This window comes from Lycorma delicatula, chromosome 4, assembly GCF_047948215.1.
Source record: "Lycorma delicatula isolate Av1 chromosome 4, ASM4794821v1, whole genome shotgun sequence".
Taxonomy (NCBI): domain Eukaryota; kingdom Metazoa; phylum Arthropoda; class Insecta; order Hemiptera; family Fulgoridae; genus Lycorma; species Lycorma delicatula.
In genome coordinates, this window is record NC_134458.1 from 34420444 (window position 1) to 34664981 (window position 244538).

Sequence of the window (244538 nt, forward strand, 5' to 3'; positions counted from 1 at the left end):
ATATTCTTAAATACAATAATAAGAAGTGTAAGTAAATTTAAAAGTAGTTTATAAATTACTACGCTAAACAATATCTACTTTTTTAAAAAATGAATTTTGATCGAGTGACTTTTATCTCCCCATCCCGGTATAAAAATAAAACTATCAATTTTTTAAAACAATTTTATTTATTTACACTTATTTATAAAATAAGAGCATCATTTTACAAATCAAGTTTTATTACGTAAAATTCACCAGGATTTAAAATTAATTTATGGAAGGTTATCGAATACCCCGATTTTCCCTCGTGGTCTACCATTACCTGGCCTCCAAAAAATATCGATGATAAATCTTTAACCGATCTAGATTTCCCCACATTACTGAGAATTATGTACGTATTTCTTCGTGGATAACTTCTTTCCAGCAAGATTAAATTGTCATCAAGATATCTGAAAAATTAAACGCATGAAAATTAACTTCAATCGCCTTTAATTACGCATTAATTAATAATAAATCATGCGAGGTCTGATCTTGAAAGGGGAAAGACAGGAGTAGTGTACGAATCGCTTTTTAACTTACGTATAGAAGTAACAATACAGGAATTTAAAGAAAAAACTTAGCATGTTGTATTATTCAAGAGGATACAAATTTTAGATCGGCCAAGGATATCGTTCTTTCGACAAAAACTAAAAATGAATCGGAAGAAATTCTGAACAGCGTGTATTTATTACTAGAGAAGAAACTAAGTTTGAAAATAAATAAGACTGAAACAAAGATGAACAAACAAAGAAGATTAAGAAACAAAGATTAAGATTGATAAAATAACAGCGCGTAGTACATCAGAAGATGCAGAATTTTTGTTTTACCGAACCCTAGTAAAGTTGTAAAAGACGAGCGAAGAAAGGATCATCAGCAGAGATAACGTAAGCAAGGAAAGCTTTTGCGTAGAAAAGTAATCTGCTGCGCATACAATAAAGGAATCTAAGACAGAACGATATAAATATTTGTATGGAATGTAGATGCGCTTTACGGTAGAAAAGCAAACGGGAAAAAATTAAGGTCTTTGAAATACGGTGTTACAAGAGGATTATGAACATTAGACGGAATGATAAATTTTGAAAAAAATCTTAAATAAAGAAAAAAAAAGCGGCAAAATCCTGTAAACAAACTAAGCTGGTAAACTGTACATTAAGATAACATAACAATGTAGATTATTTGGGACTCAGAGTAGAGGGATAAATTGAAAACCAAGAAAATGTTCAAAAACCGTTTAAAAAATTTATTCAAATTATTTAAATTTGTTTTTAAGCATATTTTATGCTTTTTTAGGATTTCCTAAACAATATTTAAAAAAACTACCAAAATTATTAAAAAGTCTTTGTAAATAATTTTCCTTACTACTTCAAAAGACACGTAAAGTAGTTCATCATGTGTAATACACACATGTTAAAAAGATACTATATACACATTGTGTATATAGTATCTTTTTAACCGTACGTAGTATTTTTTCAAAATAGTAACGTGCGTTAAATTTTGTAACACGTTTTACTCGATCGCTTTTAAAAGTAATGCTCCATCGCATTTTAAACGCCAACATTAAGTAATCAGAGTTATATGTTACGGTTTCAATAGAACTACTTGTAAACCCCCCTATTTTTTATTAATTTAGACATTCAGATCTTTAGTTATCTATATATTGTTGATATTTATACTTCGTTCCTTCAAAATTTTATATTTTCCAACTACCATCAAACCGGAAATAAAAATACTTTTAATCGCTTTCTATTTAAATAAAATAAAAGTCGGGTCCACAGAAAAAGCCTTCATCACAATATGACGGTTTAAATTAGCCATCTTTTCAGCAGAATATAAAAAGCAAACAGATTTTTAAAGCAAATTATAGTAGCGATAGTATATGATTTTGTATAAGCAGTGTTTTGGGTAAAAAATGTGTTGTGTGCTAAATCCTCAGCATTTGTTTGTATCTGTGTTGTGTGTGTGCGCTCGCGCACATCCTCCCTAGCTTAGCACCGGTATGTGCCGATCACTAACGGAAAATCCAAATTCGTTAGTACATGTCTCCTGGTGGTCAGGTGTATACCGGTTATATTATTATACATCGATATACCGTATACATAGATCGATATATATCGAAATTTTGGAAAAATTTATTACTTTTTAAACGGATCCGAATTTTCGAACGAAAATCACAAATATCTGGAAAACGGTCCGTCCTAGCGTTCTGAAAAATCGTTGATCCCCCAGACAGTTACCCCATCCGCCCGCAGTGATATCCGGCAGATGATAATATTTTTAAACGCCCCCGTAGCGTCGTTCGGAAATCGGTGAGGGGTTGTGACGTGGTGCCACCGAAATGTCTCGGCAACCGCCGGTCCGATTTTCACTATTGAAAGAGTTTATGTATCAGCAGGTCGAGCACTAACAGTTTAACGCATCTAGTGCACTCTTGATGACCGGATCTTGGTTATACCGAAATTAAATCGTTTAGCCCTATATTTTGATCGCACTCGCCCATCGTAAAACGTACCGATCCGATCTATCGCTAAATACGCTCAAACCTGTGCGCTAGCGCAGCTGTAAACTATAAAATTATGAAGACTAAAAAGTAGAAAATAAAAAATATTACACCACATACAGATAATATTAAACAGACTGCTATAATCCAATAAAAATTAATATATATGTAAATTTATGTTATTTAATACATAATTTCTGAATAAGCCTTTTTTCATTTAAAAGAATATTGTGAAAGTAAAAACATAAAATCTGAAAAAGGACAAATTCTGCGTATGTTGATACTATCATCAAGTACTATCTTTTTTTTTTAACAAAGTTGTTAATTTTTGTAAATGGCTATGTCCATTAATAAATCTTCTTAGGATTAACATTTATAGAATGATTTTCTATTCTTAAAACAGGATTTATAAGAATTATTTATACTATACAAAAAAATTAACTGGTATTAAAGGGAATCCAACTTTTTGGAACCCTTTTATAAAGCATATTTTTATTTTACTGGTTCAACACTGTAAATAAACTTACATATTGAATATCCATTAACCGGGAAAAATTTACTGCTGCAATGTACACTACAGTACAGCAGGAAAAACTAATTTATTAATCTCAAATGAAAAATATAGTTTTCAAATTTAGAAGGAAACTAGTTACTTTACTAAATGCCAAGTACATTGGGTATCTGAGAAGATTTTACTCAAAAGCTGCTAAATAGTTCTACTGAATATTAACTGTCAAGAACATAGTTGTATAGAATTAAGACGCTCGACTGTGTTACTTACCATAAATTAAACTTAAGCGTATTGATGGCCACATCGTAGCAGTGCCTGTTAAAATGGACAGTTTATCAATTCAAGAAAACAATTATATAGTAGCTAAAAACCAATTAAACAGCAGGGTCCTGGATAAGAAAATAGATGAAACCTTTACAACCTGATAGTTCTACATACCTGCAGAACTCTGTTTCCTCATTTCTGCATTCTGTTGGTATTATTTAGAGGCTAACAAAGACAACAATCAACTTAATCAATATCACTTAAAATGATAAAAAAAATGCCTGCAGATATCTTAAAACAATCTAAGCAATTCAACACATTTCAGCAATTCATTTAAACTATGATTACAATGTACCACATGGAAAGCCATATATATATATATATATATATATAAATATATATATTGTATTTTTTATAAACTAAATCCAACTTGAACATCCCATGTACAGAATTACAAAGTAAATGAAATGACACTTACCTTATTTTTCTTTTCTTTATTCCAATGGCACTTTCACAGGATCCTGCATCATCAGTAATGTACAATACATTACGATCCCAGATCATCAGTATAGTACATTACTGAGTAATATAACATTGACTGGCCAGGTTACGTGGTATACATCTTCTAATTATTTTATTTTTAAAGTTAATTTTAATTTTTAATTCTTAATTGACTTCATGTTTTCTATATATGATAGTAATTTTAATTTTAATTTAAAAAAAAATATACATATATTTTTATGTTTTCATATGTAATTTTATATAGTTTATATACAACTGATGATGTGGGATCCCACGAAAATGCAACTGGAATAAAGAAAAAAAAAAAAAAGGTAAACGTCGTTTCATTTACTTTGTAATTCTGTACTTGGGTTGTTCAAGTTGGTGTTTGATTATAAAAAATACAATATATTGGTACACGGGAATATGTAAGTACTGACTTTAGAAAAAATATATATATATATATATATGTGTGTGTGTGTGTGTGTGTGTGTGAGGATTAGCCACACATATTACGATTAGCCAACTTATTATTACGAGAATAATAAGTGACTATATAAATATGTTTTAATTGGGTGGAAAGAGTTACAATTAAAAACAATGATATAATACAGAAAATAAATGTTTTATACAGTAATAAAAAATTCTGTAAACTAACACAAATAGGTTTAGTAAATGTTGCATAAGCTAATATTTTATTACACAAATTTATTATTTTAAATTAAATATTAATTCACGAAATGTTTCAGATACTGTAAAACTATCGACTTATAATAGGTACAGTTTACAGTCTTACAGATAAAATTTGTATCCTGTATTTGTTTCCTTGTGTTTTACCCCGTTTTTCTTAAAACCAATAGGAGATAGAGGTCTGGGACCACTTTTATTCAATTTCTTAGAACAAAAATCATAAGGTAGCACCAAATTTACCCCTTGATTAGTACCCCAAGAATTTTAATACAGTTTAATTTCACAGAGAAAACAGAAAGCAGAGTGAAATGTTTTGAGAGCCTAAACTTTCTAATGAACTTTTTTCTGACCTATGTTAATATGAACTTTTTTTCTTATTTTTGGCTATACAATCATCCCCTGAGAAACTGCCGTGGAATTTGGAATCGTCTGATATAGATATGTAAATTAACATGATTTTATGCATACATCAGATGTTCAAACTGAATCAAAAAACACAAAGAGATGACATATCTCATCCATGTGTTACGGGGACATTAAGTAAATATGCTGTTCTGATGAGGCATACCAAACATGCATGCTTGCTGACAAATGTAATTCCACTTAACTAGAACCATCAATATGAATTACTTCATTTGAATTCAACTTGAAAAGGAGGTTGATAAACTTGCTAGAATATGATTAAATTTTGGCAATAAGTCTTGAGGAATGCAGTAATAAAAAAAAGGTATGATAACAATGATTTTTCCAAAGGGAAAGCTAACAATTTTTTGGTATTATAGACAGTTCCTACAACTTACTTATATCTTTCCATGCAGTAATGGCTGTTTTAAAATGTTGAAAAATATCTTCAGTCCTTCTGGCAAGAAGAAGTCTGTTTTTACTTTTACTCAAGTACCATAATTCACTGTTACCATTAGTGAGCTACAACAAAGAAAGGGTTTTAAAAACACATATAATATTCAAAATAAAGTTCAGAATGGATTAATAGAAGTTATTGCTCATTATAAATTAAACTTATGCGATATGTTTAAAAGAACAATCAACTTTAACACAAATAAAACAGCTACTAATAGGTAAATAGGAAATTTTAATGGTTTTGAAAAAGATGAAATTTTAGCAAGAGACAAGACATGACATGTATAAACAATTTTTTATGTATTGTAGATTTATCATGAAAACAACTGTGGCACAGACCTGTATACTTTCAAATTGTTAGAATTAAATAAATAAATTTACTTGATCTGATAATGTACTACAGTAAACAATAAAATGCACTTCTTTTTTATTTAAAATTTTTCATTACATGATGTATTGTTAGATATTATTACATATCTCAGGTTTTAGAGTTTTCGAATCAACCTCAATGGTGATACAGAATGTTTTTTTTTGTTTTCAAAAAAAACATTCTGCCTGGTTGGTTGAATGCAACTTTATTAGTCTCTTGTTCTAATATTATATGAAATTGATTCCTGGAAATAGTCAGTTTTTTATCACTTTATGCATCACTGTGGGGTTTTTAATTTATTACGCATGTACTTGATGTATATAACAAATTAATAAAATTAATTTAAAGAGTTTGGTAAAAGTAATTTGCGAAATTGCTTGATTTCAATAAGCATATTGTTGCTACTGAATTTTACTTTCTTAAATCATTTATTTTCTTTTACAAAAACAGCTGATAAATGCTCTGTAACTGCTGCTGATGCATGCTAATGCTATGCCTAACCGAGATTCAAACCTAGAGACCATTTTACCATTCTGCCACAGAGATCGGCTTAATTATTAAATTAATTTAAAAATTAAACAATCAAAATATTTAATAAAATATCCATACTTGTGAATGAATTCTATATATTATCAAGACAAGCTAGCTTTTGAGAAAAAGCAGAGGAAAGTATTCTTATTAAAAAAAAAAAAAATTACTCATGTAAACTTTAATATTTTGTTAGGTTTTGAATTCAATAATGCAGAAAACTAAATTTTTTATATGTAAGGATGTAAAGGAATAAAGGAATTTAATATTATAATTTAAAAAAGAAAACAGATGTACATAAAAAAACAGACCAAATATACATTAAATTTTGAAACACTTCTTTAATTACAAACATCAATGAAATAGTTGTTGATGTAATAAAACAAAACCCTTGTTAGTTTAAATGTAGTCCATTTAGTCATCAAAATGACTCATTCAGTGATATTTTTTAGTGATTAAATATATTAAAAAAAATCTTTTTTCCCCCTAAATAAGTCATTAACAGGTAAGAATAGTTTTCATTTCTCATATGAGTATTTTTTTCCAAGTAATTGTATGTTCAGAAGTCTCGAATATCATTGGGAAATTTTTAATTTAATTTTATCATACATTGACAGAGTTGAATTAATATAAATTTTTTGGTGTGAATACAATTCATTCCAAAAAAAAAATTGTTTCATGCCATTTATCTTTTATATGTCTACACAACTTTAATTTATTTATACTTTTTGTAATTTATATCAAATTTTTTTGTTGGCAGTATCAATATTTACTTTTACTATCCGGTTAGTGAACTTGTTAAAATAGCAATTTTTTAAAACGTGATTTTAGATTATTACATTAATTAAGAATTGAATATTATTTTATTTAAATTTTCTAATCAAAATTAATAAATGCTTTATTTGGTTATAATGTGTGTTGATACCAGATATTTTAAGATTTTGAGCCTATTCTCATTTGCCGACAGGTACATCAAAACTTCACTATGGGACATGCTCATAGGAATCATATTTATATTTTGTAGAAATTATGTAAAAGAATTGATTCTTTTCTATCTGTAGTGTGAACCACCATATAATTACTTGCCAGTGAACTCTGTATTATTCAACTAAAGTAACCATGTATCATTGATCTGTAACATAATATACAATGAATTGTTTAACAAAATAAAGGAAAATTAAGTAAAATAATTTTTGTTGTGCAATGGGAATTTATATAATAAACTCTAAAAAGCGATAAACTATTAATCAGTCATTACGTGATAATTAGGCATAGAATATATTTTTTTTAAGTTTAAAAAAGGACCTTAAGTTCTTTTGGAGAAAATGTAATTGGTAAGATAAATTATCGTAGATGTAATTTGTGCATCTACATCCTTTCTTTCTTTTACTTGTTTAGCCTCTGGTAATTACCTTTCAGATAATACTTCAGAGGATGAATGAGTATGATATGTGTGAGTGTAGTCTTATACAGTCTCAGTTCGACCATTCCTGAGATGCGGTTAATTGAAAACCAACCACCAAAGAATACCTGTCCCCAAGATCTAGTATTCAAATCCGTGTAAAAATAACTGACTTTACTAGGACTTGAACGCTGGAACTCTTGACTTCCAAATCAGCTGATTTGGGAAAAATTAAAGAATTATTTGAACAAATTTGTGGACTTTTTTTCAGATTGCCTCACATAAATGGTGTAAAACTGCTAAGCAATAGTTTTGTTCACCGTATAACCTTGTGTTACGAATTCATAATGGACAACACCATTCCAGTCAAAAAAGAGCAGTAAGGAGAATTTTAACACTCAATTGAATTTGGCATGCTTCAGGAAGCTTCCATTGGGGTAATCGTACCTTTGTTCAAACATCATACCATGCACCCATGTTTTATCACCTATTATGACAATTCTGAAATTGTTCGTACCACTTTATAAACCCATAGTGCTGATGCTGACACAACATCCTTGCCAGAAGCCTTCTCTAACATTTTCACCACTTCACTTAGCTTTAATAGATTTTTAATGCAAATCCTTTGTTCCATAATTTTTAAACAAAGAAATCTGCAGTTACAATAAAATGCATCATAATTACTCGGCTGGCAAATTTGAACTACACATCTAATATTGATATACATTATAGATACTACCGCCATCACATAGAAAAAAGATGAACTTGGTTGAAAAGATGTAGGGTACAGAATTAAGATATTCTGTTTTAGTTTTTTATCACAATATGTATATTCCAGGATTACAATACAAATAACTGTCCAAATCCTTTTATTATTAGGATCAAACTCCATGTCTAACTCATGTTTTAATGAAACATAAAAAAAATATTCTTTATTCCTAGCTTCATTACCATAAAATTAGTTAAAAATTGCATTAATATTTTTTAAATCCAATGCTGTAATTTTTTACATTTTCTAAAGTATGTAAAAAATAATTTTAGAAAATTTGTTATATTATGTTTAAAAATAATTTTTTAAAAAAATATTTAATTTACCAATATGCTAGGTTTGATTATTTTATTTGAATAATTTTAATAAAGCACAATAATTTATGTCAACTTATCTAACGATACAGTTTGGGTGAATCCAGACTATTCACCCTCTGGGTTTTGAAGCCTGTTTCATTTGAAACATTGGGGGCCTCCAGAGGTAGTTGAGTTTAAAAATGGCATATTTAACAGCAAATTTACATATAAGAATAGTAATTGCCCATATGTATGAGAATGGGAGAGGCAAAAACAGGCCTGTCTGAGTTGGTAGATTACTCCATCGCCTATCCACTTGAAAATTATTAAATAGCTCACTTTTATTTTAGTGCAACTTTTTCTTGCAAAGGCCTGAAGTTAATTATCAGCACCTTTTTTCTTTTTTTTTTTTTAGAAGTTCCCAGTAGCACTCTTGTTAATGTTGTCAATCTTTAATTGATTAGGAATCCCTTTAAGTATGTAAGTATGTAACCTAATAATACTGGGTGTTTGAGAATTATATGAACAACTTTGATGTCTTGTTAAAAGAAGTTATAGTCCTATTAATGAATGGTTGGGTTCTTTTTTATAGGCAACTCAAAGTTTCCCATGGCAAATACTAGGTATTGCTGTGAGCTCTGATTGCATACAAAACTGCATACATCAGTTGCCATGAATCCACAGATGAAAGCACAATATGTATAGTGGTTCATTGAAACAAAATCAGACACACAAGTTCGACACAATTTTAGAACTCTGTGTAATTTAAAGCCACTCTCTAGGTTAATTATTCATTCATGGTGTGATAAATTTAAAGAAACTGACAGTGTTAAACATAAGAAGGGTGCAGGCATGCCTAGAACATAGATAAAAAAACTGAGGTCTTTTGTTTGTAGCCCTGGAATGTCAACTTAGGAGTGCAGCGTGCGAGTTAAATCTTCCACGATCTACCATTCATGTTGTTCTGAAGAAACGATTAAAATTGTGTCATAAATTACAAATATTGCAGCACATTACAACAAGATTACAAGATCGCACTGTTAAGAAGGAATTTTTTTGTGGAATCCTATGCGGTCATAAAATATAATAATAACCACAAAATGAAAATATTATATTAAAAATAATTCACTAGTAGTTGCTGAAAACTGCAATATTACAGTTCTGAGGTGGAATAGCAAACAATGTTTTTAATCTATTGTATAATAATTTATCTTGCATAATAGTTTACAAAAGAGAAAATGGCACTAGCACATAAACAATTTCACCTAATTCCAGAATCTTCTACACTGATAATGGAATGTATGTTATACTGACTAAAAAAATAAGACAAATGAATTTTTGTTTAAACCCAAATTAGAGAATATTTAGATAACAAAAATACATATCAAGTAATAATAGTTTTTTTTTTTTTAGTCTTTTTAGTCTTCCAGGATGCCTTAGTATGTGGCCTATAAGTCTGTCTCTTCTTTTAGCTATATTTTTCCAAATGCTACTTTCTTCATATATTTGCCGCAACACATCTTCATTTGTCCCTTTATCCACCCATTTGATTTTTAACATTCTCCTATAGCACCACATTTCAAAAGCTTCTAATCTTTTCTTAGATACTCTGATCGTCCAAGTTTCACTTCCATATAAAGCGACACTCCAAACGTATACATTTAAATTAATTTTTGATGTAAACAAATTATATTTCTTACTGAAGGCTTGTTTCGCTCGTGCTATTCGACATTTTATCTCGCTCGTGCTTCGTTCATCCTTAGTAATTCTACTTCCCAAATAACAAAATTCTTCTACCTCCATAATCTTTTCTCCTCCTATTTTCACATTCAGTAGTCCATCTTCGTTATTTCTACTACTTACATTACTTTACTTTGGTTTTTTTCTTGTTTATTTTCATGCGGTAGTTCTTGCGTAGGACTTCATCCATGCCATTCATTGTTTCTTCTAAATCCTTTTTACTCTCAGCTAGAATTACTATATCATCTGCAAATCGTAGCATCTTTATCTTTTCACCTTGTACTGTTACTCTGAATCTTAATTGTTCTTTAACATCATTAACTGCTAGTTCTATGTAAAGATTAAAAAGTACGGTGATAGGGACATCCTTGTCGGACTCCCTTACTTATTACAGCTTCTTTCTTATGTTCTTCAATTATTACTGTTGCTGTTTGGTTCCTATAAATGTTAGCAATTATTCTTCTATCTCTGTATTTGAACCCTAAGTTTTTTAAAATGCTGAACATTTTATTCCAGTCTACGTTATTGAATGCCTTTTCTAGGTCTATAAATGCCAAGTATGTAGGTTTGTTTTTCGTTCATCTTTCTTCTACTATTAATCTGAGGCCTAAAATTTCTTTCCTTGTCTCTATACTTTTCCTGAAACCAAATTGGTCTTCTCCTAACACTTCTTCCACTCTCCTCTCAATTCTTCTGTATAAAATTCTAGTTAAGATTTTTGATGCATGACTAGTTAAACTAATTGTTCTATATTCTTCAGATTTATCTGCCCCTGCTTTCTTTGGTATCATAACTATAACACTTTTTTTGAAGTCTGACGGAAATTCCCCTTTTTCATAAATATTACACACCAGTTTGTATAATCGATCAATCGCTTCCTCACCTGCACTGCGCAGTAATTCTACAGGTATTCCGTCTATTCCAGGTGCCTTTCTGCCATTTAAATCTTTTAATGCTCTCTTAAGTTCAGATCTTTCTCCCATTTCATCCTCCTCAACTTCCTTTTCTTCCTCTATAACACCATTTTCTGATTCATTTCCTCTGTATAACTCTTCAATATATTCCACCTAGCTATCAACTTTACCTTTCATATTATAAATCAGTGGTGTACCATCCTTGTTTAACACATTATTGGATTTTAATGTATGTACCCCAAAATTATCCTTAACTTTCCTGTATCCTCTGTCTATTTTATCAATGTTCATTTGTCTTTCCACTTCTGAACTTTTCTTTAATCCACTCTTCTTTTGCTAGTTTGCACTTCCTGTTTATAGTATTTCTTAATTGTTGATAGTTACTTTTACTTTCTTCATCACTAGCATTCTTATATTTTCTACGTTCATCCATCAGCTGCAATATATCATCTGAAATCCAAGGTTTTCTGTCAGTTCTCTTTGTTCCACCTAAGTTCGCTTCTGCTGATTTAAGAATTTCCTTTTTAACATTCTCCCATTCTCCTACATTTTCTATCTTTTTTACTCAGACCTCTTGCGATGTCTTCCTCAAAAATCTTCTTTACCTCCTCTTCCTCAAGCTTCTCTAAATTCCACCGATTCATCAGACACCTTTTCTTCAGGCTTTTAAACCTCAATCTACATTTCATTATCACTAAATAATGGTTGCTATCAATATCTGCTCCAGGGTAAGTTTTGCAGTCAACGAGTTGATTTCTAAATCAACTGCAGGTATCAGATAGATTATCATGGTTAAGCAATCTGATACCTGCAGTATCGTTAAGATGAATAATAAATAATTCAATATTAAAAAAAAAGTGAAAAAATATCAGATTTAATGAAATAAAATTTTTTGTACTTTTCATTTAAAAAAAAAAAAAAAATGTTAATGTAATTTAATAGGTGTACAAGGAAATCATGTGTTGTCCACGTCAGATTTTTTATTTTATAATTATTTTACATAACCATACATATTTTATGACATGTAATTTTTCAAGTGTGAGGGATTTAAATTTGTTATTGTTGATTTTTAAAACTGACATTTTCTAAATTGAAAAAATGTGTTCAGTAGGAACAAAAAAAATTTAATGTTTCTCTAATTGTGATACCATTTCTTAAATTGCTTTTTTGCGTATATTACAGATTAGTAAATGCAATTTTTCTATCATCCTTAGTTTTAAATAAATTATGCTTCACAAAAAATGTAGTTAAGATTTGTAAAATTTATAATTTTGCTTGGCCATACCTGTGTTAGAATGATTTCACTGATGCTTTTCTTTAATAAATAGCTTCAGGCACATCCCAAATTAATATCCAACAGTAATCGGCTAGCATGTTAGTAATCCATTTCCCTTTATAGCGGCTTTCCTTTACCAAAATATCTTGGTGGAAATGTTCACCGTGTTCGTCACTTATGTTTCCAAGGTTGTCTAGGAAAAAATCCATATGTGAGTGGAGAAAATGTATTTTGAAAGACATATTTCATACCATAGCTCTGTTTGAAGTAAGAAGTTGATTACTAATATCGTGGTAATTGTTGGATTTTTGATTGTCAAGAAAAGTTTTACAAACATCCTTAAATGAAGCCCAAGCTGCACTTTCTGCATTATTTAACTTAAAGAATTGAAGATTTAACTTTAAGAATTAAATACATCATATTTGACCAAGAATTAAATACATCATCTTTGACCAATTCTCTTATTTGAGGACCAACAAATATTACTTTTTTAATTTTTCCTTCACTTACATTTGGAAATTTCTGCCTGATGTACAAAAATCCTGGACTATCCTTCTTCATTGCTTTAAAAATTTATCATTAGCCCTAGCTTGATATGAAGAGGAGGTAAAAATATTCTTTTAACCAAGGGCTCATGAATAATATTTTTCCCATTTGGAGTTAAGTTGTCTTGTTTTTTTCCACTCTTTGGTAACATAATGTGTATCCCTAGCTTGGCTGTCCCATTCGCAAAGAAAATGCATGTACTTAGTATGCCTAACTGCATGCCTAACAAAATAGCTAAAACTTCCAAATCACCACGTATTTTCCAGCCTTGTTTTTTATAATTTATTTTTTCAAGAACATCACACATTATATGTCTGTCAAATTAATACCATAAGCAATTGGTATCGAAAGATATTTGTTACCATTGTGTAGTAGAACCACTTTTAAACTATACTTGGACGAATCTATGAAAAGGTGCCATACCTCAGGTTTATGAACTTGTCCTAAGTGCAACATAAGCTCATCAATATTTGTACAATAAACCGAATTATTTTCATCAATTAATACTAAGAAAGTTCTTTTTGTGGGTTTCAATAGTCCAAAATTTTTTTATTTTTTTGAAGTAAATTCCAACCTTGGAGTCTTGATCCAAGCTTAAGCTTGTTAAGCTTGTTTTTTTTTTATAGATTTAAATCCCTAAACAAGTCGTTTAATTCACCTTGTGATATGAGATGTGGCTTATTGGAAGATAACCAAAATCATTGTTGTCTTCTTCAGTACTACATGATTCTTCATCACTGTTTTTGAAACATACATTTACACGTGGCTCAGGAACTGGAATAATTTCACTGTGAGGTACATGCCTGACTGCAGATTGCAATGAAGGATATTTTACTGTATGTTTAGATTGTTTAGAAATTCCAGACACACTTGTTAAACAAAAGTAACAATTGGTTACATGATCCTGTGGCTCATGCTAAAGCATAGATGCTAAACCAACGACAAGGCCTTCTGTGTACCTTTCAGCCATCCTCTTAAATATACATAACAATTAATGCATATTATATAAGGAGCCCACATCTTACCCTGATCACCAATTTTACAATGAAAGTACAAATGATATGCTTTTTTAATTAAAGGTGTAATGTTTTTTGTATTTGATTTTGTGGTAAACTCACCACATACATAACAAAAGGCATCCACATCATTTACACAATTTAGAGGCATTATGACACTGCACTGTTAACAAACTTAAGACAGTCATAAGACTGAGCAAAATTAATTCATTCCTAAATCCAGTGTTTAATACAAACAACACAGCTTTGTTTTCAGCTACATGTTTTGACCTGCACAGACATGATTAATTATTTGTCTAGTATTGTTTATTTATAGCTTACAAATTATGTTAACAAAGTTAAACAGTAGAAAATGAGCTAACAAAATACAGTGTAGGAGCTATATAACTATATGTTGAAAAAAGAAAAAAATCCTTTAATTAAAAGTTAAAATTTTTTTTAAAAATGGTGGGTGATGGCAAGATTCTGAGTTCATATTCGTTTTCAGCATCATAAAAAGAAATTAAAATCAAGTATAAGATGTTAGGAAACAATGATTATGTTTGTCAGTGTTATCAGTACAAATAATCACAGTACCATCTGCAGTCATCTATATCTACAATTTTTTTTAATTATTGACCTCAGACCTGAAATGCAGAAAAGTTTTTTTAAAGATTTTTTTCTTATTTGACTTGAATGGCAAAGCCAGTAAAGTCATGCAATAATACTTTTTAGTTTTTTAAATTGAAAATTATACAATTATAACTTTATCAAAGGAGACATCATATTGATTTACAGTTTGTCCTGTAGGCAAAAACTATTTTTGGACAATGCCATTACTATTGAAGAAACAAATTAGCGTGGTTTTGATTTGCTCATTTTTGCTTTTTGGGGCGTGATGAGTTTAGCCACTCCTTGCTACTCCTTGCTGTGGCATTTTGTTTCTGGATCGTACTCAAATGTCCAAGATTCATCACCGGTAATAACATTTTTTAGAAAATCAGGATTAGTTTCAATTCGCCCTAGGACATCATGGCACACTTCCACCCTGTTGTTTTTCTGTTCTGTTGGTTTTTTGGGACTAATTTTGCATAAACTGTCCAATGTCCAATTCATTTATCAAAATTTGATGGACTGTGGTATGGTTCAAATTCAATTGTTCTGCGATCATTCTGACAGTTAATCACCGGTCGTACCATATCAAGCCTCTGATTTGCAAAACAGTGTCATCACCTTTTGACGTTAACGGTCTTCCAGAGTGTGGATCATCAGCATGATGATTTCTGACTTTAAAATCAGCTAAAAACTGGGGCTCGAAAAGAGCATATGCTCTTTTCAATTTTTAAAAAGTTTCAGTAGCATTCTAATTGAGTTTAACACAAAACTTGATTGCACCATTGGTCATAATTAGTATCACTTTTCTTTGTAACCACAACAAAAACTTGTTTCATAAAACGTTTGTTTACATCTCACGTGGCAGTAATACACTAAAAATATTAATACCTATTATAAATCAGTTGTTCATGTAACCATATGTTTACTAGTAACTTTACAGTGTTGCCAGTTTGGCTGCCAAAATAAAAACTAGTCTCATTACTTTATTTACAGACCTCATATTTAATTTTTTTTTTTTCAATTTTAGTTTAATGGCAATGAAGTGTCCTTTCAGCCTACACGGTAGGTTAGACACTGGTACCAACCAAAACATTATTTTTCATTGATAAAAGTTGTGTTTATTCCTGTTAATTGTGACAACATAGCTAAATAAATAAATAACAGTTCAGTCTCCAAAATAACTGAATTTTATTTTATTTCTTTCTTTGTTTAATGAAAAACCCAATCTATTAAAGTATTTTGTAGTGTGTAAAAATTTGAACCCAGGACCTCCGGATGAAAGCCAAGATGAAATTACACATATTTGTTGCTCTTTAGTTTCCCAACAATTTTGGTTTATTGTTGCCGAAAATAGTTAACCTGTTATACAAGGGCTGTTCAAAAGGTTTTCAGCCCGGTAAAGAAAACATTAGATTTTTCAGAATATTTAAGAAAGTTTTCAATGTAGTCATCTTGCAAGGCAATACATCTAGACCAACAACTTTCCAACTTTTTAATACTGTCAGTATAATGTGATTTGTCCAACTCTGCAAAATAAGCAGTTGTCTCAGCATTGACCTCATCATTTGAAGTGAATCTTCAGCCAACAAGCCATTTCTTCAAGTTGGGAAGAGGAATTAATCACTCGGAACCAAATCTGTTGTGTACAGTTTATGCGGAAGGACTTTGAAGTGCAGGTCATGAAGTTTTACAGCAACAAGAACCTGAGATGTATGTGCAGACACACATATTGTGGTGAAGGAGCACTTTCTTTTTGGACAAATGCAGACATTTAGCCTGTATCATTTAGCATCCTTCAATCAGTCTAGTAATGAAGTTTAATACTTTCTGATGATGGTTATGCTTATTTTCAGGTAGTTCTGAGTAGTACATCACATGAGTCTCAAAAAATTGTAACCATGCCTTTTTCTGTAGATGAAACAACTTTCTCTTTCTTTGGCATGCTTTCACCTGCTCCCACACACTGTTTGGACTGCTGTTTTTTTCTTTGTCATATAATTGTTTATCCGTGTTTCATTTACCGTTTTAAAATGTCAAAGAAACTCAACATAAACATGTTTAAATAAATCTAAATATCCTTGAGAAATGTTCAGTCTTTATTTTCGGTCGAATGTTGACAAATTTGGCTTCTATCCAAAACATCATTTAAAATGTATTACACATGGTCTGTTTGCATTCTTAGAAAGGTCACATACCTTCACTCAGCAGTCATGTAATACAGTATTGTGATAATTTTGAACCAGATCATAAATTTCCTATATAAATTACACAGAAATTCTACTGTAAGCAAACTGTGCCACTCTTTACCTTTTTTTAATATATTAACACTTTAATTTATTAAATAAACTTAAAAACTGTGTTTGAGAATGTGGTAAAAGTGAAAAATACCAAGCCTGACCACAATTAAGATCTGCAAGGAATGGGCACCTCTGTGGTTATTATTCTGCTATAAAATCAATGAAGCTGAATCGCACCATAATTTTTTACAGATTTTTATATACAAGTTAGGACTCGGTTTTGCAGAACGTACAAAATAAGTAAACAGGTGATCACAAATGATATGGAAAATAAATTAAATTTTTTATATAAAAAAATAGAACTCTTTTGGGTAAATAAATTTATTATTGTTCGAGCTTTTTAAAGATATAGTATAGTTTACTTTTTAAGGTTTTCATTTTTAAAAGATACTTTATGGCAATGTGTTTTACATAACTCTAGAACAAAAATTTACAAATATGCTGTTATATTTTCAAACATACTATCAATGTCATTAAATATATTTATTATATTCTGTATTACATTTATAGCACATAGAAAACACAAGAGTACTTAATTACCAATATGTATCTATAAACGATTAAATTGTATTTGGTGGTTTCCATGTAACATAATTCATATGACGTCTGATAAATAAAAATTACTGTTATGATTCTACATAAATAACACTTTTGTAACATTTTTATTTTAACAAAACGAGTATAATATATTAACATTTGAAACATGGTTAATTTGAAAGAATTTCTGAACAGAAAAGATAGAATCTCACAAATTGAAAGATTATTCCAGTTTATGTTCTTATTCAGTTAGAAGCGTCAATCAATTTTCTTGATTTTATATTACGTATATGACATCATAGTCGTAATGAACTGCTCTAACTGGACGACATGAACAGAATATCTAACCATTCCTGTCATGAAGTAGCACTTCTGATGTAACAAATGGAAGAAACTAACATTGCGATTAATAACGAAAGCGCTTTAATTAATCATTGAATTGACGATGAATCTAGAGTTTTAAATATAAAAATAAATTCAGTAATTACGAACATTATTGAAGTCACGACTGAATTAAAAAATTCAGTGACTGTCGTGGAAAATAAAATCCAATTAAACAATTTCGAATTATCGGACAAATTTAAACAGATAGAGGATAAATAACAGAAGTTATAATAATAATCAACCGATTAATTATGCCGACCTCGATTAACCGCAAGCAGCGCAGTCAGTTGTTATTGTTTAATTGTTTATTGGATAATTTTAACGAACTGAACACCTTACACCTTGCAAAACTATAGCCGTAATACTAATCACAATAGTAATAATTTGAATAATCCTAGCGCAAGTTACAATCGAAAAAGTTATAACAATAATTAGGAATCGCCACATACGTTTAACCCTAATTATAATAATTACAATAAACGAAGGGATGACCCCAAAACGGCCTATTAAAGGCCCATCGTTTTTGATACAGCGTGAACGCAGTATCCTCCGCCATCACTCACCCAGCATCCAAATGGACCTGATTTCTCCCTTAAAACTGACAATGATAGTAATGTTAATAATAATAAATTATTTAATTTTAACAATGTTTATATTACAGCTTTCAATAACGAAGTTTTCGTTAAAAAAAACCGTCTGTACAAATAGTCTCAAATTACAAAACTCGTTAAGCAATCGACTTTTTGACGTCAAATTAATTCTTCACGCCGATATAGCTAGAATGATTTTTAAAAAACTAAGAGCATTACCGACAATCTTCGGTATAATTCTACAATACACAATTAATTCAATTCTAATTGAAACGATATTGTAAATTACAACGATGATAATGCCCTCACAAATTATGATTAAAGTGTACGACGCCATTCCTTGCCGACACATAAGATGTACTTTAACTTAAATGCCAATATAAAGAAATTTTATGAGGGAATGATCCGTTCGTTATATAGATAAATACCCGCTCGTTTGATCCTAATGTTAATCACCCGATAGAAATAACTAAGTAGTTCAAATTCTTCCATGAACACCGTAAAAAGAATACAGATAACAATAGTGAGACGGACTTACCAATCTATTCATAAAATAATGTATTTTACGATAAAAACGTTCTTCAAGACGATTATATTAATTTTAAACGCAAAGTAATGTAGAAAACAAGCACTAAACGCACAGACTCAACAAAGCTTGTCAGCAAACAGTACTACTACACAGAGTTTTGATGCAGAATTCTGTTAGAAAAGACAGCCTACTCAGTGCTGAATATTATATAATTAAACGTGTGTGTAACATAAAGTTAGATAAATTAGTCAAAGTGTGCTTATATATATATATATAATGGTTTTATATACAGAGTGATTGTAAATTGCACGGCAAACTCTCGGGAGATAATTCTATAGCCAAAAATAAAAATAATGCTCATATAAACATAGGTCAGAAAACGGTTCGTAGCGAGTTTTAGCTCCCGCAAAATTAGTACTGTTTTCTGTTCCCTCTGTGAAATTAAACCGTACTAAAATTCTTGGGGTAAAAAACGAGGGGAAATTTGGAGCTTCCTTATGGTTTTTGATCTAAGAAACTGAATAAAAGTGGTCACAGATCTCTATCTCACTTAGGTTTTAAGAAAATCGGAGTAATTGACGAAAAGGTTTGGTCGGAAATGCACTTTTTTAGATTCGGAATAAAATAACTTTGTTAATTTGCAAATAAACAAATAAAACTTTCTAGTAAATTTTGTAGAGAATTTAATTCTGAGAAAAGTGATGTAAATGACGTCTGTTAAAATTAAACACATATTTAAGAACTTCAACTTTAATAAAAAATAAAACACACATACTGGATCAGAAAAGTGATACGATTTTAAACAAAAAAATATTTTCGTCAATGTTTGAACAACATAATGTAAATGAAATCAAATAGAAAACTAATCAAAACAGAAACGAATGAATAAAAAAATGATTTAAAATATAAAAATCACCTACTTTTTTTTTTAATTATTAAATATCGAAAAGGTTACTTGATAAAGCTGCAAACATTTCTTCAAAGCAGTTCTCAATGTGAGCGCCATTCTGTTCAATACATAGTTCAGTTAGGCGAATTCATGCTAGTCGGGTATATCTAATCGCATCATTATTGGAGGAGCTAATATTAGCTCCTCCAGCTTCTATTATTCGATGTCTCAATTCTTCTTGTCTGCCAATATGAGCCGAATAGACTAACGAATTCATTCAACTCGAAAGGAAAAAGTCCACTGGCGTCAGATTGGAAGGTCAAGGTGGCCATTTTACTGGTCCGTTTCGGTCAATCCATTGCTTACTAAATGTGTTATTTAAATGATCATCAAGGTAAAAACGTTTGTACACATGTGGTGTGGAGCGGGTATAATTGTTGCTCCCGTCGTTAGCCACACGCTTGATTGCGAAATGATGAAAGCGATGTGACAACTTTCTGGTGCTTGAGATGGAAGATAATTGTACTGCATTCAATATCGATTCTTCAGAACTGGCATTTCTCACAAAAGGTTCATGACTAGCATTGATTGGTTTTGGATTAAGCATACCTGTTTTTTGAACTCGTCTCTCCAAAGCCCCAAATATTTTACGATCCGGTACTCTTTGGTCTGGATAATTTTCCCAGTATTCATGCACAGCAGCCATCCTTTTTCTATTTCTATTTACTTTAACATAAATTAACATGTCCGTCAACTTTCCAAATGAAAACAAATTTGTGGTATCACCCACTGTGAATAACAGCATAAACACCCCTCAAACGAATATTCAAATGTTAGACACTAAGCATTATTGTTGATCAGCTGTTATTGCCAAACTAAGAAAAAATTTAAAAAATTTTAATGTTTTAGAAGGATGCCTTCCAAATTTATTTTTATAATTTTTATCATTTGTATGTAAATTATTTGTTTAAAATCGTACCATTTTCCCATCCAGTTTGGGAGTTTTGTTTCTAATTAAAGTTGAACTTCTCAAATTTATGTTTACTTTTAATAGACGTTTTTTAATCAATTTTATCAGAATTAAATTCTCTCCAAAGTTAACTAGAGATTGATCTTTGCTTATTGGTAAATTAACAAAGTTATTCCAAGCCTGAAAAAGTCTTATGACAAAACGTTTTCGTGTTTTACCCGTTTTTCTTAACACCTAAATGAGATGATAGAGGTATGGGACTACTTTTATTCAGTTTCTCAGATCAAAAACCATACGGAAGTACCAAATTTACCCCAAGAATTCTATTGGCTAGGTATAAGTTTTTACTGTGTTACGTTATTTGTACGTTGATTCACTGACGGGTAAACTTGTTTTTTGCAAGACCATAATTTACATTTTGTCTTGGTAAATGACATATTTTTGGGTTTCCTGAATTCTTAGTCGATAAAGTAGAACTGAGCAGGTATTATTATGTTTGAGGTAACTGAACTCTTCTCTTTTTTTACGGAAGTAGATTGACAATCTTGACCTTGTGTCAACTTACATGTTGTGAACTGTGGTTTATAAAATGGATTCGGATCCATTCACGGTTCATGTAGTCCTCTCAAAGAACTCTTAAAGCCAAATTTTGAATGAATGACACAATTATTGGCTTTTGCTGTTACCAGTTATTAACAAAATTAATTGCAGAGTTTTTGATTTTAAGTTAAAAAAGGTTAAACATTTCTATTTTAAGTATATTGTGGTTAAAGTAAGTATTTTTTTTTAATACTGGTATTACAATTCTCTTTAAGTTTTTAATAATTTATTATACTAAATGAAATTAAAATAATATTATAAAACAATAAATGAAAATAAAGCAAAATAGTGTTGCTTATTACTTACAACATTAAATATTTTATGCTCATATTTTTTATAGAGAATTCATATACTTTAAGTATTTATTAATTGTTGTCATTAGAAAAGTCATTTTATTTAATTACACTATGTTGAACGTATACACTGTATAAAAATTAATCGATTTAAGATTTAGCTTCCGCTCTGTGGATGGGTTGTTATATTTGGTTGCTTATATTGTTTCAAAGTAGGATTATTTGCTAATTTTCATTTTTTTATGTTTAAATGTAGAAAGGTTATTTAAGGTTGCATACTTTGGTAACAGCTATATATATATATATTATACTCACATATACAGCTTGTTGTTTTATATATATAAAGATTGATTGCTTACATAATGAATTACAGAGAAAAATGTTTTATAATTTTTGGAAATTGTTACTATCTAAATAACTGAAGAAAAAAAAACCTGGCAAATAAACTATTCAATGGAATGGTATATATATATATATATATATATATTCAATGGAATGGTATATATATATATTTTTTTTTTTTTTTTTTTTGTCTTCAGTCATTTGACTGGTTTGATGCAGCTCTCCAAGATTCCCTATCTAGTGCTAGTCGTTTCATTTCAGTATACCCTCTACATCCTACATCCCCAACAATTTGTTTTACATACTCCAAACGTGGCCTGCCTACACAATTTTTCCCTTCTACCTGTCCTTCCAATATTAAAGCGACTATTCCAGGATGCCTTAGTATGTGGCCTATAAGTCTGTCTCTTCTTTTAACTATATTTTTCCAAATGCTTCTTTCTTCATCTATTTGCCGCAATACCTCTTCATTTGTCACTTTATCCAACCATCTGATTTTTAACATTCTCCTATAGCACCACATTTCAAAAGCTTCTAATCTTTTCTTCTCAGATACTCCGATTGTCCAAGTTTCACTTCCATATAAAGCGACACTCCAAACATACACTTTCAAAAATCTTTTCCTGAGATTTAAATTAATTTTTGATGTAAACAAATTATATTTCTTACTGAAGGCTCGTTTAGCTTGTGCTATTCGGCATTTTATATCGCTCCTGCTTCGTCCATCTTTAGTAATTTTACTTCCCAAATAACAAAATTCTTCTACCTCCATAATCTTTTCTCCTCCTATTTTCACATTCAGCGGTCCATCTTTGTTATTTCTACTACATTTCATTACTTTTGTTTTGTTCTTGTTTATTTTCATGCGATAGTTCTTGCGTAGGACTTCATCTATGCCGTTCATTGTTTCTTCTAAATCCTTTTTACTCTCGGCTAGAATTACTATATCATCAGCAAATCGTAGCATCTTTATCTTTTCACCTTGTACTGTTACTCCGAATCTAAATTGTTCTTTAACATCATTAACTGCTAGTTCCATGTAAAGATTAAAAAGTAACGGAGATAGGGAACATCCTTGTCGGACTCCCTTTCTTATTAGGGCTTCTTTCTTATGTTCTTCAATTGTTATTGTTGCTGTTTGGTTCCTGTACATGTTAGCAATTGTTCTTCTATCTCTGTATTTGAACCCTAATTTTTTTAAAATGCTGAACATTTTATTCCAGTCTACGTTATCGAATGCCTTTTCTAGGTCTATAAACGCCAAGTATGTTGGTTTGTTTTTCTTTAATCTTCCTTCTACTATTAATCTGAGGCCTAAAATTGCTTCCCTTGTCCCTATACTTTTCCTGAAACCAAACTGGTCTTCTCCTAACACTTCTTCCACTCTCCTCTCAATTCTTCTGTATAAAATTCTAGTTAAGATTTTTGATGCATGACTAGTTAAACTAATTGTTCTGTATTCTTCACATTTATCTGCCCCTGCTTTCTTTGGTATCATAACTAAAACACTTTTTTTGAAGTCTGATGGAAATTCCCCATTTTCATAAATATTACACACCATTTTGTATAATCTATCAATCGCTTCCTCACCTGCACTGCGCAGTAATTCTACAGGTATTCCGTCTATTCCAGGTGCCTTTCTGCCATTTAAATCTTTTAATGCTCTCTTAAATTCAGATCTCAGTATTGTTTCTCCCATTTCATCCTCTTCAACTTCCTCTTCTTCCTCTATAACACAATTTTCTAATTCATTTCCTCCGTATAACTCTTCAATATATTCCACCCATCTATCGACTTTACCTTTCGTATTATATATTGGTGTACCATCTTTGTTTAACACATTATTAGATTTTAATTTATGTACCCCAAAATTTTCCTTAACTTTCCTGTATGCTCCGTCTATTTTACCAATGTTCATTTCTCTTTCCACTTCTGAACACTTTTCTTTAATCCACTCTTCTTTCGCCAGTTTGCACTTCTTGTTTATAGCATTTCTTAATTGCCGATAGTTCCTTTTACTTTCTTCATCACTAGCATTCTTATATTTTCTACGTTCATCCATCAGCTGCAATATATCGTCTGAAACCCAAGGTTTTCTACCAGTTCTCTTTATTCCGCCTAAGTTTGCTTCTGCTGATTTAAGAATTTCCTTTTTAACATTCTCCCATTCTTCTTCTACATTTTCTACCTTATCTTTTTTACTCAGACCTCTTGCGATGTCCTCCTCAAAAATCTTCTTTACCTCCTCTTCCTCAAGCTTCTCTAAATTCCACCGATTCATCTGACACCTTTTCTTCAGGTTTTTAAACCCCAATCTACATTTCATTATCACCAAATTATGGTCGCTATCAATGTCTGCTCCAGGGTAAGTTTTGCAGTCAACGAGTTGATTTCTAAATCTTTGCTTAACCATGATATAATCTATCTGATACCTTCCAGTATCCCCTGGCTTTTTCCAAGTGTATATTCTTCTATTATGATTTTTAAATTGGGTGTTGGCAATTACTAAATTATACTTCGTGCAAAATTCTATAAGTTGGTCCCCTCTTTCATTCCTTTTGCCCAGCCCGTATTCACCCACTATATTTCCTTCCTTGCCTTTTCCAATGCTTGCATTCCAATCTCCAACTATTATTAAATTTTCATCTCCTTTTACGTGTTTAATTGCTTCATCAATCTCTTCATATACACACTCTACCTCATCATCATCATGGGCGCTTGTAGGCATATAGACGTTAACAATTGTTGTCGGTTTAGGTTTTGATTTTATCCTTATTACAATGATTCTATCGCTATGCGTTTTGAAATACTCCACTCTCCTCCCTATCTTCTTGTTCATCACGAAACCTACTCCTGCCTGCCCATTATTTGACGCTGAGTTAATTACTCTAAAATCACCTGACCAAAAGTCGCCTTCCTCTTCCCACCGAACCTCACTAATTCCTACTATATCCACATTTGTCCTACCCATTTCCCTTTTTAAATTTTCTAGCCTACCAACCTTTTTCAAGCTTCTAACATTCCACGCTCCGACTCGTAGAATGTTATTTTTTTATTTTCTGGTGACCCCTTCCTTAGTAGTCCCCACCCGGAGATCCGAACGGGGGACTATTTTACCTCCGGAATATTTTACCAAGGAAGGCGCCTCCATTATTGCTATGTGAAAATGCAGAGAGCCACATTTTCTTGGAAAAAAAGCAGCTGTAGTTTTCCATTGCTTTCAGCTGCGCAGTACTCAGAGGACTGATTGATGTTGATACGGCCGTTTAAGTCGTCCTGACTCACGCCCCTAACAACTACTGAAAGAGCTGCTGCCCTCTTTCAGGAATCATTCCTTAGTCTGGCTCTCAACAGATACCTCTCCGATATGGTTGCACCTTCGGTCCAGCTACTCTGTATCCCTGAGCACTCAAGCCCCCTCACCAACGGGAAGGTCTCATGATTCATAGAGGAGGATATATATATATATATAGATTTATATGACATTAGGTAACAAATAAATGTAATAGAAAATAGCTTTATTTTTATATGCTTTTTTTATGGATTAATTGTTTAATATTATTTATATATAATAATCACAGAGTATCAGTTATTTGTGGGAAGTTGTGTCCACAAACTTCATTAACTACTTTTATAGTCTTTTCTTGATAATCCAATGAACCCAGGAGGCAGATATTAGCAAATTTATAAAAATGCTTAAAAACATATGGATTCTGAAAGAAAGAAATAATATCATTATTATATAAAGTGCTGCAATTAAAACAGTTATTGAATAATAAATTGTATAATCATATAAATTGAGGGTAGAAAACAGCTAAGAAAAGAGCCTGAGCAGTCCAATTCAATTTCTAAACATCCTACTAGATAGGATGTCACCATAAATATCTAACCACAAAACACATGTATATGTAGAAGAGCATTATAATAAAACAGTCATTACAAGTTGCAGCCACATTCTCACTTGTGAGAATCTAAAAAAAAATTTAACTCAATAAACTTGAACACACAATTAATTAAACAATTAAATTTATTAAAATTTTGATAATAATTCTTATATTAAGAAATTTTTTTCCAATTATAAGTTCATTTTGAAATTAGATTTTAATTTAGTTTCCACATTGTGAAAATATTCCAAGCAGTTGATTTTGATAATTTAACCACGAGTTTAAAAAAACTGACAACAAAGTTGTTATACATTCCTGGCATTAGTTATTTATTCTTTTGAGTACATAGTAGAAAAATAATGATATATTAATAAAGTTTAAAAAATGCAAAAAATTGATATTTTAAAAAATTTTTCTGCACAAAATCACTTTGCAAATGGAAAGTCAAAGAAAATGTTTTGACTTATCTATGTTTACTAAATGAAGAAACAAAAAAAAATGCCAATGAAAATATACAATCAATAAGAAGTTACCTATGATTTCTTTTTTACGGCTGGGAAGAATTATGATGAAATTTTATTGTAATATTATTATTAAAATTTAAATAATCTAAAAAGGTTTTTAAAAAGCTCAATTTTTTTAAACTTTGATAAGCTTCCCCATCCACAATATTGCTCCAAAGTTTTCTTTTGGGTCACTTCCACTACTATTGTGCTTAGGAAGATATAAAAAAAATCCAGTTAAAAAATGTGCAATAAATAAAAACATAGCCTTTTTTCGATTTTTGGGGAAGGGAAGGATAATTTGGGGGCGAAATTTTCGTTTTTTTAAATAGTAAGCATGTATACATATACTGAGTTTAATATAAATTGGGATTGCGTTTGCAAGATTTTGAGAAAATTGACCCACAAAGAGACTATTTATCCCACCCCCTAGAGATATTGATCCTAAACTTTTAATAACAGATTGCCCATATACACGAGCGTCTATGCCAAATTTCATCAAAATCGGATAATCCAGTTGGAAGTTATTAGCTTCAAACATGCCAACATACATATGTATGTAAAAACATTATCCCTTACATTTTGTTTGTTTTTTGGAGTCCCTGAGTGATTAAATGTCAAGAAATGCAAAACAAACTCATACCCCATTTTTTGACTGATTATCGTACTTTCCTTCTAACAGCATAGCTCTAGAGCTATGATGCCAGGAAAGTAAAACTGCTGGATACTCATTTTTTATTCTGGCTAATTCGGCTATCCCTTTCTAGCAATGTATGTTCTGAGAAAAAATGATTAAGCCACATCCCATAAAACTAGACTTATCTTTTTAGGAAGATTAAAGTGACTTTACGTTTCCACAGTAATGTCTAGACTTTACAACTAACTGGCAGATAATGTCAACAAATGTCCTGCAATCTCTCAATAAAGTTTTATTCAATTTTCATAATTTATTAAACAATATAAATATGTTGTTAAAGGATTCTTTCATTAAAACATACCTTATTCATGTTAAAACATTTTTTGCTGAAATGATGATAGACTTTTTCGTAGCAATCAAACATCTCCATGTTAAGTGTATTATGCTTGTTTTCAGTAGCATCTAAGAATTCCTTATCTTCTCCAGCTACTCTCTTCAGTATTTCATGAACTGTTGTGTCAACTAATTCACGTTTCTGTAAAGCAATGAATAAACAATTATTAAATTTTCTGTTATAATTTGAATATAAATTTTAAGGTGTATATAGAATAGCTAAATTCAGTTTAACTTCAGTTTTCTTCTGAGTGCTTTATTAAATGTGACTAATATTTTTATAAAAGTGATAAATTGTTTAAATTAAATTGATAAAAGTGATTAAATAATTTCAAGTGTTCAGCTTTAAAGTTGCTTACATTTTGCATTGTTACACACAACACACTGATTTTATCAGCTCTTTCACAAACAAATACAATTTTGTTTTGAAAAAAACATTAAATGTTCCATTTTTAACTTTAGATTCACCAAGCTGGATGTATCACTTTGAAAATTCATAATTAAACTGTTGCAGAATTAACCATTATATGGCTTTAATTATAAATTAAAATATTGGAGAATCAGCTATTAATAGTTACAAATGAACATGAAATTAAAATACTTACTGTACACTGTACATTCATATTATTTACTAGTACTTTATTTTTTAAGTAAACTCTGTAACCACTAACTTTATATCAGAATGGCTGATCCATTTGTTAAACAATATGTACAGTAATAGAAAATTTAGCTGGTGCTAGAAATTACTTTTTTTAACAAAGTGAGAGTACATGAACACTGTTGTCAAGATAAAGGCACAGTATATAATTTAAGTTAGAATAAATTGATCGAGAAAACTAGTGTAATAGCTCAAAAGAGACTGTGATAAAATCTTAATCAGAACAGCAACACAAAATATACAGTTAATTCATAATTTAATCAAGATATAAAATAAACATGGTTAAACTGTGCTTTTAAGAGTGATAAAGTTTTATTAAAAACATCATTTGGTAAAGGGGAATTAGACCGAAAATTTTTTACTGAATATTTTTATCTTTTTTACAGTTGTACTTAAAATATTATTTAATGAAGTCATTAATATTAAAAAATCCTTAAGCATACTTGAAATAAAAACTAAGGCCAAAGGCAGTAAAGACAAATAATAAAAAAGTATAGAAACCACAACCACAATAATAATTAGAATAATAGTAATAATAATGATGTGATGATAATAATAATAATAACAAAAACGACGACAATGACGAAAATTGTTTCTCTTTCTGACAACACCAGTATGAACAATGACAAATAGCTTCTAAGTGTGGTGTTGGACTAGAGACAATGAATGCTATTTAAAAAACCGTTTTTTTCACCAAAGGAAAAGCAAATGTGGCTATAAAAGAAAAACTACTCAAACACAGGATCAATTATTAGTGAGAAAAAGTAAACTTGATCCAAACTTATCTGCTGTGGACTTAAATTGAGAATTAGCAGACAGTGGAACAAATTTGCATGTAACAACTGTTAGACACCAACTTCTTACAGCTGGATGGAAAGCTAACTGGTGAGCTAAAAAGCAACTTTTAACACCAACAATGTGCAAAATAAGTTCTTGTGGGCCAAAGCACATGCTAACTGGACCAAAGAAGACTGGAGAAAATGTTGTTTTCTAACGAGTCACATTTTTATGTTCAGGAGCAAGGATCTCATTCGTTAGAAAAGCATCAAATGAAAATACATCACTGGCTCATATCCAACAATCAGTTAAACATCATCAGAAAAAATGTTTTGGGGTTATTTCATATTTGAAGTTTCTTGTTCATTACTTCCAATAGATGGTATGTTGAAAAGTGGTGGATATTATATAAAGATTCTGAAGGAAAGGGTTGTTGACACAACTTCAAAACTAGTTCCCACAAAGAAGTGGAGTATCCCAGAAAGATTTGGTGCCATGCCATATGCCAAAAAATTGAAAAGGTCTTTAAATAACTCCCCAGGCTTAAACCCAATTGAAAATCTTTGTTCAATAGTCAAAAAACAACTCTCAAGAATGAATTGTACCACAAAAATTAACCTCATTAAATCAATAATATTGGTATGGTTTCATGATGAAGAAATCAAAAAAATGTGTACTACTCTTGTTGAATCAATGCCAAATTAGATACTTGAAGTGATTAAGAATAAAGGACATATTAATTACTAGATATTCACAAATTGTACAGGTACAATTTTTTTTTTTTTTTTTTTTTTTTTTTTTTAGTAAAGTTGCTTTGTAACTGAATGGGCTAGAGATCGAAGTAGTGGCACTGGGCGTCGACGGAGGATCCCATTAATCCCATTAGTGGTCCTCCTAGACGTCAAGAACACCTTTGGTAGTCTCCAGTGGCCGACGATTATTGATGTGCTGAGAGAGAACAATATAAGTGGGTATCTCCTTGATATAATTAACAGTTACCTACATTGCAGAAGGCTTAAAAAAAACCTCACAGAAGATGATGAGTTGGTTTTTGACATATTTGGTGGGGTTCCGCAGGGGTCGGTTCTCGGCCCACTCCTATGGGACCTCGCTTTTGATGGGCTTTTGAGACTTGAGTTTGATGAGGACGTTGAACTTGTTGTTATGCAGATGATTTGGCCCTCCTCATGGCCGGACACTGAAGCAGAAGTGGAGGAGGTAGCCAATAATGCGATCCGGCAAATAAGTTGTTGGCTTGAGGTGAGAGGACTACAGTTAGCACCTAATAAAACCTCCGTAGTAGCGTTGGTCGGTAGAAGAAGTTTGCGAGAAATGCAAATTAATGTTGCTGGGACCAGTATTCCCACGTCGGGGTGCGTTAAGTAATTGTGCAGGTAGGCAACGTTTGGAATATGAAAAACAAATTGTTAGGGATGTAGGATGTAGGGGGTATACTGAAATGAAACGACTAGCACTAGATATGGAATCTTGGAGAGCTGCATCAAACCAGTCAAATGACTGAAGACAAAAAAATAATAATATATATACAGATTTCTTCTAAAATGGTGGACTGGCTATATTTCTTCGGATTCTACTGGTAAAACTGAACAAAAAATATTCTTAGGAAAAATGGCAATTTCTGCTTCATTCTCCCACTGTCTGCCATTTTGTTATTTTTATATAAAAATTTATATCTCAAGTTCGGATAGAGGAATCACATTAATATTTGGTAAGCGACTTCGTAATAAAGTTTTAAAATTAGCAAAAATTAGGATTTAAATACCTTCACAAATAAAATGGCGGCCATGTTTATTTTTCAATCCGTTATATCTCCATAAATATTAGTTTTATCAAAATGTATGGTATTGGCTAAAATATTAAGCCTTTTTTGTACAAAATGATATTTTATTTTTTTAAATCTGTTAACAAATAGCCGAGTTATGGCAGAAAATTAATGTAATTTTGTGTCTGTTTTCATGTCCTCCACTTTACGTTCAATTCGATTAAATATTAATTGTTTTTATTTATTGTTAACTCTAGCATTGTAAATTACTATCAAATTAAATAATAATTTTCTCACAATAATAGATCTAATAATTAAAAAAAACAAAACAACTACCTGTGATAATCGTACGTTAATTGTTGCAGAACGTTAGGTGAATTTTTTCAAATAAACAGTTAAAAATTGTTAAAAGTTATAAGAAATGTTCAAAGTATCCACCATTAGAAATTACAGAAGTGTTCAGTCTTTTTCGGAGAGGTTGTCTTAACCGTTCAAAAATTGCGGGAGTATTCCTAATTTCTTGAAATCCATTTTGGATCCTTTGTTGAAAATCCTCAATGTTGAGTATTTGAATAAACAATATACATCAAATGTCCCCTTAGGCAGAAGTCAAGTGGGTTTAAGTTGATCGGGCAGGCCAAGTCACTGGCCCTCCACGACCTATCCATTTTTCATGGAAAGTTTCCTATAGGAAATCTGATACCAACTGACTGAAATGTGCTGGAGCTCCATCGTGGTAAACCCACATATTTCCTCTTTAATTGTACAGGTAGGTAGGTCTTCGAACAAATGTAGAATATTTTTGGTCAAATGAGCAAGATAATTTTCTTCATTTAAACGATTTATTAGAATGATAGGACCCAAAAGATAGCCATTAAAAATACCTGCCCATATTTTCAGAGAATATCTTTGTTGATGGCTACTTTGGAAGGTACCATGAGGATTCTCTTCGCTCCAGATATGCTGGACGTGATAGTTTTGAACACCATTCCTGTTGAAAGAACCTTCATCTGTGAACAGAATCCTTGCCGAAAATAAAGGGTTTTCAATTAATGTTCTTCGAAACCAGTTACAGAAAGCCAATCTACGTGGAAAATCATCGGACGTCAGCCCCTGTACGCGCTGCAAGTGATAAGGGTAGACAGTTACCATTTAAAATCCGCCACACAGTCATATGGGCCATACCTTCTTGTATTGCCAGACTATGTGTACTTTTATCAGGGGATTCTTCCACACATTTAGAACACTTTCTTCTAATTCAATAGTCCTAGTACTCCTTGGTCTACCATGGTCATGATTCCCTGGTGTAAATGAAACTTTTCCCTAAGCCATATGTGAAGTCTTTCAAAAGTTTTTTCATTTTGCACACGTCTATTAGGAAACCTGTATTCATACAGTTTTTTTCTTCTACTCTGTTGCAGTTTACTAAACCAAGAAATGCATGTCACACATTTCCGCAAAAGAATATTCAAAATCCATGATGATAAAACAAAATAAATTCAAAAATAAACCAATGACACTGAATATTAAACGAGCACTTATAAGTAAACAATCAGTTTAAATTACTTTAAAATCATATAGTTTTATTTTTAAATAATGTGCATTGTATTTTTATATTGTTAACGTGATCAACAGTAATAGTCGCTGTGTAAAATTATTAAAAAGTGAAAAATTAATATCAATTGTTTTATTATTTAAAATTAAATTTTATTGTGAGAAAATTATTACTTAATTTTATACTAATTTACAATAATTGAACTAACAATTAATATTTAATCGAATTGTGGAGGTCATGAAAACGGACACAATATTACAAAATCTATTTTCTGTCATAACTCGGCTATTTGTTAACCGATTTAAAAAAAATAAAATGTAATTTTGTTCAAAATAAAAAGCTTAATATTTTATCCAAAACATATATTTTGATAAAACTAATTTTTATGGAGTTATAACGGATTGAAAAATAAACATTGCCACCATTTTGTTATTTGCGAAGGTATCTATGTCCGGTTTTTTTGCTGACTTAAAACTTTATTACCAAGACGCTTTCCAAATATTATTAATATGATTCCTCTATCCGAACTTAAGATATAAATTTTTATATAAAAATAACAAAATGGCGGACACTGGGAAAACGAAGATGAAATCGCCATTTTTCCTAAAGATATTTTTTGTTTAGTTTTACAAGTAGAATCTGAAAAAGTATAGCTAGCCCACCATTTTAGAAAAGTATGGGCGAAAAGTCCCTTTACATGTTAATAGTATAGTACAGTTAGACATGCAGATAAATATTGTAATGAGTACAATACAATACTAAAAACGGTATATTTTTTTGTTGAGCAGATTGACTTTATTTCCCGCCGTAAGCTGATCCTGCGCATATCACTTCGGTTAGTATTGGAAGGACGTGATAGTCTCGAGTTAAACATGGCGGATACGAATGCTTTCACTGTCGAGGAGCGTTTGGTGGCTTCTGTGTGGGTTTACGAACGTCAGAACACAAAGAAGACAATGACAGACATTTTGAGGGACTTCGCTGTACGGTTTGGAAAACCGCCGCCATCACGACCAATGTTATTCGCATGGGAGAAGAAAACCTAGCTGTTTTTTTTTTTATTTTTTGTTAAAATAAATTTTATTGTAAAAATAAAATATTTATTTCACATATATATATGTATATATATATATATTTATTTCATATATATATATATATATATGAAATAAATGTGTGTGTGTTTATTTTGTAGAATAAGGAAAGATATTTGCCCATTCTATATTATAAAACGACTGAGTGTTTTTAGTATTTTTATTATAAATTCAACCCACTGGCTGAGGAGATTTTTGTTTTTATTATTTAGAATCATAATGAATAAATTATGGTTAATTACCATTTATATAACACTGATTTAGTTTTTGATTTAAAAGCAAATATTTAAAATTTACAAATTTTTGAAGTACAATTATAAAAAATTAATTAATTAATTATATAAATTAATTTTTTCCTCAAAAAACCTGAAAAGAAACTTTTGACTAAAGAACTGATGTTGACAATTAATCAGCTGTGAAATCTTACAAAAAAAAAACAAATTATTTATGTACAGTAGTGATAGCTGCCCATGAACAACTGGAAACAATTTGATTTTAGTAAAAAAAACTTTCAACACGCTGCTGACAAATTTAAGATTTTTCAAAATTATAATTTTTGAAAGTCTCAGTATATTACTAAATTCTGTATAAGTTAAATTCTTGGGATTTCTTCTTTATATATCATAATAATCCTTTTTTTAAAAATTAAAATGAATGCTCCATACAGTTCAGAACATATCAGCCAAGATAATGGAACTGATAGAAATCTGAATCTCATGCATCTATGAAGATAGCATAACATTTTTGTAAAAGAATAAAAGTTGTTAAAAAAGAAGAAAACCACATACATGAAGAACAGCATATATATGCCTTTTAATATAAAAAATAGCATAAAGAACAGTTCCATAGGAATTCTCATAAAAGAAATCACCCTATATTTTGAATACATTTGTAAAAACAAAATAAGAATAATTACTCTTTCAATTTCTACAGCCATTCGTAAGTATCTCATTCTTTCTAGAGCATTACTTCCATTTTGTGCCATATGTTTAATCCAATGTAATGCTACTTCATGACTAGGAACTCCACTCTCCTATAAAATAGAAAAACAAAACAATAAACACAACCCACACTAAACATAAGTATGTTTTTTTAATGCAATGATTTTAAAATCATTATCCAAAGACTGCCTTGTAGTTACTCAGTAAAATTAAATTACAACTTATATTAAAACTAAGTTATTTATGAAAATCAGTTTATCAAATATTATATAAGTATTAATAAATCCTTACTTTACATTTGTTAATTTTTAAAATTATAATCCAGAAAAAAGGTTTTTTTCTATTGATAATGTAATCTTTGTTTTAAATGATATTGTATATTTTTATTTTTTAAATAAGATAACAAAATGTTAGTTTTTTTTGTCAGTGATGAGAAATATCAGATAGGATTCAAAATTCAATCTCTTACTGTTATTTACTCAATAAATGTATTTAAATTCTTCTTGTGTAACTGTGCTTAACTTTTAGGTTGTTTTCAGAAAGAAGTTTATATTATGAGAATTTGGGAAGTTGTTATTATGGTACTAAAAGGTGCAGTTGCTTAAATTTATAAAAAACCTGGAACACCTTCTCAAGCTGTACAATTATCAACTGTAAAAGATGAACCATTAAAGTAAGATAATACCAAACTATTTTATTTTCAAAGGACATAGCATCTTGAAAAGATGCAAATTATTGCAATTCACAGTTCTTTAGTAATGTTTTGCCCTCTATTTTCCTCTGAAACCACCGTAAGGTATTACTTCAGAAGATGAATGAGAATAATATGTATGAATGTAAATGAAATGTAGTCTTGTACAGGCTCATGTTGACCATTCCTGAAATGTGTGTTTATTGTAACCCAACCACCAAAGAACACCGATATCCATGATCTAGTATTCAAATCTGTATAAAACTAGCTGTCTTTACTAAGATTTGAACCTTAGAACTCTCGACTTCGAATTCAGCTGATTTGCGATGACAAATTAACTACTAGACCAGCCCGCTAGGCTTTAATGTTTTGCCCTGCAAAAATTCACTGAGTAATCAATTCTAAAACTCTTCATTAGTTTGATATAGAAGAAATTCAGTAGCCAATAAAATTCAGATTTCACTTTTACTACTTTTCTGATACTTTCCAAAATTTTAATTTCATTATCATCAAAAGCTTCATTTTTAGGTCCAATAAAATCTTTTGTGTAGCTTGCTCCAATTTGAAAATCTCCGTACAAGTTTACATGACTCTTTGTTGTTAATGTTCTTATTTTCTGATATTGATCAAAGAGGTTTTCTGTTTCTGGGATTTTCTGTAAAAAAAAAATATATATATATATATAGTAATAAATTTTTTTCATCACATCATGTTTAATAGTTAATGCCAACTATAAAGCTTATATAAATAATTGATTAAATTTCATTTCAAACATAATTTAAGTTTTTTAAGCATAGCGCAGTTAGTATATAAATATATAAATAAATGAGATTCAACCTTACCAACCATTCATCCGTGTTCTCTTTAGAACTTTTGGTCATTTGACCATCATCAGGAAAAGGTTATTCTTCAGTTTCAGATCATTACAATTAAATTATGTAGAATGTAAATTAATAAAATGTTAAAATCACAACAACTGTTCGTCTCAGTATGAAGTTAGTCATGTCTGTTATGTAAGAGGGTCACAGTTGTTATGAATATTAGTGGTTGGAGGAAGACAGTGTAGGTATCTATTAATTATTAATTATTTGTTTGAATAAAATATCGTCCTCGAATCTGGTCTGTTCATTGATTAATTTATTGTTATAATAGTATATATTGAATTTTTTGAGGACACTGGTTTTATAAAAGTCGTTAGAAATATCTAATATTTTAATAAAATTATTGGGATTGTAGTTGTGTTTATTTTGTAATATATGTTTAGCATAATTTGATTTATCCAAATAGCCTTTCTTTTTGTTGTTTTACGTTCTTTGGCTCTAATAGAAAAAGAACGGTTGGTCATACCTATTTATTCTAAATGGCAGTCTTCACATTTCAATCTATATACTCCTTGTTTATCTAAGATATTTATATTTTTGGAGTTTGCTATTTTATTATGATCATAATTGTTTGCAAAATTTATTACTTTGTTGTTAATGGTGTATGTTGTCTTTAGATTATAGGCTTTATATATACCTTATAAAATGGGTTAAATTCTATTTTTATATAAGATTTTTCTTAAGTCATTATGTGATAATTTTATGTTGTCTTTATATATATTTTATTTTTAATTTTAAAGTATAATTTATTGATAAGTTGCTCATTGTAACCATTTAATAGTGCTATATTCTTTATAATGTTTATTTTGGAATTTAATTAAAAATTTTTGTGTCTGAGATATTTAAATCTCTATGGATTAAAGAATTAAAAGCTGCCATTTTTTGACTGCATTGGAGAGATGAATTAGCTTGTATTATAGTATTATGTTGTTTTGGTTTTCTATATATATCGATTTCTAAAATATTGTCATTAAAATTTTTTTCAATTATCATAGCTAAATAATTAATACTGTTATTGTTAATTTTATGATTTATTGTGAAATTGATATTGTGATTTATTGCGTTATTTTACTAAAAATTAATTTATGTCATTATTTCTATTTTGATTAAAAATAAATAAAACATCATCAACGTATCTTTTATATAAAAGCATTTGATGATTGTTAAAAATGTTAGGTTAAACTTAACATCTTAACTTATTCAATTTATTCTCAAACTCATCCATGTAAATATCTTCCATGATGACTGAGAGGTGTGATCCCATAATAAGTCCTTTTTCTAGCTGGTAGTATTTATTGTTGAATTTAAAGTAGCTACTCTTAGAACATAGTTTAAGTAAATCGGTTATTTCATTTAACCATTCAATATGTAAATTTAATTTAGATAATCGGTTATATATAATGTTTATAGTTTCTTTTGTATCAATATTAGTGTACATATGTCCAGGGTTATGAGTCTAGTTGATCTGTTTATTTTAATCTTATTGATGATATTTATAAATTCATAACATTTTTTAGGTTATATTTATTATTTAAATTAATGTTTTCCTTTAATGTTTTAGCTAGAAATTTGTTCAGTTGATATGTGGGGATATTTATGAAATTTATGAGTGGACGTATTGGGAAACCATCTTTGTGTATTTTGGGTAAGGCTTTGAATATGGGGGCGTGAGCATTGAGCAAGTTAAATTTTGGTTTATTATGGTATCCCTAAAAACCTATTTATATTTATTAGTTTTAGATGATATGTCTTTTTTAATTTTTGGGATAGGATCCTTTATTTCTTTAAAATGATTATAATTTATAAACTGATTTGCTTTTTCAATATACCTCATTGTGAATTATGTCAGGAGTATTTGTTTTATCAGATTTTATTATGATGGAATTGTTCTTTTTTAATTTAGTTTTTATATTTTTTAAATATTAAAATTATTATAATTACTTATTATGTTTGTTATTTTTTAATGTTATTCTATGATTTGGACGACACATATTAAAAAATAAACATAACTACAATCCCGATAATTTGATTAAAATATTAGATATTTCGAATGGCTTTTATAAAACCAGTGTCCTCAAAATATTCAATATATACTATTATAACAATAAATTAATCAATGAACAGACCAAATTCGAGGACAATATTTTATTCAAACAACTGATTCATAATTATCAAAGATACCTAAACTGTCTCCCTCCAACTACTAACTAATATTCATAACAATTGTGACCTTCTTACACAACAGACATGACTAACTTTAGACTAACTGGTCATACTATGATGACCAGTTGTGATTTTAACATTTTATAAATTTACATTTTACATAATTTAATTTTAATGATCTGAAATTGAAGAATAATTTTTCCTGAGGATGGTCGAATGACCAAAGTGCTAAAGAGAACACGAACGAATTGTTGGTAAGGTTGAATTTCATTTATTTATATATAAATAATTTAATTTGCACTCTTTTACTAGGAGCTATCACTTGATATATTATTACAAGTGTTAGAAGGGGAAAGAGAATTAATTAAATTATGTCTCCCTATCCATTTCATGAAAATATATTTTTTCTACAAGAAAACTTTTATTTTTTACAAAACTTAATTTCTTAATTATGATAGATTAGGCTTGCAACTAAGGGATTTATACAATTAATTTATTACAGGCATAACTTATTATTGAATTAGCTATCTTATAACATGAAGTAACATTTCTTCTTTTTTTTTTAAAACTAATATTGAAGGATCTGACTTAACATAAATTCTTATGACACACCAGGTGAGTACAGATGGATGTCAGTAATAAAACAGTATGCCACTGATAACAGATGAAGTAATGATAGAGAGTACAATTCAAGAAAAGAAAGAAAAAGACATTGGCAGTGAGAAAGATGGAGCAACTATGTGTTTTTCTCTAAGAGGTTCTCAATGTAACAGAAATAATAAGTGGTTTGAATCACAGAAAAAGATTAGTTTAGTGAAAATAATCCAAGCTAATTCAATGCAAAATTTTATAAAGTAAACAGTAAAAAAAAAATACTCATATAACATGCTTGCTCAAAAAATGGTCACTTATATAGTGATACAGGAGATTACAAATTATAACTACTGCAGGAAAATTTGTTCAATTTTTTTTTTAATTGGTATTTAAAAAATTATTTTGAGTTTATAATTTAAAACAACCAGTTTACTTTATCTATGAGAACTTATGATAAAATCATTTTCTAAGATAAAAAGAAACATCAGTTCACAAATTAATTTTTTCTCTTTGAAACAATATAGCTACTAATATGAACACTGATTTGGATTATTTTTAACACTAATCAAAAATAATTTCAAATACATTCATCATGTCAATAACAAACCTGCTAAGGGGTAATCAATTTTTTTGTTTAGTTTCATGGGAAACAACCAATGATATGGTTTTTCACTGCTTGAAAACCAAAATATCAATTATATTAATGAGAATTATTGACTCCACAAGATATCACTCATATGAAATTACCAAAAAGTATAATACATGTACAACTAAAAATTTGTCCAATTTGTTTCATATACTATTAGGAAATGCATATACAACAAATTACTTGATGAAAGAAAAGGGTAAATTAATTTGTTATTTTACATATCTATCTCAGTCTTTCTTATACTACTGAAATTATGAACCAGAGGTGTAAGCACCTGCGTGGTTGACTGGTGAAAAGTATCATTTGAAGAGCTGAATATCATCAAAATGTTGTTGGGTTTGAAGTGCTGACATGTAACAATATATATATATATATGCCACAAAGAAGAAGACATCAAGAAACCACTTCACTCCTCACTTTTATTAGAAAGCCTGTCATGGGATGCCTTTCTATTTCTTTGTATTCTGGCCAATGAAATTTCTGGGAGTGATTGGTAACTTGTGTCTGATTACCTAAACAATCATTATGGTTATGAATGACACTAACATATTCATATATATGTTATTAATAAATAAAAATCAATATGAAATAAATAACAAATTCAACTATTGATTTCATTATGTTTTATTCTTTTGTTAATTCTATAAAAGAACTTTTATTTGAAGTTTTAGGTTGTTAAATAAAGTGAGGTATCTTCACAATTAAAATTAGACTAAGAATTTTTTTAGTTAAGTTGCAATTACGTAAGAGAATAATATTTAGGAAGCACTTAATTAAATAATGCAATAAATAAAAATTTACAAAACTGAGAGGTTTATCTAGAATATTAATGTAATATTACTCTGATTCTATTTACTTTACAAAAGTGTGTATCATTTTATACAAAAATCCCATCAACATAATTTGAGACATTTACATAATCCAATTATGTAAACATGTTAACTATGCTTAGTTATGAAGTCAGTTTACTTACAGAATCTAAGTGTTCCATCCAGTTGATGCTGTATAAATCTCCCAAGCAAGGATAATCTTTATAATAACAATAATATGCATAGGATGGTTCATCAGTGGCTGCTGATGTACTTGCCAAAACTGAAATGAAATAAATAGCAAAAAAATTAATAATACACTACAATATTTTTTTTTTTATTTTTATTATTTGCATTCAATTTAGCTATTTTTTTTTACAGGTGTTATTAGGTAATTCATCAGGCTATGATATATTATCCATTTTTATTTCCCCACCCCAAAAAAAATTAACTTTAATAATAATAATTTGTTATAAATGTGTGAATTTACTAAGCCAAATTATAACTTCCTTTTCTTTTCCAAGAATGTAACTTTTAAAATCGCATATCTTCTAACTCTCTTTTTACATCACTATTTCTCTAATTTATGAAAGAACATGATAATAATTAAAACTGTAAACGATTCCCTTTCAAATTAACCCCGATGAGATGTCTTACTGTTTAAGACTTTTGGAGTTGGCTTTTTCACAACTCTAACTCTTGCTGTTTTTTTCCTACTAGATACTGAGCTGCTGAACCTTACACATACACTGACCCTACACCATAAACACTACACAAATCACAACATACACACTTACACAGCTACAGAACAACACCTTACACTGTTTCTTCTTACACATACACTCGATGGTGTTGTGAGACCTTATAAAACGCAAAAGTAATCCAAGGTGGAAATTATGGTACCAATGGGTGGATAGCACTACATAGTGAGTTTCAAATGATGTCCTCTGGGCACCAGGGTGAACCCAGTTGTATGCAGCCCTAGCTACAGTATGTGCACACTCTGCTGAAGTGGTTCGTTAAATTGTGGGAACCATTTGGCAGTCTCCCAAATTATAATTAACCTTTTGGTAGTTGTTAGTCCAGTTGAAAAAACCAACAAAAACGGCAGTTTGAAGAGACTTCGACCGACTTGTCAGGCAAAGATTGAACTAGTGTTAAGAAAACTAGAAATTTTATGGAGATTGGTAAATTTACTTATTGCTTGTTTTGAGGTACAAAACAAAGGAAGGTAAATCCTTTAAAAACGATTTATTTTCCATTTAGAGGGAAAAGGATTACTCTCCCTTCATAATAAATAAGAGCGTCGTAACAGCTTGTGGGTCTTTGAAATTTGTTAAAATGCTCTATAGTGACTCCCTGCTTGTTGAAGTAGGTAACGAAGATAAATGCCGAAAACTGCTAGCCCTTAAACATAAAGGGACAGACCGAGTGACAGAGGAGCCCCATAACATGCTTAATTTTAGCAAAGGAGTGATCATTTGCCGCGACTTGGCGGACGTTGAGCTATCAGTAATTATGGAAGAGTTGTCATCGCAGTCAGTCACGTCTGTGTAAACGATTGTGAGAAGGTAGAATGGTGTTGATGTACCAACATCATCGCTAGTTCTGACCTTTACTGTCCGACCGTTCCTGACCGAATAAAGATTAGTTACCTTTCTGTTTTGTGTGCGACCATGTAACCAAACCCCAGACCACTGCTTCCAATGTCAGGATTTTGGCACATCAAAATTGGTTGCCAAAAGGAACAGGTTTGTGCACGTTGCAGCCGTACGGGACATGATGATTGCACATGCACTGAAGAAGAAAAATGTATTAACTGTAAAAGTCCATTAGGAATACGGTCAACCTGGCATTAGTTTCGTACCGGCTCTTTCCAACAACGTACAAAAAGAGAAAAAATGCGCATCGTGTAAAGAACTAACCAAATTAGTGGAAGCTTTATAAAACAAATATAGTCCCTCACATTTGCTATTGCTGCATTGAGTACTGTCAAGAAGGTAACTTCTGCAAGAAAGACCGATAGTGGTTTACCAAAAACCAGTTAAGTCAGTACATCATATAAGGTTTCTGCTCCACCGATTACGCAGCAAACTACTATGACCCCAGTGAAATGATCTATAAAAACATCATCGCCTGGCACGTCATCTCCGTTTTCCCAGGCTTTCAAGTCCCCTCCACCACCTCAAGAGTTCTACGCGGATGAATTACCCCAAAGAGACAAAGCATTTCCTAAAGGTTTTAAATCCCAAAAGAAAAACCTGATTGTATTTGATAAGTAATATGCACGCAGAAGTTATAACAACAAAAAGTATTTTTTATGGGTACAAACATTATCCAATGGAATGTTTGCGGCCTCCATACTCGGTGTGAGGATATCGAAATTCTTCTAAAGGAAGAAAATCCTTCAATGCTGTGTCTACAGGAAATTCGCCTCCGTCCACAGGAGAACTGTCTTTTCGCAGATACGTCTGCGAGAAATGCGACCATTCGGCTGAGGATAGAGGACGAGAAGATGTGGGTATTTTCCTAAAGGAAGTCGTATTGGCCACTCGGATTCCGCTGGATAGAAATATTTCTGCAGTATCAGTAAAGAAATTGACGCCATTTAAAATAAATATCTACTACTTCTACCTTTCCGATGTCAGTGAGGATGATCTGACAGATCTGTTTTCAAAGGTTCCTTTGCCCTGCTTAATAATCGATGATTTCAACGCCTTCACTGAATGTTCATGGAGTTCATCCTCATGTTCTTCTCGAGGCACTGTGAAATGATCGACTGATGCAGAACTTAGATCTTTGCTTATTGCTTTGAACGATGTGTTCTACACGTTTATGTAATCTTCATCAAGTACATTTTTGTCATCGATCTGTCGTTTTGTTCAGCATCCCTACTTCCACGTCTTATCTGGCTCGTTTCCAAAATCTTTTTTGGAACCGATCACATACCGGTTGTTATCTTCGTCGGTAACAGCAATTTGCCTCAGAGAGAGTTACGCAGGTTGTTGGAAAAGCAAACTGAATCGGGTACATTGATTATTTTTGGCAGTACGACAAGAGTGGTAGCGCAATCCACCAACTTGTCAAGTTACATAACTGATACTCCATAATGCAAATGAATATATCCCTCTAACATCTGGGAAACAAAGGCGTTCTGCTGTTCTATGGTGGGACGAAGACTGCAGAAATGCACTAAGTAATCGTCGCAGGGCTCTACGTAATTTCAATCGTAGACCTATGACAGAATTTCAGCGTCTTCCGGAAAGCGAGAGCTGTATGCCGTCGAGTATTTCGGCATGCGAAACGGAAATCGTGGATGAATTATGGGGCACAATTACTCAGACGACACCATCATCGGTTGTATGGAGAAAGCGTCGGGCCTTATGTGGATAGCAACAATCTCCACCGCCGATTGGATTGGAAAATGACGGCATTTTCGTAACGACGCCAATTGATGTGGCAAACACGATTGCCAATACGTCCATGTCACTTTCACTTGCATTATCATACTGTCCTAAGTTTATCAGGTATAGGTTGCAGGTAGAAAGTGTGCCTTTTATTATCGGATATTTGCAAAATGAATTAAACAATCCCATTTCTTTTGATGAGCTAAGGTATGCCTTGAATAAATTCACATGACACTTCCCCTAAAAATGATAATATCAGGCTTATTATGATATCTCACTTTCCGGATGCTGCATTACGATTTCTTTTGTCTATTTACAATAAAATATTCTCTGACCGGGTGTTTCCAGATTCTTGGTCAGAAGAATTGGTGAATCCGTTCAGAAACCTGATAAAGATAAATCATGCCCCTCAACTTATCGTCCTATATCCTTGACCAGTGCCCTGTACAAGGTGATGAAACGAATGATAAACCGTCGTCTAGTGTGGTATCTTGAGAGAAACGCCCTAATTCCTCCCAAACAATGCGGTTTCCGCCAAGGTAGACCGGCTATCGATCATGTAGTTGTCCTAGAATCTGTTATTCAAAACGCCTTCCGGCAACGCCTGGTTGTTGTATTTCTTTTAAAAAAGGCGTACGACACGGTTTGGAGGAGAAGAATTCTAAATACACTGCATGAATGGGGTATACAAGGAAATCTCCTTGCATTTATCAAGGGTTTCCTCTACTGGGGAAACCCCAATGAACTCCTCAGTTTAACCCCTCAACACCACCTAGAGAACTCGGTCCACTCGAGTTCGAGTTGGAACGACGATATACGAAAGTTACACAATAGAAAACGGAATACCATAGGGAATAGGACCGGACTAAGCTCGAGTGACTTCCTGGGTGTACTTGGTAGGTGCCTAGTTGAGGATTGAGTTTTCCTTCCAAATCCTGAGATTTTTTAGCATATATATATAGGTATATATATATATATACCTAGTTTATACCTTATTATAGTTTATACCTAGTTTATACCTTAGTTTTTCCAACCCCCCTTTCTCATGAAGCATTATTTTACTCGAAATTTTGTAGAATTACCCATTTCAATATTTTATGATTGACCACTACCAGGAGGATTAACCCTTACGTTCTTTTGCGCATTTTCTTTTGCTTTCGTTCGTACTCTTCACATCAGTTTTTGTTTTTCCCGCCTCTTCATATTTCTTATAATTATCCCACAGTGACTCAGTGTAACATTTGAGGAATTTAAGAAGGGTAATTGATATATTAAGGTCTGTATCACATGTCTGTAACGTCAAACTTGTTTTATTTGTTCTTATCAATACATCATTCCAAAAAGCTAGGTATATGCCGGTTTCCTATTTCGAAAGGTATTGGCATAATCCACGAGCTTCTTCACTATTTTCGGATAGTTCTGACAAAATAGCTTTGTATACTTCAAAACCTTTACGCACTGATCGTACAGCTTCTGCTCGAAAAAATTACCTGGTCGTACTAGTTTAGGGATTATTGCTCCATCTTTCAAACCACGAACATTTTCCTTTAATTTTACAACGAGGAAGCCATGACGCTCAGAGATGATGAGGTAAAGAAAACATATATTTTTTCTAAAAATTCGAAAAATATTTTCATTCTAAACAGTATATCATGACTGATGCACCGATAAGATTTAACGAGTGTGCTAAACAGGGAATCCAAAGAACTAGCGGATTTTCACGTTTCACAAGAGCCTGTACTCCACTGTAATGGCCACTCATAACCGAGGCATTATCCTATAATTGACCACGATAGTACCTAATTCGTATGAAATGTTTTTGAAAGAAGGACATCATAGCGTCAAATATGTTTTTAGCTCAATGACCTTTGCTAAAAATATCAAAAATCTTTCAACCTGTCGGTTATTTTCTATATAACTGCAAGTTAAACATAACTGGTCAACATGACATATCTATAGTAGAATCAATTGAGACTGCGTAATACTTTGATTTTCTAATTTTTTTGTTAATCACGTTCATTAGTCGTTCGTTTATAATTTCATTCAGCAATTCATAGATTGTAGATGACAGATAATTTACATTACCTGTACCTTTCTGCACATTCTTCAGTAAATGAGTTTTAAAGTCATCCTAAGAAGCTAACAATTCAATGATATCAAGAAAGTGGCCATTATTTGAAATTCCTAAATTTCGTTATCTCCTCTTAAGGGTAAATTTCGTGAATATTAAAATTGTGAACTGCTTCTAAGTGCTTTTGTGAATTTTCGTGCTCTTGCAAGCGGTTGTGTGCATGTTTCCAATCGTTACTCGTAAACTGCGATAGTAATGTACCAAAAATCTTGCAGTAAAAACAATAATGCTTACCATTACTCGAAACAAAACACACCCGTGTTCGTTTTATCAAATCTCCATTTTTTATTTATTTTTTCTCAAACATAGTTGGCTGACATTTTCTGATGAAATTTATCTTATTTTAAAAATCATTTCGATTCCAGAATTTTTGGATCATTATTCTGAATACCGGTACTTCCAACCTGAACCCTATAATTTATGTATTTGCTCATATTATCCGGCCATTGTGTTATATCACGTTCAGCGAATATTTCTGAATCAGTTATTTTGTCATTACTATTGGTTAAGTTTTCTTTTGTTTTCTCTTCAGATAAATGTTCATTTGGCAAAGCAGTTTTTGATTTATTATCTGCAACTACTATATTGTTTTATTTTATCAATATTTCTGTTCGTTTAGATTCTTCACGTAGTAAATCAGTTGAATTATTATCTATAAATACTTCTTTGGATTCTTTTACCAATGATTCTTCTTCACTGTTGCAGTTTCTTGTTTATGTGCAACAAGCTTAAAATACCTTTTTATTAATTATTTACTTGAGAAAATAATGGCACTTTTCTGAGTTTAAGATTGTAATTATCAGAGATTCACAAAATGATGACCGTGAATATAAAGAATATATACGTGTATGAGGCATTGGGTGTAAAAAGAAGTGCAGTTAATTAAATAAGACAAACTCACTTATAATTGACACACAAGAAAGACTATGAAAAATATAACCATGAAATGGGAAGTGCGTTTCAGCGCAGTTAAGTTATTTTTCCGTGGCGCGTGTGGTAGCGTCTCGGCCTTTCATCCGGAGGTCCCGGGTTCGAATCCCGTTCAGCCCGTTCAGGCATGGCATTTTCACACGCTACTTGTCATTCATCTCATCCTCTGAAGCAATACTTAACGATGGTCCCGGAGGTTAGAAAAAAAAAGTTATTTTTAGTTATATGTACATAGCCGTGATTCTTGAGGTTTTCTTTGTGAATGTACAATCTCCGAGGTTAATTTCAAGTATATCCATAAAAATTTTGGAATTTTTTTAACATACGCAACGGCCAAAATACGGATGCGTGGACCTAAAATATCTCCAACCGTGCGGCTTTACAACGAATTATAATAGGCTATTTAATTTGTTTTCACGACTATCTCGAAAAATATTGATAAAATTAATCATAAGAACACTTATGAATCCTAATCTTAGAATCGTCCAAAAAAATTGGATAAGCTTATTTTTAAATAAAAATTCAATAATTTTAAATTAAATTGTTAATAACAATTTATCTTCTGCGGCTTCTACCTTACAACTTATTTTTTTCGTATCGAATGTATAAAGTACATTACCTTTATTTAGAAATGAAATATAGATTTTCATACAGATAGTAACTTAACTTGGACCATTTATTTGTTGTTATTTGAAATATCTATTTATATTTATATGACTAAAATGATGTAGAGTATAGTCTGATTACTAGGTAAGTAATTTCAAACGCATTTAGCTGGTTATTTAATGCTTGAGTTTTATATTATAACTAATTACTTTAAACGCAATTTTGTTTCCAAAACTTAACGTCACTTAAGCTGATTTTACACCTAACATCTCATATTAGGTATTAGGTATTAGAAACCTAATCTTTGAAAACCCTACAACCCAGAAAACTGCAGTTAGTATTACATAATCTAGTAAAATCGAGTTTTATATACAATAAACTAGTGAGCGGGTGAGAAAAGCATGGATACACCTTAAATTTGAAAAAATGACCTTTTCACCTTTTCATTGTTTATGTAAATATTTACATGAATCATCTGAAGATCTGACAAATACTTTTAAATATGTCAAAAAATAATATAAAAATGATAGGTTTCATCTAAATGCATTGGAACCTTTTTAAGTTCAGAAAGCATTGTTATTTTACTCTGAATGTAAAATTTTGAAAACAAAAAGGTAAATAAAAAAGTTATGAGATAAAGGGTGGAAAGGGCATAAAAATGATGGTAGATTTACTGCTATGATTTGAATGGAGACACAGAAACAAAGAACACTAAACGTAAGCGACGTCAATTATGACATTTTTTGAAGACAAGTTATTGAGGTTATGAAACAACGGACGTCACTTGACGAATATAGGCACTCAATACACGACATCCCAACCCCGTAGGGGGAAGACACCCACCTTGTGACATTACCGGTCTCCACACCGCCCCCTCCGAATTGTCAATACACTGACAGTACACTAGAAAACGTATTTCATAAGATGATCAAAATCCGGTATATGCCCACAACGCTTCCGTAAGTTAGTTTTAAGATAGCACCACGCTTTATTGAAAAAAGAAAATAAATAAAATAAAATTATAAATGTAATCTAATCAAACTTAAGCTAAGCTCGCTTCGCTCGCTAACCTTGACTAGAGATCGAAGCTAGCGTACGTTAAGTTTGGTTGGATTATATTTGTAATTCTATTTATTTATTTTATTTCAATATAGCGTTTCAGTGGCGCCATCTAAGAAATAACTAACTACAGAAGCGTTGTGGGCATATAAAGGATTTTGACCAAATAAGTGATATAATGTATATTACACAGGTCTAGAAAAAAAAAATTCTCTTTTAATGTATACCTATATACCTATAGGTATATTGACTCGATAGGTAATATCGATGCGATGTAGGATAATATAATACGAATCATTCTAATACAATTCCATTACAGAATGTTTCTTTCGACGCCATGCTCTTTAACAAGGATAAAATCACTTCAATTAGTTATCTGAATCCGGTAAAGTAGTTAACCAACAATGGTGTTGAGTGTTTATCCTATGAGTGTGCATTCGAATGCGAATAGAATCTTCGCACTGCAGCTAAATAAAATTCAATACGCAAATGCTTGATGTACACAAAATTTATTTCAGAATATAGAAATGATCGTAAAATGTATATATATTATTTTTCAATTTTTACAATTTCAAAAAATATTTTTATTTAAAAAAAAGTTTTTTTTTTAAATTCTTTTATTTCAAAAAGAGGTTTTTAAATTTTTTCTTCAGTTGCTGGGTGCCGCAAAATGGTGGGGGCCTATGTAGCCCATGCCTTAATCCGGCCCTAAGGTAACACTTAGGAAACTTCCCTGTAAGGGAAGTGTCGTATGTGGAAGTTGCCGTAAAACTGCGTGTGAAAACCCGTTATGTGCTCTTTATTTGTTGATGATTTTTCAATTTATGTAACATCTAGAACTGTAGCGACTAGTGAGAGGCTGCTCCAAAATACAATAATCCGTTTAGAATCGTGGTGTAAAACGACTGGATTCAAGTTTTCACCGAAAAAAAAACGAAATGCATCTGCTTTTCACGCTTGAAGAAGGAAGTTAAAGGTAAAATGTTTAAAAATGCTAAACACGCTGAGAGTTGTATCTAACACTAATTGGGGAGCTGATCGAATATGCATGTTGCGCTTTTAACGAACTCTGATCTGTTACCGCTTAGACTACGGCTGCGTGGCTTATTCGTCCGCCAGTCCACCGTTCTTAAAGCCAGTTATTTTTACACGGATTTGAATATTAGATCGTGGATACCGGTGTTCTTCGATGGTTGGGTTTCAATTAACCACACATCTCAGGAATGGTCGAACTGAAAATGTGCAAGACTACACTTCATTTATACTCATACATATCATCCTCATTCATCCTCTGAAGAATTATCTAAACGGTAGTTACCGGAGGCTAAACAGGAAAAAGAAAGAAAAGTCCACCGTTCTTAGATGCGCGATGCAGTCCATCATTCATTCATCCGTCTTGGTGTAGATGCATTTCGTTCAAGCCCTGTGGTAAGTCTGCTGGTTGAAAGTAGTGAGCCATCCCTTTGGAACAGACGAAACCAAATGATTTGGTCTTACGCAGCTCGTATTAAAGTGAAACGAAATTATCCAACCTTTGATGCAGCGTTCTCTAACCCACATCTGAATCGATACCACGAACAGTCGAGATCTACTGCTTCGCTAGCGTCAGAGCTCAGCGCATTTTTTTAGCTCTAAATAAACAGTTTCCTCCAGTTCTTACTGTCGTTCCATATTATTACTCTTCTTGGCGGCCTTCTTTCGTTAATTATTAATTTAGTCTCGGTCGGTATCATAAAAAGAACACAAATCCGTTTACATTATGAGAAAAAATGTGTAACTTCAGAAATAGCATGAATCCTGATACTATAGTTTATAGTTCTCTAAAAACGTTAATTCTGTTGATTGTGCTTTTGAGGTTGGCAATAAGACATACATATCTGGCCTTCCCAGTATCGTCCGTGTTTTCGTTACGGAGCTGTGTGCTATATGAGGCCTTAAATATAATTAGCGCAATATTTCGGCACGTACTTGTCTGTTCAGATTCCATCAGTGCCTTACAGGCGATTAGAGACATGTACTCTAGACACCGTGTCGTCTGTGACATACAGTCTGTTATCTCTGAAATGTCTCGGTGTAACACAACCGTGAACTTCTGCTGGATCCCCGGACATATTGGAATTTTAGGCAATGCGAACGCTGATAGTGTGGCGAAAGAGGTTTGTTTCCAGCCTCCTTTCACTAATCGTGTTGTTTCTGATGGTCTTGTTTAAGCTACTTGTATCATTTATTTTGCTTTTAGAATACGAAATTAGCGTTTTACATCACTCTAATTTATAAGTAAATTTTTAATTGCTTACAATAGAAATATTGTGTCCCGGCGCTGGTAACGGCAGTTCGTTGTGCGCCCAGGGGAAAAACCTTAAATTAAAAGGAAATTTTTCATTCGAAGAACTTATTAGAGCTAAATATTAATACTTTTTCAATAAACTATCTTATAGCACTGTCAGTAATAATGACCAATTTAAAAAGATTGGGAAAAATCTCTATTATATGATCAAAAAATGTATACAATATATGTTATGCTTCTTCAATTTTTTTTCAAATTTAGTATGTTCATACTGTTCAACTGTCTTGAGATCTTCGGTTTAACATGCTATTGAAATAATTTTTATGGTGAAATTATTGACTGTACTTGTGTAAAATCAATTCTATAGATGATTTGTGAAATTGATTCTTAAGTTGTGGGTAGTCCCTGTCTGTATGTGTATTTCTTATATCTATGGATAAGTATGGTCCAGTCTCTTCAATGAACTTTCATCTTAAGATCCAAAGATATATCGGTTACTGTGGAATTTAAATTGCACAGTAATATGAGGAAACCAATATATCTTAGTTAATATAAATGCTAACTAGCCTTCACAAAAATTGTCCATCAAAATATTATACAAGAGTTTGAAATCACTTATTATACCTTATTGTAACTAATGATGTTACACTAAGAAAGAAAAAAAAAATCTATTTAGTTACACTAAAAAATGGTCACTACTTAATGGATGAGCCATTAGTTAATTGGAACTCTTAGCGTTTCTTGACATCTGTGCTGAACGGATCTCTAAAGATCCGTGGAGGAGATATGATGATTTAAATCTCAGAGCAGTGTAATATCAGTCATATAGTTAATCAATCAAAATCACATGAGTAATTATGCTGGTTCATGTTTTAACTAAATGTGTCATAACTTGGTGCATCATACACTAAATCGTACTACATGCATGCACTCATTGTAAGAGAGTTTCTGTCTAAAAAGTCAATTAACAAATTAGATTATAGCACAGTGAGTTAAACTCATTCACCTGACTTAACCCGCTGTGCTTTCTTGTTAATCTTAAAATTAAAGACAACATAAAAGGATGAAGATTTTCTAACATCACTAACATCCAAAATTATGTGATTAACTCAAAGTATACAAAAAAAAAGAAAGTGTTTCAAGTTTGTTTCTGGGAATACCATCTAAATCATTGTATATATTTGAAGGGGAGTATTTCAAAGGTAATAGAAGTAACTATTGTGCAGTTCCAAATGTATTTTCACAGGTACATTTTGAGATTTAAATTATCGTAACTGCTATTGGTGCTTTTTAATGTAATTATAGAAACTGATCTATTAAATAAATTTTATTATAATTTTTGTAAAAACGATTAAAACAAAATAAAATCATATAACTTTTTAGTACCATTAATATTTTCATCAGCTATTAATCACAAGCTTAATTGTCTCTATGTGACAAATCCTGCATTCTACTTATATTTGCATCCACCATTTTTGTTTATTCATATAAATAATCAATAGAAAAGTCTTAGCTGTTGCTGATGACATGGTATGTGGAATAATGTACCTAACTCTGTCTCTGACAGGAAATTAGCTGCCCATTATTTCTTATGCTTTAGGAAAAGCAAGTTCTTAAACATTACTTTCATAATTTAAAAAATTATAATTACATCATTCCTTAACACAATACATTTAAATTTTTCATAAAAAGTAGAATCTTTGAACATCATGTTTAATTATGTAATATCGACAACTGCAACTAGATTTATAAAAATAGTAGAATAAATGTAAATCTACTAATTACTTTTAGTGTGTTGTGGCAGAATATTGTCAAACATGGTTCCAGATTCACAAGCTTCAACGTAGAGAAGCAACTGAAAAATAAAGATAAAAGAAACCACTTTTAATATATTCACATTACTTATTAAATAAAATAATTGTTTCACCTATTTCATTAAAAAACTATTATTAATATTAAATGTATGAGTACAAAAAAACATTTTCAACTTATATATATAAAAAAAAAAATTATATACTATATGTATATTTGTGAAATGATACTAATATTGAGTAATTTAGTAACTTCTGAATATATTTATATTAAATAATGAGATCTGTAAGGCATCTGACTGCACTCTATGAAATGGAAACCTAGCTATAGGCAACAGGGTGCGACCCTGACTGTAGACAAAAGAAAAGTCATTAATATGCTGGTTATATATATATATATATATATATACATAAATCAGGAGCGATGCAAATAAGTAGTCATGGTCAGAAAGTGGACTAGCAGACTTCTTTTTTCATGATTCTCATACAAGCTCTTCTTGCTCATATCAGCTATCTATTGATATGTATATTACTTTGTTGATCCTTTTTAATTTACTAATAAAAAAATTCTGAAATTTTTGGTAGATTAGAAATTCATCTATCTTAATTCTTCATTAATTTCCTTTATGTCACCATTTTGTTTCCTTTACTTTACACTTATTTATTTTAGAGTAAATTTCTTTCCTAGTAACAAATCTGTGGCATTCAGAATTCCTATCTGGGCCGTTTTAGAATCAATATCTACTCCTAGGTACATTTTGCACATTTCATAAGTTATAATCAGAGTATTACAATTTTAGGGATTTGCCCCTAAAATTGTCATATACTAGCAGATTTTTCATTAAACAGAAAACGCCACCAAAATTATAATTTTATGTGAAACAGTAATACTCATGTAACCTTTTTAAATAATAAACTTTTAACTTTTTATGAATTACATATTTTCTAATCGATTATGCTTTTTAAATATAACTTGAATAATATTAAATTAAATTCTGATGAACCATAACTAATTTATTTATTAGTATTTATAATGTGATCTGCATTGATGATGTCAATTTTCGTCAAACTGAAATTGATTCCTTTAAAAAAGTACCCCAATATTTCAGTTGGCTGCCTTATCAGATAAACCTCTTGGTTGAGAAAATGTTTAATAATATACCCTTACAAAATACTTAGGAAACAGGTAATAATGTAACATAATGGGGGACAGATAATGAAGTGTTCTTACTCTACAGATGAAGCATAATTATAAATTGTTACTATATAATATATTCTATTATGGTTTTATTCATTTATAAAAATGATACAAGATTTTTTTAAACTATAAAATTGTAATAAAACTTTATAACTTGATAATTAATTATTAAGAACATTGAATATATTTTTATGACATATTGGTTAACCAATATTGTTTGCTTTACTGATACTTTTATTTTTATAAAAATACAACCTAAAATTTGTTTAAAAGGTAATAACTTATAATACTACTTCAATATGTAATATAATAAAAGTACAGTATTTAATTTTTACTAGCTTCATTCAATAAGGTAAAAAATAAAAGTAATGAAGTAAACTTTAGAAGTAAGGAGAGCTTTCATAGAAAGAAAACATCTCTGATAGTACCAAATAATCAACTAAGAATTGGAAAAACTATTTCTAAATTACATATCTGGAGAGGAACCCTTCATGAAAATGAAATATGGACAAAAGGAAAACCTTAATTGAAGAGCTTAATGATTTCAAAATGATATTTTGCAGGAGATTGAGGTATTAGGTAGATTGATAAGTTTTAAGATGAATAGAAGAGTAGAGAAATTTGTGGAAATCTCATAAACAGCTATAGATTTTTAATTAATTGTGAAATAGAAGAATATATAGAGGGTAAAATCTGTAAAATAAATCAAAAATTGAAATATATTAAACATACAACTAAAGATATAGAGTGTAATAATTATTTGGAAGAATATTTGAAGGAATGAAAATAGTCAAACCAGTCAACTACTGATGACTAAAAAAAAAAATAATAAAAAGGAAATTGTTGAATTACTTAAACAGTCAGTATAAATTCACACAACTACCATAGTTATTATTAAATGAAATAAAGGTGAAACCACTCATCTGATTGTTTAATCTTTCTAAATTCTGTTAGCAGGCAAAATATAAAAGTACTGATAACTGAGGGAATGGTGGTGGATTTTATACTTTTCTAATATACTGCAGGCAATTACAATCTGCCTTTGGATTGTTAGAATAGAAATTTCACGGGCTGCACAAATCATCAGATACACTTGTTTCATATTTTGAGTATACCGATTGATAAAAGGAAGGGAAAGAGTTCAGTAGTGTATAATGATGAAAAGAGCTGCCAGTGGCCAGATTCTCTCTGCATTCCATTAGAGAAGCATTAATTTAACAAATGGGTTACAGTAATTTTATCTTAAGTGAATGTGTAAAAAATTATATATATAATAGTTTTTCCTTGCAAAAAATGATATCTTGAGTTATTACTAATTTAAGTTTGGTTAAAGATTGTGGCATGGTTTTTGTGAATGAAAATTAGATAATACTTGACTTTTCTTTTAGATTGTAATTTTTCAAAATTAAGCAGTTGTTTTTACAGACATTAAAGAGTGTATAGAAATTTTATTTTTTCACACTGCTCATTGGAGAGTGGAAATTTTTTTCATTGTAAACACTGCAAGTTTTATCAATAAGTTGCAAAAACAGATTAAAATTTCACTTTATCCTTGAGTAACACACACAACTGAAACAAAAGCTTTAATCTGTGCCCAATAGATGTTTGTCTTTTGTCTCAGTTTTTATAAGTTTTCTGCTGCTTATATGGATTGCATGTGAGCAACAGAGCTTAAAAGCTTTAAATTTACATAAGATTTTACACAATCAAATCTTTGTTATTTTCAATTAGTCTTAAGTATTTACAAATGAGCCTTGACAAAATATTACTTTTGTCAATTGTAACTCATAAAATATTCACCATGAAAGTAACTGGAAATTATTTAAGTTGCTCTGGTTTTGATGAAACTTAATCGTCCATGCTTTTTTAAACAAAAATATTCAATGGTGATAAATAAATTTTTAAATAGCTCTCTAAGGAAGTTTTTATTTAAAAAAAAATGGTTTCATACCTTTTTTAGTAAAAATGATATTTTTAGATTTATTAGCTGAGGACAGACTTCAGTCAAACTTTTCAAGCAATAAAAATTAAAATAAATATAAAATAGTTTTTAAACTGAATACATTATAATTCAAATTAAGGTAAACTAAAGAAAAAATATTCTAAGTCTGGGCTAGCTTTCACCCTAATTCAAGCTTCTTCACCAACTCCAGCTCTTACTTTCACATAAATAAAATAAATTACTTTCATTTAAAATAAGTAAGGTGTATATAGTAGGCAAATAAAAAGCTATTACATATTTCTAAACATAACTTGTCCTGGTTACCAAAATTCTAACTAAAAAAACCTGTTTTAAAAAACTTACAAATTTTTTTCAGATGGGGGCTTGGAGATTTCCTTTCCTTATATTCCATAGTAAGGAATAACTTTTGTAAATTATTCACAGAATCCATTTAAATAAAACATCTTGGGGAGGAGAGATCAGAATTGAAGCAAATAATATTTTAAAAAATTTTCTTTAATTGACTTTCCAGATAATATATAAAAACTTTATATCCAGACGAAGGTTTAGCTTTTGTAGACTACTTAGTATAAATCTTTAAAATAAATAACAATCAATTTTCATTAAATTACGGAATAGAATGTTTCACTGCTTACCTTAGCATACTTCTTTTTCTTGGTTAATGAATTTAAAGTATTAATTAAATCTTTAACACTGAGGGTTTCATTCGGAAAACTTAATATTCCAGAACCACCATGATCAGCAAAATTTACAAACACATGATCCTTTGAGAGACTGAAATAAAAATAAAATCACATGTGTTAACAAAATTATAGCTGAATATTAATCATTAGTTCTTGCTCAAAAAAAAGTATATATATATATATAAATACAGTTATACCAATATCACTTAATAACAGAAGAAAAAAGTATAAATTGTAAGTAAAGGAGATTAGTATGTAATAAGTCATATATATTATGAATTAATATCTAATTTTAAAACAATAAGTTCTAAAAATAATTTTTATTTTTAACAATAACTCAGTAATATCATTTACTTTTGCTTTTCTGGTTATTCAGAAGTACAAAGAACTAGCACAAAGATATTTCTCTCATACAATATAATTCAGATGAGATAAAAAATGAAATAATGTTAAGACTGAACTTAGGATTCATGATGTACTGTTAGCATCTCAGCTTTTCATCCGGAGACCCTGGATTCAAATCCCAGTCAGCCATGGCATTTTTCATGTACTATAAAAGTTCCATTTTCATATTACCACTTACAGGCTTCAAGCTTACGTATTTAATTAATTCATTATGAAAAAAATTGACACCAAGTTGGAATGAATTATTTTTAGATATTCTCTGAATATTAATCATTACTCTCCTCAAGTATTTGTTCACTCATTTACAATACATTAATAGATAGCCAAATAGTATCTTTATTTAGCATTTACTGATATTTTGTTTTGAGATTATAATATCTTCAAAAAGCAAAATACATGTAATCTTCAATGAAAAATAATTATACCTTACATATATGTTAACATACCTTTCTTCTTCCTGTTTTTTAGCCTCCGGTAACTGCCGTTCAGATAATACTTCAAAGGATGAAAGAGAATGATATGTATGAGTATAAATGAAGTATAGTCTTGTACAGTCTAAGTTTGACCATTCCTGAGATGTGTGGTTAATTGAAACCCAACCACCAAAGAACACCGGTATCCATGATTTAGTATACAAATCTGTGTACAAATTACTGACTTTACTAAGACTTGAATGCTGGAACTCTTGATTTCCAAATCAGCTGATTTGGGAAGACGCGTTTACCACTAGACCAACCCGATGGGTTGGTTTGGATCATACCTATCTTAAATCATATTACAGCGGTTTGGAAGTCGCTACACCATATGCTTTAGAATTATTTGGTGCATTCCATCATCCTTTTGGCGTTAGGTTGGTTGCCCTTAGTTGGGTGTTGCTTAGTAATAAACCAAGACGTCAGTTGTGAGTTGTGATTGAACGTGCTTCGTTTTATTTCATTTATCGGAAAAAAAAGTTGTGAGAAACGTAACGATTCTTTTGATAGAGGAACACATTTTTCTCATTGAACACGTCTTTTGTGAAGGTGACAAATATACTGATTTAGTGAAGCACAAGTTTTCTGAAAAGTTTCTAAATACTCCTGTTGCTCACCACAATCCAGTTTGAACTGCAACGAAAAATTTCGGACAACAGGCTCTGTTGAAGTGTTGAAGATGCTGATCGAAATGGAAGACCACCTAAACTAAATGAACAGAAGGTGTTTGATATTTTGAATGCTACGGCCGAAATTCTATCAAAGTCAATGCGTAAGTTAGCACAACAACAAGATATTGGATTTGCTACTGCATATGACTTGTCACCAGACAACTAACCCCCATGAATTACACAAACAATATTTACATGGCAATTTGGGTTTGGGTAGGTGTGAGTAGAACATGCATTCTGGTTCCAATTTTTTTTTGAAAATACAGTTAACAGTGATTGTTATTATGCTGTTTTAACAAACTTCATTAGTCAGTTAACAAAAGTGAAGATCAATCACGATGGTTTCAACAAGATGGTACCACAGCGCACACAGGTAACATTATAGCCTGCACAATCATGTGATCTGACTCCCTCAGATTACTTTCTATGGGGGGCAGTCAACACAACAGACCACACAATAGACCATGCAATATTGACGAACTAAAAACCGTAATAATAGCATACGTACGAGACATTCCAGTACATCAGCTGGTTAAAGTGTTTGAAAACTGATTGAAACGTGTGCAGTGTGATGTTGGAGGAGATCATATTTAACACCTTTTACAAACTATTCAAGTTATTGTAATACCCTTTCTATAAAGTAATGAAATAAAAACACTAAGTAATAATTAAGAATTTTTCATCATTACACTTCCATAATTCCAGTGCACAGTAACTTTAAAATGCTCTGTACCATTAATCAGTAGATCCATTTTTCACAACAAAGTAATAAAGAAAAAGATCTTCATCATTATTAAATTAGAATAACAGTTTAATATAGTAACATAAAACTGGAAAACTTAAAACCACTGATTTTTATCATCATTCCACATTCTTAACAAGATTTTGTAGATATCAAATACTTAAAACATGATGTTCTTTCAAAATGCTTAAAAACATTTAAGAAAGTAATATCTGGAACGTATAAGAATAAGAATTAATGATAAAAACGTGCTGTAGATTGATTTAATATATAATTATTATTATTATTTATTTATGTTGAGTAAGCTTATTTCCTTACATTACTGCTCTCCTGCTAGTTTTCACATTAAAATAAAAATGTTCTTTGTTATTTTATTTATTTATTTTTTTGTTAAAAGATAAAACCCAAAGTACAGAATATTCTTTTTACTTTGAGATAATAGTATAGTGAATTGACTACCGTTTAAAAGAAATAATGAAGTTATAAAAAAACTTTTGACAGCATATACAATTATTGATTTAAAATTTAACACATCTGCATTGCATTAACTTTTTTTATAATTTAGAGTTATTAATTTTTCTTACTTTCGACCTGTTCTTAACAATCTTGGAACTATTTTAGAAAGGTTTTATTTCAATCAATTTTAGAACAAAATCGACATTTTTTTATCTGTACATATATGACTTTTAATTTGTTATTTTTACCACCCTTTTTATTATTTTATTGCAGTACATCTTATTCAAAAAATTAGATAATTTTTTTAATGATATACAATTTAACATCTTTCTGTAAATATGGGATATTTTACTAATATTGTTATATTCCGTAAAGTGTTGCTGCATTTAGAATGGACTGTTAAATTTTCTGTCTGAATTTGCAGTTATTCATAACATTTGATGTTAAAATATAATATATAATTTGATATATTTAATAAAATATAATTTGATAATTTCATTCATATGTTGTAACTAGCTTAAAAAAAAGACAGCCACTGTCAGGTTGAGAACAGCGCCACTAGCCAAAAAAGATGACTATAACAGCAAATAAAAACATTATGATATAAGTTTTGAAAATATTACATATATTGAATTTGCTTTGGTATTTTAATAAAAAAGTTTAGTTGTAAATAATATTCTCATCTCCAGTCATCATGGATAAAAACATAGCAAATCTGAACAAAACTAGTAAGAATTTTTCTAAAAATGCAATAGTTTTATCGCACACTTTCTTCAATCAGCTCACCAAGAAATATTCAAATTATCAACAATAAAGAAAAAGTGATATAATTTTACCTTTCAATTACTCGTCCACTGCCAATACCTTTAAGTGCTGTTTTGTTGCCGCTTAGAATGTTTAAGAAATTCTTAGGAGTCACATCCTGAAATAATTATTTGCTATTATAATTCCAAATTAATAACACTGATAGACAAAAAAAAAATTTAATGATTCTCTAAGTTTGATACCATTTCTTGAATTGTTTTTTTGCGTAAAATACAGATCTGTAAATATAATTTTTCAATTACCCTGACTTTTAAATAAATTACGCTTCAAAAAAGTATAAAGGAAAATATAGTTAAAATCAGTAAAATAAATAATTTTTCATGGCCATACCTGTGTTAGAATGATTTCGCTGTTACTTTTCGTTTATAAATAGCGTCAGGCACATCTTGAATTAATGTCCAACAGCAATCGGCTAGCATGTTAGTATTCCATTTCCCTTTATAGCGGCTTTCCATCACCGAAATACCTTGGTGGAAACGTTCACCGTGTTCGTCACTTAATTCTTCGAGGTTGTCCAGGAAAAAATCCAGATGAGAGTGGAGGAAATGTATATTCAAAGACATATAACATCCCGTAGCTGTGTATGAAGTAAGAAGTTGATTACAATATCGTGGTAATTGTCGGATTTTTTTTTTTTGCCGAGAAAATGTTTGCAAACGTCTACATGCTACATTTTCTACACTATTTAACATCGAGTTAAATACATCATCTTTGATCAACTCTCTTGTTTGAGGACCAATAAATATTCCTTCTTTAATTTTTCCTTTACTTACATTCAGAAATTTCTGCCTGATGTACAAAAATCCGGGAGTATCCTTCTTCATTCCTTTTCCAAAAATTTTTATTAGACCTAGCTTGATATGGAGAGGGGGTATAAAAATACTTTTTTCGGTTCAACTAGCACCTCATGATTAATATTTTTCTCCTTTGGAGTCAAGCTGTCCCGTCTTCCACTCTTTGGTAAGATAATGTTTATCCCTAGCTCGGCTCTCCCATTCGCGAAGAAAACACATGTACTTAGTATAGCCTAACTGGATGCCTAACAAAACAGCTATAACTTTCACATCACCACATATGTTCCAGTTATGTTTTTTATAATTTATTTTTTCAAGAACTTCTTTGGTCACATCGTATGTCTCTTTCAAATTAATACCATAAGCGATTGGTATCAACGGATATTTTTTACCATTGTGTAGTAGAATCACTTTTAAACTATACTTGGACGAATCTATGAAAACATGCAAGTCCACAGGTTTATGAACTTGTCTAAATGCAAAATAAGTTCATCAATATTTGTGCAATAAACCAAATTATTTTCATCAATAAAGTACTGAAAAAGTTCTTTGTTTTTGTTGGCTTCGAAAGCCCAAAATTTTTGTATTTTTTTGAAATACATTCCAATCTTGCAGTCTTGATCCTAACAGCTCAGCTTGATTTTTGATTAATCTAAATCCCAACCAAATCATTTAATTCACCTTGTGATATGAGATGTGGCTTATTGGAAAGTAATTCAAAATCAAAATCATTGTTGTCTTCTTCAGTACTGCCTGATTCTTCATCGCTGCTTTCGAAACATACATTCACAGGTGGCTCAGGAACTGGAATAATTTCACTGTGAGGTACAGGTCTGATTGCAATGAAGGATATTTTACAGTATGTTTAGATTTTCTAGAAATTCCAGACACAGTTGTTAAACAGAAGTAACAACCGGTTACATGATCCTTTGGTTCACGCCAAACCATAGGTACACCAAGTGGCAAAACCTGCCGTGTACCTTTCAGCCATCCTCTTAAATACATAGAAAAATTAATGCATACTACATGAGAGCCCATATCTTATCCTGATCACCAATTTTACACAAAAGGTATAAATGATATGCGTTTTTAATTAAAGATCTAATGATTTTTCTATTTTATTTTACGGTAAACTCACCACGTACATAACAAAAGGCATCCACATCATTTACACAATTTCGAGGCATTATGACAATGCACTGTTAACAAACTTAAGATAGCAATAAGAGTGAAAAAAAAAAATTCATTCTTAAATCCAGTGCTTAATACATACAACACAGCTGTATTTTTAGCTACATGTTTTGACCTGCACAGACATGATTAATTTTGTCCATCAAGGCTCACTCTTCAGTATTAGATATGATGTCACATTATTTGACTACAATGTGATTCAATTCTTTGTCTAGTATTGCTTAATTACAGCTTATAAATTATGTTAACCAAGTTAAATAATAAAAAAATGACCTAACAAAATACAACATTGGAGCTTAAAATGCTAACTATACGTTGAATAATGAAAAAAAAAATCCTTTAATTAAAATTTTTAAATGTTTCAAAAATGGTGGGTATAGAAAGATTGTGAGTTCATATTCGTTTTCAGCATCAAAAAACAAATTAAAATCATGCATCGCGTGTTAGGAAACAAAAATTATGTTTATCACTGTAATTACTTGCACTAATAGATTATCATTTAATTAATACAGCTTCTTTGAAAACCGAGCTATGAGTAAAAGTAGTTAACATATCTGCCATCATTTAAATAGTGTCTTTGGAGATTAATTATATCATTGATTCTAAAAAAATAATCAGTAATTATGCATTAAAAATTCACCACTAATGCCATAACTAAAACGCCAGCAGTCATAAATTTAATAACTTTCTCGGCTACACCGGTTAAGTTATGCAGTAGTTCATTTTTCAGGGCTTGTGGGTGGTAGACCAAGAAAAAATAACTTTTAATATTATAATTAAAATGTAGAAAAAAATACTTTTACGCGCTAGAGAAGATAAAGCTTTGATTGAGGAAGACTGGTGAAAAATATTATTTTCTGTCGAATCCAAATATTTTATGATAAGGGATAAGAGTACAGCATCTATGAAGAGCTGATTATGAAAATTAAACCCAAACTGAGAAGCATTCTCTAAAAAAAATATGTTTTAGAGTTGTTTTTCTTTTAATTGAGTGGAATCATTTGTGCTCTGTAAAATTATGATAAATAACGAAAAACATTTCTTGTTACTGGAACTATGAGTATTACTGGAGTTACCTAATGTCTACTGGAGTTAACTCTGTTAATCACAATAATATAAGGTATTATTTATTTTAATTAATTATTACTTACTGAACTTTTGTAATCGATTTTAACTCCTCCATACACATCTGGTCCATCTGGTTTATTTATAAGCTTACCTGGTTGAGGATTTCTGAAAATGATCACTTAACAGATATTTATTTGGTAATTACACAACAGAAAAAACACGTAAAACTAAGATTCTTTTTCCAAAAAAAAAATTAAACTAGTAATTTACCTGTATTTTATTTAGAACTAAATTTATATTGATGACAGGATATATCTTACCTATTTTTACAGAGTCGAAGAGCTAACAAATAGCATCGGATGAAGGGGTACAACTCTCTATACGAGAGTAGGCACTTGCTGTGTTAAAAGGGTATGCACACAGTGGACACTAGTTACTCGTTTACTGGTTGGAAATGTTGACAAGATGTAACCCAGCAAAAATGTGCCATTGCAAGTCACACAGTAGTCACTGGAACAGACACCTGGACACTGGTAAGCTAGTTACTAGGTGGTTGCCTTCGCATTAACAGCTGTTTTTGTGTCGTATTTGTTCGCTATTAAATCAGTTTGTTTAAGTATCGATAAGTTCTGATATTGTAATATTTGCCGAACAAGTAATAGCTTTAGTTTTTTCAAAGAGCTATATTGCTGGACAAGAACCTGAAAGAGTACTGAAATTGGTTTATTACTGAGAGAGAACGAAAGGTAATAGCAATAATAATGAAGGTTGTACCACTGTTTTTTTATGGAATACTCAATTTTGGATGCTACATTAAATTATTTAATGTAATGAAACGTTTCCATACTCATTTAGAAACTTTTACATGTACTTAAAAAGCTGTTCTGTGTTTTGTTTCAACCTTGGAAAGAGAGATTAATTAAGTTACAATTTAGTAAATAATTGATGTCATTAATGCTCTCTTCTTTTAAAAAAATATATAACCAATAGTAAAAATATTGACAAAAAGGAATAAATAATTTTCACTGCTGCAGGAGCTCAGTAAAATTCACAACTTAATTGACAAGACTCATACTACAATCGTTTTATTATTGTGCGCACTTGGCACCAAAGCCTGCAAATATTGTGATTCACGCAGAAAACAGATAACTGGCATTCACTTTACCCTTAATATAATATATTACTCTTTTCCGTAACACTGTAGTTCTTCAGCGACGAGTAATTATTTTAGGAGTAAATAAAATAAATTCTAAAATGTAAACATTAATGAAAATATTCATTTTCAAATTCAATTTATTTTATCATTCGCGAGTAAGAAATTTTGTCATGTTCAATGTACATTAATTTTACACTTTACGTGATTATATATTCATTAATCGTATTCTTAATAATAGGTATCTAAAGCATTTATTTAAACGTTATTTTTATTGTATTAATTAGTGTAAAAACAGTTTGTACAATTGCTTGTGCTTATAAAAAATGATAATGCGTAAAACTAATAATTAATGTACTTATTTATAAATAGTTTATAATTTACGAGTATTATATATATATATTTTTTCTTTTTTTTATAGCCTTCAGATCCTTTTAGGTATTGCGGTATTACTTCAGAGGATGAAATAATATGGCGATTTTGTAGCGTGTGAGAATGCTATGCCTGACAGAGATTCGAACCCGGGACCTTCGGAGGAAAGGCCGAGACGCTACCACTCGCGCCAAGGTGGCCGGCATACTGCTTCTTTTTTCTTGTTTAGCCTCCGGTAACTACCGTTTAGATAATTCTTCAGAGGATGATATGTATGAGTGTAGATGAAGTGTAGTCTTGTACATTCTCAGTTGAGAATGTGTGTTCCTGAGATGTGTGGTTAATTGAAACCCAACCACCTAAGAACACCGGTATCCACGATCTAGTATTCAAATCCGTGTAAAAATAACTGGTTTTACTAGGAATTGAACGCTGTAACTCTCGACTTCCACGGCATACTGCTTATATTTACTCTATCCAATCGCGTCTGAAGTAATTGAATTTAGTCTCATTTTTAGCGTTTCCTGTAATGGTACTCAGGCTATGTTACGTAGTCGCATAATAACTATTTACGTACTCGTTAGATTTTGTAGGTTTTGTAAATTGTTATTGTGATTTACATGTTAAAGTGAATTTAAAGATTTTTGATTTTTGTGGTATTATTATTATTAATTGCGATATTTTTTTCCGGCATACAACAGGATTTAGATCTGTAGTAAAAAAACTTTGACAAGCAAAGCGCTTGTCATTGTCAGTAATATTTATGATTTCATGAAGAAAGAAGCTCTAAAGACAGAAAATAAACAGATGACAAACTAACATTTCAGCAGATATCTTTTTTGAATATTTCAATAGGCATTGTGATAATTAGATAATTTTGAGTTTCCTAATAACTTTTTCAAGTTGTAGAGTTGAATAAGCATTTTTAATTTCCTCATTTCTATTTCCTGCTGCGCGTTGAAAAAGGAAAAATAAATTAAAACCGCTGTCACTTATACGACTATCCTGACCCTAGAGGGGAAGACACCCGCCAGAACTACGTGGGACAGAGTTTTCAGCAACATCCACATAAGCAAGAAAAAGCCTCTCCGCCAACTTCTCCAAATACATAACTTCCAAATTCCCGCCCAAGACACGAAGTCTGACCAGTAATATATCGACAAATATTTGCCAGTCTGCCCTCCTGTACAGAAAACGCTCCAGCTGAATGGCAATATTACACCGGTATACCTTACTGAGGACATTCGCGATCATAAACACAATCAGACTGCGAACACTGGAACCGTTACATCTATAATTATGCCCGCAAACAACCTTCTACCATCCACCATTCTTGCGAAGGTTAGTAACTCAACCAAAACATTATAAACTTCGAGATTGTGTTCTACAATGAGATTCTCTACCAACTCCCCTTTCTCATCCGTCAAAGCACTGTGCCACAATAAAGACTTTGCATTAATGTCTGTACCGATCGGAATACGACAGCGACCAACAAACCGAACAATCCTATCCCATTCCTTAAAATGACGTTCAACAGGGTCCCTATATGGAAAATATGGACTTGCAACATAAAATTTCAAGTCTCCTATTACCAGCTTCAAAATAAGATGGTAAAAATCTGAGAGCTGCCGAAAAAAGACACAATCCAGATGTCTCCTGCACTGAATAGTGGACATACTAGCAGGGTCACACAGAAAATTTTTCCAGCCACTGAAACCTGTCAGATCACTCGCTCCAACATAAAGATACTGCAAAAGAACCACATCCAGATTCTTTCGATCTACAACCTCATTTAATTAAATCTGCGCAATGTAAGCACCCTGAGCATTCAATTGCCCGAAATTAACCATTCATAGAATTGAAATACATCTCGACAGCTCTCAAGTAAAACCCACAGTCGTTACTGTCCACTGTGTTAGTGCTTATGCTCTTTTAGCAGCCTCTTACAATTGATACAAATCAATCCCTCATTCTTCTTGCAACAATCTTCTCACTTGTAACCTTTCTCTCCACAATGAGCATACAGCGACGGAAATCGGTAGAACTTCACCCTGTGAGTATAATGGCAACACTTAAAACAGCGCTGGACATGTATATATTCCTTCACCCTGTAAGTCCACAAATAACCTGCCTTCAGAAACAAACTTCTGTAGAAAGCCAGGTCTCACCTCCAACACTCCGTGGTAACGCTCTGCCTCACGTTTACCTGTCTTAAACAGGAACTGACATACACCCTGAAAAGTCGCCTCAACCAATTCGGTATCTTGCTCCCTGACCGGAGCCATGAACTCATCGACAGAGAGACAACGATTCACGTCACAGATAATAACTGTTGGTTGCATTTACGTTTAGGATCAACCCTTAGCCTTACTTTTTCAGCCTTTAAAGTCTCAGATATAACCCTCACAATTTCTTTATCATTAGCAGTGACAACCAATCCCTTTTGGGTTTCCCGTATATTTTTTATCTTCAGACTGGGGCTCTTCTTACGAAAGGTAACCTGAAAATCGTCTTTTACTCCCTTGGCCGGTTTTGCCGAACCCTCAGGATTATTCAAAAAGACTGGCCTCTCACTTATCCTTCCAAACCTTTGCATTGCGCTTCAGTTGAGGCTCCTCAGGCCTAGGAACTGTTGCTGTTTCCCTCACAATCACCTCCTTCCTTCAACTGGCTTAGAAGCCAATGCCTCAAAACCCTGAGCCAGGACAGAGAATGTTGCCTTAAATTCCTTTATCTTGGCAATAAAACCGAAGTTGAGGCGCTTTACAGATTCTCTATAAAGACCATACATTGATCATACTGTTCCTCAAAGTACCTAACCAGGGGGACAGAGCTACCTGCCCTCCCGTTAGCCCTAATAAACTCATCAAGCAGATTACCTCGTGAATCCCAGGTGGAAATATCTGCCACTGACTGATCTTCCTCACCTGAGGAACCCAATGTCACTAAGCACCTTTTAGCCGCTACTGGATTGATCTCATAAATAACTGTTGCAGCAAGCAGTCACGAGAACCTGGATTACATTCCAAACCCAAAGGTTGTAAGCAGGACTAGGGTTCGAACTAAAGTTAACCAGGCCAAATCCTTACTTATAATGGGTCACTAACAACCAGCAGTTGTTGTCACTTCTTTGCCACTTACCCTACAGAATCAGGACAAATAAGTTTTAAAGGGCGCTCGATGAGAAGGATGCACATCAAATCTAACTCGACTATCAAACTCAGCGAAGAAAAGCAAATAATGAGTTTATGTTCTATTAAGAAGGAGATTTTGCAAAAATTTTAATCAGCAAACAATCCAACAATAGCGGTAGTACACACTCGACCACTACCTCAAATTATAGCCAAAGACAACCTCAATGCAACAACAACTTTGGACGCATCAGGAGCACCAAAGTACTTATATAACTGTTCGAACTGACTCAATTTGCTACTGGTCTACAAACTGAGAATGCAGCTTGCTAAGCAGTATGTTCAAAAGAGACGGGACGGTATGGACAGCAATGTAAGCTGTCCCAGTTTACATTGCTGTGGGGCCTTACACACTGGCACAGCTTACATTGGAGATGTGGTTTCCTTGGGCGTGCTGCCCAAGGCAACCACATCTCCATTGTCCTCGATAAACCTTTCAAACTTACCTTGTAATGTTGCAGGCAATGGATACTCATCTTTTTATTTATTTATTTTTTTTTTAGTTTTAAACATTCGGATTCTCTCCCCTAGGATTTGTATAATCTAAATGAAATTGTCTCGCTTAATTTGGTTAAAAAGTAATGTATAAACTTACCGGGAATCATGTACAACATCATCATACATCATCACAATGATATTTGATGCTGGAATTCCACGTTTCAAAAGGATCTGGTATGCATGACAAATATCAGCCTGAAAAAAATAATAAGAAAATACTTTAATAAATTTCAATTCAAAAAATCTATAATTCAGTATATCTAGACTCCCTCAATATTAACAAGCTCATTGACCAAGTTAAAGAAATTTTCCTAATCAAGAACATTTATGTCTTTGAGTACTTTCTTTGTTAACCCTCTCAAAAATCATCATTAAAACGAAACTTTAATGAATTGTATTTGTCCTTTTATTGTTTTGCACGATCAGATTTCTAATAATATAATTATCTCTTAAACAAACTCTAATCAATCAAACAGATATCATCATCCAAGATATATATCATGTCGTCTATTTATTCCTTCAAAAGTGTATACTATCTACAAAAAATTGGTGCATTAGTCCGTATAGACTTCTGATTAAATTATCTATTTACATATATACAATATGGTAATAAATCATATTTCATCACCAGTAGCACAAAATGTAATTAAATTAATGGACTAATGGATTCATGAATCTTAACAAACTGCATATCGTCAGTCATTCGTACAAATTAAAACATTGAATAGCTACAACCATTATATAGATGTTACACATGTCTATCATGACAAGAATGGACCAATTTTTAAAATTAATTGGTAAATATTGTAGCAGGTGTATAAATTAAAACAACTTATTTTCTACAAATTCAATTTGGTAGTTCATTAATTCAAATCACTATCTGTAATTGATTATAAATATAGATTTTTGTGAGAAGATCCTACAACATATTTTTATTATTTATTTCCAATATACTTTTCCTCTTTTTTTGAGTACATCAAAACTACCATATTGGCATATTTGAAATTGCAGCCATTTTTTTCGAAATGAGTAAATTAAATTTTTTAAAATAGAAATCTCTCATTTTCAAGACATTTTTATTCACGAATATTTTCCCTTAAACACAACCATTCAGGTACTACACAGCTCATTTTCAGTTACATGTTGTTGACTGGTACAACTTACTTTTTTTTTCAAACAATGAGACCATTAGTTTTTTTAATGCATATAAGATTCATTATGACATCCTGATCTATGACCTTCAATGAATTTTGTGAACAATGCTATCAGTTTAATGAAAGAAAAGCTTGATAAAAGTTATTGGTTTAACCAAAGAAAATGCCCAAAAATATTATCGAACTGGAAGGGAAACTGTAACCAAGCAATGGGAAATTTGTATAGAACTGTTTGATGGCTAATAAAAATGTTACTTATCTGTTACAAACCTTTTTTTGAAGGAATCAAGGGGCCTTATGGTTTTTTGAATTATTTTCTTATCATTTTCCTACCTTCTGCTGTAGAAGTACTTACAAGTACCCACAATTTGGTTTGTTTTAGTAAATACCCAAATCTCCTGCAGAAAATCAATTTCTTAAGGCTAATCTTCCACAGTAATTCTGACGCATTAAATACAATGCAGATGAAATGTATAAATTTCTTGTAAATCAGTTATTTCAGTGTCTTCAATTAAGTAACTAATATAATATAGATCACATGGATGTATAAAAGATGCAATAATTAATCGAATACATTAAAAAAATTTAGTAAACAATCTAAAAAAAATTTAGTTTTTCTTCACTTGCTCAGTAATTAATTTAGTTACAGACTTCATTGTTATTTTTATACAGACTTGAATGCAGACAGATTGTAGATACCGATGTTCTTTGGTGGTTGGGTTTCAATTAACTACACATCTCAGGAATGGTCTACCTAACACTGTACAAGACTACACATCATTTACAATCATACATATCATCCTCATTCATCCTCTGAAGTAATTCCTTATGGTGGTTTTGGAGGCTAAACATATAAAGAGAAATAAAGCTTTTCTCATACTCAAAACCTTACCTCATTAGTATTCAAACTGAGACATATCAGTAAATAATTAAGAAACAGAATTTATATGGGTGTTAAAACACTCCCCACATCAAATCAGAAATGCTTCAGATCTTATTCCATAAGAACTGATGTGAGCATGAATACCCTGGTAAGAAAGGATGAGGGTGAACTGTTGCAGTTTCACATAAAATTTTCAAATAGCCTCAAAATGAGTTGTTTGCCACCACACACATTAACTTTAAAAGAAGGTAGCACTGTAATGTTGCTGCAAATTTAAATCCAGTGAAGGGATCATGAATGGAATGAGACTGATAGAAAAATGTATGACAAAAGTTTGGATGTGGAAATTATTACAGGTGTGAGGTATGGACAAACTCTGGACCAAGTAGGAATCTACCTACCTGAACCAGTTTTTGGCCATGGACATTTGTACATTGCCCTATTTTTTGAAAATCTTTTGCCAAAATCTTTTAATAATGTGAAAGTGGAGATGAAACCTAAGGGTTGAAGCATGCTAATGTTGCCTGGAAGTCTTATGAACCACAAAATAAATTATCTATTATAACTTAAGTTAATTTATTTACTGATGCTACAGAGCAGCACGGGTCTCTTAGTAATTAATTTTTAATATATGACTTAATAAGAAAATTTAAAGCCAACAGTTGTATATAAAAATAAAACTTACTGTATTTTATGTTTGTTTTTCTACTACAAAAAATTTATTACCTGATGTCTGTAATTCCACCATCCAGAAGAACCAGCAACAAGAAAAGCCCATTGGGTTGAAGTTTCTGCATTAGCATTTTCTTGTTCTTCTTGTACATTCCTTTTATCTGAATCAGCAACAAAAGATGCTGCTGTCATTGAAATCAAAAGAAAGAAAGCAAACTTCATCTGAAACAAATAATTTTTAGAGAAATGTTTTTACAGAATATTAAAATTGTAAGATAAACACGATACAAATTTATAAATTATATTTTTGTTACTTTAATATCATATATTTACTAAAAATTCTCTCTTAAAGTAACTTATTGCTCTAAGTCAAAGAAGTTAATATTTTAAAAGCTTATGGGAAATAAATGAATACTTCAACAAAATTCAGTTAGTTCAAAACGTCTGTTTAATCTTCCTTAAATTTTTTAAAGTTGATGAAAAAATTGAAATTTTCATAGCATTTACTGACTGTACTAGAAATCTCAGGTAGTTATCTAAAAACCTTTTTAAATGGTGTTAATTCAAGCTTTGATCAGTCATCAGATTGTTTTTATGGATCAATTTATTAAACTCGTATTTACACCAGTCTTTTTTTATCTTTAAATGGGTTTTAAAGATTTTGATACATATTGTGTACTTACACTTCAACATTTTTCTTAGTCTCCTTCTCCTTTTAGCCCTCCAAAAACCTGAGAGGTTGGATGTTACATAAATGATAATTATTTTAATCTGTAATTGCAATGAATACGCACTTACAAAAATATCATTTTTATCTTTGATCAGAAATTTTAAGTAGGGTAAAGGGATTTTGTGAGCACACATTACCAGTTTATAGTTACAATAATTTTAAGTTATGCTCCATTTAATAGTACCATTTAACATGCTGTTAATTCTGATTATGAAATCTCTATATTTTTAAGGCTATATATTTCTGATGCAACTCTTAATATTGGTTTACGGCAAGACAATAAACTAATCCCAATCAGTAGCACTCCTTATAAGAGATGATAATTTTGTTGGAGAGGTATTATTTTTTTAGGGATAACTATAAAATTGCAAAGCTTTCAGTAAGTATAAAAATTTTATGAAGAGGTACAAATTCTGCAAAAAAGAAAAAGGGCCTGCGTCTTCAAAAAAAGTATTTAGAGCAGATTGAAATATCAAACACAATAAAACTAAAATTTTATTTTAAAATTAGAAAATTAGGAAATATAAAATGCAAACATTTTGCATCCTACTTGAAATGAAAAATTACATTAAGTACTTTCAAGGAGCAATACTAAATGCAATTAAAGATAATATTTATAACAGACTTTGGTAATATTTATAATATTTGTAACAGTGAATATTTGTAATTTAAAAATAATATTTATAATAATGTTTGATTGGTATAACAAATAATATTTATCCCTGTTAAGTAAGGTTAATTTCCTAGTAAAAAATCTGAACTCAGTAATGACATACAGCTCTATATTTCGTCATCAATTTGTACAATTTTTTATCTAGAATGAGAAACATGGTTTCAGAAAAAGAAAACCATTGTAAACAACATTAATCTTTTTCTTAGAAGGGCTGTTTAAAACAAACTTTATATCAACTGGCCTGTTGCTGAAGCGGTTAGCATGGCTTTAGATCAGCCATTCTCAGATTTGATTCCCAGAATCTGTCTTTTTCACCTTCTATTTTATCTATCACATTCTTCTTGTTAAAATATATATGCAATATGTCTGAGATTGTAATATTAAAATAAACATTGGTTTCAATATTTCTGCATCTTACCAAACCAGTTAACTTTATATTTTCTTTTACATTTAGCGAGAAATAAACAGAAAATTAAGTTAAAAATACTGCAATCAATTGATTTCAATTTTTCATTATTGAAGCAACAGGTAAAATCAACTTGAAGTTAAATATGAAGCTTAAAGATGAAATGAAGACACAGATTTCAAAGGTTCTATTATTCCCATAATTCAGTCTTTGGTCCCACTTTTTTTTATTTTGCATCAAAGTATTTTGGAACAGTTTAATACAGGATAGTGCTACTATGTTTGAAAATGATTTAATAATAATCTGTTCAGGAAAATAATGACATGCAGTCATTATAAACACCCAGATTAGGTCAGCGTTTGAATATCTAAGATAAATGCATTAATACGAGGGTAAATCAAATATAAACGGGATTTTTGTTCCTGGGCGTCTACGGTTGGTAGGACTGAGCCCGCGCTTCTAGTATGCTTGGTTGTGACTTGTGTCTCGCGACAGGCAAGTGATGATGCCGAACTTCAATGAAACAGGCCGATTGTAGTTACGCGCCACACTACTCTTGGCGCTTTATTTGAACGCGCGAGGATGCATGAACATATCAAGCAATCAAGCTACGTTTACTCAGTTTCAGCCTTTTAAATAGACTAAAACATTTTTAGCCTTAAAAAAATAAGAATGTTGTATGATCATAACACAAGCTAAACGAGCGGTTTTATCTCCTTAAAACATCATAATGCACATTCAGGAAACCTCTTCAAAATGAGAATTAGATTATTTCACTAAGAGAGAAAGTAAACCTGCCTGAAATTTCAGAAATTATAATATTTTATAAAGTTAAGTTTTTTTTTTTTTGAATACCACTAAATCCACTCAATATCTGAAAATAATATTTGAAAACAGCAGTATGATTTACTTTTAATTGGTGGGGGCCTGGAGCAAAAAGGGTACTAAACCTCTCTTGATGCTACTAAGTCCTTTACTTATTAGTAAAAGAACCACAGAAATAGAAAAAAAGTACAGTTCAAACATTACACTGCAATAGTTACATTTCTTTTTATTTAAAGGATATAAGGGGTTCAAATCTCTTCAAAATCAATGGTTTTTTTCTTTGTCGCCGATAGTAGATGACTATCGTTGAACATGATCTTTGTTGAAGATCATGTTGAATGTTCAATATTTTAATCCATTTTAACTAAAAGAGCAAATGAAACTTGGGTATCTAGTGGACAAGAAAGCACACTTAACTTCTTCAATATCATTAAACTTTTTACTCCTGTCTAGAAGCAGAACAGCTAAGACCCATTATTTTGACTCAAATTTCACAATATTGTAAGTTTTGCTGATTGAAGTGAAGCTGGATAGTCTGGGGAATGAGATGACCCCTCTTTAAAACCATTAAAATTTGATTTAACCTGATTTTAGAATATACTTATATAATGGTTTCAATCACTCAACACTTTTCTAACTTTTACCTATGTCAATCAACAAAATTCAATAAGGAAAACTCACTCTTTCACCAAATATATCCCTTTCCTGGGCTCGGAGAATTCGGTATAAAAGTCTCATGAAACTTGAAAAAATAATTTTCTTGCCAACAATTTATTAATTTATTTTCAAAAGTACTCCAAATACAACAAGGTCAGACAGTTAAGTGAATTTAATAGAGTATAATTAAACAGAAAACAAATTTTAAAATTAACTTTTTTTAATGACGGAAAAGTAAGTGGTTCTAGAAAATTCATATTTCACTGTCTTGTGCTAAAGGAGGAGGACTTCTTTATGGTAGGTAACTTGATAGTCGTTACGCTTGTGCCCAATATCTCTAAATAGAAAGAATGCAGCAAGTATTTTGTTTGTATACTGTTAGATCAGGGCATCTCCGACCATGACATATGCTAGTGAGGTAGTAAGAAGCCTAGCCGGAGCTTTATCCTGCGACCTCCTCGAACACTGGTTCTGACAACGATAGTTCAGAAGTAGATATAGGGGTGACCACCCGGGAGGATATGAACCCACTTATTGAAGAGTTTTTGCAAGCCGGGGACAGGCCTGGCAGCTGTGCTCTGTTGGCCCGTGATGTTTTGGCGGAACTGGTTGGCTTGTCTTCATATTTAGCAAGCCCCAAATGTACTAGTGCAGTTACCAAGAGGAGATTATTGCCTCGTCTTAAATTCTTCCGAGCGGCTTTCACAGCACTCGTCAAGGGTTTCGAAAATCTTGCCTCAAGACCTAAAGAAATAACTGTAGCCCAGAAACTGACCCCGGCCCCGATGCACTGCGTCGGTATGCTGAAATGGTCAGGGACAGACATGAAACCAGCCAGTCCTCTAAGAAATCTGAGGTTGCGTTTGGTAATAGGGCGGAGGGCTTGACTGTGTCCAGCAGTCAGCTGAAGAAAAACCTCCAGGTTGCCCTTCGGAGTGACCGGAAAAGTCTTAAAATCAGAACATTAAAGATACCGACAAGGGATTAGCTGAGGTAGCGGATGATACAGAGACCATTCAGGCAATTAGAGATTCCACGGCGGTTAAGCGATTGAATGTGAGAATATACCTGAAGAGAACGCGTAGGCCTCATATTATAGTCTATGATATTGACAGTAACCTGACCGACGGAGATGTCTTGTCCCTCATTAGGGAGCAGAACACTGATTTGGATGAAGCCGCCTTCCGTCAGCACTGCAAGTTGGTGTTTAAACCGGGTAGGCGTGATAGCCAGAAACATCACGGAGTCTTTGAGGTAAGTTCTGGTCTCCTTCAAAAATTTACGTCTGCAGGCAGACTATTTATCGATTTAGGGTCCTGGCGACTAAAAGAGTACGTGGATGGCCGAACATGTTTCAAGTGCTACAGTCACAGGGCTAAATTTTGTAAGTTTGCCTTGGTATGTGCCCATTATGTCAAGGAGGACCACAAACGTGACGATTGTTCGCATAGGTCCGAGGCTCCGGCTTGTGCTAACTGTAAGAGGTTGCACAAGCAACCTCTTTTTCGTAAGGAGTGAAGCTGTTACGTAAGGGCCGTTGCGCTGTACTTTTATTCCTTAGATGGTTAGGTTCGGTCAACTAAATGCACAGGGCGCTTATGTAGTCCAGGTTGAGTTAGGTGAAGTTGTAGAGAGACGAAGCCTTGATGTTGTCCTTCAGCATCATCCATATGTCATTAGTGATGATCTGCCAGGTTTTCACAGCTGTAAAAGGTTTTGTGTAGGGCATACCTGTATGTCTGCTATTCTGTACAGGAAGTCGCTTTATACGGCAGGTTTCTGACGCGCATCATGCTGTGGTCAGACTTGCAACTCGCGGTCAGAACCTTACAGTTGTTAGTTCATATTTCCAATACAGGGATCCCACTGAGGAACACCTAGCCAGATGGGTTAGGATCCTTCGTATTGTGGGTAATGGTCTAATCCTCATTGGTACAGATGTTAATGTGAAGTCGCTTTCTGGCACAGTGGGACCACTGATCATGGCGGTGGTTTAATTGACAGTTTCATCGCGCAGCCAGTTTTAAGGTCTTTAATGTTGCAAACCAGTTGGCCACTTACGTCAAAAAAAAAAACTTTTCTGACAAATAATGTACTGTTTCTAAATAAAGTTCAAATTTTTCTACTTTTCTTTGTTTTATTCAATTTATCTTAAGCCATTTTGTTAAGAATTAAATTCTCTGCAAGTTTTGTTTAAAAATTTTATGTATTTATTACCCGTTTAACAAAGTTGTACGTCAAATATAAAGAACATGATTTTTTATCCCAATCTATCGGGTTTCACCCCTAATTTCTCAAGAACTACTGCAAATACGGTTCTGGGACCTATTTTATTCACTTTTACGGGTAAAAACCATAAGACATCACTAATTTTTCCACCTTAATTAACGCATAAAAATTTCAGTACGACCTCATTTCACTGGTGAAGCTGAAATCCGAGTGAAATCTTTCACCAAAGATTTCGTAACTCGTAAACGAAGCATTTTAGGACATAAGTTTATATGAACTTTTCCTATTATTTTCGCGAGTAGAATAGGTTATGAAAGTCTCAGGAGAACTTCGTAATACGCTTTGTATATATATAAATATATTTATACACAGGTTGTTTTTACCTGAAGAATTATAACATGAACTATTTGTGATTTAAATATTTTATCTGCGTATCTATATTTATTTCCATTATTTGCATAGTGACTTCTTTGGGATCTGAATATTTTGTTTTCCTGTTTTAGGGTACATTTATATATATTTTTTTTTAAATTTTTAAATAACATATTAACCACCAAAACACAATAACAGATAAACCCATAAAACTAATACCAATAATTGACTTTCGCGGTATTCCGTATCATAAGTCGGTACAATTTTTTTTTTCTTATTTATTTGAAGGTTTTATAAAATTTTTACCAACTGATGACGCGGGATCCCGCAAAAGTCGCCTATTGGTATTAATGTTTCTTATGTTTTTCTGTTGTTGTGTTTGGTGCTTAAGTTGTTATTTTTTTAATTTAATTAGCACAGTGGTTAATATGTTGATGAATTATTTGAATTCTCAAAAAGTTATTGTTTGTATATATATATATATATATATATATATATATATATATTAGAACAATTTTCTCGTAAACCACACACAATACAAAAAAACCACCTAAACAACAGTTACTCAGACTGGAGGGGAACACTTCATAGTGACCTTTCATTTGACCTTGATCTTATTTCAAGGTAAACATGATTTTTTCAAATTAAATCAGCTATCTTGATCTCACCAATGAAAAGAGAAGAAAAGTTTACACTGGAGTATGTGGTCACACATACGACCTTGGAACTTTTTTGAAGGTCATAAGGTAACCATCAGAGTGTGTTATACTGGTGCTGGATTCTTTTCGCAGATACAGAGTGATTCAAAGAAACGGAAAATTTTTAAAATTAAATAACGTTAATGAACATTTTTTTTTAGAAAATGAATTTTATTTCATGTAATTGTACAAATGTTGCCATTTTAGGATACATACATTTTAGTTTATTTTTTAAAGATGACATCTTGCAGGTGACCTCCTCTTCTACGTAAACACTCACGAAGTCTCTTCGTTAAATTGTTCATGGTTTGACGTAACATCTCAACTGGAATTTCCGCAATTGCTTCTCGGACTTATGCCTTCAGTTCTTCCGTTGTAACAGTTCTACTGTGGAACACTTTGCTTTTAAGGTGACCCCACAAAAAGTAATCGCAAGCTGAGAGATCAGGCGATATGGGAGGCCATCTAATGTCATTTCGTGAAATGACACGTTATCCAAACAATCGGCGTACAGCTGCCATCGATATTCGCGCAGTATGTGACGTTGCTCCGTCTAGTTGAAACCAGGCTGTGTTAAGAATCGGTGTTCCACAACAAAGGTTTCAAGCATGGCTACGTAACGAGCCGACGTCACTGTAATCGCAAGACCGTTGTCATCCTCAAAAAAATAAGGGCCTATAACACCCCACAATAAGATGACATAGCACACCACACGGTCACTTTCTGGCTGTGCAACGGACGCTGGTGTAGCTGCGTAGGATTTTCTTGTGCCCAGTATCTGAAATTTTGCTTGTTAACAAATCCACTGAGGTGGAAATGCGCTTCGTCTGACATCCACAGTTTGTGAACAAACTCTTCGTTATCATTTATTTTCTGAAGCATTACATTACAGAATTGTGCTCGCACAACTGCATCGTTCGGTTTCAGTTCCTGGACGATCTGCAACTTGTACGGATGGTATTGCAAGTCCTTCACTAACACTTGAACTATGCAATTGTAAAGATGCTGAGAGACGACGGATTGACCAATATGGACTTCGTGTGACAGCATCTTGTAAAGCTTGAACATTCTGTAGTGTACGGACGGTTCGCTCACGGCCTGGTGGTTTCTTTTTCATTGCCGAACCAGTTTCCTCAAAATTAGATATCCATATTTTAATTGCATGTGCTGATGGAACACGGTCGTGCCGTCCCAGATTAAAATGACGGCGAAATTCTCTACGCACTCCCTCCACACTGTCATTGTTTTTGAAAAAGGCTTTGATAGCAAATGCACGTTGCGCACCACTCCAAGGATCCATGACAACGAAATGGCAGGTTAGGTTAGAGAGGCTGGCGCCACTTATCAAGTGGTACTAATCGCCCACGGCTACCAACACAACATTCAAAATTTCCCGTTTCTTTGAATCACCTGTATTTAGAACCACTGGTTTCTAAGTTGTGAGAAGAGATTGCTATCTGTACTGTCTTGAATCAGCGAATTGTGTTAATCGGATACCGTATGTGATTAACGCCTAAACCATGAACTTCAAGGAGCTGGAAAAAATGAAACTCAATCATAAAATGTCATAACTAAATTCAAGTATGCAGACGTTACATTTTTCACTCTTTCCATTGGTGCTATCGAAAAAGATAATTCCACTTGAAAATTCTCAAATACCTTGGGATATCCTCCAAAGGAGACCTCAAGGTGGCGGTCAAGGTCACCGTTGGGTGCCCCCCTCCTATTCACATAACTTCTGTAAAGCCATTTTTATTACTTTCCCGTATTTTGCAAGATAAATGGCCTGGAATGTATAAATAATCCAGGAATATTGTATGACCTTCAAAAATGATTATTTCGTACAACACTATGGATACTCTGATGGATCGTACTCTGATGGATAGCCTTATGATATTCAAAAAAATGTCCAAGGTCATATGTGTGACCAAATATTCCGTAGTAAATTTTTCTGGTAATTTCATTGGTGGGGTCAAAAATAAATCATTCCATTTTAAAAAAATCGTGTCAACCTTGAAATAAGGTCAAGCTCAAATTCAAGGTCATGATGAAGTGATTTTCCAATCTGAGTAACTTTTGTTTAAGTAATTTTTTTGTTTTTGTATTGTGTATAATTTACAAGAAAATTGACTGAAGCGATTAAAATGAAACACTCTGTATACATACCCTGAATATGACACATTAGTACCAAACATAAATTGTAATATTAAGCTAATCCCAGACGTATAAAAAATAAATCTGTGAAAATATTAATTTTTAATATATAAAATTAATTTTCAATATTTTTTATAAGTTACCGACTATAAATAATGGATGTATATTTACTTACGTTGTTGGTGTTATAGACCAATTTAAATGAATGTTTGACCTTATTTGACTCAAAAATATCCAGGTGTATTTATATACACATATTTCAAACTAAAAAACAATAATTTTTCTTTTATTATGAAACACATTATGATAAGATTAACATAACACATGTTTCGTTATAATTTAGAACCACGATTTTTTTTTTATTGAAATAAATTTCTTTATTTACAACTGTACATTTATTACAAAATATTTTAAATGATACCATATTATCGAGAAAATAAAAATAAAATAATTTTAAGTGCTGTTTTATTTTTTCAAGATGCACGACGTAAAAACAAATAAATTATAGAAGGAAACGTTATGGTGATATTTTTAAAACGTTAACAGTTTTGACAAGTACAATCATTTTTTTACGATTTATTATTCAATTTAAACAATTCTACCAACGAAAAGTAAACATTTAAAATGATATACTAATTAAAACATTTCCTCAAATAGCTGACATGATGACATATATTTTATGATCACTTACATCATAAATCTTTAGAAAAAAATATTTTTACATTGTTTTTAAAATTATTTTGTAAAAATGTAATGTCATCTCATCTGCAATTATCTGCTAAGTAGGGTCTGTTAAATACAATTTAATTATGATTAAAACATTTTCCAGTTACAACTTCAAAACCCACCGGGTTGGTCTGGTAGTGAACGCGTCTTCCCAAATCAGCTGATTTGGAAGTTGAGAGTTCCAGGGTTCAAGTCTTAGTAAAGGCAGTTATTTTTACACGGATTTGAATACTAGATCGTGGATACCGGTGTTGTTTGGTGGTTGGTTTCAATTAACCACACATCTCAGGAATGGTCGAACTGAGACTGTATAAGATTACACTTCATTTACACTCATACATATCATCCTCATTCATCCTTTGAAGAATTATCTAAAACGGTAGTTACCGGAGGCTAAACAGGAAAAACAAAAGACACTTACAACTTCAAAGTATTATTTACAGATTAGAATTAATAAAATAATTTCATAAAAAATATGAAGAAAAAACAATGAAAAATTCAGGGTAAATCTTATAATAAGAAAAGGAACAAAATAAGTTAAATCTTTCTAATATAACCACAACCACATAAAAAAATTGCAAAATAACCCTTTTATATATATATATATATATTTGCTGTGTGGTACATAGATGTGCTGTGTCCAAGATATTAAAACTAAACACTCAAACAAATATAAATAAATGTATATAAACAATAGTTACATAGATATAATTACAAATTTTAAAATGGCTACAACAAATTAACTGCCAGTTTTTTCAGCCATTCGATCCCAAATGGGATAGCATGAAATTCATCTTTCAGATCTCCCTTATATGTTTGCTGTGGGTAGTACTTAATTAGATTTTCAACAGTTTGGAGTGGCTCACATATTCACAACCAACTGTAGTGACATGCTCCATTTGTTCATAAAGTAATTACATCTACTATGACCTGTTCTTATGCAATTAAGTCTCTATCACAACTACCTTGGCAAACTAAAACCCAGCATTTGCACTATCCATTCCCACCTGTAGTTTTCGTCCCACGAGATCTGCCATTGTTGTTTGATATTAAAATCCTACACTATAAGCTTTTGGGTCAGTTCCAATGCAAGTTTCTGAGATTTTAAGCACCAATTAGTTAATCACCAATAGTGGTGTTCATTGATGTCGCTAAATGGTAATCTTTAGCCAGAATAATACACAGGGCAATCTGGCACCTAGATGTATTAGAAGTATATTAGTTAGTACTGGCAATATACCATCTAATTTGGGGGGGGAGGTAATTGTTTTCATGACTTTATTTAATTCATTACCCAGCTTACCAGTATTGCAACTATTCAACCGTAAAGGTGCACTGTATTCAGCCACAGAATAGGTCAAAGCTATGGTGATGTTCAAAGTACACTTGCATCCAGTCCCCAGGTGCTTCAAACCAACTTATGAATTATGTTACCTTAAGTTCTCAATTCTGTAGCTGTATTCGTAACATGTTGCTTGTAAGTCAGAATTCTGTCAAGCTTCAAGCCAACATACTTTGGGTTTGAATTATGTTTCAGTTCTTTCTCCACAAATGAGCATTAAACTAAATTCCAAGCAATCATAGATCACCAATTCACACTCTCCAACTCACCTTAATCACCAACTCATACTACCTAAATGTTTTACATTGTATAGCAAGAGCCATTGTATAGCCTTCTTTTACAAGAATTTCAAGGATCTTGTAGGTTGTAGATCATCTATGTATAAATTGAATAACAAAGATGTGAGAACAGATCCCTGAGGCAACCATTATTTATTATTCTTGGGCTACTCTGAGCCTCACAAAACTTTTACTGTGATTTGTTAAGTTATCAGTATTTCATTGATGATGTTAATAAAGGTTTTGCACCTGATTGTTCCTATTAGTTTTATTTACTTGAACTTTTTCTGGAATTCTTTTTCAATTCTACAGGTAACCACAAAAAACTGATCTCTACAATTTCTACCTTCTCTAAAGTCATCCTACTATGCTGACAGGGCTTTGTCAATTATTATTCTTATCCTATTGTACAATAGCCTCTCTAATAATTTATAAAATATTCTCAGAAATGATATAGGACAATAGCAAGAACATTTGTCATGGGCTTGTCCGGTTTCAATATCTATTATCTTACTCATTTTCACCAAGGATGGTAATTTCACAGGGGTCAATATGCTCTTATAGAAATCCTTCACCCACTCCCTGGTACTTCAGCCATAGTTATTCAAGAATTCACGGTAGATTTCATCTGCACTGGGGCTTTACATTTTTTGGCTTACACAATTGCCCAATCAACCTCATGTGTCTCAAAGGATGCTGATAATTGCTTTCTCTGAGCAGCACATGTCTTATTAATAATTGGTTCCTCTTTGATTTTCCTTCTAAAAAACTTATTTCCCTTGTATTTAGTCATAATGACAAGTCTATTAGAAATATTATTTACATCAACAGTTACTTTTTTTGTAATATGCTTCTCAGCAGACAGTCATTTCAATAAGGTTCAGGCCTCTTTACTTGTGAAACCTGTAATAAATTACAGACACACACACATACATGTGTGTGTGTGTGTGTGTGTATATGTGTATGTAATTTATTACAGGTATTGTTATTATTTATGATTTTTAATTTTCTTTTTCTAAGTAAAGGATGCTGGTGTATTTGAAGCAAAATTCAACTCTTCTGTTGTGTTTGCAAGTTAGTTGAAAATGTATGTTTCTGTGATATATAATATTTCATGAAAACAGTAAAAAAAGAACCCAATGAAGAGTGCTACTTATTTTAGTATTTTTATGATTCAAGTGCCTTTTTTCAAGACAATCAAGCTCCCTGATTACAAATACTTATTTTTTTAAATTCTTATTTTATGCGCACAATAGCACTTAATTTTTTTTTGTTAACATATAAATACCGAAGTTTTCATATGTCATTTTCATATTTTTCAGTTTTCATATTTTAATATTTTAGTATAACTAATTTTTCAGATATCACATCCAACAAATTTTGAGGTGTTAAAACTGAAGGTGTGTCTCCAAAAAACAATGAGTAAAAAAATAGTAATAAATAAGGGGAAAATAAAAATATATTAACAGCTTAATTTGTTAACTATCCAAATTTGTTACATAATTGCTTGTTTCTTAAACTCTTTTATTTTTAGTTTTTTTTTTATGCATTAGGCAAAAAACAATACTGGTATTTTCAATTTAATGAACATTATTGAAAATCAAACTGTTTTGAGGTGAAAGATCAGGAGTCTCTTCGTACAAGGTGTGATTAATTGAGGGTATGATCAAAAACTCATTGGAATTGGTGAATCTTCCAACAAACAGTGAGTGTGGCGATGAGTGGCAGGTGGTACGAGGGTTATTTTTTTTCAAGGTCCGATCGGTCACGAAATTAAAATCACAGTGAAAATAAAAAAAATTTTATTTGTAACAAGTACTTACATAGTTACGCTATTTCTCTACATAGTCGCCACTCCGATTTAGACATTTGTCGTAGCGTGGTACCAACTTTCCAATACCTTCGTCATAGAACGGAGCCGCCTGTGTTTTCAGCCATGTTTCTACGCTGGTCACAGTTTGCGGTACTGAAGCCTCTCACTCACAATGGTGTAGAGAGCTGACCTTGAAATTTCAGGAAACGAATCACTCGATAGATACAGAAATTGTGAACTGACGATTTTCTCGAATCGCCTCATCCACTCGCTGAACGAGATCATCGGTTGACACTCGCTTCCTTCCCTGACCGCCAGCATCATGAACGTCCTGCTTTAAAGTTCCTGCACCATTGTCGCACTTTGCTGTCACTCACTGAAGTTTCATCATACACATTACTTATTCGTCGATGAATTTCAGCTGCATTACACCCCTCAGCCTGAAGAAATCGAATTACCGCACGCACTTCACACTTGGCGGGAGATGCTATTGTTGTAGACAGGTTTACGTGCTAGCTGCGTGTTCAGAACTAAACGAAGTGATGCGGCGTGATTGAAGGCCATACTAGAGACGCCGCGCAACACATATGCGCAAAGGTTCATCAGATTTTTGCGCGGGTTTTTATTTCGCGACCGATCGGACGTTGAAAAAAATAACCCTCGTATATTGAATGAGAACAATTCCTGTTATCAGTCTCAGTTTTGACAGCACTTACTGAAGTCCTCCACTATAGTTGCTCAAGATTCTGTATCATCTACCAATGAGCAAATCATTTCTACCCTAATGACTTAAACATTTTTACAAATACAAAATTGCTGATATTAACACAAGGAGTATGTCATAAGTACTATTTTTACAATTATTTTGGAAAAATTTAATGTTGTGTTACATCTAGAATGATCTGTTAAGAAGGATCTATAAGACAAATTAATTATGATTAAAACATTTTCTAGTTACAGTTTCAGGCTATTATTAACAATTATAATTAATAAAATAATTATATAAATGATACAAAAAAGTTACTAGAAAATCCTGGTCCCAAAAAAAAGAAACCAGTATTTTTTTTAATATGAACACAACCTTATCAAAAAGTTACCATAAAAAGGTACAAAAACATACGAGTGTAAACATGTAATGGATTCCAGAAAATCAGACCACTTCAGGACCATATGACCCTATTAAAGGATATTAAAGAAAACTGAGCAGAAATACAAATACAGCACATACTGATTAAATCATGTTAAAAATTAATATTTCACCATAAAATTCTGTCTTCAGAATTTTATTTCAAGGTTACAATATTCGAGTTACATAAACAACATTCTTAAATTACATTATTATTATTACATTATTTTGGTAGTCTTACATCATTAATAAAAAACAATGTTTGATAAACAAAACAGAGATACAAGTTGAAATAATTGGTCATTTTATGATCAGTAAAATAGAAAAATATGTACTTTACTGTCTCTTACTGGTTAAACTAATTGAAAATTCTTCTACTTTGCTCTGTCGTCTCCCTTTCAGTACCTGAAGTTCTACAAGTTTGGCACCGACTCGCTGATCTGCTAGTGGGCTTCCTGGATAAAATATTGCCTTCTTGCATAAAGTATGGCTTAATTCCGTTAATGAATTTTTTTGTATCTTGTGTAGATACGTGTTTGAACATCCCAACCCCGTACGGAAAGACACACGCCTAGTGACATTCCGGTCGCCACACCATCCCCACCCCTGTTGGGCTTTAACGGAGTCGTCTATCACCCTCTGAATTTTTACGTCTCATAGTAATAAGCCTGGCCTCGTTGGGATGCCACTGATGCAAATGCCTCAGTAGACATTTGCATCGGTGATTTATTAACTCAGCTTTTGCCTTCGCTGTAGGCCTTGTCCGGACATCTTGAATGTCATACATCGTATCCCTCTGAACTAGCTAACCGAGTTCGCGGAAGCACGAACCCGGCGCCTAGTTCTACTTATTATGAGCCAATTTCGTGAATGTCTCGTAAATCGAGGCAAATTAGACACAGCATACCACCAAAGATGTTTATCGCAACAACGAAATTTAGTCCTAGTTTCCCTTACTGAACCCAACTTTAGCTCAAACGTCAGCCTTAGGTTAAATTAAATTATGGACCCGGTCTGGTCCACTAGGGAGAGGCGGACAGACCTCCTACTCCCACTCGGCTCCATCGCACAGTCCCGCGTGACATTCACTTACTAAACCATCGTCGAGATGCCGCTACACCTCACGGCTGCATGGTATCCCATGCCCATCGGCAGTGCAGTCGCCGTTCCGTCGACAGCTTTTGCAATTATAATACCTCTTGTCTAACTAACCGTGGCTCGTTGCCAAAGCGCTTACATTCGGCCAATCAGACTATCCAGGCAGACCCTAACCACAAAGACTCGAAGGAAACCAGCAACAATTGCCCAGTCTCTGCGAGTCCTCCAGTTAACTCGCAGATCAAAGAAGGAGTTTTCTCTCTCAAGTTCCCTAACAATTCTGGTACGCTCAGCTTCGTACCGGGGACAGACATGCAGGACATGGTCCACCGTGTCATCGACCCTACAATCCGGACACAAGCCGGAGTCAACCAACCTAAACGTAGCCAAACTATCCCTAAAAGCACCATGTCCCGAAAGAAATTGAGTAATGTGCCGATTGGAGGAAACCCAGCTAATTGCTCGCAACTCCCTAACATTTGGAAAAATACTATGCGTGTATCGACCAGTAGAATAATTGTTCCACCTAGCTTGCCAAGAGTCAAAACCTTGGTCTTCAACTTCTCGCATACGCCCTGACGTTAGAAGGCCTCCCTTCTTGGAAACATACCGCTGGCCACGTTCCGTAACCAATATGTCAGTGGGTTTTTGGCCGGCGATCACAGTGACTGCCTCTCGCGAAACAGTTCTTTAGCCACCGACAACAGCTAACAACAGAAGACGCTAGGATCACAAAAGAATATCCCTATAACATTGGAATTGTGAACAATGAGCCTAGACGGGCGCAGCGTACACTTGTACGTGTCTGAACAGTCCAGTCCAGTTCAGTCTTTGAGTAATCTTTTTGATTACTTAGTCATCGCCTGTTTCATTTTCATCGCGGCATTATATGTTTCGCCGATTTTCGAGAACTCTTCAAAATTTTGAACCTGCTGCTGCAAAAAAGTGTTAGCACATCGTCGGCATCGACTTTCAAATTGCATTCGGCAAAGCAATTTCTGGTTGAGCTCCTTATTTTTCCCAATTAAACGCTATGAACTGAATCGCCTGAAACAAATTGGCACTCATTGATATCTTTAGCCGTAGCGGAAGAAGTCAACATATTTCCTTTAATTTTTTTGTAAAAGGTAGCTTACTATTTTATTTCGATAAGTAGATTTTTAATTTTTTATTAATTCCATATCGAATGGTTGAATTAATGGTAATTTACCCATTCGATATTCCTAACATCAAATTTACCTTAATCACCGGCACCAACCTCCTTATTACGCACAGTACCATCGTCATCGGGTTCAGTTAGTAGTAAGAATGTATTTTCACCACGGACATCTAAACTATCAGTACCACAATTGTCATCAGGTTCTAACTGATTCAGCAGTTTCAAAACTTCAGCGTATTTTGAAGTAGCTGCTATTTCCAATTGTAATAATAAAAAAGCTTACCAAAATTGTACCTAATTATACCTGATATACAGTGTATAATTTTGAGTACAAATTTTACACTTTTATGCGCAATATTTACGCAATTGTACACCTATATACCGGATAGGATGATTATAAATAAAATACAGCGCTTCGAGCCGAACTACATACAGTATGTTGTAACGTAAACACACCATAAACCGGGTCGGTTGGCATTTCATTTTACGATCCTAAGGCTGTTACTGATTTAAGAACGATCAACTGACTGTATTGGTCACTGAAAAATACTACACATTCAAACATATTCTTCGTAAAACGACGGAATGTTTTGACACTATGACACAGAACGAATTAAAGTCGGACAAAAAGGTGACGTTGGAATATTCAGACAAAGATTCTTATTGTGCATTTCGGCACGACGTAATTCCAACATAGGTAAAGGTTAATATTCAATTATTTAAAAATTACTGCAATTATAATTTCATTGTTTAGCTCAAGAGATTTTTATCATAATAAAAAAATTATCCATTATTTTAGTTAGTTAATAATAAATGGTAATTAATTAAATGATTAATTAAAAAAATATATATTTATTTTCAGATTTATGTTTTCATTATTATAGTTCCATATATCCAAAAAAAATTCCAACAAGTTGATTGTATATTTAGGTCACATAACAAAAATTCTTGCTAACCAGGCTCTTATGAAATCTTTCCTAAGGACCTTTTATTGTTGAATTAACAAATCATTAATAAAATTAGACTGTAGAAAAGTAATTGTCCCAAAATATATCAGTATTTTAATCCATTCTGTTAATATGATGTAAATTGAACTGTTTTAAAAAGCAATTGCTTTAATCCCTTTACACAAGATCAATGGTGGCATTATCACGTTTTATTAATCTTGTAGACTAAGTAACTCACGACTAACTTCTTAAAAAAAAAAAATACAAATTCATTAAATCTTTTTGAAACTTTGACCAGTGTTTTCCTCATTGGAATTGCAGGCAATGCTTTTGTTAATGGTGCTCATCTGAAAGCGGGCTAGGAAATCTATATACGTAAGTGATCAACTAGTATAAATAAGGTATGTCTAAGACAAATATTTATTGTGGATTAAGTACGTATTTAAAAAATGTATATACAACTTACAAATTATTTATCCAGAAGGTCTGTGTGATTACCATCGTGCTGAATGCACAGAACTATAACGTCTCCACGTTCTCCTTGACATGTTGTGAAGCATCTCCAAAATATGGTTCAAAAGACTTCCTCCTCGATGATAAGCAATTCTCATTTATTTTGTTTCGACGTTGAGATACGTAGGCCTTTATTATTCCCCAAAATGAATTGTAGGGTGTGATAAGGTCGGGGGACTTCGTGATGGCCATGCAATGTTTGTGAACCGCGCACTCAAAGAGCAAAATGAGCTGAAGCTCCAGCTTTTTTTTTACCTGGACATAATTAATAAATAATTACTTTGCGTATTTTGTGGTAGAGTATTATCAAAATGGATCCAGATTTGCAACCTTCAGTATAGAGAATTAACAGAAAAACAAAAACACGAAACATATAAAATATCAACCGTTGTTAACACACACTAAATTAAAAGTTGCTGTAATTAAATTAAATTATTATCTTTTTAACTTCCACAACCTATTTTAAAAATGGAGGAGGTCTCAATTTGATTTTGATGTTCAAGATTTACTCTTCACCAAATGGACTGAGTTTGATGATTCTTGTTTTATTTTATTTTCATCTTGCAGTACATTTGAAGGTTTGTCCGCAACTTAAGTGGAAGATTTCTTAAACAAAATATAGCATTGCTGTCAGAATTTTTATTAATGATATTGTTTACCATTCGCCATCACCATTGCCTAATTTTGAATTTTCATTTCGTAATCTACATAAAGAAGAATGTTTGTGTGCCCGTTTGTTTTTATACAGATTTACAGTTTTTTTCTGCGTGCTGAAATTTTTCACACTAACTGTTCCAACAAGAGGAAAATATTTATTTAAATCTCATTTTGAAAATCTATCCCACTTCCTTTTTCCTCCCATTAAGAAAAATTGTAATTCCCAGCTTTGTAGTTTTTCGCGAATGTCTTGAAAACGGTGAAGAAATCGATCTATGTGGAACTGACTTTCTAAAGCCAATAAAATTTACTACAAAATGCAATTTACTCGGCCCTGAAAGCCTTCTTACTTCCGAAGGTATTAACAATCAAACTTGAACATTTGTGTACAACTGTTTTGTTTTTTATTCTGTCGCGAGTGTGTCACCGTTTCATCTGCTATCTCCTTCTCACCCGTTTTCTACTTCATTGTTGGTCTAACTTGCTCATTGTTTTGCTGCAAAAAACCCCACAGCTGAACTTAAGCAGCATTCGGAGCTGCCGAAACTGAAGATCAAGTGAGCTCAAGCTACATGTCAAGTACGTGTACAAAGCCGCGTGTAGCCACTAATAATATACATATAACCTGATGTCTGTCTGACATTCAAAGTATTCTTGTATCAAAATTAAAGAAAATTATTTTGAAAACTTAAGCAAAAAAGTAACACTTCTTTCTGCCTTCCAAAGACTTTCTTAACTTTAGCTGTTCTCTACATTTCTTTTCTAGATTTTATCAAGATGCTGATTTTTCATCTTTAAGTTTTCTGTGACCTACTTGTTTTCATACAGGTAGCCGTTTTTTTTTATAATTTTAAATATAAATAAAAAATTAAAACTAAAAAATAGAACGAACTTAAATATACGATATATATATATATATATTGTAGCCGAATAGCTTCGACGGCACGTGGCACTTAATAACCTTGTAGTAGCCCTGAGAAGGGCTGCTGTCCTCGAACGGCTTCGACGCCTCGTAGTTTATAACCTTGTGGTGGTCCGAAAAAGGGCCGTTTTTGCGTTAGCTCTGAGAGGAGCTGTTGGGTCCGGAAGCTGGTCTCCGGCATAGTCGAGGAGTTGCGGCTCGTCCATTGAGGTCAGACCGCGCTTCTCCTCAGCGGCAGTTGGGTCCCCGCTACAGCGTAGCAGTGGTGTCTCCAGAGCCCCGCAGTGTCGGATCGGCGTCGGTCGTCTTTTGTCGGTGCGGCCGAGGTGGTTCTACCCGACCGACCCCACGATGGGCCGGTTCCTGCTGCTGAGTCCGCCGGCCAGGGCGATTGCAGTCCGGCGAGCTGGAGCGGGAAGGTAGCGTCCGCGTCCAGCGGCTCCTTCGGCTGGCTGGCCAGGGAACTTCTATCTTCTTGGTCTTGTTCAGGTGGTGGTCGACGATGAATTAAAAATTCACTCTCCTTTAAATTTTGATTTTTTAAGTAGGTTCCAAATTACAGATTAGTAAGATGTTACTGTTTGTAATTTAGCGTCAACTTTGTCGGTAAAAGTCTATGTCTAGAAAACTAAAAAAGTATTACTGTACATTTCAAATTTAAAGTTTGTTGTATCTGTTTTTATAAAAGTTAATTACTTTATTAAATGATTTTACCATTATTAATTAATTTATGTAATTAGATTTATTTTAGTCACAATAATTACAGACTACCTAGATATTTATAATATTAAGTTTTATTGTACATTTTACAGATATTATTGAAAAAAATTTAATTTATATATTTTATAATAGCAAAATAAGATATTTTTATAAAAAAAAAAAATATTAAGTATCATTTATTATTTTTTTGCGGGGGGGGGGGATTCTTTCAGGATATTTCCTAGTCTTCAAGAATGTGACTAATATATTACAAAAAAGGGATTTTTATTAATAGCTCCCATATTCATTTTATTAAAATGGGTACTGAGGTGTTTATGAAAATGCATTGTTGTTCTGGAGTCAGAAAATTACATTTGAAATTTTCACCTAATGACTAAAAAAAAATTAATAAATGTTTTAATAAAATGAAATACAACCATCGTGAGTAATTCTAATCCATTTTTGGTCTATTACGTATATTACAATGTACTTAGAAAGTAGATAGAACTCCTTATTCTTTAGATTCTTAAAGAGCGGCAGCAATTTCCTGAAAGATTGCCAAAAATTACCTTATATTAATTCTGCTTCTTTTTTTCACCACTATATCATCTGACTTTATTGGAATATTCAAATCTGAATTTGCTGGAGTTATCAGGTAATAAGATACAAAATTGGCTAAATAAAGTGGTATACTAAGTTCTCAATGGAACCTTATGATAGAAAAGAGGATATAATTAAATTTAAATCCAACAAAAATGTAGCACCTATTTTAATTTATGTAGGATCTTTTGTAGTTATAATAGTTGAAGATAGTTTGGTCATGCTGTGAAAGTGCAAATAACAGAAAAAAGTTCTTGACACTTTTTGTACATTATGTAATAAACATATAATTATATTTTAAGAACTACTTAATGTAATAAACATGCAATTACTATTTTAAGAAACTCAGTGTAAATCCTTAACATGTAAACTGCAACAGTAAATATTGTGTTAATCATTCTCTGTTACAGGAATCTGGATCCTGTACGCAGCTTATTAGTAAAATGCCATCTGTTTTGAAATAATTAAATATATTGGTTTCTTATTCTATTTAGTGATAATGCACATTGCTTGTATGTTTTTCCACTGTAGCAGATTTTCCACTTAAATATATACATTTATTTAAGAACTTATTAGTTTTACATCTTAAGAACTGAATTGTTTATATAACATTTTGTATTAGACTAAAAGAGCTTTAATAATTACATAAAAAGAAGTATATTTTTAAATAGATATAATATGTATTTCTTATTATAAAATAGCTGTAGACAAGAACTAGAAATCTCAATAAAAGATTTACGAAACAAAACTGACAATATAAAAATACTAAAAGAAACAAACTCCAGAATTAAAATTAAAGAAAAGAAAACAAGTGTTTGTTCAGAAGAACTCAGAAAAGCAAGATCTGACAGAATGAAGAAGTACTGGGAAACAATCAAGAAAGAAAAAGAAAAGACGAACCAGGGTTGACTAAAGTGGTCCACTATGACCTCAAAAGAAAAACAGCTGTAGAACTAGATTAAAATATATAATATATCTTGCATAAGTAAGAAGAAAGAGTTATATAATTTGTTTATCATAAATGATGAGAATATGAGAGTGAACATCTGCCCATCAAATTCCCGAAGATTTTTTCTTTATAAATTTAAATGACATAATTTTAATAATCTTTATTTGTAATCTTGACAAGTCTAACAATATAAATATGTAACATGCAAAGTAAGATGATTTAAGATGCTGTATAATAACGTGATAATTATAAGATAATAACATGAAATAATGACTCTATAAAATGTAGCGAAAGAAAAAAAAACAAGACAAAACTTTTAGGTAATGTTTAGAGGACTAACGACCACTTTAAAGCGATTGTACTGTTCCTATTAAGGGCGGTATGATTTTTTTTTGTCTTCGAAACCCCACTTTTTCCACCCCCTGGGCCAGTGGTTGGTGATATCAAAAGCCTTTACTTAGATATGTCTAGGCCATTATCCAAACAATAGGAGGAACTTTAAACGAATTCTACATTTTACTTAATAAGAAAGTTATAGCGATTTTTGTTTTTTCGAAAAAGCCACCCATTCCACCCCATGGTTTGATTTTGCCCATTAACGAACTCAACCGAGATTTTGGGTCGTTATATTTCATGTATCAATTTGAAAGTGATTGGCGCAAAATTATGGCAGTTATCGTGTCCACAAAAAAGTGAAATATATATAATATATAAACTTTTGAATTGACAGTGGGGTATGGGGGAAATGAAACGCGAAGATGTGTCGAAATTTTCCGTTAGTCAAATCATTGTACCAATCACAATAGGTATCTTTCTTATGAAATCTACTTACAATATTGATGTTACACATTCTCCTGATATAATTTTAGGTGGATTTCAAAAGAAAGTTGCCAATTGTAATCAGTACCAACTTCCGGAAAATTTTGACATATCTTCTCGTTTCAGATCCCCCAAAACCACCGTCAGTTCAAAAATTTATATATATATATTTCATTTTCTTGTGGACACGATAACTGCCGTAATTTTGCGCCAATCACTTTCATACTGATACATAAAATATAACAACCCAAAATCTGGGTCTAGTTCGTTAAAGGGCGAAATTGGACCATGTGAGTGGAAATGGGGAGGGCTTTTTCAAAAAACTAAGTATCGCTATAACTTTGTTATTAAGTAAAATATCAAATTCGTTCCTGTTATTCTTTGGATAAGGGCCTAAAACTTATATAAATAAAGGTTTTTGATACCGCCAACCATTGGCCCAGAGGGTAGAAATGATGAGGTTTCAGACAAATAAAAACCTCCCTTATAGACACAGTATCAAATAGATTTGAAGTGGTCGCCAATCCTCTAAACATTACCTAAAACAATTATTGATATGACCAATCCTTATGGCAAGGGATGACCAAAATGTTGCTGGAATTGTAAGATGTGGCTTGTCGTATGTTAAACATACGACAAGCATGTGAAACTTTTTTCACATGCTACCAGTCGTATTGAGTATAACTTTAAGGTGGAAATCATTTTTATCCCTTTTTCCCCAAACCGGTTATCCATTTAAGTATACTCTGACTGGGAGTGTACTTATACTCTAAGGGGGCCTTCCCGCCCACCGGCTATAATTCCGGCACGGTAGGTCGCCCCCCCCCTCCACTCGGTCGGATATTTTATTGCTTGCCTGCCTCTAATCCACAGGTAGGTAGCCAGGTCCCCCCCGCCACAGGTCTCGGTCTTTTAGTATGCCTGCCTCAAACCCCGCCCCGGCTATGCTGTTACGGACCCCGACCAAGAGGCCGGGTCTCGGTCTTGATATTTACCCCACACACTAAATCAGAAACAAGAAGACGATTCACTCATTTGAATTCAACCAACAATAAAAGTCATCTAATACCTCTCCAGAAGAAAAACAGAAGGCTCCTAATAGCCTCTTCGTCTGGCTTCCTCATCTTTTTCTCTTAAAACCAGACGTGCAAAGTCTTCAAATTTCCTCCAGTTGTCAGACGAAGTCAGCAAAAATCCCAGAAATACATCGGCATTGAATATCAGCAGCTCTTCTACGTTCAGTCCAATATGGGCAATAAAATAAAGTGTGCTCGGCCTATCAACCGCCGGATAATACATACAAATGGAGGATCTTCTACGGCCAAAACGGAAGAGATATTCCTCAAAACAGCCGTGCCCAGTAAGCAATTGAGTTGTATAATATCCAACCTACCCATAAGCACGATAAAGCCACATATCCAAATTCGTAATCAGTTTTTTAGTCCATACAGATCCTTGTAGCTATGTCCATCTTTCACGCCACTTCTGTCTTGTGGTATTAATAGCCTCTTGCTTGCCAATCCCTTGAAACCTATACAACCGTTCCAAAACTTGTAACTCAATAGGTGGTACTGATGTAACCACACACACAGTTTCATAGGCAACCGTGCGATATCAGCAAGCTACCCTCAGAAGAGCCCGCCTATGGAGGCTTTGAAGTCGTCTAACATTTCTCATTGTACCTAGTGCTCTACTCCATACCGGGGCAGCATACAATAAAGCAGATATCACAGCTGAAATAATAACCCGGCGTTTCGACAATCTTGGGGCATCTTGGCCAGCTAATAGCCTTATGAGGGCTTGTAGTAATCCTTCAACTCTCTCGCATCTATATACTATATGAGCACTAAAGCTCAATGTGTGAGATTTAATTAAGGTTGAAAAATTTGTCCAAAGAATCTTAAAACTTCTTCAAATACGTAAATAACATTGATAGGCTATCTATTCTGTTGACCTGCTACTATAATAATGAATCTGCTGGTAACAGACAAAATACTGTAAACCTTTTGTTAAAAAATTTATAAGTGTCTACACGTCTAATGATTTGACTTCAACAAAAGTAGATTTCAAATATGATTGCCTCTGTGACATAATTCTAACAAATGATGAGGTATCTTCAGCGATTTCTAATTTTAATAAGTATGCCGGTCCATATATCAGTCTGATATTTATAAAAAAAGCTCTTCTTTTTTGTACATTTTTTAACAAACTATTTCTCTCTTAACTGGAACATTCCCTGAATGTAGGGAAGTTTCATTTATAACTGCAATACATTAAAAATGTGATGTTTGTTATTAATAATTACCAACCCATTAATAAGTGTAATGTTTTTGCTAAATTGATTGACCACCTTGTTTGCAATAAAATTACAACATATATATCGAAATTTATTGTACAACAGCATGGATTTCTTACAGGGAAATCTACTCAAATGAATCTAAGCATATACACTGAAGATATTGCCGACTGTTACCAATGGTTATAATTTGGATTCAATTTATACTGGCTTTCAGATGTGCCTTTGATATGTTTAATATTGATTTACTTGTAAGAAAGTTAAATGCTTTGGTATACATGGTAATCTACTAATCTGGTCTGCTTCTTTTCTTTAACAGTATTGAATGTTAATTCATTATGTTGAAATAAATAATTTCACATCAGATTTAATAAACGTTACTTTAGGTGTTGGTCAAGGTACCTTGGTCCACCCTTTTTCATTATTTATATACATTCTTGTGAAAAATTAAAACATTATACATTTATTTCCTGACATGAAAATTTATAAGCATACAGTTTCCTGGTAGACACTTGTTACAAACTGATTTAAATTTTTTAGTTGATAGATGTAGAGAAAATGGACTTATACTGAACTTTGATAAATATTTTCACATATCTTAGTAGATAGACACATTTTAATTATAATTTAGATAATAGTTTCATGGGTTTCAAATATCAAGGATTTAGCTGTTATTTTTGCTAGCAAATTATTTTTTCAAATTCACATTAATTTACTTAGCAAAAGCTACTTAAGATTAACTATATCAAGATTCATTAAAAATTTTTATAAATTTGGTATGCTTTATTTTTCTTTTGTTTATTCCATGTTCAATTGTTCTGTTATACGTGAAGCGTTCACACATTGCAATCCAAAAACTTGAAAAACCTTGTCATTCTTTTTACCTGACTTAGCATTTGGTTCTCCGATGCATTATTCTGATCACGATTTTACACCTCCAATTTATTAAAGATACCTAGTATTGAAACTGCTATAGGAAGTGCTGATCTTTACGCATACAATTTACTTATAAATCATTAAAATTGTCCTGAATTCCTACAATTGTTCAATATTTTTATATACCTGGTCGAGATAATAATTACTAACTGTACTTGTGCAGGGGTGTAATTTGGCGCTGACCATTAGTCGTCTATCACTTTTGTAATCAACATTGCAACTGGTTTGATATTTATAATTCTAATCTATACTCTTATTGATTTACTTTCAAAAAATGTTTTGTGATATGAATGAATTATTTTGTATCGTTGCCTGACATTATTTTTTATTTTATTCTATCATAAATATACTTCCTGTTTATTTGAAAATAAATGTAGAAAAAAAAGAATATATATATATATATATACATAATTGCAATTTTACGATTAAACTCAGAATATTATTACTTTGGCAGTTGTAACTTACAAATTTCTTTTTAAATCTTGATAATTTTTTTATATTACCTCAGACACTGAAGTAAGTTTCTTTAGAATTCTGTTTTATAAAATTATAACAAACTTTATTCATTTATTCTTTACTGCTTTTATTGTAAACTTAAGCTCTGTTAACAATCTTTGAACAGGTATTCATTAATAGTATGATTAAGATTGGATGCTCCCAAGTACAATGAATAGTTGTATTTGCTATTTATGAAGGGCTTTCTATGAACATCAGTTTCAATTCTATTTTTTTTCTTTTGATCTACACTTAAAAAAGTGCTGTTTTTGTATCAACTCAAAAGTGGACTATAAAGTTAATAATACAACACTAATTACACATACAAATACTTATTAAAAGGTTTCTCTGTGATTTTTATAACCTTAAGTAAATAAATAGGCAGTTCTTAATTCAGACAAAAACAATAACATATGCAAAAACTTTTAATAAGGTTAATAATACATTCAAAAAACTATTCTGTTGGAATAAAGACCCAAAATATAGTAAAAAACCAAATTAAGCGAAATTCCAATTTTGATACTACATACTGCACATGGCTCAATACACCCAAACCTAGCAACCTAAATTGAATAATTTTCTAAACATACCCAAACTAATTTGCTACCAAAGAATTTTAAATCTCATCTATTTCACTGTCAAAGTTATAAAAAAAAAATACTTAAAATTAAACTTTATAACTAATTCATAGCAAATAATGGTTACGATACAGTAAATAATTTATCATGTTCGCTGCAGTATTTTTTTAATGCACATAATTTTCATGCGTTACATGTCCCCAATCTTCACTATTCACATTTCTGCTGGTGTGTTACAGGACACCCATATCTTTTAAGAATTCACCTCTTTTAAACAATGTGTTGAACAGTGAAAGAACTATTTGTGAATTCTATATTCATATGGTATGGTACTGGTCATCCAGGTGTGGTGCGAATTTAATCTTTAACAAGAGAATTTAATTTTTAGAATTACTCAATATGACATAAAAAAATAAATGAGAAGGATGGATGAAAAATGCACCTGCCGCAGAGAAGGGAAATCAATGGAAGATGCATCACCGTAAATGATAGTACAGGACATATATAACTGGTACTACAGCCAACATTTTATAAGATATTTTTATCACAAGAAGACGTCAGCAGTATGTATTTATTAAATATGCCTACAGGTAACATGATTAAAATTATTGAGAAAATACTTGTTAGAAGCATTGAGACCCATTAATTTTTATACACATTAATTTCACAAATATAACCAAAATGACTTAGAAAATCTTACTTCCTGCCTAATATATATATATATATATATATACACAATATAAATAAACATTTTATCATTCTGGAAACTGTATCTTGATGAATCTTGTATTGTTCAACTTTATGAATGAATATTATCATTTAATACAACTTAAATCTAATTAAACTCTTATAAAGATAGCTTAAAATTTACTTTTGAAACTGAAAAAACATATATTTTTTCATATTCAAACATGATTAGCGCAGAACTAAAGTTTACAGCTGAGGTATTAATGAAATAAATTAAAGGATTAAAACAGATTTCAAAAGAAAATGACTGCAATAACAAATATTCATAATAAAAAAATTAAACTCGAATAAAAGTAACCTTTTAAATAAAAAAACATTATTGCCAAAATAAAATATACCATCAAACTGCAGAAAACAAATGTTTATAATAAACATACATACAATTCAGCATATAAGCCATGTTCCATTAACAATAAATTAAAAAAACAAGATTATAAATGAAAATTCATATGAATAATATCAAATTTCATGTGAAGATTGTAGTTTTTATATTGTTTCAGAAAGTTCTTTAAAAATTGCAATACAATGCTCTTCAGAGCTTTCAAAAACGGCAGTGTAGAAATTTATAATTTTGAGGAAAATTTTATCAAAAAATAAACATAATGGTAAGTTATGAAAATAATTTAGATATACTAAACATTTATAACAATAATAAATATCACACTTAGGATAAAGATTTGTTACATTAAAAAAAATAAATTGATAAACCACCATATATAATTTGAAACTTTAGACTTCATTACTTTCAAACACAACCATATATAATAACCACGTACAATTTGAAAGTGATGAGTTCATCACTTCAAATTATATATGGTTGCCAGGTTAGGCAGGTGCCTAAACAGGAAACAGTGGCCTGTACAAAAAATATATTTGAAGGGAAATCAATGGAATAATAGGATGCCTTACCATAAATTTCTGATTAATGCAACTAGGAACAGGTTTTAATAACTTGACATCCTCGGTCAAGATATTTCAAGAGGCCAAATGAAGATCTATGATGCAATGAGAAGTACTCATAGCCTTCTATTAGGCTGATGTGAAAATCAGAATGATGAAAAGGGGTCAAATAGAAACTGCCCCACACAAAATATACATATATATATATATAAAACATAGCAGGTTAAAAGTGTATTAAAAAACCCATTTTTGTTAAGATTTTCCTCTTCACTTATTTATTAAGATTCATTTTCACTTTGTTAGTTTCTTGTAAAAAAATATTCATTTGTTAATGTGCATAACTGCAGCTTTTTTTTACTAAAAAATGACTTGATGTAGATACATTGAAATTTATTATATAATATTTTTAACATGATGTGGTTGAAAAATTTCAAACTGTATTGTTATAAAATCTTTTTGTGACATTTGACAAATTAAGATACCATGCTTTATTCGTACGATTTAAATAATGAAAAAGTAGTTTATACTATTATTTTACCAGTTCTTTATTTTAATCAAATAAAAATCACACCTTTAAATATATTCTGAAGCATCTTTAGGTTAAGAATACTGTCCAGGAATAAAGTAAAACTGAACTTTTCTGCAAAATGTGAAGTGGAGAAAATAAAATTAAACACAAAGATTTATATATATATATATATTATATATATATATATCGCATATTTTAATATGTTATAAAAAATCTTGCTCCCTACATACAACAAATAAGCATACATCTCAAGTAATCTTTTCTATACGTTTTTAATTTCATTCATTCTTTTCATACATATTCAAAATATCTGCCTCCATGATATTTTTAAACAAATGCAATGTTACAACCAGTGTTTGACATCAATAACATGATAACAATCACATGTAGTCTTCACTGATCATAAACATTGTAATATGTTTAATAAAGAAATATGGTCCAAGGCAACCTTGTAATTTTTACAATCACATTGTTTCACATTACATACGTATAATGTACAATCTCTATCTATAGCTGCACAACGCACAATATACTGTAACAAATTTTAAATTATTCATTCATACCATTAAAGCAACAATATACATTACAATTCAATCGATATAAACTACAGACATTTAATTTAATCAAGACTCAAACAGAAGTAATTTCATCTAAATTATGTTATATGTAAAAAAATGAAATAATAAACACATGTATAAAATGAAGTAGGCCTTGTTTTAATTAACGTTGCACAAATTTTTATGTGTAAGAAGGCTTAAAAATATATCCACAATGTATTTGTGTACACTTAGAAATAAAAATTAAATATAGGGATATATATATATATATATATATATATATATATAAATTTATATATTAAAACAAATACATTAACTACAAGACTTACTGATAAAAAATATACGTATCTTTTTTTTTAATAATCCTTACATTACTCTAATTTAAAGCTATCAATTTCAAAAAACTTCTACAGAAAATGATATTAAACAATACTTTAAATAAAATTTACAACAAATTAAAATATTTAATATAATACAAAGAAATGATAAAAGTTATTTATACATAATAAAAATTATATTTTATATATATAATTTATTACCATTTTCAATTCATAATATACCTTCATAACAAATTACCTTCAATGTGTAGTGAAAAACTATAATAATTGAAAATGTGTAACATTAATAATTAGACTCTATTTTACATATATTTATTCTAGTTACATATGAATAATAGTTAACAGAAAATTTATTCACTTCGTAATGTTTGATAATTATTATTTTTATAAAAATAACATTTTTCAATTTTAGTATTTTATTATAAATGAAAATGCCAGTAGTTAAGTTAATATTTAATGTCTGTTAAGTAATTATTACCGTAATCAATATTGCTTGCTCTTTTATTTTTTTAATAATGTATTGATCAAAATTGGTTTTTCATTAATTTAAAATGAAAATTATTTAGGGAAATTTTTATTTTTTTATTTAATTCATTATTGTAAATAAGTGATAGCAATAGATGGTTATTTAATAATAGCCAGTGAAATTTTTTCAAATGTAATTAATTATGAAAATGTACTTGGTAGTTTTCATTTTCTTAATCAGCAATTGATATAATTATTAGAAACATATATTCAAAAAGATAACAGATACTATAATAGATCAGTTACAAAGTTTTTAGAAAAGAAAGCCTTTCACAAGTTGTTTATTACTGAATAATACTTATGATTTCTTTTTAATACAAAATTTTTTAATAAATAACAATTAGATGTTATTAAAGAAAGAATATACCTAAAGAATGGCAAAATATTTTTCTATGACAAAAGAAAATATTTGTTTTTAAGAATTATTCTACTTGGATGGTGTTCAGCTGTTGGGATGAGAATTATACTTCTTTGGATATGAATTAAGATATCTTATGCACTCTTTGTCAGTACAGTACTGTACTCTGTGCATAAATATTTCTGAAATTTGTTTATTTATGATACCAAGCTTTGAAAAGACCCTGAACATAAGTACAAATATATTATAACAGGGATCTTTGTTATAAAAAAAACCTTCACTGAAATAATAAATTAAGTGTTTTTAATTTTTTTATTTGGTTTTAAAAAACAGACTTTTATATATTGTTAATGACTTGCTAAATATTATTTACTGATGGTTTAATCAAATGTTTAATTTAGACAATTAAGGTTCTTTTTATGTAACATTTTTCTGAATGATGAAAAACACCATATCTAACAAAGTTTTTTGGAAGTCTATATTAATTTCATTTTTTTAAATAAATTAATAACTCCATGTGCCATCAGATCAATATAATATTTACTTTAAAAATAAATATAATTTTTTTAATTTTACCGAGACCACAAAACTTGAACTACCTAAATAAAACACAAGACTTATGTTCAACTTAGCTTTAGAATAAAATCAATATTAACCATAATTAATGAAAAAAGCCTAAACATTATAAAATGTAATTAATGTATACTGAAAGTATAAATACAAAAATTATATTATCTAAGCGCATTCACTGACAAATAAAATAATAACTACCAATGAGTGCATATATGCATAATTAATTTATAAATGGGGAAAAAAAACATTTCTGAATTTAGTAATAAAATAAAAAACTAATTTTAAAATTGATAGTAACTAAATTACTGATATCAGTTTTAAAAGCTAAACTTTTGTAGTTTTGTTTAGATATTAAAAAAGTATACATATATATATATATATTTTTTTAGACGGAAATAAATTCACTATTGCTTATGAGTTATTTTACACTTTATATAAATATACTACACAAAATAATTAAATATTATATACTGGACGGTTTAATGCACATCAGAACTACAACATTAGTAAACAACATGAATTTTTTTAACGATTAAAAGTTGATTCATCAATATTATAATGTACAAAATGGTTACAGAATAAAAAAAAATTCTGCAGAAAGTAAAAACGGGTATTATATATAAATTAACTTAGATAATACTGTTTTGATTTAAAGCTTATAATTGTCATGTAATTATAAATTTAAAAAAAATTAAGTAACAAAACAACTACAAAAATAAAAACAATCATCATACGCATGTATATAAAAAAAGGAACTAAAGAAATTATGTATATATTTTCAAGGTGTCTCTTGAAAAGTTCATGTTCATGAAATATCAATTTACTGGCATGGCTCTACAAGATGATGTATTCTTCCCTGCCCATCAGCTCTTTTATATTTATTGATATCAAGAATGGAATACAACCATACTGGTATAAAATTAACATTCTAGCAGTGTGTGGTAGTGAATTCCAGTGTATATAAATTCCAGAGAGTATATGTAAATAAAAACTATACATGAGCCTTGAAACTGAAAATGTGTTTATAAACATCTTGGTAAAAGCAATTTTTTTTTTTTAAATGTTTAACAACATAATGATTTACTACATTTAATGCTAGACTTTCTGATTTAAAAAAAAAAAAAAAAGGTAGTACGTAAGTGCAATCAAGTTATAAGTTTGTAATCCTAATTATAGTAATCCCTTGTTATTTACAGATTTATTATTGGCACTCACCAGCTGTTTGCTGTACAAAGATAAAAGAAATTGTAATTATTAATCCATGGTTAATTACTGGAATGTATCCTCCATGGAATGATTAGCAATAGATTACTCTAGCATATCGACTGTTTCTTATAAAAGTAATTATTCAGCTGTAACAATTTATATTTTATTTTTATCTATCGTCCAAACATGGTTACATATAATACTAAGCTGACAGTTTACTTTTGGTATGGTATGATGAAACATGTTACCAGCAATATATTTTCATTAAAATTAAATTAATACATATATAAATTTTTAGAACATTTAGAAAAAATAACCAACAAAAGTGGGGGAGGTGAAATTACTTAAAGTGTCGGAAAAAGGAATAATAAACAAAATAAGAAGATACATGATAAAAATCTTCCAAACCTTACCAACTAAAACATTCAGTAAAATCAAAAATTTATTCTTTCTTTCCTTTTGAATTTTTTTTAACTATCAATAAATGAGATTAATATAATTAAAAAAGTATATCCTAAGTAAAAGTAAAAAATGTATAATTAAAAAAGTAAATCCTAGAACATTATTACTATTAAATTTAGTTAACCATTTTACACAAAATAATTTCAGTAAATTATTCTTTATACCTTTGGTACTTATGTTTTCAAAGGAGCACTTTTATAAACGCTAGTATTTTAAAATCAAAGTGACATATACAAAATAAAGTTTATTCATTCAGAAGAATAGATAATCTGACTGAACTTGGAAAAAAAGAAATCACAGAGCCAAAGAAACATAATATAGATATATAGCACTGCTATTTACAAGATCAAAGCTGCCATATAACTTTTTTTTAACAAAAAAAAAAAACAAACTGAAAATAAAACTTTTCATTAAACACCTTTGTGTATCGTATAAACATGTGTGAGTAAGTGTGTGTGTGTGTGTGTGTGTGTTTTTAGTATATATAATAAATGCAAATATTTTTTGTGCCATTAAGCAGTTTAAGATAAAATACTTAAAATTAAGTCATAAAGAATTATTTGTAATATTTCTCCTTTTGTTAGCCATTCAGTAAAACTGAAATAAAATTACCTACATTAAGATTAATAAATAAATGCATAATTCACTGCTTCAGTGTGCAAGTAAATAAAATATCAAAAGAAAAAACCACTGGAACTGCACTGAAAAAACTAAAAATATAATTCAGTTGAAGAATATTCATAAACAAGCAGTCCTGCTTAACGTTAAAAACATTTAACCATGTTTTCTTTTAGTTGTTTTATTCATTATTTAAATATATAAATTTAAAGCAACTTTTATAGTCATTAGACAGTGATCTATTGTTATAGTCTGCCATTAATCAAACTACAAGAGTCTCATACTAATATGGCATTAACCAATTCATAAGAAGCTTGCAAAACACTTCTGCATATTTTGAGATGACGCTTGATTTTTAATAACACAAAAAATATTTTATTTAAAAAGTTTGCTATGCTATTAAAGTCAATGAGTCTCGCTACCAGGAAACTAAGAAACTCACATTATTTTCATTTTTTCAAGTGCACATTAAATAATCTTAAACTTTTCCTTCTAAATTGAGCTTTTAGAGAATATGTATAAAGTAGAAACAGCTAATAAACACTGTTTTCAAGAGCATATCATATGTTGCAATAATTTTTTTTTTCATAAAGAATACTACTGTTAGTCTGTAATTTACAAACTAGTATAGGTTTTTAGTGAACAAATTTAAAAAATATATCCAGCAAAAATAAGAAGTGTCGGTAAAACTTTAATAACTAAAATAATGTGTTGTGGAATGGAATTGATGTTAGTGCTTGTCTAATTAAGAAAAAAATTTAACAGTTCTTAGCCAGGCCGGATTGGTTAAGTTTTAATGCTATTGATCCTTTATACTACTTACTAGCCAACATTCTGTTGTTAGGTTGTAACTAACACCATGTCCTGCGACATAAGCTATAGACACACTCATTATAAAACGAAGAGATGACTATAATATTTAGTAATAAACTTTTGTTCAAAAGTTTAAGCAAAAATTTTTTAATATTGAATAAGTTATTTTACATTTTTTTTTTCTGACTTACTGGCATATTTACAACCATAAGCAGAGACATTCTGTAAAATTTATAAGAAAATTAATAGATTCTTCTTCAGAAAATCTATATTTTTTAAATATTCCCCATTAAAATATAATAGATTTGACTTCCATCTTGTATAATTCAGTAGAAACACGATTTAAAAGTTTACAGCTAGTAAATATTCAGATTTTATGTTAACATCACAAAATAACCTAAACCTTCACATAAAAAAAGAAATTAAACTTTTCATTCCATATTAAAATTATCTAAATAAAACTTAAATTGTAATACTGAATTCAAAAAGAATAAAATTATGTAACTATAAATTATGGCACAATTTTTTTCAAGTGAGAATTCTCACAAGAAATAAATGCTTCTGTAAAATCATTTTTAATTTTACAATCGACTATATATTTATATAAATAAATTTAACTATCAAAATTTCATTACAATACAAAATTGAGTCTTTTAGTAATCAAACTTTTTTTTATGACAGCAATTTAAGGAAATTTTATTATGCTGATAAGGATATTTTCAGGCTTGTAAGGATATTTTTAAAAAAGTTAAATTTCACTAAAACAAAAAAATTACAAATATAACAAACTTGTTATCAGTTTTATAGCACTGTAAATTAATAACAAACTAGTAGTTCATACCAGATTGCAACATGAAAAACCTTCAAAAACGATTTATAATAGTAGTAAAAATAATTTAATGTCTATGAATCCATAGGTGAGTATCATAATTAGATGATAAATTACATAATGAAATGTATTAAAACAAAATTTTAACACATAATATAAAACAATATCATTTATAGAATACAAAAAAGTACTACCAACTTCAAGCAAAAATAAATCACTGTACACATGGTAATATCACACTGCACCACATGCTTTACTTAAATTCAATACTCTTACAACTTCCTAAATCATTTCATTTTTCCAGCTTTTATCAGAATTTAAAAAATATATAGATACAAAAAATGTTCATTTATAGTGACAGAACCTAAAAATATGTAATACATTACTATTGACATTAAGAACTGAAAAATTATTTTTATAAATTATAAGAAAATATTAATCTAATTAAACATAGTAAATTTAACAATAATATTCTGAAGTTAAAACAAACAAATCATTTAATGATAAAGGGAAGTAATCATTTTACTTAATTATTTGAGGTGAATGTGAAAAGGTCAATGAATTGTTTTATTTAAATTTTTAACACAGAATTTCTCCATTATTTTACTAAAATTTACTAGAATAACTAATATTGCACAAAAATAGATCAGTCAATTCTTCTGTGTTTTCAAATAACAGTAGTGTAATATACTCAATGAAACTATCACTCTTGAAACTGATGATGCACCAATAACATTACAATCAAAGGACATTATCATTTCAACGTTTGTTAAAGTTAAAAAGAAAACTTTTTATATTGCCATGGCCAACAATTGATACTAACACTAGTTTTAAAAAACTAAAAACATAGCTAATACAAACAGCACTCAGAAAAATATTATTAGAAGTGTTCAAGAAAGTAGTTTTAAGAAACCAATGCACTCATGGCAAAAGAACTGAAACACCAGCAACCTGGTGCCGGTGTTTTTGCCTACATCACAAGGTACATATAAAAAGACTATTTTATTTATTATTTAATATTATCGAACTGAATTTACAAAATTTAAAATACTGAAAAATTTGACAGAAATATAATTAAGTCAAGAATCATAGGTTTTTTTTTTTTTAATAGTTTAACTCTGGATTTAATATTTTATTTAACAGAAATTTTTATTTCACAAGAAATAAACTCTTAGTGAGCTACCACAATCTTGAAAAAATAATTTAAAACAATCTGGCAAAACATAATTAAATTTAATAATAGCCACAAAATGTAATGTACCTTTTTCTCAAATATCTGACTTAAAAGCAATATTACTTTTTAAAATACATAAATGATCTGCAAACTTCAGAAAATAATTAATAAAAGTTGAAAGTGAAAATTAACAGCAGATTTAACTTCAACAAAGAGGAGCAGTTTTCTTTTCTACACTTGTAATACAAATTCAGAAAGTGTTTTTTTATTTTGATAAATTATACTAAAAAAATTATCACATTGAATTTATTCAAAAATAAAATACTCTACCTTATGACACCTTGGTTTTATATAACTGGACATAAATTAACGATAATTATAAGTAAAGAATAAAATAAAGACACAGTAATTTATACTGTAAATAATGTATATTGTTTATATGATGGAAAAACATAACAGCAAATTAAAATTTTTCAAAAAAAAGACTACAGTTGTACCTATAGCACTACATGAGAGATGTTTATCAAACTTCTTTAGTTTGATAAGTAGTATTTTAAGATGCATATAACATACTTTTTTACAACATAGAGTAATATTTTATATCAGAAATTACTTTGGCTACAACACAGATTCTAAACTGTTAATTGAAATTATTGTTAATTATTGGAAAAATAGTGTAACAAGTGCTGGCCAAATTTGCAGGTGTGATTCAACTTTTATATGCCCTACATTCAAGCTCTCTTGTTTCATTACCACTTGTATAACACAAAAAATTAAAAAAAAAATTCCTGTGTAAAATTTAAAATAACTAAATGCACTATTTTAAAAAAAGGTTCACAAATTATGTGATTGAAACTAGTTGAATTGAAAGGTTACTAAAACTTTGAACTTGAATATTATATTTACTTTAACACAAGTTTTGTGTATTTTAATTTGATAATTAAAACATTTTAAAGCCCACTAAACACAACAAAAAGCAGTTTTTTACAACTGAAATTTACATTTATTAAAAATAAATCTTATCTACTCTCAATCTTTTTTGGTTATTTTAATAAATTGTTGTAATAAATATTTGTTGACTTTACAAATTATAAAGTAAATAATTTCATTTACTATTAATGATAAACAAAAATGATTTTTTTATATCAAATTTATGTTTTCATTAAAAAGTACTGCTGATCTCTTTAGAAGCAACCTTTTTCAAAACAAAATTTTCATACTGTCTGAAAATATATCTTTCAACTTTAATTCTTTTAATGCTCCTTTGCTAAAAAGCTACATTTACATTTATATGACATAGGCAATCTTTGTACATACAATTTTTACTTTAACAATTTCTTTTATCTCCTGATTTATTCTAATGTAGATATAATTATTCAAAATTATAGCTTAGTTTTAAAAAATTACTGAACTTCAATAATTTAATTATATGTTAAAACTGTCCTCTTTTCAAGAAATTTGTATGGGTTAGTCTCAATGAGTACATAAATTCTTTTATTTATCAAGTAAAATGGTATAAAAAGCATTTTAAAAACTTTTTTGGTCAATTTTCTAATTCAAAAGAATAATACAGGCCATAAAATAATTTTATGAAGTTTTTATATGGCCACAGAAATGCTAGTATTATACTGTATTCAGTTAACCTGTAGAGTGAAGAATAAACAAATGTGTTTGTGTTAGTGATTTTGTCATGTTTTTGCCGATCATGTCCCTTGTTTCAGGCCCAATTCACTGTCCGGCCATTATCTATATACAACAAAATAATCATTACTCATATTAGTCACCGTATAATTAATTAGTCATATAGTACTCATGTTGTCAAACGTTTATAAATTTATAATATTATGTCTTTCAGTATAATTTTTGTAAAATATAATAGCGTATGGTTACTGAATATTAACATCGCATAGTTTTTTTTACATGCATCAGGATTTACAGGAGATGCTTGTGAATCGGCTGTCTGAACACTCGTACGTGCAGTTTGTTTACTTCAACTCTTAAAAACTAACTGAATTTAGTATAGGTTATGTTAAAAAGTAAACTGAATTCAATGAACTCCATAAAATAACAAAACGTGCAGTATTTTATACAATTACTAGCTTTGCAAAGAAAGCTTTATCAATTTTCTCAAATCAAACAAAAACAATAACTGAAAATTACATCTTTGTTTGCAATAAAAATTATACTGTAAATTTTCAAGCATAGTAACAATTTTCATAGCAATAATTGGACCTGCAGGTTTTAAGTTATATTATCTACAAAAGTTAGTAACTTCCAATTCACATTTTACCAGATCAAAAATAGAAATAAAAAGCATACATATGATGATGGTACACATTTCTTGTAATTTAACTCAGTACATTTAAATTAATAAATGATTTACAAACTGCTATGCATATAAAAAGAATCATCTTATTACAGAAAAAAATTAAATATTTACAGTACAAAACATAAAATTTAGTAACAATCAATCTCAAGAGATTCTATATTAACAATAACATCATGAGATTCTTAAAATGAATACTTTAAAAACATTACCAGGTTTTACACATGCAGAGTTTTATTGGTGCCATATCATCACACTAGCGCAATTATAACAATGAAAATTCATTGTTATAATTACATTTATATCCAGTAAACACATTGTTAAACAATATTATTTTTTTTTAATTTTGGCTATGCTATTTAACTCTAAAGCATAGAGTATACCACTTACCAGTGGTATGCTTTAGCCTGCAGGTGAAATATCCAATTAATAAGGTGTTTTGACAGTTCATTGTTACAATCATCCTTATTTGTTGAGAAATAATTTATGAAAAATTCATTTTCATTTTGAAAATTACAACTGTCCTGTCAATAAAGTTTGAAAATGATATTTTAATTATTATTCTCTACAACAGACAAAAAATTACACATAAAATCTTCACTTACACTTACATGTTGATAATTATTCTTTTAACAAATTTTAGGGATGACTTGGTGGAAGGGAGTGTGGTGATGGAATACAATCTGATTAATGTAGTTTAGGGCTTGAGAGCAAGAAGTTACAGAAAACTACATAATTTCCATACCAAGATCATTCATTTGATACCACGTTTAACAATTAAAATAAAACTTTTTTTCAATTTTATTGAATTTAGTGATAAATTTGAAATTATGTAATTCTTCCTTCATACAAGGCTGTCATTTTACTTGTATATTTAATATCAAATTCCTAGCTCAAAGGTTTAACTAGAATTTTACTCAAGCATGTGATTGTGCTGCTAGAAAAGTTCCAACATTAAAAAAGTGTTACATAGTGTATAAATAAAACTTATTCTTACACCGTTTCATATTTCTCATTATAACCTGCATCAAATTTTTTACTTTTACTATATTTAATAACATTATCATTTTTTTTACTGATTGGATACCAAAAACTTTAGTGTTAATCTTTTCTAGAATATAACATGAGAGCATATGTACTTTAGTCAAACAAGAACAATTATATCACAAACACTTTTTGTATGATAGTAAAATTTTATAGCCCTTCAATGTAAATTTTTATTTATTTCACACATCTTCAAAAATTAAATTCATAAATTCAACATGCAATAATATGTATTGTTTAAACCTATCTGTAATATTACAACCACTCTAATAATTAAAAAATTATAGAAAGTTACTAACTTCAGCCTAAACAAAATACAAATTATACTGATATTTCACCACTGTGAAAATGCAGGTTTAAGAATTGCTAGCATTGTGTTCTATTAACACCAAAAAAATTATACACATGAAAATCTAGCTTTATTTTAATATAACTTTGTTCAGTTAAAGAATATTCTAACACAATTAACAGCAAAAACTTAATTTAATAAATAATTTATTTAAAAACGTTAAAAAAAATAAATGAATTGATTAAAAATAAACTAGTACCTTCAGTTGTAGACTACTAACTATGATAAAATGTAACAGTACATCGATCTGAAAAAAAAAGAAAAAAAATTAAGTTAGCATGCACCTTCTACACCAACAGTTAATGTGAAATATAATTCTGTAACAGTTTCAGAAATGCTCATTTGATATTTATTAAGTTTTAAAATAAATTATAATTCAGTATAATTAAAATAAATTAGAATTCCATATAATAAAATTTAAATCATCGGTCTTAATATAATTATATTATCTTTTAATATTTACTTTAACTCAATCTTCTTTTTTTTTACATCAAACAGGAAAAGTTCTACTACAACAAAAAAATATAAAAAGTTAAGTAGAAAAACTCTTATAAAATGAGTAATTACAAAATATAAAAGAAAAAAATACATATTTATAATTAGTCACAAAACAAATAAGAAATTTTATAAAAGCTGCCCTACAAAATATAAATTTAAAAAATATATAAGAAATAAAGAAATAACACTACTCTGATAACCTAAAAAAAGAACAATTTAATGGATGGAATGATTTTTTTTTACAAAAAACATTTAATTAAGTGTTTTTCCTAATTTAAAGTAATAAAAAATGATAGTGGCATATAAAAAAAATATACACATACATCTTTTAAAATAATATATAGATAACTGTAATAATATTATATTACTGTTAAGTACATTACATGTAATAAAATGCAAATAGGACAATAGTAATAATAATTAATTAATTATACTAGAGAGTCTAGAAAAAGAATAAATAAATAATGTATAATACGAGTAATAACACTGGATATGATTACAAACTCTACATGACTATTTTCATAAAAAAAAATAAAAAAATAAAAATAAATGGCATAATGTAAAAATTGTTTTACACTATATTGGCACCTTTACACAAATAAATCTGAATAAAATTTCAGCAGGGATGTAAAAATATATTGGAAATATAATAATTTTAATCCAATCATGGCAATCAGTACAATTAACAATATACAAGAAAATACATATAAAAAAAATAATATAAACTATTATGTTTTACAGTATGCAACACAGCATTATTGTTTCGATTATAAAAAATTGAACAGTTAAAAAATTTTAAAGGTTCTTAAATTAGAACTAAAAATAAACTAAAATTAAACTATACAACTGTGTTTACACGGAAAGAGACACTTTTTGTCAACATAGTCTTTCTTCGAGGCACTCATGTTAGGAAACAGTGCTCCAACAAAAATTACAGACAAAATATTCCTTAAAATGTACTAAATGTATTTATTTTTTAAAGATCTATTTAAAACATATAAACAATGTTGCTGTCTTGACTTGACTCACTGCTGACTAAATCACAGTTGTACAAGAAGAATATCACAGTCGGTATAGGGCGCAGGAGACACTGTCACTGTACACTGTCAGCACGTAGATGTTTCTTCCCCCTCTAATGTGCATGCCACATTTTCCAGCTTGTGAGCTAGATGCAATTTCTTGCACAAGGGGTCGGTCTCAAGTGACTCAAGAATCTGAAAACAAATAGGTAATTAATTTAAGGAAAATTTAAAGACGTTGCCAAGTAAACTCTAGTATGCGAGAGAGTGTGTGTATACACACACACACACACACACACACACACACACACACACACACACACACATTAAACTTTGGTAACTATTTCTAAAAGTTACAATATTTATCTCCAAATTAGAATGTACTATCACACAAAAATGTTTTAACACTACAAGTAGCATCTGTATTCACATATGAGTAAAATAAATAAAACTTCAGAATATTAATAATTCTTTTTTTAATCTTATGAATGAGTATATAATATTTTAACGGAAAAAAAGCTGTAACAAATATGCTGGAAACATTGAACTTCATAAATTCACATTTATTGTACTTATGCATTTTAATACAAGTAGAGGGTTTGTTTTGAAAGTAAGCAGATTGATACTGGCAAATTCAATTTATTCAAAATGAGTAAATAATTTAATAATCTTTGAAATACGCTGCTTATGCAACCACACTGTACTCCCAGCGATGTTTCAATTTTTGATATGCCTTCATGAACTCCAGTTGTAATGGTTCCTTATGGTCTCTTCAACAGCTTTAAGGGGTTACAAATCTGTGTCCTTTCATGTCTCTTTTCAGCCAAAGAAACAAAAAGAAGTTGTAGGGAGATAGATTGGGGCTGTAGGGTGGCTGTGGCAGCATTGATATTTTCTTGTTGGGTCAGAAATTTCCTTGTCAACACAGTGTGGCTTGACACATTGTCATGATGGAGGACCATCTGTTGGAAACCTCATCATGGATGCAAACAATATGTTTTTGAAGACTTGTCAGCACTTGGATGTAAAAATCTGCATTCACTGTCATTCCAGAAGGGACAAACTCTTTGTGGATGAACCCTTTCGAATTGTGAAAAAAAGAGCATTGTTTTGATCTTTGACTTACTCATTTGATCCTTCTTCATGTAGAGTGATCGTAGCTTATGCAATTTGGAACACAATTTGTCTTCTGTGATTACATGCTGCATAAAGTTTAGCTCTGTTGCCACATGCTCCAACAATTCACAACAAATTATCACTCATATCCGTTTGTTGGTCACAACTTTTGGCACAAACTTTGCACACACTTTTCACATGCCAAATTCATTAATCACAATTTCATGAACTTGTGTTTTTGGCAAGTTCAGCTCATCTGCGATTAATTGCACACTCATATTTATGTTGATCATTGTTCTAAAAGTTGTGCACATGTTCTACATTTCCATTTGTTTTGGTCTTAGACGATCAACTCTTTCATTTATTGTTCTTCATGTTCTCTCCCTTCTTTGAAGGCCTTTATGCCAAGTAAAAACCTGTATACTCATTCCCAAAAGCTGTCTGCAATGTGTTGAAAGTCGTAATCTCAGATTTGTTGTCACACAAAATATGATAGCATGCTGTTGCTTGATCGAACGGTGTATCTTTTCTCATAACATGTAACTTGCACAGCGGTTCATTTGATTCATGATCTACTCACATCCAATGCTCAACGCCAGCTGCAGTTAGTTGTGATATATTGCTAAGACACCCTACAACATTCTCCCACTACAAGTTTTCCCACCCACCATGCCTGTGCAACATGCCAGAGACAATCCAGTTACTTTCAGGAAAAACCCTGTACATACAAGGTATGTTTTTGTTCTATTTATTTCCAACAAATAAAAACATTTGTTTGTTAACTGAATAACTTTAATCCATATAAATCACAATCTCTTTTGCTCAACTAAATAATTTATTTAATTTTGCTTCTATCAACTAGTATTATAAAACTAATAAAACAATGTACTTCCATCAAACTTATACTTTACACTAGTATTCATAAAAGAATGCTACTACTCAAAATAGCAACATAAATAATTAATTACTATCAATAATTAGAATTAACTGATTGTAACTATTAAATAATATAATGTTTAATAAACTGTCATCACTGAAACCCATCAAACTCAAAATACATCTCAATAACTATCTACTAACAAATTATGAAAATGAACTGAGAAATCTGAATAATTATTTTTTTCTTATGGAGAAAAAGCTAAAGTAATCTGTGGAAGACAATTGGAACAAATTAAAATATTAACATATAATAAATCACACCACTGTTGGCCCAAAAGCCGATCATTTCAAAAGTAAACAACTGTTAAGAAGCGCAATGCACGTCAGAGCAGAGTTAAATCCTCATAACTAATTTTTTACTGTACTAGTTTTTCTTTATAGTACAGTCAATTTGTATTTTTATTTGAAAATCCTTACCTACCGATTGATGTTTTTTTTTCCATATGTTAGGGGTGATGAAGGAAGCTTAACTCCAGATTTTTAACATCCCCCTCCAATAGATTTTTTAAATAAGTTTTTCTCTGAATCTATGCATTTTAGAGAAAAGTTTTTCAAACAAAAAATGTAGAGGACATTCTCCTCTACAATTAATGTTTTTGAAGTTATGCCGTATAATTTGAAATTGAAATACTAGGTGGCGCTGAAGTTGTAAAAAACGTGTTTTTTCGGTTTTTCACCGGAAAAAATTGTTTTTCGTCTGTATTGCATTTGGAAAAGTTGTTAATCTCATAAAAACAGACAACTTTTGTTTAAACAATTTTCTTGTACGACTTACCGTTTTAGAGCTGTAGCTTGTGAAAGTGTGAAAATGTTGTGAATTGGGCACGTGTTCGAAACCGGTCTACTCGTTTACGTTTTTTACAACTTCAGCACCACCTAGTATTTCAATTTAAAATTATACGACATAACTTCAAAGACATTAATTGTAGAGGAGAATGTCCTCTACATTCTTTGTTTGAAAAACTTTTCTCTAAAATGCAGATTCAGAGAAAAATGCATTTCAAAAACGTTTTGAGTTTATCGACTTTTTCAAAACTCTATGGGAGGGGGATGTTAAAAATCTGGAGTTAAGCTTCCTTCATCATCCCTAACGCATGGACAAAAGATCAATCGGTAGGTAAGGATTTTCAAATACAGCCTATTTTGATGACAAATTGCCTGTACTATTATAAGTATATAACTTTTGCTAATTGGAAGATACTTATTTGCAACTTTTTTATACAGCCACAAAAATAAAGACGGGAAAGTTATTCTTTCAGTTTAACAGTTAGTATTAATTAGTTCTGTGAGTTGATAATCTCCTTTTTACTCTCACTTCCTCATGCTTTATTTCTTTTACTTTGAATGAAACCTCTGCAATTGAGTCAGCTATCTCCTTCAGTTCCACCTGTCAATGCCTCAGGCATCTAATTAAATGTTGAAGGTGAATTGGGCCTCCCAACTTCTAAAGACCTAATCCCCTAAAAATTAATTTTCAATAATCTGAAAATACACAATTATGTAAACCTTTATTTAAAATGAGCTCTTTTCTACATGCTAGATATTTAGCTGAACATAAGCCTAACTGATAGATTGTAGCAGACAAATATAATTTAATGTACAGCTTCTGTTTGATCTTAAAGAAATTCTTTCCAAACAGTTCCCATAACACACAATGACCAAAGATTCTTATCATATGTGACATGAGGTTAGCATTATATTTACTTCACTAGCATCTGACAGTATATTACATCAAAGAAAAATATACATAAAATGATGTCCTGAACATTATATGAACGGTCTGGGATAAAAACACAAATTCATTAATAAAAGCAGTTTCTCTGCAATAATAATTTTAGAAGTTATTATAAACTGATTATAATGGATTTTCATTCTAGATGAGCTGAAAGGGATTTTTTTTATAATCTTTAATGGTTGAAAGTCTAAGATAGGCAAGGAGAATAAATTAGTCACCTACTGTAGCAGAAGCTTCTGAGTCAACTATCAGTTTAAAAACAAAAGGGTCTATGGTACTTACTTACTGTACCCAAGTGTTTAAACCTAAAAAAACTAACTGAAAATACAAATTTAGGTTCATAATAGTAAAAATAACTAAATAATATTAATTTCAAATACCTGTTCACTATACTTGGTTACATAAATATACAGCTCTTTGAGAGCTGAAACAGAATGGAAGTGGCCCGCCTGTGAAAGAGACAACTGCTGCATTGCAGAACTGAGTTCCTGATCAGTTATCTGTGGCAAAAGGGCAATGTCACAATAAAACCGTGTCACCATCTCTCTATAATGTGGGATATCTTTAGCAAACAGCAACTTATTTGACGGAGAATCCTTGCCTAATCGATGGTCTGTTGTTGAACAAGCATCCATGAATGTTTGAGCTATAACTGACAAACAAGAATCCACTTCCGTGGTCTTGTTTATGTCAAATATGAAATCTGGATTCTTGATGAAATTCACCCAGAATCTTAATGGAAGACTGAAAAATAGCAAAATAATTAAAATCAGTAATCAAAAATCACAGAAAAAATTACAAAAAAGGAATAAGTAAAAATCCCAATATTATTCATAAAAATAAGGCAATGTAAGTTTTGGTGTAAACTCTCAGTCAGTCTAATACCTCTTAAATAAAAATAAAAATATCTATGAAAAACATCTAGAATGGGTTTTGCTCACAGTTATAAATAATTTTATATAAAATGCCAGTTTATTTAAAGATTAGAGTTATTACCAGACAAATTAATATAATCAACACATCCACATTCTGTGAATTAAAAGAATAGTTTATTAATATATATCCACCCATACCCTAAAATTTTTACTGACTAAATAAAATGAGATGTAACAATTTTTATTTTTAACAAATATATAATTTTAATTCTGAACACTATTTGTATCACACATTTATTACAATCATATTTTATGAGAGTAATATGGAATGCAGCAGTTATATACAAAAAAAAAACTCTTTCTGAAAATTTTACCAGAGAAGTATTCTTTATTTTTTTTTAAATGCCGAGAAAAATAAGAAACACAGGACAAACAGATGCATGTTTACCCTATGAAAATTCTTCTTACAATCATCTCATTAAAAAATTGACTTGTTCATTACTGCGATTTCTAATATTTAAATTCAATGTATAGTGTTATCTACAACAGTTTTTTCTTTCAGGATTTATCTTGCAAAGAGAGATTATTTTATAATCTTGCATTCCACCAAATTTTAGTTTCTGTATCATTATTATACACAATAATAATCTTATAAGATTGCAACAAGGAACTTTATTACCATGCATTGTAATTAAAATTACTTTTATTATTTTATTTATTCTTACGATAAAAAATAAATTCCCTTACACATACAGAGAAATAATGAAATCCCTCATTCATCTTCTACTAGAAACAATGGGAAAGCCGGAAACACATTATGTTTCAGTACACACGACTACCCAAAAATAATAGCCAATCCTTCAAGTTATCGGTCATTTCCCATATAAAATATTAGTATAAAATGAGCACACAATTCATTCACCATTCAGTTGTTCCCTTCATGAGAAGGAAAAAATACTATGAGTAAAGTGACTACCGAATATAATAATTTAAGTAACGAAAGAAAAATCTTAGTTTTCTATATTAATTAATTTAAACAAGAAAATTATTCTCTAACCCCATTTCTTGTTTAAGTTATTGAAAAAATGAGGAAATCATGATAAATATGTATGATCACCAAGCCCCATAACTTCAACTAATAAATTTCAAAAAAATATTGCTATCTCAGTTTGTATCTGTAATAGCAATAAATATCAATGTACATCATTGCGACCTTTATCTAACAAGTTTTTACGTTACTCTTTTATGAACATAAGTTAGATCTCCAATATTTGTAATCGTGCATGGTTTTGTAATAAATACTTTTGTAAAATTTTGTGAACACATACAGAAAATCTAAAACAATTAAAAGATCTGAAAAATACTTATGCTAATTTAAAAAAATAAATAAATAAATAATTAAAAATATTTATTCCATAAATTGTATAAATTATTGATCAATTTTATTTCATAGAAATCAATAGCAACTTTGATAGGCTACTATCATCTTATATCAATATTTATCATGGTCCTTTGAAAAAAAAACTAAGAGAATACAACAGTTAGCTTTCTTCCAGTATCATCTTGTGATAAATTCTTAATATCCAATATACTTAGTTTCAATGGAAAAACATTTAATATAATTTGAAAACATATAATTATATATATATATATATATAATTATATACAAATAAAAACACACATTTAATTTGAAAATTTGTGGATAAATCTTTGTTTATGAAAGGGCATAATCCTTCACCAAAGTAAAAGTTTGCAAAAATGTTCAACAGTTTCTTTTTTTATATAACAGACTACTACAGCCATTACCCACAAATATAAAGTGTTCAATATAGTATGGCGGACTTGTTCATTAAATGTGATGTCATCCTTTAGAATTTAACATTTACTCGCAGCATTTAGTTTTATTATTTAGTTCTCACTTACTGAGATGTTCTGGGTAATGTGCAAGCTTCAGACTGTAACACAGCTGTTTACTAACTTCCCCAGGGCCTAATTTCTTTTCTAATCTCCACTCATTAATTTGCTTACAGTGTGCACTAAATTTAATGGGATATTATACATATTAATTCATATTTATATCAAATGATATACCATGCCCAGATTCAGTTTATTCAATCAAAATTTCAATGAACATTAAATGTAATAACATAAAAATTATAAAATAAGAAACTAATATTTGATAAAACAATTTTTTTTAAAACTACACACTCGCAGAGATAATTATTATAAATCGACTGATACTCAATTCTGGCAGTACCTGTTGGATTTCCAAGCATGAATAACCTCAGGATCTACAATATTATGTCGCCTAGCAGCATCATCGAACAAGTCAAACAGCCATTTAACAGCCGGCGGTAAAGCTTCATTAGCTGTCAATATTGTTGTAAAAAAATCATCAACAAATTTCTGTATCGTTCCTTTAGTAGATAAAAGCCTAGTAAGAAAAATTTCTGGTATTGCTTTATGTGTTCTTTCAGATGATTTATAGCTGTGGTCATCCATGGGCTTCACAAGATGATATACATGAACGTTCGATCCTGACTCAATATCACCATTTGTTGTCATTATCGGAGACAATGAACTACTCAAATACGTCCCAGTACCTGTAACAATATTATAAGCTACTCTTTAATTAAAAAATACTGTACAATATTATCAAAATATATTTTAATACTACTATAAGACCGTTTTTATTTGGTCATTATTATATAGCACGGTATTACACATTTTTATATTGCAACATGTGGAATGTGTACCTTCAACACATGTCAGAGATCGATTCACAATCCTATATACATGTAGGAATTGTATGACACTCTAATGTATTTTTGTAACTTTGCTGCAACTACTTGCTTACATTTGTTAATGCTAAGACAACTTAGATTTTCACATTTTAAGTGAATGAAATTCGATAAACAGATAAGTCAAAAGATAAGAAGTTAATCGGTTAAAGAATTATCACCAATTTTTTTATAAGATCTTATCGTTTCTTTTTGTTTATTAATTTATTTATTATTATGATATTACATATATTTATCATTATAATGTTCATTATTAAAAGACATTCTTTAAAACAAAAGTACATATAAAAATAAAAATAATGAATAGGACACTATAAGAGCAGATATATCAACAGTACATCTTATATATCAACAATGCAGTAGTACATCTACTACTTTTTCTGTGATATACTATGATACAATATGTAATAATGTAAACAAATTGGTAAACTAAGTTAAATTTTGGTTTTGTATAATTTCTGTGTTTAATAAAAATTAAAAAAGATAGTTTTTTGGATAGGCCAGATACTGGCATAATTTAGTTCAGAAAACAATAGCTAGAAGAAAAACATGAGAGATGTCAAGAAATTTTGAGAGGTTATGAATACAACATTAAAGGTAAAAATACACGAGCAATGAACATAAGTTATTTGAGATTTAGAAACAAATTTCACCAAAGAAGAGTATAAAATACGTGAAAATTTTAGTTACACTACAGATTAAACAGAAAAATCAAATAAAAACATATTACAAAGATGATAACAATAAACCCCATAAGAAAGAATAAAATAAATATAATTCAATTACTTTATTACTCTTTTAGTGCAGTACAGTATTATTTTACGATAGATAGTGAACAGTGAAATAATATCGGTAATACTTTATTAAAAATGGTTAAATTAAGAGATTGTTTGACAAGTCAAATTTGTTTTCAGGAAAAAATAAATGTATGGTATGAATAAATCTATATAGTGCAACTTTTTATAGATTAACACTTATAATTTAGTGATCTATTATTTATATCTATATTGTATTGTATACTGTATATCTATATCTATTGTGTATCTATTGTGTATCTATATTGTATTTTGTTTATCAAGGTAAGATCTAACATTTCACATACTGAGATGGACAATGTAGTCCTCCAATATCTTTGTTTCGCTTCTAATGTCAGTAACGCCAGAATCACTGAAAATTTTAACAAAATCATATCATCAATGAAGTTTAATACTTTTGAACCTCATAAAAACAGAGCAGTTTTTTAAAAATCTTCCTCAAGATGGAAGTATAAAAGTATCTCAATCATCGTCATGTACTGTAGAATACAATTTGCTAGTTGTAATAAAAATACTGCACAAATGGAATCTGTTTTCATATTGGTAAATAAAGTAACTTTTAATTAATTTCATATATTAATAATAAATATATCTACTAATTAAAATTTCAACAAATAATATTTTTAAGTAAAATAGTACAATTATAAAAAAAAAAAATTATTAATTTAAATGTTTTAGGGGCATTAATAAAAAACATCAAAATCTAGCTTTATGTTGTAGTTCATTTCAGGTAATGAACTCTTATTCTTTATGAATAAGGATTAAACTATATGAAATATTTACCAAAATAAAAAAAGTCAAAAGTCAAATCAAAAGAGGTAAGCAAAATCAAGGGATATGTAAAAAGTAAAAAAGAGTAAAAAATAAGTAAAATTTTGAGGAAGAATGAAAGGATTAAAAACAGGTGTCCGTAAAAGATGTTACTTACATTCTCCACAGAATGTTGAAGCTGTCAAAGCAGCGTTGCTGAGGAGCCTGGGCAAATCAGTCAAGAAATCTTGATTTAACATTAACTAAATTAAAAAACAAAATAAGAATTTTAATTAAATATGCATCATAATTAGAGTACTTACAATTCTGGCAAAGCTGTTTGCAATTAGAATTATAACCATCATTCTGACGTGGAATAAGAGACATAACTGCTGACTCTTTAACACCATAATGGGCTAATGTATTTAATTTCCTCCACCCACAAACAGATTTTGTAGTAACATCTTCATCCTGAAGTGTTAAATGTCCTCCTCTCCCATGCCGCCATTCTAAAAGAAAGAAATTCAATTAATTTATATTTTTGCAAGGAAATATTGTAGGCATGTGTTAATTCATCAACAAATTCATCAGGTAATTTTATATTCATAGTACAGTTTAATAATTTACTGGAATGCAATTTTAATTTTCTTCAGTACTAACATTCTAAAATATCTCTGTCTAAGAGTTTTTTACTTTTACTGACATAAATGTTTTTTATATCAATAAAATTGTTAAAAAACAGTGAAAAAGTATTTATATTACAGGATGGCACAAGAAATGATCCAACATTTATTTTGGTAATAATTGTTTAGGTTAATAAATTAATGATGCGTTTTATGTTGGCAAAAGTGACAGCAGTTCATAAATATGTTTCTTGTCTTTCCAAGTGCGCTGTTTCTATACTGTTCCAAGATGGTTAACAAAGGAAGACTGACTGTTAACAGCACGTAAAGACTGTGTTGTTTTTTAATGAAACTAAAATTGTGGTGCTTACACAAAGACGGTTTCGTGCACATTTTCAAACTCTGTGGTTGCCCTCATTTAAAAAAATACGTAGACTTTATGAAAAATTTAATAGTGATGCTTCAGTATTTGAGAGTAAGCACGAACAGCCTGCCAATTTTCATTCTCCACAGAATGTCGAAGCTGTCAGAGCAGCATTGCTGAGGAGCCTGGGCAAATCAACAAGAAAAGCAACAGCACAACTTGGGATTTCTAGACGATCTGTGCAGCGAATTTTAAAAACCGATTTGCATTTATATCCGTACAAAATAACAGCATTGTCTAAATTAACAGTTGACAACAAACATCAAAGAATGGCATCACTGAACAGGCTGTGAACCAAAACGTATTGTTGAATGATATTTGGTTTTTCACCTAGACGGGATTGTTAATAAACAAAATGTGTTTTGGGGCTTCTGAAAATCCACACGTCCTTCATGAAAAGGTGCATCATACTCCAAGATTTACAGTACGGGCCATTACCTCTAGTAATGACATAATAGGGTCATTCTTTTTTGAACACTGAACGTTACTTAAAAATGCTGCATAATAATTTTGTTCCTAAGCTTCTTGCAAAAGGGTTTTGATTAGAAAACAAGTGGTTCATGCAGGATGGAGCCAGACTGCACACAGGTAATGTTTTAGACTTTCTGCATGAAACTTTTAATGCAAACGTAATTTCAAACCAATTTTCTAATCATTTTGCGTGTGGAAAGAAGTGGCTGGCAATCAGTCCTAATGATTACACAGTCCTGTGATTATTTCCTTTGGGGATTTCTAAAGGAGAAGATTTTCCCTAAACATCCTTCAATAGTGATGGAACTGCAAGTGTTGATCATTGAGGCGTGCAACAAGATAACCGAAGATATATGTGTCATCAGGTTATTAACAACATAGGAGTTCACGTCGAAGAAGTTGCTAGACATGATGGTGGTCATATTAACATGTGATAAGCAAAACATAATCTCCAGGTAAACACATTGTATTTTACTTTTCTATACTGCAATTCAAATAAATATTTTTTTAACAAAACCAATGGTTGGATCATTTTTCCCACCATTCTGTATATGAATTTAGTGAAAGTGAAAGTAATAATTTCATTTTCAGGACATTAGAAAAGATAACCAAGTCAAATTATAAATCACGTATTACTTCTGAGTAAGTTTCAGGTTATTTACAAGGTAGCAACAAGAATTTACATGATAATAAAAGTAGTAAATATATTGAAAAACTTAAAACATTAAACAAAGTAATCCACCATGAAATAAAAAACTTGAATTGTAGCACAGGCAGTGTCAGTTCAAGTATGAGTAACATGCCAACACAAAACTCTCTTCATATATAAATTATAATTTATTTTTCTATGTACTTAAATACTTTAAAGTTCAGGTAAATAACCATAAAACCAGGCTCTATAAAATATAATTTCAATTTTTAATAATTATTAACAAAAATCACCTCGATCACACCAAAATAACAAATTTAATACAAACTTACCAATTTATATGAATAGGTTTTCAAATCCAAATAAATATTCATCATCGTTTATAAATTACTATATCACTATAGCGCTGTATGTCAGTAATGCTTGCCTGTCCTGTAAAGCTATTTTTATATAAATCGGTAAGTTTATACTAAGCAGGATATTTTGATATGTTCTAGGTGGTTTTGGTCAAACCCACCGGGTTGGTCTAGTGGTTAACGCGTCTTCCCAAATCAGCTGATTTGGAAGTTGAGAGTTACAGCGTTCAAGTCCTAGTAAAGCCAGTTATTTTTACACGGATTTGAATACTAGATCGTGGATACCGGTGTTCTTTGGTGGTTTTTTTTCCCCCTACATCCCTGGGCCGGACATCCAATTAAGTATACTCGGCCCAGAGACGTGTCTTTTTACTCTAAGGCGGTCTTCCCGCTCACCGGTTTTACACCCGGCACGGCAGGTCAACCGCCCCGGTACTAGATCTTTTCTTGCCTGCCTCTAATTCCCGCCGATGAGAGCAAAGCCCGGCTATGCCGTTCCCCACCACCACTGACAGAAACCGGGTCTCAGTCTTTAAGCCATTTGCCTCAAACTGGTGCGACCAGCACAAGGAGTGCGCGCACCCCCAAAACCAGCCATGCCGGCCGGGTCTAGGTCTTTTAATTTTATCCCCGCGAAATCTCCCCGGAGTCCCCGTCCCCGTCCCCTCACCGAAACCTGTACGCCAGGGCATACAGGCTCTCAGAGACGGGGCTGTCCACCTATCCCTATTTACGATTGAACCTAACGATTCCTTCGTCGCACCTCCTCTTCCTAAATGCGAAGAACCGTACCGGCGAAATTGTTAAAAACGTTCCAGTTCTGCTCCCTCCTTAGCGACCACTCTACTATGTTATTCGCGTTCAGGTTATTGACTGCTATGAATTGTCTGTATTGTGCCCATCTTCGGCATTCGAACATCATATGCTCTGCGTCGTCCACCTCCTGGCAGTAGTCGCAGTTGGGTGTGTCTCTCTTGCATAATCTTTTTAAATAGTAACCAAAACATCCATGACCCGACATCATCTGTGTTATGTAAAAGTTCACCTCACCATGTTGGCGATCCAGCCATGCGTCCAAATCACTTATTAACCTTCTGGTCCAGGCCGCAGCGTTAGTCTCTGCCCATACTTCCTTCCACCACTGTCGGGTCATCGCCTCGGTCTCAGCTCTACTACACCCTTCCGCTCTCGCTTTCCTCCTATTGATCTGAAGTTCTATTGACGGGACCGACGCAAGCACACATATAGCTTCATATGACAGACTACGATACCCTGCCACCACTCCCAACAATGCCGTTCTGTGCATTCTTCGCAGTTTTTCCTTGTTTCCTTGTACCCTGATTGCATCAGCCCAAACCGGCGCCACGTATAACGCCGCAGACACCGCTGCCGCCGCAATCAGTTTCTGTTTGGAGGCCCCCAGTACTGTGTGTTCCATGAATAATCTCCTGATGGCTTTTATGGTGAGCCCTACTTTTTTGCACACATTTTTTATATGCCCGCCAAACTTGAGACTTTTATCTATTGTCACCCCTAGGTATTTTGTATCCTTGACCTCAGTTATAACCTCTCCACGGATCACGACCCAAACGCCGACTGCAGTCGGGTAGGAGAAGACTGCGGTCTTCTCCATATTGTTGTTTATTAGCCAGTTGTCTATGAGTTGAAGGGAGCGATTTGCTTTATCCTCTGCATCACCAATTTCCTTATCTTCCACCAATAGTGCAATGTCTTCAGCGTAAGTGACTACGCTGACTCCTTCCAGATAAAGGATTTACCCGGTCGTAAAAGATGTTCCATAGCAAGGGGCCTAACACAGACCCCTGCAGATGTTCTTTGGTGGTTGGGTTTCAATTAACCACACATCTCAGGAATGGTCGAACTGAGAATGTACAAGACTACACTTTATTTACACTCATACATATCATCCTCATTCATCCTCTGAAGAATTATCTAAATGGTAGTTACCGGAGGCTAAACAGGAAAAAGAAAGAAAGAAAGGTGGTTTTGGTCAATAATTATTAGCTGCACCATAGCACACAATATTTAAAAAGATGACCTCACTTTTTACATATAGTCACTTTTCTAAAGTGAAAATTACCATTCAACAGAATGTTGTTTCCAGATTTAAAATTATCAGATTTTTCAGTAAGAAATTACATGTTGTAAATGTATTTTCTTTATAAGCAAATAAAATTCATGTTAGCTAATATCCATGCAGTTTTTATTAATTTAACTTGGAATTATGGCAATATTTTCCATAATCAATAACAATTATTATTACAAAGTTACATCAAACAGGCTAAAGAACTAAATGTTCAGCAGTTAGTCTTTTCCAATTTCAGATCAATCATTTCATTATTTTTAATTTCAGATCAATCAGTAAATTACTTTTAAGTAGTAGATTAAGTTATATTTCCTTTAATTTAACTTGAACCAGTCTGATTTTATTGGTTTAATTCAGTCAGAATGTAGTTCTATCCTACATTTTTGGTAGAGTAAAATTGAAATGGAGTATAATTATTCAATTCATGTACCCTTATTTTTGTTTAAGCAAAAAAAGTTTTAATTATACATTTTATTTCATATTGCCAGTTCCAAGAATAAATTTTCCTAGTTTACTAGGGATATTTTATGTCACCAAGTTAATGATTTGTAATATGAGAGTAATATTTTGACACACAAAGTATAAATAAAAATATAAAATAAAAATGTGATGAATAAAAACAATACTTACCAAGATCCAATTCATAAATAGAAGGTCTTAAAGAGAACGGGGTATTTTTATAAAGTGCATCGAGTATTTTTGACTTGACTTGACTTATTGTATCGCAATCTAAGACTTTACATTGAATTTTTTCATCTACATCATCTTGCACAACATGAACAGTCTGTGAACAAACAAACCATTCTTTTATTACAATTAAAATGACAAATGATACTAATGCTAAAACATGTGTTAAAGCACTAATAATTTTACAAATTCTGGTGGCAAAATGCAGAATATTTTGACCTGATTTTAATATACAGCATGCAGAATAAATCGTGTTTTTGTTGTGTTTTCAGTTTAGTCATTTTCTCACTTCATTATAAATTTTAATAACCCAAAATGGAAAAACTCACAAAATATTTATTTATCTATTTAAAGAATAAATGAGCAAATACCCTTTTTACATATAAGCTGATTTTTATATTGGCATAGTATTGTTAAAAACCATGAATATATGAATAGTTATTTATAAAGTTGTAATTAATACAAGAGTTGAAATATTGGTTATTTAAATGAAAAAACTCTTTTTTATTATATTTTTTGAAAAACTGCAAGGATAACTAATTAAAATCAATATCGCTGCACATAGGATTTACTAACAAATACAATATCAATACAACAGATTGATAGGATAATTCAGTACCTCTAACACCAAATAGAAAAATAACATTATTAGGTTACAACAATCTAGCAGACACATGCCAATTAATAAAACCTAACAGTTCTGATGAATCGATGTGTGATTTTACAGTTTTGAATAAAAACAGTAGATCTTGATAGTTTTGATATGATTTAAGAGTACACAAGTTCAAAATTTTTTAAATCTCAGTAAAGTTATGTTTGAAGTAACTCATAGAACTCTCGATGCGATAGGAATAGATTTGTAAGGATTCATATCCATTTTGAATCCTTTCTAATAGCTTTGATAATATTTCAGTGTTTGAGGACTATATTTCTGAAGTATACAACAAAATAGACTTAAACAAAGGGCTTTACTAAACTTTTAATAAACAGAAGGTGTACATGTAAAGAAAATCTTTTGTTAACCTTTATATATAAGGCAAGATTTTTGATATGGGACATAAATGAGAGATCATATTCAAAAATCACTCGTATATCCTTTACTTCACTGATGCATCTAATTTTTTATTGTACAAACAGTAATCACACTCAATGAAAGGTAATGACTCCCTATGAAAGGGTATAGCTGCACACTTTGGGAAGTTAAACTCAAACCTGATGCATCTGCACCATTCTTCAACAATGATCAAATCGGTTTGTAATTTTATTGCATCATCATTACATTTAATTGATTTGTATAATTTTAAGTCATCCGCAAATAACAAATTTCAAAGTACTTGCTTACATCAACCACATCATTTATCATAAGAATAATGAATGGTGGATTACAGTTGAGCCTTGGAATACTCCTGAAATTGCTTCAAAATTCATAACTTGTAAAAAATTTTATTTTGACATATAGTTTATGTTTTTTTAAGAATGACTGTCCAAGATAATAAACTACCTATAATTCCAGAATTGAATAATTATTTTTGAGTATATCATGAGTAACTATCAAAAGCAGATTTCATATCAGTATAAGCAGAATTAACCTGAATATTGAAATTGAATGCCTTTACAATATATTCCATATATGTAGCTAAATTAGTATAAGTAGAACAATTGGGCATGATCACACGTTAGTTTAATGAAATAGCTTAGCAAAGATAAAATTAATTACGACAAAACAATAATTACAAACATTTGCTTTTTTGAAACAAGAGTAACATAAGACAGTTTCCATGGAGATGGAAATTGTTCAAGTAGAAGTGATTCATTGAAAATTAGTAAAAGAGGTTTGATAACTAAACTCATTAATAAACTTTACAGGAATACCAACAAGGCCAGTGCTCAAGCCTTCACGTACATGTTACAGTTTCAGCAATATTTTTTTCTGCGGCTACTTTGATGAAACTCATTGACATAGAGCTACTATAAAAGTACTAATCATATTCACTTGAACTATTGACAACAACAGAATTGGATGACTCATCAGAGTACAATCTTAAGCAAATAATCTTAAGTAACCTTAAATTTTAGTAATCTGCACACAGATTAACAGTTTAAAATCCATTTTCCAAAATTTTGCTTTGGTAACAAACACTATTAGGTACAAAACTACTGTTTTTATTTTTGTATCAGCATATCTCCAAACATTTTTGGATTACATTTAATGTTGTTTTTGCTTTTATTTACGCAGTTTTTATAGCTAGGTTGGATAATTTATTGCAAGTTGCTCTTTGGATACTAAATTCTTTATAAGTATATTCAGACAGATTTTCTTTATACATGAAGCCTTTTTTTCAGTTTTACTGCTCATTTTAATTCCGAATTGAACTAATGTGGATATGTAGAAGCAATTTTTTTAATACAAACAAAGCAAGTTAGTTCATAAAAATATAAAAAGTTCATAAAGTATATTGTAAAATTTATCAACTTTTTTATCAATACAGCAAGAAGAAATATTGCACTTAACTCGATCAATAGCTCCAAATTTTTATGTTAAACCAATAAAATCCAATTTTTAAAAATCAAAATGGTTTCATTAAACAACAGAGGAAAACAAAAATCAAAACAAGCAGAAAACTGAGAAAATGGTGGAAACTATCAACTATTGAAAAGTGGATCTAAACAGATTTCATACTTAATATCTAAAATGTCAATGAAAACCAGGTATATAAAAATTCCAACTTTGTTAGAATATGTAATTATGTTTGTAATGGCAATTACAATTTCCACAATATAACTTGCAACTCTTCTGATTACCCAGTCTGATGGTTCTCCAGTTGCCCTCAACAACAGTAATGTCATCCTTTGTTGTCTAATCAATAGTCATGTAGATTAAAGTTCCCACACGTGATAAATGAACAATCAGAATGTATATTGTAAATAGTGGCAAGGGTTGATAAATAATAATCCAATTGTCTAAATAAACATCTTCTCTTTTTTATCAAATGGTGGCAAATATATTAAGTAGAAGATTAATTTATTTCCCATGAAGTTTAGTTAAAGAAATGTAAATTCAACACCATTATTATTTGCTTGAAATATCTGAATTGCACATAATTTGACTTGTAGATACTTAACACAAAGCCAGTAGTCCCCCACCTTAACACTTATTAGCAGAATGAAGTTTCTATCGATTCTAAGTTTTGTAATCGGGTATAACAAATTCTGAGTCCTTAACTATATTATCCAGCCAGGATTCAGTAAATGCAATTATATCGTGTTCAGTTAGACAAGTATAAAAACTAGATTCGAATTCTGTTAAGCTTATTCTTAATGCTATGTACATTCTGATAATACATAATTAGTTTATTCGATGAGTGATTTTTGACCCTTTTCTTTAGAGGTTTTTTGAACACTGATTTTTCTTTTCAGTAGTTTTTAGAACTCTGCTGATGTATTTGAATATAAAACTGGATTCACCAGCATTCTTCCTTCTATCTAGTAAAAGTAGCAACTTTGAAAATAAGCACACTACCTTAGAGTTCTATCTGTAGAGTTAATTAAAATCCATGATGTTTGCTCTTTTGATTTAAGAACAATTTCAAGCAGACGAATCGTATTAGTGATTCTACAACCAAGGTGATAAATATTACCCTGATTAGTATCAAACTGAGCATCATCAAATAAAGCTAACAAACTAATCTTGTCCTCGTCGACAATTTGTGATTATGGAAAGTTATAAATAATCACATTTTATTCTTTGCGTTTGCATTCGAATAGTTCAGATAAAATATCTTCTTCCAGTTTGATACTTTGGTCATCAACATTTTTACTAACTGTATTAATTTCCTCAAAGGCATCAACAATTTGCTCCTCATGTATGTCTACAGTCTCAGCAAATTTAACAAGTTTATCTGAAGTGTCAACTTCAAGCTTGTCAACACGAGTAGACAAATCCTTTTTGTTTGCATATGCTTGAGATTTTATTTGATATTATTCCAAAGCAATTGAAGTTTGCGAGTAAGAAAACCATGATCAATAACTGAATTACACTGACTTCTAAATTGTGAGGGAGTACCACTTGATTTACACTTTTTACCAACATGACACTTAAGAGGTCTAGCACTATTAGATTTAACCACTCTGTTATAGCACGAAGGATAGTAGTATACTTCTGTATACTACTATCTATCCAGTTTGAACATTTTTTTGCCTCTTTAATAGTTAATTCTGCTTTTAGTTGGACAGCAAACACACTTTTCAGCCAACATTATTATAGGATATGTTGCCCAGCGATATTGAATTTACTCATTATTTATCAAAATTCAATTGCAAGTAAACTTACAGTCAAAATAAAAAGAAATTTTTTTTAATGAGAGTAAGTGAAAAATAAACTTTATGACTACAAAATGACAACTCACAGAACAATTTTAATCAGATATATATATAAGAATGTGTGTTCACTATACCATGTGCCAACATCAAAACATATAAATAAATAAAATCTCATCACACTGAAATAATAAATAAGGTGGTGATGTTCAAGTCCAGCACACTCTTTGAGACATATTTTTAATTCCGTCTTTCAATTTGTAAAACAATCACCAATCACTTTTGTAAGAACACAATGCTACAGCAAAAGTGGTATTATCAATGTGCTGGTGACACACCTGTTAATGAATAACTGACATTTTCACAAAACTCCATTCAAAAATAATTTCATGTAATTCACACCAACAGACAACAACTTTTAAACTAAGACTACGTATACAGAGTGTATAAATGACATAAACAAACATTACACTAGCATACCCATAAACAGTAACACTCAAGAACCACTGATCCATTCTCGTAAATTTTTTTCATAAGTTAATTTTACATGTTTCTATTTATGAACCTGTGTTCATATTTCAAGATGAACACAATCCTGACTTTAACAATTTCATCCTACTGCTCTTAAAAATAACTGGGAGAAGGTAAAATACATCATTCTCGGAAGGCTGGGAGTACTGATCTCATTGAAGCAATAGAAACACAATGATACAGAAACAACAAATAGGGCATTACAAAATCTTCATCTTCATTGTTACCTTTAGACATTGTAACCAAATATTCCATACCAACCAATACTACTGGTCTTATAACTGGTGTATCATACACTTATTAAGACCAAATAACCCAGTATGGTACAGAATATTTACAGAGATAACTTATATATAGAAAACATTTAACAGCATTGAAATGAAGATACTGTGATGGTCCTGTATGGGATGAATTTCAATGATGTTCTCTTATAATGATTAAGAACATCATGTACATAGAATACTTAAATTTTCATCAATTTTTGGCAAATTAAGGGAGAGCAGGTTGACATAGAGTATTGGCCATGTCCTACACAAAAAGAAAGCTTCACTGGCAAATATAGCAATAAAGTTGCAAACTGAGGAAAAGTGACTTTGTAAAAAGCTAAAGAAGAGATGCAGTGCAATATTAAGTATGATGAGTTAACTCAAACTAAATAAACTCAGTTCCAATAACATACATCAACCAACAGAATGACATGTGTAGCAAACTCAAACTACCAAAGAAACTTAAAGGAAGAATAAAAGTATATATGTATATACTTTATATACTTAATTATACTTATACTTTATATACTTTATTATACTTAATAAACACAAAATAATTGGGGAAGGCAGTTTTTTTTCTTTTGCTTACCGATGACAAAAATAGAGCATATTAAGTCTTTTTTAATGTTAAGTTATGATTCACTGGAATTAAGTTCAGCAAATTAAAAATTTGATTTTGACCAGAAAATAGTAAAAGAATTAAGATGTTTTTAGTATCCACAGTAGTATTAACGGAAATAAAATTGATGGATAGCTGATGAGTAATCAAATAAAAAAAAAAACAACAAAAATTAGAAGAAACATTAAAACCTGTCATCAGTGACCAAAGATATACACTTTTGCTAAGATGTTTATGCAATTAAGAAAAAGTAAGAAAATATTTCGTCAGAATTAATTAATTGCCTACACATCATATAATTTATTTGATATCTATTTTTTAATATACTTATGACAAACTCTGAGATTTTGTTTGAATTTTACAAAAACATGTTCTGTATTAATAAATTACCATAATTATTTACAGGTTTTTAAGATTAAACTGATATAGTTTTAAGACACAGGCTACAAACTATGCTGTATGAGAACAAAGTTCTAGTTTTAAAATTGTTAAAATCTCCAGTATAAATTTCAGACTGTTAAAAAATGCTACACAAAGATGGGTAATAATATGTGATTAAAATACACTATGTCCTCAGAAACCAGGCCTACTTTCCAGCTTAAAGGATACGTTTCTTAGAGTAACCTTTCTTTTCTTTTTCTAATGACAAACTGATTTTTACCATCCTTTTCTTACACTTGATAACAGCCTTCTAAACCTTTACCAAATTGCTTTAATTTGTTCTTTAATTTTAAATCAAACTTTCTCTCATAATGTTCTGATGTAACATTTTAGTGTCTGACAAAATTACATTTTTCAAAAGTATACAAAATTTAAAAAAATATAATAATCTTGTTTTTCACTTTTAAGTTGCAAATCTACCTTATCTTTTCAGGATATAAGACATTTTAACATAAAAAATATATACTTTCATGCAATTTCTGTCACTAACTGTTACTACTATTACACAAAGGGAATATAAATGAAGTAAAAACAGTGCAAATCCTTGTTTACTTAAATTTTAGTTTGATTAGAACTTTATAATACTTATGTTACACCTTTGGCCAGCATTTTGTACATTTCCTCTGTACTGCATGACAATTATGTACAACTTGTCCAAACAGCAAGTATGTACAATTTATCTAATCTCAATAATATATGGGAACCAGTTTGTTAGATCTGGCATCAACCATCCGTATAAATTTTACTTCCCCTCCTTTATTTTCCAGGATTCTCCTCACTGAGATGTGGAAATATCAAGTTGTAAGGAATGATGAATCTAAAAGAGCTTAACTAATTTTACTAACATTAATATTATTAAGATAAAAATTATAATTAATAGGCTATTATTTTTATTTATTTTTTTAAATATAAAATTAGTCTATTAAAACTAATTACCATGTACTTTTGTTTATTATTTTCTCTTTTATTCATATTAAGCACACTTCACAGAGACTTCTATGCTTCATCATAATGTATAAAATTAAAAATATGTATGATTAAAAGCAAATGTTGTAAGGATTTTGAAGATGTTGAAAATTTATACCATTCTTATTAAAGGTACATTTACCATCTGTCACTAATATTATTATATATTCAGATGTTTCTAAAATGGTGGACTGGCTATACCTTTTTGGATTCTACTTGAAAAACTAAACAAAAAATATCCTTAGGGAAAATGGTGATTTCTCCTTTGTTCTCCTCCTGTACGCCATTTTATTATTTTTATATAAAAATTTATATCTCAAGTTCAGATGTACAAATCACATTAATATTTGGTTAGCATCTTGGTAATAGAGTTTTAAAATTAGCAAAAAATCAGGACTCAAATACCTTTGCAAATTACAAAATGGTGGCCATGTTTATTTTTCAATTCAATATATCTTCTTAAGTATTAGTTTTATCAAAATTTATGGTTTAGCTAAATATTAAGCCTTTTATTTTGAACAAAATGACATTTCATTTCTTAAAATCGGTTAACAAATAGCCGAGTTATGGCAGAAAATTGATGTTACAATTTTATGTCTGTTTTCATGTCCTCCACTTTACATTCAATTCGATTAAATATTATTTTTATTTATTGGTAATTCTAGTATTGTAAATTAGTATCAAAATAACTAATTATTTAGTTATCACAATAAGATTTAATATGTAAATAATAAAGAAATAATTGATATTAATTTTTCACTTATAAATAATAATTTTATAGAGCGAATATTACTGTTGATCATGTTAACAATGTAAAAATGAAGCTTCTTTCAACAGGAATGGTGTTTAAAAAACTATCACAACCAGCGTAACTGGAGCAACAAGAATCCTCATGGTACCTTCCAAAGTAGCCATCAACAAAGATTTTCTCTGAACATATGGTATTTTTAACGACTACCTTTTGGGTCCTGTCACTCTACCAAATTGTTCAAATGGAGAAAATTATCTTGCTCATTTAACCGAAAATCTTCAACAATTTTTGGAAGACCTAGCTCTACAATTAAAAAGAAATATGTGGTTTCACCACGATAGAGCTCCAGCACATTTCAGTCAGTTGGTATCAGATTTCCTGCATGAAACTTCCCATGAAAAATGGATGGGCCACAGAGGGCCAGTGTCCTGGCCTACCCGCCCAATCAACTAACTTAAACCTTCTTGACTTCTATCTGTGGGGCCATTTGAAACATATTATTGTTTATTCAACTCAACATTGAAGATCTTCAACAGAGAATCCAAAATGAATTTCAAGAAATTAGGAATACTCCTGGAATTTTTGAACAGTTAAGACAATTTCTCAGAAAAAGACTGGAGACTTGTGTAATTTCTAATGGTGAACACTATGAACATCTCTAATAACTTTTAACTGTTTAAGTACACCTAATGTTCTACAATAATTAACGTAAGATTATCACAGGTAGTTGTTTTATTTTTTTAATTATTAGGTCTATTATTGTGAAAAAATTATTACTTAATTTGATTCTAATTTACAATACTAGAATTAACAACGAATAAAAGCAATTAATGTTTAATCGAATTGAATGTTAAATGGAGGACATGAAAACAAACACAAATTACAATATCAATTTGTTCAAAATAAAAGGCTTAATATTTTAGCAAATAACATAAATTTTGATAAAATTAATATTTACAGAAATATAGCGGATTGAAAAATAAATATTGCCGCCATTTTGTAATTTGCAAAGGTATTTGAGTCCTGATTTTTTGCTAATTTTAAAACTTTATTACCACGACACGCTTACCAAATATTAATGTGATTCGTATATCCGAACTTGTTATAAATTTTTATATAAAAATAACAAAATGACGGTCAGGGGGAGAGCAAAGGAGAAATCACCATTTTTCCTACAGTATTTTTTGTTTAGTTTTACAAGTAGAACCCAAAAAGGTATAGCCAGCCCAACATTTTAGAAACACTCTGTATATTTTTTTAATTATTTTTTTTATAAATACTTCTTTAAAAATTGTTTTTAAATGAATGTAATAAATTGATTATTTTTAAGTTATGCTATAATACATTTTTATGTTACATTATTTCATATCAATTACCAAAATGGTAACAGCACTGTATATTTTAATTTTTCATGATATGTTTTTAAAGTAACAGATATCATTTTATATATACTGCTCAACAGATAATAAAAACGAAAAGTATAAGTAAGAAGTACATGATGATAAGTTTCTATAAATAATTATATTCTACTGTTATGATCCAATTCACTAGACTATTTATTAATTGATCAATACTAGAAGCATTTTTAAAAATAAAACCAGTTGGTTTATATTGAGAGAAAACGACATTACACTGAAGGCAAAAGCATTAAATAATTTTAAGGAAGCAGGAGTTGTTCAAATAAATGGCAGTATATGGTAATTAAAATTTTATCTTTATAAAAATTTACATTTTCACACAGATATGACTATAGAACTGCATAATCCACAATAAAGTACTACACATCTGTTATACAATCAATGTATTAAACTATAAACATCAATAACCCCTCTAAAGTTTAGTGAAAGACTTATTACACTTAAAACTTGGCCATGCGGTAGGATTGTAATTAACATATATTTAAATAAAGAAAATTATTATCAAAAATAATTTCCACTGAAAGCTTACATGTAATTAATTTTACACACAACTTGTAAATAACATACTGTATATTCAATTATTAGGTCAAAATACACAGCCAAATGAAAATACTACAGCAAAGCATTAAAAGAAAAAATAAGTAAATGAAACAAAACAAAATAATAAAATAAAAACAACCAATGATAACTACATACTTGATAAGTTTGGTAGGGAATTTTTTCATAACGTGGGTCTTCTTGAACAAGACGGATCGTCTATTAAACAAAACAAAACAAAAATAAAAATATGAAAAAACATGCACTAAAGCAGTAAAAATAAACAAACAAGCATCTATTCATGTAAAAAAATGTACACTATAGGTAATAGTACTTTAAAAGATTAAGAGATTATCCTTAATGAAGAAAATATAAAACATAATTTAATTATCTTTAACTAATATCTAAAACTACTAAAAATTGACCCTAATGTTAATGTAATTTGTTTTGTCGTATATTTTCACAAAACATAATGTATAGCAACGTAAGGTACCTGCCAGTGCAGCATAATATAAACACTTTTTTCTTTTTTTTCTTTATGCAGTTTCTTGTAGTAAAGCTGTTATTGCATAATACCAGGCACAAACAGAACCACTGAACAAACAGTTACGTTGCTTGAATATCTTGTTGTTCATTGATTTTTCCTAATATATATATATATATATATATATATATTTATTTTAGTTACTTTTGATTACATTAGGGTAATGTAAAGATTTTTAAATGAAATAGATCAGATTTATAACATACAATCTAAAATACCCAGAGTAAATAAAAACTGTTTTCCATTTATGAAGCCTTACCATCTATCTACAAAAAAAATGCAAGAACTATCACAAAACTTATTAGTACACTTAAAATTTGTAACTATTAACCTTTTCGGGACTGGTGTTGCGCTTATGCAGTAAACTATCCACACAAGACTTCAGTCGCATAAACTCATCTTAGAACATCATTTATGTACTATCATTTTGTTAAGGTAACTAATATAATTCTTTCACCAATATGTACTGAACTTTATTGGCTTAAAATAAACTATTTGCACTATCGATAGGTTGAAACTAACAGCTAGAAAATGGAGAGAATAAAATCATGTTACCAGTGTTCTGAAACTAGGTTCTGTAAGTCTTGTCGAACTCTGTTAGTAAACATGGCCGATTTATTGCATTCCTGTCCAGGATTGATTTCTTCATGCTAAAGATCTAATAATGCCCGAAATTATTGAACATATAGTAAATGAAACAAGCACATACTAAACTCAAGCCTCTGAACAAACCGATCTTCCTCATTCAAATTTACAATGATGGAAACCAATCGACATATATGAACTATATACATTTTTTTAGTTTGGCCATGCTTATGCCAAGAAATTAGAAAAATTCTATAAAAAAGTACTAGTCAACAGAAAGGCTATTACATTCCCCAATACTTTCTGAAATGATGGCTAGAGACAGCTATTTGAATATTCTTAGTATGCTTCATTTTGCCGATAATAAAGGTCAACCAGCCAGCTTCCATCTTTTCAAAATTCAAGAATTATTAGACAAATTGAAAAAAAATTTCAATGTGTTTTATCCTTTTCAAAATATAGTAATTGACAATTCCTTACTTTTTTTTTTTTAAAAGGAAGAGTTAATTTTGTTTATGTTTATAATAAAAATTGTGTTTTAAGATTTGTTTACAAAAAAAAAATCTTAAATTCTAACGAATTACAATAATATTCATTCCTAGTGAATTTGAAGTGATAAATCATACAGAGAATGAATACATTAAGATAAGTAACTTTAATAAAATAACCTGGTCTGAGCATCAACTAGGATTTACAGTATGTTAGTCCTGAAAAGCTTAGGTTAGAAACCTGCAGCCATGGATCCTTAACAGATAATCTAATTAAAAATAAAATTCAGCCACCTAAACATAAAAATAAAAATGAAAAAATTTACCTGTACTGTATAAAAATAGATTTGGGATATTGTTGAAAAATACAGATACATATATCTAGCATAAAAAAAATCAAGAAACAAATCTAAATCCAAGAACACCAAATTGAGAATATATTAAGAGAGTTTCAATAACATGCAATGCCATCACAAAATAATGTAATAAAAAATAAATGGATGATACAAATCATACTTTCTACAAAAGTTTTGCTGAACACTCCAAGATATCAAAATTATCTATAAACTGCCAAAATTAAATAAATAATCCACTTTATAAAAGACAACCTGTAAATATTTTACAATATATCTCAAAAATAAGTAAAGTATACAACAAAAATTCTCTATCTACAGTACAATTAAAAAAAAGAAAAAATGCTACCAAGCACAAAGGAAGTCTGATGTCTTAATTAATGTTACATAACTAATTACAAAGATACAGTTTTAATTAGTCTGTTTTTTTTGTTCTTTTTTTTAAATTACAGCTTTCATTAGCTGAATTTCATAATTAATAAGAAACAACCTGGTGAGAGAATTGTATTACCTATTTAAGAATAAATTTAAACAAAAAAATCAACTTCAAAAAATTAATGGATAATTTGGACAGTATATAAGATTGCTTGATAGAATGACAAACTGATATTGATTAAGAATATGCACATCTTGGTAAAAGACAGTACCATAAATTAAAAAATTTTCAAGAAACAGACTGTATGTAAATATTAATTTTAGAAGTATCCTGACTATTACACACAGTAAAATTGTGCCTACTCAAAATATTAATTACATAAAATTACGTACATATTAAGGAAACTTGGTTTAGTAGTACTTTAATTAAAACTTATTTAACTGATTTTTTTCAAAGAGATGCCATTTCTTTATGCTTTAATGAATAAACTATCCAAATTATTAATCCACAGAAATACTACAGAAAGGTTCAGAGAAAATTTCAAGAATAGGCCTAATGAAAATGATTCCAGTATGAAAATAAATGTGAAAACACACTCCTAAATATAACGTATACTTCAGGCAGACCATACTTTTCAGATGTTTAGGAAATAAATTATTAAAAAAAAAATTTTACCTGGAGACGTAAAAAAATATGTTAAAAATCTGAATTTACACTACAAGATTACATATAATTTATAAATTTAAATACATTCATTTTCAAAAGGAAAATATCTTCTGCAGGCTGAAATCAATGCATAACAAACAGTCCACTATATCATTTAAAACTGTTCCTGTAACCTTAAATTATTAAAACGTTCTTTTGATAAATTTAAGATTGATTGTGTTCAGTTGATCCATTCAATTAATTCTATATCAAAAAAAGCAAAGCATAATATCAAATGGACATAAAAAAGAGGATGTGTATTAAAACCACACAACCACATCTTGCTGCAAATAACTCCCAAATTATGTCAAACATGTAGGACATTTCAGTACATGACTTCATCACACAATTAGTAAAAGTAAACTTCATAAGGAATTATTAGTGTAACCCAAGTTTCATTTGGACTCAGCCCATTTACACTTTAGTATCTTCACGAGAAAGAAGTTACATTAATTTCAAAATCAGAAATATGAATATTTGAGTATAAATGTATGATCAATAAATATTTTATTAGAATGCATCCTAAAAGGAAAATTAATTAATTAATTAAAACTGCACCCTCTTGTTAAGAATGTTTAAAAAAATGTATTTTTCTGTAGTGTTATGGTAATGTGTACTACTTCATCAGCAACAATAATACACAATTATTTAAAAATATTAGTAATCATTAAATTAAATTAATTATTAATATTAATAATTACAAATTAGAAAGCCCAATAATGTTCTTGAGTAGAAAACAACTGTTAATAGTAGATAAAAAGGGGGGGAAATATATATATATATAAGTGGCTATTAAGTATTGTATAGTATGGAAGTGATTTAACAAAAAATATAAGTCTTCATTTACATTTTTAATACATTATTATAATATATTCATAAATATAAGATTTGTTTTTTTAATCATAAATAAAATTAACAGCAGATAAGTATTATTAAGTAGGTCCTGAACAAGAAAGCAAAGTTACCACAATCAGACAGAGACCCTTGGTGGGTTGATTGGCCCCTTTGCTTATTTTTTTATTCCTTGCTCCTTGAGCAAATCTCATGCAAGTTGGTTTAGCCATCCTGATTCCATTTGTGCAACCCTCTTGGGGTTGCACAAAAAGCCAAAGTAGCGAGTGACTCTTGCTTATGGGTAAAGCTAGGTCCCCTATTCCTATTCCCAATCAGTCCAAGTAGTAAAAAATTTACTTACTCCTCAAAATAAATTACATCATGAAAATGGATGTGTATTAGCACATGACTAAGTAGCCTCTTAAAATAGTATTACAGGCAGAATTATCATTGTTAGTTTAACATACTGTGTGGACCACAAATTACTGGAAGGCATTAATGCTTTATTACAAGATGAAAAAAATTAATGGGAGGTCATAAATTTTACTATAAGTAAAAACAAAAGAATGTCCCATTTTTATTTTTCTAAGAAGAAATTGTAATGAAACGTATCCTCTGATAATGGGAAAGAAACAAAACAACTTTTAAAGAATTTTAAAACTGACAATGTAAAAAAACAAACTTTATACATCTTTAGACAAATTTTTTGTAATATGAAAATTATTAAATTTCTATATTTTTCCTGAATACAAGGTAAATAGTTTTATACCATATTTTAAACTTCAGTAAAACCTGAGTTAACTTAATTTTATAAGAACATATAAAATAGGGAGAAAAGAGGGAATTTAAAATAAAAACTGATTTCATTCTAAGTAAATGATCTTGTAATGTAGTATAAAAATGAATCAGGAGGCCAAGTCATGTAACCATAAAAACTAAAATTTAACAAACCACATTATGCTCACATATATTTGTATCTTTTTAAATAAAAATATTTTTATTACACCACTTACACAAAATCTAATAAGCTTATTGGACAAAAACATTTAAAAATTTAGTACTGTATTTTAAGAGCAATTTTCATTCCATATTTAAAATAAAGAACAAATTTAAAATGAAAAATTGTGAAAATTGTAAAAACAATTTTATAACAGAAGTTCATTTTTTTACTACTTAAAAGTTGCTGGGTAAGTAAAATTTTAATTAACCTTAGTAAATATTTACTACTGTTTATTATGCGACTTGGTCTTCATTTAAAAAAAAAAAAAAAAAACAGATTAAATTACTCGAACTACCCTAAATTCAGCCTCCATTCACATACATGTTGTGTATGATATTAAACAAGTCTGAATTATTTTTTCTACAGAACATTCTTAAAAAACTAATATGTTGGATTATCCTGAACTATAGGATTTTGCTTGCTTCTATTGTAGCATCACTGTTATGGTCATCATCATAACCACTACAATGATACTGAAGGAGACAATGACTATGACTGTCGCTTTTGTCTTTGCAATTTTGGTCTGCACAATGGTCAATTAGATATTATTTGTTTTTAGATGTTTTCACAGGACATAATGAATAATCTTTCTATTGTAGTTAAAATAAGAAATTTAAATTATTTTGGTTGCTTCTTGTCAAAATCATTTATAAACAAACAAGTATAATTAGACATCAATTGTATGAATTCAAAATGAAAATCTGTGTAATATAAAGAACCTAAATTAATCAGTTAAAATTTGACTAATTCAAATCAAGACATGACAAATTCCTACTTCATACTGTATTATTTATATTCCAGGAAAATTAACATTAGAACAAATTTTTTTCTGGTCCTCACACCATTACATAGAAATAATGTACACACAATAGACAAAAAATTTGTCTATTAAGATAGAGGATTTCTTTTGTTTTACAGAAAAACATCTTCAATGGAATTCTAGGACCTGAAGAATACTTTGCTGTAGGTAAAATTTTGCTAATTTCAAGTTCTGTTGTAAACATTATTAGTTTATGTGATTTGACCACAATTTTTATAAAACCAAGAAACAAATGCACAAGTGTATCACCAAAACAGTATGCTGTCAGTCCTTTCAATTTATACAACACCTGCTTTAAGCTTAACAAAATCACATTTACCATATATTCTTAACAATCTATAAATGTAGTAGTTTTCTTGTTATACTAATTTAAAAAAACAATACACAAAAAACAATATAAATTTAAACGTTTTCTTCATTTTAATTTTATATTTGCATTTTCTTTATATTATTAGCTTTTGTGCTATAATAAATTTAATTTATAATTTGAAATTTCCACATATGTATAAAATTAAATACAGTGAAAATTGGAGAGTACAGTTTATAACAAGAAGTCCATCATAACAATAGCTATTCCGTGTAGTTACTTTATGTATTATAAATTGGATTAGTGATATTAAGTAACAACGAGGTATATCTCTAAAGTAAAGACTGCTAAGAAATTTCTGTCCTTAAAGTTGACGAACCTATGTTGTTCATGGCTGCACTAGTAATGTACACACTGCATTGTTTGTAAGTTGTTATGTTGTATTATCTTTGATTATGTGCGAGTTATTACATTATAAAATGAATAGGAAAATTGATGTTGCCGCCGACTGTCAAATAAGTGGGAGTCATAAGTTTATTTGGATGCAAACTGATGGTCACAGTCTTTTGGAATCAGTTTGGCATACTGTTGATTGATTTCACACCATGTGGAACGACTATAAATGCAGAAGCCTACTATGAAAATCTATGCAAGGTACGGCACGCCATTCAAAATCGGCGACATGGACAGCTGAATGGCGTCGTCCTGCTGCAAAATAATGTATGTCCACATGTTGCAAGTCCGACACATGATTTACTGAGAACATTTAAATGAGAAATTTACGATCACCCACCATATAATCTGGACTTAGTTCCTTCTGATTACCATTTGTTTGGAAAATCGAAAAAATTTTTCAGTGGTAAGCAATTCACAGGTGATGAACATAAAGATGCTGTTAATCAGTGGCTAAATTCGAATCAGATGCAGAAGAATACAACGAGGGTATATTGAAGTTAGTGTATCATTACAATAAATGTCTTAATTGACATGTTGATTTTATAGACAAATAGTGGTATTTATTATAAGAGAAATAAAAACTATTTATAAAGTTTTCAGAATAATTTTTTTTACAATGAAACGGTCTTTCACTTTAGAGATAACCTCTCGTAGACAAACTAATACAAGGAAACTGGGAGATTTAAATAAGAAGCTAAGCTCTAATGATGAACAGAGGTATATTATATATCTATATCAAAGTTTTAACCATCACATGAATACAAACAAAGCTAAATATAAAATATTACCATAAGAAGTATAAAGAAACAAACATTTTTTACAAAATAAAACATTGACCCTTTTAAGTGCCAACTACTATATACTCATTTTCTGCCAGCAATAGATAACAAGCAAAATACAGATAAACTTTGCAGCATTGTTCATCGCACTATACCAAACTGAATAACAATGCAAAATGGTTTTAATAATGTTATTCTTGACATACAAGAAATCAAGTGAGTTTTTACCGTTCACTAGCTTTTCAATGTTTACAAACAGTAAACATAGTTTCATATACTGAATCACTTGTTAATAAAACAAGAAAATACCTTGAACAATATTTATACTCCTATTCTCAACTACAAGCTTGCCCAAACACAGTCACTTTTTTATGATCATAAATGGATTTTGTAACATAGAAAAAATGCCAGAATTCAAATCCAGAACTTTTGGATAAAAGGTGAACAGCTACCACTTTGTTGGCATATTGAATTGTTTTTATTATGGTTCTACTAATTCATAGTTCCAAAACCAAATTTTTCAATTTGGCTCCAATTTTGAAGCTGAATGCAATGTTAAACAATTAAAAAGGGTTAGGGAAGTAAATCAATACCACTTTTAAATTACCATTTAAAAGTGTAACCCTGCTCAGAAATTAACAGTGGGATATAAAAACCAACAAGTAGAAGTTATAAATATACAACGATCACGGGAATTGTTAAAAACAATCACTGTCTTTGGGATTCTTACAAATAACAATAAAGTTAAGTTTATGAAGTCCAATAGATAGAACAGAATTTCATTTTATACATTTTTAACATTACTTGTTTTTAATTTTTTTACTTCTAAATAATAGTACTAAAAACATTATACATTATAACAAGAGAAAAAACAAAGTAGCATTTGACTTGAAATGTAGTAATTTAGTTAAGAAATAGTGATAAAACAAGAGAATGTGACCTGACCAAAGCTGGAAATAAATATATTTTACTACGGACACCATTAAAAATAAATAAATAAAACAATGCAGGATATGATTAAGCTTCCTACAATAACCAATCACTTTATAGTATCATTATTAGATTTTAAAAAATATTATTAAAACATACCACGACACCATGATTAATTTGTTCTCTAAGAAGTCTTTCTTCAGACAATGAATATCTAGCATCATGGGTTACAGCATCAACTGGGCCTTTTTCTATCTGATGTTTTATTGCTTTATAAAGAAGAAATAATGATGATCCTGCATAATCTTTCAGGTACTTATACATACATAATGCCATCCAATTAGTTAACATTTTTTCCACAACCGACTCTGTGCGTCTTAACATAAGTTGAGGATGTTTTGTGCCAACAGATTTTTCAATTAGTCTTAATAACAAATTGCGCAGTATATCGGTTGCATATTCCATTTTACTCATAAGTACTACCATTAATAAAGATGCTACATTAACCCTGAAAAAAAATTAAGAACCATGTATGATATTACAGCAAAAATAATGAAATTTTAAAAATAAATAAATTGAATAACACCTAACTACAGAGCAATCTCGTTTATAAAACTTTCAAAGGGTTGTGGAAAAAGACTAGTAAGTCAGGTACTTTACATATAACATGCGTAGACTTAAGAGCACAAACATTTTTAACTGTTAAAAAACACCATAAAAACTGTTAACAGCAATAAATATGACAGTAAAGGACTATATTTTAATCTTAGATACTATGTAAAGACACATAATATTAATTTTTATTTGTTTATTTTAAAAAATCAATTATGAAAAACATATTGCAATGCTGTCTGCAGTAGAATTAGTCAAATGTATTAAACAAACTATTGTTTAACAATTAAATGGGAGAGTAAAATTATTACCTATACCACAAATGATAATTCCAAAAAGTACAGTTAGCAATCGTCAACAATAATACTGTGTATGTTCACACTCTTACCTTAGCTTAGCAACCCTTACATTTTAGTGGAAAAAAAAAAAATCACTACATATTTAGTTGCGTTTTCTTTTCTTCTGAATTTCCAGCCAGCCATTTGACATGGTAGAATTCTTAATAGTTATCTGTTACGTCTGATCATCAAGAATGTTCTATGCCCTAGCTTATCTACACCAATCAAAACTTTTTTCAACTGGTTTGTATATGATTGTTTCTGCACATTTATTACTGCAACTTTAACCACACTCTCTGGATGTTTTTTATTAAACTACTTTTAAAGTAGAACAGTAGGTTCATTTCTTTAAAAATCTGAACTTTCATTATATTCAGATTACTTACAAAATCAGGAACATCATAATTACTTCAGCCATTGTAACCAGTCTCACAAGTAACATCAAGGAACGGCCATAATATTTTGAATGGAACAAACATCAGGGGTATGGAGCAGCACTGCATACAATCAGTCCTAATGGTAGTTTAGGGTATGCCCTCAAGGTAGTACACTTACGTGGAAGGGAGGAAGTAATCTTGTAAACCAACACAGGAGAAGTGTCTATATTGGGGGTAACTCCCTGTATTTCATAAAAAGAAAACTTAATTCTACAGGAAACATTACAGAAGTGGAAGATTCATAAAAATCAGTAAGAAGAAATGATATTTGATCATTATACATAAATTGCTAATATCAATAAACATAAATAAGACTATCAAAATTTCAGATATCAAATATTTGATGACTGTTGTTAAACTCTTAAAACACTTTTGTTATGACTGCCTCTGCACATTAGAATAACACTTTTATTCGGCTTGTTGTAGCAGTTCAATATTTAGACAAATTACCAAACAAACAGATCACAGGTCAAACAAATGATTCTTAATATTTTATCTGTATGCTAGATTGTAGAAGTTGTCATATAAGATAAGACCTAATGATAAGTTGTACAAACTGATTTAAAAAAATACATTCTTGTTATGGAGAAATCACCGGACCGAAAAAACTCATTATGTCAATGAGTGTATCTTATAAATAATTAATAATTTAAAAGATTTTTATTATATTTTCAACAAACAAGTTACATAAAATATTAATCTTAAAAAGAACCATACAGACAATTTATATCAACAACTATTTGTAACATTTAATATGTTGGAAATTAATTTTCACCAAAATACATATTATAAACTCATGCTTAACCAGGTTACCAACAAAATTCTGTATTATATGAGGTGGATGATTAAGTATAAATAAATTAGTACAAAATTTGGTACTATAAGCGTGAAATCAGTAACAGCAGTTACAGATTTGGAACATACTAACAAATTTAATAGTCCATATAACCAATACAAGTCTGGAGATCCAAACATCAGAAACCAAATTGGTTTTTTCCTCCTCTTTTTTATAATAAATGTTCTATTTAATCTTGCATGACATACTTACATTAAGTTTACATGTACACTAAAATTAAACAAAACTGTAACACTACATGGATTATTACTATAGTCAGGTCTTATGATAGCATAAAAATATCAATAACACATTCTGATTTATCATAAGATAAATAAGCACTGAAAAAAAAATACTCACTTATCCCGAATATTAAATGTCTTTTGAGCTTCAAGAGTTTCAATAAATATTAGAATAAAATTTTTATTATCAATTAATTGTTCAAACTGCAGCATAGCAGCATCATAATTTGTAGGTGGTCCATTTATTCGAACCTGTAATTTAAAAAATAATAAATGATTAAATGAAGTTCAAAAAAAGATTTCATTTTATTTTTAATTTCTTATATACAGCACAGAATTTCTATTATAAATGTACTAATTAAAATGGAAAATAAATAAATAACTGAAACAAAAATTTTAACTTCTTTGGTTGAGAGCAAAGTTATAAATGACTATTAAGTACATAATTAATAACATAAATACCCTTAACATCATTGTATTTTAATGGTAGATGACAATAAAATTTTAGAGTATAAAACTATGTACAAAAACAATTACATAAAAGAAATACATTAATTTCTTTAAAAATTTCAGTTTGTGTGCTAACAGCTAGACATCTTCAAACAATTAACTTTTTTCTTCATAACCAAATTCAATCTTAATATTTCAACAATATTATTAAGGGTTTTTAAACAAGATAACTAATACCATTATAAGTGGAATAATGCCACTGCAAACAAGTTTTACCACTGATAAAATCAAACAAATAATATTATTCAGTTTAATGGCCTCTAAAGCTTTAGAATAGTAGCTGTAGTTTAATTACAAGTTATTGTTTGGCACAATGGAGTTTTTATAGCATTAAATTCTTTTTTAATGATCATAAAGTTATCTTCAATAATGAAAACTAGCATAAATTATCTGAATCACAAAGTTTACATGTAGCAAAACATAACTTTCAGAAGAAAAAATAACTGAAACTCATCATCTGCTAACTGTAAATGAGAATAAAGATATATTTCTATTATAAAAACCGTTTTATTATTCTCCATTTTATAATACTACCAACCAGTCTGATGCAAATCTAATAAAAATTAGTTACAAAACTAATTTATTTTATGACCTAACTACTTTTAAGAACAGAGAAACTTCTCTGTCTAAAGTGAAATCTTGAAATATACATTAAAAATTGCCATTAAGAGAACTTGTTGTTAAATGGCATTTTGTACCATCGATTGAGTTCAAGAATTGAATTCTACAAACTCACTAGGAATGTTGGATACATTCCTTAACTCATGGAATGAAAACATGTTTTAATATAATGAAATCAATATAAATTGTATTAAAAAATCTCTGCACTTTCTTATACTGATTATTAAATACACTACTTCATCATCTTTCAAGTTTTTTTTTCTAATAGCAAATATTTCAAGGCTTTTTAATAACTTCTATCTGTGTACATCAGCACTTGACTCTTCTTCTATCTTGGCTGAATTCATAGTCATTATCACCTAACATCATCATTACCTGTCATTAACATATGATTCTTTAACACCTTATGCTACTGCCTGTAAAATCTTAGACAATATAATAAACTGTATCTCAGGCAGCAGATTGTTCCACAAATGCTAAAATTTTTAGGGAACACAATCTTTAAATAAAAGTATATAAAGAATGAAATTCTAATGTTTAATTGCATTAAATAACTGGTTCCCATAGATTATTGTTAGCTAAATATAGTAGGTGCCGTTTTTATTAGTAGGCTGAATAACTGCATACTGCTATGCCAAACTATCTGCACGCATGGCTAGGCTGGATGACTGATGGGCGGGCAGCCAAAAACATCGTGTTGACTGTCTGTCAGCTGACACTTTCACAGTGTCTCATTCAAATCATATAACCAATGACTCACCACAATTAATGTATTATTATGTCTATCGTATAATTATTATTACATCATCATATTTAGACAAATATTTATCTAATGATTTGCTGATGAGATGACTAATGTCAATACACAGTAGCAATGACTAATTTTTGTAGTTTGGCAACTAATGTTATAATTAATTTTTAAACAACCCTTCCCCAAATACCCCTTTGTAAAACTACAAAGATATTGCATAAATTAACAGTCTCCAAACCAGCACTGCAAAGTTATGTATGATAATAAGATTTTTATACAGCCACCTTCCTGTAATAAATTAAATAAAGTTTGTGATAGTGATTTTATGCTTACAAACAATTTTATGATAATTTTGTTGGTGGAGTATTCCATTTTAAATCAACAAATTTTCAAAACTTTTATTGCATCTTTATTTTTTATTTTGATGATATTTTGTATAAAACTACCCATCTTGAAGTGGCCAAAAAGTACTTTTTTATACATTTGAAAAAATATTTTCTCGAGTAATAGACTATTTTCCAACTTGCTAACTGGTAAAAACCACCATTTTTGTCACTTTTTCCATGAGCTGTAGCATTGTTATTTTACATCACACAGAGGTCAAAAAGGGCTTTTTGGAAAGAGTAAAGATGTTACTTCATCTTAGTGTACTCAAAACTCATTTTGTTACATAACCAAATCTTGTAATGTTTACTGAAGTTACATTTACAAATTGTTTTTTTTTTTAATTTTGGGCCCAAAATAAATAATGAAGGGCTTAGGGTTACAGCCTTTCTTTACCTTCTAACTCTTAGGTACTAGTAGTACTTATAAGACTGTTACCGAGTGTCGTTCATTAAAAAAATGGCCGCCAAATCGTAAGATTTTGAAAATGTCTCATTTTTTAGAGCTCAAAAACCATATGTAGGGCAGGTGGTAAAAATCTAAAATTTTTACATCAGTAAGTACTTTTTATGTGCTTTAAAACCATATAAAATTCATTTTGTTACTCAAAGGGGTTGATGAGTAATGAAGCCATTAAAACCACTTAAAACACTGTTCCTTCTAACCGTGAACAATGTATCAAAAAAATTCACAGCATGTATTTTTTCAGATAATAATGTAGGCTACTATACAAAATATTTTGATATGTCAATGATGAAATAGCTTATATAGCTTATATTCTAGATAGTTTGTTACTTAAAGTATGGCTCATATACACAAGCTCAAGTTTAAAGACGAAAGTGAACAGATATGCATGGACATGGATATTTGCATCCTGAATGTAAACACTGTAGCAGGCTCAGTTACTGTTTTCATTTCAATGTGATATGTTGTATTGTTGCTAGTGTTAATACTGTGGTTAGGTAAAATACACTTGTTTAGTAATTTTATTAGCAGTGAACTTATGTTTTATGCAATATCTTTTATTTTTAATTTTATTAATTAGAGAAATTTTTATTTTAATTGTAGAGAAACTGGGATAAGACAAAGTGAGGTACAATTGGTAGTTTCATAATTTATACTAACTGTATTGTTATTGTAAGAACCCTTGTATTTTATAAAAACACATTATGGAGTGTTCAATTGGCATTCACACTGAAATAGTATGTCACAAATTGACTTACAATAGATCTTCAGTATTGCACAATATTTTAGAGTTTACTGAAAAGCAAATAGCATTGATATATTTAAGAAGTAGATGTACTGAAAAAAAAAATATCTGTACTTTTCATAAAATCGAATATTTAGATAAATATTTTCATATTAATGGGAAAAGTTGCTCTGACCCATTTAGCTTTCACACTAAACCGGTTAAGAAATCTCTTCAAGAAATATCTTTGACACTTTCAACAAGCAATCCAAATTTAAAATTAATTCCAGGCAGAGCACTGTGTACAAAATGCTTAAACAAAATACAAAAACAAAAAGATGATACAGAAAGTGAACCAGAATGTCAAGATATATTTGAGCCTCAATGTGTTATAGTCAAGTCTGTGAATAAAGCTTGTTCAGCACTTGGCATTTCCCCTGTTAAGGTTCAAAAATTATCAGGCAGTGCAAAGGAACAAATTTAAAAAAATAAAGTTACAAAAATAGCTGAGTCAGTTACCAGTAAATTAAAAAATTCCTTTGATTTAAATATTTCTACAGAAAAAACAGTTTAGTACCACAAAATTATGCTGATTTAGGTAGGGAATATGAAGAATTAATCATTAAAATAAGGATAAAATGAAAACAGTTACAACAACCCAGGAAAAAATTAATATTTTAAGTTTATTACCAAGCAGCTGGAACATTCAAAAAATTCAAAATGAGTTTAGTGATAGTCAGTATTTGGCCAATCAATCCAAACAATTAGTTACAACAAGTGGAATTTTGCCACAAATCGACAAAAAGAAACCCAGTTACGTAGTTGATGAAAATGTAATTAAATGTGTCCAAGATTTTTACCAGAATGACAAACACAGCCGAATGATGCCTGGCAAGGATTGTGTCTCTGTAAGGCAAGCTGAATGGAAGAAAATTAATATTCAAAATAGGCTTATCTTATGTAACTTAAAAGACTTGTACACAGCCTTCAAAGAAAAACATAATTTAAAAATTAGTTTTTTAAAATTTTCTGATTTAAGACCTAAATTTTGTGTTCTGGCTAGTGGGTCAGATACTCACTCTGTTTGTGCATGCATGTGCATGTGTGCGCGCACATGTATGTGTATGTACCGACCAAAATGAAAAACTAATGTTATCTGCTATAAAAATGAAATTTGATTATAAAATTCTCCTATCAACCATGGAATGTGATATAGAAAATGAAACATGCATGCTGTCACAAAGTGAAAAATGTCCAGGCATTAATGAAATATTCAGATTACAGCAAGAGAGCTGGGATGATTTTGATTCTGAAATTATCTTCAAACAGTGGGTTTCTGTTGACCGTTGTGAACTAACTACTCAAATCCTTCCATTTCAAGAGTACTTAGATAAAGTTACTGAAAATCTAAATAATCAAAAAAGGCATCATTTTGTTGCAAAGAAACAAGCTAATTTCCTAAACATTAAAAAGGAAAACCTGTTGGAGGGTGAATGTATTGTAATGGGAGACTTTCTCTCAAAATTTTCCTTTTGTGATACAGGATGAGTCCAGTCATATCAATGGTCAAAAACTTATGCCACAGTACATCCATTTCTCATATATTAAAAAAAGAATGAAAATTACAAAGCCTGTGTGATTACTTGAAGCACAATACTACATTGTTCTTCTGCTTCCAAAAGCAAGTTATAAATAAGGTAAAAACACTGTTACCACAAGTTAAACATTTTTTTATTTTTCTGATGACTCCTCAGCCATAAAAACAAAAAAAAAAGATTCATAAATTTGTGCTACCATCAAAATTTCGAAATTGCAGCTGAATGGCATTTTTTGCCTCATAACATGGAAAAGGACCATCTAATTGTATTGGTGGAACTGTAAAAAGGACTGTGACTAAAGCAAGCCTTCAAAGGACAGTCGACAATCAAATTGTTATACCTTCTGAAATGAAGAATTATTGCAAAGACAATATTAAAAATATTACATTTATTGTCTGCTTTAATAAAGATGTTAAAGAGATTTAAGAATACCTCAGTTCTCGTTATCAGGTAATCAACATAGTCCCAGAAAAAAGAACCTCACAGAAACAAGAACAGTTATCTTCCAACAAATCAGAAATGTACTCTGAAAGTCCAGGCGACCTCTGAACTAGAAACATTTACGTTAGTACTGTTACATAAGGACATTAGTGTTTCTGACTGCTTTATTGATTTATTAAAGCCAAAATGTAAAAATTATGTCTGCTGCCTATATGATGGTAAGTGGTGGTTAGACAAAGTCATTGAAGTCAAAATAATGAAAATGAAGAATATCGAATACACTTTTCCATCCAAGGTCCTGGTACTTCATTCAAGAAATCATCTAGAGATAATCAAACATGGGTTCAACTGGAAAATACTTTAAAAATTCTCATGCCTTCAGGGCTTTTTCTATCAACTACTGGAAGAGGAAGCAACATTACACCAAAGATGAATGAGAACTTATCAGTTCTACTCAATAAAAAAATGGCAGGAGCACTAAGTTATGTTACTAAAGGTAGTTATCAAAACGTGCAATATTTATTCATAACTTCCATTAGCAGGAGTAAAATAAAGTAAAAGTGAATTGAACAACTTGTTAATGTATTTGAATTGTTTATCATTTTGTAATTATTATCATTCTGTAATTGACTATTTATCATTTTATAATTGACTATTTATTAATTATCAATTTATTCATTCTAATGAGTTTAGTTGTAATTTTTATAATCTGAAAAAAATACATAACATTAGTATTTTTGAATACATTGTTTATGATTAGAAGAAATAGTGTTTTTAGTGGTTTTGTTGGCTTCATTACTTGTCAACCCCTTTGAGTAACAAAATAAATTTTATATGGTTTTAAAGTACAAAAAAATTACTTACTGCTGTAAACATCTCAAATTTTTACCACCTGTCCTACATGTGGTTTTTGGGCCCCAAAAATTGAGACATTTTCAAAATCTTACGATTTGGCGGCCATTTTTTTAATGACTAGCTAAGAGTTTTTTAAGTACTACTAGTACCTAAGAGTTAAGAGGTAAAAAAACAGGCCTGTTACCCTAAGCCCTTCATTATTTATTTTGGGCTCAAAATTTGAAAAAACAACAATCTGTAAATGTAACTTCAGTAAACATTACAAGATTTGGTTATGTAACAAAATGAATTTTGAGTACACTATGATGAAGTTCCATCTTAACTCTTTCCAAAAAGCCCTTTTTGATCTCTGTACAATGTTAAATAAGAATGCTACAGCTATAGAAAAGTGACGAAAATGGCTGTTTTTACGTGTTGGTGAATTAGAAAAGAGTCTATTATCAAGAAAATTTTTTTTTAAATATAAAAAAATATTTTTTGGCCACTACAAGGATGTTAATTATCATATACCAAATACCATAAAAATCAAAAATAGTGATGCACTGATCATCTGTTGAATTAAAATGTAATACCCCTGGTAGTAATTGAATATTTAAAATGTTTGTGTTAGCACAAAGATTTAAAAATGGACAACTGTGTTCAATCGAAAATAAAAGGATGCATAGTCAATGCAGAAAAATTATTTCTAATGTTTGCAGGTTTACGAAGGAAGAAGCAGATAACAAGTCTGTGACAATTCTTTAATCAAAAGCTAATGGAAGAACTGCTGCAGCATGTGGTGTGTCTGAGGATGTGACAACAATTAATAGCAAACTGAAAAAAATAGCAGATGGTGATGGCAACAAAACATTTTTTAACACCAGGCAAACGACTAACTTCTAAAAGCCATATCACAGGACTGGACAACTTCAATAAATGTATGGTAAGAACAGTTTATAATTTTCACCTGTAAAAATATTGCCTTCCTATAGTGAAAATTCTATTACAAGAGCTACAAGAAAGTATTAACTTTCAAGGGCAGAAAAGCAGTTTGAAATATATTCTGAAGAATCTTGGCTTCATATGGAGAAGGACCCAAAATAACAGAAAACTATTAATTGAAACCAGACGTTTGAAAACAAAGAATTTCTTATCTGAGGACAATGAAGCATTTCAGAAATCAAGGACATCCCATAATTTATCTCGATGAATCAAACATTCTTAGCAGTCACCTTAAAAATCAATTATGGTCAAACAATTCCAACAATGGTGTCCGACTTCCAATCTTTAAAGGGTGCAGATAATTAATTATTTATGCTGGTAGTGAAAAAGGTTTTGTCCCAAATTCCTTAACAACATGTAAAGCGACAAATCAAACTGGGGACTATCAGGATAATGTAGACAGTAATATGTTTATGAAATGGATGAAAGAAAAATTGCTGCCAAATTTGGAGCCAAACAGTTTTTTAGTAATAGACACAACGCTCCTTAACATAATATTCAAATCGATAAAGCCTCAAACTCAAGAGCAGAAAACAAGATATGAAAGATTGGCTTGTGAAATACATTCCTTTCATCGAATTTATGTATGTGCCCAAACTGTACAAACAGGTTAAACTGCAAAACCTAGATTTTGCAACTATATCCTTGAAGTTGTTCAAGATAATGGTCATGATATCTTAAGACTCCCATCATATTAGAACTTAACCCAATCAAACTCATATGGGCTTATATTAAAAGCTATGTTGCTAGCAAAAATACATCTTGTAGTTTTCCTCAAGTTTAAATGCTAACCGAAAAGAGGATTGCTAAAATGGTCCAAAAAACTGAGTAAGGAAGTGTGATAACGTAAAAAAAAATTGAAGATGAGTATTTACCAAAGGAAAGTGAGATTGACAACCTCGCTGAATCGTTCGTCATCTCATAGGAGAGTGATTCTGACTCCGAGAGCAAAGATGAAGACTTAGATGACATGAGCAGGATTGAGCCATTTGAGTGTAAAAATGAAGGTACTTGTAAAAATAAACAATGATTTTTTTCGATTTGTATAAAATATGCCTTGATTGTTAACATAGTGCTTGTTAAGTGATAGGTGGTAGATAACACAATAACATGTTTTTAACCATTTCATTGTAAGGTAAGTATAGTAAACTATTGCTTTTTACTATTATTACAATAAAATTTATTAAATAAATCATAATATTTGTAATTAATTGGCAGAAAATATGGTTTTAAATATTTCACTACCTAATTATTTTACAGCGCTATTACAATAACATACTAGGTTATCGTATTTTATTAAATAATTTCACATTGTATAAACTGGGATTAAAATAATATGTGCAGTTTATGCTATAAAGTACTGTATTATAAGATCATATTTTGATTTTAATATTATAAATTCAAAATAAATACATTAATTAACGAATTCATAATAATTATTTCTAAACTAGCAGGCCGGGCAATGCTTCACTATTGCTAGATTTTTTTTTTATGTATAGATTAAATGAACACAATTGAAAGTTTGATAAAACATTAAAAAACTGAACATTATGGAACTTCGCAAAATTTAACCTTTCATTTTATAAAAGTCAGAATGTAAATAAATCCAACTGGCAAAACAACAGCACTACCTATCAGATTTAATTCAAACCACTCTCCAAACATAGTAGTCGGTTCAAAATACCCCTAACTTTCCTTCTGCTGGTCAGATTGAGAATTTCAATAGTTTTAAACCTTCCCTGAACAACGTGGACCATTTTGCAAAAACCCATGCGTAAATCGGTCCAGTAGTTTTTTAGTCTATAGCAGACACACAAACGAACACTGCCTTTTATATGTATAGAAGAAGAAAGTCTGTTTGTATAGTTGTTTGTTTCGTAAATTTCTCGACACCAGTGGGTATAGTTTTTGCAAATATTTTTCTTTTGATGTAACTAATTTACATTCTGAATATGAGCCAAATTGGTCCATAAATACAATTTTTCTAAATATCTCAACCCCAGCACCACCTAGTGGGTCCACTTTCCACAAAAATATTTCTTTTCACGTAATTAATACATATTCTGAATTTGAGCCAAATCAAGCCAAAAATGCAATTTTTTCAAATATCTCAATGCCAGCGCCATCTAGCAGGTCCATTTATTGCAGAGGTGTTTCTTTCCATGTAAGTAGCACATATTCTGAATATGAGCAAAATCGAACCATAATACAATTTTCTGGAATATATCGAACCCAGTGCCACCTAGAGGACCGTTGGTTGCTAAAATATTTCTTTTCATGTAACTAATATACATTCTGAATATGATCCAAATCGGATCATCAATACAATTTTCTGAAATATCTCGATCCCAGCACCACCTACCAGGTGCAAACTAATTCAGAAACCTTCATGGGTGTGGGGACAACTCACCAAAGTTTCATCACGATCAGATGAATGGTGGTATAAGAATGCATACAGGACAATCAAACATTCATTTATATATATATATATATATTAATGAGTTATATTATCAAATAGTTTAATTTTGATGAGTGTTAGTTAAGCAGTTCAAATTAACCGTACCATAAGTTTCAGCCGATATACGCAATCATGATGTTTTCAGTTAGGCTAGTAACGGCATGGTCGTGCACTCATAGTTTGGCTAGTAGAAATAGTTTGGCTCATTTAAAATAAACTGAAAACTGGGTATGATGGAAGTTTTGAAATAGATTATTTTAGAAGTATTCTAAAATAACATATATTCTATTAACATGCTACAAAACAAAATAAGGAGTTAGTGCTGAATACCAGTAATTAAAATAAAAGATAAAGAAAACATTCACAGAATAACTAAGTTATGTACAACTGATGAAACAAAACAAAAGTATCTTGAAGCTGAACATGAATTTCACAGTAGTACACAATTTATGAAAAATGAAAGATTATACAGGTGAAAAAAATATATATATTCAATCCAGACTGACAAAGAGCTACCAAAAATTTCCTCCTTGTAACATAGAAAATGAGAAATTTCTGCTAATAATAAATTTCCATAGCATTAGAAAAAAACAATAAAAAAAGAAAAATTACATTAACGAGATAAAATATATCATATATAATTCACATTATTCAACAAGATAAAGTAATACTAATAGATGTATAAGCTATCATTGTATACCTTAGGATTACTTAGAATAGGGTGATCTCTGACTCCAGGGAAAAATACTTTAAGTATATATTCATTATGATCCAATGTGGGAATACCAGATGACTCTAAATCAGCAGTTAAATCAGTCATGTCTGTCTGTAGCTCAGCAAATGCTGAAACAAAATTCATAATGCTTGTTAAAATTATGTTGCAGCAAATAAAATTAGTCTAAAATAAACTGATATATATCAAAATATAATTTTCAATTTTTTTCATAAAAACAGTAGAAATTAATTAATATTTTGAAAGCTTGCATAAATATTGACCACATTTTAATAGCTTTACCATTTTTGGGAATTACAGAGGATATATATGTAATGTAAATCATATATAAGAACTTTTACTCACCTCTTTTAAAACAAAACACTGTTATACTCTTCTTCACAGAGAACTAAAATAATATGTTTTTTCTACTTCACTTACAAAATTTACTTAAAACCAGCCCACTTATTTACTTAATATGTAGATCCAATTAATTATTTGGTAACTACAGCCTCATACTTCTCTCTTAAAGTACTATATTTATTTTACAGTGGCCAACAGAATTAAGATACCACGAACATATGCATGCACACACATACATAAATCAATATGAATATTACAAAAACTTATAAAGAAAACTATGTATTTCTTTTACTGAAAAAAATTACAGATTAAATAATTTACTGAAATCAACCTCCATTATTCAGGAAAATTTTAACAAAGTAAATTGAATGTTACACCAAGCCAAGTATGACAATTTAAATTTAAAAAAAAAAACTTAAAGTTGTTAATAAATTTGTTTAAACAATCATTAATATGAAATCGTACAGAAATCAATAAATCATGTATACTAGCTGTTCATTTTTAAAAAATTTATGAACATATAAAATAATTTTTATTCAAGTAAAAATATGTCACACCTATTTTCTTTACCAAGAATTTCATCTAAAACTTACACCTACTTGATGTAAGAGCTTTACAGGGCAGTTCATGTGAACAATATGACAAAATGTTAAACAATCCCCTCCCATTATCCTCATCACACAGGCAGTAGATGATTTCTACATATGGTATTAAAGTGCACATTCGCCAACAAATAAAAATGCATTTCCCTATAAATGATGTTTTGCACTTTTATTGTAAAAGTTTACTTCAAGACCTCTGCTGCTATGCATTACCTCACTTGTACTCAAACTAGAATTTTTTTATAATCTTTAATAGTTCCACCTGTTCTTTTAACAGCTAGAAAAGTGCAGGTCAGCTTCGCCTTCTCATTAGCTACAGTGTTTCCAAACATACATTCCTACCATTACCCAGACATTTCAGAAATTGAAAATTTGCAATAATTTCACAACATAATGCAGCACTCACTTCCATAATGACCATATTGTAGTGAAAAGGTCTTATTAAATCTGACACAAGTATAGAATTACTAAAATTATTTTTAAAAATTGATACTGAAAATACACTTTTTTATTGTTGATTTTTTCTCTCAATAATTTAAGCTCCTATGACTACTAGAAAATATCAAAATCCCACATTAAACAAAATAACAAAGGGAACTGTAAGTATAACAATACCCTTGGTCATCTTAAGTCGTCTTCTTTTTAGGAAAAAAAGATGTACCAAAAATCAGTTAAAATTCTATTTGGCATTCATGTATATATGTACTTACACTAAAATTAACTTAAAACAACAATATTTTAAACAAATTTTTCTAGCAATTTTGTTTCTGCAAGTCACACAGATTCTAGCAGAAAAATCATTTTAAGAGCAGCAATTCTGTTATGATCTCTACTTGGTATTCTGTATGCGAAGTAAGCCATTCTATTTTCAGGCTGTATAAAACCTTTTCTTCAGTTTCAGGCACTGACATTTCTTCCTTATTGACTTATCTCCATCACAATTTCAATAACACCTACCTTTCAAACAGTAAATAATTCTTCATCCGTGTACCAACATGTTTCATTTGATAATCCAGGAAGCGGATACATACTCCTCAGTAAATTTTTTCAAATCCTTTTCAAGTTGTGCCTCATCATTTCATAAAAGCTTTTGTCTTTCAGGAAGGTAAAGAAAGTATAAGTGGGGAAGAAAAAACTATTGTCTACGCAACTAATGAAAAATAAATATAAATAACAATACAGAAACACATCTGATTAATTATTCTGTGTACTATTATTTAAACTTGGAACCTCAGATTTAAGAGGAATTTGGACTATCAGGACTAACTATACTAGTAATACAGAAAAATGACAATTATTAATACAAAAATCTAGAATAAAAAACTACTGATCAATTACCATAGAGATCAGTTTCTGAATATGATAAAGCATTTTTTTCTCCATGTAATCCTAAATATTGCATGTAGTAATAAAGTAACCAGTCACTATAATTAAATAAATAAAAGTTGATATTACATGCACAAATGGTATGAGAAATCTTTAAATCATGATATATTAATAAATCACCATCATACAGACGATAAAAAAAATAATAAAATTATGTATAGAAAAATCAGGACATTAATAACAAATGAAGAAACTATTCAAAGTTTTCAATATCATAAAATGAAATAAAACGCTTAACAGTAACAAAAATATCTAATTTACCTTGCTTACATTCAGAGCGAACATTACTTTCCAATGTATCCATCTGAATCTGGATTCGCTTATACTCTCGTTCAGCCTGAGTTGATTTGCGACGATATAATACAAGGACAATTGCAAAAACCAGGATCAAACATATTATACCAGTGGTTATACCAGCTACAGCTTCTGGAGGAATAGCATATGGATTCATCATTTCATAACGTAGATAACCGATAACAAATCGTAGCCTACGTCCAACACGTACCTGAAAAATTAATGCTATTTTTTTATTTTTTAACAATTAAAAATTTAAATATGATTAGCAAACTGAGAAATGTTTTAAAATTCTGCAAAAAATTATTATGACTAAATGCCACAAATAAAAAAACAAAATGAAAAAGAATGACAAACTGACAGAGGTCATCAATAATACTTTTTTAAGGAAAAGATGAGAACTAATTTTCAAAACATTAAGAACGAAAAATATTCCTATTTTTCCTACATTAAAACTTTAAAATCTAAAGAGTATAATGAATGAATAAGTAAATTTCCATTCTTTATTAAGTGTAAAAATATATATATGAAATATATACAAAAATAGCAAAATGGCATTATAACAGCAACCCTTAACTTATTTACATTTAGCACAAAATGAAATAAAAAATTGTATTTTTATCATCTGTTTTTTTATATGTAAAATTCAGAGGCATTTTTTACTGAAAGTGGCTGTGAAAAATACAAGTAAACAATGGTCAAAATAAATTCTATTAAGAATAATCATCTATTTATGGATCTCTCTTTCTTTACTGCAATAATCAAGAATAGCAAACATCCCATGCGGGCTCACCAGAAAAAACAAGGAATGAAATAGTTACCCAAAGCTTTATTACACCAAATATATTAGTGCACATAAGAAAAACCCCACTAAAATGCAGCGCTATAGGTAGTAACCATCTTACCACCCCAATCCACTAAAAGTTAAACATCAGAAAAAACTGGTGCTTTGAGTATTTCAGGTGCTTTAGATGCACCACTCATGAGAGACTGGGATACACAGTGTACAGCAACAAATTAAAATGCTCCTCTCTGTCATAAAATAATGAATTATATACATTACCTCTACTAGAAAGGGGAAAATAAATTATTAAAAATATAGTAATAATTAAATACTAATATATTAGATAATTCATACACAAATTTCTATGAATTACTAGTTATTTTTAAACAACTTTAAAATTTAGGGGGATGCATTTTCCAATTTCACATGTTTGAAACAAACAAAGAATTAATTAAAACATGTCATTTACTGGAACACTGTTCCATTTTGCTGATCTATTAAATAGTATCCTAGTATCACTGCCACTAACAAGTCAATAAAATTATAATAGACTTCAAAACTGAGGAAACGTCCCTTTCAATTTTCAAGTACAAAGTATATGCAACAAGAATCAGATAAATTGACAAGTCTTCTCTGTATGTTCCTTTATCAAAAATTACACAGCTGAGGCATACATGAGCTGTGTGATCCTCTTAGAAAAGACCTTTTTATTCATCTTCACAATATAACCAACGATCCCAATTTGATTATTTATATTTTTCTATAGGTACTACATGAATATAAGAAAGGTAAATACCTTTCACCAACTCTTTTCAAGTTCCAATTATGTCAACTGTAGATGCCATATCTAGAGTCAAGACCAACATCTGGGAGGCCAGATCGGGCTCAAGGCATAAGTGCTTGATTCTCGCGGTGATCTTGTTTGATGTGAAAAATGCATTCAACAATGTACTGTCACAATATTCTGGGCATAAAAGTTGTAACATCAGTTCGTATCTGAGGAGGATAATCCAGTGTTACCTCTCCAAAAGATCAGTGACTGGTAGTTCTGCCAAGGGAGAGATACAGATCAGGATGAGTTGTGGTGTTCCACAGGTTAAGTGTTGGGGCCAACACTACGAAATATTGCGTATAACAAAGTCCTGTTCATTGCACTTCCTGTTGAAGTAGCCCTCACCAGCTTCACCAAAAACTTGGCACTTGTGGTGACGGCAAATTCACGGGACAAGGCAGTAAACATTATTGTTTTGTGCCTGCTGGAGATCAAGCTTGATGAAAATACTGTATAGAGCCCCAGTCTGGTCTGTCGCACTGGAGAGCCCATGCAATTGTCAACCAAATGCACAGAGCTATCTCCCTTCAGGTATGTTGTGGGTACAGAACCATTTCAGACGATGCTGCCAATGTAGTGGTTGAACTTGCACCCCTCAATCTCCTAAGGGAGAGATGTACAGGGAAATGGATAAGGCAGATGCAGAGGGATCGCTTGACCATAGGTGGCAGGAGAGATGGGATCAGTCGATGAAAGACAGATGGACCTCCAGAGATGGTTGTGCTGAAAACATGAGAAACCAGGGTACAAACTGAATGATCATGGCACGCAGTGTCCACAATGTTATTTATCATCCAAACCAAGTTGGTGGAAGATGTCCAGGAGCGAATAAGTACCTTCGAGTCGGAAAATCCCCAGCTGCTAGGTTGAGGTTAAAAAAAAAGAAAAAACACAGGATGCCAATAATTTTGAGGCATGGGGCCAGCAATAGAGGCAAAACACATGGGGTGCTGTGATAACTGTAAGGTGGGTCTGGCATCCCATGTTGTACAGGAGAGTTTTAGGGGGTAGGCGTGCAAAGGAGTACCCACATTACTATGAGGTACAGGACCACATGGTGCCTATAAAAAGGTTTCCTCTTCAAAAAAATCCCCTATTATGCACTAATTTACACTATTCTATGTCAAATCAAATAAATAAACTAAAGTGAATAAAGTAATGAAGAAGAACTTTGAATTCAGTAACCTGTTATGATAGATGTATTTTTCTTTCAACATATCCACCATATATTAAATTTCTATATGGTATCTGGATTTACATTCATTACTACACAAGTCTACTCTCACAACATTGATTAGGAGTATTATCTCAATCTCATGTTAAACTAAAAGAAGCTTCTAAACTCAATTTAGTTATCAATTCACTTTAAGACACTGCCATACTAAACTACTTAATTTTTATAGGGGAAATGCAGAGGTTGATAAACAATCAACCAATTATCCTACCACATGATATAATGATATGATTAAATTTGTAAAGATTCAATAAACAATTTACTAAATATTACCATTACATGATCTATAAAATAGTAAATATATCAGCTAGACATCAAATAAAAAATAAGTACAAAGTGATGCCCATCCATATAACACTGCAGTATCATAATACTCTGAGTTTATCATCTTCCGAGTCTTAATCAGTTGTTTAAAAATATGTTGAAAAATAAAATTACTGTTAAAGTTGGCATTATATTCATATTCTTAATTTTGAAATTTCAACACGCCAAGATTTTTTAAAAAATAAACATGCATAAAGGGCAGATTTACAATAGCACTAAGACTACAATATATTAAACTACAAAATGAATTATTTTACCACAACAAGAGGTAAGCCGGTTTCAGTCTTAATGTTGTGTTCATCAGAAGGAGCAGGTTGTGAATCAGGAGGCGAACAGACTAACTGAAGCAAAGCTAGTGATGTTACATTGCAAGGAGCTGTACCAATTGTTACATTAATATCAGATTCATCAGTGGCTATATTTAGGTTATCGCCCTAAAAGTTAAAAAAAAAAAAAATAGAATTCAAAAGTAGTGATACATATCAAACAATTGTAAATAATCAAACAATTTAGATCCCTTCTAAATTGACTACAATCAGTTTTACAACAATGATGTAAGGACTACCTCACTAGGAAAAAAAAAGGCTATTATGCACATTTCTTAATTCATTTGACTATAAATGAATACATTACTATGGGTATGCATATGCACAAACTTATAACAAAAAATTAAAGTTTTAAATTACAGTAATAGACAAAAAAAAAATTTTTAATGTTATTAATGTTTCTCTAAGTGTGATACCATTTCTTGGATTGCTTTTTTGCGTACATTACAGATCTGTAACTACAATTTTTCTATCACCCTCCGTTTTAAATAAATTACATTTAGAGAAAATTAAGGGAAAATGTAGTTAAAATCTGTAAAATTTATAATTTTGCATGGCTGTACCTGTGTTAGAATGATTTTGCTGATGCTTTTCTTTAATAAATAGCCTCAGGCGCATCCCGAATTAATGTCCAACAGTAATCAGTTAGTATGTTAGTATTCCATTTCCTATTACAGCGGCTTTCCATCACTGAAATGTCTAGGTGGAAATGTTCAACAGGTTCGTCACGTTTCTGAGGTTGTGTAGGAAAAAATCCAGATGTAATTGGAAGAAATGTATTTTCAAAGGCATATTACATCCCATAGCTCTGTATGAAGTAAGAAGTTGATTAACAATATTGTGGTAATTGTCGGATTTTTGTTTGTTGAGAAAATCTTTGCAAACATCTTTAAATGAAGCCCAAGCTGCACGTTCTACATTATTTAACATTGAATTAAATACATCATCTTTAACCAACTCTCTTATTTGAGGACCAACAAATACTCCTTCTTTAATTTTTCCTTCACTTACACTCGGAAATTTCTGCCTCGTGTACAAAAATCTGGGACTATCCTTCACTGCTTTTACAAAATTTTTCATTAGTCCTAGCTTGATATGGAGCGGGTAAAAATATTTTTTTGAGTTCAACTAAGGGCTCTTGGATAATATTTTTGTCAGTTGGAATTAAGTTGTATCATTTCTTCCACTCTTGGGTAACATAATGTTTATCCCTAGCTCGGCTGTCCCATTCGCAAAGAAAACACATGTATAGCCTAACTGCATGCCTAACAAAATAGCTATAACTTCCAAATCACCACATATGTTCCAGCTATGTTTTTTATAATTTATTTTTTCAAGAACGTCTTTCATCACATCGTATGTCTCTTTTAAATTAATACCATAAGCGATTGGTATTGAAGGATATTTGTTACCATTGTGTAGCAGAACCACTTTTAAACTATACCTGGACGAATCTATGAAAAGGTGCTAGTCCTCAGGTATATGAACTTGTCCTAAGTACAAAGTAAGCTTATCAATATTTGTGCAACAAACCAAATTATTTTCATTAATAAAGTACTGAGAAAGTTCTTTTTGTCGGCTTCAAAAGCCTGAAATTTTTGTATTTTTTTAAGTAAATTCCAACCTTGCAGTCTTAATCCTAACAGTTCAGCTTGATTTTTTGATAAATTTAAATCCCTAACTAAGTCGTTTAATCCACCTTGTGAGATAAGATGCAGCTTATTGGAAGATAATTCAAAATCAAAATCATTGTTGTCTTCTTCAGTACCGCCTGATTCTTTATTGCTGCTATCGAAACATATATTCATACATGGCTCAGGAACTGGAATAATTTCACTGTGAGGTACAGGCCTAATTGTAGATTGCAATGAAGGATATTTTACAGCTATGATCTCAAGATAGAAGAACAGTCACTACAGTGTAGGAGCTTGTAGTCACCAACACTAAAGAAAGCATGACAGGTCAGAAGCACCATGTTCTAAGACATTGTTCACCAAGAATTTGTTCCTGCAGGTTACATGTGAATTCTGTTTTTTATTGTAATGTTTTGAAGTTCTTAAGAGATGTGTGAGCCAATCCATTTGAAGTACACCAAAAAAACAAAAGCAGTTGCTTGACCAATTCAAAAAACAAATGAAACTTACTCACTTGCTTACTACAAGTTTCATGACCTAAAAATCATTATTTTTTTTTAATATTTTTTATTTAAGCAGTTTACCTGTGGCAGCCATTTTTGTTACGGAGTGCACACCTATTTTTGTGATTGTAAGGGTTTACGGAAAAAATCGTAACTAAAAAACTGTTGGCCCTAGAAGAATAAAACAAAAAGCAATTTAATAATATTTTCTCAAGTTAAAAGATTGAGCCAGTGGTTTATTTACCTATCTCTCTTCTTTCTATAAGAAAATTACCAGTAAAGTTGAACATGAAAAACTGTGAAATTTCACTTTTGGTATTTTTTCAAGAGGCAGGGATGACATACACAGTGAATTATTTTTTTACATGTAGCTATATCTTAGTAGCTTTACCATACGTAATATTAATGGTGATATACTTGCTCCTAAATTTTTATGAATTTTTGAAAACTAATTTTTTTTTTTAATTCAAATTTTGGCTTCAAATTCTGATAGGGGGTGATAAAAATTTCAAATTTGCACAATTTACAGTGTTTATGTAGTGTTTATAGTAAATAAAAAGGTTTCTTGTGTATTGTACTAATAAAAAAGTTATAACCTCTAAAAATCATGTAAAACCTGTTAAAAGCAATACCATTTTGACTCGCTAAATAAATGCTCCAAGGGAGTTTCTTATCTTCTTTACACCTTACATTTTTTATATTTAGCTCCTATGTTGTTGAAGCTGACTTTTCAAAATTTTAAAATATTTTTTTAAATGATTAATGACAGGTCATAATTTAATAACTTAACCAATACCAGTAACCTAATACAATTTTGATTCAAAAATGCATGTAAAACTAACCCAAACTGAGATTTCAATGAGTAGTGTACATCTTTATTCAAGAATTCACTTTTATTTTTATATTGGTTTATTTTTGTAAACACTATCGAGGAAAAAATAAACTGTAGCAAAATTTTAATTATTCTTTAATGAAATAGCCTGTTTTTGTAGCAATAAAAGTTTAATATTTAGTGTGGTTAACCAACAGCTGTGATATCTCTTCTGATAATTCTCTTGAAATTGTACGAGAACGACCTGTCACTGTGGTTAGTTTAAGTGATGCCAACTTTCTCTGGACTTTGCAGATCGTTACCCACACTTTATCTTGTTGAGATTTTTGAAATAATATATATGGTCCAGCTGGGTGGAAAAAATAAACTGCATACCGTCATTTTTGAGGCTAATATCTATCACTCCTTCTATCCACTACTGATCATCATGCACACAAACAATAGAGTTTTTTTCCGTAAGTGAAAGTGGTACAATACTTGACAAAGGATGGTTTTCATGGTCCTTGGGGTATGAAGTAAAGTAACATCTTACAATGTCTTCTGATACAGGAACATACTTGTGGTAGCTTCTAGTACCAACAACCCTTTCACAGCAGTCAAAATATTTTTTTAGAGTTTCTGAAATCTTAGCTATCTCATCTGATTTAATCAAAAAATACTTCATGTTGTTCAGATTATGATTTTAAAATGAATACATTTGATCAACGTGTAGTACCTGACTGTTTAATGGCCTTTGCCACCTCTCATTTTGTTGTTCCTCCCACACCATCACAGATGTCTTTCCCAAGGGATGATCCAAAGAAGTGCCATTCAGCTTCAAGGTCGAGTCTTTTTTGCGACTGCACAAATTAGCAAAATTATTTTTATTTTTATACTGACTTGAAGCAGCATCAGTAAAATAGATGAGTTTTTTAATGTTCCGATGCACTTCCTTGATATGGTCTGTTAAAGGTTTTTGAAAGCAATAAAATGTTGTATCGTGCTTCAAGTGATCATTTAAAATACAGACACTTTTTTGTTGTAATGCATCCTTGAAATAGAACACAAAAGGATGAACAGTGGCTTGGCTGTTGACCCAATGGAAGCTTTGTATCTCATCTTGAACAAGAAATGAAATATTTTCTGCAAAGTCCACCAACACAAATTTTATTGAGTCCTTTTGGCACTGTACTATTACACTATTTACGACATTACTATTACTCTTCATTCACATAAATTCCTATGTAACATTGTGCTTCCATTGTTTTATGTGAAATAACTTGAAATTAATGTAAAAATCTAAGCGATTTTAAAATTTGCAAATATAATATTAAGCAAATCTTATTTATTTAATAAACACTTCGAAACACAGAATGAAATTTGAGACACTGTAAAGATGTGAACAGGTCATTGAATAATGTCAGTCTGACCAGTCTGTAACTGCAACGCTAAATGATGCAACAAGCATAAATGAGCAAGTTGCAACATGAATTTTCCTGACGATGGAAATGACTTCAAGTGCCTGTTATAACATGAACACCCACTGCAGTTGAATGGTTCAAACAAGTATATTTCAAGTATAGTAATAAGTATAAAAATATTAAAGTGCCAAGAAGACAAGAAACTCCTTGGAGCACTTATTTAGCAAGTCAATATGGTATCGCTTTAAACAGGTTTTTCATGACTTTTGAGAAGTTAAAACTTTTTTATTAGTAAAACACACAAGAAAATTTTTATTTGCCATAAAAATCTACAAAAACACTAACTTTTGCAAATTTGAGATTTTTATCACTGGCCCTATCAGAATTTGAAGCCAAAATTCAAATTTAAAAAAAAAATTAGTTCTCAAAAATTCATAAAAATTTAGGGGTAAGTATATCACCACTAATATTATTTATGGTAAAACTACTAAGTTATAGCAACATATAAAAAAATAATTCAAACCGTGTATGTCATCCCTGCCTCTTGAAAGAAATTACCAAAAGTGAAATTTCATAATTTTTCATGTTCAACTTTATTGGTAACCTTTTCATGGAAAGAAGAGCTAGGTAAATAAACTACTGGACCAATCTTTTACCTTGAGTAAATATTATTAAATTGCTTTTTGTTTCATCCTTCAAGGACCAATAGTTTGTTAGTTATGATTTTTACCATAAACCCTTACAATCACAAAAATAGGTGTGCACACAGTTACACAAATGGCTGCCAGAGGTAAACTGCTTAAATAAAAAATTTAAAAAAAATAATTTTAAGATTTGGGACATGTAGGAAACAAGTGGGTAAGTTTCAATTTATTTAATTGTTCAAGCGACCACTCTTGGGTCACTTCAAATAGATTGACCCGTGTAGCAAAAAAGACCACAATTGTAGGGAAAATAAAACTGGCTGTTGCACCATGACTATGCACCTATGTAAATCCTCTGAATTCTTCAGATTTAGTCTTCTATGCCTTTGCTTTGATTCCCACACTAAAACTGAAGCTGAAAAGCTGTCACTTTGACATCAGAGAAGACATCAAAAGTTGAAGGCCTCCATGAAAAGGGCTTTGCTGATGCTTTTGAAGGGTGGAAGAAATGCTGGAATTGATTTATACACTCCCAAGAAGACCATTTTGAAGAAGAAAGTGAGCACTTGTAAAAAAAAAAGGAACAAAATTTATTTTACTTAGGCTTAAACCAGGAACTTTCCAAAACACCTTGTATAAGTTTAAATATCTAACAATAATCTTAAGTAAATAAATCTGTATTAAATGAATGTAAATAAAACATACCTCAATAACAAGTGAATCTCCAGTATATAATTTTATTTTTTCAGGGAAAACAAAAAACACAGGATCCTCAAAATATAGCAACTGTGATCGAAGATTTTTGAAGTGTTTTTCAAGATCTGTAACAGCTTCAACAAGATCCATGGTAAATCCAATTTTTAGAGACAAACGTGTACCTTGCATTTTACTATGACCAGATAAGAGTTTTCCAGCTTTTTCAAAGCTTACTACTGGAGATGGGCATTCCATTTGAGTAGGATTAAGAACAGAGCATTCCTAAAAAAAAATTATGAAAAAACATTGAACTAAATAAAAAAATTGAATGACTAAATTAAACATTTTTAGAGCTTAGAAACTTTCATTTACATATTATCTCCAATGACAAATAGACAAAACCAATGTTATTTTTAAAATTTTTGTAACTTTACTGTACAAATTAAGAACACCTGTCCCAATTTGAAAGAAACTGTCATCACTGTAAATTTTAATTATCAAAAGGAATTATGAACATGAAGTACTTAAAAAATATGTCTCTGGGCAGTTTCCTTTAAATCAAAAAATGGCTTTCTGACATGTTCTTGCTTATAATTAATTCTATAAAAATAGTATAGAAACACATAAAATTTACAACTTTTCTCTAAAATTTTGTTGAATCTCAGGCCAGTCCTCTGCACCCTCAACCAGTGAAAAATTGTTTTCTTCTTTTATTTTTTCTTTCATTTTCACTTCATTCTATAAAAAAAAACTTATGAGAATAAAAATTTCAGTCCTACAATTTAAAAAATGAAATGCTATAAGACTTTTTTCTAAAACATTTCTTGACATCTTAACGCCATGTTTCTACCACTCTCATGAACAAATCTTTTTGGGTTGATTATTTTGTATTCAAGAATGTCACATGAACAAAAATGAAAGCTCTAATCACTTTTTCATGGCTTTTGCCCGACATATACTTTTGAAATTTTGAATGTAGGTTCATGCCTCTCTTGGTAAGAATTCTTTATTCTGTTTTTTTATTTACATTACATTTTAGCTACATCTTGAACAAAATAGATTCGTGTACAATTTTTAAAAATTTGAATGTTTTATACAAAGTTGTTTGAAAACTAGAATTGTAACTACTCTGTAAAAAAGTAATTCCAAAAAAATTATTTTTTAACATTCCTTATCAAGGATAACACCCGCCTCATAACTATCTATCCTTTAGTAAAAATGTCTCTACTTTGAAACATCCATGAATAAAAACTTACAAGACACAGTAAAAAATTAAAAGAAAAATGAGAAATAGCATTATAAATAAAGATGATTTTTTTTTAATTGTTAACCAAAGTGCTTTGAAAGCCCATTTGATAAAAACAGAACCAGACAGCAAACACAATTTTTTTTATAGTATAAATGAAAATTAAGTCGTTAATGTTTAAAAAAAGTCCCAAACCAAACTTTCACATCAAAGTGCAGAGTCTATTCAAAAGCCATCCACACATGGTGGAAGGCTACCAACTAATTATCAAAGAAATTGTTAATACTGAAGGACAGAAGACAAAAAGAAATGCCAAGAACACAGCTTGCTTACTGATATAAGAACACATACTAAAAGAGGAAAAGAGTGGATTAATATGTGGAAGAAAGAAAAAGTTGACAATAAAGAATGGTGGGGTGGTTCATTCATCAATCCTTCCATTGGATAGAACAGCAAAGGATAAGCAAATTGCAGTTTAAGTTCCTAAAATTAAACTAATGATACTAAATAAAAAAGTCCTTTTTACAGAATACATCATAATTAATTTTTTTGAGAAATAAACAAAACAATATAATCTGTAACGAAAACTGATTTTCTAGAACTACTTCATTTTTAAACAAAATTAAACATTTCTGTCAGAGAGTTTAAATCTAATGTATAAAGCAACCCCTAACAGAAAAATAAGATAGTTGTTATGTGTATGGCAACAATATAACAAGTCAATGCAGCAGACAGAACACAATATGTAATAATGGGACCTGTAGAATAATGTATTTATTAATAACAATTTTTATCTTAAATATTAAAAAAATGTTCATATCCAACATAAGATTTTATCATGAAAATTGAAAAATTCACAAAATTTATGAGAAAACTAAAATTTTATCAGAAGAATAGGTTTCGTGAAAAAGCAGAAATTTTCCAAAAAAACCAAAAAAATTCAGAAAAGTTCACCCTTTGCACCCTGGAAAAATTTTACTATTATGTCCCTCAACTCTTTTGGCCTGCAATGCAGGACATCACCAAATTGCGCACAGCTCTGATTGATGATTATGTAGGTTGTCCTCATAACTCTCTTGGCCAGCATTGCAGGCCACCAAGGTACAGCTTTTATTTATTTTATAAGACATTTTCTGTGTTTCTATAAAGTGAGGTCACATTATGGCCTCATTTTGAAATAACAAATATTGATAAAATTTATTCATACATAGATATTACTCATGAACTGAGAAATAATTCCCTTGCTTCATCATGATGATAAGATTAGCGCTACTAAATTAATTAAATGTTTATTGAAATGTATTTTTTAACAATTTTGTCATAGTAAACAAAATTATATTTTATTTGATAAGTAAATTATATCTGTACGTGCTTGCATTCATCCCCGTTTACTTTCCTTGTACAATAAACACTTAATAGTCATGTTTTCACAAACTGTTTTTTTTTTGTTCTTTTAATGGTTTTTTTTCTATGTGCAGCTGATTATATTTGTGTTATACTGTACTTGAACAAGAGTGTAAGAGAAAATATTAGTTATTCATTTCAAGTTCAGTGGCCTGTATATTAATGTCGTGAATAGTTTTAAAATCTTTATTATTTTATTTATAAGTTTGTTTTTTACTGTAGTCATGGCTAATAAGGAGAAATTTTGTTCATCGGACAGTATTAGGAATTTAATATATGCAGATTTATCAGATCATTTGGAGAATTAGGGGATGATGACGAAGTGGAGCCTACACTAGTTATAATGAACCTACCAATTTTATTACAGATAGTAATCATGAAAACGATCTGGTTAACAATGATTTCATGGAAGAAGGCGCTGAAGAAACCAGTGATAGTGAAAATGAGGATAAGCCATATGTTTTGCTTGGTAGCACAGGAGGGTGGCATGAGTGGACCAACCAAGACGTAAGTTTTCCTAAATTTCATTACCAAAGGAAAAGAGGTTTTATCTCTCCACCAGGATTTGACGGAACTCGGAAACAAATTATTTTTTACCGATGAGCTGCTGCTGCTCAATATTGTTGAGGAAAATAATAGATATGCAAGGGAAAAGATACAAATGAATTATCCCTTACTAAAAAAATTCTTTTTGGCACTCACAGAGGGATATTTCGATGCCTGAATTGAAAGAATTTATAGGGGTTATTAAGAATATGTCCCTCAATCCTAAACCAGACTTAGTAGATTATTTTTCCTCAGACTGGTTAGATTATCAACCCTTTTTTAAAAGATGTATTTTCAAAGTAAAGATTTTTCTAAATATTTTGGACCATTCACCTGAAGACTCCCTTCAGTTCAGGTCCTATTTTAGGTACTTTAACACTATCAGGAAAAATTAAAAAAGTTATAAGTATTTAGAAACAAAATTTAGACTATTTCTGCCCTTCCAATACTGTGAGTGTTGATGAAAGCACTATAACCTTTAAAGGAGTGTTACTTTTAAAATGTACAAGATAAACTAATAAAATGGGGAATAAAAATTTTGATTCTTAGTGATGCTGTTACTAGATATATCTGTGCCATGGATCCCTACATGGGTTCATCATCAACATCCATGCTTCTAAGACCAGATTTACTTGTCACTAGTAGGATTGTATTGACATTAATTAATAAACTTCAACAAAGTTATGGAAATGTCAAAGATTTACATGTGTTTACTGATAGATACTACACCAATGTATAATTGGGCAAAGAATTGTATGTAAAAAAATGTACATTTAACAGGTACAGTAAACAGACGTAGAATAGGGCTTCCAAAGGAAATTAGAAACAAACCTAAGTTAAAAAAGGTACTTGCACTGAGGAAGGATAATAATGATCCTTCATTTATTAATGTTCTTGAATGGAAGGAGGACAAAAGACCAGTGATAGTTAACTACTTTTTATAATAACTAAGTTTGTTCAAAGAATAATTAAAGGAGGAAGGGTAGAAACCATTGAATGCCATCAGTTGTATGTCGCTATAATGAATATATGGGAGGAATGGATGTTGCGGTCAATTATATTGCCAGCTATGCATTTACTAGAAAATCAGTTAAATGGTGGCAGAAAATATATTTCTGGCTATTAGAAGTTACAATAGTAAGTAAATGCATTCTTATTGAAAAATGGCAATAGACCACCTACCTGGACACAGACCGATTAGACAAAAACAATTCTGAAGAAAACTAATAAAATCATTGATTGCTGATGTCAGGAATGAAAGGAAGCGAGGAAGCCCTCAAACAGCCGTGGCAAAGAAAGGCTGACCGGAAGACTTCGTGCGCCAGGATTTTTGGAGGCCAGAAAATTCAAGGACTGTGTAGTTTGCAGCAACAGATCTCCCAAGGGAGAGAGAAAACGTACAAGATTGTACTGTGAAACATGCTCAAACAATCCTGGACTACATTTAGGCGACTGTTTTCATAGGTACCACATCTTAAAAAAATATAAAATTGAATGATTTATCAAACTAATATTTAAATTTTCATGTTTTTTAGTTTTATCTGTGTTTATTATTTTATTACTATGCTTAATCTACTGTTTTTCAACTATATAATTTCTTAAAATTGTACTACTTTTTATATTATTCTTTATGCATCATTTTTATAATTTGATTAGGTACTAAAATATGTATTTTCTAGTCATCTTATAATTTTTTGCTACATATTGTAATTTTTATAATTATATTAAAATATTTTTACATACATGATACTATGATAAAGTCATTGTATCATGAATTGTATCATATTTAATTGTGGCCTGCAATGCAGGAAAGAGAGCTGTCAGGACAGCAAACTCTAAAATATGGAAAGCGCACAAGGAAGCCATCTTCACATGCACTGCAAGCCAAAAGAGTGCAAAGGGTTAAATTAATTATAATATCCTTGACAAAGCAGCCCAAACAATTAATTTCAATATAGTTTGTTTCAAAATGACTATCAGGGGTTTTAAAGCTACATAATATTTCTCAAGTTTCATGTACACTGATTAATTGTACATGAAATGAAAGAGCAAGTCAAACAGTTTTAGCTGTGTGCACGCTCATAAACGGTTTCCTGTACTTTCAAATTGAAAGCACTAGTAGCAAAGATGGCGACCTCCTCCCAACAGAAAACGCTCTGTTTTGCAGTTTGCAAAGTGTGAATCTGTAACTACCATTAAACATGTGTTCTGTCGTGATCACCTGGGGGATAATAACATTCACAGATGGTATAAAAAATTTAAAACCATTGGCTGTATTTGTAAAGAGAAGAGCACAGGAAGACTGATTGTGTTCAAAGACAATGTTAGCGTGTAAGACAATCTTTTGTGCGTAGTCCTAGGAAATCTGTAAGAAAGGCTAGCTATGAATTTTCAATTTCAGTAATGTCTGTGTGGAGGATTTTAAGAAAATGCTTACAGCTGCATCCATATCATTTACAGCTATTACAAGCTCTAAGGCTGACAGATTATGGTCTGTGTACTAGCTTCGCAAATGAAATGATGCACTGTGACGATGAAGACTCTATTGTGTTGTATTCAGTGACAAATCAACATCTCATGTTAATGGAAAAGTTAACACTTTTCCATTAACACTGTGTAACACTTTTTTAATACTGTGTATCAGGGATCAGAAAATCCTCATGAAACATTGCACTGAGAACGAGATCCCCCAAAACTGTATATTTTTTTGCCGTATCCTGACAGCAAGTTTACGAGCCATTCTTTTTTTTTGAAAGCAGTTGTCTGGAATGAACTGTCTGATATGCTAAAACTATGGCGGCTCTTTCCTCAACTGCAATACGAACCACAGAATTTTATTTGGCAACAAGATGGTGGGCTTCCTCACTGGCATAATGCTGTACATGATTGGTTGAATGAAATTCTTCCTGAACACTGGATTGGTCGCTGGAGACCAGATGACAGGGCTTGTTTACCGTGGCCTCCACATTCACTCGATCTGACCCCGTGCAATCTTTTTCTTTAGGGGTTTATAAAGGATCAAGTGTATCTGCCAACATTACTGGCTGACTATCCAACTTGAGACACAGGATTGAAGCAGCTGTCACATCATTTACTCCAGACTTAATGATTAAAGTATGAGATGAACTCTCCTATCAGCTGGATGTGTGCCTTGTGAAGAATAGTGCTCACATTAAACATTTATAGGAAAACTGTTTGAGTCGCATTTTCATTTCATGTATAATTTATCAATATAAGTAAAACTTAATAAATATTACATAATTTTAAACCCCGATATTCATTTGGAAACACATGGTATATTACATTTATATTTTTCTAAATTATAAATATTATTTCACTAAACTTAACACATAATACTTACAGATTTGTTGAATGGTGTTAACGGCGAATCAGCATAAACAAACATTTCAGGTTTCTGAATAATATCAAGATTGGTCCCATGCACTGTTATCATTCTTCCACCAGAGACAAAACTTTTTAATGGCTTTATTTCCATAATTGTTGGATCTTGTTTATATGTAAAAGGAGGTAATGAAGACTGAAGAGTACGATTTGCACCATCAATTGAGAGAACTAATGAACTGATTGATCTGGCCGTTGGCGACTGACTTGTTATACATGTCAATCTGCTGCTTGAAGCTTGTGTAGCACTAACATTACAGCGTAATTCATCAAGAAATGCAGATATATTACTACCAATATTTAAATATTGTCCAGTTATAGCTAACTGAGTACCTCCACTCTGTGGACCCACTGATGGAGACACACCCTCAACTTGAATGTTCTACAATTAAAAATAAAAATAATATTTTAAACCCCATACCATCAAAATTTATAATTTCATACATAGTGAAATGTTTAATATACTAATGCACAAAAAATCTGATTAGAAATGTTTTTCATACATTGTTAAAACAAGACTTTAGGAAAACGAAGGTTAAAGTTGTCCTGAGAATTAGTGACACAATATTTGAGCTAAATCTTATCTATTACACAACTTCAATAAACAGATTTTAATAGAGTAGAGAAAAAATCTTGTTACAATTTACTGTAGAATATAATTTCAGCTTTTAGCATATGGAGAAAATTTTCTGTGAAATGGTTTTTGAACTTTTTAGGAAAACAATAACAAATATAATAAGAGCTTATAACTAAACTTTCAGTACATAAAAATCTATCAATTTAAAAAAAAATAACAGAAACAAAAGGCATTCTGTACTGTCAACACACATGAACCATGCAGACCATGCCACGGGGTTTGCACAATTCATATTTTCATTCGCTAATGAAAATTAGTTTCACTCCTCAGGTTTATACTCAACTTATAAAATAATATAGAACATGATTATGGAGATGAAATTTTCTCCACCAATATTAAGACTGAAATCTGATTTTTCAAGTTTTACCTAAACACTAAATAAAAAAATAATAACAGACAGTTACATGCACTGAAACAAACGGTTTCAGTGCATGTAACTGACAAAGAGTAAATGAGAGGTAGAGCCCCAAATTACTTAAGGTTTTGATGATTAAAAAATAACACTTTACAAGAATCTAATAGAATGAAAGAAAAAAAATTTTCATAATCTATAAAGAAAATATTTAAATCAAACTACTGAAACTCTTTTAACCTTATAACTGAAGTGTACAGATGATTCAGTGTATCCAGCCTGATTTCCAATAACAACAGCTGCAACTTTCTCTACAGATGATGGTCCAGTTCGACAAACAATTCTAACAGAAACTTCATATTTTACTAACGTACAAGGTGTTTCCCCTATGTGAATTTTTCCTTTCACATCTTCCTCTTTCAAACCCAGATTACTTCCTTCAATAGTTACTAGTGTTCCTCCTTCGATTGGTCCACTTAATGGTTTAATCTGTAAAATAAATCAGCCCGCTTAATGGTTTAATCTGTAAAATATTAGTTATCAAAACAATACTGGAAAGGTATTAATCATAAATTTAAAATCACATAACACAACTTTAAAACTTACACAAATTAAACACCATTAGGGGTGGTCATACCATATTTAAAAATGCAGAACACATTTAAATTTAAACACATTTTTAATTTATATATAAATTTTATATATATGTATATATATACTTTATAGCATATATAGTTAATAAAATGTCTTGTTAATAATTGCAGGTTAATAAGTTAATAATATCTTCTGCCAATGCTGATAGGATGAACAAATTACTGTTAATCATTTGTAAACAGAAACACAATAAAGTAGTCTCATTAATGAGCTCATACCTTCCGCAGTATCCTATCTTTGGAATAATGCAGTTAACATATTAGTAAAATGATTATTGTATTTGCTATTTAATTTTATTTACTCATATATGAACTGTCAATTTCCTAATTATGACCATTAAATGTAGTAAAAGCATGCCAGTACCTCATATTACTTTCAACCCATCAACCCATATAAAGTTTAAAGGAATATATACCCTTAGAATGTATCTAGGAAGATTCAAAATAGTTCAGAAGATTATTAGAAATTTTGTCTATGTATTTTTTTCTTCATAGAATACAGTAAAATTTCAATAATTTGAAACCCACTAACTTGAATCAAATACAGATGAGATTTTAGGAAAGTCTACATTTCTGGAATGTCTCTTAGTTTGGCTATTAAAACTGTATTTAAAATCTTTAATTCAGTTAAATTTCCATCTAAATTAACAAGAAATTTCATCCAAGCAAGTTAATTCCAGTTTCGGTTTATCTCCACCTGATTTGATTCCTTTCAACACATCAGTTATTCAACATCTCAATCCATTCATTGTAATTGCTAATGCAGGTTTTCTTAAAATATTTATTTATCATTTCATTTTTTACCTCACATGGTTTTAAAATAACATCTATAAGCATCGTCGTTTGCATCATCAATTGCAACTGTTCACCTTGCACACAATATAAATTATATTATCTGAAGTGCAACACAATTTCTTCGCAAATTTTGTAAAAATAAATAATTCTAATTAACAAAATAAATCATTGCTAGATTTTAAATTAGAAAGTTTAACTTTTTAATGTATATTCAAATTATTGAGCGTTTTCTGTATATTTCTCTGAGAAACTGTGAAAAAAAAAGAAAAATTATCTTCTATGAAAACAGACAGAGATCCCAAAGAAAAGTTTTAGGCAAAATCTAATCTAGTATTCATGCAATGAAGAAATAAAAAATATCAACATGCTTTATAAATCAGTTTGTTATTTTTGTGCAAATTAAAATGAACAAACACAATACGAAAATAAAGGTAGTAAAAAATAAAACGCACAGGTGTTAAGCAAGATAATCTTAACTGCACGTCTATTAAAATTGATTTGAAATATAAGCCTACACTACCGAAAATATCAATGTTCTACAAATATAACATTTTAAATATTGAAGCAAAATAATTTTACCTGATTAAAAAAAAAAAATGCACAAGTTCCAGTGTATAATACTAAATCTCCCCAACAGTAATAATAATAATAATCTCAATTATAAAATACCGTTCATATACTAACCATGTCGATGCGAGGTTTGGGGCATTCATTAACTTGAAAATGTTGACAGGAACCTGAAAAGCTGCAAGTATTAGCACACCAACTGCACTGATATTTGGCATGCCTAGTAACACACAAGGAACAATCAGGATGTTCTCTATGTGAACCAAGAATGTCACACTTATATAAAACAACTCCTATTGTATCAATATGATGATTACGGTTCCAGACAATTGTTACTGTAGCTTCATATTCTCCTGTATTAGCTTCATATGAATACTGTAAAAAAGAAAATGTAATATAACAGAAACATTATTAACCCAATCATTAAAAGTACATTTAGCATTTACAAACTAATATAAAGTTAATCCCTAAATGGTGAATATCATGAGAAGTGCTTCTATCATATTATGAGTTCCGTAATATTTAATGTAATAATATAAATACAGTTTACAATTTGCAAGTTGAAAGTGCTACATTTAGCCTAGTCTAACCAATAAAAGAAATATGGTTATTACTGTTTTATGAGATTATCATGACTTATAAATCTTTACTACAAAATAAGTATCTACCATTGATAAATAGCATATCATGCACTCAAATGAATAAATATATAAATTTGTCTGTTCTCATAATTAATAAAAAAAATATATGTATGTATGTGTGTATGTATATATATAAGTTAAATGAAATATAAACATGCAAGATCCAGCGAAAATCAAATGTTGGAATTAATATGTTAAATGTCAACTTACTCATTTACAGTGTTTTGGTGGTTTATATTTCATTTAATATTAATCTTATTAGCACAGTGGTCAATATATTAATGAATTTTCAAAAAAAATCAAATTATAATAATTAATTTTTTTTATATATATACACATGCGCGTGCACACACACACACACACACACACACACACACACACACACACACGAGGCATATTCATAAAGTATGGGCCATTGGCTTATATTTATATATTAGCGGGTCTGAATACAGTTTCACACATGCAGGGCCATCTATTGACTATTGACGAAGCTACTGCAGTTGTTTTGATTCAGTCTTCATTTGCCTGCTGGTGAATTAGATTGTAATGTCCACAATAATCGTTTCTCCCACCAGTTGTGAAGTGCACGCTGTGATCCAATTTTTGTGTGCAAAAGGATCTTCAGCTGCTGAAATTCATCAGGAGTTGTGCCTAGTGTATGGACCTACAGTAATGAGTGAAGGAAAGGTTAGAAAATGGTGTCGAGACTTTAAAAATGGCCGCACAAATGTGCATGACAAAGAGCAAAGTGGCAGGCCCAGTATTCAGACTGACGAAATCATTGAATAAGTGAACCAAAAACCGTGATGTGATCGGTGATTGACGATTAGTGCTCTGGCTGATGAATTTCCGCATGTTGGACGCACTTCTATCTACACAACAGTCACAGAAAAGCTCGGATATCACAGATTGTGTGCAAGGTGGGTATATAAAATGCTCACCAACCAACACAAAGAGCAGTGAATGTACAGTGGATGAGCGTTTTTGGACTGCTATCAACAAGATTGAGATGATTTATTTTGCCACATTGTTACGGACGACAGAACATGGATATCCTACACCAATGCAGAATTGAAACAACAGTCAATGCAGTAGTGCCATTGAAGTTCCCCAAAACTGAAAAAGTTTACGCAATCTCCATACTAGAGTAAAAAATTTGGCTACTCGTTTTTTGTGATGAAAAGGGGAGTGTGGATCAACAATTACAGCTGACGTGTACTGCAAAATGCTCACCAAACTGAGAGATGCGATCCAAAATTGTCGACGCAGGAAACTGTCATTTGGTGTAATCCTAGTTTATGACAATGCACATCCTCATACCAATCCCTTAATCACGAAGATTAAAGATTTTCATTAGGAACTTTTTGTCTAACCTCCATATAGTCCTGGACCTTACACCTAGCGACTACTGCCTCTTCTTGCATTTGAAAAACTGACTTAGTGGACAACGGTTTGAAAATGACGAGGAACTCAAGACTGCCGTTGTCAACTAGTTCAATTCCCAGGCGGCAAACTTCTATGCAGAGGGGTTGAAGAAACTGGTGCAGGATTATGAAAAGTACTTAAGTGAATGGCGATTATGTGGAAAAGTAAAAAAGATATGTAGTAAACTAAAACTGTTAAGTAAAAACCTTTTCTCACAAGTTAGTTTTTTCTAATAAACCCACCGGGTTGGTCTAGTGGTTAACGCGTCTTCCCAAATCAGCTGATTTGGAAATCGAGAGTTACAGCGTTCAAGTCCTAGTAAAGCCAGTTATTTTTACACGGATTTGAATACTAGAACGTGGATACCGGTGTTCTTTGGTGGTTGGGTTTCAATTAACCACACATCTGAGAACTGAGAATGTACAAGACTGCACTTCATTTACACTCATACATATCATCCTCATTCATCCTCTGAAGAATTATCTAAACGGTTGTTACCGGAGGCTAAACAGGAAAAGAAAAAAAGTTTTTTTAATGACCAAACTGTCCTTACTTTATGAATATACTGCATGTGTGTGTGTGTGTGTGTGTGTATATATATATATATATATAAACAGCAATACAAGTACTAAGTGGTATAAAGAGTGATCAATTTTCATTTATATTTATTTATAGTGATAATATTGCTAAAACTAAATTTATTTTATCAACTCTAGTGTGCATTTCAAAAGAAACTGCTTATGAACCTCTTCAAGGAAAAATAGAAGTTTTTTATCAGTATTAAGCCTAGTTGTACTCTAGGTTATTGTTGCAGTTAACAATTTATTTGAGGAAACCTGTAGAAATTATGAACAATTAATTAAAAAGTACGCAATTTTAACTTTGTTTCACTAAAGTGTATGTTCAATGTTCTGTAAACTTTAAGAGGTAAGAAAAAGATTAGTAAAAGTTTTATTTGTCATTTCACTATTTAAAAAAATTTCTCCAGTGGTTGGTTTGAATACATTACCCACTTTATAAAAATTGCTATATAAGCTATAAATAAAGATAAAAAATATTTTCCATTTAACGGTTTTTAACATTATGGTAATGACAATTTTATAATTCTAATTAATAATGAGATAAAAAAAAGTTATGAGAAAGAATGAAGAATTTTCATTAAAACCTCTTGCAAGCTCAACTGTTTGTTTGAAAAGAGTACAGTCATGTCATGTAAGTACAGAAAATAGTACTCACCTTGTACTAGTCTGAATAGCTGTACTTTTGTAGAGTACTTTGCACCTATTAATTCCTTAAAATTTCCTTTGAATTAATAGCAACCCACAAAAATAGCATAGAGAAACGTAATAATGTTTGATAAGATATAAAACTAAAATTTTCCCATCAACTGGTTAATAAGATACAGCTCTTTGAAGACAGACTTTTTCTTTCATGAATTCTAAAGTGAAAGATTTACAATACTGTAAATCTTTTACCCATTTTACAATCTGACACTGACTGGGACAGTGGCATTTTGAACGGAATTTTTTTCTGTAAGGCTTAGATGATATAATGCTGAAATTATTAAAATGGTGTATGAGAGGGTCAAGTGGTAAAACCCTCATTGTAAATTACACGGAAGATCATTTTTGTAAATATACCTAAGTTACTAAATAAATAGTAGATTAAATAAACATAATTAATTATTAGAAAATTAAGTATTATTTTACAAAGAGAAACAAAACTTTCAATCTAATTCAAAAACCTTCTGCTCTGGGTAACCAAATATACCAAAAGCACAAATGTTAGTTTTATAACTATCAGGAAGGATCTTACAAAAGATTATAATTAATTATGAGCTGTTTTTCGTAACTACTTTTTATAGCCCTTTTGTTATTCCAAATGAACAGAAGTTATCAGTTTATGAAAATGATAAAGTACACATTTTTTGAGGACCTGAATCCGAACAAGAAAATCAGAAAAATAGAAAAAGAAGTAACCATATTCCAAATCATTACATATGAATATAAATTATCGGTTGGAAAGAGAATTAAAAACTTACAAACAATTATCATTAGCAATATTAGAGTCCACAAAATAGAACAGTCAAATTTTAAACAAAAAGTACTTACTGTTGTTTTATCACATATGACATATCTATTAGCTTCAACTCTAGCTGTTATCATCATTTTGGCTCCTTCTATGTTGACAATGCATTGGAAACCAGTATGACCGACCTGAGGATGAGGTAAATTTTCCACTTCAAGCACTATTTCTTTAGGCACACTATTCGGAAGCAGAATTTTTTGACCTGGATCCCGAAAACGTGGACAACCACCAACTCCATGATTATGTAAATGTGCTGGATTCTGTAAATGATGATAGTTTTAAAAAATTAAAATCCTAAGAGGGAAACAGTTGTTTAAAATTTAAACAAAGAAATTATTCAATGTACTAATCATAAATTAATTAAAATAGATAAATTAACACAAAGGAGGGAAATGATGACTCAAGATTCGGTAACTTGATTTCAACTGAGATCTAACCGTAAACACTAAGAAATTTTCTGAACACAGAGAAAACACTTTTAACCATTTATATTTATTATATAATTTATTTAGCTCAGAATATAAAAGAAATATAGCCTAAACATTAAAAAATCAGATGATCTTCAAGTTAAAAAGACAAATCCCTCAGTAAGTTTTGCTTAATTACACTAGTTATATGTACATACATGAAAATGTAAATTATAATCATAATACTCACATTTTCTCCACTGATAATAGTTCGCTGGCAAGAAGATGTATTATGCGTGCATTTGTTTTCATAAACACACCAATTACATGCCCACTGAGATCGAACACAATCTATACATTTAGTATGAGCTGAGCAGTCATAGTATGCAAAATTACGGGAAACAAAGTCTTTATTAGTTTCAGAGGAACGAACTGAAAGTGGCACTAGGATATGGTCTTGACCTGGAGAAATAGAAGGTCGGAATGCTATACTAGGTGTTGGACATGATAATCCTGTTGCAGTCAACCCAGCATCAATAGGATCTGCCCCTCCAAACACACAACGATATTTTGCACCTGATGGTAATTCTGGCAGTGTGCGAATTGTGAGCTGAACCTTTAACAAAATATTACATACATAAATTTTAAAAAAAACTCACATAAAGTGAAAATTCCAATAGTTTAGTTAATAATAAAATTAATTATAACAAATTTACTTGTAAATAAAACCAGATTAATTAAGACATGCAATTTAACCCAATTAATGTTGAGCTACTTTACACAATTTCCTCAATACTGCTAATTTTACCCTATTCAGATAACACTGCAATATCATCTTATAAATAAAGTATTCATCTTATAAAAAAATAAATAAAACTTGTCAAGAAAATAGGAACCGCAACTAAGAAGGTTGCATCACAATATATAAAATTATGAATCATACAAAAAACAACAGCCAATTACCATAAAGGTGAGTCATGCATGTCTATTTCTACTCGGCCACATGTCTACTTAATCTGTACAAGTTCTCATTGCATTCTGTAAACTTGTATTGTTTATGTGCACATTTAAAATGAATAAGAAAAGTGAAAATGCTGTTCCATGAGCGAATCAATTTCTTAAAGAAAGAAATATGCGACCAAGGAAGTCGCATATTTCATAGTCGGATCAAGGAAACTTATGGAGATAAGATGGATGAATCATCAATACTGTAATGACAAAATTTTAATGTAAGGAGAGAAAATGTCCATGATATTAAATGAACTGGTCATTCATCTATCATTATGGATGATTTGCTCAATCACGTAGACGAATTCATCAAACAGGATTTGTATATCAAATTTGAAATAAGTGAAAATCTTTCATTTGGTTCTTGCACCATCACCCATGAAATGGGTCACTATTCATCTAAAGTAAAAAAAGATTTGTACAAGATAGGTTCCACACAAGCTTATCGATGAATAAAAAAAATTGTATGGTGCTTTATTGTCATTTTTTAATCATCATGCAAAAGGATGAAGTTGTTATGAAAGAGCGAGCATCAACAGCTATGAAAAGATGATAATGGACACATATCATGACAGGAGTAGAACCTGGCTTTTGTAGCTATATACCAGAGGTTTTGTATACCATACCAAAAATATTTAATCAGGCAGTTTCTACTCAAACGTTTATAGCTACTGTTTTCAGAGACCAAAAAGGTTCATTCCTTGTTGACTTTATGCACCATGGAGCCACAGTAAATGATAAATATTAACAACAAAAAATGAAAATCATAAAAACAATCATTAAAAATCATGTTTTACTCCTCCATTACAATGTATAGCCTCATTCCACACAGAGAACAAACTAGTGGCTTGTAAAATTCAAATGGAAAGTAATCAACCATCCAGTCTACAGCCCAAATCTGATCCTAGTGAATATTATCTGTTTACAAAACTGAAAGACTTTTTGGGAGAATAATGTTTTAGAGTGGTGAAGATTTGTAGGAAATGATGAATAAGTAACTATTTATCTCTTATAATTGGCAACAAGAAATGTCCAAGAGTATGATAAGGCCTAAATATACTTGATGACTATGTAAAAGTAAAAAAGTAGTTTAAGGTTAGTGTATATCAAATACAAGTTTTGTACAAAAATCTTTCTTGTTCTTTTATCATAACAAGAGAACTACTTTCAAGACAACCTATGCATATCATAGTTCTAGTTCACTGTGAAGTAATATAACTTAACATGTATTAATTGGTTGTATGTGTTTTTGTGTGCACACAAGTGTGTACAAGATCTGTTCAATAAACAGCTGAAGTTAAGAAGTTAAAACAAAAATATCCCATTTGTTAAGTTATATTAAGTTAACTCTTGTCTCCTTGCCGGCCTCCATGGTGCGAGTGGTAGTGTCGACCTTTCATCTGGAGTTCCTGGGTTTGAATCCCAGTCAGGCATGGCATTTTCACACATGCTACAAATCATTCATCTCATCCTCTGAAGCAATATCTAATGATGAACCCAGAGGTTACACAAAAAAAATATATCTTATCTTCTTGAATGCATGATGATAATGACTCAACCTACTTGGCCAAGCACACTTTTTCTTGTGTCCAAAATATTTTTAGAAGCCTTATTTTGAAGTGTTTAAGAATGTCATGTTTTTCATAATACTCTTTCAGCTCTTAAATTTTGACTTAAAACAGAAATCTCAGACTGAAGAATAAAAAGAAATCACGGGGAAAGTAAGATGATAGACAAACCCACGACATGGAATGTTTAATTAAGAAATTTTAGACTAGGTGCAACAGGCTGGTCAATGGTGCAAGCACTGTTTCATTTTTAAAACAGTTATACTATTCATCTAATTTGCTTCCATAAACTCCATAGCATCATCCAGATATTAACTGTATCATTCATATTATTTCAACTTTATTGTTGAGCTTATGGTAAACTTTGATGCAATCGTGTTGTTCAATACATTCTGTCATTTTGTAGAAAAATATCTGATATAATTATTCATACAGACAACAAAGTAGTGACAGACTTAACAGACAAGGTTAGGAAAATTAGACATTCACAGCAAAATTAATTGCAGGACTGCAATTAACTTTTCCTCCAGAAAAGAAATAATCTTATAATACATTGTAAAAACATAGTTTACAGTTCTTTTGTTGAGAAATGAAAGTTATAAAATCTAATAAAAGAAAGTTTTCCCATTATTGATCATGGGAACTGGAACCAAGACTCACTACTATATGAGATCTGTTCAAATTGTATATTCTTTGAAATAGTGTAATAAGAAAACTACAAAAATTAGTGAAATAAAAAGATTTTTTTTCCACAATATTAAATTATCAAAACATTGCAATCGTAATATTTTATTGGCAACAAAAAATCAATAAAAACCTTTTTATTGACAATAAAAAAAAATCCTTTAAATTTTTTTCCAGAATAGCTGTTTCAGTTAGTAATTTACAATTAAAATTTTTATAAGGAAAGGAATTTTGATAATTTTGTTATAAACAAATTGTAACAATAAAAATAATAATTAAAAAAACAAATCTGAAGGGAAATGTTACAAAGAATAAGACCACCATTAAGAATAAAAAAATGTTGAAACATGAACATAATTTATTAACTGAAAAGTACGAATTTGTATAATTTTTTTTTAAATTAAATGTTAGTAAGAAACCTAACACATGCTGTACATAATCAAACTCCAAATCTTAATCAATAAACCATACAGAACATTTTGATCTCAAACATAATCAACAGAAACAGACAACACTGCTAAGTGCAACAGTAACATCAATACACCCAACACTGCACCTGGCATGAGAGTAGCAGTTAATGAATTAACCATCTAGCTCGTAGAATCTTCCAATAAAAATAGTTTTTTTTTTTAATATGATTTACAGATTCATTATTTTCAACACGGCTTATAAATAAGATAAAAAATTATTGTTACTTATTACATTAATCAATAAAGAAACAATTTAACATCAATTACACTGAAATCAGAACAGACAATTAATAATTTAAAGTATTCTACATAATTATACAACGCATTTTCTGTTTAAATAATTGAACATTGCAAACAAGATAAACCCTGTAATGGAAATTAATAGTACATAAAAAACCAACTTGGGTACAATTAAAACTAACCCTTTCTAGTCAAAACTGCACCACTTCAAACTATAACAAGAATTGTACAACATATAATACTCAATTACAAATTTCCCAAATTTGCTTATTACAGTAAGTCTGGGCTAAACATCAGATAATACAGTAGACAAGTATTGTTTGTGAGCCAGCCAATCTGATAAATGGTATCATAGTAAGTACATCTGTTTTTACCCATATATAAAAGAATTGGTTTCAATCTGACAAAACAGTATCAATACACAAAACCCCCCACAAGCATTCAGAGACGATGCTCAAGGTATTATATAAATCTCTAAGTTATTTACTGGTCCAAAAATACATCAATCATATTTATTAATGATAAATATTCTAGTCTAAAAATATTGCAATAAAGCATGCAAAAACTGCAAGTAATATTATACAAATTAAACTTTGAGCAGTACTAATAAAAATATGTTTTATATAATTTCCACTGTTGTCTAAGAGTTGCATAGCAGCTGATGGTAGAATTGGAGACATAAAACAGCTCTCGAGCCGATGACTACATTGGGGTTATTAAATCATGGGCGGTGAATTAACATTACAACTCATGCAACAGTTGTGTAATACAGTTAACACATACCGTTGTCATCTGATTAACTGGAATGCGATCAGGAAGTATCTGTTCAAAATCTATGCACTGCTGTCCTGTACCCAGTGATAGCCAACGAGGAGAACTGTGACTAGCTTTCTGGCAAGCACTTCGAATAGTACACCTATAATATAACATGAAATAACTCTACATTTTAAAAACTTACTAATAATTTTAATTAAATAATAAAATAGCACAAAATAATACAGTGAACATGCACTTTAAAAAACTGGGGAAAACCACTGTTATACTTTAAAATTACACTACTAACATAGAGAGAAGAAAGAATAAACCAAATAAAAAAAAGAAAATTAAAACAGCACTTGATATATCTTAGTACAAGTTTTAAAAATTTACTTGCTTTTTAAAGATGTGAGTTGTACTTCCAGATTGACAATAGTTTACAAAATAATTTGTAACAATATTATCATTTCAATTATAGATAACTAATACTTTTAAAAATGCACACTGCTTCATCATTGATTAATGATTTGATTAAAAATCATTCAAAATAAAAATAAAAAATCGGCGTTATTCTCATCACAAAATTGATAACAGCTTACCAAAACCATTGTTACTAATACAATATAATGATGAAACTAAACAAGTTATTAATTTTTAATTATATTAATTGTACTTCTTTAACCTAACCATAATTTTCAAGTCTTACTAGTACATTAATAATATTGTTAACATTTGATATTATATCTAATTTTTTAAGAGTTTGGATCCTAAATTGTAAATTATAAATTTCTAATGTTGATAAGGGTTCTAAATATGGAAATTTATGTTTATTATTTTTAATATGATCTGCACGGTTTCATTTTTGTTTATTATGTTAGCAGCCCATCTATATGCTTTTATGTGATATTATACAAATGATTTAAATATAGCAAATGAGAAATAGGAGACCTATTATCTATACCTACTGGTATACAGAAAAAATTTACAATTAAACAGTACTTATAACAAAACTTCTCCCTGTATAACAATGTTGTTTAACCTGGATGTTACTTCTGTATTATATAATTAAGAATTAAGTCCAGTAGAGTATTGATTGATTTATAACATTTCTTACAAATGAAAAATTCACAATCTGAAGTGCACTTCCAAATGTATTTGTGTGGTACATGAGTACATATAAAAAAATGTTATTTCTACTGGAAAGTAACAATGACAAGTGGTCTTAGACAAATAAACTATCTCAACTGTTCAATGCACTCAATCCTTCCATGGATTGATCATCTAATCGCTTGACCCTCTCCTCTTTCATTCCTTCTTCCCTAAACAGACTCAAATCTGCATCAGTTGCTGCGGCCCTCAATGAGGGCTAGTCGCTTTCTCAGTAAAAATTTGAGTAACGACTACATCTGTGATTTGTCTACAGATGTGGCTTCATATGCGAGTGTTATACAAAATACTCGATCAGTAGCTGAGGAGCTTATCAGGTAATGTCAGACCTACTACCACATACAATTAACTGGACAAAGATAAATTAAATCATCACAAATTATAAAAGATAAATAGTCTTTATAAAAATTGAGCAGGTTGGTTAATGCACAGTTACTAAACAGAAATGTAGTTAGTTAAAGGATTAAATATCAGCAAACATAAAATTTTAAACAAAAATTATAGCATTTATACAAAGAAATGATAACCAGTAAATTACATGCATAACTGTTTGTTAATTTTGTTCTGCATTAACCCTTTTACTGCCAATGAACTGATCACATCGATCTCATTTATGTATAAAGAAATGTTGTATTCCTATCTGATCAGCTCAGCTCTGAGTCAATCCCAGTATACTTCCATCAATTTCCAGCCTACTTCTAAATAATGTAGTTAAATATCAAAACATGTAATTATCACTGCTTTTTAGAAAATCATATTGAGGAAACTTCAAAAATACTTTACTTCCAAGTACAGGTACTAACCAACAACCTGTTGTACAGTCATCATGTTTGTTAACATTTTTTGATATGTAATTTGGTTAAGTATAGTTCAATTGAATGAAATCAGACACTTTACTTGTGTTTATAGTTTTAGTAAGAAACTGTAGACATCTTATTTGATCAACCAGCTGTAGTATGGTTTGTACACTCACAGGTTATGGGTTTTTCTAGTCTCTGATGAAAAACATTAACATATTTGATGTAAAATGTTTCATTAGTTTATCTCTTTTTTCTTACTAATACACTAATGTAAATATGTACATTGCAAGTGATGTTTGGGTGTAATACATTTCAACTACTTTCATTCATATAGAATAATTCCGTAAATGACTTTTATTGATTTTTTATTTTGTTCTTTTATTTTCTTTTTAAGCCTTTCAACCAAAGAGAAACATGTTTCTTTGGCTGGATAAGTCAGGAAAAATATAAACAGTATTTAAAATACATCCACAGGCTTTAAAGTAGAAATTAATGATGCAAAAATATTGTTTCTATTAATTCTCTAATTTTGGTATAATACCAAACGATTATTCAATAATGTAGTAAGCAAACTATAATTTAATTTTCAGAAAATGCTATAAAACCATCCTTTAGCTTAAGAAAAAACGTTTTTGTGATTGAAGTAAGACTTACGAAAGTTTCACGAGCAATGTCAATATTGGTCAGTCTGCAGTAAAAGATTAAAAAAAAATCTTAAAGTTAATGACATGCAAGAATGTCTTAATAAGCATTTATACCAACTATAAAAATGATAAAGACAACAGCACTAAAAATTACTTCAAGCAAAATTTGTTTATATGTTCCTTAACACTGTAAAACAAATCATTCAATTTTAAGGCAACCAATAATATTTAAGAAGTAATGACCACTTGTCCTTTCAAGGATTATAATATAAAAGAAATGCAGGAGACTTATCAAAGCTAATTCTCTTGCATTCCATAACAGAAATCCATACTAAAATACTAATTATTATACTTCCAGGATTTCTGTTTAATTTGAATATATATGAATGTTTTAATGATAATACTGGCCTGAGATATTTTACAATACAATCAAATAATTTACTAACCTCCTTTCAAGAGAACACCAACCACAATATGGATCTTTTGACTCAAGGCAAGCAGAACAATTGCCATAACTACCACAATGTTCAACAGCTACTTTCAAAACCTGAAACAGAAATTCACATGAAAAACAAACACACACACACACACACTACTCACATGCATGCACAAGTTGTGTTTCTAGTCTGTTTTGAATTTGCCAATTATATAAGCAATATAAACAGATGTTGGTTGCAGAGCTCAGTTATTTTAATCAACAGTCAGCTGTTAGCAATAGTTTAGTCATTTTATTGTTAGTTGTTTATATTCATACATTTATAATGAGTGCTATGATTCATGATCCCAGTATGTGTGAAGTATAAGGAATAACTGATTTTTTATGCCAAAAAAAAATTCTGCAGTTGAAAATCACAAGCAAATTTGTGGAATTTACAGGCCAAATATTATAAGTGATGCTAAAGTAAGACGATGGTGCTTGTCATTTCAAGAAGGGTGAATGAACATTCATGATGAAGAATGTAGCAACCGGCCAGCAGTGATAACAGATAATTTTATTGAAAAGGATAAGAAAAAAATTTGATGTTTCATGATCTTTGATTTATGAAGTTTTGACTGAAAAACTGAGCTGTATAAAAAATAATAGGTCAGATGGGTAAGATGTTAACCAACACATACACATAAAGAAAAACATCATGCTACAGAGCGTAAGTTTTATGACATTAAAAAAATGAAGGTGATGATGAATTGTTTGATCACATTGTTACTGGAGATGAAACCTGGATTTCTTATTTGAATGTCAAGACAAAGCAGCAGTTAATGCAATGGTGGCATTATCATTTCCTGGAGCAAAGGCACTGAAACAAGCACATTTAGTAAAGAGAATTATGGCTAATGTTTTTTGTGACGAAAAGGGTGTCTTGCTCGTCAAATTTAGTGATCACGGAATTACATGAATGCCAACACACATTAAAAAATCTCTGAAGAGCTATAAAAAACCAATAACAATGTAGGATGCTATCCCGTGGAATTCTGTTTTTTCATGACAAAGTCAGGCCACACAAGGCAAATCAGATGGTGAGGTGAATGGAAAAATTTCATTGTAAAATCTTCAATCAACCCTACAGTCCCCTGACTTTAACTCCCAGCAATTATTTTCTTCTTCTTCACTTTAAATAGTAGCTTGAATTAAAAAGGTTCGACAATGATGATGAATTGAAAAATGGTGTTAGTGCATGGTTTAAGTCAATGGTGGTGGAATTTCTTGAAGAGAGAATGAAGAAGCTAGTGAAACGCAATGAAATATTTGTTGAAGTTGAAGGCAACTATGTTCAAAAGTAGTAAATAACTATAGTTTTTATGTTAAGTAATAATATTTGTACATATTTTTAGTTGTTTTTTTTATTTCAAAACAGACCTTACTTTAAAAGCACACCTCATGTATGTGTCTATATATATAATTTGTGTAGTTTACGCACTCATAATGTACAATTTTCAGCATATATGCAATCTATGTTTGCATATGTGTGTGTGATTACAAAAATAAAAATGTGTACATACTGTGTAGCAGTATGTACATATAGCACTCCTGGTAATCTTAATTTTTTATTTGAACTTCAGACAAGCAATGAAGGGCTTATAATCCATGAAAATCCTACAGTTTATTGATTTTATACTCCATATTTTGACAGAAATTTATTTTTCTTTTTTAATTATTTATTGTCCACAATAGGGATCTCCAATGGTCAATAAGTATAAAGTTTATAATAATTACATTAAAAATAGTACCTTTTCGAGAAAAATAAATATTATACTGTAAGAAACACCCACACTTAAAAACATAGAAGGTTGAAAATTCAAAAGTGAGGAGATATTTAAATTTTTCACAATAAAGCAGTATTGAACAGATTATTTTTTGTGGATTTTTTCTGAAAATATTTATTACAGATTTTTAATTTTCAAATATACTAAGTTATTAAATTATTATCATGTCTTAATTTTCATACCTGTATGTATTAAAAGGATTACATTTTAATGTATTTGCAAATGTAATTTTATTTTTTATTCTGTTATTAAAATTTTAATATTAGTTTAAATGCTACACTAAGTTATCCTGCTTGTATTATATGAGAGGGATGTGAATAATTCACATTACTGTACATTCAGCTACCTAATTAAGATTTTACACAGCATTGACATAAGTTAGTAATTGCACTAATCCAATAACCTACACTTCAACCAACATTTTTTTTTTGATAATAACATTTTCTGCTTTGCTCTTTTCTTTGCAAGTTATATATGGTGAACATTTTGGATTCAAGAAAACTGTACTGAAGGTAACAGACGGTTGAAGAAGTAAATAAGCATAGCTGAGAAAATAAAAATAATTGAATGATAGATAAAAAAGTCACAAATTGTAAAATTTTTATCAATAAACATTGCTCATTGATTTTTACTTATTAACAAACAATTTTTTAATTTTAGAGAAAAAATGTTTAATTTAAAAAATTCCACAATACATTTCAGATGAATAATTGTTTTTATTTAATTGATTATTTTGCTTTTTATAATTCCAGTTGCCACACATAAAAATTATGTTACAACAAAATTGCTTACGAAAGCAGAATGCATAGGACACATGTAATTTGTTTGTCCTTTATTATAAAAATTATGATGTTCTAATATAAGCTCACCTAAACAACATATTCAATTTATGTTAACAAAAACACATTAAATAACAACTTCATAGTTATACTGATTTAAACTGTGACACAATGCTAAACACTGTTATTATGTAGTGCCCAGATCACTTTTTAGTTACCTATACAATGTGGTTAATCTACTGATATATGGATTTGATAAGTGAAATAATAACACAAATACCCTAAGTTTTTGTAATGCACGTGTTGGTATTGGTGCTAGTATGTGTGTGTTCACACATGCATGCGCATGTACATGTATGTATGATAAAGAGTTCTTTCAACTCTTGTGAGTACTCTTTCTTGTATACTCGTGTGTGTGATGAAGAGTTCTTCTCAAGGGAGAAGTGCAGGAATGCCTTATCATTAAGCAATATGCTCCCGATTTTTACAAAGCCAAACTAAACAAAATATAATAACCTGCAATGAAAAAAATCACATAGTAAATAAAATTCTATTTGATAACCACACACTGTATCTATATTTTTATTAATAATTCTCTATTTTAATTTGCTTTACAGTTAATAGGAAATTTTTGGTTTTTAATTTTAATTAGTAGAATTAAAAAAAGATACGTAATCTTGTAAAAAAAAAGTTTATTTTATTTTTTAAATTGAATAAATATTTCTAAGAATCTACATAAATACTACATGTAATCCCCACCACCAACGTTTTTACGTTATCATTGCCCACCTGGTCTTTATTCATATGATCTTTTTGATTAGCATAATACCTTAAGTGTTCAGTACAGGCCTAATCAGAGCAAGAAATTGTGTATTTTTCCACATAAAAACTAACATTACAATCATAAACAGAAATTAAATATATTATATTAATCAAGTTGAATCTGGATCTAAAACAATAGTTCAGAGTAATTATGGTAGATATTATTGGTGAAACAACATAAACAAAAATTAACAATATAGTAAAATTACATGAAACAAGATTTTTCCTCAAATTAAAGCATAGTTACTTTTCTGTGTTGTCATTATTTTAACACAGAAAAATGAGATTTTTTGTACCTCATACCTCATAAAAAATGAACCACTCATCACTTATTTAAAAAGAAATAGAGCTAAGAAATATTACCAAGAATATTTTTTTATAATCTGTTTCCCAAACTTTAACTGAAACATAGCAACAAAAGGAAATATTAAAAGTAGTTTTCAACATTGAATTTCTACTAAGATTTAGCTAAAATTATATAACAAAAGAACCCCCTGTTGATAACAGAACTTAAGTTGCTTTCAAAGTGGCAAACAAGAATTCGAAACTAATATTAAACAGTGTTTATTCATTAAGTAATTTACATTGTTTGCAATGCAAATATTACACCTCCTTAAAATATTCAACGGTTTCCAGATTTTTCATCTGGTGTATATATTTTACATCATGATGACATCAAATAATTTACTTATCTTGAAAACGAATAAACATGTTACCAAATACATTTATAACTGTGAATGATATTAAAAAAAACTGGTGCCGCACTAAAGACTAGACAGTAAACAATATTTTTTAAGCTAGGTTATATAAATTAAGTATAATAATCAAGTTAACACTGAACTTTATAGCTTAGTTTCTTAAGTTTTATTTAGTTATATTAAATTCCATTCTTTCTGTTACAGATATTTATTATAGCACTTTTAATTATTTTGACTAGCACTTAAATTGAATTTTTTAGCATCTACTTTATAATTTATTATTTATGCAAATTTAAAAAAATCATGAAGTAAAAATTTACGCACTTAAATTAATGAAATTTTGGCACCGATATTACATTTATATGTACTTCTATAATTATTCTTTTATGTTCCTAATTTCTTATTTAATTGCATTTTCTAAATTTAAAGGCAACATCTATTTGGAAAGGATAAAAATGAAAAAACACTACTGTACACTACTATAAGCATGATAAGTTTAGTTTCTATAATTAATTTTTAAATAAACAGTCACAGATGGTAATATGATATCCAAGACAAACTGAACTGTTAATTATATTTATTTGCATTTTAAAATCGTAATTTATTTCTTAATAAATGAATACGAGGGTCGTTCAACAAGTCCTTAGAAAAATACAAAAAAAAACAAATTATTTTGTGTACATTTTTTATTTTTCCAATATAATCTCCTTTTAATTCTATACACTTTTCCAAACATTTATCTAACATTTTTAAGCCATCCAAAACGTAGGATTTCGGAAGGTCCTCAAAATAAGCATCTGTTTGGACGATGACATCCTCGTTCGACGTGAACCATACCATTGCCTGCCGAGTCATTTTTTCAAGTCTGGAAATTAAAAAAAATCACCGGGAGCAAATCCAGTGAATACGGTGGATGATATTTTAACAATCTGAACTTTAATTCCATAATTTTGACCATTGAAACTGTGCAGGTGTGCACTCGTGCAATGTCTTGATGGAAGGGAATCTTTTTCTTTTTCAAATTAGGATGTTTTTTCTTGATATCTTCGCTCAACCAGTGCGATAACGACGAATAAAACTATCCAGTCATTTATTGTTTGTTCTTTTTCCAAGTAATCAGTGTACATGATACTGGGTGCATCCCTAAACACCGTGGCCATCACTTTGCTGGCCAATTTCACCATCTTTGCCTTCTTCAGAGCCTGTTTGCCTAAAAAAAAACTCACTGTTTTGACTGTTCCTTTTGTCTCTGGAGTGTAGTAGTATATCCATGTTTCATCTATAGTTATGTATTGATGCAGAAACTCGTCAGAATTGTGATGAAAAAGCGCCAAAACAGCCTGAGAGTGGACCACATGATTGTGTTTATTATCCACTAAGAGCATATGTGGCACTCATCTTGCCAACATTTTTTTCACACCCAATTTTTAATGGAAAATTGAAAGCGCTATACCTTACAGTATGCCGGTGGCCTCAACTTTTTTGTGCAATTTGATTCGTCGATCACTCAAAAGCATATCGTGAATTTTGTCAATCATTTTGGGAGTGGTCACTTCCACAAGACATCCCGAACAATGTTCATCTTTTGCGGATGTATGGCCACATTTAAACTCATTTATTCAATTGTAAACAGTTGCAAACACAGGAGCAGATGTGCCATGAACTTCATCTAACTCAGCTTTGATCTCTTTCAGTGTTAAGCCTTTTAAATATAAGTGTTTAATCACCACTTGAAACTCACTTTTTTCCATTTTTCTAAATAAATAATAGCTTGTTGTTTCAATTGACTATGACAATGAAACCACGTGATGGATACAGCTGAAACTTTAATTGCACTCTAGCGACAAATGACAATTACTAAAATCAAACCATTTTTTATACTACAAGCACCACCTCTTGGATTTTCTAAGGACTTATTGAACAACCCTCGTAATATAGTAAATACTAGCGAGCATGCAGGAGTAAGTGCGTAAAACATGCTGAAAAAAAAGAGGTTGCAATCAAATACACATATATTTTACCTTTGATGTTGTTAAAGCAAACAAATATTCACCACTCGGAGCAACAATTGTATCAGGTAAAACCGTTTTTCCTTGGTCAATAAGTGTTTCTTCATACTCCAATGCTAAATTAGGACCAGATACTAAAATCTGCAACAAAAAGTTCATAAAAAAAATAAAATTTATAACTTTATTGGTCAAAAATTAAACACAGAGAAGATTAATTTTAATTAAACCATTTTGTAATGATTATGCACTTTAAAGCCATAATTATTAACATCAATTAAATAGTCCCTAAATTATTTTAAAGAGGGTTTTAGAATTCAAAATTTTTTCATCATATTACAGACGCATTCAAAAATAAAATTTACAGTACAAATTGTACTGTGAAAGTTCTTTTATTTCCTTGGTAAAGTAGTACATCAGGATTTGGCACAGGAAATCATGACATCAGGTCAATAAGATGAAAATAAAGTTTACTGCCGCTAAATCTAACATACAGAAAGTGGATATTTACAAAGATAATTTTAAAAATGGAAAAATTAAGTTTTTATATAATCCAATAGATGCATGATGAATAACAACCACCTAGTATCGTTGGTCATCTTTCATGTGCTTTAGTAGCATTGTCTTCAGAGTCCTTGTTGTCTTTTTATTAAATAATAGTAATAATGAAATACCACCACTAACAATACCAGACTCTTAATTTCTTAAAATTATTTTAATACAAAGGCTACCTTTCTTTCTTTACTGTTTAGCCTCCGGTAACTACCGTTTAGATAATTCTTCAGAGGATGATATGTATGAGTGTAAATGAAGTGTAGTCTTGGTACATTCTCAATTCGACCAATACCCAGAAAGTAACTTATGTTTCAATGTTATTCACAAAGGAGAGGGGATAGCAGTGTCATTTTGGTGGTTTGCTAGCCTGATTCAGTATGCATAGAACTGTGCTATATGAAGGACTGCAATGCATCTTGATTTTTTACAAGTGCATAAAATGTGTGCCACTAGAGAAAGTCCTGCCAGTCGTGAAGTGAAATCAGTTATTAGATTTCCTTTGGCTAAGAACTACGAATCCATTGAGAGTTATCAGAAATTATACAATGTTTATGAAAACATGTAAAGAGTAAAGGTGCAATAAGGCAGTGATGTATCACAAGAGTGAATCAAATATAAGCAGTAATTAATTTTAATAAATCTATTAATTTATAATATATACAATAGATACCTTCATAATTTCTCTTTATAGTTTCCTGCATGATCTACACACTTTTGCCAACAATTTGGAAGCACGAATATTCCTTATTCATAAAACATTTGAGGATGAGTCATCAACCAATTGCACTGGACTCCTCGACATCTCCATTGTTTTCAAATTGTTCCCCTCCAAGCAATTCTTTCAAGGGTACAAACAAAAAATAGTCACAAGGGACAAATCTGGACTGTAGGGAGGGTAGTCGAGGGTTTCCAGTGCATTTTTTCCAATTTACCTTGTCAAAATCACGGTGTGGCCTGGCATTGTCATGAAGAACGACATCTCTGATGAACATACCCTGTCTTTTGTTTGGGTAGGCGGCTTTTGTTAACTGTATCGGCTAGCAGATGATGATGGGCTCCAGGAAGACGTCACTGAGTGACTGAAAAACCAGGTGGAAGAATCTTTTGATGAAGGGATACAAAAACTCATCCAGATATGCAAGCGTCTCAATTTAATTAGCAACTATGTAGAAAAATAGTTTAAATATGTAGTTTCAGATTGTATGTAATAAATTCTTTTTCCAGCAGCTAAATCTTTTTTCTGGATAGCCTTTTATTTCATCTTTCTTATAGATAATGGATTCTTGAGTTTATATTGTTTTAAGCTACATGCTGAAAGTGCTAAGAACAATTATACAGTATTTCAAATTACAATAAAAAATTATCAGTTTCAGATATAACAACAAATAACCACAAAAAATTAATTATTAAATTTTGATGTGTCTAAAATAGTATCATTACTGTAGAATGAAATCTAAACACAATAAAAATACATTTTCTGTGTGTATGTGCATTTTTACCTCAAATAAAATTTTTTAATTAATTTTAGCAAACAAACAAGAACAAGATTCACTAGGAATCAGTACATAAAACAAAAAATATATTCTTTAAAATACAAAAGCAATAAAAAAATAAAAAATATACTTCAAAATGTCTTAATGCTTTTAAATATATTATGAAACAATTAAAATTCAAAATTCTCTATAATAAAACCAAGCATCACAAAATAAGGACCGACCATTAAATAAAATAATACATAACTTTAACATTTAAAGAGTGCCACAGCCATTTATAAGAATATTCTCCCAGATCAGGTTGTTTTTTATTATGTTTCAGAACTTTGTTAGAAACCAATAATAATATTTAGAACCATGACAATTAAATCAAGTTAAATTTTGAGACCTTTTTTCAAACAAATAACATTTCTGTCAGCTGTTGAATAAAATCTTTCTTTCAACCAAGTTTGAGGAACTAACACTAACTAGGTGCATTTACATATATTAAACCTAACATAGAATGACATTTAAAAGCTTTCATAGGTATAATATTACAACAGAACCTATATAAACCATAGAAAAAGGGGATGTTACGTTACATTTGGCATTTTTCAAAAATCACTGCCAATATTGACTCAGGGAAACAAACTGATAGTAAACACATAGCACCATAAACAAGAACTACTCAAACCAACACCAAATCCTGGCTACCAAGTAAATCTATTAATCTGATATGAATACATTAATTTGGGTTTCGTTACAGGAAATTTTTACAGAACAAAAATAAATTTAGCAATCAGAATTTAATGAAACCATTGTTACTGATGGCATCATTTCATTATGCCAAAAAAAAATAAAAATAAAGTAAGATTATTTATCATCTTATAGTAAACAAAGAAACAACCAAAGTCATACCTTTTTAATAGAACCATTTGATGTTCCAAGAAATATAACAGTGTGTCGTTCAGTTGTAGCTAATGTAACTGATGTAACCAGATTATTTGAAAAGTCAATAGCTGATGTCGTACTAATAGGGGCTACTCCAGAAATTTTCAGTCCAACTTCACAGAAGTTTAAAATATTCCCAGTTGTCTAAAAAAATAAAAAGTTCACAGATTATTAATAATGATCATAATAAACGTACTTCATATGCATTAAGCTGTAAACAAAAATTACTCACATTTTGAGACATATGAGCATGCATGTCACTTCTCAGAACACAACTAATAACTTCCGTACACAAGTTTTTATTAAATTTCATAATTGGATATCAGGTAAAAACAAATTTTTAAAAAGACAACTAATTACATTCTGTGAAGAAAGAGTACAGAACGCAGTTTTTTTTAAATATGCTCAAAATGTACACTTCCCACAATTTAAAAAAAACTAATATCATAAAATTACAGAATTTATAGTCTTTTATTTCCTAAAAACAAGACCATATTTTTAAAAAAAGTCATAATCAGAAACATCAAATTTTAAAACTTTGACACATCCCAGGTTTAAAATAAGTAAATGTTAAGTATGAAAGTACACTTTCTATCTTAACTGTGATATCCAAGCATGACCATTCTCAATTTTATGACATCAATGCCAGTTGTAACACAGATATAACAGTAATTCTCACAGAAACTTCATCTTGTTTGTGAAAAATCCAATAAAAATTATATAAAAGTTTAGAGTACAGGAAAGAAATTTTAGATTTTCTAAAAATCCTTACAACATTGGGCTAAACTTAAAAAGAATTGCTTTAAGTAACTATAAGGAATACAATATTATTGACACGTACAATGATTTTGCAACTAAATAACTCCAGGTAATTAACTAAACTAGAAACATCTACAGAAGTCGCTAAAAAATCAATCATAACTTATTAAATAATTAGTAAGTACACAAATGAGATCAATATGGCATTACTATATGAGCAAAAACATCATTGAAAGAAAAACGCTTGAAAAAAGGCTTGTTTTTGAAATTATATAATCCTGCGAACCACTTGATGCAACAAAATCAAGTTTAATAACATATTAAATCTTGTTTCACTGCTCTTTTCTTAATGATGTTGAGTAGCAGCTTATCTGAAGATTCCTACCAAAATTTCAGCCAATTAGAAATATATATTAATAATACCATTTTTTGTTTAGTTTCTGGAAATGGAAAATTCAACATTCTGTAACTTGAGGGATGTTTTTAAATAAAGTCTGTTTTGAAATCATTGCTGTAGCAATGAAGTGGGATCATCCCATGTGCAATGTTTCAATATGACCTAATACCAAGCTGTGTGATGATTGTTGTAATGTGCAAGCTATTTACTATGAATGCTATAACAGACAATCCCATCTGTAATAAGGTTCACTCCTATATGTAAATGTTTTGTTAGTAAAAAAACAAACTGAAATGAATTTACAAGCCGTTTTGATAGATTTATAGCCCAGATGTAATAAGTGATAAAGTCAGATAATGGTGTCTTTTATTTATGGAATGATGAACAAGCACTCAGGTTAACGTGTATACATGATTTAATAGTAACACAGTTAGTTAAATTAATGCGAGAGTTTGCGACAATCAGCAATTTAGTTTCAGAACTGAATAAATATTTTATACTCTGCAATACTACAACTTAGAGTAAACTTGGATACAACAAAACTGCGTATGAGATGAATACTAAAATATTAAAACAGATACAAGCAAGCAGAAATTTCTGGCTGGTTCAAATTTTTTTTCAAGTTTTGAAAAACAAGGAATGGGCTAATTGACCACATCACAACTAGAGATGAAACTTGGACTTCCTACACAAATGTAGTCTAAACAACAGTCAATGCAATGGTAACAATCATCTTCAAAAATGCAACTATAATAGTGCTTTTAAAAAACAAAATTCAGTAGAAAAAGTTTCTAAACTCAACTAAAAAATAAACTTTTTTTTTAGATGCCACCTCCATATTGAAACATAAAATCGTTTAAAATGACAGATTTATTAATATATGACATTCTTAGATAATATTACACAATTTCGTTCATAAAATTTATTAATAATATATTAGATCACTAAAACTCACTACAAAATATATACTAACTGAAACTTAACCACCAAAATACAGTAAACTTACCAAATTAACATCAATAATCAAATTTTTGTCGGATTCCGCGTCATCAATTGGTATTTAATTCAACAATTATATGAAAATTAATTATTTATTAAAAATTTTAAGAATTTGGAAATGCCTAAACTATTACCATTTATAATCCTGAAACTTGATTATGGACGAACAAGCACTGGGCCCTAACTGTACCCTAATATACCAATGTACCCACAAACAGATATCCTAATATAACAATTGTTAAAACAATAGAAATAATAAAATATAGTTCAAAAGAAAACCTCAGAATACACCAATGCATTAATCTCTATTATAAGGAGCATTAGTCTTCAAAATTACTTTAATATGAGAACAAATATTATTCACAAACAGAAGGATTACCAATGGGATCACCTATATCCCTCATTGTCTGAAATATTTTTACAAAATTTTGAAAGTAGAATAGTTCATGGTATATTACACATCAAGTACTATTATGGGTAAGATATGTAGATGATATTTTAGTCATGTATATCCCAATTACAAATAATGAAAATTTGATCATTGTAAATAAATTTAACAATTATAATAAAAGTTTAGAATTTACAAGCGAAATAAAAAATAATAGGAAAGTACATCTTTTAGATATTAAAATCACAATAGACAAAAACAATGTAACAGGAACATCAGATTTAGGAAACTCACAACAAATAGTATTAGAATACATTAAGTTCTAAACACCCACAGTCACAAAAAATTAATTCATATAATAAGAACTATATTCAGAGCTATTAATTATACAAAAAATAAAAATAAACTTATTATTAATATTAAATAAAAACAAATAGCAATATTTAATGGTTTTGATGATAAAATTGTAGAAAGAATTTAAAAAAGAGTAAAATGTAAAATGTACTATCATAATTTTACAAAAATATGAGATATATCTCTAAAGTAAAGACTCCTGTGAAATTTCTTTCTTTAAGGTTGGCGAACCTGTGTTGTCCATGGCCATGCTAATAATGTACACACTGCATTGTTGTCTGTACATTGTTGCGTTGTAGTATCTTTGATTACATCCAAGTTATTACATTATAAAATGAATAGGAAAATCGATGTTGCTGTCAACCGTAAAATATGTGAAGTCATACATTTTTTAAACCATCAAAATATTAAGCCGGCTCAAATTCATAGGCAGTTGGTTGCTGTGTATAGTGATAATGTAATGACTCAAGGAAACATCCGAAAATGGTGTGAAAGGTTTAGAAATAAAATGAATGTGCTTGATGAAGAACGTTTGGGGAGGCCCTCGATAATCACCGAGGACTTGTTGAAACACATCTATGATGAAATCAGAAAAGATTGTTGCTCAATGATTTCTGACCTGGCCCTTCTTTTTCCTGGTGTTTCAAGAGCTGTTATCAGTTGCATTGTTCGTGACCATTTAGACTTCAGAAAGGTTTGTGCACGTTGGGTGCCGCACATCTTAATGAAATGTCATTAAAAAATCCCAACGGGATTGCTTTAGAATTTTTGATGCACTACACAGAAAAAGGTTATGAGTTCCTCAATTCAATTGTTAACAGCAATGAAATATGGATCTCGTATTACACACCAGAGACAAAACACCAGTCAAGTGAATGGCGCAATCTTCAATCACCAACCAGACCAACAAAGGTCAAGCTACAGCCATTTTGATGCAAACTGATGGCCACAGTCTTTGGGATCAGTTTGGCATATGCTAATTGCTTTCATGCCATGTAGAACTATAAATGCAAAGCCTACTGTGAAACTCTATGTAACGGTGCACCATTCAAAAACGGCATCGTGGGTGGCCAATCATGCAGCAGGACCGATGGCATGTTCTGCTGCTTGATAATGCACATCCTCATGTTACAGATCCGACATGTGATTTACTGAGAAAACTTGAATGGGAAATTTACGATCACCTGCCAAATAGTCCAGACTTAGCTCTTTCTGATTACCATTTGTTTGGGAACTTGAAAGAGTGATAAGCAATTCGCGGGTGACGATGAACAAAAAATGCTCTTAATCAGTGGCTAAATGGGCTGGTGGCAGAACAATATGACGAGGATATATTCAAACTGGTGTATCGCTATGATAAATGTCTTAATTCTTGTGGCAATTATATAGAGAAGTAGTATAAGGTAAGTAGTTTAAGAGAAATAAAAAATGTTTCTTAAGTTTTCAGAATAAATTTTTTTACAATGAAACGGTCTTTACTTTAGAGATAACCTCTCGTACCACAGAAAAATAACAGAGAGATTAGTAACAGTTTTTACCTTAAATACAATTAAACAAATAAAATAATAGAAAAAATTACTAACATTTATGATAAAAATAAATATAGAAAAACAAATAAACCAAATAACCACACTATAAAATATTTAAGGTATAACAATAAAACCAAATAACCACACTATAAAATACAAGGGCTATTCAGAAAGTAAGGAACGTTTCCACCTGACGCCGCCAGGCGCGCGCCAATCGTGTATATATTGGAGTGCTCGTGCTCGGCACCTCAGTCAGCGTCCAGCCGTGATAACGGGAACATCTCCACAGCACTGCCCGTTTTTTATATACAAATTTGAAATGTGTGCTGCAATCGAAAATCCTGCCAGTTGTGAGGTGTGGTCTGCGATTCGTTTTTTGTTGGCAAAAAACTTAAAACAAATAGAAAACCGCCGTTTCACAATAACTGAGCTTTCTCTATGTTTCCCAAAAGTTTCACGGACTTTATTGTTTGAAATTGTTTCACAGAAGCTAGGCTACCACAAATTTTGTGCAAGATGGGTGCTTCACTGAGTGGTTGAGATCACAGGCGGCAGAATTCTATGACACAGGAATTTCAAAGCTTGTCCACCGCTATGATAAGTGTCTGAATTTGTATGGTGATTATGTTGAAAAGTAGTATTTTAGTTCCTCTTTCACATGTATATAATAAAGTTTTTCTTGTACTTGGTTTTTTAAAATTCCAAAACGTTCCTTACTTTCTGAATAGCCCTCGTATTTAAGGTATAACAATAATAAAAATAATAGAGGACTTAAGAGGAATATACAAAATTAAATGTACTGAATGTAATAGTATTTATATTGGTAAAACTAACAGATCATTTAAAAAAAGGTTTACAAATCATTACACTGCTTAAAAAAACAAGAAAAGGGGTATATTTAACACAGACAACCATTGTTTGCTGTGTATACATAGTATTACATACTGTGAAGACAATTTAAAAATTTTTGAAGCTTGTAATAACGATAAAAAAATGAATATACTTGAAAGATATTGTATTTATAAATTTAAACGAAAATATAAAATGATAAACCACCAAATCACATTTGAAGATTATGATTTAATTACAAACATAATAAATTATGACAATTGGCAACAATAATATTATAAACAAAATAAAGTATGACATTTTAAATTTGCATCATTCCAGAGATGGGCAGCAAAGTTGCATGTTCAACCATAACAATTTTCAGTATTATAAAGTGATAGTTTAGGCATTTCTAGATTTTTAAAAAGTTTAATAAATGATTAATTTTCAATTAATTGTAAAACTGAATACAATCTGATGATGTGAGAGCCCACGAAAATTGATTATTGATGTTAATTTGATAAGTTTATTTATCTATTTACTGTGTTTTAGTGTTAAGTTTCAATTAATATTGAATTTAATCAGCACAGTAGTCAGTATGTCGATGAATTATTTTAATTTTCAAGATATATACATACACATGTATAAAACAACAAAAAAGGAATGTTTTCTTGAAATACATTACATCTAACAATAGTGAATATAAAAGGTTTAATACAATATAAAACTAAAATTTTCCTCACCACGTGATTCATAAACAATTCTTCAAATAGCCTTTTTTCTTTGTTGATAAAAATCACAATTAATGACTAATTAAAAACCAACTTTCATTATAATTTATATAATTACACAAACAAAAACATTTAATAACTAGAAAACAATTAAGATTTAATATTAGATAAAATTATTACTGAACAAATTATCTTGAAATCACTTAATTACATAAATGTGCAACATACTGGTCCAATCTAATATAACAGTGAATTATTTATGAGAAAAATTATATACTCTGAAAGATAAAACTAAACAATAAGAAAAGAAGATAATCAATCCAGAAAGGGAAAAGATATAAAGATAGGAAATGTTAAATTATGACAAGTTCTATCAAGTAAGTAACACACATGTGTCTCAAACAAAACAAGTAATGTAACGAGCCTACTTAAATTTAAACATAAACGTACTAAGAGATAAACTATATCCGCTCTGTAAATTTAGCACCCAAGCATCAGTCACACTAATGAACAATTCAATCTGAATTAATTTATACAAAACAAAAATGTAAACCAGATTTCACTCTAAATAAATTTATGCAAAACATCAATGTAAACTGTTGTTCTTTTACTCATGTAGCTAGAATAACAAAGTTAAATTTAATAAAATCAAAAATCCTATGCCAAAATGTGAAATAAATAAGTTATACCAAATACACAAAATCATTCAATATTAAATCTAGTGATGCAGGATATAAATAGCAAACGTCAATAAAATTAATAATATAAATTCAAAATATTTTAACAGGTATATCTTTTTTTAATTGTAATTTAAAAATAGAACTATTATATAGAAGGAGGATACAGCAAACTGGAAGTAAAAAATAAATCAGCTATGAGGCCAATATTATTGTATGGAAATGGAATACTGGCTCTGTAACCTAAATGATAAATGACAAAAAAAGGTTATAAAAATAAAATGCTCTGCTGTTCAGGTAGAGTTGTATTCAGAATAAAATGTAATACAGGTGGTATTCAGAATCAGTGAATACATACATCACTAATGATGTAAGTAACAAGGATTAGAAAAGGGAGATTATGTCAGTTTGAACATATATTCAAAAGTAACAGTTATGCTATGCAAAAGAAGGCTCATGAAAATACAATTGCTTCAAAGGAGAGGGCTGATCGATAATGGATTTTGTCATGAGGCAGAAAATGCAAAACCCACACTGCATTGAATACAGGAAAATTAAGAGGGTTAATCCATACCACTGATCTCATATGAAGCAGCACAATATGAAGGAAAAATATTTAAATAAAAATTATCATCGTTTTTAAAATTAAAAAAAAAATTACTTACACCAGCCTTTGGACAGTCGCCATCCAAAATTAAGCCAGACACATAACCCATATTTCGATATTTTGTGCTTCCATTAAAACACATATGTATATTTTCATTAAACTTTGCTTCGATGTCGACCATACTATAAATACAGATGGCTGATTTAGATAACGGTTCATTAGTAATGCTTCGGCTTGGAGAAAAACTTCCCACCAAGATAAAATCACCAGAATCTATTCCCAAACCTACAGCAAGGTCATCACCAGATGCAGTCACTTTTGCATCCTGGATTAAATTATAGTTAACTGTCTGACCACCAGACTTTACTAAACACTGTAATGTCACTTCAGTATAACTATCATAATTGGCATCATTGATACAAACACGAGCTAAACGTGTTACATAACCCATCTCTTCCTGACCTGGCAGATGCGACTGTTTTTGTACGATCACAAAATATGCATAATCACTAGAATTAAAACCATAAACGTACTTAACAAGGAAATGATCACGATATTTAACATCTATTCGAAGAAGGGATTGTTTAGAGAATGAGTACTCAGCTATTTCCAAATTATAAAGACGGCGACTAGCAATAGCAGGGACATCATGCCGAAACTCTCCATTATTAGTAAAAGTAGTTCCTACATAAAGAACATTGGAAGGTCCCCAACGATTATAGTCTTCAGGGCCGATAAAAGCATAAGTTGAAGACATTTCATCATTAGCTGCAATACTCATAGGAATAAACTGACTCGGAGATGAAATATTGTTCACTTTATACTTTTCACAAGCTCCTTGCAAAACTGAACCGCATGCAATAATAGTTCTTGAATCTGAATCAAGCACTAATATTTTATTCACATTATCAGTCGAGGATTTTTCAATTTCAGGAGAATCACATCCGCGTGCATGGCACAAAGCACTGTCTTCTTTTGGACCCGTTACAACGCATTCTTCTAAATTAAGTGAAGAATCCAACTGTATAAGTCTATTTACTCCGCCCAGATACACTTTGCCTGTATTGTGATCCAAAGCCAAATGATTCAACCTGGCTGAACAGTTGTCATTCGCATCATTCACTGCTGGAAAATGGGCTATGATGGGACCACTGCTATTCCCTCCCACTCCCACCAAGTAGACGTATAAAACCACTGCAGTAGCCACCACGCCCATTCTGTGCAGTGGCGGCTGGCTTCTAAGAGCACATCTCCACCCCTAAAAAAAAAACACAAAGTAAAACGATTAGTCTAAAAATTTTAAGTAATAGTTTAAATCAAATTCATTAAGTAATGACAGTAATTATGCTATTAGTAATTTTTTATCATTATAAAAGCTTATAGGATAAAATCATATCTAAGCTATGAAATATATTTATCTTGATCAGAGATAGAATTTATGTTATCAGTATTTGAACTTCATCTAATCAATAAAATGAATAATTCATCAAGTATTCCTGAACTCTATGAAACTTGAGACAACAAAAAGTTAATATTTTGCAGTAACCGAAGCATCATTTTCTATCCTTTCCATTCAGGGATTATATTCTCAATATGTATTCCATATGATAAAGTTGAACTACCTGTCTACACAACCTTCTCAAAGTATAAACCCCCTAAATATTGTCACGAAGCAAAATTTTAAAAAATCCTCTTTGCCTTAAATTTTAAGAATATTTTTAAGATTATTTTTTACTTTGAGATATGAACTGTCAACCTAATTCTTAAGTATTTTCAACAACTTCAGCCAATTATAATAAAATTTCTTGAATTATACTGCTGACATACTGAATTCAACATTCACCAGCTCTACTCAAATATCATATTAAACTGCTCAACTTCCAGCCATTCTGATTCTTTTATATCTATATTTAATTAATATTAACTTATATTTTCATTAAAATGTAGTTTATGATACATTTTTATTCAGTGTTTTTTTCTAATTCCAAAAAAAATATTTACTTAAAAATTCAAAAATGCACTGTACCAGCAGAGAACCATAAATTAAAAATAGCCACCATTCAAATTATCTTAACTGGCAAAAATTCTGAGTACAATGAAATCTCAAACAATAGATACTCCACAAAAACAATTAAAACATCCTGAGAGTATAAATATTAATGTAATTATGACTAAGATGAGATGTCTAAAGAGATAACTTATGCTGCTAAAAACCTAATGCCATTAAAGCAACAGTGAACCTGGTGCTTTAATCTGTTTTCTCACAAAAAATGCGATGAAAGAGTTTACAATGTTTGGAGAAATACTAAGGTAAATTAATAATAAATATAAAAATATTGATTAATAAAAGACAGAATAATCTATGTACAAAACAAAATGTTACCTTATCACTATAAGAGTTGTCTTTTCATTTGTTCCCAATAATCACAAAAACTACTGAACCAATAATTACAAAATTTTAACTGTAGCTTCTTATGAACCATGGAATTTTTACCACATTTTAAACCTCACCAATCTCACTAGTATATAAATTATAAATAAAAAATAAAATAAAAAAAACAGGTAAATAAATAACCTACAACTTCATCTACTAAATTTAATGTCACTGTCAACATCGAACATTGTCTATGTCAGCATAGACTTCTTCAGATGGTTGTTACAAAAAGATCAATAAGTATTATTATTGTAATATACGTAAAAACAAATTAATCTGATAATGAAATTAATGGGATAATGTTAATGAAATATTAACATATTTAAGAAACTTTTTCTGGTTTGAATTCTGAATTTGATGCTGATAAATATTTATTCAGAAATTTATGCAATTTTGTAGTTATTTAATGTCACTGTCTAATCTGGCAGCGGCCCGCAGGAACCATCCTCATATGAGTAAAGTAGCACTAATACATAAATAATGAAAGTTCAGCTTACCAACAATTATAAAATGTTTAAATATATTCTAGCGCTTTCAGATTATCATCCATTCTCAGGAATATCCATATAATAACGTTAAATTTTTTTTTTTGTTATAACTATTCACTTAAAATAGTAAAAAACAGAATAAAATGAAATAAAATAAAATAAACCGAAATTTTATATGTACATGACAATTGATTGTCATTGTATTAAAAGAATAGCAAGTTATATATGTTAAAGTAGAAACATGTCATGTCAGTAAATAATCTCAATTGTTATGGTAGTTTGAAATGAAATCAGTTTGGCCAACCTAATAATCATTAATTATTGTTTATAATTTGTTTGAATAGAATGTCATTATTGAATTTAGTTTATTCAATCATCAGTTTATTGTTTAAATGAATGTAAAATTTCTCTAAAATATTAGTTTTATAAAAATTAATAGTATATTCCAATACATAAATAGAATTGTTTGGATTATAATAATGTTTGTACTCCAAAATATGTTTAGCAAAATTAGAACGATCTTTTTTTTTTTTTACATAGTTAATATATTCTTTGATTACCTAACTATTATATGGAATTAATCTATTTTTAATAAAATATTTAAATCATTTGAATTGAAAACAGAATATTTAACTAATAATAAATTATATAAATAACAAAGATCCTTTTAATACAATAAAACATAATAACAAATATAATATTTAGACAAACAAGGAGTGAATGCATGTATGTGTGTATATATATATAATTATTTAATATTAATGATGAGGGAATTTAATTGTACACTCATTTCACATCTTAATACATTCATAAGATATTCACAGCATCCACTAAAGTGAACAGATTCGACTCTGTGCCCAAAGCATTAAGTAATAATGTAATATATCTAATGTAATATATATATATATATATATATATAATATCTATAATGAATTATATATGTAAAATTTTCTATGATTATATAATTTCTCAAAACACTCACAATTTATAAACAATTTGTAAAAATAATATGAAACTTCAATTGCCGTGAATTAATTTAGAAATTTCCATACAAGAAAAAAAAATAACTTGAATAGTTTTAAAAGACAGTAACAAACTTTACTAACCAGAAGAAAGAAGACTACTTATCACATAAAGTAACTTAATTTAAAGTTTCTTTTATGCCTAATTGGAAAAAAATGCAATATTCTTCGAACTGAGCAATACAGATAAATATTAACATACCAGCTTATACTGAATGATCTAAAAAAAAAATTATCTTAAGTAATTAGTTTTACATTCAGCTATATACTATGAAATAAATCATATTTGATCGACACAAAGATCATAAGTCAAAAAGTTAAATTATTTATCATCTTTTTTTATCCATCATTAATAGCATTTAAACACACCAACACAAAAAAACCCACTCACACAAACACATATAAATATATATATATTTTATACATGTGTGTGCACGTGCATGCGCACACACACACACACACTTATAACTTCCTCATTTTTTATAGAAATAATAAATAGGAACTAGAGATAATAGCCCAACAAAAAAACCAAACATAAAAATTAATTCTTTTACAATCAAAGAAAATATAAACAGTACTTCACATTATAATAAACAATGTTCTCTCTAAGCAAAGGTCATTTCAGAAATTGACATTTTTTGTCCTAAACTTCTTAATTTCCTTTCCTTTTTTTTATATATATATTATCTCTTGTTACTTCTTGGTGCTCATAAATAGTATTTAAATATAGTACAACCTTCGTGAAAAGAAGAAATGAAGGAGGGCCAGTAGTATTAAATCATACTGACAAGTTTTTTTATCAGTCTAAGAATTCCTCCATAAAATGAAAATGGAAACAACATGGTTGGCTTATTGAATTCATACAAGTGTAAACTATGAGCAGACATGTCAGTATTTTGACATCAGTCTATAATAATTTACCCATAGGCATTAGGAACATTAAAAAATTCTCCTTATTAAAAAAAAAACCTGTATTTCATTCCTAAAGGTCTTATTCTTTGATTTAAAATTCAATAAGTAATTGATAAATGACTGAAATTATAACATTATACAGTTTATAATTTTGTCATCTCATATATAATTTTTTATACATATTTTTCATCAACTCATTTGATTAGTTTGGTGCCCAGTGTTCATGTTTTGCTACCATAAACCATTAACTCAAAACAATCCCTTTTTCAAAATTTGTTTTATAATTCCTTTCTAATTCCTAGAGCTGTACTTCATAACAATAAGCTTCTTTTCTCTATCAACATTTTTCCTTGCTTCTGACAGTCTGGTTTTGTTCTGTACTTTTACTTTGTAACCTTACTAAAATAAAATATTTCAGTAAAATATGTTCCCTATCTTAAACTTTAATTCATCATTATCCTCCTTTTTATCATATTTTATCAAAAATGTTTTAGTAATTACTTTTATACTGAATTTCTTTTAAACAAAAAAAGAGTTATATCAATTCATTACTTTACTACATTGTTGTTCGTTTCTGCTAAAAGAATATCATCAGCAAATTTTTTAATTTTATAAGATTACTATTCTTTCTACAATTTATCCTATAATTTCTGTATTTTAAGCAGTTTGATAAGCATATTGTAAATCAATGAGGGAAAGCAACATCTGTAAATATATATATCACTCTTGCATTATAAATTCAAAATGTTTCGACTCATTCATGCAACTGACAACTATTTACAGATTTTTTTCAGGAGAGAGGAAAGGAAAAATTCTATATATTACTTTCTTCATTTATGAAACAGAACTTCTCTACACTTCAGAAGTGCAATTTACAAGTAAAATACACAAAATTAGTCACGAAAAAATAAAACTTTACAACAATTTTACCATAAATAACTGCCATTGTACTAAATGCAGCTAACAATTTATAAATACTTATGCTGCACACAGCAACGCATTCAAACAAAACCATTACACCAAACATGAAATAACAACAATAAATAAGAGGAAGCACAACAAGAGATCAGCACACTCTTTGATACAACACTTTTAATGGAGGTGCTTTGTGCCTCCATCTTTCTTTGGAGGTACTTCAAAAAGAAGAGCATATATTATCCTGGCCATAATTTTTTTAATAAATTAGCAAAAATATACAAAAATGATAAAATTATTAAAAAATTTAATTTTTTTTAAAATGATTATAATTAATCATTTTTATTTCTTAAATGACGGAACCGTATATATAAATGCTAAAGTTTGTCTGTTTGTTTGCTTACAACTGCATCACACAAGAACCAACTGACTGCTCTAAAATTTTCAGTTATCCCAGTTCCCAGCTATCCAAGTTATCTCAGGGAAGGTTTTAAGCCACAGATCATGATTCTACTCCCCTTGGAAGTGAAGTTGTGAATTGAAAATATTTATTAAAGAAGAAAAATGAATCCTTTTACTTCATTATATTTCTGTCACTATGGCAAAAGACATATAATATATATAATAAATATAAGAAGTAAAATGACTAATTCTTTTTTCTATAACGAATATCTGTAAAATATTTAATACTCACACAACTATAATTACTACTATTCAGTCTATTGTAATTTATTTATTTTTTTAAAGTATTTATAAAATCTTTATACTTCCTTCACCATTTCTTCTCTTTTCTTTTTTGTATATACTGTCCTATTGTTAGTACAGTATACTGTACTATTGTTAGGGATGTAGAGGGTATACTGAAATGAAACGACTAGCACTAGATAGGGAATCTTGGAGAGCTGCATCAAACCAGTCAAATGACTGAAGACAAAAAAAAAAAAAAAAAATATACTGTCCTTTTTCATTATTAATTCTTCTTCTTCCTTCTATAGTTTTTCAATCTTTTTCATTAGGCCCTCTAAGAAGAGATCAAATCTAGGACGATCATCAAGTGCCTCTAGGTGTAGCCAGATTTCACAAGAAACCAAAGAGAAAAGAGATCAGTGATGGGAGGTTGAATGAGTTCACACTTTGACCAGTAGAGTAGCCGAATCAGAGGAAGACCAACAACACAGTTGAAGGCTGAACGAGTGCGTGCTTCAACCAGCAAAGCAGCTGAGTCGGAAGAAATGCGATAACAACTTAGAAGCTGACCGAGTACCACTTCAACCAGCAGAGCGGCCAAATCACTTTTTCTTATAACAAATATGGTATATCCTGAAGTACTCAGTACAGTCATAAAATTGTATTTAATCATCATTGAAGAAGATTAAACCTACCCTATATTCCTTATTGTCATGTATTATTTGTTAAATAAAAAATAATTTACGTCAAAATATTCATTGCAGTCCACTACATATTACCATAAACACACTGTAACACATACAGAAACTTCTTCTCTCTCTCTCTTTATGTGTGTGGGTGGGTGTGTGTGTGTGTGTGTGTGTGTGTGCACATGCGCTTATACAGAAGTTTCTCTATCTCATAATCATGATAATGAATGTGTGAGTGCTAAATGGTCAGGTGAACGAAGCAATCTCCGACTAGCTAGTAATATTTTAAAACACTAACTTTTATAAGTTTTCATTGTTTAAATTATGCTTAATTTGTTACTTTGCTTACATTTTGTTAAAGAATAAAAATATTTTTTTTAATTCTAATTTAAACTGATGAAATTTTTTAGAACAAAAAAAATTTGTTGGAAACAAACAAAAATCGTAATAAGTAAAAAATGAAAATATCACATCAAATATACATAATATATGCTGTGAGCGGAAAGTAAAAATAGAAGAAAATCAGCAGGCTCTACTTTTTTTCCGCTGGCTTTTCTTCAGATTATATGATACTAATATAAATTTAAAAATATAAAAAGAAAAATTTTGGTTTAACTAGTAAACAAGATTTAACAAGAAGCAAAAATAATTCAGTCAAATATCTCCAAAAACCCCAAACAATAACCCAAGAAATCAAAAATAATTTAAATTAATTTAGATACAATGAGAGAATATTAAATACAGCTATACATATACATATATATATATATACACTGCTATTATTTTTCTTTTATTTATATATACAAAACTTTGTATATTTAAAACAAAGAAAAGAAAATAAGTGCATCCTTTCGCACACTTCACAAATTAGTTTGGTAATACTAGTAATAATCCACTATAAACAGACTGACAATACGCATAATATACAAATATTGAAAATAAGAATTAAAAATATGACAAAGAAAATGAAAGATAAATCTGAAAGTTTTTTGCAAGACTGAATCTGAATAAATTAAAAAAAAATTAATTATTCATTAAAATAGCTCATACAATAAAAACATCCATCACAATTTAAAGCACCTTTAGCTAAAATTTTATTCTTATAAAAATATATGAAATTGTATCACAGAAACGTTCTATTCGCCTATTTCTGAAAACACGTCAAGTTAAACAGACAACTAATAACACAAACATCAGTAAATTCTACAACAAAAAAAAACAAACACTGCCCAATAAGATAACTTAGAAACTGATGAAGTGTTTCATTTATCGTAATGATTAAAACATAAAAATAATAATGAAAGATTTTCAATCATATATCTTAGTGAAATCCTATCACCCATTATAATCATTTATAATAATAAACAACGAGATTATGGGAAAACATACAACTCACAGATGAGTTAAGTTAAAAGAACATAAGTGTGTTCAGACTGAAGTACAGCATAATGAGAAAATAAAATCTTTCTAGCCCTACAATACACTATAAAATAAGCATAAAATTATGCTGGTAGGCACTGTTGTCAACTCCTGAAACTAGAAAAATTCACACAATGCAGTCACATCTCACACTTAAGACAATGTTAGAAAAAAATTTTTTTTTTTTAAACATAACATAAAATGATATTTATATTACTTGAACAAAAAATCTTATGAATTATTTACAATCTAAAAACATTTTTTATACATTTATTTTATCTCTAGTTTGTGCCAAAAAGCAAACTCAATCATATAATTTCACATCTCCACCTAATCCCCTTTTTATAAAATCTATAAAAATAAAATAATCTTAAGGAAAAAATATTCAAATAGATTATTTTAAATGTATACTTTATTTCTAGTAAAACTGAATTCATTTGTTGAAATTACTTTTAATTTTTAAACAATTTTTTAAATGTAGTCACTGGCTTTGTTTATAACAAATAAGAATCTATCATTTCTTACGATTAGTTTAATTTTTTTTTTTTTGTTTAATATAAAACTAGAAGTTCTCCAATAAAACAAAGAAAGGTGTAAATTTGGAAAAGCAGAAGTCAATAAGAATGTACAATTAATTATTTTATGTATAAAATATATCTCTCATTATATGGGGTTTTCTGTAACATGCTATGAAAAATAAAATTACATTTTGAATGCACCACCATAGCTAATTTTGAAATCCACCTTATTCAAATTGGTAGAAAACAAATTTATTTTTAATTTTTTCCATTCCAAATTAGCCAATTAACTGTCTATAAATAAACATGAATCGATAGATTAAACTAAAAAAAAAAGATGTAATTTTAATAACAATTACCAAACCCAAAGTTAAATTACAAATATAATTTTAAAAAATTCAACAGAAAAGTAGTATGTATATTGAAAAAATATTAGTTTTAATTTTAATTCATAAAGCTGATGAATATGTTCCATGTGTATTATGTGGATAAGTCTTATCACCAGATCCTAGACAATATATTAGGCGTGGTTCATGGGTTTTCCCAATTGCACAAATAAATATTGTTGGCAACTGTACTTAATGGTTAACAGTTAAATTTATACAAAATGGAATAACATATTTCTCCACACAAGAATTCTTCTTCTATGCAATAATTAATTAGATAATTATAGCTTTACATAACTTCTGATTTGGTAAATACTCAATGCAATCACCAAGAAATTATATTTAAAGGAAATAATTAAGAAACACATAGATTGATCAATGTGTATATTCAGATGTTATAAATAAAATTGACAGCTACAGCAAGAATAAATTTAGACAGAAAGAAGCAAAGTAATAGTTACAGAAGGCAAACAAAAAACACTTCACCTATGTTTGGTAGGTAAAGAAAAAAAGTTCCTCATCTGTTAACATAATAAACAGATATAGGAAAATGGTAAAATTATTGGCAAATCTAACAGCATTTATAAAAAGTGTACACAACAGTCAATGTCATAACCAAATTTCATTTTCCTGGACAATCATGTAGTGCTAATCAAAGTTATTAAAGTAGCCACCTATCACACTTCCCCCCATCTATAAGTGCCAAATGCTTATGCAATTTCATAGAAAAAATGTAACAAAAAAATTACATTAAACCATAATTGAGTACTAAAACTAATGCTAAATGTTTGTATATTTTTAATAGTTAAAATAATTATTAATGAAAGGTATATGTTTTTATCAATAAAAAAAATTCAGTAAAATAAAAAATTAATTAGAAAGTAAAAAACAATTCAAAATTTCTGTCCTAGAATATTACAATAAATCCAGTTGTAAATTTGAATCAGTTTAAGTTGCAACTAGTGTTCTTATTTACTTTTTCCTACAAAACAACATGGAAAACAAAATCTTAAGATATGAAACATGAATCTAATAGTTTAAACAAGCTCATGGAAATAGAGTCAAACAAATTACGAAATTTAAAATGGCAATATAATATAAACACAAAAAAAATTCTAATTAAAAACAGGATTGCCTCTTTATTCGCTGAACGCATATCGTGATTCTGAAGAGAAAAATAACCTAACAGTAAAACTAACAAACTACCAATAAAATAATAAAAACAAGTGTAATTATTATAAGTTCTTAAATATTGATCATTTGATATAAATAATCTAGTGTAAATTTATTATTCGATGGCATAAGAATATTATAATAATATTAACTTCGGTAATGAGATCAGAACAATTCAATGTCTTATATTTAAATTCACATTATAATCAACATAATGAAATCAAAAGAAAATTATTAAAAATAAGCTACTTACCAATGGCCTTCTGAGGCCAGACCTTACTTGGCCTCAGGCCACAATGTTAAGCCCATGGGCTTATTTTATGTTTTTCCAACTTAATGCCTTTGTTACACACAACACATCTACAATCACGTATAAAGTTTCATAAAAATATCTGCAGCCATTCCAAATGCTTACACATTTCATCAAAACGTTGGACATCAGAAAATATTACGTATAATACACTAACTAGAAATGCAATGACTAATACTATGAAATATTATGGTTACTCATTCAGAACACCACTGTGATCACCATTCACCATTATCAAAACGCGAGGAGATTTATTTTATTTACCGTGCTTCTAGATAATAACTGCAGTATTATATAAACGTTAATCTTCTACATATCAACGATACTCAAATTTTACTTATTGCTTTTATTTAAATCGATTAATTTTCTAAAGCGTACTGTTAAAAAAGGTATAAATTAGGCCCTAATAGCACGACCGTGCTAGGATGCAGCTGACACGCATTTTTCTTGAAAGAAACACACAGCGTAAACACAATGAAATTAAATAACACATAGCTTATTTTAAAGCCACTCAAATACATATATAATCAAAGCTGTCTGATGCTACTAACTTCAAAACCTATCGTCATTCAAGGCCTTCGAAGGATACACGACCGCCATTTTACTCCAACACAGCCAGTAAACCTATAAATAACATGAACGCCCAGAGTTCATAGGCCAAAAACCTTCATATCCCTGAGGTCAGATAAAATACAAATTTATAAATTTAATTTAATATGTTTTTAAGAGAATAAACCGATAAGATTTTTAAAATAATTTCATAAGTTTTGTAGTATTTTATATAATGAATCAATGCTGTCAAACCAATGGCATTTACATATTTTTTATATAAAGTTAAATAATGACTTAAAGACAAAAAGAGAAGAATATTTCAACCCATACACTAAATTATTTGCCGTTTAATTTATTTAAAATAATTACAACAAGCTAACGAAGCAATAGTTCAAGCCGTTTTCATACGCCTACTGAAAGATATTGATTGCCGGTCATTTGCGAGCAGTCTTAATAATTATTGTAGGCATTTCACACAAAATCTAATAGATATAACCCTGTCCGAGAATTACAAGATAATTATTTTTTCTAGTAATTTGGTTCTCTGAGTTGACACACTTCAAGAATAAAGCTATCAACATGTGATGGGGTTCAATAAACACAATAAAAACATATTCGCGGTAACAGCCAACAGACTAACCCCCGCTAAATTTAAACTTCAACAAAGAAAATCTTTAATTCAGAAATACTTAACTTATTAAAAAAGTGGTTCAGTGGATTTCTTGATAGTTTATTTTACATTGTCTTCAAATTAAACTTGAAAAATGCCTGTCATAACTAAGTTACTATAAAACAACTATAATGAAGATAGTGTACTGTTACTAGACTATTATTATACTAACACAAAGTTATAGTATATTTGATATTACATCTGTCTTGTGTAGTAACTTTTCATAAAATTAACTAGGCCTCCTTAACATGATGGGGAAGCTAGTAGAAAAGATGCTGGCTGGCCGCATCGTCAAAGAACTAGAAGAGGGAGCCGGAATCAGTCCTAACCAGTACGGGTTTATGCGGGGGCGATCCACCATGCAGGCTATCTGCCGAATTTCGGGATGGGCCGACGAGGTGAAGAGAGGCACTTTGCGAACCAGGAGAATTCCACTGATGCTGTCACTAGACATAAAAAACGCGTTCGGGGCTATTGGTTGGGGTCACATTAATGACACAATTGCGGCTAGGGGACTCAGCCCGTACCTGCGTAGGTAAATTGAATGTTACTTGTCCAACAGAGGATGTCTGGTAGAAGCACAGGAAGAAACAGTACATTTTCAAATGCACGGTGGAGTTCTGCAGGACTCTGTTCTGGGCCGTTGTTGTGGCTGGTGATTATAGATGAACTCCTTCAGAAGGAGTTTCCTGTCGGCGTCTGGGTCCTGGCTTATGCAGATGACCTTGCAGTCCTCGTAGAGGGAAGGACGGTCTTGGAGGTGCGGGAGAGGGTGTATGCGGCCATCGACACTATACAGGAGTGGTTGAGGTCCAGGGGTCTGCAACTGTCTACGGAAAAATGCTGGTGTATTGCCTTTACGGGTAGAAGAGTGCTAGAACCGTTCAATATTTCCATCAATGGTCATGCTATAGAAGAAGCGAATAACGTCAAGTACTTAGGAGTTATCCTCCAGAAAAACGGTAGATACACTGAGCACATAGTCAATGTATGCAACAAGGCAGAAAGTATGATAAAAAGTCTAAACATCATTATGTCATCGCAGAATGCCCCTCGGGCCTCAAAGCGCCGTTTACTGGCGACCACCGTCGTGTCTTCACTTATGTATGCTGTTCCGGCCTGGTGGCGCTCTATCGCCATCAGGTGCAACAAGGAGAGACTGGTGAAGACGCACAGGTGTGTGCTCCTAGGTGTTGTGTCCGCATACAGGACAGTGTCCTATGCTGCCCTGTGCGTGTTATCGGGTACACCTCCTATTGACCTAATTGCAAAAAAGAGGGTGGAGAGGGCACAAGACAAGCCAGAACAAGAGGTCAGGGATGCTGTTTATAATATCTGGCAAGAAAGATGGTCACAGGAAGCTGTGGGTCAATGGACGAGAACCCTTATCCCCAACATCAAGCCATGGTTGTCGAGAAGATTTGGTGAGGTTGATCATCATCTATCGCAGTTTTTTACAGGACATGGTTCCTTCAATAACTACCTGCACAAAATAGGCAAGAGAGAAGAGCCAATTTGCAACTACTGCAACGAGATAGATGATGCTGAGCACACCTTTTTTGAGTGCAATAGGTGGGACACACTTAGACATAGTAAGGCACTCACAGGTATAACTCCACAGACAACAATAGAATACATGCTAAGAAGCAAGTCAAACTGGAATAATTTTGCTAGTTTTGTTAGACAAGTCGTTCTACAGAAATACTCCGATGAGAGAAGATAAGGTGTTGGCTAGAATAGGACTGGGTGGACAGCCTTGCTGGTGAGGTCCAGCATGCTGCGGTGTGTTGGCACTGATGAGCCACCAAGGACTCCACGGGTAACAGTCAGGTAACAGCACACTGAATACTGAAGGGACCCAGCGCCGCGTCGCGGCGAACTGGGTCTGGCATGGTGTCCAAAAGGGCAATATTAATAAAGAACTCTCAAAAAGAGCTAACCGGTAGACCGACCTGCCATACCGGTATGTGGGGAGACCTATTTGAATTTAAAGACACTCCCCTGGGCAGCGTAATACCAACAAGTCGGTCCGGCCCAGGGGAGCTGAGAGAAAAAAAACTAGGCACATTGAAGGATATCCTAAAAGAGATAGAATACAGAATTCTACTCTTACATACCATTAGATTGCTTACTCACAGCCACTGGGTTACATTAAATTTAAGCCATGTATACAAATTTTCTATACAGCTTATACCAAAAACAAAAAATTTAATGGAAATCAGGATGCCAAGTTAGTTAGCATATATTCCACCAACAGTGTTTCAAAAAGGTTTCTTTGGTAACCTTTTTTGTGAGTCCATTTTAGCAGAATAATCTTGCAGACTTTGTTCTAAATAGGAAAATTAATTATGTGTGAATGAAATATTAGGAAAAACAATTGCATTCTTTTTTGTTATTACAAAATATTCACCAATTCCCAAAAACAGGACCCATAATAAGTAAAAAAAATCTGATTCTGTTAAAAATGAACTAACACAGTAATAAGTAATATCTAACTCTAGATCATAAGTTCTTAAACACATTACCTAATAGCAAAATTTTGTAAATATCAATAATGATCAGAAAAATATATTATTACAGAACACACTCATACTATTAAACAATGCTAGAACTGAACTAATAATATATTAATCAAAGAGCTAAAATAATTATAAACACTTGCATTTGTTGCCTTCAGTCTTATTTCTCTTATTTTGGGACCAATTTTATAGATCATTCCATTACATTTTTCCCAATCTGCTGCATTTACCACAGTGAATTCCAAGTCTTTTTTAGTATTTTGTGGGACATTCAAAATAGTTTTCCACTATTTTAACTGAGTTTAGGATCTGTGTACAAGGCAGTCATAAAAGTGAACATTACAGTTTGTTTCAAAAGTTCATAAGCTTTGTCTACATTCCTATTTAATATTAATCTAATATCTGGAGTATTGATATTAAATACTGGAATATTTAGAGTATATTTATTGAATGTTTAATATTTTAGAAAGTGGTGTGGTATAATAATAACAGATTTAAGATGAAAAGCAGGAATAGTTTTTTCCATCCATTTTATGGTTATCAACCTTCTACCCTGAATATTAAAGAAGTAACTAGAATAACGTTTTCCATATGTTTTATCCATAACAGTAATAAAAAATAATCTATTAAATATTTATTTAAAAGTACTAACTTCTGAAATGACGAACCGAAAACAAAATTTATACAATATTTTCAGTAGTTTATTTCAAAAAATTCTAAGTCACGCTTAGTGTAATTATTTAGTGAACCAGACATTTTTTTATGACAGTCATTGAAGGTGTCTGCAAGTGTGACTTAAAATGATTTGAAGTAAATTATTAAAAATGTTTTATTTATAACATTTTCTTCAGTTTGCCATTTCAAATATTATATTTTCAAATAACAAAATAGTCATTACCAGACTTTATACAAAAATGAAACAAATCTTTTAATATAATTAATCCTTAAGCATTTAAAATTTTCTTAATAGACGCTTATACTAATGCAAAACCATACAATAGTACATGCAGTTTTCACCAGAGAAGTATATTTTTAAATTTATGAAATGTCTTAATCCTTCTTAAGAAGTTACATATTGACTTAAATACAGAATTAACATCTTTCTTTAACTGTGAAAGTTTACACATTTAAATCTTGTTGTCTTAGAAAACAAAATTTTTCTTCAATTAATGCAAGTCAAGAAAATGAAGATTACTTAAAGTTTTAAAAACTTAAGTACAGTGTAAATAGTTTTGTCATATCATGAAATGGAAGATTAATATTTGGTAACAAAATTTTCACAAAAAAAAAAATTAAGTAAAAAACTTTTATCTAAAATCTAACATTTTAGCTAAAAAATGGAATAATACAAAAGAGTTTTAACAAGGAAAAAATAAATATTACTGTGGCTGGTTAATCAAAAACTTTTTAATTATGTATAATAATATGCTGACTGTATTCAACTTTTATTAACTTATAAACTGAACTGACCAAACCAGGTAAAAGGCATAAAAAACATTTTTTAACTTAAATGTAACAAATTTACACCAATTAAAACCATTGTTAACACACATTTATTGATAAATTTTATGTATAAACAGTTATAAACAAACATAATGCCAATTAAATAATTTATTGTCAAATAAAGAAACAATGACTTAACTAGTCACTGCTGACTAGTAACGGAATATGGTAATTAACATATAAAAAAGAAATAAAATATATAAATAAGATTCAGAATTTTACATCAGATAATATTTTAAATACACATTACAATCTGCACTTTTTTTTTCGTAATTTTATAGGAAACATAAATAACATAATGAAATTATAAAGTCATCATAACTGTAAATACACCTATATATAATTAATATATTATTAAAAAATTGATTTTAATAGCTGATCTCTATATAATATTTTGGTTAGGGGATCCCATATTGGAACTGGTAAAATTTGAAGCATAAACTAGCACCACTGAATGGGTGGTAGAACCAGTAGAACTAAATAAAATGAAACAGCGCATGCACGCAAAGATAAGTGTAAGAGTAGGGATAAAACACTGCCCTACCATCACGATTATAGTCGTGCAAGCGTATAATGGTTTTATTTAGTTCCCAGCATTTCATTCTGCAGCGCTGGAGTATTCAATATTGAATACTTAATTGTATTTTATGCCATAAGGATTCCCTATCCAGTTATAGAGATCAGTGATTTTAATTCATACTGCTACTGCATTTAAGCTTGACAAACATATCAATTTAATTCATAAAATTTAAAGAAAAAAAGAGTTGCTACCTAATATTTTTACATTTTTATTTTATAAAAAAAAAGAAATTCTACTTTCATCTCCTTAGGCTGCAGTTATAAATATTTTCAATATTGTATATAAAATCTGAAAATTAAAAATTTGTAAATCTTTCTGCTTTTATGCGAGTTTCCTTTTACTTAAAAAATGCACTTATAAATTAAGATAAAAACCTAATAAAACATTAAGCAACCTATGTCATATTTTTTATTATTAATACAGTAATGTTATGTTTAAGAAAAAATTATAGCACACAAGAGGTTAAGCTATTTGTAATCAAACAATTTTTATAACTAGATAATATTTACATTAATTTTTAATTATATAATTCCACGTATTCTAGAAAAAGGTCATGATTAACTTTACCATATCATGATGATATTACTGTACTAAACAAATTTTACTCTCATCAGTACATAATTATTTAATTACACTACAATAATTAAATAATACATATTACATCAGGATTAGCATTATACTCATATATGCTGGCAGGTATATTCAACAATCTGTGGATTTCATATTCAGCATTTAAAAACAAGAAAGTAATAACATAAATAACAATCAGTATGAAAAATGTAGGGTACTTATTCAAACAGAATAGCTTAAATAAATAATTTGTGAAAATAAGCTCAGACAGAGAACAGAAAAAGCTGATTCATAGAAAAATAAAATATTTTCCTTAAATAATATTTAAGGAAATATTATTTAATATTTTCCTTATTAATGAAGTAGATACTGACAGCTCTGTCACAGTGAACTAACTTTCTAATTCAAGGGTTGTTTGTTCAGATCTTTCTTAGGCCATAACTGCATTTAAAATGTAATGGTGTAATGAATGACTCTCTAACCCTCCCATGGACAAGCATGGTAGTTAGAAAAATCAACAAAAATTAAAGAATTTAGCATATAAAATTAAAGTAAATATATTTGAGATCAAAACAGGACGGTGCCAAGGTGATGGGCTCTCATTGCTGTTATTCAACTGCTCTGTAGAAATGATGAAGGAATGGCTCAAAAAATGCCCCAAAAGTAAAAATAGTCCGAAAAATCAAAACAAACTGTCTTGGTTTTGCTGACGACTGCTAGCAGACATCGACAAAGCTAAATCACAGATTTTAGAACTTCAAAAGAATACAAATAAAATTTGCCTCAAAATATCATTTGAAAAACGCAGATTATGCCCCAAAAACTAACACGATTAAAAGAAGTAAACATAAATGGTAATAAAATCAAAATAGTAACCCAATTTAAATTCTTTGAAGAAATAATAACAAAAAACATAAACGTAAAAACCTCAATCCAAATAACAAACAAACTAGCTAAAGCTCAAAAATTAACTTTGTACACTTACAATAAATAATGGGTGTCAGTACATGCAAAAATAAGACACTACAAAACAGTTATAAAATAAGAAGCTACTTATGCAGCAGAAACACTTCTTCCTGAACGAACAATGAAAGACATACAAGACTCCAGAAAATCGAAAGAAAAAATTAGAAGAACCTGCATCAATAAAAAGTACCAGAAATGGTACTTAACAAATGGTACCAGAAATGGTGGATTATGCTCAACAAAGTTGTGTACAAAGAGTTAGAACCCATCACTGACACCATGTGTAAAAGGAGACTAGGATTCTTTGGACGTATCATGAGGATGCAAGATTCAAGACTTCTGAAACAGCTAGTACAGTACAATCTCGACTCAAAAAATACAAAGAGAGAATGCAGATGGATCAGAGAAATAAGAGAGGATCTGAAGGAAATCGACCTTACACCAGAAGACACCACAGATAAGATAAAATTAAACAAGAGAATCAAAAACAAAAACAGTTGCAAGAAAAAACTCACAACACAAACATTTTCAACACTAGAAGGAGCACAAAGATTGGAACATATGAAAAAGGACTGGGAGGACCGCAAAACCCAAACAGTCCCATCGAACAGATTTAGATAATGGACTGACTGATGTGATCCTGTGTGGTCATAAAAGATAATAATAATAATAATAAAAAAGTAAATACAGCTGCTATATCTTCAAAGATATCATTTGTCAGTTTTAACATTTTTCTCAATTCTCATTAAATTTCTTGTTTACCCTATCTGTACTTTGAGTTGAAATACCACCCCACCACAAATGATCATTACTTCACATTTATTAATATATTAACTGTTTTTAAGGAAAAATGGTAGGAATTTTATCATATGTAAACACTGTTGTTTTCTATCCTTATATTTTTTGTAATTCTTGGTGTTATTCCAACATAAATTCTGCCTTTCAGCTTTTTTTTTCTTTTATAAGTTTTGTAAAACATGATAATTTTAAGTACCTAGACATCACTGTTAATCCATTCATATTCTTACAAAAATTACAACTAAAATAATGTTGAACATAAAAATAAATTATTTTTCGACAAACATTTCTTTCAAACCAAAATAGTAATTAACCTTATGGTTCAGTACACTCTATTAAGCAGAAGACAGATAATAAATACGCATCCTGGAATTGTAAATATTTATTGCTAGATGATAATAAATACTACACTTTGGATTACATAAGAATATGTGGCATAGAATAGCTGTTACAATATCTATTGGTTCAGTTAACTCAAGAAATAGAATATTCAATATAACATCATAGTCAAATGAGAAATTTCAAATGATGTCTTTCTACATCTTGCTAAGTCCAACTTCAGTGCAAATTTACTGACAGCTGGACTTAATCATTAACCTACCTTTTGCATCTATCTGTAAATATTATCAAATTAGCTACAGCTTTTAACAATGCTCTCCATTAACATTCTTATGCAGAACAAAGTACAGTACAATCTTAAAAAAAATTACTTTCACAATTTTTGATAAATATTTAATACCAATTAAATATTTACCAATGATAACTCATCGGGTGGGATCAGCAAGTTAAATATTACAGTTAGTTGTAACAGAGCGTATAATTGTATGACTTACTTTGATCAGTTGCATGGTTCAATATAAATGTTAAAAGAAAGAAAGAATATTCATCTGAAATTATAATGTAGATATACATAAGAATAGTAAGAAAGACATACAAATTATCAACTATAGTAAACTTTCAGTTACCTGCAAGCATATGTAGCACAGAACAAGATAGATATCTTGAACCTAACGTATTAAATAGAAGGAATAAAGTAAGTATTAATTTGCAAATAGATAATTATTGATGTTTTGAATCTGGTTACAACTTAATTTTGCATAACTTCCTATACCATGAATATTACCATTATGAACTTCTTAGTTATTAGAACAATTTTATAATTTGTTATTTCCTTTAAAATATTATATTTTAAGAAAACATTATTTTATTTTTTAAATAGTTAGACATAACAGACAAGGTAATCCCTATTAAGATTAAGAGTTTTGTATTATAAATTTATACAGTACTAACAGCAATAAAGAGAAAAAATGATTAATGCACTTCTATTGTCTTAAACTAATCACAATGCAGATAAAACGATCACACTTTATCCATTAAAAACACAGACAATCTACTAAAGATTGTTTGAAAACAGATTGACAAATCTGATCTCAAATATCATTAAATTAGAATAATTCACCTACAAAAGAACATAAAAATTACATGGCCGGCACTTACACTTTCATAGTAAACAAATTTATTAGATTTAATTATAATTTGTATAAGCCACTAAGTGAGCCAAGGCTGAATTCAGTCTGAAATCCAGCAAATAAGACAGTCAATCTGCAGTTTTATCATATGCCAATCTCTGCTTTAAATTTGTAATAGTTACAATTATAACAATTTAAAGCATAACTGTGACCCATTATGGGATACTGATGAAATCCAAACAGCAAAAGATTATTTTTTTAACATTAAATCACAACATATATTATACTAGGGAACATTGTATGTTTTCTTTTCAAAGGAATATGAGGAAATAATAGGCTTGCAATTTTCCCTCATCTTGCTGTCAGTTCTGCATACAGTAGAGTATTTACACACGTGATATGATTTGTAAGTTGAGTAATAAATCATCAAAGTTAACAGCATTGCAGTCATGAAAAAATCAGTGCTGTTGCAGTTTTAGAAATCTGGAATAAATCTACTTAAAATTCCATCTTGCATGTCACCCGAGTTACAACCACTGGAGTTGCCAATTTTCAGTAGATTTAAAAAATTTACTTCAGAGCTATAAGTGAATGATTAGTTATTCTTAAAATTGAGAACATTCAACAATATTTTTAAACTGTTTACTTAATATGAGTGTTTTTGCTTCAAAATTATTGTTAGTGATCTCAAGGCATGTAGGTTTGTCCATTGTACAGAGGCATATTTTTGATGATATAAATTTTTAACTAGTATTGAATTAAAAAAAAGAAATCACATAATTCAGAAAGACTCTTCAAAATATATAGCTTGTACTACAAAAAAGAGCAATAAAATCAATTCTCAAGCTAAAATGTCACACATTTTAGTAATATTTTTACCATTTCTTTATTTATAACATCATTTTTTGTTAAAAGTAATATTAAACTTATGACACAGAACAAAAAAATACAGATATAAGCATCATAGCATGTTGAGTTTTCTATATTAAATATTGTGCAGAGCAATTCAGTCATAGATGATAAATATTTTGATTTGCAGCCTAGATATGAGAGAGCTGATAGGGAAAAATCAGTGGCCCTAAATGCTATTGACAAACTGGGTTTTATAAAGGTTCTCTTTACTTTTACAATACTGATGCATTAATTAGTCAGCAGCAATTTATTGCTGAATTTTTATTTTTTTGTTCCTAAATTTTATGAGCAACACATTTATAATACTGCCAAGGAATATATATATATATATTTGATATATATATTTATAAACATCTAGTAGTGTCTGCGAGTCTGTTATGATTTCATGCAAAAACTACTCAACCAATTGATCTTAAATTTTAAATGAACATAGATTTTATACTTGGAAAGAACAAAGGACTATTACCTTTACAAAATATTTAACCGTTTCAAAATGGTGGTCATTTTAATGGCCTGCGGTAATAACTGCATTATGTTTCTTGCTGATATTCAACTTTACTATGTCAAACCATTGGTCAAATCGAGTTCAGAGACCACTTGCAGTATTCGAAATTAATTCCCAATAAAAACAGTTCTCTGTCTTTTTCAATATCTCTAAGAAAGTACCTTTAATGGTGCAACGGTGTACTTCACAACAGCTCAACCAACACAGCCCCTGCCATTGTTACTGTATGTGTGTGACATAACTGGCTGCATCTGCCTCAGGTTACTTGACTAAAAGAACTTAAAAGTAAAAAAAGAAAAAAAAAAGAGTAACTAAGTACAGTCCACCTCCTCGTGATGTTTGTGGGGTAATGCTAAGAATTATGCAAAATATCTTTTTACCCATACGAAAGACAAGTAACCAGCTATAATAAACTTCTGAAAACCCTCATACTTCAGAACACTCAGTTTCAAATCCTGTGCTGACCAAACTGTGGATCTGAAGAAATTATAATACACTGTTAATTTTTAAATTGAACACACAATTTAATTGGTTTTATTACTATAGACTTTGATTTATTGATATTATTAGCAGTATAATTACTGCTAATTGATTTTATAGTACTGTATTAATATTATTTTAATTAATTTTATTAGTATTATTCTCACAAGCATGAGGATAATGAATATAGTGGGAAGTCCAGGAGGTAGAGACCCTGGTTAGACAGGAAGGGTAAGCAAAGCAAGCCCCGACTAGCTAGCATAATATAAAACAACCGCAATGCAGTCAACACTTATGAATAAATATATTTAAAACTAAGATTGAATGAGTAGCTATAGAATAGCCCCTTTAAAATTTACAAGAGTATTGCAAAAAAAATTTAAGTTTAAGAGATTAACATCATTTAAGGTCATTTAAGTCTTAAATTCAGTTTATTGATTAATTTGTTGAGTTTATTAACTGATTAATTATTTTTACTGTTGCAATTATCTATTTATGCTATTATGAGTATTGTTTTTAAATTCATCCTTTCTCCTCTGTTAAAACATTAACTAAATTATCAGTTAAAAATAAATTTTATATTTGGTAAAGTAATATGTTATGTTTAGGTTTAGTGTATTTTACATCCCAGTGGAGGAAGCAAATGTTACATGAAGCAATTGGTTCTAGAATTAAATCTGCAATGTAAAAAGCAGACCTCCCAAAATATGATTTTATATATAAAATCCCGAAACATAATTTTACAAATAGATTTTATATGTAAAAGAATTGTAGTACAGTCTAATTATTATAGGTAACATCATTTGATGCAATAAATGTATTTTTAGTAAATTGATAAAAATTATATTTTTATCAAACACCAAACACATATAGAATGGAATAAAATAAAGTTAGTTATTTTTATATATATATATATATATATATATATATATATATATATATATAGAAAACAAAGAATATGTTACTGGATACGGTATTCTATTAAAAGGTGATACAATTTTTATTAAGGCATTTGAGAAACTTCTAACTTTATACCACGGATGATCATAGCCTTCCTCCTCTATGAATCATGAGACCTTGCCATTGGTGAGGGGGCTTGAGTGCTCAGGGATACAGAGTAGCTGGACCGAAGGTGCAACCATATCGGAGAGGTATCTGTTGAGAGCCAGACTAAGGAATGATTCCTGAAAGAGGGCAGCAGCTCATTCAGTAGTTATTAGGGGCGTGAGTCAGAATGATTTAAACGGCCATATCAACATCACTCAGACCTCTGAGTACTGTGCAGCTGAAAGCAATGGAAAACTACAGCTGCTTTTTTTCAAAGAAAATGTGGCTCTCTGCATTTTCATATAGCAATGATGGAGGCGCCTTCCTTGGTAAAATATTCTGGAGGTAAACTAGTCCCCCGTCGGATCTCCGGGTGGGGACTACTAAGGAAGGGGTTACCAGAAAATTAAAAAATAACATTCTACGAGTCGGAGCGTGGAATGTTAGAAGTTTAAAAAAGGTTGGTAGGCTAGAAAATTTAAAAAGGGAAATGGATAGGATAAATGTGGATGTAGTAGGAATTAGTGAGGTTCGGTGGGAAGAGGAAGGCGACTTTTGGTCAGGTGATTTTAGAATAATTAAAAACAAATTGTTAGGGATGTAGGATGTAGAGGGTATACTGAAATGAAACGACTAGCACTAGATAGGGAATCTTGGAGAGCTGCATCAAACCAGTCAAATGACTGAAGACAAAAAAAAGCACCAAAAACTTCCTAGTAGGCATAACAGAAAGGTTTGAAAAAGGGGAGAAGCAAATGCAAAACCTACTGCTCAACAGTTTTAATTCACAATATCTTCTGATTGAATTGTCGAATTGTAATAAAACAAAAAATGGACTGTTCAGCTCCAGAAAAATGCTGACTTATGTTTGGTTTAAAATTACAATATAAATAAAATATGAGACTAAATTTCAAATTAACTAATACTGAATTTAAGAAATTAGTTCAAATAAAAACCAGATTTGTTTAATTTTGATTATTTATGGTTGATATGACAAGTTTAGTTTTATACAGATTTAAAATGAATACATCCAATATAAGCTGTTATGAGAAGAGTAGACGAATGTACAGCAGAAACTTATTCTTTTCTATCAGCTACTCCTGGCTTCTCCATATATTTTAGTAGCAAGAAAATTTTATTAGCCGTTTCCCTTGATTATTCATTGCTGCAACTGCAAATCAGCTGTAATATTTCTTGACATTTAGTAACTTATCATCACATCTTGTGTACAGAAGTAATTTTGATTAGTAATATAATTACTGGATATAAAAAGACTGAATAAATTTTGTTGCATATTCTATGTTTAATAAAATTCTCAATAAAGAAATCTTGTGTAAACTTTTTTTTACATATAACAATATGGTAAATGGACAAACACAATTTTTTATCACATTATTTTGCTAGATCAGCCTAACTCAAAACACTGCTCGCTATAGTGCCAACTGCTGTCAAAGGGAAATCAGCAGTCCCAGTTACTGAAGAGGCTACCAAAGATGATTGAAAATGTAAATTGCTAAAACCATTATATTTATGCAATTTGATTCAGTCTGCCATTTTAAACTTTTAAATAATAAAAGAATGTTATATTATCAGAGCTAATAACTTCATTAATAATTGAACTTTTCCCATAAAAATCAAGACAGCCAAAATCCTGATATTTTAATTATGATTGAAAAGGAAATGTTAAAAAATGTATAAATCCAAGGCTTTCAGACAAGTCTTTTTAAATTAAAAATATAAAATGCAATCTAAGGATTGTTAAGTGTTTACCCACTTCCCCCTCTGTAAAATCCCAATTTGTATTATAATTATAGAATCTATGTAAACAATTTAGAGAAAAGTCAGTGGCAATAAATTCAGAGTAGAAGGTTTTATTTTGGTTGAATGTTGGCAAAAAAATTAAAATGCATTACATCAGAAAAAAAATATGGAAAATTAATTTAAAATTTTAACACTACTTTCAATAACAATCAATTTCAGGAAGCACAAAAGGAAGTTAACGAATAAAATTTTCTTTTATTTATGTATATAATATAAAGTTATTTTTGAAAAATAAAGAATACTAACAAGTGTCTCAACCTCTGAATTATTAAATTAAATATAATACAACTGCAAAGAGGTTTTTTCCTTGAAATAACTTAATATTCTGTGGTGTAATGGTGTAGGATTTTATTGCTTTAGATTACTGATGGAACAAAACTGTTTTTATTTTTGTGATGATGCTGTTACAAACCTTTTTGATGTTCTGAAAAAGTTATTCTAGTTTTTCAATAAAGTTGTGAAATATTATGCTTGAGTTTCTCAGTATAATAGTAGGCCACACATTATTTTCAGTATGTTTGGCATAGGAGTTTACAATCTTTTTTATAATCCCCTTATCCTCTTCCACAAGTTTCAATTTTCTGTTATATTTTGTACCATAGCACATCATCAAAATCTCCTCTTCTTGATTTATGAGGTTGATTATATCAACCTTCATGTTACAGAGAAAGCAATATGGTAGAAATTTCAATCCGATTTTAGAATTCATTTGTATCTATTACAATCCCAATATTTCAGTGTTTTATTATCACACTCAATGCATTTGGAATTTTTAAAAAATAGACAATGGTTTTATATTTAACATCTTTTTAAACCACACTTTTGGCAAATAAAAAATAATAATCTCACAACTCTCTTTTGAGCATTGCATGTTAATTTAAGTTTTTAATTGTATTACATTTATATTTTAATTTGAATTCAAACATAGAATTTAAGGCTTCATTTTGCACAAAATTTATCAAAAGTGGGCTCTCAACTTGAGTCAATATTTGTTATTATTCCTGATCCTGTAAAAATATAATAATTTTTATTTGTAAATTTCTAATTAAGAAGATAAAATATTTAATACTAACTGATGTGGGAAATAATTTTACCGATTAACAAAAATTAAAATTAAATATGTTCTAATTTATAAGATTTCAGTCTACTTTGTGATAAAGTTTTACATTTTAATATTAATAAAAAATCTTTATAAATAGAAAACACTAAAAAATAAAAATCTAAAACAAATGCACAACTAGATCATTAAAAAAGGTTATCCATAGATACACAAAAATTAAGAACTGTATCGACTCTTAGTCAACAGTTAGTTATATTTTTATTTCATAAATTCAAAATATTGTGAATATTGGTTATTTACTAAAAATATTTTTTAAAGCGTTTCCATATTTACCTTTCCTCCTAATCTCTCTGTTATCTACTGGTGATGGACTATTTAACAGTTGAAATAAACATTTAGTTACATTTTTGTTTGCAAGTGGTTTTGTTTTTTTTAATTAAATGTTTAATTCAGTAATCGCTTCGTATGCTAAACTCTCTTTGTATTAATAAAAAAGATGACCGATTGATTTTTAATAACTTTCTATTAAGCATAAACATTTTATGAAACTTAGTTTTTATTTTAAATGTTAATATAATAGCTGTATGATAATACAGCTATGATCTAAATCAGAATGTTTTTATACACCAATACAAATTTCAACAAATATTATATAATATAAAGTGTTTTATATAAATCACATACTACGTTTATTATACATTCCGATTCAGAGTGCAGTACCTTAGTATGATATCAGAGAATAAAAAAGGGGGATATGTCATCCCTAGATTTCACATGGTAATAAACAATCATAAAGAATACATTGTTTATGGTCTTTTTCTTTATAATTTCTGTCTGTAGTCAATGGTAATTTACTGACAAGAAACTAGGAACTGGTAAATGTAACAAACTCTATCAAATTTCTTGTATTCGCAAAATTTACAAAACTGTTCTGTGGTGCAAAATTTGTTACTGCTTCCTTTGATATAATATTATATCAATACCTGATGAAGACATGTGATTAGGAGCTGCCAGATATTAATACAGTTTATGAAACTCAATAAAGAGCAGTATAATTCAGAAAATTAATAATTTATATTTTTCATTTCTGTACTGTCTAATGAATATTTTAAAATAAATTTTAGTATTGCCTTTAACAGAATTCAATGAATAATGCATGTAGACAACTATTTTATATAATCGTGTTATTTTCTTATCTTGAGAACATTACTTGTTTTATAATCAATCTGAATGAGAAAAGTGTTAATCATGATAAAATGTTCAACTACAAACTGTAATCGCAAAGTTCTAATGGAAGAATCATATTCATAATAATAAATTAGTAACAGTTTACCTCAAAGAAACCTCAAACACCAGTACTCCTTACCCAACAAAAATTTTTAACAGAATCTACATAATACAAAACATTAGACCTGAGGTATTTTTTTTTTTTATACAGGCTAAGTTCATAATTACAAGTAGAATAAAATGTCATGTTTTATTAAAAATTTATCACAGAAAGTGAACTCCTACTGACAATGACCACCACTAGTTATACGTAGTGATCCAAGTTAGAAAATCTAACTTGCACACTCCTCTGTATAGTCATGATCATTACAATCCCATACTATAGAATGATAAGAATCATATTTAACATTAAAACAATAATCAGAAAATAAATCAAGAGAAAACAGTTAATGATTTAATACAATGAGAATTTATACTATATTAATCAAAATTCATCATATTATATGGATAATAATGTTTTATTAATAATAACATTAATTATAATAATAAATACTCAGTTATTGCTTTATTATTTTAATAAATAATAATGATAACCAGTTCCTGAAAAAGTAATGATTTAGACTAGGCACACACTTGAAATATTAATTTATCAAAGGCTATGATAATTTAATAATACAGTTATAATTAATTAATACAATTCCTATAATGAGTTAATTACTAATTAAATTTTTAACAAAAAAAGTATCACTTCTCTTTCTTTAATTGTAAAAAGACAAAACTACAATGATATATGTATATATATATATATATATATATATATATATATATAAAGTAAATATAACGATTAAGTAATTTTAACAAGCTTATATATATATATATACATTGTATATGTAAATATGTGTGTATTATCAGTTCATAAATTTAACATTTATACTATCCTTGTCTTAAGAAAAGTTTTAATAATTTGTATGCAATATTACCAGTAATTATTCCTAAATATACAATTACTTAATAATAATTATTTAAACAACAACAAAAATAATAATATCTATAACAAGTATCAATAGAAAGCAGTCTATTTATATTAATTTATAATAATAAAACTATAATAAATAATTATTTCTGCATATATTGATTAATATTTATTTTAGTAAAAAATGAAATTAATATCGTCAAAAAAGATGTGCATAGGTCTCTGGACAGACATAAAACAATTTAGTAGGTTTAAAATCCTAACATAGAAAAAAATAATTATTAAAACTAAGAGGAAAACATTTAAAAATTAATATTAAAATATTCTACACATGGATACAATTAAAATGGACTGAACAGAAAGCTCTTTTAACAGAATTTTTCCCTGATCTCTAGAATTTATTCAGAGTACAACATAATTTTACCTTAAATCAATATTCCCTTTGCAAAAAAATGTAGAGAAAACTTGTACACAATAGTAAATTTCAATTTTGGGGTCAACATGTACAGATCTCACGATGCAAGAAGCCCTCCAGTGTCTTAATCAAGACATTATTCAGCAGCTTTCCAACAGGTAAAATACTCTATAAAGACAAACCTGAAAAAAATATAATAATAACAATAATCTTCAAATAATTTAAATGTTCATTAAAACCTGTACTGCAGATGCTAGCATGTTCTACAAATCTAAATTAATCTTGTTTTAACATTTCTCTCAGTCTTCCAACATGCAGTCATTTCTACTTAGAAACACGCTAAGTTGTGCATTTATATACTGCAAAACTAGTTTTATTGAAAAGTAACGTAAATGGCTTTTTGAATACACAGACATGACAACAGACATATTTAATGATGTTGATGGATCAAAATTTAGATTGTCCTGGTGTATCCCAAGCAAGTAGCAAGTAGTATCCAAAGCAAGTAGCATGCATTCTGAATTGAATTGTATAAATATGTAAATTAAATTTCCACAGTTACTAAATAGTGCATTTTATAATACAGTAGAAAAAAATGGTAAGAACACAAGAAAGAATCTTATAAAATTGTGGTACAATTTTTTTCCCCTTTCAAGTCATTAAATTTTTTAGAACATGAACAAATTTTTCAGTTATCCTGATGTAATGAAGATGATAAAGACAAACAAGCTAAAATTTTAAAATTTCAAAGAATGTCAATAGTGGCAAACTGCTAAGCTGTGAGATATTCACCAGTTTCAGAAAAGTATCTCTCAAATTATTCTGGAGATTCTTACAATCCATTTGAGTTAATTTTAAAGGATAGTTGCTCTTAAACTTTCCTGACCACGATCCAATTTTAATTTATGGCCACTAATAATGTTTGCACAGCATATATAATTACTCATTACAAATTATTTTACAACATATTTTCTTATGTATGCAAAGTTTAAAAGTCAAAAAGTGTTGCACTACATTACTGCTGATAATTAGTCTTATTGGTGATTTAGTATTTTTTGATTTAGAATAAACAGATATGTTCAGATTTCATTAAACATATGATATTAAAATGTTTTCTTTCAAAATGTTTACACTGCTTTATCATCATCATTCTGATGCCAACTGCCACAGTGATTCTTCTGATGAGTTAATTCAGCATCAAATTAAGAATCACTTTTCCTGCCTCCAGTCTTTTATTCTTGAAACAGTTTTTCTGTAACGCATATATGCTCTCACATTTGATTTCACTATGTATATTTTTTGAGGTACCTGCCTTAAAAAATTCTTTCAAACTAAGAATTTGAATCCTACAAAAAGAATTAAAAATTAAGTTAAGATTTATATATTCATTTATTTCTATGAATGTTGTAAGGATCACAGAAATGCTTTGGAAGGATCCCTTCAGGGTTCTGAACATGTTACCAAATTAACTGTGATAATTATCTTTATTTTCCTTCATCTATTTTAATAGGGATATTATTAATTTAGTGGAAATTAACAGGTCTTTTTTCAGTTTTGTACATGAAAATAACAAATAGTGTCTGCATTAATATAACCTATTAATTATAGCATGCAAATTTATCCATTCACGATTTAAAAAGAAAATAAGTAAGTATGGAAGATAATGTAAAAGTAATTTTTTTACTAGTATCATTAACATGATGTTCGGTTGTCATGTTAAGAAAATTTTACAGTAAGAAGTATCCTGTCATCTTGTCAACTGGTCTCTCCAATTATTTCAATAAACATCTTTTCGATGGCCAATGGATTTGTTTTTACTTTAGCTGTTGCTAGGTTTATAGATTAACATTTTGAATTGATGAATAAAAGTAAATAATTATGTTTTATACAGAAAATCTTTACATGTATAATCATAGTTAATTGCACTCAATGTCAGAAAAGATAACTACAAAATATTTCCATATTCCATACACAAACTTCAAGCTTGCTGGTGATATCAAGCCAAAAAAGTAGAGCGAATCTTACCTTTTCAAATGTAATAATACTTAAGTGCATACTTAAAACATTTTTTTCTAAACTTTATCAAGCATTATAATGCATTTATGAGTGTGATATATAAACAGCAATACAAACATTCCTGAAAGAATGTCTGTAAAATTATTCAGTTCCCCAATTTTTAGATGGACTCTTTAAATGAATAATGCAGTTTTATATTAAAAGCACAAAAGATTCTGGATGATTTGGTACATTAAAAGATATGACAATAATTCACCAGTTTAAAATGGAAATATTAGTAAAATAGATTACTTAAACTTGTGTATTAAAAGATTCTAAAGTTAAAGATATTCTCTGTTGAAAATGTTGACAAATTATTACTAACCACAATGTACTTGTCTTAAATTCCATAAACTTCTGCGTGAGTAGTAGCATCTCTGTTGTTCACCTAGAAGATTCTGGCTTAAAATCCTAGATAAGTGTTTTCATAGAATACAAAATTTTTATACTGTATTCCTATTAACAAGCTTCAAGCTTATGTGATAAATTAATCATCATAACTCACTTCTGTCTCCCCTCCCCAGTAGTAATACTGATAAACAGACCAGTAAAATTTCAAGTGGAGAAAATTCTGTTATCAAGATAAAAAAAAAATTAAAAGGAAAACAGTTACTGATGACTGATGTATACAAGCAGCCCAGCAATTTATCCTATTAAATTACAAAATAATCTACATACAACCATTAAATAAAAACTAATTAATAATCTCAATAAAATTGTGTCATTACACAAACATAAATAACAAATCAATTTTTATAATTAATATTACTGCAGGATGGATAGACATTTAGTTCTACAGGGTTAAATGAAAACTGAATGCAATAATTATAAAATATAATCAATTTTTTCTTTAGTATTAACTGAAACACAATCAAAGATTTACCTACGATTAGAGACCAACAGTTAATTGTGAAACAATCCATCTACCTTAATATATTATTATACAAATTATGCATGACTATGTATACAAATACAATAATAATTATAGTTATAATAATTAATTATGCACATATACAATATTAACACATACAATAGCAACAAACCAAAATTACAATTTACATATAACTGTGAGCACTTGTTTATTTACTCATACATTACATAAGTATAAGCAAAAATATGGTTAAAATTAATTTAAATACAACCAAAATAAATAAATATTTTATATTTGAGTAAATAAATGCAATAAATTTATCAATCAAAGTATAAATATAAATATACATATATCCATATATCTTTACCGGAAAAATATAAGTATATACAAATATTTCTGACCAAGTAAATATTATTTTAATACCAAATAAATTCACAAAATAAAAAAATTCATTAATGCTACTTTTTATTAAGAATTTATTTTTGATTTATGCCGCTTTTTTTCTATACTATAATAATTTAGAAAATATCCCATTTTAACTAAATTTTTTTAAACATTGAAAAATGTGAAAATGTTGACTACAACTCAATAAACACATTATAAATATAAAACCATTACCATACTTAGAATTAGAAGTTATACAAATAAATGTGTAAAATAAAAGACCATGGTTAATTAACATGATTTCTTGATGTATGAGTAAAAAACAACTGAGTAAAGAAAATAATAATCTTCGTCTATTGAATGGGTTCAGTAACACTTTTACTTTGCACATTTTTTTTTTATGAGACTTCATATCAGGACTTTATATTCAAAGTATGTTGAAAAAAATTTACATTACAGTCGAATTAAAATAAACAGATTCTATTGGCAAATGGTTAGAAATGTCAGAAAATTAATAGAACAACACAATATTTAAACAATTAAATTTTAATATTAATATACTTAAAAATATTGGGCAGCTTTCCTTATTGTTATTTTGTACTTCTGTGGATGGAATTCTACCTATTGCTGACAATAATTATATAGGCAATCAAGGGGAAATGTCCCAGAATGTACATATACATAATTTAACCACATAGTATACGTGTATTTTTTCTAAACTGTAAAAGCCATTCTTTCAAAGAAAAACAAAACAGCTCAGTAGAAAATACAATTTACTGTTTTATAGAATTTGATGGCTCTAATTCTATCAAACCTGTTGTTCATTTATTTAAATATTCTAAAATAATGTTAGTACAAATGAATTTCTTTTAGAATACATGTAGCTGGAAAGTGAAAATTTGTGCACAGAATCATTCATACAGTATGATTTTTGATGGTTTAATAATTTCATGTATTATGTTTCAGAATAGTATTGTTGACTTAACGAACAAAGGAAGAAAGCTCTTTTAAAGATTCTTAAGGGGCAAATAATTAATAAAAAGGCCAAAAAATCTATCTGCTGGTGTAATATGATAAAATTTTCACATTTTCTTAATATAAAAAAAAAATTATCAAGTACCAATCAAATCAATTTTCAAAATAGTAGAATTCTTTCTTGCAAATATCTCTTGGAGCTAATCAGCAGGACTTTCTTCGGTGGTGTTACAGGAAGCTCTGTAATTAATGGTGTGGAAGTTAAAAATCAAACACAGTAACATCAATGAAGGTAATGTCTACACACAGGTGATTCTTATTAATTCCAAAAAGTTCAAAGGAGGAAAGAATTCCACTATTATCAGAACAACTTGTTTGATATTTAATATTAACATGCTGTTCACTTAAGCAACAGATGATTTGTTGAATGCATGAAATGCTTGTGGGTTCACAAGAGTACAAATATAATTGGTTAAATAGATTAAAAAAAGGGGAAGTAATATTTGTTAGTAAGTCAGTCAGATGTGAATGTGAACCATGAACAAGGGCCTTCATAGACAACCCACACAGGAACAATCTTACAGGCTATACACAAATGGAGTGATGTGGCTACTGAATTTGCCACCAGGTGGATATTTTCTCTTTGTGACGTAAGTATGTCATACTAACAAGTAATAAACAGTAATGGTAGCACTAATCAAAGAATTAGGAATTATTATTAAGATAAGAATACAGCACAATTTAGCAAGTTGCAGAGCAATCAGGGTGATTTTGTCTAGATGTTTTCCACATACAGTTAATGGAAAAGACTATTTTATACAGAAGGGAAGTTCTTAAGTTCTTTTGTTAATATGACAATGGAATACTTGTGTTCCATTACAGAGACTATGAGACTGTACTAGAATGATGTATATGACCGCAATAATCACAAATCAAATGCATTATAATTTACATTTTTGTTGAGAGAATTTTATGCTTATTACTTCATATAAGGCATATGCAAAGAAGTGTACTTTATAAAATAAAACCACTACAATAACCACCCTTTTTTTACGAAACGCACATGAACAAAAGTTAAAATATAAGTTGCTCATTTAACTTAAGTTTATATGAAGCTCAGGAAGAAAATATATGAGGCAGGAAGAAAATACTAACGAACTATTAACAGTTAAAACATAACAAGAAAATCAATAATTCAGTATTTAAAATAATTACAATTTAATAATAAAAATTAACTAGAAAAAATATAGAAAACTGATGCTCTTGTAAAACACTTAATAAATCACACAAAGAAATTAATTAATTAAATTAATACATAATTTTACAGACATTCACATAATTTCATTTTATTCATTAACGATGCATTAGTTATTACTAAAAATAATAATATGTCCCTTCAAACCTGCTCATTGGCTAGAAAATTAACGATTCAACACCAAATTAATAATAAATTTAAATGAATAAGGTAAAACCTGTCCTCATATAACTGAACGTATATCTTTTTTAACCATGGTTGTACATAAAATGAAGAGAATATCTATTTTATTTGGCTTTAAATTTTAAAACGACTGCACCAAGTGTTCTCAACCCTTCAGTACCCTCATGGAAACTAAAGCCACATGTTTAGTGATTCTAAATTTATTCCTTTCATTTTTATCTTACCCAGTTGCACTTCCTTTCCAAGTACTTACTACAACTTAGTGCACAGTTACTACAAAAGTTGCAGTTAACAAACAAAATTTTTGGTGGTCCCTACATTGCAACATATTAGGTTTGATATTCCTTACATGTTTAGAAATTAAAACTAATAATTATTTATAAAATTAAATTAGTTTTGTTCTTTTAATAAAGGTAAAACCTTTTAACACTATACTGTTAAATTACGAGCAGAGTTTGATAATTTGATATTTGCCTTTTACAAAATTTTAACCACATCTAAGATCCCAACTAAACTAGTTTTCAGATAATTGACCAATTCTCATCATTGTAAATTCTAATTCCATTTAACACGAAATTTAGATACTTCTGAAGTCTAATAAACATTTTTCAATATAACAAATCATACCATGAGGCAATCATCATAATGTCAAAAATAAAGTTCAAACAGAAGTGCATAACACATTCACCTAAATACAAATAAAATTAGGCAAAACTTTTCATGAACTTGTGACATTCAGGACACTTATTTTGTGAAAATCAAAGTCCTTTTTAAGTCTTTACATACTGCAGAGACATCTAAAGTATCATACAGATTTGTCAGATGTATTACTCATTTGATTTTTAAAATTACAGGATTTTGATAAAAAATAAAGGTAAGATATATAAACACCTAACAGAACAATTATTCATAATTTCAATAAACAATTTAAAAATTATCCATAATTTCATAAAACTTAAATGCAGCTATTCAATTCCACATAAGTATACTGAAGGATTAGCTTCAATAACGTATGGGAACAGGTTCGTCAAATGTAGTTTGGACATTTAACATTTTACCTTAGTTAACACCTTTTGATTTTGGCATTTTCTGAATCATTCCAGATGGTAACGGACTATCAGATTGTAAGAGTTTTAGCTTAAGTTATATTCAGGAACCTGCAAATATAATAGCATACTATAATACTACTACACATACAATGTTTACTGTTATAGAGAGTAAATAGATAAACAGACACCCTGGAGATTTTAAAATTATCTAGACTTGTTCACACTCTTAAGTTTAATAAATATATGAATGAGTTTTGAATGAAATCACTCGAGTACAACTGACCATTGTGGCTGTTTTATTCAATACTATGGTGTTTATAAAAAAGTTGCCCTCTGCATTCATAAAAACTGATGGTCTGTTTGAAAAATAATTTAACTCAATTCAATTATTCAAATTCATTAAAAAAAGTTGAATTAACATGTAACCTTAAAGTTAACAGTTTTTAGTTACAAAATACATTTCTTTCTATTCTTACAAACAGATTTACTAACACACATATTTAGATAAAATTAAAAATAACTTTTATAAAAAACTGAATTCAACTATTCTCGTAAATTAAAAATAATAAGCCAAATTTTTTTCTTGAAGTCTATAGCATAAGAAATATAATATCCGACTCAAATGTTAACATTTTATTTACTTTATTTAATCATATATCTCATTTAGTTGTAACAAAGTATTGCAGTTTTTTTTGTTATTTATACTGAATTATTATGTGTGAGAGATGCTATAATAAATAAAACATAAACTGATTAAAATTATTGTAATTTTATTCTGTAAGCTATGAAGTATAATAATACCCAAATTAACTGGAATTATATGGGCCC

At 30.1% G+C, this 244538-nt stretch overlaps 2 protein-coding genes across 4 annotated transcripts; both read right to left on the reverse strand.

Moving 5' to 3' along the window:
* Nucleotides 1–25738: 25738 nt before the first annotated feature.
* On the reverse strand, nt 25739–79848 carry LOC142322827 (legumain-like). The gene is made up of 12 exons (XM_075361898.1): nt 79773–79848; nt 70908–71075; nt 68242–68339; nt 63014–63095; nt 59889–59974; nt 56258–56396; nt 52436–52505; nt 40395–40513; nt 35620–35789; nt 34419–34533; nt 27607–27780; nt 25739–25934 (listed from the first exon to the last, which is right to left on the reverse strand). The coding sequence occupies exons 2-12, from the start codon at nt 71073–71075 to the stop codon at nt 25797–25799; spliced, it is 1359 nt and encodes a 452-aa protein (XP_075218013.1). The 5' UTR covers nt 79773–79848; the 3' UTR covers nt 25739–25796.
* Nucleotides 79849–105874: 26026 nt separating this feature from the next.
* PlexB (plexin B) lies at nt 105875–219471 on the reverse strand. 3 transcript variants are annotated; one of them, XR_012756064.1, is made up of 24 exons: nt 218815–219471; nt 207977–209176; nt 200617–200793; nt 197687–197815; nt 191551–191651; nt 188521–188653; nt 184018–184383; nt 183384–183620; nt 179324–179581; nt 177432–177680; nt 176162–176584; nt 169614–169886; nt 163827–164003; nt 160363–160606; nt 157739–157881; nt 147369–147502; nt 144946–145294; nt 136769–136828; nt 126707–126860; nt 121770–121955; nt 119338–119701; nt 116586–116949; nt 112426–112610; nt 105875–111145 (listed from the first exon to the last, which is right to left on the reverse strand). XR_012756064.1 is itself a non-coding variant. In XM_075362654.1 (23 exons), the coding sequence occupies exons 2-23, from the start codon at nt 209132–209134 to the stop codon at nt 112503–112505; spliced, it is 5787 nt and encodes a 1928-aa protein (XP_075218769.1). In that variant the 5' UTR covers nt 209135–209176; nt 218815–219471; the 3' UTR covers nt 111856–112502. The 3 variants fall into 3 exon arrangements, 2 of the variants coding, with proteins under 2 accessions (XP_075218769.1, XP_075218770.1); XM_075362654.1 differs by lacking the exon at nt 105875–111145 and having other exon boundaries at nt 111856–112610; XM_075362655.1 differs by lacking the exon at nt 105875–111145 and having other exon boundaries at nt 111857–112610; nt 119338–119683.
* Between the last annotated feature and the right edge of the window lie 25067 nt (nt 219472–244538).

Excerpts from the sequence above, each read along its gene's own strand:
- LOC142322827 (XM_075361898.1), bottom strand. The coding sequence starts at position 71,075 with ATGAAGTTTGCTTTCTTTCTTTTGATTTCAATGACAGCAGCATCTTTT. Across the intron at positions 34,534-35,619 it reads AATGAAATTAAAATTTTGGA|GAGTGGAGTTCCTAGTCATG; the intron begins AAGTATCAGAAA and ends TATTTTATAGGA. Across the intron at positions 27,781-34,418 it reads TGGCTGTAGAAATTGAAAGA|AAACGTGAATTAGTTGACAC; the intron begins GTAATTATTCTT and ends ATTGCTTTACAG.
- PlexB (XM_075362654.1), bottom strand. The coding sequence starts at position 209,134 with ATGGGCGTGGTGGCTACTGCAGTGGTTTTATACGTCTACTTGGTGGGA. Across the intron at positions 177,681-179,323 it reads CCAAACCTCGCATCGACATG|ATTAAACCATTAAGTGGACC; the intron begins GTTAGTATATGA and ends TTTATTTTACAG. Across the intron at positions 147,503-157,738 it reads CTATTCTAAGTAATCCTAAG|GTTCGAATAAATGGACCACC; the intron begins GTATACAATGAT and ends TTTAAATTACAG.